The sequence below is a fragment of the Pyrus communis genome, chromosome 1 (assembly GCF_963583255.1).
Source record: "Pyrus communis chromosome 1, drPyrComm1.1, whole genome shotgun sequence".
Lineage (NCBI taxonomy): Eukaryota > Viridiplantae > Streptophyta > Magnoliopsida > Rosales > Rosaceae > Pyrus > Pyrus communis.
Window position 1 is genome coordinate 4,003,145 of NC_084803.1, and position 255,553 is coordinate 4,258,697.

At 37.1% G+C, this 255,553-nt stretch overlaps 32 protein-coding genes, 3 non-coding genes and 2 pseudogenes across 46 annotated transcripts; 19 read left to right on the forward strand and 18 right to left on the reverse strand.

The window, feature by feature from the left end:
- Window positions 1-3,853: 3,853 nt before the first annotated feature.
- On the forward strand, window positions 3,854-4,617 carry LOC137718466 (phytosulfokines-like). Its single transcript, XM_068458026.1, has 2 exons — window positions 3,854-4,038; window positions 4,267-4,617. Exons 1-2 carry the CDS (start codon window positions 3,916-3,918, stop codon window positions 4,396-4,398), a joined length of 255 nt encoding a protein of 84 aa, XP_068314127.1. The 5' UTR covers window positions 3,854-3,915; the 3' UTR covers window positions 4,399-4,617.
- Window positions 4,618-6,787: 2,170 nt separating this feature from the next.
- LOC137708943 (protein PHLOEM PROTEIN 2-LIKE A10-like) lies at window positions 6,788-8,618 on the reverse strand. Its single transcript, XM_068448104.1, has 2 exons — window positions 8,513-8,618; window positions 6,788-8,352 (listed from the first exon to the last, which is right to left on the reverse strand). The coding sequence occupies exon 2, from the start codon at window positions 8,301-8,303 to the stop codon at window positions 7,035-7,037; it is 1,269 nt and encodes a 422-aa protein (XP_068304205.1). The 5' UTR covers window positions 8,304-8,352; window positions 8,513-8,618; the 3' UTR covers window positions 6,788-7,034.
- Window positions 8,619-18,231: 9,613 nt separating this feature from the next.
- Window positions 18,232-21,060, reverse strand: LOC137716967 (uncharacterized). The gene is made up of 3 exons (XM_068456303.1): window positions 20,503-21,060; window positions 19,817-20,004; window positions 18,232-19,372 (listed from the first exon to the last, which is right to left on the reverse strand). The coding sequence occupies exons 1-3, from the start codon at window positions 20,993-20,995 to the stop codon at window positions 18,812-18,814; spliced, it is 1,242 nt and encodes a 413-aa protein (XP_068312404.1). The 5' UTR covers window positions 20,996-21,060; the 3' UTR covers window positions 18,232-18,811.
- Window positions 21,061-25,241: 4,181 nt separating this feature from the next.
- On the reverse strand, window positions 25,242-27,441 carry LOC137743221 (U-box domain-containing protein 30-like). Its single transcript, XM_068483105.1, has one exon. It carries the CDS (start codon window positions 26,624-26,626, stop codon window positions 25,265-25,267), a length of 1,362 nt encoding a protein of 453 aa, XP_068339206.1. The 5' UTR covers window positions 26,627-27,441; the 3' UTR covers window positions 25,242-25,264.
- A 4,756-nt stretch (window positions 27,442-32,197) lies between these two features.
- LOC137741063 (uncharacterized) lies at window positions 32,198-37,857 on the forward strand. 2 transcript variants are annotated; one of them, XM_068480870.1, is made up of 8 exons: window positions 32,198-32,336; window positions 32,764-33,222; window positions 33,343-34,011; window positions 34,215-34,661; window positions 34,777-34,949; window positions 35,040-35,223; window positions 35,451-35,575; window positions 37,722-37,857. In XM_068480870.1, exons 2-7 carry the CDS (start codon window positions 32,803-32,805, stop codon window positions 35,538-35,540), a joined length of 1,983 nt encoding a protein of 660 aa, XP_068336971.1. In that variant the 5' UTR covers window positions 32,198-32,336; window positions 32,764-32,802; the 3' UTR covers window positions 35,541-35,575; window positions 37,722-37,857. The 2 variants fall into 2 exon arrangements, with proteins under 2 accessions (XP_068336971.1, XP_068336978.1); XM_068480877.1 differs by lacking the exon at window positions 37,722-37,857 and having other exon boundaries at window positions 32,260-32,344.
- Window positions 35,671-38,273, reverse strand: LOC137741080 (lecithin-cholesterol acyltransferase-like 1). The gene is made up of 2 exons (XM_068480889.1): window positions 37,763-38,273; window positions 35,671-36,789 (listed from the first exon to the last, which is right to left on the reverse strand). Exons 1-2 carry the CDS (start codon window positions 38,200-38,202, stop codon window positions 35,874-35,876), a joined length of 1,356 nt encoding a protein of 451 aa, XP_068336990.1. The 5' UTR covers window positions 38,203-38,273; the 3' UTR covers window positions 35,671-35,873.
- A 4,300-nt stretch (window positions 38,274-42,573) lies between these two features.
- Window positions 42,574-43,098, forward strand: LOC137713251 (uncharacterized). The gene has a single exon (XM_068452546.1). It carries the CDS (start codon window positions 42,574-42,576, stop codon window positions 43,096-43,098), a length of 525 nt encoding a protein of 174 aa, XP_068308647.1.
- Window positions 43,099-44,920: 1,822 nt separating this feature from the next.
- On the forward strand, window positions 44,921-48,695 carry LOC137747812 (70 kDa peptidyl-prolyl isomerase-like). Of its 2 annotated transcripts, none has more exons than XM_068487956.1 (12): window positions 44,921-45,194; window positions 45,622-45,939; window positions 46,026-46,106; window positions 46,203-46,283; window positions 46,373-46,567; window positions 46,724-46,813; window positions 46,928-47,103; window positions 47,313-47,435; window positions 47,528-47,674; window positions 47,815-47,942; window positions 48,031-48,130; window positions 48,222-48,695. In XM_068487956.1, the coding sequence occupies exons 1-12, from the start codon at window positions 45,002-45,004 to the stop codon at window positions 48,372-48,374; spliced, it is 1,785 nt and encodes a 594-aa protein (XP_068344057.1). In that variant the 5' UTR covers window positions 44,921-45,001; the 3' UTR covers window positions 48,375-48,695. The 2 variants fall into 2 exon arrangements, with proteins under 2 accessions (XP_068344057.1, XP_068344060.1); XM_068487959.1 differs by having other exon boundaries at window positions 44,922-45,194; window positions 48,244-48,695.
- A 2,240-nt stretch (window positions 48,696-50,935) lies between these two features.
- LOC137731358 (serine carboxypeptidase-like 18) lies at window positions 50,936-54,691 on the forward strand. The gene is made up of 13 exons (XM_068470463.1): window positions 50,936-51,112; window positions 51,456-51,532; window positions 51,669-51,791; window positions 52,070-52,172; window positions 52,314-52,351; window positions 52,523-52,624; window positions 52,720-52,806; window positions 52,889-53,023; window positions 53,188-53,259; window positions 53,746-53,867; window positions 53,994-54,107; window positions 54,235-54,280; window positions 54,391-54,691. Exons 1-13 carry the CDS (start codon window positions 50,953-50,955, stop codon window positions 54,472-54,474), a joined length of 1,263 nt encoding a protein of 420 aa, XP_068326564.1. The 5' UTR covers window positions 50,936-50,952; the 3' UTR covers window positions 54,475-54,691.
- A 111-nt stretch (window positions 54,692-54,802) lies between these two features.
- On the reverse strand, window positions 54,803-67,452 carry LOC137731347 (calcium-transporting ATPase 3, endoplasmic reticulum-type-like). Of its 2 annotated transcripts, XM_068470454.1 has the most exons (34): window positions 67,230-67,452; window positions 66,939-66,989; window positions 66,797-66,830; window positions 66,632-66,649; window positions 65,992-66,128; window positions 65,346-65,420; window positions 64,400-64,445; window positions 63,838-63,897; window positions 63,643-63,723; window positions 63,385-63,470; window positions 63,095-63,196; window positions 62,028-62,081; window positions 61,845-61,946; window positions 61,614-61,672; window positions 61,362-61,506; window positions 60,628-60,735; window positions 60,197-60,349; window positions 59,931-60,035; window positions 59,124-59,320; window positions 58,897-59,008; window positions 58,639-58,737; window positions 58,417-58,562; window positions 58,207-58,264; window positions 57,893-57,985; window positions 57,699-57,749; window positions 57,423-57,554; window positions 57,200-57,301; window positions 56,822-56,876; window positions 56,268-56,353; window positions 55,939-56,087; window positions 55,707-55,812; window positions 55,534-55,587; window positions 55,385-55,433; window positions 54,803-55,224 (listed from the first exon to the last, which is right to left on the reverse strand). In XM_068470454.1, exons 1-34 carry the CDS (start codon window positions 67,260-67,262, stop codon window positions 55,154-55,156), a joined length of 3,009 nt encoding a protein of 1,002 aa, XP_068326555.1. In that variant the 5' UTR covers window positions 67,263-67,452; the 3' UTR covers window positions 54,803-55,153. The 2 variants fall into 2 exon arrangements, 1 of the variants encoding a protein (XP_068326555.1); XR_011068256.1 differs by lacking the exons at window positions 54,803-55,224; window positions 55,385-55,433; window positions 55,534-55,587; window positions 55,707-55,812 and having other exon boundaries at window positions 56,053-56,087; window positions 56,268-56,368.
- A 1,302-nt stretch (window positions 67,453-68,754) lies between these two features.
- On the forward strand, window positions 68,755-74,000 carry LOC137737120 (WD repeat-containing protein PCN-like). The gene is made up of 11 exons (XM_068476508.1): window positions 68,755-69,116; window positions 69,245-69,388; window positions 69,584-69,881; window positions 69,992-70,055; window positions 70,170-70,283; window positions 70,409-70,571; window positions 71,138-71,291; window positions 71,485-72,098; window positions 72,315-72,496; window positions 72,624-72,884; window positions 73,356-74,000. The coding sequence occupies exons 1-11, from the start codon at window positions 68,955-68,957 to the stop codon at window positions 73,669-73,671; spliced, it is 2,472 nt and encodes an 823-aa protein (XP_068332609.1). The 5' UTR covers window positions 68,755-68,954; the 3' UTR covers window positions 73,672-74,000.
- Window positions 74,001-76,084: 2,084 nt separating this feature from the next.
- LOC137713123 (protein SOB FIVE-LIKE 5-like) lies at window positions 76,085-77,235 on the reverse strand. Its single transcript, XM_068452385.1, has 4 exons — window positions 76,746-77,235; window positions 76,568-76,657; window positions 76,402-76,477; window positions 76,085-76,283 (listed from the first exon to the last, which is right to left on the reverse strand). Exons 1-4 carry the CDS (start codon window positions 77,103-77,105, stop codon window positions 76,267-76,269), a joined length of 543 nt encoding a protein of 180 aa, XP_068308486.1. The 5' UTR covers window positions 77,106-77,235; the 3' UTR covers window positions 76,085-76,266.
- A 6,106-nt stretch (window positions 77,236-83,341) lies between these two features.
- On the reverse strand, window positions 83,342-87,208 carry LOC137713351 (putative nucleobase-ascorbate transporter 10). The gene is made up of 15 exons (XM_068452643.1): window positions 87,156-87,208; window positions 86,683-86,786; window positions 86,467-86,564; window positions 85,886-86,062; window positions 85,697-85,797; window positions 85,486-85,561; window positions 85,328-85,387; window positions 85,058-85,242; window positions 84,858-84,954; window positions 84,624-84,710; window positions 84,490-84,548; window positions 84,230-84,321; window positions 83,942-84,019; window positions 83,714-83,862; window positions 83,342-83,560 (listed from the first exon to the last, which is right to left on the reverse strand). The coding sequence occupies exons 1-15, from the start codon at window positions 87,206-87,208 to the stop codon at window positions 83,342-83,344; spliced, it is 1,635 nt and encodes a 544-aa protein (XP_068308744.1).
- Window positions 87,209-87,846: 638 nt separating this feature from the next.
- On the reverse strand, window positions 87,847-91,161 carry LOC137743053 (uncharacterized). Its single transcript, XM_068482973.1, has 2 exons — window positions 89,131-91,161; window positions 87,847-88,146 (listed from the first exon to the last, which is right to left on the reverse strand). Exon 1 carries the CDS (start codon window positions 91,040-91,042, stop codon window positions 89,159-89,161), a length of 1,884 nt encoding a protein of 627 aa, XP_068339074.1. The 5' UTR covers window positions 91,043-91,161; the 3' UTR covers window positions 87,847-88,146; window positions 89,131-89,158.
- A 1,785-nt stretch (window positions 91,162-92,946) lies between these two features.
- On the forward strand, window positions 92,947-94,050 carry LOC137713386 (uncharacterized). Its single transcript, XM_068452679.1, has one exon. It carries the CDS (start codon window positions 92,947-92,949, stop codon window positions 94,048-94,050), a length of 1,104 nt encoding a protein of 367 aa, XP_068308780.1.
- Window positions 93,924-96,048, reverse strand: LOC137747587 (NADH dehydrogenase [ubiquinone] iron-sulfur protein 4, mitochondrial-like). 2 transcript variants are annotated; one of them, XR_011069980.1, is made up of 6 exons: window positions 95,768-96,048; window positions 95,562-95,650; window positions 95,022-95,151; window positions 94,585-94,614; window positions 94,293-94,480; window positions 93,924-94,060 (listed from the first exon to the last, which is right to left on the reverse strand). XR_011069980.1 is itself a non-coding variant. In XM_068487723.1 (5 exons), exons 1-5 carry the CDS (start codon window positions 95,924-95,926, stop codon window positions 94,400-94,402), a joined length of 489 nt encoding a protein of 162 aa, XP_068343824.1. In that variant the 5' UTR covers window positions 95,927-96,048; the 3' UTR covers window positions 94,161-94,399. The 2 variants fall into 2 exon arrangements, 1 of the variants encoding a protein (XP_068343824.1); XM_068487723.1 differs by lacking the exon at window positions 93,924-94,060 and having other exon boundaries at window positions 94,161-94,480.
- Window positions 96,049-98,845: 2,797 nt separating this feature from the next.
- LOC137730114 (exocyst complex component EXO70I-like) lies at window positions 98,846-102,362 on the forward strand. Its single transcript, XM_068469182.1, has 3 exons — window positions 98,846-99,784; window positions 100,247-100,785; window positions 101,232-102,362. The coding sequence occupies exons 1-3, from the start codon at window positions 98,981-98,983 to the stop codon at window positions 102,046-102,048; spliced, it is 2,160 nt and encodes a 719-aa protein (XP_068325283.1). The 5' UTR covers window positions 98,846-98,980; the 3' UTR covers window positions 102,049-102,362.
- A 915-nt stretch (window positions 102,363-103,277) lies between these two features.
- LOC137748005 (F-box protein At3g12350-like) lies at window positions 103,278-105,665 on the forward strand. The gene is made up of 2 exons (XM_068488120.1): window positions 103,278-104,465; window positions 105,029-105,665. Exons 1-2 carry the CDS (start codon window positions 103,557-103,559, stop codon window positions 105,509-105,511), a joined length of 1,392 nt encoding a protein of 463 aa, XP_068344221.1. The 5' UTR covers window positions 103,278-103,556; the 3' UTR covers window positions 105,512-105,665.
- Window positions 105,666-106,182: 517 nt separating this feature from the next.
- Window positions 106,183-107,829, reverse strand: LOC137735326 (LIM domain-containing protein WLIM1-like). The gene is made up of 4 exons (XM_068474748.1): window positions 107,604-107,829; window positions 106,870-106,966; window positions 106,738-106,781; window positions 106,183-106,639 (listed from the first exon to the last, which is right to left on the reverse strand). The coding sequence occupies exons 1-4, from the start codon at window positions 107,736-107,738 to the stop codon at window positions 106,328-106,330; spliced, it is 588 nt and encodes a 195-aa protein (XP_068330849.1). The 5' UTR covers window positions 107,739-107,829; the 3' UTR covers window positions 106,183-106,327.
- Window positions 107,830-110,060: 2,231 nt separating this feature from the next.
- On the forward strand, window positions 110,061-110,132 carry TRNAP-UGG (transfer RNA proline (anticodon UGG)). Its single transcript has one exon. It is a non-coding gene; the product is annotated as a tRNA-Pro (tRNA).
- Window positions 110,127-113,390, forward strand: LOC137746293 (GPN-loop GTPase QQT1). 2 transcript variants are annotated; one of them, XM_068486380.1, is made up of 11 exons: window positions 110,127-110,389; window positions 110,496-110,540; window positions 110,633-110,712; window positions 111,326-111,400; window positions 111,970-112,073; window positions 112,181-112,337; window positions 112,445-112,532; window positions 112,638-112,710; window positions 112,788-112,918; window positions 113,087-113,168; window positions 113,260-113,390. In XM_068486380.1, exons 1-10 carry the CDS (start codon window positions 110,298-110,300, stop codon window positions 113,160-113,162), a joined length of 921 nt encoding a protein of 306 aa, XP_068342481.1. In that variant the 5' UTR covers window positions 110,127-110,297; the 3' UTR covers window positions 113,163-113,168; window positions 113,260-113,390. The 2 variants fall into 2 exon arrangements, with proteins under 2 accessions (XP_068342481.1, XP_068342475.1); XM_068486374.1 differs by having other exon boundaries at window positions 113,087-113,390.
- Window positions 113,391-115,831: 2,441 nt separating this feature from the next.
- LOC137719552 (uncharacterized) lies at window positions 115,832-117,092 on the forward strand. The gene has a single exon (XM_068458590.1). The coding sequence runs from the start codon at window positions 115,933-115,935 to the stop codon at window positions 116,722-116,724; it is 792 nt and encodes a 263-aa protein (XP_068314691.1). The 5' UTR covers window positions 115,832-115,932; the 3' UTR covers window positions 116,725-117,092.
- Window positions 117,093-143,350: 26,258 nt separating this feature from the next.
- On the forward strand, window positions 143,351-145,241 carry LOC137729653 (aldehyde oxidase GLOX1-like; annotated as a pseudogene).
- A 7,551-nt stretch (window positions 145,242-152,792) lies between these two features.
- On the reverse strand, window positions 152,793-156,585 carry LOC137713477 (probable pre-mRNA-splicing factor ATP-dependent RNA helicase DEAH5; annotated as a pseudogene).
- A 1,598-nt stretch (window positions 156,586-158,183) lies between these two features.
- Window positions 158,184-160,296, reverse strand: LOC137749457 (uncharacterized). The gene is made up of 5 exons (XM_068489551.1): window positions 159,682-160,296; window positions 159,453-159,594; window positions 158,967-159,126; window positions 158,604-158,801; window positions 158,184-158,482 (listed from the first exon to the last, which is right to left on the reverse strand). The coding sequence occupies exons 1-5, from the start codon at window positions 160,205-160,207 to the stop codon at window positions 158,477-158,479; spliced, it is 1,032 nt and encodes a 343-aa protein (XP_068345652.1). The 5' UTR covers window positions 160,208-160,296; the 3' UTR covers window positions 158,184-158,476.
- Window positions 160,297-160,446: 150 nt separating this feature from the next.
- Window positions 160,447-162,308, forward strand: LOC137742864 (uncharacterized). Its single transcript, XM_068482809.1, has 4 exons — window positions 160,447-160,607; window positions 161,498-161,609; window positions 161,844-161,892; window positions 162,107-162,308. Exons 1-3 carry the CDS (start codon window positions 160,498-160,500, stop codon window positions 161,856-161,858), a joined length of 237 nt encoding a protein of 78 aa, XP_068338910.1. The 5' UTR covers window positions 160,447-160,497; the 3' UTR covers window positions 161,859-161,892; window positions 162,107-162,308.
- Window positions 162,309-162,456: 148 nt separating this feature from the next.
- LOC137742848 (protein NPGR1-like) lies at window positions 162,457-165,888 on the reverse strand. 2 transcript variants are annotated; one of them, XM_068482797.1, is made up of 6 exons: window positions 165,628-165,888; window positions 164,999-165,286; window positions 164,559-164,820; window positions 163,154-164,388; window positions 162,907-163,054; window positions 162,457-162,823 (listed from the first exon to the last, which is right to left on the reverse strand). In XM_068482797.1, the coding sequence occupies exons 2-6, from the start codon at window positions 165,188-165,190 to the stop codon at window positions 162,513-162,515; spliced, it is 2,148 nt and encodes a 715-aa protein (XP_068338898.1). In that variant the 5' UTR covers window positions 165,191-165,286; window positions 165,628-165,888; the 3' UTR covers window positions 162,457-162,512. The 2 variants fall into 2 exon arrangements, with proteins under 2 accessions (XP_068338898.1, XP_068338902.1); XM_068482801.1 differs by lacking the exon at window positions 165,628-165,888 and adding an exon at window positions 165,380-165,604.
- A 6,285-nt stretch (window positions 165,889-172,173) lies between these two features.
- LOC137720244 (small nucleolar RNA R71) lies at window positions 172,174-172,284 on the reverse strand. The gene has a single exon (XR_011066478.1). It is a non-coding gene; the product is annotated as a small nucleolar RNA R71 (small nucleolar RNA).
- A 14,471-nt stretch (window positions 172,285-186,755) lies between these two features.
- Window positions 186,756-213,934, forward strand: LOC137744225 (probable disease resistance protein At4g27220). Of its 6 annotated transcripts, none has more exons than XM_068484090.1 (10): window positions 186,756-186,888; window positions 189,192-191,605; window positions 192,054-192,455; window positions 201,444-201,857; window positions 201,950-202,351; window positions 211,258-211,671; window positions 211,770-212,237; window positions 212,368-213,102; window positions 213,186-213,246; window positions 213,430-213,934. In XM_068484090.1, the coding sequence occupies exons 2-9, from the start codon at window positions 189,194-189,196 to the stop codon at window positions 213,204-213,206; spliced, it is 5,268 nt and encodes a 1,755-aa protein (XP_068340191.1). In that variant the 5' UTR covers window positions 186,756-186,888; window positions 189,192-189,193; the 3' UTR covers window positions 213,207-213,246; window positions 213,430-213,934. The 6 variants fall into 6 exon arrangements, with proteins under 6 accessions (XP_068340191.1, XP_068340199.1, XP_068340196.1 ...); XM_068484098.1 differs by having other exon boundaries at window positions 211,270-211,671; XM_068484095.1 differs by having other exon boundaries at window positions 201,456-201,857.
- On the forward strand, window positions 198,577-200,666 carry LOC137744258 (probable disease resistance protein At4g27220). Its single transcript, XM_068484119.1, is given in 2 exon segments — window positions 198,577-200,589; window positions 200,592-200,666. Coding segments are annotated over 2 exon segments (2,088 nt in total).
- Window positions 213,935-215,219: 1,285 nt separating the features above from the next.
- LOC137715873 (WD repeat-containing protein ATCSA-1-like) lies at window positions 215,220-219,117 on the forward strand. The gene is made up of 8 exons (XM_068455230.1): window positions 215,220-216,030; window positions 216,373-216,551; window positions 216,875-217,118; window positions 217,660-217,814; window positions 217,926-218,015; window positions 218,218-218,286; window positions 218,369-218,444; window positions 218,778-219,117. The coding sequence occupies exons 1-7, from the start codon at window positions 215,460-215,462 to the stop codon at window positions 218,408-218,410; spliced, it is 1,350 nt and encodes a 449-aa protein (XP_068311331.1). The 5' UTR covers window positions 215,220-215,459; the 3' UTR covers window positions 218,411-218,444; window positions 218,778-219,117.
- Window positions 218,749-220,941, reverse strand: LOC137713623 (increased DNA methylation 1-like). The gene has a single exon (XM_068452949.1). It carries the CDS (start codon window positions 220,939-220,941, stop codon window positions 218,749-218,751), a length of 2,193 nt encoding a protein of 730 aa, XP_068309050.1.
- A 2,355-nt stretch (window positions 220,942-223,296) lies between these two features.
- Window positions 223,297-224,733, forward strand: LOC137713925 (F-box/kelch-repeat protein At5g43190-like). Its single transcript, XM_068453287.1, has one exon. The coding sequence runs from the start codon at window positions 223,380-223,382 to the stop codon at window positions 224,517-224,519; it is 1,140 nt and encodes a 379-aa protein (XP_068309388.1). The 5' UTR covers window positions 223,297-223,379; the 3' UTR covers window positions 224,520-224,733.
- Window positions 224,734-225,731: 998 nt separating this feature from the next.
- Window positions 225,732-228,165, reverse strand: LOC137718125 (mitochondrial outer membrane protein porin 2-like). Its single transcript, XM_068457632.1, has 6 exons — window positions 227,890-228,165; window positions 227,719-227,786; window positions 226,916-227,026; window positions 226,749-226,835; window positions 226,457-226,665; window positions 225,732-226,288 (listed from the first exon to the last, which is right to left on the reverse strand). Exons 1-6 carry the CDS (start codon window positions 227,939-227,941, stop codon window positions 225,982-225,984), a joined length of 834 nt encoding a protein of 277 aa, XP_068313733.1. The 5' UTR covers window positions 227,942-228,165; the 3' UTR covers window positions 225,732-225,981.
- TRNAT-AGU (transfer RNA threonine (anticodon AGU)) lies at window positions 228,133-228,206 on the reverse strand. Its single transcript has one exon. It is a non-coding gene; the product is annotated as a tRNA-Thr (tRNA).
- Window positions 228,207-230,567: 2,361 nt separating this feature from the next.
- Window positions 230,568-232,346, forward strand: LOC137715641 (U-box domain-containing protein 4-like). The gene is made up of 2 exons (XM_068454985.1): window positions 230,568-231,673; window positions 232,116-232,346. The coding sequence occupies exons 1-2, from the start codon at window positions 230,693-230,695 to the stop codon at window positions 232,191-232,193; spliced, it is 1,059 nt and encodes a 352-aa protein (XP_068311086.1). The 5' UTR covers window positions 230,568-230,692; the 3' UTR covers window positions 232,194-232,346.
- A 13,181-nt stretch (window positions 232,347-245,527) lies between these two features.
- Window positions 245,528-246,888, reverse strand: LOC137748573 (probable strigolactone esterase DAD2). Its single transcript, XM_068488745.1, has 2 exons — window positions 246,423-246,888; window positions 245,528-246,324 (listed from the first exon to the last, which is right to left on the reverse strand). The coding sequence occupies exons 1-2, from the start codon at window positions 246,791-246,793 to the stop codon at window positions 245,895-245,897; spliced, it is 801 nt and encodes a 266-aa protein (XP_068344846.1). The 5' UTR covers window positions 246,794-246,888; the 3' UTR covers window positions 245,528-245,894.
- Window positions 246,889-255,553: the final 8,665 nt, after the last annotated feature.

Here is a 255,553-nt window from a genome sequence, read left to right on the forward strand (position 1 = left end):
ACTTATCAAAAGGGAAGAGATAGAGAGCATTTCATTTGCTTGTTACATATATAAATTAACATACAACTTAGTTCTCAATCGGTCGACGTGGTGCTAGTCCAGTACTACTAGTACGTACCCTTCTTTCCTTTGCCTGTTCTTCTCCGGCTGGTGGTGGAGTGATCAACAACCTCATGCCGGAAATTCCCATCGTTCAAAATCAACGGCAGGTCGTTACAATCATCGCCGTCTTCTTGAGTGGTGATACGGATGCAAGAGCACCTTTCTAAAGATGCAAAGAAAGCATAACTGACACTGTGCATTAGCCACATAGCCACCCCATCAACCTTGCTACAGCCGTGTGATGAGCCGCTCGACGAGGACCGGAGTTTGGGCTCGACGGATGAACTACTTGACCGGAAACTGAAGAAGCTCGAGTATGTGGTGGCCATGGAGTTGGAAATGGAATTAAGTTTTGGTAGCCAGCCACAATGTGAGGGATGTTGAGAAGGCTATAGGCTTTAAGCATTTTCTCGAGGGACCTTCATTAGGCTTGTGAATGATTACAAGTTGAAATTCCAATATATGCCCTCCAAGAATTACAGAATTACGAATGTGATATCGCAATTTGGTTCGCATTATTGTCCCTTCTGCCCTGTTGGGCCGTCTACAACTAGTGCAAAAGTACAAAAATTAATAAGACTTAAACATCAATTATGATTTATGATTAATCTATGAATGCATCATACCAAGCGTATATATGATGTGATCTTCCTTCATTAATAAGTTAAACACCAAAAGTATTAGTTAGTTACAAGTTAAATGGCTACTAGTACTAATTAAGGAAAAAAAAATAAGGTGAGTATATTGTCTAATACCTTTTTCTTGGATCATCAATAGAGGGGACGGTGAATTTGAATTTATGACATTTTAAAGAATTGAAATTCGAGTATTGTAGACCAAGAAGGCAAAAACTAGTTGACATATAGAACGTTAATTAGTACTTGAGTTCATAAAGGGAATTATTATTAGTACTTCTCATTTTACACTTTTCACGAGTGTATTTTTCTTTTTAATTATAAAAAGTTTAGAGTGCAAAATAAAATTTTTGGAATGTCAATAATAATTTTTTTCATAAAAAGAGACTTCATCCCAGTGAAAGATCCAAGAAGACAAAGCCGAAGAAGATTTCCTCGCAACCTACCATGCCCAATGCCTAAAACCCAATTCTCTTTTAGGCATAGTAGCTATGCTCGAAGAGAATATCAAAGACGCATTGAATAATTTGATGTGTAGCGATTGGGATGAGATGTTGGTTCCTATGTGTGCAAAACTTATTCAGTATGTGTGAAGGGTAGTTTTGTAAATTGCAATTGTAACCAAAAAATGTTTTTAGAGACTTTATTCGTTCAACGAAAATTTGTTACATGGTTGATAGGTGCTTGCAGCATGATATTTGATTGACAAAATAATTTACAACTAGGGGCATTCCCATTCTCCACTATGCTTGAAAATGTTAAAAAAACAAATTAAGCATATTTTAGTGTAAATTAGTAATGAAAATCTCGATATATATAATAGATAGGAATATAAGGAGGAGGCTGCGAATATGTTAAAGAATGGAGGAAGATAATGATGAGCGTCGAGTGCGTTTCATCATTTTCCTTGCTAGCTAGCTAGCTTACCTAAAGCTAATTATTTGATAGAAAGAGATCGATCAAAGTCTCAAAGACATTTTTTTAAAGAAAATATTAGTGAGATTAAATTTTTTAAATTAAATTTGTAAACTAAATGATGTGTTTATTGATAATTGTATTATTATTTAAATATTGATTAACGTGTTTAATTTTTTATTGTTGACACATCATTTGATTTACAAATTTGAGTTAAAATTTTGATTTCTTTATCATGGGAAGATATGTTTTGTTATAAACCAAACCCTAAAAAAGTTTTCCAAAAAAAAAAAAAAACCCTAAAAAAGTTAACTTTCGTAGTGTGTGTTGGGTACGTATGTGCATGCGCGCACATGCTAGACAGAGAATCTTTCCTTGATATCCAAACAAATGCATGGCAGAATTGCTTTGCGATACAGTTGCTGCAGCAATTAGAAGATTTCTTACTTGCTGACTGGAACAAATAATAATTAGGTTAGCTAGGTTACTGAAGTGTCTTGGAGGTACTTCAATATTACCAGGAAAACAAGCCCCGGTGCAGCAGTACTCCAAAATCAATTTTCACTTTCTAGGCTAGAAATTGATGTATGTGTGCGTGAATAATAGGTGTCACTAGACAGTCTTGCATAGTCTAAAGAGAGATTTTTTATGTCATCGGTTATACACAATCACGTTTATATTTCTTAATACAATTATGTACATGTTTCTTTCATCACGTTATTATTAAATAGTTTAGTCGACTCCAATGAAATATTTTTGAATATCACTGATTGTTTACAATTATGTGCCGATCTCTCTCAATACTTGATCACTTTAATAAACAAGAGAAACATGTGTAATTGTACATTTAAACAAGTAATTAAATACATTTGTTCTCATCATGACAATTCACTTCTCTTCCTCCATGAAGGCTCAATTTTGAATACTCTTGGGCTAGCTGGCCTGAAAGTTTCATTTCATACAGTTTTTAGAATTTAAGTCCATTCTTTACGGATTTGGATCCTTTCATGAGCCAATGGAGATGATCCTTCTGATCAAGCATTGTGGACCGTTGGATTTTCATCCAACAGTTATAATTATTATAACTTTAAAGAGATCATCTGTTTGTAGCCGTTGGATAAAAATCCAACGGTCCACAATGCTTGATCAGAATGATCCTCTCCATTGACTTAGGAAAGGATCCAAATCCATTTTTTACACCGCAATGTGCCAATGTTGTTCGTTAGGCGATGTGACCAATACTTTCCTAACCAATCATTCCCAAAGTACATAAAAATCTTGGTTATATGGTCTCAACCCAAGCACTATGGTTTGAAGAAGTGACCAAATATAGATGTGATGCTGAAATATCCCCACTCTTTTGATTGATCAGACATCAGAACGGCAAATCTGTCACGAACACTTTGGTGACAATTTCAACACATATAATGCCTCTTTTTGGAAGATTCTTGTTTGTAATTTCAGAATTTTGACATATTTTGTGCGATCTGCATATCCAAATTTGGAGTGGTGGAGGGGACTGCCTTGTGTTTTGTTCCTATAGCTAACTCCTTAAGTTTGGGAAGAATCCACCGACACTGTAGTTTGAACGTGAGCATAACGCATTATCACCTTAATCCAAGGGTTATTCAGTTATTGACACCGAGAGTTGACTCACCTAGTTGATTTTACCTAAAATTCGAATATGAATTTAAATAATAAAACATAGAAAGAAACCATACTGGTTCCAAAATATTCATAAACTTGTATAATCAGAAAATCATAAAAATCATAAACCTAATACAAATGAACAGGAAATAAAATCCTAATATATATTGTAACTTTTATAAAATTATAACCAGAATAAGAAACCAAATTCAAAATCTTGTCAAACATCACGATAAAAAGAAAGGATTTTATCACAACAAAACTAAAAAAAATAATCACTTTAAAAGTAAAAAATACAATTCAAATCACCTGCAAAATTTTCATAAATTGTTTTCTTTTTCAGTTACAACAGTTTAGGGTAACAAATTTTGAGGTGAAATTGGGAAGAGAATTGGATAGATTTTTAAATTTAGGTAGAGCCAATTGTCAGTTGGCACTATTGGCTCTGATCCAACCATGTAAACCTGTCAACGAGTCAGTATCCAATTGGTCCAATTGGACATGCAAAACGACCTAACAAAACCCCCACTATAAATCTCCACTCGCTTCTCACTTCCCTTCACACTTTGTATTCCCCTTCTCCACAGAAACTCAAAACAAAAAAGAAGAAGAAAAAATGGCTAAATATATTATCACCTTCTTCACCATAGCTCTGCTCCTCAGTTTTCAACTCACAGCCTTCGCTGCTCGTCCAGTCCCTGCTGCTTTCACCAACAACGCTCTCAAAACCCAACACCAAGTAAGTTGTTTTAATTGTTTTAATTTCAGGCGTCCTCTAATAACCATTTCATTTTGTTTTTGTTTCACCTTTTCGAAAAGATTGTGGTTTTCTAAAAACCAAAAAGTGAAATGGTAATCAAACGCATTCTAAATTTACTAAATCTACTATTCTTTCATTAAGTTTGGTATCTTAATATTGTTTTGTTTTGTTTATGTTGTAATTTGTTGAATAAAAATATGTGAACAGGACATAGACGCGGAGATCGTTGCAGCGGAGGAAGGCGGGAGCTGCGAAGGTGTAGAGGAGGAGGAGTGCCTGATGAGGAGGACATTGGCGGCTCATGTGGATTACATATATACACAGAAGCACAAGCCTTGAATTCGTGCAACCAATTAAAATTATCTCTCTTTGTTTCGTCTTTTTAAAAAGCCATGCAATAATAAAGCATCCATATGTTATACTAAATAATATCATACAAGCTTATTTGGTCAACTCAATCTTTGTTTTCGAAAGACAATGGATTTAATTAGGATTAATTAGTTTGTCTTTATAATATTTCTTGTCTTTTATGGGATTTGGCTTCATGTTCCTCTCGTACTTTTAAATTTTTCTAATCAAATTTGGATGACACATCTGCTGGGCATATGAGAGTTAAGATTTCTACAAATTGCTATGAGAGCGTAACTCATTATATATGATAGTTTGATAACTTGTTCTATTTGTAATTTGGCTCACTTAATACTCTACCGCCCACGCTATTGTCAATAATAGTAACAAAAATAAACAAATCATGTGTTTGGCAACAAGAAATTTGTTGCCATTTTGCTAATAAAAGTAAAACGCCACGACAAGTCATGAACTTCTGGTATGAACAGTGTGGACTTTGGTGCAGGATTTCTTAGTTATCCATGGTTTGTGTTGATGTAATATGTTGTCAGAGTTATTTTTGGTACTCTAAAAAAAATATTCCATAATATTTTCTAATAAAAGAATTTATAGAAAAAATATAAGTGCAGCACTAATGTGCAAATATCCATTCTCTATCTAATTTAACAAAATAAAATATTTGCTGTCCTCATCTGTAAAGGATGCCGATGGAAAACTAAGGCAGCTTTGTGGAGAAAAGTCAATATGATACTACTATAGATACCCGTTCACACTTTCGTTTTCTCATTTTGTGATATTTCATTGCATCCGTTCATTGATTCTCATTTAACTTATTCAATCCAACAAAAAAGAAAAAAGAAAAAAAGAGAAGTGTATAAATCATTTTCTTGTAGAACACTGCTCGCAATCATGCACCACATATTTGGTCAACTATCGTCAATGAAAGCAACTGCTAACACCCGTATTCATAACCCATGATTAAATTGTGGTGATTAAAAGTCGGAAACACAATATTAGCAGAGTGTCAAACACGTCGGCTGTGTTGAATAAAGAATTGATGTGTCATTATCCTGTGGAAGTCCAAACTTAAAACGAGCTTTTGCTGCGACTGCTTTTGGGAATTCCAGATTATGAAATGCAATTTTAACAACCCACCAGTTGACATCAGAATTCCATCTTTGTACGTGTGCATGCATCTTGTCTGACCTCACAAAGATGATAAGTCCGTAATCGATCCGTAATCTTCTCGTCGGCATTTAGATCTCAAGAAGTTCTTGAGTGTCATCGGTTGTATATAGTTATGCTTTTATCTCTCTTATGAGTTATGACGGAACTAATTTGACGAATCAATGGAATAGTAAGCATCATTAGCACCAAACCTTTGCAATGGTGGGAGTGTTTGATCCACTTACCAAATGAAATATGAAATTTCAATTGGATGGCACAGTCCAATTGCGCTAAAAATTGCATTTATGTGCCATTAAGGTTACTGGTGAACTCCGCCCTTCCTCTTTTGGCAACAGATTGATGACTGCCTCATTCATCCATTTCCTATAACTCACTTTCGCCGGAGACACTAAATCAAGTCCCCGTCCCTAAGACGGCGTCATCGTGCATCCTTTTTTTTCCCGAAAACGCTAAATTGGGTACAGCTATAGTACCAACTGAGTTCTTAAGTAAAAACATGTTGGAAATAATCGCTAGAGCATACATAGTGATACCCAGTGCCACCAACTCTCTCAATTTCCAGATTTAAACAGATGAACAGCTAGCACAATGTAATGAATGGCCACTGCATAACAATTCTACGGGTAGTAACTAACAAAACGCGAGTGATAGTTACTACAGAAACATTCATTGCACACATAGGATAAATCAATCAAATTCCCCCGGCCCCCGCATATCTTAAATTGCATCTCCAAACTTCTTATTACAACGTTGAATTGCAACTGCTAGAAAGCCTAACCAGAATACAAAAGAACGAATTATCTCAGCTGACAAAAGAAGGCATCAGAAATGGTAACCTCCTTCGAAAGTTGCCTCCGCTCTCGGAGAACAGTTCACAACTAACCAACATGAACCAAAACAGTCAGAGAAAACCAGAATCTGCTGGTACAGGTTTTTATCACCATACCTTAATGAGACCAAATCAGAATCGTGCAGCAAACTCTTGCAAATGCGGCAACGAGATCCGTGTGCTACTAATCGCTACTTTTCTTCCATATTGAAATTATTGTGGTTTAGGTTTTTTCTACCTAAACAAATCAAGAACTAGGTAAATATCATGAATGTTTAAACAGTAGAATCATTGATGGTCTATTTCGATTTAACTTTAACAACCCAAAGCATGATTCCTCTAGATCGAAAGTAGGGATGTTCTAAACCTCAAGATCCCACCAAAATTCAGATATGTATAGTTGCATTCACTCAAGGATTATAAATTTAATAATTAAAGAACAGAACAGGAATAAAAGTTCCTGAATTTAAAGCATGCGTCACAATGAATCATGAACCTCCTTTTCCCCATTTGAATTAAGTAACAAAGTTATACACACATAACCTTCCTCAAAAGGGAGCCGTATCTAACTGATAGGAGCTTCTTACAAGGGAGGGATAAGCCCATCAAATTAAGCAGTCAAGAGAACTCTTGAACCACCCAGGACGTATAAATGCAAAGCAAGACATACAGTAACTATAACTGAAGACTTCCCGCTGAAGTATCTGATGACTTGCAATCCCCTGTCTGCAACCTCCCCATGAAGTGCACTAAGGCTTCTTTTCAAGCCATCTAATAGCGTCCACAACATAAACTCAACGAGAGATCGCACCGTCTCAAACGTCACCCTCCCCGTCACATCCAGAACAAACTTCCTATTGCTCGGCACAGCCAATGTAGATGAAACCTTCCTAACCCACCCACTACTATGAATAACATCCGACGAACTCTCCACCTTCCCCTGCTTTGGAGATACCTCTCGCTGCAAGCACTCATCCGTAGTTCCACTTGGACCTTCACTCTGATCAACAATTGGACATGCATGCGAATTCGAGCTTGAACTCGAACTGGAACTCGTCAAAACCTGGTGAGATGTCCTCACAACTGTTTCCACAGCACCATTACAAACAGAAACTAGAACATCCCTCACTTTGTTCTGGTGCTTGGGATTGGTCAACCCATCAAACATATCTTCATAAACGTTGATATCTTTCGTTTTGTCAAGGTAAACCGCAACAGCAGTGCTTACAAAAACCTGAATGCAACTTGCTATGAGATCCTTACTTCTGTCACAGCAAATCACATTAACCCATGTAGGCACATCCGATGAACTTGATTTCGATACACTTGAATTCTCACCCAATTGCTCATCGGAGTAAAATCCCAGAACCAAATTCTTAGCAAAGCTTCCAACCACAACCGAAACAAACCCGGTTCCAGCTGTAGAGAAAACCTTCTCCAAAACCCTATCCGAAAAGCTCGAACTCCCCATACCCTTCTCCGATTCACTCTCATTCTTCATCTCCAATCTACACCCTCGAATCATCCCAACCGTCATAGCCTCTGTAACCCTACTCAGTGACACAGAGAACTCTTCCGACCTAGCAATCTTCGAAATCTGCTTCAAACTTTGGGGCATTTCTTCCGAATCGGATAGCAGAAACTCCTTCAAGTCCTTGGAAACAACCCCGATCGTCTCGGCCGAATCGGAGACAATCTCGGCCATAGAGATTAGGGCTCCAACGAGCTTCAGGCATCTCCTCCGCTTCCTGGCCACAGAGGGCAAATTGTAAACCCTATAAGCTCCATAGCCGGAGACCCCAAGAGCTGCGAGTATCAGAAGCCATCGCCTTCTTCTCCGAGAGAAATTCAAGCCCTTCGCGACGAGCCCAAGTTCCATTGGAGCTCGAATAACAAAGGGAAGCTGTAAAGCTTTGGCCTTTAAAGTGCTGTTGGGAAATGAACTGACAATTTAACGAATTGGGTACTGAAAATCGATTGCTTTGTGTCGATGAATTTCTAGGGTTCTGGAGTTGCAAATCCCAATGAATTGGAAAGACCAGATATTAATTGGGGGAATTCAATGAGGAGGGCGATGAGAATACGAACCTTTGCGACTTTGAAACTGTCAATTGGCGGGAGGAGAGAGAGAGAGAGAGAGAGGAGACGGCGGGCGTTGCAGTGACGGAGGAGAGAAAGCGGGACGCCCCCGCCAGAAATATTTTATTGTGTTAAATAAATGACACATGCACTGACTGGATACAATACCCGCGTTATTTAAATATCCCGTTGACCATATTTTTGGGCCACATTCTTTTTCTTTTTAATGCGAGATGTTTTTTTATGAGATTGTTAAAGTGAAGGAAATTTTCATGTGAAATTTTGATATATTCTGATGATCTAAATTTTTCGTAATTTTGCGTATAACTTCTATTAAAATTGTTCTTGAATTCTAAATGACTATTCAAATTTGATCAACACGAATTTCTTCAAACTCTCTTGTGCGACAAAAAAAATATTACTAAATCTGAATACAAAAACATATACTAAATTGTAAAGCCAACAACAAAACTAAAAAAAAAGTTAATAAAAAAAAACATTGATTTGAACGGCTTATACAAAACAGAATGACATAACGGAGATGTAATAGTCTTGGCATTAGCAAATATCATTTGAACCGTCTGATCATGATTCACATGCTGACATTGCCTCCCAAACCCTTTTCATGAGCAAAGCATCTCAACGCAGTAGCAACAACAAAGACCAGCCAAACTGGAACCATAAAAATAATGAACCAAATGTCACTCCTAGAACCCTTAAAAATCCTTAAAAGTTATGAATCCTTAGTTAACGACGTTGTTCTATCCCACATTTCGTCGCATGATTTGTTTGGAACGTCTTGTCCTAATTTACATTTTTTAATATTTAAAAACACTGTATAATGTGATATAGAAATGGAGATACAGAGCTAATTACCATGCTTTCAAACAACCAAAATTGGATTTTGATTACGACGGCGGCGGTGGAGGCTGATACATTACTTGAGGCGGCGGAGGAGGCTGAGGATACCCCTGCGCCGGATAGCCTGGTGCTGGATACCCCGGTGGAGGATAATCACCATAACCTATATACAACCCATACGATTCATCTCAATTTAAAAGAAAAAAACACCCACAGCACAAACATAACAAATTAAATCATAAAACTCTTTTAATATATATATACATATATATATATATTCATGTGAACTTATATGGTAAGGACACTTTGATTTTAGCTCATTCAGATTTCATGCCGTCATACATGCACTGTAATAACGAATACGTGCTATTTACTTTAATTGTTTTTAAAAAAAATTGGGATTGTTTTCTTGAAATGACTTCAATTAAAATGCATGGTCATTATTATAGAATCAGATTCTCTTCAGCTAATTTTCTTTTTTCATTATGCTTTTCAACTATAATTTATTTTTGCAATTGGATTCTCTTATCTTAATTTTTCAACTTAAAACGCTTCTATTTTTTTCGCTCTAATTCGAAATTGGATGCCGTTTGTGTCTATGTGCTCGTGAGATCGAGATCTATCCGTCTATTCTAAAATCACATCAAAAAACCAGCATAAAATTTAATATGATCAAAATGCCCTTAAAATCGTTTTCCTTCATCTATAAAATACATAAATAATAAATTCTAAAATAAGATATCATAATACCTCATTTCGAGGTACTAAAAAAGTCAAAATTTTAATAACAGCGCATCCAATAAAGGTAAAAGAAAATTTTAGATTCATTGAAGGGTAATGTTAGGAAGACAAAATTTGTTAACTAAATGATGTGTCACCAATAGGAATGAGCACGTTTATCAATGTAATAAATCAATCATCAACTTCTATATAACATAGTCATATAGGAAAGATCTCCCAGATCTTATTAGATGGATGCTACTTCTAGTTTACACAATCACACTTATAATTAAATATTGTTTACAAGGTTTTTTATTTATTTTATTTTATTTTTTTACTTTCTATTACAAGCAATTATATATACTACTCTAAGCTATGTTAAGGGGATGTGAATGGTTTGAACAAGAGACACAACAAATTAACATGCTTGCTAAGGTATACGTTATAGTGTCATAAGTGTTTCTTCGTAGGTCCGCCCATGAATTTGATCAATCATCTTCTTGCTTTGTGAGAGGAAAACCCTAACTACCAAGGTGATTCCCCACTTGCCAGTTAAATGAATTATCTTTCACCCTCTGGCATGTGACTAGAGATGCCACACAATAGGTATATACATGAGATTTATTTTTCACTACCTCTTCATTTTAAATGAAATTATCATAACTTATTGCTTAATCGCTTCAATCTAACACGTTTGAGACTATTGCTAAAAGAGCTAAAAATATGGTCTGGTAACTAAAAACACATTTGATTACGTTTGAAAAAAAAACTTAGAAGTACTTAAAAATTTATGGAGGTGTTCGTAGTGCATAAAGAAAACTAAAGGCTATTAAATTATTAACAATCGAGCCATAGTTATTTGTAACAATTTGAAAAATAAGAAAGAAAAAAATAACGTTAGGAAGACTAGATTTATAAATTAAATGATGTGTCACAAATAAAAAATAAACATGTTAATCAAATAATCTAATAGTTAACTTGCATGTCTTTTAGTTTATAAAATTAAGTCTTAGCATTAATTCATTTGAAAAATAAGAAAAATAGACCATTAAAAATAAAAGAAAACCAAAGGTTACGAAATTTAGTTGGTAAGTTTTGTTCGTAATTGAGGAAATTAATTGGAACCTTGGTTTAATAAAGCGTTCTCTGTCCGAACTAAAAGTCAATGAGACGCCACGTGGCAACTTATTAGGAGCTGCCAACTGACGATGCTAGAAGGTGTCAGTGACGTCAAATAGTAGTTGTGATTTTAAATTCAAAATTATTATTAGAATTGCGCGCTCTTTCGACTTCCCTCCTCTCTCTCTCTCCGCCACACCTCTTTACTTACTCAAAGCTTCTCTTACACGACTCAACGGCTACTCTCTCTCTCTCTCTCCTCCCTCCCTCCCTCCCTCCCTCCCTCCGGTTAAAGCTTCAAGCTTCTAGTTTTCGGTTTTCCTCTGCTGAAAGCTCCAAAAGCTTCATCATTTTCCCCTGATATTGTTGTGAGTCTGCGTTTTTTCATATATTCTTTCTTGAAAAAAGATAGATTTTATTTATTAATTTTATGCTTTTGAAGAAATTTGTAGCGAAATCGGTTGAGGTGATGGGGGTTGGGATTTGCTTTGTTTTCTGAGCCATTTCTTCCCTGTGTTCTAAACTTCTAATTCGTTGTTTGGTTTTGATTTCGGCTTCACTGGCGCATTTCGTGGTTTTTCGGTGTAGGTTTTCATTTTGCAAAATCTCAAGGCCAAGCATATATTATGATGATGGCTTCCAGAACTCCCGGAACGCCAAGAGCTAAGAAGGAGAAGATTGTTGTTTTAGTGTGTTTGAGGCCTCTAAGCAAAAGGGAGGAACTCGCAAAAGAACAAGTTTCGTGGGATTGCCTCGGCGATAACACCATTATTTATAAACCCCCGCCTCACGAACGTTCCGCTCAATCCGCCTCGTTTACATTTGGTGTGTAAAAACATCTAATTGTTCCCTTATCTTTGATGATTCTTATTGTACGTTTGTTATGATTGATTGTGTAGATTATTGATCACTGATTACCTGTTTTGTAGATAAAGTTTTCGGTCCTGGTTCAACCGAAGCAGTATATGAGGAAGGAGTGAGAAATGTTGCCTTGTCTTCTCTGATGGGAATTAACGGTAGTGATTATCGCTCAAATCATGTCATGTTTTTCCATCTAAATCTCTACTCGCATTGAATGGTCGTTTACGTTCTCTTGTTCGCAGCAACTATATTTGCTTATGGACAAAGTGGCAGTGGCAAGACATACACAATGAAAGGAATAATGGAAAAAGCTGTCGATGATATCTACAACCATATAACGAATGTAAGCTCCCGAAAAACCTTTTGTTGATAGTTCTATAATTTTTTTCGTTTATTGGTTCATGCCTTGGTATATGTCTTGGTCTGTTCTTCACCAAGAATTGCAGTTTTCTGCTGCTGTTTCTGCAGTTTGATTTACTAAGCAGGTGTTGCTCTGTTTGTTTGCAGACTCCAGAGAGGGAGTTTGGAATAAAAATTTCGGGACTTGAGATATACAATGAGAATGTCCGCGACTTGTTGAATACAGAATCTGTTGGCAATTTAAAGCTTCTAGATGATCCAGAGGTATTGCTTTGTAAAATTACCATAATCTTCGGTGAACTAATTAATCCTCCTTTGACTTCTCATTCAAGTTCTAGTGTTTTCTTTAATGTAGAAAGGAATCGTGGTTGAGAAATTGGTGGAGGAAGCTGCAAGCAGTCATCACCATCTGAGAAGTTTAATCGGAATTTGCGAGGGTGATTCAGTGGAGCCCTTCACTTGAGTTAGCTTCGTATTCTCTCAAAGTTTTTTCATTAGCAATTAGTTAATCAACTTGTTTTTGTGCAGCTCAAAGAGAAGTTGGTGAAACTGCTCTAAATGATAACAGTTCACGGTCTCATCAATTAATAAGGCTGGTCAGTTCCTTAATCTCTCTCGATCATAACATCTTTGATGTTTTCTAATCAAGTACTTTTCTTCTTCTGATGACTAACTAATATTGTCTTTCTGTACAGACAATTGAAAGTACAGTCCGTGAAAGTTTAGACTGCAGGACGTCTTTCGTTGCAAGCCTGGTAAATCTAAAATAAGAAACAGAAGTTTCACTTGAGTTGGATTCTTGGTTAACAGCTAAAAACTGCAATCTGAATGATCTGCAGAATTTTGTAGACCTAGCTGGAAGCGAAAGAGCTCCAGAGACGCATGCAGACGGTGTTAGGCTAAGGGAAGGCTGCCATATTAACCTTAGTTTGATGACACTTACTAACGTTATCAGAAAGCTCAGGTCAGAATCTATATAGCAGGACAGAAGGACCATTTCAAAGTTTCAAGTATGAGATTACTTGATAGATATATCTGATATATAGTCAATTTGGTTGCTCACTCTTCGAATTGATGATTATCAGTGCTGGAAAATTAAGTGGTCATATACCTTACCGAGACTCAAAGCTCACTCGCATATTGCAACATTCCCTTGGAGGAAATGCTCGCACTGCCATCATATGTACCTTGAGTCCAGCACTGAGCCACGCTGAACAATCTCGAAACACTCTCTTCTTTGCTACACAGGCAAAGGAGGTAACAAATGATGCCAGCGTGAACACGGTATCACTTATCTGCTTATCACCTTTTTTTCAGTTTTCCCTTCTAGAATACAGAAGCTATTAATCCATTTGTTTCAAAAAAAAAAATTTGCTAGGTTGTATCAGACAAGCAGCTAGTGAAACACTTGCAAAAGCAAGTAGCTAAGCTGGAAGCAGAGTTGTACACCCTTTATCCATTGAGGGAAAGAATTCAGCAGGTAAACATTCATATAACATCTGGCCGCTTGATATTTTATTTGATGTGTTTGTGTGAATGTATATGAATTTTTTTTTTAATTTAATTTTTCATAAAATATGATCCTCACTAGATGGAAATGGAAATGGAGGATTTGAGAAGTGAAAGAGATTTGGCTCAATCTCAAGCGGATGAGTTGCGCCATAAACTTGAGGTTCAGGTGAATCCCCAACTTGTGTTCGTTCTCCCTCTCGCTGTTCCCCAAGCCCTTGGTCTAACTTTCTCCTCTCCCCCGTATAAGCGTTAGTTTTAGATTTGTCATTAATTCTTGTTGTATGCCAACTTCAGAGTTTATATCCATTGGAATTACCTCATCTCTCTGTGGATAACTATCTCTCCTACACTGGTGTGCTACCAATATCATTTTATGCCAAGGAACTAGGAGATTGTGATACAGCAACAAATGCAAGGACCAAGCACTCCATTAGGCACTCGTCAACTCCTCCTTTCATGCCAAGACGTGAAGTTCTAAAACATGAAATCTCATCAGAGCAACTTTCGGAGGAACCAAGTCGAGCTCTAAAACTAGAAGTGCTTTACAAAAGCAAATTGGTGATTCCTCCTTGCATTCAAGATTTAGCTTTCAGGTGCTTGGAGGATTTATTTCGTCCTCAAATAAACTCTCTCTTACTTTCCACACAGGCAAAGGGTGAATCTAACATGGTACTACTTTTTTGCTCATCACGTTTTTCAGTTTGCATTTTTACTTACTCAGAATACAAACCTATTAATATATTTATTTCAAATACTTCGCTAGGTTGTTCCGGACAAGAAACTAGTCAAACGTTTGCAAATGGAAGTGCTCAGGCGGGAAACAGAGGTACCCACCGTGTCAAGGAAAGAAGATTTAAGAATTCAGAAGGTAAACCGTCCATACAAAGTCTTGCTTGATATTTTATATCGTGTCTGTAAATGTATATTATAGGAATATTTTATATTATGTTTTCCTAAATTTTTACTGTGTTCCAAATTCAGGTTTTAAACCAATTGGAATTACCTCATCCTTACGCAAAGAAACTTATCTTCTGCATCGGTGTGCTACCTGCAACATTTTATGCTGAGGAGCTAGGAGGCGGTGATAGGGCAAGAAATACAATGATCAGGCACTCCATGAGGCTCTCATCATTTGCTCCTTTTACGCTAAACCATGAAATTCTAAGACTTGAAGTCCTGCTGGCGCAACTTGGGGAGGGACCAAGTCGAGCTTTGGAAATAGTATTACAAAAGGAGGTAGCTATGCACGGACTAGAAAACCATGATAGGGCAAGAAATACAATGATCAGGCACCCCATGAGGCTCTCATCATTTGCTCCTTTCATGCTAAACCGTGAAATTCCAAAACTTGAAGTCCTGCTGGCGCAACTTGGGGAGGGACCAAGTCGGGCTTTGGAAATAGTATTACAAAAGGAGGTAGCCTGGCAGGGACTAGAAAACCAAGATGCAGGTGAAACTTTTTGTAACCTGCAAGCAGAGATAAAAGAAACGCATTATACCAGTTCTCGACCAAAAGAATTTGAAGTAGGAAGTTTTGTTCCTGTTAATAAAAATGAAATTCCTAGACTTCACTCACAGGGCAGCGCCATTGCAAATCTTGAAGAACAGTTTCCAAACGTGCAGTATTTTACAGACAAATTAGTGTCTCTCCCTTGCATTCAATTGTTGGCTTTGAGGTTCTTGGAGGATTTATTTTGTCCTCGTGAGGTTACTGGTGATGTTTTGGAACAAATTAAGAATGAGGTAATATAACTAGTCAAGCGTTTTATTTACTGCATTTTATTTAAATGATTCTTGAAACAATTAACTGTAATCATAATGTTCAAATGTTGTCAAGAAGATGAAACAGGACCCCTCTTGGTGTTTTGCAGCCTCTAATACATAACATAGTTCCATTGCTCGGATCTTGGCAAGAAGATGAAGCCGAAGATGATGGTGGCTTTCATCTTGAACCAGGAACATCAAATGCTGCTCCTCCAGATGTATCTGCTGTAGAATATGACTATATCAGTGAACATGTTTTTCATGTTAAAGTAGAACATCCTGCAGATAGATATGAGAAGAAGGCTATTTCTGATGAAGCCAAAGAGCTCATGGATTGTCATAGAGAGACAAGTGACAGCAGTGCATTCCATAATGGGAAGATTGATGTCTCCGTGGAAAATCGTGATTTCTTGGGCTTCCTATGTAGCAATGGTGGTCAGTTGCTGATTTGTAATACAAGTAATTGCCCTTTGGTATTTCATCAAAACTTCCAGTCTGACTTAATATGCTATAAGAAGGGTAAATATTACTGCCCCATCTGTTCATATTCTCTTGCTCATGAGAATAGGCTGGGTGAGATAGAAGAAAAGTTGAGAAGAAAGGCAGTGGCTTTTGAGGAAGTCTTCTCCGGCTGTTCTGATGGTTATATCGTTGATGAACAAGTGAATGCGCGAAATGAAAGTGGTTATGGTTGTGACGGTCAATTTGACGATGCTCAAGTTCATAACCAATTTGTCGCAGTGGAAGACAATGAGATCAAAGAAGGGACGGAGTTTGAGGTTGAAGATGAGAACAATGGTGGCAACAGTGTCAGTTGTAGAGGTGAAGGCACCAATGAAATAATTAGAGGAGGTTCTGGACACCGGTGCGTATCTGAACTTCTTGAGTTGCAACAGGATGAGGAAACTGCTGTCGAAGAAAGTTCAGACAAAAATGAAGAAGATGAAGATGGGAAAAGGGTGTCTGCGGAGAAAGAAGACGAAATTGAGAATGCAGAACTTATGCAACCAGAATCAATGGAAGTGCCCTCAAATACCATTTTTCTATCTGACACAGAGTCTCCTGTAGTGCATAAAAGAAGGGAAGACAATGAGATCAAAGAAGGGATGAAGTTTGAGGTTGAAGATGAGAACAATGACGGGGACAGTGTCAGTTGTAGAGGTGAAGGCACCAATAAAGTAATCAGAGGAGATTCAGGACACCCGTGCGTATCTGAACTGCTTGAGCTGCAACAGGATGAGGAAAGTGCTGTCGAAGAAAATTCAGACACAGATGAAGAAGATGAAGGTGGGAAAAGGGTGTTTGCGGAGAAGGAAAACGAAATTGAGAATGCAGAACTTATGCGATCAGAATCTCTGGAGATGCCCTCAAATACCATTGTTCTATCTGACACAGAGTCTCCTGTAGTGCATAAAAACCATGAAAAAGAGCCAAAGAGTTTTACCATCGTTCTGTCTGATTCCTCGGAATCTGATGCTTCAGATACTTCGTCTCCTTCCATGGAACCGGAAGTTTCAGATACTTGGTCTCCTCTACTGGGCGAGATACAGCCTAAACATAAAGCTCAAAAGACAAGAGAATCCGGAAATCAACCAACGAGGTGATTGGGGGTTAAGCTATCGATTTTGAGTTTATTTTGTGAACTTTTACATGCAGTTATCGATTGTTAATCAACTGTTTCTCCTAATATGCAGGTCAAACTTGCCACTGCCTAGAAGGAGGCGGCGTATGAGATTATACTGGACAAGAGAAGAAGAAGAAAAGTTGAAGGTATTTAATTATCTAAATTGAAGTAGTATCATGGATGTGTGATTTCATCCAGATTATATAAACCATCTTGTTGTTACGCTTCATTTCGAAATTCAAATTGTCGTTTCTATGATTTCTTTCATTTTCTTAAAACTTACAAATGCTTAAACTATCCATTTCCAATCAAGTTCTTGGAAATTTTCTATTTTGTAGTTGCGTCGGAATCTAACTGAAGTAACCTTATGGTCCAGGAGCTTGTGAACAGTTTTCCAACCACTGGAAAGAACCGATGCTGGAAGAAAATTTTGGAAAATGGTCGTGATGTATTTCACAAGGATCGAACTCCGAATGATCTGAGAAATAAATGGGGAAAGATGCGGGTGAAAGGTGCGGTTGATCACTTTTTAACTCTCCGAGAAAACATTTGTTCCATTCGAAAAATGAATTGAGGAAGGAGTTGCTTCGATCTCTATGACTATTTAATCACATTTACACATATATTTCTCTAAAACGAAGATGTTATATCGCTTTGGTGCAGGCAATGCTGAATTCTGACTTCTGAAAGCGGCGAACTGTACAGACCGTACTCAAACCTCGCTTCGTGACCATCGACATTCTTTGAGATTTTGGATCAAAGAATTTGACTTGATATGTATATTGACTTAGTAGCATTATGTAAAAATGTTTTTGCATCCTAAGAAACCTGTACATATCTCAGCATTTGCAAAAAGTATAGCAGCAGGCCATCAGTGACTCATACACCAGAAGGCTAGCCAGACATAAAACTAAAACTTGGATTACAAGAAACCGATGTGAATTACAACGATATGAGTTAAAAACCAAGACTGCATACGAACAAACTAATTACCATAAGGAGAAAATATCGAAATTTGCTCCAGATATATTGATAAGCCTGGTCTTAATCTTCTGTAGCTTTCGCTACGAGAAACCCTTGGCTGCCTCGTAACGAGAAACATAGTACAAGTTCATGAGGAGATGGTAAAATATATAACAAGAAAGACAAAATTGTTTGTATATTTTCTTTCTAAGACATTTCATGGATGAAATGACCACTTCTAACCTCTCTCTCTCTCTCTCTCTCTCAACTGTAATTACAATCCTATCACAACCAATCGAACATATACTTTTCAGTAAAGATTTGGACCACAAGAAATCAACATATCATGTACAATTTGGTATTAGAACAAACCAGAGGCTTGAGTCCCAGCGGGACTATTCAGCAGGACAATCAGCAAGCATTTACAAGAGTCCCAGCGCAGGACTATAGGACAGCATACTTCACAAGCGGTAGTGTCCTTGCCACTACCAGTTCATCCATGGACTTGAAGCTCCATCTTCTATTCAACGAGCCGAGCATGTGCCGATGGTTACCTCTCTTTCCTGGTGGTTTCTTATTTCCTTTGAGACAATCTTGAGTTTTGTGGATGTAAGGAAATCATCGTCCTCTAGATCACTGAAAGATATGTCGTCTTCATTGATCGCGTGAATAGCTGTTCCACTATACCCATCTAATTCTGAATCTTCCTCTGGCCAGTCATCATCGTCATCATTTTCGTAGATATTATCTAGCATCTTCGAGGATGGACCAACTGTTAGATTCTTTTCCTCACTCTTAATGATGGGCTTTTCTTCAATAACAGACTTATCAATAAATGCGATTTCATCACTCTCAACTGGGTGCTTCTCAGTCTCATAAGCCGTGGGGGACATTGTTGATTCACAAGGATATGTCCTTAGCATCTTGTCCTCATAATAAACACTACAGGATGAGACTGGAGCACAATCTTCATGTAGTATATTGGAATGGTCTTTTAAAAAAGAAGGGTTTCTTCCAAATTGATCATCTTCTAATGCAGTATAACAATGTAGCTCCTGCATCCACATTGCTCTGGCTTCCATTACCTGCGACCAATATGATATACTACATTAAATTTCTAATCAAACAAATAGTGCCATTTTTCTGGAACCATCTAGAATTCCTAAATCCTAACTTTATCCCAAACCGGGAAGATCACCTGCAACCTAAATAGACTATTGAAGTTGAACATCTAGAACTACGAAATTCCACCCCGGGACAACCCCATGGAGGAGTTCAAGCAGCTACTAGCATCCAATAACAACGAGGACTTGTGATATACAATCGAGCTGATCATGAATGGCATGAAGCAGCATTTCCATCATTACAATGCCACAAAGTGTAGTTACTAAGTTCAACTAATCCTTATAGTGTCAACTGATTCCACTTTAATATAACTTTAAATCTCAGGGTTTAAGTTGGAAGAAGAATCAAATTTAATCAATTAACTGGCAGACACTAATAGTAATAATACAAAGAGGGAAGCTTACTTGGGGTGTGGACAAGATCTCAGCGTCCTGCTTATTGAGCCTCGAATGCAGAAGAACAAAATAGACTTTCCAGAAGTAACTCTCGCTCATATGGCACGGACAGAGTTCAAATCTCAAAGCAGCTAATCTTGGCGCAAGATGTTCAATCACCGTAGCATGCTCTTGCTGGGCATCAGACATGTCAAAATCTAAAATAAGAAAGGTGTATCAATTAGACACCAATCCCAAAACTGCATACTTAGAAAAAGCAACAATCTTGATCAAGAAAATCGAAAAATAAAAAAACCTATGTTCAAGTATTCCCTCCATTCCTCCCCTCCCCGCCCCCCAACCAAATGTAATTTAACCCATCTTCCAACAATTTTACAATGCACTATCTCAAATTTCTGCGACTAATATCAACTGCATTGTGCATAAAATTAAAATCCATCACCGCAACGAGACAAGCTACGAACCATAAGCAACTCTACTGCCACAACCTTATGCATTGTACTACCAAAATCAAATGAATCTTCAATAACACATTGAAATTCGAAGATTAACCCAGCAATTTGAAGGATAATAATGCAATATACATTTGAACTGCACGAAATTTTCCACATTTCAAAAATTCGCCAATGAGATCTGAATCCTACATTGAAAAATACATACAGTATACAATTTCGTATACGTATTTCCATACATACCGCCCAAATCCTCCTCTTCGTCGAGAGGAAAGTCCAGCCACGTCTCCGGATGCATCGCGATGTTCCTCGCGAACGCCAGCACCTCCTCAGTGACCCCTACGGCGCAATCCTCCTCCTCTTCTCCTTCACCAAAATCCATCGCCAATTGATCGGGCGGTTCGGATCGACCGATGTCGGGAGGATCCGTTCGATTACTGGATGGCAATGAAGGGTACGGCGGGGGCGGTGGGGGCGGCGGCGGAGCGAGGAATGATGCGACCCCCCAGAATTGACGGGTCAGCGTCTGCTTGAATTCGTCCAAATCTTCCCTCACGCCTCGGGTCTGGTCGTCGTCTTCGTTCTCCTTATCTGAAGATTCAATTTCGCTTCTTCGAACGACGTCGTTGTCGGTGGTGGTTGGGATTGCTGATTCGTTGGGTACGACGTCGTTCTCGGCGTCGCCGTCCTCGTCGAGCCGGAGAGAGTCAGCGAGAGAGCGAGCGAGCCATGACATTTTTTTTTTTTTTTTTGGAGTGGAAGAAAAAAGTGACGGATTTGAAAAAAAAAAAAAAAAAAAATGAAGGAAATGGGACGTTCGAAAAAGGTTCGGGAAAGTGCGGGGAAGAGTTCCGGTGTGTTTTGAACTGCCGTCGTCGATGTTCGTGGAGCATATGGGATAGCGACACGTGTGCATGTTCCCGGGTGAAAACAACCGAATTATTTTGTCCGGCACGAGAAGATTTAGGTAGATCCGGATATGATTTATTCAATCATATGGAGCTCGAAAAGTGCCTAAGAACGACACGTCGTACGATTAGGACGAAATTATATTAAGAATGGTGTCTTAACGAAATACTCATAATACTGTTCACTTTTAACGTTAAAGATATTTTTATACTAAAATATCATTTCTGATATTATTCACTCACAACAACTTTTTATTCTTTTGATTAAAACTCAAAGCTTTTAAATCATTTTCATTAGTTTTTCTTATTAAGAATTTTCATGGGCAGTAGAAAGGTGAATGAAACTTTACTTTCCAAGCTTGAAGCCCATGAATTAAATGCATTTTGGGCTTAATGCAATAAAAGAGTTCCAACTTAAAAAACCCAAATACGACTTAAGTTCACTGTCTGTCACGAGGGATTCTGATGTTACAAGTTCACATAGCGTGCTATCTCGAGAAACTACTTTTATTTATATTTTTGTCAAACGATATATTTTGTTAAATTCGATGTTAGATTAGTCATCAACGGGGTTTGAACCATGTTGTCATGCAAAAACTCAATGCATTTTCATCACTATGGTAAATGGCCACTTGCAACGAAACTAATTCTATATTACAACTGAATTTTATGACTATAAAAGAGTATAATTGAATTTGCATATACATACCTAATGTTTATAATGCTATATAAAATAAATAAATAACAGATAATTGATGGGTCCAGACAGGGAAGTTGCTTGACAAAATAACAAAAAAGATGAAGGTATTGATGAGTTGCTTTGAGTAACATTTATTTTTCTTTATTTGAAAAAAAAAATGAGAAAAAAATGTTTTGTTTATCAAAAATAACAAATTTCGTTAAGTTCCAGTATGAGATGCCAAGTCATGAAAATGTTACAAGTTTCATCCCAAGTAAGTAAAAGTTACATAAGAAGTCCATATTATTTCAACAATTTGCTTGACCTTCGTCTCAATGTTGGTAGGTTGAGTTGGTGGTTTTGCGTTGGGTTTAAAGGTGATGGCCTGATTAGGGTGGTGGTTACCGTTAGTTGGTGGAGGCTATACTTAAATGACTAGTTGATTTAGCTGATTTTTAACAAATGCTTAACGGATGTGACATTTTTAATAGATTAGATACTTGTTTGAAATGTTTAAAAATATCGAGACCAATCTAGAAATAATACTAAAATGTTAGGATTTTAAATACTCAATTCTTTTTTTATTTTTGGCTACATTATTGTTAATGTATATCCATTCAAAGATGCTAGATGTTGCAACTGTCGCAAAAGGAGTTTTGGGTTGTCAATGTCGTCGTCTCTCCTTTTCAAGTAGACAAGGTTTCAACCCTCTTTTCCCCCACTCCACTCCACTCCACTCCAAAATTTGGACAAATTTCTTTTCATTACCAAAGGGCCCAAAAGGAAGAAGTGTCCATGTGCACCCGTTCGTGACAGCAAAAGTGAAATGTGAGGGCCCTTTAAACCCCACCCTTCGACATCTAAGTTTCAACAAAGTTAATTCTGAGCAGGCGAGCAGACTAAAGTTCTAAAGCATGTAACACACAATTTGAGGTCCATTTGAGATTGCTTCTGGAAAGTTTAAAAACGTTGTTTTACAACTAAAGGGGATCCTGACTGCGTTTGACAGAAAAAAATTAGAAGTGTTTTTGGGTGCTAAATACTTATTTAAGAAACACTTTCAGGTGTGTTTTTTAGGATGTGTTTGAGTTTTCAGTAAAAATTTGAACATGTTTATAATGAATTCATTTTTAACATAAACTCTTATGAGTAAACGTGCTTCGTACACAAGGAATCACAAACGAATCCTTAAACAACACTTTGTAAAACTTATTATGAACTTATGGTGTGATAAATATTTTAGAGCGTTAAGAACAATTTCGTATATTGTATAGATTTCCAAATTTAGTCATTCAAAAATCCATTTTAGGGTTAAAATAAAAAATAAAAAAAAACCGTCAAGTTCCGTTTTTTATAGTTTGATTTTTGAAATGTTAAAATTTCCAGGAATCTACATTCTACACTATAAATATTTTTACAGCAATACAAAAACTTTAGCTATAAAAAAAATATTGAAACTTTGGAAACCCAGATAAAGAATAACCCTTCTTCAATGTTAAAAGAAGAGCAAACCAATCATAAATAAACACGTATTTGAATAATTGAAATGAAAAATATAATTAGACACTTGTTCATTTATAATCAGATTTCGACTCTTCGTTCAACAGCAAAGCATTTTTCACCCTAAAATGGAATGTTAGCTGTTGGGACCCTGCACTGCAAATTTCATCTTTAAGACGATGATCAATGATCACTGATAGGACTTTGGGATTAATATTTGGCTAATTTTTCTCTGATATTTCTTAATTTATGTTGTCCACTGAATTTCATTGGAATTTATTTTTAATACTATGATGGTCCAATTACTTTGGTGATCGATGATGAAATGTGAATGATGAGTAATTAAAAGCTCAGTCAATTTTTATACCCCTTTGTCGTTTTAACCTTTTCCATTCACGTACGAAACAAGAAACCTCCTGTGTTTCTTTTCTGCTGTACCAGCTTTTTCCAGAGAGTAAGACATTGTTCACTTTTTCTCTTCCTTGCCATTCAATTCCCGTACAATAAATGAATGGCAAACAAAACAAGCAAAACCCAAAATCCTCCCTTTCCTCTCACCCGAATTTGAATCTTCTCCTGACCTCATAGTTCAAAACCTAAGGATGATGGAATTCGGACCGTCCTGTGAGAGAAAAAGAGATCTGAAGTCTTGATTTGTGTGAGATGAACCAGCGAAATGAATTAATAAAGATTACGATCAATTTGGGCGATCTCTGTTCCTTGGGCTCCAAATAATGAGGTATGGAGAAGATCTATATCCCTCCCACCCATCTCTCACCTATAATATCTCAAGTTATCCAAGGTGAAAAAAAAGATTTGTAACTCTCTCCTATGGTAAAAACTTTGATATGTCAACCTGGTAGTTCGAATGGTCAAACACTCTCACAAGAAAACGTTTTTCTTTGTGTTTGGGTATCATCCGCCCTCGTGTAGGTACTATTTTGAATATTCTCTTACTATGTATTTGGGTATCATCCGACATTGTATAGGTTCTTTTTCCCAATGCATGTGGTCTCAACCTAGGTCTGACCAAGTTCAAGTTGCTCTACTAAAATTTTTCTACTATGGTTGTATATCTCTTAGTGTCTATAACGAGATCACGAGTCATTTAAGGAGAAGATTACTAGATATTCTCGATTGTATATCTCCTTATGTTTATCTCTTTCGTTGCGGGATTTAGAATTGAACTACTCCAACTTAGAACGGTACAGTGTCAAACATAAATAGGTGGAATATAAGTGAATGGAAATTCAAAACTCTTGATGGGAAAAGTATGAGAATCAATTAGGCAGTGCAGGCAAGCAACATCAACTACAGTTGACAGTTCAGAGCTCATGACAGAAGCTTTCACCTTCACTCAACTTCTTTACAGAGACATGATAAAAATAAATAAATAACAAAAACTGCCCTACTCTGGAAATTGAAAAAAAAAAAAAAAAGAACAAACAATTTGCCTGTGAGAGACAAAAATATTAACTCCATTTGGATTCAAACTTGCTGAGGGTTATTGGCAAACTCAGCTCAAAATTGCCAGCTGATATGGACAGTGGAATTACAAATTCGAAAACTGCAACAGAGTGCGCGTCCGCTTCGAGCTTGTCGGCTTTGTAGTACAACTGAGGATCAGCAAATCTTGGGTCCGACTGGCACCCGGATGGATCAGCGTATCATATTTACCAGAAAATGGAAATACATTGCCCAAATCGACCCACATTATGATGTTTCTTCTGGTGGCGGAAACAATCGATCCAAATCAAAGATGTTGAAGTATACACAAGAAAGATGGGTACCTCAGAAACACCATAGGACCTTTTGTCTTGAATTTTCTTGGATCCCAAACAAGCTCTGCGGCTCCTTTTATCCATTGGGACAGAGAAAAATTGAGAGAATGTATATCAACAAAGTGCCATTTTTTACTTCATTGTATTGTTCTAGTAAGCTTACATTTCGAAATGAATAGTGTAGCGGTGTAATTTAGACTACACAACTTCAAGAGCTCAGCAGCTCTTTGCTTCAATACAGGATTGCAACCACTTTGAATTACAAGCAGCAGCTTGGCTGCCAAACCCGCCTCTACCGCAAGCGAAGCGCATTCGTCTGGCGCGAGCTTGCAGACCGCCCACAAGATCGATAATGCGAGCTGAGTGCAGCTTTCTGAAACCTTCATCAGTAGTCTAACTACACTGGGGATTGTTTTGGGACAATCTTTCAAAGCCTGCCTTCCCTCGGGAAGTGTTGACAAAACTTCTAGGACATGAAGGGCTATCTCCAAACACTCGTGATTCAAACCGGGCAAGAGCTCAATCAATTGAGGAACTGCCCCAACGCTCACAACCGAGTTCCTGACCGATTCGTGGGAACAAATTGTCTTGAGCAAACTGAGACCAGGCGAAACCCCATTAGGGTTCCTTTTATCCTTGACCAATCTCAACAATCCAACCACAAGACGTAAGCTTGAGACATTTTCCGCCTCCAAATCCTTGCCCTCCATCAAAACCTCAATCAATTTCGTGCAATTGATCTTCGTCTCAATCGATCCCTCGTTCAACATATCAACCATCAACGAAACCTTTGCAGGTTGCATCAGACTCGTCATGGACTCTGAACTGAGCTCCAAATTCACAAGAGTCCCAATTGCTTCCGACCCAACGGCATGCGAAGTGAAAGGACCCAACAGAGAGGAGATCAAAGCAACACCCCCGTTGTCCACCACTGTGTTCTGAGCAGAAGCATGAGCTGCCACTACCCTTCTGAGCTCCTTGAGACCTTGAACTCTGGCTTGGCCCTTAACCTTCTTCAATGTCTCCAAAATCTCCAGAACCCTCCCCTGCACGTCCTCTGACCGCTTCTTCATCGCGACGTACTTCTGAGAAAACCAGCTGCAAATCAACTGGTGAAGGGTGTTATTTGGCGTGACTGAATCATCCCAAAGCTCCTGCATTGTTGTGGGGCAAGTGTAGTGCCCCAAAGAGAACCATCTGAGAATGTTCGATCTCTCGTAGGTCTGACCCGTGCAAAGGGTCACCGGATCCTGCATTGGCTCCAACGAAATCGGGCAGATGAACACTGAAGGAATCTCAATGGACTCCAGCTCCTCAATCATCTTCTTCAGATCCAACTTCTCCGCCACAACACCGACTCCGCCACCGCAAATTAACCCGCCTCCGCCGCCCAAAATCCCATCTTTCACCGCGGTTTCCAGATCTAGAACCTGCCCACCACTGCCTGCATCAAACTTCATCCCCCCACAACTTCTTTTCCACCCAGATGGATGGTACATAAGCAATTTCAAAACCCCTTTTTCCTCAGACCAAGAACAAAATCACACAAAACAACAATTGGGTATTTGAGATTTGAACTTCAACACCCCCAAAACCCACAAACACCAGAAAACAAGGATTCAACTCGAAGACCAATCTGTCCCATCATGAGATTAACAAGCGTGCGGCAAAGAAAATCTAGAGAGAGAAGTGTGGAAGTGAAAGAAAGGAAGGAAGAGTTTCTCTCTCTCCTTTACTCTCTTTGGCTAAACCTTCTCATTGACAAATACAAGCAACAAAGACCATCAAAATGCAAAGGGGATCTCTTTTATTTTCTTCCTCCTCCTCTCCCAATTTTTCCTGCTTTATCTGATCTCTTTTTTCTATGGTCAAAACTCAAAAGGCCCACCTTCCTTCGCCTCCTCCACCACCACTACCACAACCCCATCATTTTCTCATCACCAAATCAAGCAAAATCATCAACTAGTAGCACTAGTAATCTTCCTTCTCCAATACCAAAGCTCTCTCTCTCTACTCACTCACTCACTCACTTCCTCTTCAAGCTCAATAAAAAGTTCGAAATCATAAATAAACCCCCCAGATCAGGGAAAAAGCTATCAAAAGCAATAAAAAGATACCAAACTCACTCATACCACTCAACCCAAATGACCCAAAAATTAAAAATATAAATCAAATTCCCAGAAAGAATTGAAATTTACAAGAAAAAAAATGCTCAGCATACCATTGATAGCGAGTGAGGAAAAAGACGGGAGGGAGAAAAAAAAAATTAAAGCTACCTTCTTCCGCACAGTCTCCCCCACTGCTCCTGCTTGGTCTTCTTGTGGGGGCAGGTGACGAAAACCCCCAAAAATTTGTTTATTTTTATTAATTTTTTGAAAGAAAATTATGGATTTGTATGCGAGGGCGACCGGGTATAGCCGGTGGCGGCAAGTTCAGGTTTGAGCAACTGTGCACCACACGTGCAGTCATAGCTACAGTCACAGTACTATGACATATCTGATGATATTTTGTGTTTTATTTTTATTTTATTTTTTGGTATTATTGATATTCAACGTAATTATGCAACCGATGCAAGTTAGGATAAAGGCTCCTTTTGACTGGAATATAAAGTGTGTTTGACTGATAAACTACATATTCATAATACACCTTTTTTATAACTTTTATTTTTAATACCACTAAAATACAGATAAACTACCAAAGTCTAGTTCGTGGTAGCAGTTTCTACTGTGGTTTGAGAATAAACAGCCATAAAAAATAAAAAAAGTAAATAAGTGTTTCTTAAGCTATAGTGATCAAAATTCTTTTAGAAAAAAAAAAGATGGGAATATGATTGTCAATATGAAAGTTTCATTAATTGGTATTGTTCACAACCTCCAATAAAAAAAAACAGAATTACTTCTGCTTTCTACTGTTTTGAAGTCATTTACCAAACACAATTAATGTCCCAATTTTTTTAAGGAACAACTTTTTTAAAAAAATTAAGCAACCACATATCAACCGTAAAAGTAAAAGAGCATTTAAAGTTGTCCATAAAAAATAACTTGTATGAAACAAAAACTTTAAAATAACAATATCTCCAATAAATTATACAATATTAAGTGAAAAATTTAAAATACGTGATAACATAAAATCCTAAAGAGTAGTTAAGTTATTCTTCTCCACAACTATAATCTTGTCATGTTAGGTATGTCTCCCATGGTCAGATCCAACCACCTATGACCAGCATTTGCCTAAACTAATATTAGTTGTTTAAAAGTATATATACATATAATTTTTGGAGGAACCCTAAAAAAAATATACATACAATTGTTGGAGGAACCCATACAAAATTTTAAGAAAAAGTAGTGGTTGGATGGAATGGTTGGAGAAATATTTTAAGATGATAGACAATGTATTAACTTCAGTAGTTTTATTAAATTATAGAAATATTAAATGCCTCATCAAATTTATTAAGTGGGTTTTACTTGTTCATATTTTTCATATGAATTTCATTTTATATTTTTCTTTAATTTAGTTGTTGTCACGTTAGTTGTTATTCGAATTTGAAAGAACAAATAAGAAAATAAGTTGGTGGTGTGCAAATGTTGATAAATTAAGTTATGTTTCATAAACTATTATTCATCTAATCCTTCTTTAATTTCGCCCAAACAATATTTATGTATAGAATGAAAAATTTAGAGTTCAGCCGTTCAGGGATTGGAATAAAACTATTCAAAGTCTTTTTGTGTTTGAAGATTGAAACCAAAAAAGCTTTGTAGTTAAAGAGAATTTTTAGTGTACTAAGAAAACATTACAGTACACTAAATATAATAATAAAATTAGTTGGAAGCTCAAAAAAAAAATGTCAATCAAGTGCACTATAATACTCGGTGTTTTGAGCAGTGTTCTATGAACACTAAAAAATTTATCATGTACTTGAACTTGGAAATTTGGAATATGGAGCTATTTTTGTGTGGGGCCATTGATCATTGATCTAATTTGCAAAACCTACATGGGGATTCTTAAATTGTGTATGTTTATTGTACATCGTACATCTAGAAATCATTTTAAATACTTTTATTTAAAATTAAATATAAATAATATATGACGAAAACTGACCGTACAATATATAATGAACAGACATAATTTGTAAATCTCTAAAATCCTTATAAAGAGAATCCAAAGAGGATCTTTCTGGACCCACCACAACATTAAGACTGTTCATTATGTACTGTAAAGAAGAAAAGAATATTAGACCAAAAATTAAATAAAAACATAACAAAAAAAAGAATATTATTGGTCAAATCTCTACTTCCCAGTCTTCACTCTGATCCACCTTTAAACAATAATACTGCACAAACACAGTTACACACAATAATTAATTAATAATTAATTGTGGCTTAATACAGAGAAAAGTGTCTGGGTCTCGGGACGCACAGTTCCCATGGCCATGTGGGAACAGGTGATTGGCCGAGATAAAGCAAGTGCTTGAGAATACGCACTCTCTGCATCCTCCCAAAAGACTTGAAAGTGATCAAACCGGACACCGGAAAGCCAAAAATTGCCGATCGAGGACTCCAAAAAAATGAAATACAAAATTTTCCTTTTAATTTGTTTTGGACGAAATTGTAAATTGCAAATCTTTAGACCGCACAAGGAATCAGGATCGGTCAAACGAAACTGAGCTGGCAGTCTGCCACTTTATGAAAGCCACGCTCTGGTGGGTCCCGCCCCACGGGGTTCCAGTCCTCCCCCGAACTTCTATGCTTTTATTTATACTTATACATTTAGTGCTACTATCTAATAATATTTTATTTTAAAAAGTGTTATTGACATTTTAAAATTTTCATTCTACATTTCTTAAAAATATTTTTTTCTTAATATAGAAATTTTAGAGTGCATAATGAGATTTTTAAGTGCTAATAACAATTCCCTTATTTTATTGTAAATGACTTTTAGGTTCATTTCTCATCAAAGCTGCATTTGAACCACATTATTATGGTTAATCAATTACGAGACATAGCTCACTCACTCGCTCCATTAGCGTATACCAAATTCAAATAAAATATAATTACAAAATCACTTAATTCACACACTTAAGTTATTTATTTTTAATTAATTAACGGTATTTCTTTACACTTATATGTAAAAATAAATATTAAAAAATTAATAACGAACTCATCATTTACAAAATTTAAATTTAAAATCTTGCACTTATACGTATAAAAAAAAAAACAAAAAAAAGAAGACATCACTAAACTGTAATCCTACCGTATTAGGAAATGCAAGTGGATTATTAACAGTTGATCATAAACTTAGTTCATGATATAAATTTCATTTATTTATGTCAATTATTTTATTGTCTACATATGTATTAGGAAATACAAAATATTAGCATGTTTTTTAATCAATGACTTGTGCACTTGCACAGATAATTTGTGCATTTTATTCCGCAAAAAGTTTTGCTCACGGTTTTGAAGTTATGGTGATGGTTATTAACCTATTTATTATTGCTAGATAAGTTTAAATTTTTGGTATATGTGTAATGAACAGACATAAATAGAATTGTGAGTATTACCACCACTTAAGAGTGATGAGCAAAAAAATAATCATTTTGTTCCACACTTGACCTATCGTCATTTATTGAGTCCATCGATATGATCCCCACTTCTTGAAAGAATTGTGGTACATGCACCAAATAAATTTGTGAATTTTATTCATCTAAACGTTGGTTGAACTCATAAGATACAATTATAGTGGTAGATACACCCACTTTGGACTAGTTAAATTTTTTATATTAAGTATTAAAATTAAGTTATTTGCAGGGTTTGGGTTGATTATTAAATTCCATCGTGGAATTAGAGCTAAGTTATTTGCATATCGAGCAAAAAAAAAAAAAACAAAAACAAAACAAAAGAGTGCAACTAAAACCATCCCATTGTTTTATTTTCCCACCAACCTTTTAATAAAAATGTTAATCACATAATTATCCTTTTAGCAAAAGACTTTTCAATCCACATTTATAAATTCGTTATAATTTTAATTAAATAAACTAAAAGAGAATAAAGAAAAACCAAAACTAAAAAAAGTAAAAATAAATCCATCCTCCTTCCAAATCATCCACAACGGACCGACGACTATCAAATCCCTAATCATCCATTACCCTCCCCAGCAACAAACACCACCCCACTCTCCCTTTCAATTCTGGTACTACCACCTCCATCATCTCCTCCTTTTTCCTCATTAACGAACAACGACAACAATCCAGATTTTAAAATCGAATAAGACCCAATTTCAGTTGGAATAAATCGATTTGGAACAATCTGCCTCTGTATTGGAAAACTCCCCCTGTGCTTCTCTCTTCCTTCCCCTTTGGTTTCTCTATATTTCCAAAGGAGATGCCGCCAAGTAGGGTAAAATGTTTTGGTTTTTGATGGGGGTGGGAGGAGGTTCTAGTGCGGCTAAGCATGAAGTTTAAAAAAAAAAAAAAACATAGTAATATTATTCTTTAAAAAATTAGACATTAGAGGTTATTTTAAGAATAATGGTGGGTGGAGAAATAAAATTTTATGGTGGGTGAATTTATAATGTGGGTGTAGTAATAGGACAATGGGGTGAGTCTATCATCACTAAAAAAATGTAGAAAACTTTATCTCTTTATCGTAAAAGAATTTGGTTGATTTATTTTTCAGAAATGAATATTAAAAGAGTGATTTTAAAAATAGACTATGTGGATTGTCGAGCACTGTTTTAAAATGGTAACGTAAAACAACAATAATAATAGAGTTTTATCCTACTAAGTGAAAGGCTGTATAAATCTTCGATTTTGTGCCAAGTCCGTTGACTCCAATTATTCCATGTATTATCTTAAAGTTTTTATTCCAAGTCTTTTTTCTGGCAAATATCATATTGGACTGTCGAGATTTCATGAGTCGTAATGAAACTGCATCATATCTAGTTTGTTTTTTGGGCTTTAGCCCCGTTTATCACCAAAAAAAAAAAAGAGAAAAAAAGAAAAAAAAAGAAATCAACCAAATTCTTTTGATGTTAGGCCCACTGAAGCCCAACTTTAGCCCACTTTTCCTACGTCGCTTAAACCCCTAAAACCCTAAAAAAAAAATTTCATTAAATGAAAAAAAAGCTCAATCCCTAGGCTTGTCTTCTCGATCGATTTTCTACCTCAGCACTCAGCAGCACTCGGTTCCATTGCAGTCTCTGTGCAGCTAACAGGTACTTATGTAATTTTCTCAGCTCATTGCATTCATTTTCTTCTCTCTGACCAAGAAATTTGATTTTTTTTTTGGTGGTTTATGAGCGGCTGATTCTTTCCAGTTTAGGCTAAAGATTGTAAATTTACTTTAAAGTTTTTGAAATTCATTTTAGGGACTGTAAATTTTGGGTTCGATTCTGGTAGTCCACTCACTTAGTTAAACTTAGACAGTAAGATTTAAGTTCTGGGAATTGAAATTGTGTTTTTAAAATTAGGGTTTTGAATTTGGGGGTTCTGGATAGGATGCTTATTGTAGTAAACCGACATGTAGCTCGACAATTTTACGAAGCTGCCACTTTGTTTGTTACCAATTTCATTGTGAGAAAGCAGATTTGAGATATTGTTATTTGTCAGCAAGATTTCATTGACATGAATTTATATTCCCAGTTGGATTCCGGAAGTCGACTCTGTCAGCTGTAAGAAAAAATGGCGGATGTGGTCCAGTACCGGATGGAGCGTATGCTCCCGGAGTTGGACGACCTGGAGAAGGAGGAACTATTCACGAGACGTGAGCTTGCTGAGATTGTCAAGCAGCGTCGCAATTTTGAATTCCGGCTCAAGCGGCCAAGCCCACTCAAGGAGGACTACCTTGCCTACATTGACTACGAGACTAAGGTCGACAAGCTGAGGCACTTGAGGAAAAAGGCAAAGTTGCCTGAGCGGGAAGATAATGAGGAGACGAAGATGAAGAAAAAGAGGAAGAGGAAGTCAGTTTCGGACTTTGCTGGTGTCAGGAGGATTCTTGATATTTATAGGCTTGCCGTCACCAGGTTCACTGGCGATCTTGAACTCTGGTTTCGCTACCTAGACTTTTGTAAAGAGCGACGAAATGGTAGGATCAAGGAGGTAATTGTTAACGGTTCTTGTTACCGAGTGAATTTAACTTAAAAAGTTAAGTGTTGATTACTGCATTCAAACTTGTTTCTGTAGATTTATTTTTATTTCGGATTTGGGATTGTTCTATAGGTCTTGAATAAGGTAATCGGGTTTCATTCCAAGCAGCCATCTGTTTGGATATATAAAGCTGCTTGGGAATTCGACAACTACTCAAATGTCGAAGCTGCCCGTAATACAATGCTACAGGGGTTGAGATTTTGCAAAAATTCAGAAGATCTTTGGATAGAGTATCTCCGGATGGAACTCACATTCCTTAATAAACTAAAGGCTCGGAAGGTTGCTCTTGGAGAGGATGAGGGTAGTCTGGTTCGTGATAAGATTAGTGCTGATGAGCAACAATGGAAAAGTGAAAACAAAGATTTATACATGCCTCTCAATGAAGAAAGAGAAAATGATGATAATAATGAAGGGTCAGATATCCAAGAAAGCAAGTCAACGAAGAAAGTTGATAAATTAGAAGAGGTAGGTTTTGGCGTGATAAAAACCATACACAGTGAAGCAGTTAAAGCTCTTCCCTCTAGCTTTACGCTGAGAAAGCGGTTTTTGGAGATCTTGGAACCTATCAACTTGGCTAAGTCTGGGGAAATGCGTGAGGAAGTACTAAGTGACATGAAGAGAGACTTCTCAACAGAACCAGAGTATTGGGATTGGCTTGCTAAATTCGAATACAGTCCTGCAAATACACAGGAGGAGATGAGTGAAGAAATCACATTTTCTCGTATTGGAAAAGCCATTCAGGTATTAAATGCATGCATCACTGACCAAATCCTGTACTACTGGAATTGTTTATTTAGTCTTCTATTGAGTAATTGGTCAACACCTATGCTTTGTTTTGAAACTGAATTAGATTCCGTTTGTATATATCTTATTCCGTGTGTATATATCTTATGTCCCTATCTATAATTATTTGACAAATAAAATGGATGTCATGCTGTGGGTAGGTCTATGAGGATGCCATAAAAGTTTTGCCTTCAGCCATAATGTTCAAGCACTATGCAAAGTTTCTGATGGGTACTGTAGCTCTTCTAATAGGAGACGAGAAGCCTTCTCTAGACAGTCAATCTGCTAGTTATATTTCACGTCTTTTGGGCCTTTACCAAAAGGCTGATACAATCGGGTGCACTAATGAGGAACTTGCCTGTGAGCATATCTCATTTTATTTGCAACTTGGAAGAGTGGATGAAGCTCGGAAACTGGCACAAAATCTTTGTTGCGGAAAATTTCCAAATTCGGCAAAGGTACGGGTATTATGGGCCTCGATTGAAATGAAGCACTTCACAAGGGATCTTATTTCTCCGAGCAAAGATAAGCTGCTATCGATCTTTGAACTTGTAAAAGATGGTTTGACAAGACTGTCCATTTCAGAAGCTGAAAGCTTGTGGGTAATGGTATGTTATCCATACCTTTCAATTTGATGAACTCCAACTATGACTGTAATTACCAACTGTGAGAAATTACCAATTATCTTGGTGAGAACAGTTTTAACGTTACCCCATATTGCAGGCCCTTAAATTCTTTGCCATTCAAAAACATTATTTTAACATGTTGGTTGAGGTTGCTGTTACATCGTTAATTGAATATCGTGGCAGTGACGAAGGATTTTCCCTCTCTTCTGTTATTGTTAATTTTGTTCTTCAAAAAGATGGAATTGCACATGCTAGAGAGATGTATAAGCGGTAGGCCCTTTCTTCCATTATTATATTTCATCTTAGATTATGCAGTTTGCCTACAAAGAAGTGTCTAAGCTTGCATCAGTTGAATTTCAGCTTTACAGGCTTACCACGCCCTGGGCTAGTTCTATATAGGACCTGCATTGAATTGGAAACAAACCTTGCATCAAATGGTGATAAAACTGGTCTTGAAAATGCCCGGAAGTTGTATTTTTCTGCATTACAGACTTACGACCAAGATTCAAGCTTGTGGCGAGATTTCTGGCTTATGGAGACCAAGGTGAGATTTCCTCTGGCTTATGCAAGCATCTCTAGAATCTAGAAAAACTACAATTTCCTTTTGTAACAAGAAGGCTACTTTTCTTTTTCCAGATTGTTTTCTTGGACATAATTAAGCAAATGAATTGCGATTCTGCGAACGACACTATCGTTTTGTTCTAGTTTGTAATCCGATATCAGGACTTGCTTAATCTACTAAGGACCTTATTTCTTTCCTCAAATTTACAGATGGGAACATCAAAGACAGCTTCTGATGTATCTTGGCGTGCGCGCAAGACTCTAAAAGACAGTAGTGCACTTTCGTTGCCAGATTTGTGATATTAGTAATGCAGACTGCTCTTCAATTGTAACTTGTAAGCCTTTGAATTTAGTTGTTTCTTCGGTCAGTATTCATGTGAATTTAGTTTAATAGACAAATAATTCATACTTTTATCTCGTGTCAACGGAATTGAGTAAAATAGTTATAAATTCAGTTTTTACATTAAAAATGTTATTGCCTGAATGATTGCAGCAATCTCTTGCCTTGTGAATAATTGCTCCAGGTCGGCCAACTCCATCAATTTCAATACTCCATGTTCTTGGCCAGTTGAAGGCGATGGAGTGGTGATTTCCGAAGAGAAGAATAGCTAGCATCCCCACATAGCCATCCATTCATTGAACGCTTACATTCTCAACAAAACTTAACTGGGAATTAATACCAGAAATTTCCCTTACTATTTCATCAAGTGCATCTTCATCTTTGAGCATTGCTGTATGAGACACTCCCGGAACTCTGATCGTTTTCAGAGTTTGATTTTTCATATCGGACCACAGAGATTCATGTGCCAACAGGCTCACCATGTTCACAGTCCCATCTCCATCCCCGTAAACAATCTCAGGCTGCTCATCGAAACTGTTGCTTCCATAGAACAGAGTCTCTGCTGTCTTCACACCACTTCCAACAACACAAGTAATAGGCACCCCAGGAGCTACCAGCTCCTCCATTAAACCCAAAACCCTAGTTTTATAAGGATGAACACCTTCTCGAAATCCAATGTCGTCAAGAAATCGTGGAACATCAGAGGCCGAATATGTTGCATTTGGGGTGATCACAAGCAGGTTTTTCCGACCGAATATTTCAGGATTCGGCATCAGCCAAAGGTTGCTCTCTGAGCTCCTTTGCTCCCCCCTTACCAGCAACGGATCCACCAACGGGACTCCTAGAGTGTTTCCTGAAGCAAACGTGAGCATTTCATCCACAGTGCCACCCCACGGCGCGCAGAGTGCAACCAAGTGTTTGATGAATTGTCGCCGCCAAGACGGCGGGTTTCGGTTGAGGAGTTGGAGAGCAAAGAGGCCACCTAAGCTGTGTGACACAAGTATGACTGGCTTTCCTCCATTGGAAGTGCTTGCATTTTCTACCAAATGTGTTAGGTCTTGTAAAAACTTGGAGCCGACGTGGCATGGGTGGCCTTCTGGTGCCAAACCATATCGAAAATCGTATGGAGCTCCGAATAGGGTTTCATCATTGACATATCCAATCTTCTCCAATGATTCCACTAATGGTGCCATGTATCCTGTGATGTGCCTATATATATATATAGCTAGCCACTATTAGTGCAAACACAACTAATTTTAATTTGCATAAATATATACCATCTAGATTCTTAAGGGTGTGTATACACCTCCCATAGAATTTTTTTTAATTTTTTGACTTAGTTAAGGGTATCCCAAAGGCTTAGGCCCAAGGACTAATCCCTCCGGTGCATGTGAAATGCTCCAATTGTGCATTGCACCAGTGTCTGGCCACTTTGACAGCTTCGGGGTTCGAACCTAGGTTGGGGAGCACACCCAACTAGGCAAGAACCATTAGGCTCTCCCATAGAATTCTTTGGGAGGTTATGTTTTTAAAACATAATTCTAAAAACATAAACTCCTATAAAATTATGTTTTGCCAAATTTACCACTTAAAGACTATTTTTAGTGTGAATGTACTGCATAGCGCATACATGAGTAATTTTTAGTTAAATTTTCGCCATGTTTAGGTTAATAACTGTGTTGCTTAAAGCTAATCGGGACAACAAAATTGTTGTGTTGAAGTTATTTTGTTTCTGTTGTTCCCACGAGCTTTAATAAAAGCTATTCTTATTTTCAAATCGTTTATGAGTCATGGAATGACGAAAATTTCCACTTACATGACATATAATGTGTTTCAACGGGAATTTTTTTATAGATAAAGTACATTCGCATTTAAAGTTGAGTCTGGACGGTAAATTATGACAAATAAACTTTTGGACGGTAAATTATGACTAATAAACTTTCTAGTGTTATTTGTGCACACCCGCAACAACCTAAGTGGTTTCATCTTAGCAATTTTCCTAAACTATAGTATCTTATATCTAACATGTTATATTATCAGACCGTTAATCTAAGTAACCAATCAATCATTCTTTAGATTCTAAACCTTCAAACAAGTATAAATTCATCAGTTCTTAAAACCATTTGCTGTAAAAAATGCAGAAGGGCACCTAGTTATGAAACAACACGAAGTTATAGCTTACTTGAGACGGGGATCAAGGTAGAGAAGTGACTCAGTGGAACCAAAGTGAGGGACCCTAGTCTGGACCCCAGGGGCATTGTGGTAATCATCCGAAACTGCGTCGTAATAAAGCGTCATCCGCTGAGCAAAACAGCTGGTGAACGGAGCAATGAGGACGGTCGGGTCGAACCACAGCCTGAACCAGCCGTCCTTCTTCTTCTGAAACGGGTACCAACGGTTGCATAACAGACTGGAGGGCTTGTACTCGTTGGTTAACCGGGCTTCCAGCTGGTTCCCGCCATTCCCAGGTATTAAGATCAGAGGGTGGAGGTTGGTAGTTCCTGCCTGACACTTGTACAGCATCAAAACCATTGATGAGAACACCAGCAACAGTTTCAATCCTGGTGATGGCTTCATGATTTGGTTCTCTGATCTGATTGTTTTGGATTTGGCTGTCATCATGTTTGGGACCTTGGGTTGTAGATAATGTGCAAGTATCTTGCTCTGCTACAAGTTTGTGGTTAAGAATGAGATACGTAATGCATGCATATTCATCTAGTTTGGGCGCATAGATAAAGATATTTATAGTGGGGCATGAAACATCACTATTTTTAGTCTCTTATACACTTGCGTTGAATTTTAGCTATTAGTTTTATTTGATTTTTCAATCCGATGGCTAATAACAAAGAGGGTCTGCAAAAAGCTAAAAAAAGTACGTGTGTCAGATTAAAGATCTTAAGTTCAATTTTTCTTGCACTGAAATTTTAGATGATTTTTCTTTTTCTCTCTTTTTACTATTATAATTAGGCATACTAGTTCCAACTAGTTCGTATCCCTTTTACCGAGTTTAAACTAATTTGAAATATCATTTGTATATAGAATTCAAAAACTATAGTCAAACTAGTGGCGCGTTTACTAATCTGTAATCAAATTGAGAGAAATTGGATTGAGGGGAAATTGGATTGAGGAGGAATTGAAATGAGATGGAATCAGAATCAGATTCTTGTTGAAGTTGTTTACTAAAATTGTCTGAAATTGGAGTAGGAATGATGTTGAGTCCATATAAGTTGTTTACTAATTCACTTCAATCGGAATGAAAATTAAGTTGATTACTATATTGCCCTTACATAAATAAATTATTTTCATACTAATTAATTAAATTCTTAATTAAATTTATATAATAAAATTAATCTATAGAAGCATATATAAATAGGTTTTATTTATTTATTAAAGATGGCAAGAATGATGTTGAGTTCATATAAGTTGTTTACTAATTCACTTCAATCGGAATGAAAACTAAGTTGATGACTAAATTGCCCTTACATAAATAAATTATTTTCATACTAATTAATTAAATTCAATTCTTAATTAAATTTATATAATAAAATTATCTATATAAAAATATATAAATAGGTTTTATTTATTTATTAAAAATGACATAATGAGTGTCAAATGAAGGGCAATGTTGGGATAATAAGAAACAAGTAAGGGCATAATAGGAATAAAAGATGCATTCCTGATTTCCTGACCCTCAGGGAATTCAAATATCTCACAAAACTAGGGAATCTCGTTACTCCAATTTCAGGAATTGAATTCCTTGTTTCATGTGGGCTCCACCACTTTTTTGATTCCTTAACATTTAGTAAACACTAAAATACTCCGTAATCAAAATTCAATTCTTTTTTCTTATTCCGATTACCCTTACATAAATGTGTCATAGATTCGTTAGTTAGGAGTCGCGCTTGTCAACAGAGTCCTTTTGCAGTGGCTCATTGTAAAAATGTACAAAAACTCACGTCCAACAAACGGACCCAAGACAGATGAAAAGCCCAAAGCTACGCCCATGACAGGCTTTGGAGGGAAAATTAGCATGTGCAACCGAGCAGAAGCAAACCGAGACCGAGCCCAGTCACTGCCTTTAAACCGCCAATGACTACTATCCAGGTGTCACGAAGAGGAGAGAGCAATAGACAGATGAAGGGCTCCAAATCGAATGAGAATTTTGGGATCCTCAAATTGTGTCTGTTTATCGTACTTCATGTGGTCATCTGACGAAAATTGACCGCACGATGTACGGTAAACATATAGGATTTGATGATCCTCAGAATCTTCACAAAGAGTTGAGGAATTGGAGAGGATCCTCATTCTTCCAAATCTTACATGAAAGCAGAGGATGACGTCATGACCTAATCGAAGGGCAGTCGTCAGCACACTTGCTTCTATATAAGAGAAGAAGGACAACCAGGAAAGGAGAGTTCATCAGACAACCCTAAACTTAGTAGTATTGTTCCCTATCCTTAAACGATCCACCAGAGGCCTTGGAGTAGAGAGACCTGCACCCCACCTCCTGAACCAGACCTCTTACCTATGTATTAGGCCCAAGGCTTCCTTTTCTCTTTCATATAACATCTGTAACTCTATGCAAGTATTCAACAATACCACAATGAACGTGGCCGATTATGGGCGTATCATTATATACCTCTGTATCAACATTACTATTAATTTCTACCACAATAGCCCTCTACTATAGTGGTGGAGAGAAATGTTGTCTTTGTACCGCGGCGTGAGTTCGAACCCTATCATCTTCTTAATCTAATATCTAATTTAACAAATCTATCATTTGACAAAAAAAAAAAAAAAAAAACATTACTACTAAACCCAAAACCCCTTGGTATTCACATCCTAAGGCCCCCTAAAAACCACTAATGTTAACCTTACCAATCTAAGCGTTAGCAATGCTTACTTGCACACAAATTATAATTTAACACGTATGCATAAAGTTTTCTTTGTTAATTTCATTGCTTTGATTTTTTATTTTTTTTTTCTTTTCATATTGAGACTGAGCTATGATTTTCAAATAAGATAGAATAACTCATTATAAAGAAATTTTCGTCGATCACCTCAGAAGTAAACTTTTCAGCATGAGGGTCATACTACCAAATAGTGTCACTTATTAATAATATAACATGTGTATGTTATACATGCATTAAACTCATAACATATCAGTCAAGTTATTAATTTTTATTATAATACATAAAAGTTAACAACATGTGGCGCGTTGTGACGTATCAATACAATGTGCTTATGCATTGAACAAAAAACCAGTGTGCTTATAGTTGAAGTTTATGTTTAGGCAGTGATTGTTGACTTTCGAGTGGAGTTATACCTAAATCTTATTTTGAGCCAGTTATATTGTGCTTTCCTGCCGATATTTGGTACGAATTGTGAAATTTTGGGCCTTGAATTCTTCTAATTACCTAATAATTTTCTCAAGTATTTAGGAAACTTGCCACGTTATAACATACAAACAAGACTTGTCGCATGATCTTTTAAAAGTCAAACTTTGGTGCGCATTCTAATTACAAATGTGACTACTGCTTGCAACAATGTAAGCTATTTTTTCAGAAACACACAATACATGAACGAGTACCTACAAACAATGGGCGCCAGTAAATTGGCTTTTTTTATATTTTATTTACTTATTTTGGATATTTAATTCTTATTTAAAAAAAAACCTTAATTTTCAAAATTTTATGTAAAATAAATTCATTAAAAAGGTAATTAACATCTTTACGTGGGATGGGGTTTTGTTTCCTTCAATTATTATTATTATTATTATTTATTTATTTATTTTTTCACTTTGATCTTGTTTTTTAAAAAATTGTTAGTTTTGAAAGTTGTAAGAAGGGAAGGGTTTTGTTAGCATTAGTAATGTTTCCTTAAATCTGTCTTCTCCCTTTATATAGAGATAAAATAAATATGTTGGCCAGCCAGTCTTTGGAAACAGCCCTTGTGCTTAACGCTTCTATGGATATATAGACCCTAATCCTATATTGTAGATTATAGACTTGATTACAATAAGTACGTGTAAGTATTATAGTCAGTTCGAATATAATTACGTGATTTACTAATTCATGTGTATAATATGATAAAATACATACAATAAGCGCCCACAAATTCAATAAATATGTTGGCCGGCCGGCCTATGTATTGCCTTTATGTTGAATATTTCACGGATAGATATCATCCAGTAGAATAAAAAGTGAGTTTTTACTTTTTTAGGGTGTAAGTCGTATAATCACGTAATGTAAGAGAGAACCAGTCCATACTGTGACAGAGTCAAATGTCTGCACGGCATTGCTGCTGAGAACACTACTAGAATTGAATTTGACCGAATTAATTTTTTTATTAAGTTGATTATCATTTACACACAGAATTGCCAAAAATGAATAATAAAACTTATTTTTGCAAGAAATGAGGGTGTAGTTGGTTTTGAACTTGACCACTGAGCTACTATCTCCTGTTTTTATTTATTTAATTAAATAAATAAAACTTGTTCATAGAGGGAAAAAGAATGTTTAAAAAATATATATTCACCAAGCACAAACGTAAGATAAAAAAATAAATAATTAAGAAGTGTAATGTGGAAAAAGTAATAAACTTAAACCTTATTTTTCAATTTTGGCCTAATTGATCTTTTCAACAAGTTGAACTCACCCACATCAGCTCTTTGTTCTTATCTATAAATTTCTTTATTTTGAATTTTATTTAATTCCCCGATCTCGTGGGCTTTGAAAAGTCGAAACTCACCACCTTCTTCTTCATATGCTGCTCAAGTTTCAAAGATGTTATTAATTTCTAGCTCACCCCTCTACACAACCAATTTATATAAAATCCATATTTCCTCACATCACCCCCTCCTCCTCCTCCTCCCCCTCCACCTCCTTTTTCTCATATTTTTCTCCATAAACCTCATAAACCTGATTTTCGCAGTGGAAAATTTTGGGTCCTCCAACGAATAACCTACAGTAGTTTTGGTGATTTGTGCACAACATGAGGAAGACCAAGGTGAATAACCAGAACATGTTCATGAAAATCATCACGGTGCCCATCAGAGCTCTGAGCAAGGCCAAGAACTGTTACATCAGTAGCATCACGGACGTGGGCGGCAGATTGACCTACGGCGGTACCCCTGGAGGATTTAGTGGTAATCGCGGTCGAGGCCTGCCCAAGAGCTACAGCGTTAAGACAACTTCTTCTAGGTCAAGGGAAGATGATGATTATTCCGAGCTTATTAGGGCTGCGTCAGCAAGGAACTACGAGGAAAGGATGGACGTGAACATGATCATGCAAGAGCACATGAAGCGATCGGCTACAACCACGACTATGCGATCAGTTATGGGATCGAAAATCGGATCTAATAATCGGGCTGTTTTGCCAAAGTGCACCGTGGCCATGGGGAGGATTGATGAGGATGCGCCTGAGGATTTTGATGAAGGTGCTGCTGGTGTCGAGGGTGAATTGTACCCTAGAAGCAGAAGCTATGCTGTTAGAAAGAAAAGTGCTTTTGCGTTTTGATTGTTGATCGAACGCATCCAATTAGGCGTCAGTCGAATTCAAGACCTGCTGATATTTAGTTGTACAGTGAAGCCAACAAATTACAAGAGGACGGACAATTCTTTTGTGGTTTTGATTCAATTTAGAAGCGCTGTCACGTTTGAAGCGGTTTTGCTTTGTATATATGCATTTTGCTTTACTTTTTGTTCATATGAGAATTGAACTCGCGAATTTCTCTTTCAGTGGAAGTAAGGATATATACATAAGACCTTTTTAAGGATTGTTAAATATGCTCTGCTGCAAATACAAGCAAAATTATGAGAAAAGGAAAACTAGGGTTATTGCTTAATTAGCTGTTTTCGTTGTTCTGGTTGCAGAGGAAAAAAAGAAGTAGAATTATATTTTGTCCTTTCAGATTTACGTTCAATTTCAAACTCATACAATGTAATTAAAAAAAAAAAAATAGAAGACCAATTTGAAAGTTGACTTTCTATTACATGCAGCACGAACACTATATTGTTTTTATTTTTTATTTTTTATTTTTTTATTTTTTTATCGTAGGTGAGTAACAAAATGACTTACATTTTTAGTACTTTAAAATTTGAAGGAGATGAAGTAAGTAATTTTCTGTACCGTAAAATTCAATCAAGATATACAGTTAACTATTATGGAGGATGTATTATAATATACGTGATTGAAAAATTTATATTTTAATAATAATGTAATAGAGGAAAACTAATGAAAGGAGTTTGAAAATTTTGAGTTTTAACGATAAGTACAAAATAAAAGGTAAAGTGAATAGTATCATGATTGACTTTTTAATGTAAAAATATAATTTTTTATTAAAATGAATAATACCAGAAATTTTTCGTTAAAATTATGATGTACTTGAGCAATAGTTGCACCAAATACATGATAGTATGGACACACGCATGTGGTCTAATGCGACGACGAAATGGAAGCCAATGACAATTGATATTTTCAGAAAGTCATACATATCATTTAAAGCTTTGGATAAACCAAAATTTTATTTAATGCTCTGGAGCTTTCTTGTGATGTCCACTTCATTTAAATCGTCACGTAGCTTCACAAAATTTCTGTGGGCTTTTGGCCCACCAGAATATATTGTTGTGAGCATTACGTCGCAGTTTTTTTGGACTTAAACTCCAGTTTTGGGCTCATAGCTTTTGAGGTGGCAATTCGGTTTGCTGGTTGGCTTTATCTCTTCTCGAATTCCACACAACGATTAAGGTTAATTTATGGTTGTTAATTAAGTTAATCTGAACATAACATATGATTAATTAGTTTACTTGTCACAAATAAAATAAAGTACATGTTCACATCAACTAAAAGAGTTAAACTTCTCATTTGCAAAAAGAGTTAAACATGTCTTTTTAATGTGAATTTAAATGAGTAATTTCTATATCATTGTAATTTTATCAAATTTCATGATACGCGTAATTATATAATTTTTTATTTTAATTTTTCTTTGCGTTTGGGAAAATATGAAATTTAAAAGTTGAAAACAAAAGATAAAGTAGTTATCATATGATTCCGTTTCAGTGTTCTTTTTATTATTATTTTTTAAATTGAAAACGCAATAGTTTTCAAACAAAGTTAGAAGTTATAAAAAGTTATTTCATGTAACCGAGACACGTTCACGTTCATAATGACAAGTACCATCGCTAACAACCTAAATCTTGTTATTTTGTATTCGTGTCGTTTTTGAGTCAGATTTGTCGTCCAAAATCACCCTAGCCTAAATTTATTAAAACGCCCTTACATTTATCCTTTCCATTTGCCACGAAATCAAATCAACGACCGTTCCCGTACCGCCACATAACCGCCCCACTGCCGAGCCACACTACTCTAACTCTAACTCACAGTTTCCCGTGCAACCGTCGTTCGGAGTCCAGATTTTACCATGGAGGTTGAGAAAGGCACAAACCTGTCGGATATCGAGAACGACCTCGACGAGGAACCCGGCGAGGTGATCGAATCGGCGCCGCCTCTCGAAGTCGGCGAAGAGAGAGAGCTCGGTAGCTCCGGCATCAAGAAGAAGCTCCTCCAGCGCGGCTATGGCTACGATGCCCCTGAGTTCGGCGACGAAGCCACTGGTAATTGTTTCTCCAGAAAACGCTTTTGCTAAAAGCACTTGTGATAAAAAGCATGTTGAAATTTGATAAAACCCATACCTGCTGCTTGTACAATCGAGAAGTATTGCATTTTCTGCTAAGGGCTTGTTTGGTAATCCTTTTCTAGGAAGCATGTTGAAATTTTCATTAAAAATTCAAGTGCTTCCTGAATCCTGAAGAAGCAGTTGGAGGCGCTTCTTAAGTTTTTCTGGCTAGTCAGAAGCACAATTTGTTACCAAAAGGCACCTTTAACCATTCCAGAAGCAGTTCCAAACAGGCTCTAAACATTGTTAGACGTGCTTTTGATCATCTAAAATTGCTTTTAGACTTCAAACAGGCCGCCCTTAGACATTTCTTATCTCAATTAATAATATTTTACAGAAAACTGATTGTGGAAATTTGGATTTAGTGCACTATGTTGGGACTTTGCTTGATGGGACGAAGATCGAGTCCACTAGAGATGGAGACGATCCTCTCACTATTAAGCTCGGTGAGGGCCGAGTGGTGAAGGGTTTGGATTATGCAGTCGTGACTATGAAAAAGGGAGAGATTGCATTATTCACATTACCTGCTGAGTTGGGCTATGACAATGCTGCTGTTCGATTTGAAGTTGAGCTCATATCGTGGATTAGGGTGGTGGATTTGAGCAGAGATGGTGGGATTGTTAAGAAGATTGTGGAGAAAGGAGAGAGGAACGAGCTGCCTAGTGATCTGGATGAAGTTCTTGGTAATCTGATTCCTCATTATGTAAGCATGTAATTGCTGCAAACCTCAATTTTAATGTTTTTATTGGAACTTTTGTTGCTAATGCAGTTAAGTATCGTGCGGCGTTGGCTGATGGCACTGTTGTTGCAGAAACGCCAGAAGAAGGAATTGAATTCTATGTGAAAGATGGTAATTTTTGTGTGGTTTCAATGTGGAAAGGCAACTCTGTTTGAGATGTGCCGAATTGTGATAATTGAATAACTCTGTTATCTGCGTGTGTTTCAGGTCATTTTTGTCCAGCATTTCTGAAAGCAATCAAGACAATGAAAAGGGGAGAGAAGGCCAAATTAATTGTTCAACCTCGGTGTATGTCTTTGTATTCTTCTTATCACACTGCTATTTTAGAGAAGAAAAAATTGAACCTTTTAACCATGAAATATTTTAAATAATTGTAGATGCCTTTGGGGAGGAGGGGAGGGATGCGAACGAGGGGTTTACTTCTATCCCTCCAAGTTCTGTGCTCAATATTGACACGGAGTTGGTGTCTTTCAAGCCAGTTATTGACATTACAGGTGATGCCAAGGTACTAAAGAAGATCTTGAAAGAAGGGGAAGGCGCATGGACTGCTAATGAAGGTGCAAGTGTTACTGGTAAGTTTATTGAGATGCCCATTTTTATAGCAATATTACTGGAATCATGACATAAGTGTATAGCTAGGCTTGTAATTCCTTGCATTTGAAACATATAATAAACCTATGACAATCACAGTTAACTTAAAACTGCTATACAATGTCCAACTGTTGCAGTTAGCTATATAGCTAGGCTTGAAGACGGCACTGTCTTTGACAAAAAGGGAGTAGATGGAGAGCAGCCTTTGGAGTTTATCACAGATGAAGGTTAGTTACTCCATTGCATCTCTTTTTTCTGTTGTTTGCATCTTTTTGCCTGATAATCACAAGAAGAAAGCTCAAAAGTAGTTGTGGCTAATATCTGCATCTTACTATCTGTAGAACAAGTGATTGCTGGTTTAGACCGAGCAGTTGCAACAATGAAAAAGGGAGAGCTGGCAATACTGACCATACATCCTGATTTTGGATTTGGAAGCGTTGAAGTAAGGCGGGACCTGGCTGTTGTACCACCATGTTCGAATGTCTTCTTTGAAGTTGAAATGTTAGATTTTATCAGGGTAATGACCATTTTGATGAACTTGTGGAATTTGCAATGATAATTTTCTAAGATATTCATATTTCCTAAACTTCCTAAAAACATAATGTGGTAATTTGGTGTCCTTACTCATCATATATACAGCATAAGCTAGAAGGCACATATTTTCTTAATTTCTCTCGCAACCATTGCTTTCTCAATTATTACTCTCTAGTTTTCTTTAATGAAAAGGAAAAAGCACCATGGGAAATGAGCAATCAAGAGAGACTTGAGGCAGCAGGAAAGAAGAAAGAGGAAGGCAACCTTCTCTTTAAAAAGGGGAAGCATCAACAAGCAGGGAAAAAATATGATAAGGTAACGGAATGCGAATTTTTATTCCCAAACTAACCGTAGTTTGGTTCTATTTGAACTAAATTCATATTTATTTGCTGCTTTCCTCCTCTCAGGCTGCTGATTATGTTAGTGAAGATGGAAACTTTGGGGATGATGAGTCGAAGCTGGCAAGACCACTGCGAATGTTATGTTGGTTGAACGGTGCAGCATGTAGCCTAAAACTAAATGACTTTCAGGAAGCGATCAAGCTATGTTCAAAGGTAAGCTGTACACAGAAAGAAAAACATGATGACAAAGTCTCAGCTTCTTCTAGCAAGACTACCGTTCTACACGTCTCTCAATGTTCAGAGATAATGTTGAGGCAAATCTCATCATATTTTCTGAATTCGATCTTGTACAGGTACTAGATATCGAGTTCCACAATGTAAAAGCCTTGTACAGACGGGCACAAGCGTATATGGAAATTGCAGATTTGGTCTTGGCTGAATTAGACATCAAGAAAGCTCTTGAGGTTGATCCTCATAACAGGTAACTGAGAAACTGATCTTTGTAATCCCGTATTCCCGATGTACTCCGTGAAGCATTATATGATTAGTTTTCTTTTTCAATTTTCCAGGGAGGTCAAGCTGATTGAGAAGAACTTGAAACGACTTCAAGTTGAAAGCGACAAGAGGGATGCTAAGCTCTACACGAACATCTTTGGACGAGCTACAAAGGTGAATATTGTTTTTTTATGTTTCATCAGCTCTGAATAATTTCAGTGACAATATTGCAACTGAAATTGGCCATCAAGGTCCATCTTAACAGAGATTCTTTACTGTAACGGCAGAAATTGAAAGTCGAGGACGAGAAAAGATGAGGCTGTGGCGATGTAAATGGTTGCTGATACACTGGTTTCTCCCTCGCCTGAAAATTAAGTGGTGGTTGATTCTTGTCAAAATGTCTGATCATGATTCATGATTTGTGTATGCGTAGAGAGACAGTCAAAGAAGGTACGGGTTACATAAACTACATCAATGTATGACATATACTGAAGGTAACGGCTGGAAATGCGTTGAAGGATTCGAGAGAATTTAACGGGTGAAGATGAGTCACTTAAAAAGACAATACACTATACATCGATGTATGGCTGGATTTCTGTTATTGTCCCTAAAACCGTAGTATTGCATATGGAAGAAAGCTTCCCCTTCAAATTTTGGTTTTCCATCCCCATCTCCGACAATCGACGTACAAGGAATGTGTTTCATTTTATGTTTACAACAAATTATTTTATAACTACTATGATACAAGGGAGAGCCGGATTTGAACTTGGTTGACACCCGCCCAACTCGCTTAAACCCAAATTTGGTCCATTCTTTAATTTGAAGTATTTTTGTCAAAACATAGTTCAAACTTATTTTTTTGGGTAAATTACACTTTCATATCTCAGGTTTGGGGTCTATTTCAATTCCTTACAACATCTTCAAAACAGTTCACTAGTACTATTTTATACATCCGTTACATTTTCAATCCATTGATCCGTTAAGCACTAATGTGGCCATCACGTGGCTGCCAAATATGTGCCCCGTGGCAAAAAAAAACAATTTTTTAATTAAAAAAAAAAAAAACCTAAATCTTCTAAATATATTAATTTAAAAAAAAAAAAAAAAAAAAAAAAAAACTGAAGTTAACCTTCCCGTCATCCCCCCCAATCCCCGTTGTCCCCTCAAAACCAAAAACCCAGAATAATCCCCCACACCCCACCCGCATCCTCCCCCGGCCCACCAACCCCCCCCCCCCGGGGGCGCCTGCATCTCCCCCACTCGCGACCTCCCTGCGCACCCCACCCCCAACCTGCGACCCTCCCTCCCTCTGCATCCATCCTCTTCCCTTCTCTACACCACCCCCCCCTCCCGGCGCCGCCCCACAAACTCCTTAAATCCACATCCATTCCACGAACCCGGCGATGGTGAGACAGAATCTGGGTTTTTTTTTTTTTTTTTTTTTTTTTTTCTGGGTTGCAGGTAGGGGGGTCGGGGGAAGAAGATGAAGATGGGGGAGATGGGTTTGGGGGTTGCGGGGAGAAGACAGGTTTCGGTATTTTTTTTTTGTTGAGAAAATTCAGGTTTAAAAAAAAAAAAATTATTATTTTTGCCACGTGACAGGCATTTGGCAAGTGGCATATATATGGCAGCTACATCAGCATTTAACGGATCAATGGATGGAAAATGTAACGGAAATATTATTTTGAAATAAAATGGTAGTTAAGGTATGAAAGTGAAATGTTTTAAAGATGTTGTAAGGAATTAAAATAGATCCCAAACCTGAGGTATGCAAATGTAATTTACCCTATTTTTTTTTGTCGAGAAAAACATAGTTCAAACTTGAGTTAACTAATAAAACTAGAGACGCTTACATATAATGTCTTATAAATAATAGAAGGATGTTGCTATCTATATAGTACTTTTTATTTTTCACTCTTGTTAATTTATGTTCTTTGATCTTTTTCAATCACTCGATCCGACGATTGGAAATTAATAGGAGTATGAAAAGTAAAAGGATATGTAAATATTTATAACAAAATATAGCGGCCATGTTTCCTTTTGTTTCCGAATTTCTGCTTCTGCGATTGATCAAGAAGCCTTCAATTCCAAATTGTAGTTTGTTTTGTAGAGAGAGAAATTCAAGTGTGAATAGCGGCGGAGGAGAGGGGCCACGCGGGGAGGGAGGAAGTTGGTGAAGGGGTAGGACCGTAGGTGGAGTTGAAGATGCGGTCGAGGAGGGTTTGGCAAATGATGCGAGGAGGGAGAGGGGGAGTAGGAAACAAGCGGAGGGAATGCGATTTCACGTGTCGAAGGATCTGCTCTATTTTTCTCACCGATTTTCTGGATATATATTTACAAGTTTTATGCCTGCATATTTCCTAAAATACAAAGTTAATTTTTCTTGTTTGTAATCAATTAACTAATTTGTCGTGGCTTCAATTACTACCAAAAGCCACGGGCCTTCCATTCCTCACTTGTCGTTGTCTTATCCCAAACTCATGCGCTTTAGGCCGCTATATTCTCCGAGTCACCGTAACACCGCACGTTCAAAGTATAACACTTTATATATATATGTAGTGTATATATATGCGCACACACAGAGAGAATACACACACACACACACACACACAGAGAACCAGGATTAGTACCAGTTAATGATGTCACGTCGCATGGCAGGACTTTCTTCTTCTTGCCGTGGTCTGCAGCTGCTTCTACTTCCGCTTCTACTCCTACCTCTTTCAAATGTTTGCTCACAGATGCTTCCAGTCTCTAACTCACAGTTGGTTAAATTTCTTCCCGGATTCCAGGGACCTCTTCCTTTTGAACTTGAAACCGGGTACAAATCTCACTCTGTAAGTGATTATACAACTGGTTACAAAGTTTTAATAAATTGCAAAGTTATAAGGACGCTAAACAGACAATAAACAAGTTTTAAATTGTAGTTGGTATACGATTTATTATGTGTTTAGTATCTCCTAATTCAAGTAAGCGCGTTCGCGTATAACTTTACGTTTATGTCGATTGTTAGGTACGTGGGAGTGGGGGAAGAAGAGGAGGTGCAGCTCTTCTACTACTTTGTCAAGACAGAAAGGAAACCTGAAGAGGCTCCTCTAATGCTTTGGCTAACTGGTGGTCCTGGTTGCTCTTCCCTCACTGCCCTTTTGTATGAAATAGGTACGTAAACTGTTAATTAACACAGCCAATCAACATTATTGCTCATTAGGCCATATTTAAGAGAATGAGAGAATCCATATAAATTATTAACAATAATTAATAAGTTAACAACTAGCTAGTCCTCTTCCTTAAAGGTTTATTTGGTTTGTTCGAAAGTGCTTTAGGAATGGCTCAAAACCGTTATAAGATAACCAAAATTGCTAGTTAAAAGTGCTTATGAATGATAAATGAACTAGAATTTTAATACAGACGTTTTTAGTACAAGTGCTTATGAGCATAAAACCTCTTTAGTTGTACTTTGTTACTCTCACATCAATCATTGACCTTTTTCTGCATTTTGTAGGTCCATTAAATTTTAACATTGAGCAGTACAATGGGAGTTTGCCTACATTAACCTTAAATCCATACGCATGGACAAAGGTGATAATATTAACATCATCATCTTACGAATATAAACAAGAAAATTAAATTACTCCTTTACTTGTTTTACATGACCGAATTTAAACACGGAATTAAACCTTTGTTTTCCGAATGGCATTTTGATCTCGAATGACAGGTATCTAGCATTATTTTCGTAGATTCCCCGGTGGGGACTGGATTTTCCTATGCAAGAAGTTCGTTTGCTTCTCAGCCAAGTGATTCGGAACAAGTTGGGCATGCCCTCCAATTCTTAAGGAAGGTAATAAGAAATATTAATACGAACTTAATTGGGGTCTTAAACATCATTTTAAATACTTCTGTGTCATGATTCCCACCTAATAGTACTTAAGCAGCAACATTTTCGTATCAGCTTAGAGAGTTATTAAATCGTCTGTGGCGAAAAGAAACAGACATGGTTGCCACTTGCCGTTAATTATAGTAGCTTTTTGGTATAAAGGAGTAGTTGTAATAAGTTCAATTAATTTTAGTTCTCCATTTTCCTTTTGTTATGAAATGTTGTTCAATTGCACTTTGTAGTGGCTTGTTGATCACCCAGAGTTCATGTCGAATCCTTTCTTTGTTGGTGGCGAATCATATTCCGGCATTCCTCTTCCTGTTCTTGCTCAGTTAATCTCAGATGGTATGCAAATAATTGCTAATTAGCTTAATATATATATATATATATATATATATATATATGTGTGTGTGTGTGTGTGTGTGTGTGTGTGTGTGTGTGCAGTTAGTTTGATATAGCTAACTTGATAGTTGGTACGTACTGCAGGCAATCAAGAAGGAGTCATACCCGCCATAAATCTGCAGGTTTATAACTATGTATACTTGTATATTCGTGTTAACTGTCTATTTTGTGTTGGCAGCTTGTGTCACAATCCATGTCAGTGAAATAATTACGACGGAAAAATCGAATCGGTAGTCGTAGCAGTAGTAGTGTAGTTTTAACTTCTAAGTTGTGATCCATGCTCATTTTTTCAGGGTTATATACTAGGGAACCCATTAACAGTGCCACAAGACGAACGCAACTCACAAATCACATTTGCTCATGGGATGGGACTTATTCCTGATGACCTATTTGAGGTACGTACTAATTTGATCTCATATTTAATCACCAATTAATCAACCTATTAAAAGTACTTTTTAATAATTAATGAGCTAAAATTCATATAAAGCAGTCCTTGGAAAGAAGTTGCGGAGGAGAATATCAAACCATAGACCCCAGAAACGCAGAGTGTTTGAAACATAAGCAGGCTTATCATACTGTATGGTGTAATTACCCGAAAATTAATCTTTCTTAACCGTCTTGCTTCCTAGTTTTGATCTCATGTTTTTCATGTACTGCAGTGCATTTCACAAATAAATTTGGTGCATATTTTGGAATGGAACTGCGAACTTGTTTCTCCGAAACCTCCTCTTCATATGCTTGATAAAAGAAGATATCTCTCAGAATCAACTCCTCCTCCTACATTAGACTGTCGGGTAACCCCCTTCGTCGCTTTCTACTAATTTTCTTGACCTAATACTTGTTGATAAGGAACATTTCTTGAATACAAGCTCTCGATTTTGCGCAAAAAGTTGGTCGACCAGACATTACTAGCTAAGGGAGATCACAAATTCACAATTAAGTGTTTCTGTGCATGCAGAGTTACGGATATTTGCTTTCTGAATATTGGACGAATGATCAGTACGTCCGTGAAGCCCTTCACATACGGAAGGTATAGGTATATACGATCGAGATGAATACTGAACACTATTTAAATTGGTAAAATATATATTGAGATCAATCAGGGGCAGAACTAGAAAGTTGGCTTACCGGGTGCACAACTAAGTGGTGACAGATGTAGGACTATCCTCATTGCATTTAGCCAACCCATGCTATTGTGTGCTTACAGACTTACAGTACATTCCCGCTCTTTAGTGCTCATTTAATTGTGCATTTAGGTCAATAATGTTATAGGTTTATAAAAAAATAAAATCATATATGTATAGGACCGGAAGCTCAAATTTATAAGATGGTTGAGAAAAGAGAGGGTTAATGGACCCTTTATTACTTTAAGGAAATGACTAACTATAAAATTTACTAAAAAATATTTTCGTTTCCCTGTGAGGATCGAGTGATAGAGTTACACAGGAGATTTTTGAACTCATTTGTTTAATGAAAGAAAATCGAAAAAGAGATATTTTGAAAGTACGCAGTGCAGGGAAGTATAAGGAGATGGCAGAGATGCAGCTACGATAGGCCTTACGAGTATGACATTCACACCAGCATTCAGTTTCATGCAAAGCTTAGTGCTCAAGGCTATTATCGCTCTTTAATATACAGGTGATGAGGAATTTAAATTTAATTAACATCTCCATATATATATATTTTCCATGCATGAACTATGCGTTTATATAATGTTTAAATATTTTTTAACTTCAATTTCTTTGATTTTGTTAATTATTTCAGCGGAGACCATGATATGATGGTGCCCTTCATGGCTACACAAGCATGGATTAGATCCTTAAATTATTCCATTGTTAATGACTGGAGACCATGGTTTGTCAAGGGCCAAGTCGCGGGGTACGTATATATTTCTGATACGAGCGATATTGATGGAAAGAGAATCGAACTTGGGGTATCTTAATTTTAGGTTTCGATTGGGTTTGAGTTTGCTAATCAACTTTTACCTTGGGGATGTACGATGTAGGTATACGAGGACTTATTCAAACAGGATGACCTATGCTACCGTGAAGGCAAGAAATAGTTTTCGATCCAATTTTCTGAATTTCAAAGGAAGATTTGATTCAACTTGAGTCTTTTTTAATTTTGGCTTTCTTGTTTGATTATAAATTTGCGAGTGCAGGGGGCGGGGCACACAGCTCCCGAGTACAAGCCCGAAGAATGTTCAACTATGTATACAAAGTGGTTATACGAGGAACCTCTATAAATCGAGAAGAAAACTTACACGCAATCGGAATTAACAGTGAGATCTGCAGAGAATCTCAATCCGTATTTAAGAAGCTTAAGGTCCAGATTTTAAGAAAATATTAACTGTCTAGATAATTTTTCTATTTTTCAAATGAGGAATACTAGTTACCTTCCTCTATTATATACAACGTGGCCATTATTTTTACTAAAAACTAAATATTTAATGTGCTAAAAATGTAACAATTTTATTTCCACTTGTACCCCAAACAAATCTAAGCTAAACAATTCTTTTAGTGTAAAATATAGGTAAAAGAAAAATAAAATACTAGGTCAATTTTGACGCTATGGTGGGTCAATTTAGATGAAAATAAATTATTGCTTGTATGAGAAAACGACATTAACATTGAACACAAATGGTCCATAATATGGTCGTATAAGGAAACAAGTTATTCAAAGTTAATGGATACAAGACCCGAATGACTAACGGGACATCTTTGCTATCTGTAGTGACACGTCGTTTCTGGGATATTTTTCAGACTTCTCAAACGTTTTTCACTCCTCTATGTCGAGAAAGTATGTACATAAGTGAGTAGCCATCGGGACTGCGCAGTTCTTCCTTTGTGTTGAAGGATGGCACAAACATGGGCTTCTTTCCCAGTCTCGGTGTCTCAAAGAATTCGGATCACATAACTCCGTTTCTATTTGTCACGCGATTCCCTTTTTGGCAGTAAATCAGGCCTCCTCCACCGGAAATTGAACCATCGCATGCCTACAACAGGAGCAACGGCCATCAAAATCTATGAGACAGCAATATTGTTACACGAATATAACCCGAGCTAACATTATTCATACATGTTATAGACAAAGGAGATAAACACTCTGCGCCGAAATAAAAAATGACAAGACTTCAAAAAACAAAGATGATTTACCAGTGGAACTTCTTGAGAAGAACTTTAGCACTTCATCGATGATAATAACCTAAAATCAGATCACAAATGAAAGCTTGAATGAGTATTGACAATGAGCAGTCGGAAGAGGGAATCAAAACATAGGACACTCTGAAAGGTAAATTGCATACGGGAAATGAAAGGTATAGCACAACAGTCCAGTCAGCCCAAGATAATGGCGTAACCTACAGCACAAAATATTACGGGACCATCAGTAATGTTCGTTTACAAAAAAAACGATAAAAGAAACTGTCAATTTACCAACAAGCCACAAGTTACTCCATGGAGGGATAAGACTACTTACGGAGAAAAGAACAGAGAGCGGATGGACGTATAATATTAGTATGTGAAGGATCATTGTTAGAATAATTGAACCAACAAGCCACAAGTTACTCCATGGAGGGATAACACTGGAAACGAGAGAAAGTCAGTGCTAACGCCAGTCTAGTCTCCAACCAAAATGTAAAAATGAAATAACTTAATCATTAGAAAGTAAACTGTAATGTTAATATCTACGTATATGCTTAGTTGCTTACACAAGAGACTGATTTTCGCTGAGATTATTCAAGGCGTTGAACATTTCAACCACCACAAGCACGGTCATGGATACAGTTGATGGATGGCGATCATCAAATATACTGCATGGATAAGTTGTCTCCCTTGTTGAGCATGAGTCAAAATTCATCTGGAATCAAATAACTAAAAAAGTGAGAACCCAGTTTATACATAACGGAGGATATTATAAGCGTCTAGTCTACAGACATTTCTATGTAGGTAGTAATTATATGTATGTCATACAAACTGTAGAAACCAACCAGAAAATGACTTTAGAAACTGCGGAATTTCAGAGCCTGTATGATCTTACCAATTCAGAATATGGCAGTTGAGGACCACTATCAGAGTAAACAAACCACCATATAAATCCCGCAACCGTGGCAACCCCAACATAAGCTGCAATTCATACACCTTCATTTGATTTGCATGGAGAAAATAAACAAACAAATTTACCGTAATGTAAACTTAAATTCACGCCACAAAAAAAATCCTAACAAATAGGATCAATCATGTTATATACAGTAAATGGCTTTGTGTTATGTCTTAAAGTTTTTTTTACTAATTGTCAGAAGACTAAGAACTGATTTTCTCAATTGATTCATAATGGAAAGGAGTGTAACCAGTAGGGACCAAAAGGCCATTATATAAGTGATACCAATTCATTTGTTCAAATATAAGCTTATGAAAGAGATTAAATGGCTGACTGTAAGGCTTAACATTGCTTCATATCGAAAAAATAATGTAAAAGAGATGCACTACAGGGCTTTACAGCTTTTAATTATAGCTACTAGGTAAACCAAACCAGTACATGCGGACGGGGCATCAATTTCACTGGGAGCCATATCTAATATGATTTATGCATACCTCCGATTACCAAATAACGAAAAAACAGCCATCCAGAAACAACTGCTTCGTTGACCTACACACAGATAAAAGTTAAAGTGACGTTATGCAAAAACTAGAACTTCTCTCAACTGCTGGAGGACTAGTTTTATGATATTAAGATAATAACATTAATGGATGAAACATATATATGACCTAATGAAACAAAATAAAAGTCCAAATTTGTCCTTGATATTATTATTGATCTCCCCAGCGGAAAGGGGGGAAAAAAAAAAAAAAAAAAACTCAATACCATTTCTCATTCAGCCACTTTTAGGCAACTAGTGTTACAGACAGATAAAAGGAGGAAGAAAAAAGTAAAAGCCAGAATACTGATAGCAGATTTAATTTATGCAATACCTTCCGAGGTTTAACCTTCATCACATCAGAATCTTGCTTATTAAAACCAATAGCAGTGGCAGGCAATCCATCAGTAACTAAGTTGACCCAGAGCAGCTGGACCTGGAAAAAGTTTTCATAAAGTATTAAGGACATGAAAATAAAGGACGCAGAAGACATTACACTCCTCAAATATAAAGGGTTGGAAAATGAAATATCACAATTCGTACATAAAAGGACTTACAGGGGCCAGAGTATCAGGAATGCCAAGTACAGCTGCCACAAATATACAAACTACTTCACCAATATTTGAAGAGATCATATATCTGATGAATTGCTTCGTGTTGTTGTATATAGCCCTTCCCTCTGCAATAGCCTGCCAAGGATTAACCAGTAATTAAGTTAAATGGCAGAGAAATGCTTTTGAATGTAAGGTGAAAGTCCTCATTGCTGACAAGTAGTAAAAATAGAATACTTGCGAAAATAATATGAAAAAGAAAATGGAGAAAGAGAGGCACACCGCAACAATAGTAGCGAAATTATCGTCAGCCAAAACCATATCTGAAGCACTCTGATAAAGACAGAAATAGCAGCGGTGAGAAGAGTAGAGTAATACTACAAAATGATAATGAAACCAAGAATAGCTCTAGGGACCAAAAGTATAGAAGTTGGTTTCACAGTGACATGAGTGAAAACAGTATGTATCCCGTCTACCTTGGCAACAGCTGTTCCTGAACCCATGGCAATTCCAATATCTGCCTTTTTAAGTGCAGGTGCATCGTTAACACCATCACCAGTCATTGCCACCTAACAAGCACACTAAAGTTTCAGGAAAGTAAAGAAGAGTATGGCAGCAAGCATGAAAAAGTATGACAGTAAGATGACTAAGCATGAAAAGGTCTAAACAAATGTAAAAGTTTCTTTGTTTACAAATTTTGAGGGAGCAAAACATCATTCCTATGCTAAAATGAAGCTATTGCATCTATATAATGATTCAGCATCCAGAGATAAAGCTATAGAGGGTGTACCACTTCGTTTTGGTGTCGCAAGGCTTCAACCAGCATCCTTTTATGAGAAGGTTCAACCCTAACAAATCAGAGGAGGATAAAAAAAAATGAACAATTGCTCAAGAAATAGAAAGAGAATTTGTTTAAAAAACTGATTAAAAAAGATGGAACAAATGGTAAATATCTAATCTTCCACAGAAAATGAACATACAGTGGATGCAACCAGTATACCTAGTGAATAGTGCCATGCGTTGCAATGCCAGAGTTTTCTGCAATGCTGGTAATTCGTCAAACTCAGTCGCAGTGTAGGAGTGTCCAGCAAGATCTTCTAAGTGATCAAAAGCCCCTATCTTGCGGCAAAGTGATTCAGCTGTTGACTGAAATCATGCCAAAATCAGCCGGAGTGTTCTAACCATATGTGTCCTACATCCATGCATAAAAGGACAGACCTACCTTGTTATCCCCAGTTACAACTATAACACGTATGCCAGCGGTCATGCATGAAAGCATCGCGTTTCTCACTTCTTCTCTTGGTGGATCAAGCATTCCAACCTTCAAAAGAAACAAAGCAAGGAAAATGTATACAACGTAAATAATTGAGCTAATGGACATGAAGAGACAAAGTTCATGTCTTGCAAAGTAAAAATAAAATCATGTATTTGGCACAGCAACCAAACAAACTTGACTTTCTATTTTGAAAAGAAAGCATACCAACCCAATGAATGTTAGATCATTCTCATCATTATGGGCGAGACTCTGCAGACCCATGGGCATCCGCTTAAAGGCCAGGGCCAAGCATCTTAGTGTTTCCTTCCCTGCAAAACTGACCAAAAAAATATATATTACGACGATAACCACGTATGCCTTAGAGAGAGAGAGAGAGAGAGAGAGAGAGAGAGAGAGAGAGAGAGTATAACGATGAAGAAAATATTCCTAACCTACGGAACCTTGATTCCAGCTCAGCCCGAATACTAGTAGTTAGTGGTATAGCAGAACCATCATCATTGCACAGAATACTTGTGCATCTAGAAATAATACTCTCTGGAGCACCTTTTGAAAACATAATTTGCAACTGGTTTCGGCTGCAAAGGACACTCATCATCTTCCGGTCACGAGTAAAATCTGCAACAGAAATCTGCAAGTAATATATTAAACCAATAAGCAAAACCAAAAAAATTACTGCAACAAAAATGGCAAGTTAGAATTAGAATTTTTTTGCCAGAGCATTTCTTTTTGTCTTTTTCAAGTAGATAGTTCCACTGTTACTGCTTATGATATAAAACTTGAAGAACAAAAACATATATGCATAAGCATAAACACCAACCGATGATTTTGCAGCCAGAAGTCAAGACACAGTCAAGTAGTTATAGCAGACAACATGAGAATCAAACAAAAATATGCAGAAGTACACAAGAAGACAAACTAACAAGTAGAATAACAAATTAGTCCGAGTTGTTTGGTAAGGAGGTAAAACAGCATAAAACATCATAATTCTTCAGCAGGTTTATTTTTTGTAGAAACATAAAAGAAGATGGTACATATTTCATATCATAAAACTATAATATAAAGTAGAAAAAATAAATTATATAAAAGCTTCAGACTAAAAACTAAAATACTGAATTTTTGGAAGCCACACAATATACCTATTAATAAGCTATATGTTTCTCTTGATCTATTAGTTTAACAATTTAATCTCTTTCTATATTTGGGGCATGATGTGAGGGCGGAAGGATCAGAAAACTAACCTTTTTAAAATGGTCCTCCCAGTAGTGATTACAGTAAGATGCACGTTCATGCTTGCTCAGCATATTCAGAGAAGAAGGCATAGAATCAAAGCCAGGAAGACCAATCTGGCAGTGAAAGAAATTAGGTTAAGAACTTAAAAGTGCATACCTTGAATAACTGCATGACCAACAAAATAGAGAAAGGAGGGGAAGAAAATCAGAATCGAAAACTTCAGTTATTTGCAAATCTTCAGACTTTAGAAAAGAGTATAAGTACATAAATGAACCTTCTCTGCAAGAACACGGAGGGCTACTTCAGTTGACTCGCCAATTTTTTCATAGTTGCCCTTATCAGGATTATATTGCAGGATAGACTCATTGCATAGTGCTGAACACATTGCTATGTGAAGAAGACAAGGCGTCTGAGCTGGAAGTTCAATCTGAAAAATAGATAACACTTCAAATCAGTGCAAACTATAATGGAACCTGAATGAAGCATTAAAAAAATTATGCGAGGTAGGGGGTTGGCCATGATATAATCCTGGAGTTTGTCGTTATATAATATATACACACATACATAATATATATACAGTTGCAAGCAAATCATTTACACTAGAATATGAAACAAAGCTCCCAATCAGGTCACATGTTTATATGAAGCATCAAGGTTCTTTTTTTTTTACTTTCAGCCGCTTATCAATTTGCAAAAGTAACCTACCTGATGCCCAGTACTGTCAAAAATAATGCCTTCCGGTGCATATGTTGTCCCACTGACACTGTATTCGGAAATAACAGGAGCATGCTGTACAGTATGAAGCACACAAACCTGGAGAGATAAGAATAGAAATGGGTGAATAATCATTTGAAAGAAACATAATTACGCCAAGCACCAAATTATAGGAAGCGAATCAAGTTTGAAAGTAACACTCAAAAGATTTTAAATCAGGTAAACAAGTTGTATCAAATCAGGTAGCCAGGCTATTGTAATATTGAAACCTAGAGAGCAAAGTAATCTTTTGATTGGAGCGATGACTTGTAAAATCAACAAATACAATTTCACATGACAATAAACATCTGACAGATTGAAACTTCAAGCAGTCAAATGTTACATAACTCATAAATTCCTTGTCTTTATCCGGTGTGCCTTTAAATACGGACATGATGTGCACATCTGGGCCTCTGCTTCTCCCACTACATATGTATGTATGTATTTCATGCATATATATATATATGCATGTGTTGCATCCTTAGGAGGTTAGTTATTACAAGTTCTCAAGCACAAGTAATAAATAAAGACTAAAAAAAGCCACAAACCATAGCAAAAGCTTACATGCCAATAAATTTATGAAGTGACAAGTTATGTTCCTGGCTATTTACAGCAATTTAGGAAACCAAAAAGATCAGGAAAGTCCTATTCAACTGTTTACTATGGCAAGGTCATGAGATAATCACCTTCGAGACAGACATCATATTGGTTGTCAGGGTTCCAGTTTTGTCACTGCAGATTACCGTAGTGCAGCCTAAAGTCTCAACAGATGGCAAAGACCTTACAATGGCATTCAATCGAGCCATTCGTTTTGTTCCAAGAGCCAAACAACTAGAAAAAAAAAAGATCAAAGAAAGTCCATGATAAAGAAAAGCATCAGAGATTGCAGTATAACGCCTTTGTCATTTCTATACGCAAGTAAAAGTGCAAGCACTCACGTTGTAACAACAGCTGGAAGTCCTTCTGGGATTGCTGCAACTGCAAGTGCGACTGCAATCTTAGTGGGCACAAGAGAATGGTTCGTAAACATTAAATCAGGAAAGATGAGTAAGAACCAGTAAATAAGGGCTTGAAACAGAAATGTGATGAATAAAAATTAAAAAGAATTCGAAAAACCCAAAAGAATTTTCTTTGTAAGTAAATGATCAATAAATTTAATAAGAAAATACCTTGAAGTAATGAATTGCACCACGCAAGAACCCACCATGAGCAGGGTCACGAAAGTGACCAATATTTACAATCCATACCAGTACGCATATGCCAGCAATAACCTGAGAAAGCAATGAAAGTTAAGAAATGCATAATAAAGCAATACTAGAGAGTAATGACCAAACAAAAACTTGGAGAATTACCTTGGCCAAGAAAGTACCAAATTCATCCAGCTTCTTTTTCAATGGTGTAGCTTCCTGCAAACAGCCATATAATTGAATAATTGAAAGCTCTGGTCATCTATATACAAACTATAAATTCAGCAAAGGATCTTTCTTTCAATTTTCTTTCCTGTCTGAGTTTCAGAAGAAAAAAAGGAGCAGTGAAGAAAGGACGTAATTTCATAAAGCGCTGTGTCAATCATAATGGTGAACTAGAAAAATGGTCTCGGTGGAGCAAAGATATTTGAGCACTATGTGTTGAGAATATCGTGCTTAAGAATGGGAAAAATAGAACAAACTCCGGAAATCGAAAACAAATAACCAAGATAAATAAAACCAAGAATTTACGTGGTTCGGCAATATGTGCCTACGTCCACAGGACAGCAACAACAATCTTTCACTATATCAATAATGTGTACAACCAATAATCTTGCCAAATCTCTAGAACTAGGACTTGACGAAAAATCTGAAAGAACAAGAACAAGAAATGCACTATCTCTTTTCTTTTCTCTCGCACGCACCTTACAATATTCTCTCACTCTAATCCCTTGAGTGGTATACAATTTATTGTTTTGCTCCCCCCTCAAAACTAGTACAATAGCCCCTTTCTATAGACATAATAAAGGTCTTCTTCAATAAGTATTACCAAACCTAATTGAAATCTAGTTATGAATCCTTCTCCAATTGAGAAACTAACTCCAATTGCGAAAACAACTCCAATTGGGAAAACAATTTAATCCTCTAAGACTATAATTCCTTATAGAAGCAGGACAACTTATCATGGACTGGAAAAAACCCAACACTATGCTCTATGTTGTGACTCCTTCCATTATTTCACTACTGATGTTTCAGGTAGGAAGAGAGGAACATATAGATAAGCAGAACCACACTTCATCGAACTAGGCAGTCAAATGGAAGTAGACAAAAAGTTTTGCTAAATTCAGTGCTAGAAAGAAATTTCAGAATTTAAGGCAAGATTCCAAGCCATTGACAGGGTAAGAGCACATAGAGATAAACTACTGAGAACAATCTGAATTTAGAGTGCTTACATCTTCTGTTCGTAACATTGAATCGTGTATGCCGCCCATAGCAGTCTGTGTTCCAACTCCTACTACGACAGCTCTAGCCCTACCAGCCACGACTACTGTACCCTGGCGATCAAGATATGCAGGAAGATAATCATTGCTTTGTAACAGATACCCTTTCAAGAAACTCCATCCAAAACAGAACAATAGTACGACATAAAGAAATAGAAAACTTGGTCAACACATTCCATTAAGTATATAAAATAGAGAAATTGGATCCAGCATATTAGCTTCAATAAACACATAAATTTTACCGAGAAAAGAATACTTGTCTTGTCTTGATATACAGCATTTGTTGCAGTAGTGGATTCAAGCTCTTTTTCAACAGAGCAACTCTCACCTGCCATCATCAAACAGAAGTTCTCAAATACATTGATCTAGCATGTGCTAAATCATAATACTTTGACAGTGAAGATTCATGCAAATTACAAAGACAATAATGACAAATATCCATCAACGATATAACAAGTACTGTTTTGATTTACTATATTCAGTACATAAAGCAGATGTACCTGTAAGAATTGCCTGATCAACACGTAATTGATTACTTAGCATCTCAATCATTCTCATATCAGCTGGAATTTTGCCTCCCACTATACGTTTTGCCCAACCGAAAAAAATTCAGAATCCAAAAAATAAATAAATAAATTCAGTATCCACGAGTAAGCACAGTAGTAAACCAATTCTGCATACTCAAAGCAACTTACCAGCCACTTCTACAACATCACCTGGGACAAGCTCTGTTGCTGGAAGTATGGAAAAGCAACCTGCAAGGAGTTACTTTTACGTCAACTTTGAGTGGTAAAGGATGACACAATTGTCAGTACAGTACAAGCAATGCATCAAGCAATTTGATATGATGTTCATGAGATTATGGCCACCCACTACTCCCAAAAGCTTTAAGTTGTACATAGTTAGCAATTATCTTCCTTTTTCCAGCGTGATTAACAATGTTCCATCAATTTCTCATTTTATCCCCAAGATCCAGCCAAGGAGTCACGAGTAATTACAAAAGCAAAGCATCCCAAAGGAACCAACAATAATAAATACTAGCTATCAAGTGTCTTTTCCAAACTGATGAGATCTCCACCAGCACCCTCATAACAAAAGGGTGTACTACCTTACACTTCTTATGATCTGATTTTCACAATTTAAGCTCTAAAAAGAAATGCTTACAATACAAAAGAAGACTTAGAAACATGAAATAATAACATCAAAGTGCAAACAGCATTTAGCATGGTCAAGTCACTTCATAAAATAATTTTTTACCATTCCGCAGCACAGTCGCGATATCAGCTTGGTATGCACGTAGCTCCTACAATGTCAAGGGTAAAAATAAGGAATCAGAACAAGCTGAAGTTAAGGACTAATGAATGAATTTCCAGAAAGATGAGGACATGAACATCAAGTTTTAGGGTTTATTGCTGGAAGAGATAAAGAGGAGAAAGAAGACAATCCAATTTCCATTAGGACTGGATTAATCCTTTTGGAGCAGAAATTTATTCTTATTTTCCTAGTTTAATTAGAGTTTCCCATTTCTAAAAGGATTTGGTTAATTTCCTATTCTATTTTGGATTAGGATTTCTTTCCTATAAGTTTATTTTCCTATTTGTATTAGATTTAAGGTACCGCTCAGGTCACGCGATGAATAAAATAGGGAACTAAGAAACCCCTCCTTGTACGGTTGTACCTCATAGAGGACAGATGAGTTTATGAATAAAAGTTTGAGTTAAATCTCCTGCGACAAGAGTTTATTTGGAGTGATTCCAAATTCCAATTTTTGGTGCGAGGCCAAGAACGAGTGAGAGGCCACTGGAGTGATTCCAGTTATCCTTGATCGTTGTTTTAATTTAAGTTCTATGTGTTTTTGCTTCTGCTATACAATCTAATTTCTGCTGCCCTACTCTGTCCTACATCACAGAACAAAAAGAAGGTTACCTAGGGATTCATGCATTCATCTTCTACAACGTGCAACAGAAAAGCGCTCATGCATAGGAAAAGGTAGAAATAGGTACTTGGGAAAGGGCAATGATAAATAGATCAAGTGCTAACAGTCAATCAACAAATTGAACACAATTTGAAGTTTTAGTAGAATGAGTTTAGAAAAAGGAGCTTGGTTTCCGCATGAAAGAAAAGATCCACTTGAAATGGTAGTCTTTCGAGATGTTTTCTGGTTTTTATGGAAGTTCTGAAATACTATAGATGTAAAATTTACCTCAAGTGCCTTTTCAGCATTGGTTTCTGTAATCACTCCTACTGCAGCATTTGCAGCCAATATCATGAGAATAACCTATGCCCCATTAATTTCATACAATAAAATCTTTATTAAGACCAAGTTGTATCCCTCGTGCTTAATCAACAACAAACATAAAAAACAGTTATCAAATATCACAACATTCAAAGCCTTAACTTGTTAAGTTTCAAGTGCTCAACAAATTTCGAACAATGTATGTTTCAATACTTCAAAAAAAGGACATGCATTAAAGACTTATAGGTGGAAAAAATTAGTACTAGAAGAGAGAATAACTGAGTGCAAATCAAACACTAAGGAATAAGGATCACATCTAGACATTGAAAGTAAAAGTAGGAGGAAAAAGAAAACACCAAGACAAGGCATCGATAACTAAACTTTTTCTTCTTTTCTGGCCAGTCTAAACTGACAGTCTAACATGCATAGCATCTTTCCCTCTTTATTTTTTAAGGAAACATAAATTGTATTAAGGAAGAAAATGCATATCCTCTTCTTTTTTTTTGCTTCGGCTAATAGATTACTCCTAAAAGATGAACTCAACTCATACTTTGAAAAATAATGATAGTAATAAGCAATCAGTTTAACAAAGCAGAAAATTATCATATCTTACCGAAGGCTCCAAAAAAGCTGTTAAGCCCGTATCTCCATTAATCAAAGCCAGAATAAATGAAACAAGTGCCGCAACAATCAATATCTTTACAAGCAAATCATCAAACTGTTTCAAAACCAATTTCCAGAATGAAGCCCCTGCATATGGAATATAGATAGTATTCATAACAGGCATAAAATGCATGATCTTGATTTGTGAAAACTAGTGTTAACAGAAATTTACATCAAACCAGTAGCATGCTCCTGGAATATGAATCCAGTAAAAAAAGTTTTGTATTTAGACTCCCTAAATTCTTCATTCTCACAAAACTCACCAAAATCAGCTAGCTACTCTTCTAAAGCGATTAGATTCATAACTGTGGTTTTCTACACTTTTTGAACTAGGTAGTATTAACAAATTATTGGTGGTACACAAGCCACTGACCGCTAAAAACACATTCAAATAACAGTTTATACAGTACAATGAAGAGAAAAATTAATTCCATCTGGAACTCGTGCTTCATTTAGTACTGGAAAGAGTAGGGAAATTTTGAGAAGACATAAACGAGAATGTACTCGTGCAATCAATGAAAGAAACGTCGCAAAAACTTGCTTATGCAAGATGGAGAGAGTAAGGGGAAAGGAATGTGTGGTGTACTTACTTTTCTCTTCCGGAAGCACTGCATACAATATTCCAATCATGCAATCCAAGAGAAACCACATTAGAACTAGACAAACAATACCAAATCCAGCACTCTAGTCTGGAGGACACAACAACCGAACTGGAAAACGCATACCCACTCGTGCTAGGAGCAGAGAAAACATACCATTTTTGCCGTAGAGTCTTGCATGTTGCGCAACCTGCAAACAGCATAACATTTCAAACCTTGAGAGTAGATAAACTAAATGGCCAATAAAATAGTACAAATTTCACAGCTTTCGCTCCGAAAGCAACAAACTTTACCATACCTGTGAGTCATTGAGGCCCTTCTTCGGGTCCACGCCGAAGAAATCCAACACCTAACCAATAATACAAGGGCAACAAAATGGAGTAGTGAATTAATCAATGACATAACCGGAACTAAAAAAAGCCACATTCCCATGGAAACGCTGCAACAGAAGCTTCCAATTTCCAAAGAATTCAATTATTCGACTTCAAAAATTCGAATTTTTTTTTATCTAAACACACACACTTCGAATTTGGAAGCTGGTAAAACCGATGGATTACTGGATTACTGAATTACTGAGTTACTGAACTACCTCGGTGACGGATCGAGCGTAAGCGTCCTCCATTGAGGGACGACGAAGAACTTGGACGCGAACGGAGCCTTTGGCACTTCCTCTACCTCTTCCTCTACCTCTTCAAGTTTCTGTGTTTCGTATCAGCCACTGGACGACTAATGGGTGAGAGATCTGATGAGAAAGGGGAAATTTTGGAGTGAGGCGTTGCGATTAAGCAACGTCGTCGTTTTGGCTTGTGGCCTCTACGTTTCTCAATTCGCAAAGGCATTTGACCCACAAGACTCACGCTTTTGGTTTTTAGCCGGAATTAGGCCGAATTTCGGATCTGGATCGTGGCCCGCTTGAAATAAATGGTTTCTCTACTTTATGCGTTCTCGCATCGGCAAGCGGAATTGATATTGCTTAAAGAGAGAATTTGTTTTTACTGATTTTAGTTGACAACAAAAATTTATTGACCTTTATTATCGAATGATATGTATATCTTCACAATTTTTTACGCATCCCGTTAAATTTATACGAAAATAAATGATTTTAGGTTTACAAGTTAATAAATCGGATCGTTATCAAGTCACCCGTTAATAATTCATTAAAAATTCGTTGAAATAACGAGTATGACATAAATACGACCTGTTTGCCAGGTCACATTAGGCTCTTGCATGACTCATTAACTCGTCACGAGAATAACATGTTCCCAATCAACTGTTTAACGAGTCGGGTAAATATTAGATCGCTTATGAAGAACCCATTAAAACAATATGTTTAACATGACATAATCCATTAAAATACCGGATATTACACGAATACGACATGAACAAAGCAAACACAATCTATTTGTCAAGTATACTCATGCCGAAATGTAAAATTAATGTATTGGCCTAACTCCAATATTCTTGATCAAATAAAAAAAAAAACTCCAATATTCAAGTTTCCAATACATTCAACAACTCAACAAACTCAAATTTAATTGAACCTCTTGATGCAACCCATTCTAAATTGAATTAAATCATAGGAATAATCATGGTTTTAGGCATGCTATAAAATTTACCAAGCGCTAATCATTCAGTTGGTCCACTCCACAACGTCATCTCTTATTATGTTGAGCTCATTTTTTCTTTTACATAAAAGTAAATTGAGATTGTTTTTTGTACACGTTAACACAAGCAAATATATCAGTTTTTTCATATATTTGAAACATAAGTTGATATATTAGTGTCCTAATATAATTAAATACAGATTCAGTATTGCTGAACTTGATTAACATATGGTATGCCGATTCGTGTTTCAGTTACACTTTAAAAAAATCTCTAAAAAAATCTCTAGAAGGTAAAGTAAAGGGATAATTTGGAATCAAGAGTAGCGTTCCATACCTTGACATATGTAAAAGTGGTGGGCCGGAGCTTTCATTCCATCAAAGGCCACGTTTTCAACAGCGTGGACCAATCCACAATGGGCCTTTTGATTCGCCCCTAAGTTGACCTATAAATACACACATGCACCACAATTAAACCGGTCCGATCCGGTTCACACGTCCCAATAACAAAGACCTATCATTCAACCCAACCCGCGCCGCGCTTAAACCCTCGAACAAAAACCTAGCTTCATTCCGCCTTCTTCGTCTTCTCTCTCTCATGCCCTCGCACCTCCATCACTCTCCCTTCACTCTCGGAGTCACTCGCAGACACACCAAACCCTAACCCTAATCATTTGCAGGGGCGCTTCCGGAACTTAGAGTCTCAGACGAACATGTCTGAAGCTTACAGGACCAGCTCGGTCGATTGGAAGCCCTCTCCCTTGGTTGCCCTAGCCACCAGCGTCGACGACTCCCAAGTCGCCGCTGCTCGCCAGGACGGCTCCCTCGAGATTTGGCTTGTCTCCCCCGGCTCCGTTGGCTGGCACTGTCAACTGGTACAATTACAACCGCGAGCTCTCTTTCTATATATACATATGTGTAGCTATCAAATTGATAATCTTCAATAATTGATAGCTTAGCTTAATTTAAAGGCTGAAATATCAATGTTTTGTTTTGTGCTTAGACGATTCATGGTGATCCTGAATCGAGAGTATCGTCGCTTATTTGGTGTCGTGCCGGCTCGAAAGGATTGCCTTGTGGACGGTTGTTTTCCTCGAGCATCAATGGTTCAGTTTTGCAGTGGGATCTTTTCCATTTGAAGCAGAAGGTATGCTTTTATGTTTGTAATGAAGCTAAATTGAGCATTTTCAATTTTTGGCTTGAAAGGCAAATTTTATGCAAACAGTCAATGAACATTTATAGTTACTAAAACTTTCATAATTCTTCTTAATTTTTAGTTCTCGAAGCACTTACTGTGATGAATTATCAGATGCTGTGACTAAATCTTGAATTTCATTCGCAGACCGTGTTGGATTCTATTGGGGTCTCGATCTGGCAAATGGCTGTTGCACCTTGTAGTGGTGATATAGAATCGAAGGACTACCCTATTGGAAATGGGTGTTTAAAAGCTAATAGTACCGAGGGGGGTGATCCAGAAACAAGCGATAGCGAAAATGATTCCGACTCCACTGAGATTAATGAACAATCCATTGTTGAGAACCAGCTTGTGGCATTAGCTTGTGATGATGGTTGTGTGCGAATATACAGTATTACTAAAACAGATGAGTTTGTTTACACTAGATCGTTGCCTAGGGTCAGTGGTGAGATATCTACTCTTCAACGTTCTTCTCGTTCTTGTAGTTTTGTTTCTCTTCCATATTTAATTCTCTTTGTAAGTTTCCATTTTGATGTGTGATGTTCTATATTTCAGGACGTGTCTTGAGTGTGACATGGAGTCCTGATACTAAATTTATATATTCGGGGAGTAGTGATGGGTATGTATGAACATTGACAGCAGCTTACTTGTTGTGAACTTGTATAAATTAATGTGTTATATTATTGTCATTTCTGTCATGCATTTGATGATTTTTTTTTTTTTCGTTGGGCAGGATGATAAGATGCTGGGATGCTAAATTGGGCCATGAAATCTATAGGATTACAGTTGGGCTTGGAGGTCTGGGAAGTGGACCTGAACTTTGTGTTTGGTCGTTACTTTCTCTGAGGTAAAAACGAGGCACATCTTTATTATTTTCTGCAGCTTCAAATTGATTTTTCAGTTTGTCGCATCTAGTGGTGTTTGTTAGCTGCTGAACTACCTTTTGAAAATTGAGTTCTTTCTTTACACCAGGTGTGGGAACCTTGTCAGTGCAGACAGTACTGGCAGTGTTCAGTTTTGGGACAGTCAGCATGGAACTCTATTGCAGGCACATTCGTACCACAAAGGTGATGTAAATGCTCTGGCAGCAGCCCCCAGCCATAATAGGGTGTTTTCCGCTGGTTCTGATGGTCAGGTACAGGTTATGTTTTGGAGACAAAAATCATTGGTAGTTCTGGATTGTTATTCTGCTAATTGTTTTAGGAATCACAAATTTGATATGTCTTTCCAGATTGTGAGGAAATTATAAATCACTTCAGTGGTAGCAACATATGCATTCATTTCTCTTTCTTTTGTTGTGCATTGTTTGAACCCTGTATCTTATGTTGCATACAGTACCATTAGACTGTTTTAATGCCGTAATTGGATTTGTTCAATCATTTCTTATTGCGTTGAAGTGAAATTCTGTGGTGGTAGTTATAAACTTATGAGTAGTAACAAGAACAGTTTCTTATTTTCTCTAACATCTTGAACTAACTGAATAAAAATGGATGTAAGTTAGAGACATCAAACTCACTTATGAAAGGATAGGTATATATTCATGCTAATAATTCTTTATTGTTGAAAGTCTTTATTTTTATTTATTTTTATTTTTTATTTTTTTATGGTTTTGAATTTGATAATTTTATCCTGTAATATTCACTTGTCCAACTTGCTGATCGACTACTATAACCTCAATGGTTCACTATTTACTTTTGTCAGGTTATTCTTTATAAGCTCTCTAGTGCGACGGTGGGATCTAGTGATGACAAGTCTTCTTCTGAGGTTTTGAAGAAATGGATCTATGTTGGTCGTGTAAAAGCTCATACACACGATGTTAGGGCTTTGACAGTGGCTGTACCGATCAGCAGAGAAGGTTTGCCCATATCTTATGCATGATTGATTGTTTTTCCTTGTTTTTGCTGTTATTTAATCTTTTCCTTTTCACACATAAAAAGATTCATTAGTTTATGCTTGTTTGTGTTCAATTGGATCAATGTTTGTTTATGCTCTTTGTTACGTCTCAACTATTTTCCAATTCTTAAATCAAGTCATTCTCTAATTTGCAGATCCCTTGCCAGATGAAGGTATAAAAATACACCGTAAAGAACGTCGTAAGATAACGCCTAATAATATTAATGAGTTTAGTTATCGTAAATGGGCACATTTGGGTGTTCCCATGCTTATATCTGCTGGTGATGACACAAAGTTAATCGCATATCCTGTTAAGGAGTTCACACAGTTTAAACCTCATGATATCTGCCCTGCGCCCCAGAGACTACCAATTCAACTGGTGCTTAATAGAACATCCAAACAGTCATTGCTTCTTGTACAAGCTTCTAGTTGGGTGGATATTCTTCTTGTACGTGCACAAAGTGGCACCTTTTCCAAGATAGCTCCTGTCTCCAAATGGGGCCAAGCCTCAACAGATCTTTTGGTTCGAGTCAAGAGTAAGGCATATCGGAAGATCATTTGCAGCACAATTTCTAATACGGGGGTGCTTTTTGCATATTCTGACCATGTGAAACCTAGCCTATATGAACTGAAGAAGAATAAAGTTGGCAAAAGTGCACTGACTGTTAATAAAAGACAGCTTCCACAGAAACTACCATTTGCCCATTCCATGGTTTTTAGTTCTGATTCTTCTCGCTTGATGATAGCTGGGCATGATAGAAGAATATATGTAAGCTGTTTCCTTCTTGTTGCTCTATTTCATCTATTGTTTCAAATAATTTTTTCTTTTTTTTTTTTCTTGGGGGTTTGACTGTAAAGAGATTGATCATTTGAGACATGATGGACAGTTTAACCTGTAAAACACATTGATTTGATAGGGACAAAACCTGCGTATTCATTTAATGTTATGTGGCTTCCATTCCTTGACTTGCCTCACATGATATAGGTTGTGGATGTGAGCAGAGAAGAACTAGTGCACAGGTTCACCCCTTGTCGCGATTTGCAGGATCAAGAATTACCACCTAGTGAGCCTCCCATAACAAAACTGTTCACCAGTTGTGATGGGCAGTGGTTGGCTGCCATCAACTGCTTTGGAGATATTTATGTATTTAATCTGGAGATACAAAGGTATGAAACTATACTTGGTGTCTCTTTTTCTGGTCGGTGCCTATGATTGATAATAAATATCTTTTTTATTTTTTACTAGGACCTGGACCAATTTTCTATTATAACTCTTTTTTGTCATGTAAAATAGGCAGCACTGGTTCATTTCAAGACTAAATGGCGCATCTGTGACAGCTGGTGGTTTTTCTCCGCGAAACAACAATGTGCTTGTAATCACAACCTCTTCAAATCATGTATATGCATTGGATGTTGAGGAGAGAGAACTGGGAAACTGGTCGAGGCAGCATACGTATTGTCTACCAAAGAAATTCCAAGAATTTCCAGGCGAAGTTATTGGGCTCTCTTTCCCACCCTCCACAAGTTCATCTGCTGTTATTGTTTACAGTGCCAGGTGCGCTCCTTTTTCTCTGTGTATGAATGAGGTGTGATTTGCGCATGTTATAGAGCTCAAAACCTTGGAAGTTGCTAATGTGAAAAAAAATAAGCCCTTGTTATGTTGGTATCCAGAGGTAACACAATCTTCGGTTGAACCCTAGTCCAGTTTAGGCATTAGATTTTACGTTGTGAGGATTTTATAAACGGTAGACCTGCCCTAGGACATGAAGGTGGTGGTACCATATGCCGGAGTCGTGTCTGAGGGGATGGCATTGGAATGCCATACCCATTCTAGAGCCAAGTCAGTTAGTGATATTTAACTGTGTAAATGTTACCATTTTGACCGACTCGCATGTCCCCTGGTTTTTCTTGCGATCTCCTTGATGAGTAGTGCAGCTTGTAGTAGATTTTGGGGATATCAGTTTTTATGATATAACTAATTTCAAGGTTTTGATATAACTAATTTTGAGGTTATCTTATGCTTTAGGGCAATGTGCTGGATTGATTTTGGGAAGCCCATTGATCCAGACGATGAAAGTGGCATGCCAAACGGTCAGAATCCGACATCGATGAATTTGCATAGTAATTCGATTAAGAAGATTCTAAAACGTAAATTCACAGACAGTGAAACTGAGAGTAGACTTATGGCTATGAAGAATTTTGATTTTATTTGGTTCCCAAGTCCAGCTTTATTTTTGGGTCATCTTTCGAATAGTTCTCTGTTGATGATAGACAAACCGTGGATGGCAGTGGTTAAATCGTTGGACTCTGCACCTGTACACAAACATGTTTACGGGACATAATGTCATGGATGGTTTAGCCTTTGAGAGAGTGAGAGAGCAATCAAATGTGGCATTCGATCTCTCTTACATTTTGCCATCGTTTCTTCTCTTTGGTTACGAAGGGCTAAAGCATGTTGTGTAATTTTACTCTTCAAAATTTTGTTCTTGTTAACCAGTTTAAAGAAGTTTGTCTTACGATTCTTTTAGGTTTGTGCATTTGATGGGTACGTCCTTTCGGTTCCTTGTAGGCTTTGGAGCAGTATGATTTCTTATCTTTTGCATTTTTAAGAGAGACTATAAAATGTATATTTGTAGGTTCCATTTATTGAAGAAACTGGAAAGTTATCCTTGCTAGTGAACGGTGACATGATGAGATGTTACGCCAAATTTTGCTTTTCGGCCGACGAATTTGCGAGGTTTGCTCTTCTCGTTCTGAGTTTTACACGGTCAATTTCATCGAGCTGTTTTTTCTTGCCGGTCTCACCCTGCGTTGATAAAGTTTTGGCGTCCGTAGAAATTCCACGGCTCGAATTAACCCGAAACAAGTGGGATGGGACCTGAGAGTACGCATACCAATGGAAGAGGGGTGCTGGTCGGACAGCCATGCCAATCGTCCCTACCCAAGAATTTCTGGAGTTTTTGGAATTTAACGCGGCATTTTGCCACTTTGAGAATACGCACAACAATTTAAGAGGGGTGCATTTTAGCTTATCGTTGGTGGTAATGTTTACTATCATATTTATCATTTGATGAGTTTAAATTTTGAAATTTCTGTTTATTTACTTCATATATCTCAAAATTTAAACTCATCCAACGCTAATAAATAGGGTGAAACACTAATGTCGAAATGTAAACTCATCTAGTGGTGATAACAAGAGGGATCGACCATTTTAGTTGGAAATTTTCAGTTCTCTTTTTTCTTCTGTAATGTCGCACGACGGTCAAAACAGTAGGCTTTTCAAGTTCCAACTTTAAAAATTAATTATGCAAAAAATCAATCAAATTAAAATCATGTAACCATTCAATTAAGTTTCATTTTCAGCTGAATAACATGGTTCACCTATTTAAGGGGTGATCTAGAAAATAAACAGTTCAAATCATCGTATAACATTTTAGGATGAAAGTGAGAATCAAGAAAGTAAAACTAAAGAGAGAATGACCGATTAATATTTGGTGGATTTTTTAGATGATTAGACAATTCATATTTGGTGGATTTTTTAAAAGTTAAACTTTAGAGTGACCTAGAAAATAGACAGTTCAAATCATCGTTTAACATTTCAGAATGAAAATGAGAATCGAAAAAATAAAACTAAAAAAAGAATGACTGATTAAATAGGGAGCAAAGTGGTATTGGCCTTTAAAATTTTCAATACAAAATTAGGTCAAAGTCCTTTCCCAAGATGTGGACTACTAAATTTGAGGATGGCAACCTTTCAATAAAATCATTGTCAAGGGAAAAATCTGCCAAAACAAATTCAATAGTTGCACCAATATTATCAAATGAGTATCATATGCTTAGAGGGTAGCTATCACAATGTGGTGGGGTGCCCCTTTTGGTTGCAAATGAAGCTTACCTTTTGGTTCCATTTCATCAACAAATTATCTTTTTTCTTATATCTTTGTTGGCTTTAAAATTGCATTGCCAAATTTACGAGAGAAATCTCTCTTGGACCCAAGATATCAGATAGCTATCTCTTATTAATTTTTTGTCCCTCTTCTATTAGCAGTTAGTTTTTACCAATAAAAAACAAAGGAGATGTTACTGAGATTGTGCATTGGACGCATGAGAGATTCTCTCCAAATTCACCCACCTAAAAGTTGTTGTGAGCCAGGCTGGCAAGCTGGAGTAGAAGAATAAAGTTGAACCATTATTGCTCCTCTTGCTTTGGCTTTGGCTTTGGCTTTTTTTTTTTTTTGGTTTGAAATGCTTAATCATAGTGTGTGGGTGCAAATGGTCATCTCATCTCATCTGTTTATAAATGGAAAGTGCAGGTTCACTCTTTGGTCTTGAGTGGACCACAACTCTTTCTATAACTAGCTTTGTTCCCTACACCCTTGTTTAACCCAAAGCCATGGGATTATTGAGAAGCAAACACTTTATAGGTCACTTATTCTTAATATTATATATTATTTTAACACATCGCGTCCTTTTAGAAATGTTGATTGGTTCTGTAGAGTTAACGAGTCATTCTTCTTTATTTTATAAATTATTGGCTGACATACGTACTGAAGTGACTTACACTGTAAAATTTTGTAGGACAGAAAGAAGCAAGTATTTTTCGTTCCTTAATATGCTTTTCTTTTTTTTTTTGTCTAATCTAGGCGGCAGCTGAATTTAATGCATGTAAAATGAATACGTGGGAGAAATGAGAGATCAATAGGGCGATAATTTACTAATATTTTTTTTATGTTCCTTACGTTGTTTCCCACTGCGTTGACAAGAAGAAATAAAATGAAATTTATTGGAAAGAAGGTAGCAAAAAAGCAAGGAACAAGATCCCACGGGATCTAAATCTAATTGCGTTTTAGCTTTTACATTGTTTGTTTCCCGATCTCTTCTCTCCACAACTGCAGCAGATGAAATGAGATACTTCATTCCTGTCCTCATTATATATATCACTCCCAACTTTCACCTTGCAAATCACAAGTTTGGTAACCATTTCGTTTTTAGTTTGTGGTTGGAGATATAAGAGAAATACGGGGAGAAATATATTTGAAATGGTAAGCAAAATTATAGGTTTTTGGTTTTACCTGGTTTTTGTGAAGCTGGGCTTTTGGCTAGAGATGACTTCAAGAAACCAAAGTGCTGCAGCAATGCAGATTTTCCCTGAAAGAAATCAACATTTGCACCACATTCTTTAGAGAACAGAAGCAGATAACAAAAAACCCGAATTACGAAAAAGTACAAAGAAAGAACCTTCTTGTGTGTTGCAGAAAAACCCTCAGAGTAACCCAATACATTCTGCATTGAAGATTCATCTTTTGAGAAATTAGTACTCAACTTCTTCTGTAAAATAAGAGCACATTTATGTAAACACATCGACCCGAAAAACAAATATATACATTTATGCAAACATGTTGCTATTAATTTTTGCCTTGGAATAGTTGAGGACTGGGGAGCTGGCGGTGTCATCAAGGTGGAGCTCTCTGCTGCCATTTCCTTTGCTCTTCTTCTTGCTTTTCTTTCCCAATTTGGAACCCCACGAAACCGAAAAAGAAGATCCGTTTTCGTACACGCAGTCTTCGTCAAAGTCGTGGTAATGTGGAGGTCCAGAAGAAGCATCAGAAACCATTGAAAGATCCTCTTCCTCTTCTTCTTCTTCTTTTGTCTCCACATAATCAGCAAAACCCCCAGGCTTTTGGACCTGACTTTGAGAAAGATAAGAGGACTGATCCAAGTAACTTGTCCATCCAGATTCACATCCACTATTGCATTGTGATGGTGATATATTCATCTCCACTCTCCTCGGCCCAAAACGGACTTTCACACTTAACTTCGAGCGGTATTTCTAACAGGGTGCTGTTATTGAGGCTCCAAAAAACGAAGAAAGTGTGTATTTTGCGGTAGTACAGTTAGCTGTTGCTCTGGCAATCTCCCCTTCTTTTCTTTTCTTTTCTTTTCTTTTTCTGTCAAAGTTATTGTGGTTGTGGTTGTTTATATAAACACAGTTGAGAGGGAGGGAGGGAGGAAAAAAAACCAAACAAATCACATTCAAATCCTAGACTGCATGTGTCCTTTGCTCTATCTTTTGGCCTTGTTATTTTATCTCTTTGTGGGTGAATCAAATTTGCCAGTTGGTTGTGAGTGTGTGTGGGGGAGGGAGAGGAAGAGAGGAAACAATGTCAATTGGTAAAGTGTTGTGATGAGGGAAGTGGTTATAATTTTATGTACAATTTTAGCAATAAACAGCTTGTTTCTACTTTTTTGATCAAAAGAGAGACATATCTCGCTATTTACTTGTTTTTTGCCTTTTTTTTCCCCTACTGCCTAAACCTTCCTTCCTAACCACTACTCTATGAAGTGGAAGAGTTGAACAAATAATTAAAGTATATTAGATGGTGACCACTTATTTAATATCGTATTTCATTATTTTTACCTTGTTGTCCAAGACTCTAATAGCTCATTTGATGTCAAATGATTGTTTGGAAGTGCTTATAAAATAACTAGAAGTATTTTTGGTGAAAATTTATTTTGAGGTTCCAAAAGTACTTTAAGTGCTTTCTGCAAGAAGCATAAGTTATGTGCTTATTGCATGAAGTAAGTACTTCAAGTGTTTTTCCATGATTCACTTGCTTTTTTAAGGATTAGCACTTCAAAACGAGCCTAGACTACATTAAATTGGATAACTCACAAAATTGTTTGGTGCCATGGATTGTTTGTTACCCTGTTTTGACATCCAAGACTCCAAGGGCTCATTGCGTCCATGATTGATTTGAGTTGAATAACTCATAAGATTCAAGATATGTTAAAGGCATAAGGGTTTAGAGAATAAATGTGTTCTTATTTTACCTATTGCATAAATAAACAAGATTGTATACATCAAATATGTACACTCGTTCTCTCAAACACACTCTTATTTATTTATGGCTTAAAAAATAAAAGAATATCTTGTATATATTTAATATATTCATTTTTTTCTTCAAAATATCTTGAATTTAGTAAATTATTCAACTCATTTTTATTTAGATGCCCCAAATATTGTAGAGCAGGAGTGAAAAGACATATAATTAACTTGTCCATAGATGGTTTTTGCTAGAGAATCTAGCAAGAGAGAGGAAATTGAAATTAAAAAATTTCCTGCTGCGCCCATGTTGGTTTAGAGTTCAATACATATAAAACATTTATGATGCTCTGGTTAAAAAATGCGATTATGACACAGAAGCTCAGAGTAAAATGGGTAGAGGAAAACTTAGGAAGACTTGAAAAGAGACTTTAAGAAAGAAAAAAACATGGAGTATTTAGAATTAACGGAAGACTTAGCGCAAAATCAAGCACAGTAGCGTTTTAAAATTCATACAACCGACCTTAATTAATGTACATGTATAACAAAAATATCCTTGACTCGTTTGGTTTTTTACCTACATTTCATTTGATTTGAGGACCCAAGTCTTCAAAGACATCCACACTAAATAAGACATTGGTGCTTGACAATAATTCTCCATGATTTAATAACAATAAATTTTTTTTTTTTTTATTATTTAAAAACCCAAATAACTAATCAGTTTGTGAAGAAGCAGAATTGAATATTTGCTGAATTTGATTGACGACAGAACCCTTTTTTCTTTAGAAGGTAGAAAATCTGGTCGAATACATCCATTATGTATCTTGTTGGGGCCCTGCTGGGATATAATAATTCCCATTGGCCAACCCTTTTTTTGTCTGGTTGAAAAATAATGCAAGAACAAAACAGAAAAATCAATAATATGTCACATATATTTGTGCTGAATCTTTCGGATTAACTTTAGTTGAGATCATCATTTGTGAATGTTTGTTTTTCTGCTGTAAAAATTCGAAATGTGAGTTTTAATTTGACCCAAGTTAGGAGGTTTTTACAAGATAGAAGAAGGGCTAAATGACACCCTTTGAAACTCTACAATTCTCACCCCTTTTGTATGTGAAAAGTGCCTAAATTACAAAGAAATGATCGAATAATAAAGGAGAAGCTCTTGTGTCTGTTAGCCGTATATGACAACACACTTGATTAGGTATATGACCAACGTGAGGTTGGTTTGAGTCAAAATAAATGGTTGTTATTTTGTGCATAAGATCGTATAAGTAACTTGGTCTAGATAGTCAGACATTAGAATTTCTCTACCTTAAAAACCAAACGTTAGAATTTCTAACGTCTCTGATCGAATAAAGGGTTGACCAGTCGAAAGACAGTTGATAACACTTATTAAATGGAATCATGTGAAGTTAATTCCATATATCTCCGATGGAAAATCAAATATGGTGACAATGTGAATGTGACATGAATCAATGATTTGAAATGTTACTATTTAGAAGGATCCAAATTTCTTACTTGATGAGCACATGCCCTTTTTATTGCTTGTGGACCTTACTTAATTCATCCTCCACAATTTATGTACGAAAACACAGTCGATGATCAATTTGGTTTTTTGGCTTTTTTCCCGTCCTTGTTTTATCGGGTCCAGTGCCATTAGTTTCCTCCTCAAAATTTTCCATGTACTTTCTTGAGTATATTTCGGGTGAATATTTCTGGTTAGGTGTGTGAATAAGATTGATTACATTAATTCATTGTTTATTTTCTGTTCGAAAATGGATAAGCGTACAGACCGATGCTTGAGTCCCAATAGTGTGCTCGGGCGTTGAATAGTAAGTTTAGCCCTAACGAGAGCCTATGGAGACTCAAACCAAGGCATTGAGCGAGAACACAAAAGCTTTATTTGTTGAAAGTGATAACGGGGTAACCCAATTTGTAATAAGTTATTGCGAAGTTTTTGAACTTTACAAATAGTCCCATAACATGTTGCGAGTGTTAAAGAGTAGATTTAGCCCCAACAAGTGGCTATGGAAACTCAAACCCAGGCATTGAGGGAGAAACTCAAAAGTCTTACCACAAACAGCAGTGAGAGGAGTAGACCAATTCCTAATAATAATAAGCCCTTTTAAAGTTTCCAAATTTTTGGATGCGAGACAAGTCGTCAATGCATATATATCCTCACATGAACCAAAGATTTGTTGGAGAAATATCTAATTTTGTTAGATAAATATCAACGGAACCAAACCCTAGTTTTGTTAGCTCCTTGGTGGAATATCTAATGAAACTAGAGAGGAATGGTATGGGCTCTCTTGCCCTGCAGCTTGAGCTTTTGCCAATTAACATGGTCCCCTACAAATATATGAAAATGTCAAACAATGCCAGTTGCTAGTACTAGTTTAGCTAAAAGCAATATCCACTGTGAGTTGTATAAATATCGCACCACCGACCTACACCCACAGTGTGTGTGTGTGGAATGGAAGACCTAAAGTAGTTTTAAATTTCGGTGATTTTTTTTTGTAGAGATTATCTTTAAAAGGAGACCTAAATTAAAGATGAATAGTTAGATCGTTAAAATACGATATGGAATAAGTCCTATAAACCTAAAAGATGAATAGGTAAATCATCAAAATACGATGTGAAATGAGTTCTACAAAGACCCCTCAATAGAAAAGGACTCTACAATATATATAATCAAACACCCAAAAAGACAGGTTCACCTTCTCTCACTTTCAAGGCCTAAACATAACAATCCCAAAGTCTGCATCAAGAAAATGAAAGTCAAACCTCCCTTTCTCTTGGATTTTTGTCTTTCTGGAGAAGAATGGTAACAAAACCGCCCATTTCTTGGCCTTTTTGACCAAATTCAAAGGGTGAATAATAATGGCTTCATCTCTTGATTTATTTGTACGTCTCTGCCCCCACTAATTTAATTTGGCTTGCTAATGAGTGAAAGAAATGATTGGAGTTTGAGGATTTTTAGCCACAAATTTGTATTACCTTTTTGTGACTGTAGTTGTGGCTCGAGGAAGATCTTGTATTCTAAACGTTGTTGATTAATTTTTCTAGTGTCTTTTGCATCAAAATCGCACTTACATCTTTGTGACCAGATTATGAATGCAATTTCCATTTGATTCTCCAAAAAATAAATCCTTTTTTTTTTTTTTTAAATTCCTTTAATTTCTTATGGGGATGTAGTCTAGAATTAGATGGACGGCACTTATTTGGAGCCATATATAAATGTGCGTAGCTTAATTAGCTGGTGACCAAGAATATACTCGTCACATCCCACGTATGAGGCCACACGGGATCACAACTCAGGCTGATGAATAATGCCACCGAGAGCCATATTTTGCAAATTATTTCAAGAAAACAAAAACCTGTTTCAAGGGACCATGAACTTAATTGTTTCTGGGCACCAGAAGGGACACACATCACACAACTCATTGCAAGTTTCAAACAAATCCTTTTCGTCTTTGCATGAGTGGAAGTGTCGGAGAGTTTATGCGACTCGAAATTTGTATGAATATAAGATTCGACATGTACACGGTAAACCAATCGACACAGTTCAACAAATATTATTGAATAAAATGATAACACTCAATTTTTTTAGAAGTATGAGCTATTAATTTACCAATGAACACGACACAGACATAAATAAGTAAATCCGAACAAGATCCATTTCAAACCCTTGCACATATGCAACGGTTCGACGGTTTAGATTTGCTATGCTTTGTGTTTTTTCTCTTTCGTATCAGAGATTTGATTTGTCATTCATTCCATAAGTCACGTTCAAAAAACAGTCGCCCAAATTGCGCAATCATGTGTTATGTGGATAACAGCTACGTGGATGATCCAATCCAAATTTTATGCCAGTACTATCGCCTGCAACAGCAAAAGAGTACTACTCTTCAACTAGGTTAAAGTGGGACATCCCTTTGTATCTCTCTCTGGTTACAAAACTTGGCCTGTCCTGTGGTGAGAAAGATATACACAACAAAAGGAGATATACGCCGGTTCAACAAGAGCTAGCTAGAAATTTTCTGTGGAGGACATTTTCCCTTCGTTAAACGATGGGGAGTTGTGTTGATGATATCGATATTTGTATCGGTAATGTTTATAAATTGAAAAAAAAATTGTGAACATGTGGGTTATGGCTATGATAAAAGCTTAAAGATTGTTTAAATGCATATAAATATGCGATCTTCCAGATTCTATTTGCCTCCACATCCAATGTGCAAAAGAAATATGTGAATAAGCCTCGTGGATAAAATGAAGCCTGACCTTACACATATTGTTTGTCAAAATTTTACACACTCCTAAGACAAATCACAAACAATCAAAGAAATAGACAAGAACACTCAAAATTTGAATAGAAACCAATACGGCAGATTTTAGTTTCTAGAGGATTTTGTACACGATAAGCAATGTATACATGGAGGAGAATCTTAGTTAGAAAATGAATTGGATGATTTTATATAAGTAGACTATCTCTTTGTATAAATTCCAACCGGTGCCGCCAATCAAGTCAAATGGTGACAGACATATTCTTTTAACAACTAGACCTTAATTTGGTTTTCACCAAATTTCGAACGTGTAAACTCAGAAGAAGGAAAAATACCCCAAAGCCAAACCCAACAAAAAAGCCCTAGAAAAGACCCTTCCATTGACCTAACATATTATTTGGCCCCCAAATCATCAATCCTGACAATCTTTACAACTTGCAAGTTCTGCCATCTGATATCTACACCAGCTCAGCAAATATTGCGTGATCAAATTGTCAATTGTCTTGCCACAACCATGACATGAAACTGCTAACCAAAGAGAAGGATTGGAAGGAGTTCACTGGTGGCGTCTCAGTCCAATAATGCATTGTCGTAAGTATGTTTATTTTATGACAATGTATTATTGAACCGAAACACCACAATCACGGTGAACCTGTTTCATATAAGTTGCTTTTACTAACCAAAGTACACACAATTTCTATTTCCTTATTTAATGTAGAGTTTGAAATAGTACCAAAAACTGCTATATATCAAAAGTAAATAATCGAGTCCAAAATTTTGATTACAAAACTAAGCAGTCATGTCAACTACTGTTCGGCTCTATGGACGTCCTACATAGAGAATCTCTCGATATTTCAATGCATTTTGCACTTGGCTTTTATTTGAGGCAGTAGTTTTATGGACTCAAAAGGATGGGAAGAACTTGTCCAATCTACAGGGCAGTTTGTAGAACTCATCGTTCCTAACATCTGAACCATATAAACCGAACCTCTCCCACCAGTTTAAACTGCTGTCTTTTCGAGCTGCATCGTTGTCACGGGACAAAGAGCAATCTAAGATTAGGGCAACAAGTGCAGCTACCGTTGTGTGGGACATGAAGATCACATTCACCATGTCCTCTAACTGAAAGTAAATGAACCGAAAAAATTAGGAGGAAGTTAGCAGTTGGACTTGATTCACACGAAATCAAGTACAGTGACCGAATTGACAAAACTAGAACCGTGGTTACTAAAATTGAAATCGGGAAAAACACTGATTAAAAATGTATTTTCTCACCCATCTAGGCCCGCTTTGAGTATGGTCGGACCTGTACTCTCGGAAGTATTGTGGTACTGAAATTCCCATGAAGAAAGAGAAGCCTAGTACGAATTTCGTTCTGAAGCTGTTGAGGTTGCAAAATTGGAGAAAACCAAGGCCTGCAGAAGCTGCAAGTGACATTGAAATGTTAAGGCACTGGAATCTGACATTGGAAAAATCAGATGTCTAAAGAACAGAAAGACTTACCAACGTAGCCAAATAAGACACAAGAAAGAGCTGCTATGATCGGTGTTGGAATAGAAGCGAAAAGTGCTCCAAATTTTCCTGATTCAAAAGAGCACCATTAGGCAACATGAGAAACATGTAGCATACGAGAGGAACTTCCATGCAGCATGCTGTATGAAACAATTGTCTGTTTCTTCCCTTGCGTATCACGTCAGGAGGGAGATTAATACATGTTCCAAGGGAGTGTTTCTGGTGGGATACTGATGAAGAATAAAATCGTGCAGTTATGCTGTGTGATTGGCAGCATACCAAATATAGAGAAGAAAATCATGAAACCAGCTGATATTTGGACGACTCTTCGACTTCCAACTCTTGTCAATGCTAATAAACCAGCGTTTTCCCTAAGCAGAAAATCACGAGCGCTAATGAGGAGATAAATTTGGTGTGAAGTAAGAATCATAAGGGTAGGATCTTGCTGCATTTTTACACATTCGTAAAGACATAAAGTCTGAAAGGATAAATTTGATCGAATTTTTCACACGAACTAATACGAGGATTCAGCTCATTACACTGATGCAGTAGTGCCAGTTGGAGAACCAAACATCCCATTAAGTAGCACTCCTACACCCTGAAATTCAATAGTGCCTAGAATCAACGAGGGTCGAAATTCTAAACTAAAAAACAACAGCTAAAGATGTTGTACCAGCCAGCCAACGCCGCGGCCTGTGACAGAAGGAGGTACGGGCGTGGCACTTCCGTATCTTGCTGTAGCAAAAAATGTACCAGAGGACTGCAGGCATTGAAGGTAAATTATCAGTATAAACATATTTGGTAAATAATATTTGTGATAGGCTTTGAAAAGGCAGATTTCTCTACTGATTCATTGCAGTTTGCTAACTATTACATATAATTCGAGCTACAAGAGATCAATGTGAACCTCAAAGATCGAAACAAAAGAAGCAGCTATCATTGCAAAAACTTCTCCAGCATTAAAAGTGGGGCTCCCCCATTGAAATGGATACGGAATATATATCCTGCATATCATAAAAAAAAGGACAAGATGTATTGTTTTCAAAATATTCAACAAAGGAAAGGAATTACTGGTCGATAATTGCAGTTGGCATTACAAAAGCTCACCAGGGAGCTGCACCAATGAGGCCAGAACGATCAGTGCGGCAACTAATCTGAGTACTTGTTGGTGTGTTGTTATACACTCCACTTGAGGTTAGAATTTGCGCAAACAGCCATACAATTGTAACAGAGAACAGCACGGAAAATCTGTGGCAGATTTGCCTCTTTGTATGTATGAAATGAGAAAGAAACTGCAATGCGTAAGACTTGAATGAGAAAACTCCAGGAAAAAAACTTGCCTTGTGATTTCGTTTACTTGTGGTATCGAAAACTTGCCTGTGAGATGAAAACCATGATGATCAACTCTGGAAGCCCAAGTTCAACACACCTCGCCAACTAGAAGGAGAATAGAGCTTTTTTGTACCAGATGGATTAAAAATTTAAAACTAATAAACATCATATGAGCAAATAATGGAGGATCAAGAGCTTTTTACCAGAGGGAAACCGAGATTGTAGATCCCGAGTCCAGCAAAAGTTATGAATGGGACAACAGAAAGAGGGCTAAGAAACCTAAATCAGTAAGTCAAGAAACTTGGGTCACAAGAAATTCAAATTATCAAACATCTACAGTACCACTAGTTTGAGAAGTTCATGAATGACTCCAAAACCAAAAAATCGAAAACATTCCAGTTCAGAACGACTAACCTTACAACGTTTCTCCACAACCCCAGGAAACCCACAATCATCTGAAAACAGGAAGTGATGATTAGAGCGCCTTGTATGCCTCTCATTGTCTCCGAAAACCTCTGAAAAGTTCATCAAGAAGGCCAAGTCAAGAAATTGAGATAGGAAATTAATATTTCAAAAACCAAAATTATTAAGCTGAAGCCTGACCTCATGAGGATCTGTGAACGCCTTATATCTATTGGCTAGGATTATTGAAGTTGTGGGGATTATATATGTATATGAACCCACCACCACTGTAGGAAGCCTGGTACCAAACAGAGATTGCAACAATGTGTTCAACCCTGAAACAAACAGCATGGTCTGCACAACTCTGGCCTTCTCAATCTGTGGGAGGGAGGGAGGGGGGGGGGGGGGGGGGGAGAGAGGGGGAGGGGGAGGAATGAATGAGTTGACGAATCTAATAAATGGGAGTATCGAGAACAGAAGTTCTCTGTGAAATCCTTTCTTTGTTAAAGAATCAATGTGACTGATATGGTCAGAAAAGAAATGATTTCTGTACACCCTTTTCCTCCTTCTGCGTACTTCTGCTATTTATGTCTCTTCATTCCGAAGGTCAGAAATAAATCGTGGTGTGCAGAGGAGAAAGGGATGTCTGGAAATCACTTTCCTGTCGGAATTGTATCAACAACAAAGAACGGATGTCCGGTCCATTGCCACTTGCCAGACTACATCGTTCACGAAAACATGACCGAGAAAAAGAAAGTGAAACTTAGTAATGAAATCCTTACATCGCCTCCGCCCATTTGAGTAGCAAACATAGTTGGGATGAAGACAGTAATACCAAGAGTCAACAGATAATGCTGGAAACCCAGCATCACAGCTTCCGCTGCAAAAACCATCAAAGTTTGAAGATTCAAAACTTGAAGAACTTGGCTAATAATTATTCCGAAACCCAAGTAATCAAGATTGTAATTATAGTAATAAGCGAGGATTAGTATACTAACGCCACGGCGGAGGGCTGTTGACACAATACTGAACACCGGGTAGCTGCTCTTTCACCGGGTGAGGCTGCAACTCCTCTGCCTCCTTGTTGCCACCACCATTACTGTTGTTGTTGTTCCTACCGTTGCCATTATTGGTATTGTTACCGCCATCACGGCCACCATTATTATTGTTACCACGGTTGCCGTTACCACCACCGTTATTGGTATTGTTACCGCCACCACAGCCACCACCATTATTGTTGTTATTGTTACAACCGCCACCATTATTGGTATTGTTACCGCCACCACGGCGACCACCATTATTGTTGTTATTATTACCACCGCCGCCATTACCACCACCACCATTATTGTTATTGTTGTTGCCAACGCCACGGCAACCACCATTATTATTGTTGGTGCTGTTGTTACCTCCACCATGGGCGCCACCATTATCATTGTTGTTGTTTCCCCCACCACTGTTGCTGTTATTAGTACCACCACCGCCATTACTGTTGTTATTGTTACCGCCGCCCCCGTTTTGGGCCATGTTTTTTGCTAGTAGAGGGGGTTAACGGAGGAGGGTGGAGAACCAAAGAGAGGCTAGAGTGCTAGGAAGTAGGAAGAGAGATAAGTGGCACACCCTTTTATTGCGCGGGAATATAACCAGTAAGTCGACCGTTACAAATTTTAATTAACCAATAATATTTGTTAATTTCAAATCTTATGTGGTAATTAGTATTTGGTCGAACAAAAATTCAGATTTTGTTCATAAAGTACATGGTCTTAAACTTGATGATTTCAAAACTGAAAAACGATTTTGTTTTAGTGGAAAAATTGAATAAAATTTGCTTCAATGTTTGGACAGGTCATTTTATTAAGACGATTCTAAGTAACTATAAGATACTTTCATTGAATGAATTAGGAAATGATTTCCGCTCACACTTGCTCTCTTTTTCAACCTCAATTAGAGTGTGCAAGAGGGCATTTGATGTGCGGAAATCACTTCCGTACTAATTCCGGACCTCAGTTTCCTAAAAAACCGAAAATAAATCCTGATTTACGATGATTAAAGCGGAAATCATAGAATGATTGTGTATTTAAAAATGATCGGATACACAAGAATCAGAGGGAGGAGAGAGAGCTTAGAAAACATGGAGATTTTAATGAAAGTCTTACACCAACACATTTTGATAACAGAACATCACCATCTTTTCATATATGAAATTCAAATGCCGAGATCACGATTAGTTCCACGATCAATAATCAAGTAAAAGTACCCGGATAATGATTAGATCAATCAACAAACCGAAATATGAATGTTTTCCGGTGCATTTACAAGTCATCAACTAAACCACTGCATCAGCGTGACAAGTTCCGGTTCAGATCTGTTTCGCCCGCTCTGTGTTGGATAATTCTTGCTCGTCTCCCAGCCAACTTCAGTGAACTTGCATTCAAACATGTTCCACTCGGACCTGCAGAGCAATCCTGAAAAAGAAAATTTATTCATGGTTTACCATCTTTTCTCTCTTCACATAATCTCCCTGTACCTTTCATTTGTTGGAAACGCCGTTATTCTCGACAGGAACAAGAATATGAATCCTTTTTACGCTAACTTTATTGATATATTGCTTGATCCTTGTAAGCTATATATGGTTGTCGATGTTCCAATACTTCATTCGATAGACATTGTTCCGACAAGTATATTATTCCAAATTCCTTCAATCCGACAAGAAATATTTGTACCCTTATTCTTAAAGCTGCAATTCTAAACGAAACAATGTTGCCTTTGGGTAAAGTATGTTCGTGAAGAGGAAATGGTACGCATGAAATATTGTCTGCTAAACTCCTCGTGGAAATGATGAATCAAACTATTTTACATTCCACAGCTTCGGTGGGTTGTCAATAATTTCAACCTTTTAAATCCTAGTTTAAGGTTCGTAAATTCCTCTAATCATCAATATCTGCTTGCGTGCAGCTCAACTTATATTTCTGACTTCCAGTATTAATTGAAGGGAAATTTGAATCAAGAAACGAAATAACAATAAAACCATCAACCGTGTCCAGCAGCGCCTATACTTCCCTTCTGGTAACCTACAAGAATACCGGCTGACCCTGATATTACCCCGCATGTTCTCCTCAAGTCAAATCTTCTAATGACATTTGTAATTCTCCTACTAAGTTTTTAACTTTTGATCATTGCTATGCATCAAATCCTTCGCTCGGACTATCAATCGCTATTGTTCCTAATCTTATCAGACACGAAAACTACCTTTTCCCACAACATTGTAACTTCGAAATACTCTAGTTCATGATACATTATGATTCTCAGCATACCAAAACCTTTTGTTGTTCAAATCTTGCATTCCCTATATCTAAACTCAGTTAAACAGGCAATGATAAAATAGCAAACATCCATAGCACACAATAAAACAAAGGCATTGCTTAAACACAGAGTGAATTTTGACTCACCAGAAACAGCATCACTCCCCTCCAAGCTCTAAACTCCGCCTCCATTGCCGTCAGCAACCTCCCCTTTCTTAACCCAAACCTTAAACCCAGATCCTCTCTGTCTCTGCAAATCAAAGCGGCCATCTCTCTTACCATAGCCCCTAATTTCACCATTACCGCGGCCATCAGCTCCAGTCCACCTCCTCAGCTGATCATCCCCCTTTCCGGCCTCACCATCCACCGATAAACCCCCAAATTTGGGCACCATCTCCGTCACCGGACCCACATTCACGCTCTTTGCCCTAATTTCAGTTTCAATTTCTATTCCTACTCCCTTTTCTTCCTTTCCAGTCGCCCGATCGCTTTCCTTCTCGGCACTTGCTGTATGCGCATCCACTCCATCTTCCTTCTCAGTCACCTCCTCCTTCTCTTCCCTAGCATTCTTCTTCCACTTCCTGTTACCCTTCTGCTTCTTCTTCTTCTTCCTTTTCTTCTTCTCCTCTGGTTTCTCGCTTTTCTTCCCCCTCAGCTCAGTGACCTCGAGCTCCGAAACCCCCCGATTAACCGGCCGAAACTGCCCCCGATCACTCCGATTCCACGGCTTGATATCGGTTTCGGTTCTCTGAACGACGTCGCTTTGCTTCGGCTGTTCTTCCTCGCTTCCAGTCCCCTCCAGCTCAGCAGCCTCACGCTCCGAGCCACCACGATTAACCGGCCGAAACTGTGCCCGACGACCCCCGTTCCTCGGCTTGTTATCGATTTTGGTTCTCTGAACAAGGGCGTTTTGCTTCAGCTCTTCTTGCTCGCTTCTTTTCCCCTCCAGCGAGGGTGCCCGATCGCCCCGATTAACAGGCCGATACTGTCCCCATTCACTTCGATTCCTCGGCTTGTTATCGATTTTGGTTCCCTGAACGACGCCATTTTGCTTCAGCTCGTCTTGCTCGCTTCTTTTCCCCTCCAGCGAGGGTACCCGATCACCCCGATTAACAAGCTGAAGCTGTCCCCGATCACTTGGGTTCCTCGGCTTGTTAGCGGTTTCCGTTCTCTGAACAAGAGCATTTTGCTTGAGCTCTTCTTTCTCGCTTCTTTTCCCCTCCAGCGAGGGTGCCCGACCACCCCTATTAACCGGCCGAAACTGTCCCCTATCACTCCCATTCCTGGACTTGTTATCGGTTTGGGTTCTTTGGACTACGGCATTTTGCTTCGCCTCTTCTTCCACGCTTCTTTTCCCCTCCAACAAGGGCGCCCGGCCACTTCGATTCACCGTCCGAAACTGTGTCCCATTTCTCGGATTATTATCGGTTCCGGTTCTCCAAACGACGCCGTTTTCCTTCGGCTCTCCTTCCTCGCTTCTTTTTCCCTCCAGCTCAGCACCCTCACATTCCGAAACACTCCGATTAACCGGCCGAACCTGTGCCCGATTACTGCCATTCTTCGGCTTGTCATCCGCTTCGGTTCTCTTAACGATGGCGTTATCCTTCGGCTCTTCTTCCTCGCTTTTTTTCCCCTCCAGCACAGTACCCTCGCGCCCCGAAACGATCCGATTAACCGGCCGACACTGTCCCCGATTACGACCATACCTAGGCTTGGAACCGGTTTCGGGTTTCCAAACGACGGCCTTTTGTTTCTTCTGCTTCGCCTCCTCTTGTCGGAGCTTCCGCTGCTGGAGCTCTTCTTCTCGCCGTTCTTTCTTCTCTTGTCGTCGTTTTTCCTCCTCTTCTCGGAGCTTCCGCTGCCGGAGCTCTTCTTCTCGCTGTTCCTTCTCCTCTTGTCGTCGTTTTTTCTCCTCTTCCTGTCGTTTCTTCTCCTCTTGCCGTCCTTCTTCCTCCTTCTGTTTTCGTTCCTGGTCTCGGAGCCAGCGCTCCTTGAGGTCGTTGATGGTGACGTAGTTGGCGGGCAAAGATTGGGGCCTCTTGAATTTGGTGACCTCCATTTTTGAATACTCCGAAATGGGGCGATTTTTCGCTCCACAGTTCACTAAAGAAATGATTCAAATGAATGAGCCAATCCCAAAGACAAAGACAAAAGTCTATTTCATCATTATTTCATCGTTTCAAGAAAAATAATGGCAATTTCCAATCTTTTTTTTTTTTTTTTTTTTTTTTTTTTTGTTTTTGAGGGAACTAATCCTTTTTTCTTATTTGCTCTCTCGGCATTTGCAATTTTAGTAAATTGTCATTTATACCCTCACATCTCCGTCAAATTGAAGGTTATTTTTGTCCATTTTCGTCGTGAAACTAACATAACGTGTGACAACTTCAGTCCTTATCGTCAAATATGACTTTTAAGGACAAAAATTAGGTAGAATGTTTATCCGCACTAGTTGTGATTGACGAGTTCTCAATGCATATCTGTCGTAACCAAAACCATTTGTTTGTTAAGTTTACCATTTAAGGTTCATTGCGAAATTTTAATTATTACCAAAATCATCAATTTGTTCAATGTATGTGGATTACTAATAAATTTCTAAACTTTTTTAATCTATAAATGTGATATTGAATGAACTATTTGAATCATAAAATATAAACAATAAAGATACGTTAATCAAAATCGAAAATAAATAAAAGGAGGCAGTCCTTACTTCTAAGTATTGTGTTGACGCTCAAAACTTGAAGGTTAACAAATTAAAATATGAAACCTTTGGTAGGCTTGAAATATGAGTTGAAATGAAATGAACACAAAGATATATAGTAGTTTGCTTGTAAACACAACTACGTCCACTGTAGGCTATTTATTTATTTGTGATACATCCGAATTGGCTTGGGGGCCCTCCCCAGATCGAAGGGTCCAACCCGCCTCTCTTACATAAAAGCAACTCCAGCGTATCAAGGCCCCTTAAGGCAACTTCCTATTGAATAGCCTCCAGTGAACAGTAACTGCCTTTAATGAACAGTAATTACCTTTTGCATCTCCACTTAGGGGTGGGCATAAAAACCGCCAAACCGTAAAACCACATCGAACTATATGGAAAAAAAAGAAGAAAAGAACCGTGTTGACCGGAAAAGTCAACTTTGAGTCAAAAATCAAACCGAACCGTTCAAATCGGTTCCGACGGTTTTGAATGAACAAGAATTGGCCGGAACTGAACCGTTTTATTAATAATTAATTAATTATATATATATACACACACACACATATGTCATGGTATAATAAGTTGAAAAATAAGTTTCATCAAGTTGCAAAGCAATGGATCCCATCCCATTTACATCTCACTCACCTCACCCTCACCTTACTCACGAGGGCTCATTCCCCCATTTCACACAATGGACCCCCTCTTCCTTGTCGACACTCTCCATTGATTTCTTCATTAATAGAGAAACGTCCTCACCTTAAAGATGGTTTTTCGCCAAAATAATTTATAATAATTTCTGATTGCATAATGTACAATGAACAAATGTGATTAAAGGGTCTGGCGAGATCCTCCTAACCCTAGATTACCCGGTATCCACATATTTTAAATATTTGTTTGCAATTACAAAATTAAAATATAAAGATTAAAATAATCGGAGTACCAGGGCACCGAAGAATTTTTGCCTACATGGACATATTTTCTGTGAGCGCTCACAAGCACGTACCCACCGTACAATTCCAAGTGTCAATCTCTTCTTACTCTTCCCTTCATGTTGCCCTTCTCTGATTGGTCCAAGTCTCACTCTTAAGAACTCCAATCCCTCTCTAAAAACCCCCCACCAACCTCCTCCTCTCAAATCCCTTCCTCCTTCCTCTACATTTCTCCCAGCGCTCTCTCTTTTGCCTCCCTACCGCCGTCACCACCACCGTCATTACCGAACAGCTTGTAGGCCGGCGTTAGCAAAGAGAACCGCCTACCGCCATAACATGATCAAGACGTTGAACCCCTACACCGACACGGAAAAAACCGCTGAGATTATGTCCAGGTACAGGCCCATAGCGCCGAAACCTGAGATAACAGCAAACCCAGCAGGCGATAATCCGTCCATGTCTCAGAAAATCAGGGACTCTCCTTCCCTTAGAAACCTCTGGCCGCAGTTGCAGGCCAGACCCACCAGGACTCGAAAGCGAGGTCGAACCGCTCTCTCTCCCACCACCTTTAAGAGGCAGAGGAGTCATCACATGCTAAGATTCTCCACTCCTTGTCATGTGCAATCTCCGGTGAAAAATCTGAGATTGGACGGTTTTACTCGTGCGCTTTCGAAGCTTCCGATTCCGACTAGCCTCGACACCGACAACACCGCCGCTTTGATGACTCTGCCTTTTCTGCCATATATCCCTCCGTCGTCGGTCCCCATTGCCACAAACCCAGCAGTGGTTCCGGCAGAACTCGAATTGATCAAACCCTGCGGAGGAGGGGAGGAGAATTTGATTGATTTGAACACCGTGGCTGCTGAAATCCCAGAAGAAAAAGATCTGCTCAAGCAACTACAGGGGAATTCCCCTGCAACTCCACCAACAAATACCAATGTCATAGAGCCGCATCCAATTCGACCGGTGGTTTCCAGCATAAGTGTCGGACGCATCAGCGCAGACCCGAGCCTAACTCCGGCAGCGCAAGCTCCTAAGAAAGCAGAGGACGTTGAAGAGGAGATGGAGTCTGAAGCCCTGCCGGTAATCTTATCAGACTCGCGCAACAAAGTGAGGATGGCAAACGCTGCCTACAAGGAGATGGTGGGACAGCCAGAGTGTCCATGGCTTGACGCCATGGTGGCCGGAAATGGGCGGTTTGGAGGCAAGAGGATCAGCGGGGAGGTCAGTCTGCAGCTTTCTGATTCAGGGTTGTCCGTTTCTTCAAACGGGTTTTCGTGCTGGGTGAGGATTGAGTGGGGGAACGAGATAAACAAGCACACGGTCAATACATTCTGCGACGTGACGAAGCTGTCCTGTGAGTCCAGGGACTACCTCTTTGAATGGAGGTTCCACACCCACAGCAGGGAGGGTTGTCAGTCCTCCAGTTCAAGTGCTTGAAAAATTTGCACTGTAATTATGAGAAGTAGTGTAGCTAGCTCACTAGGGGAAACAATGCACCTTAAGTGTCTACTATATATCTGTTCTACGTATGCATATAGCAAGAAGTATATGTAAAGTTTGGCCAGCTTTTCTAAGAGAGAAAAAAACTTGTTAATCTCAACTTAATTTCCAATCCAGCAATCACACACAAGTACTAACACACAAGAATAAGTACTGATAGCATTGAACGAGAGAGTTACCTACACCCGCGACTTGACGCCATTATTTGCGCTATTGGTCTGAAGTACCGCGCACAGTGGCATTAGCAGGTGTAGGTAGGGACATTCTGGGGGAGGAAATAACGTTCTCAGATGTTTGCAGCATCAGCTGCAGTCTTCTCGCTCTTATCAGGGCCCTTCCACCTGAAGTTGTCTGCATATGCCTTAGCCTACAAATGGTCATAAGATTTAGATGATACTTGAAGTGTTCTGAGATCCAATTGGAGAAACTAGTTATTTCATCTTCAAATAAGTTGGTAGGAGAATTTCAAACCTTCAAAAGTGGTGTGTGACGCTTCCTGACCTGCAAATACGGTTCATTGTGTCAAGAACGTTGCATAATTTTGGTCAATTTCCACACAAGCTATTCAATTCCATAAAAAAAAAATTGCGGAACATTACGATCATTTCATGCCTAGGATTGGACTGGATAACTCATAAAATTCAAGGTCCGTTACCAGGTGGAGGTAAATGAGTTTTTATTTTGAGGTGATATAAGGGATTATACAAGGAAACTGATCCATCCCTCACAATCTAACATTGGGGATTGGATGGAATAGGTTTCGCAATGAGTAACCCATCTTCTACTTTCAAGTTGGACAAAAAAAGTTCATTTTTTCCTTTAACATAACATATCTAAAACGGCAGAAAATCTAAAACACTTTGAAGTACTATCATCACGGAAAGATCAAAACTTAAAGATGCACAGACCGTATAATCCCAGCCATGTTTCTCAGCAAATGCCTTTGCCGCTTCTTCACTCTCAAAAGTCAGTCCTGCCTCACCAACATTAGCGTACGGATCACCTGTAGATGTCCAGCCCATCAATGGGTTTTCCCACCTGCAAAAATTTCAATGAAAATTGCTATCACTAGTGTCAAGATTTCCGAGAGACGAAACCCCCCGGGCAACTACAAATCTACAGCAATATTATCCGCAACTTGCATATTCCCTCTTCACCGCCATGGCAGGTGTGGGGTTTTATCGCAAAAGCTATCGGTGCAGTTAGTTTTCATATTGTGTTTCATTTCGTCAATTTTCCAATTGGGAATGTTTACATTCTTCAACAATTAGCATCCAATAATGGAATTCCAGATCAACCAATACTGCTCATAAAATTTCAAAGAAGCACAAAACAGCTGAGCTAACTATACCATAGATACACAATTAATTATGTAAAATCGATGAAATTAACTATACACATCATATAATTATGCATGCAAAACATGATTAAGACATCAATATACGTACTTTTGCGTCGAAAGAAAATTAATCTTCCATTTCCCGACTTTCCCAGAACCTTGTTGGGTCGCAGTTCGAGCAGGCGAATAGATTATAACCTAATCACACCCAAATCCAGGAGTAAATTTCTCCAAATTTTGAAAAATAAAACAAATTTTCAAATTAAAAAGAATATTATTATATTTTTAAAAACGACGAGTAATTGAAGAGCTGACCCTTCGTCGGAGATGCTGTTCGGGGATTCCGGATATCATGCCTATGTCGGGGACTTTGACCTCCACCAGTGCCTCCGCTGACTGCGACGACGCCCATCGCGGCCGCGAAAGCACGTGCGCTCGGGCGATGTTGAAGCCGTGTCGTAGAGGTCGCGCCATTTTTTCTAGGAGCGAAAAACTTCGAGGTTCTTCTCAGGCGAAAGAGCAACAATGGGTTCCGTGACGAAGCCAAATCGCGTGACTACGAATGCTTGATGGAATTACAACCAGAAGGTTCTTAGCGTTGGACTTTTTGCGCCATAATTATGCCACGTACTCACTGTGGGAACTCTCCCATTTTTCATTTTTGCTTTTCTTTTTATTTGATCATTTATTTATTTGCCAAACGCAAGGTTGGTCTAACAGCAATCCCACCAGTTCGACAAGGAAAGCCCAGCCCAATTAATTGACACGTATTCTTTTACCTGACTCGAGTTAATTTTCACATTAAATGTTTCAATTTTGTAAAAAATTAATTAAGGTTAACTGAAGGGACACCGTGCCAATTGATTATGTATATGGCGAGCATACACTATAATTTATAATGGTGAGCAAAAATACTCCCTTTGTGTTTGTGCAATTTTATCCGTTTTACCATTGACAATAGGCAATTGTCACTTAATAATACAGTCTAGTGGTATTCCTAGTAAATGAGAGGTTTTATGTTCGATTATGGCTAAGGGCGAATTTAAACCATATTATTGTTTGTCCATTGTAAGGTTATGTTCATTCATTTCTTTAATGTAGATAATATTATTTGTTCAAAATAAATAAAATAGGTAATTAAATTCACAAATATATGTATTTTTACTTTTATAATGCACAATTAAGTTATTTGATCAATAGTGGACATTTTAGATTTTTAGTGTAGGAGTGAAGAAGATGGTTTGGATTTTTCATATTTTTTTTTTCCAAATTTTAATTCTATTTTAGTTATTTTTTATTTAAAATTTTGAAAAAAAATTATCCAGTGGCTATTGCATTTGCATTTGCCACAGGGCCTACGACAACAGATGTTGTCGGTTCCACTCACTCTTACCGTGCGACAATTCACGCGTTAGATACCAAAAAACAAAAAAACAAAAAAAGAATGTGGCTGATCTCATGCCAAATCAGCAGACGCACACACGAGCAATTCTTGCATGAAACCGGATCTCCTTCGGATTCAAAGAAATTGAGTCCAATGATCAAATAATTTGGATCATTGAAATTCGATTTAACGGTTACAAACTAAAATCTTTTCTAAAATTATAATAATTGTAGCCGTTAGATTAAATTTTAATGATCCAGATAATTTAATTCTTGAACTTAATTCTTTTGAATCCGAAGAAGATCTGGTTCCTTAAAAAAATTACGCATGCTTTCGACCGGGCTTTGTGTGGCCCACCACTTGCCCTCCAATATTAGGCTGCCAAAGGCGTTTTGGTCAATTGAATGGCCCTTGCCCTTGCTCAAAAGCATCGGGTGGAATTGAGTTCTAACTCCCACAAATAGATTTTTGGGGCTATTCATTAGCGTATCATTTGATAATCAAAAATACATTATCGTCTCATGAGGTATTACCAGAACTACATGAGAAAGGGGATAAGTCAATCATTGATGTGTAATAGTACCACCTATATTTATAAAAAAACAAAAATTATTCATTTGCCTTTAAATTTAGTACCAAATCGTACTTTGTCATCTGAAACATAAAATTATCATTTAGTTCCTATAAAACATGTGTATAGTAATGTGTTAGTTTTAATTGGTAATTTGTACATGTTGTTAGTGATGTGGCCTTATCTCAATGTTGACGTAGCAGGGTCAAGAATCGTATATGTTTTTGACAGAAAAATGAGAGTAATCTAATGGTTCATTTTAGAACTGTGTTTGAGAAGAAAAGTATTTGAAAGATAAAAGGCTTTCAAAATTTAGCTCACAAAACATGTGACATGACGTAAACATGTTTCAAACCGGAATATAAGCAAATCACATGTTCCTAATTATTAATCTTTATGTACCAAAAAAAGAGTTTTAATTCGGCAGAAGCCCAAATGGCATGATTTTAATGTGAACATGGACCTGGCTTGCCATAGCTGTATGGCCCGTACCTTTAGTATAACTTTGTATTCAACAGTCACTATCGTCATTTGGATTCATTCTTCCATCCACCGGCCGGATTTTTTGGTGTACAAATAATTTAGATACGTGACGTTATTATTTAATTTCAATTAAAACTTCAAACTCCGGTTTGAACAGGAGAAGTACGCCATGCTAATGTGCTTTGGATGATCCACATCTAAGGGTCAGACAATAATGAGCACATTGAACTATCCATGTGGTTGAGAGCCCTCATAGCCCAAGCACAACGACGCAATTATCAGGGGCGTGCTCTACCACTGAGCTATTAGCCTGCCGTGCGGGCCTCCCACTGGGGGCCCGCTATGCCAAAAGCGAGAGAAACCCCATCCCCCTCTTTCCTTTTTTACGCCCACACATCGGCATACGGGATATTTATGTTTTTATTGAAAAATAAGACATAAATTAGGTTGTTCATCTATGTTATAAGATGCTGAATAGGTGACAGTATATTGGCATGCACACAATTTTTTAGTGACTAAAAAGATTTATCGTGTACAGTACTTCTTTACATAATATTCTTATTTTGCTCAACTTATTTTGCATATATTATTTTTAACTAATATATTTTAAAAGTACGACAAATTAATGATTTCTTTTATAAGAAAATTAATGAAAATGGTTTGAAAACTTTAAGTTTTAACAATAAGGACAAAATAAAGGGTAAAGTAAATAGTACTAGGATTCAGTTTTTAGTGTAAAAATGTAATTTTTCATTAAATAAATAGTACCAAAAAATTTTCATTAAAATTTCCTTCTTTTATCATATTATAACAAATAACATGTAAAATAGTACATTACAAACAACGATTTGGTACGCCGAATAAATTCTCAACCGGCTGAGTACTCCCCTCCGTTACTCTTCCAGAATTACCCATTTGTCCGTTTCCAACACACAAATGCCATTTGTTCTTCCTAATTTGCATCGAGTTGATTTTACTTCCTTGTCCTTTTGTGCCCCCACAAACACATCATTTTCGTCATAAACGATCGTATAAACACACAAAGACACAACACAAAAAAGCCATTAAACTTTGATTGCAGTTAACAATAATGGCGTCTAATTACAAATCAGCCGATTCAAGGCTCTCCGATCTCGAGCTAACATGTTCCGATTTGAAAACTCTCCTACGAGCGACGGCGGAAATGGAAGAAAATCTTGAAAAGATGGACAACAAGTTTGAAGTCATAGACGAAACGCTTCTAACTACGTCTAGAAGAGTAGCTCCTTTACAATCGCTAGCCATGGCCTCGAAAGCCTTGGAAACCAGAATCAACCGAGCTGTCGCGCCAGCTTTGGCGCTTCTTCACAACTTCAAGCTCTCTGAGACCATCCAGGATAAGCTCTTGGATCTCTCGGAGAAGTTGTTGAGCGAGAAGTCTATGAAGAAACGGCTCAAGAAGCTTGTCAAGTACGTGGACTGCGTGGACCAGTTGAAAATTGCGATTAACTGCATTTGTGAAGAGGGTGAGCCGGTGATTCAGAGGCTGCAGGAGGTGGTGGAGTTTTTGAGCCGGACGAAGGCCACGGACCAGTACAGAACGCACCGGCTGAGGGAGACGCTGGTGACTCTCAAGTCGCTGTACGAGACGGAGGTTGACGCCATGAGGTTTGAAGGATTGTTTGATGAGGCGCTGTTGAATTTGCAGGACGAGTATGAGAGTATCTTGGAGCAGATTAGGCATCGGAATGTGGTGGATTTGCATGCCGCTTCGGATAAAGATGATCGGAGCGATGAGATGGCTATCGTGGGTTCGGGTTTGGGGACTGAGTTGGAGCTTGAACTTTTGAGAAGGATTTCACAAACCCTAGCTGCCGATGATTGCTTGGATATATGCATCGATATTTATGTTAAGGTAACTTCATTATAATGGTTTTTTTTTCCTCACTTGTAGAAATGTTTTTTTTTTTTTTTTTTTTTTTTTTTTTTTTTTTTTTTGTTAATCATGTGATTTGTTATCCATCTATTAGGGTGAGCAGCATCCCTAGCTATTATTCCGAGGGATAGGGTCGTACAAAATGTGACCTCTGATAATGAATTTCTAGTACTATTACATGTTATCGATACTTTTTGAGACCGAAAATGATTGAGATTGTGTTTAAGATGGTTTTATAGTCTCAACGGCCTCTAAAAGAGACTTGTAAAACTTAATATTTTCAACTGTTCTCTGATTTAATAAGTGCTAAATTTATAAGTTAATCGATCAGTGACCACAATATTAGTGCAATTAAAATTGAAATAGTCCACTTCAAAAAACAAGAACTCTGAACATTTTTATTTTTTATTTCTAATTGTTATGCTTGTTGTCGTTCAACAGGTGAGGTACAAAAGGGTGGCCAAAGCACTAATGAGGCTAAACCCTGATTACCTAAAAACCCACACACCAGAAGAAATAGATGAAATACCATGGGAGAGCTTGGAGACAGCCATAACCCTCTGGATCCAGCACTTCGAGCTCGCAGTCAAAGCAGTGCTCGTATCGGAGAAGAAACTCTGCGAACAAGTCCTAGGAGGAATAATGGAAGGACTGATATGGCCAGAATGCTTCGCCAAAATCGCAGGCAAAATCATGGCGGTGTTCTTCCGGTTTGGCGAAGGCGTTGCCCAAAGCAGCAAAGAACCACAGAAGTTGTTCAAGCTCCTTGACATGTTTGATTCCCTAGAGAAGCTGAAGCCTGGATTCTCAGAGGTTTTTGATGGCGAATCGGGGACCGACTTTTGTACAAGATTCAGGGAGCTGGAGAAGCTTCTTGTTCATGCTTCCAGTAAAGTTTTTTGGGAATTTGGGCTTCAAATTGAAGACAATTCTGATGGATTGCCTCCACCACCAGACGGTTCGGTGCCGAAAATAGTAAGGTACGTCAAAATTTTAGGGAGACGGATTAGCGGCAGTAAACTAAAGTATTTGTTCTTGAACTATGATAAAATTGAAGCTTTAGCTTTTGAATTAAAATCCATTAAAATTAGTACATGAGTTTGATAAAAATATGTAGCATATTGGTTATTAAACCTCAATTTCATTAGAATGTGATCAAAATTAAGAAGGCAACATGCATGCACATTCATTTCTCCGATTTGCTCTTTAAAAAGACTCGCCCGCATTTTACGTGCTTAATTTTGACGAAAGTTCTCACGAAATTGGCTTGAAGGACCAATGCTCTACATTTTATCAAATGCTGATATCAGTTTTTAATCGATTTAAAATTTAGAGGCAAGAGCTCCAATCATAAAGTAAGCACCAATGCTTCAATGTTATGTTTCCAACTTGCATTTGACGAGCGACTTTTTACATCCTTCAACAGGTACGCAGTGAACTACTTGAAATACTTAGCAACTGAAAATTACAGCGTCCCCATGGCGAAAGTTCTCAGAACGGAGCAAATCTGGAAAGCCGGGATCTTGTCGAAACCAGAAACCGACGAGAATCTACTCAAAGACGCCATTTGCAACATCATGGAAGCTCTGCAGAGAAACGTGGAGTCGAAACGTTCTGGCTACAACAACAACAGCAGGGACAGGGACAAAATCGGCATTTCAATTCACATGCCACACGTGTTCTGCATGAACACGTACTGGTACATTTACATGAGGACGAGAAACACGGAGCTCGGGAAGCTGTTGGGAGACGGCTACTTGAGGAACAACTACAAGGTTGTAGCCGAGGAATCCGCTTACTTGTACCAGAAGCAATCGTGGGCTCCACTGGTTAGGATTCTGGAGAGGGACGATTTGGAGGAGCAGCAGAGCAAGGAAGCGAAGGCGGGGCTGGTGAGGGTGAAAATCGAGGCGTTCATGAAGGGCTTGGACGACATTTCGAAGAGCCACGGGGGATTCTGTGTAATTCCGGACGTTGACTTGCGGGAGCAGATTAGGGCGGCTACCGTTAAGCTGGTGATTCCGGCATACACCGAGTTCGTGAACTCGTTCTCAGGGTTGTTGCAGGGGAAGGGTTATCTGGGTCCTGACTCGGTTCAGGAGTTGTTGGAGAAAGTTTTTGACGGTGGGGATGGGAAGCTTAAGCGGAGAGGGTCTAAGGATCGGACGGGTGGTGGGAGCTCAGGGATGGATGGTGGGGTGAAGGACTATCGACGGTCCAGATCAAGTACTAATGACATTTGAGAGCTTTTTATGTCGTTGGATTTGATTACTTTTGTGTATTGTGTTCACTTCGGCCATTGTTTATGATCTATGTATATTGCACATGGGTGTGCTTTGATCGCTAAGACACTGATTCGAGGATAATAGCCAAATACCGCCTTACAATGTTACTGTGACGAGTTTTGAGTGGCTCTGTTATGGCTTTGCCCATATGAAGGAATGAGCTGTGTCATGTGGCTTGAGAGAATGCTTTGGGCAACATGCTTGGATGAGACATGTAATTCAATTTGTTTGAAGCACTTATCCTTACATCTGAGTACATATGATTTATCTTTCTCTCGTAAAGTTGAGAAATTCTTAAGTTTGAACAATCTGATAATGTGTTGTTCAACATAAGATAGGAAAATACCACAACTAGCCACACTCTTTGGATTTCGGTCCGCCCACCCCGCCTCACCGAGATAATGATTCGTGTACATGGTCTCGTTTCAATAATACAATAACATATGGTAGTTTATTTCTACATATCTTTCTATTTTCAGCATTTAAACGGAACATTAGCATAACAGTATATATGTGCTGTATAAATTCCCTTGTATGACACTTAGTGTCTTCATCTAAACGAACATGTTGTCTGATTGGTTTTCTCCATCAACCTACTCATATCACGCCATGCGTGCGTGGTTGGACTTGTTGGATTGCTTGGGCCGTTGGGCCTCCACGTTTCAAGAGCAGGGCCAGCTTTGAGGGGATGCAAGTGGTGCTACTGTACATGACCCCCAAATCGGAAGGGTCCTGATTTTTCAATTTTGTATGCATTTACGTATATATAGTAATATGTGTAGAATATTACAAACTTGAGTCTTAGCGCAAAAGGAATTATTGCTTCTTTACATCGGCTTAGGGGATGAGTTTGAAACTCATTTCCATCTTTTTTTTCAGTTTATATTTTTATATAAATGCATAAGCTTTCACAAAATAATATAAAACTTCCACACAATAACATAAAAATTCAAACTTTGACCCTCTAAATAGTTAAGGAAAAACAATACGCCACTTTTTCACTTGTTTATTTGTTAAATTTATTTGTGCTATTAGAATTTATAGAATCTCAATTGAAAACTAAAATTATTATTTTAAAAAAAATATTAAAAAATTAAATTCTTAATACCTTTTTGGACCTTCAATTCACTTTCGCACAGAACCTTGAAATCTAAAGGCCGGCTCTGTTCAAAAGTACCACATATGACTCGAGCTGCTAAATTACACTTGTACCCTAACAAACGCTGTCAATTTACTGGCACCGGAACGTGGTGGTCTTCGAAGCTTCTGTGCCGCAGCAGGTTGAAGAAAGAGAATATTCCTTCTTGCCGAAGAATCTCGCAAATCCAATCCAACACAACACTTTCTCATTTCCTTTTCCTAACACCCATATTTCCCACCAATTCTCCCCCGAAAATTCCCAACTATTTTCCCAGAAAATTCACAACTTTCCCAAGAAAACCAGCCCCAAGTTCCCAAATCCGAAAATGACGACAATCAAAGACCTAAGTCTCGCAATTGACGAATCGGCTTGCGCCATTGACTTCTCCGACTTCCCCGAGGACGTACAGCTCTGCATCCTCTCCTTCCTCACGCCTCCCGAGGTCGCCAGCTTCGCCTGCACATCGAAACGGTTCGATTCGCTATGCAAATCCGACGGCAAGCTCTGGTTCAACATGTGCGATCGCAGGTGGGGATCCAAGACCCGGATCAAGAAATGGGGAAATGGGAAAATCACGTACAGGAATCTCTACCAGACCCTCAGCGATTGGGAGAATCTGATTGGGTTCTGGCGCCAGGGCGGCTTCACGACATCGCCGCTGTTGATTTTTTTCGAGTGGGGCCCGTCGTTCGTGACGGGGTTCCGAGTATCTCCGGCCAAGGACGGCACGTACGGCGTCGTAAAGGCGCCGTTTTTGTGGATGAGCCTCTCGCCGGAGGGGCAAGTCGTGAACTTTCTGGACCCTGAAGGCCGGCCCGAGATTTTGGAAGATTTCGCGGATTCCGACCGGTTCAAGTTTGCGGAGAGCGAATTGGTTCCGGTGAATGTGAGATTGGTGGGGAAGACCTATTTTGTTGTGGAGGAAGATACAAGCTTTGGGGCTCCGAGACGTTTGAGCTCAGGGCGTGGCCGCGTAAACGGCAGCGTGGTCGACGAGGATGTGATTGGAGCCGCCGAGAGTAGTGGCTCTCCGGGGACCTCACCAGACCAGGCGGTGGTGGAGATATATCAGTACCTTGCGAACCGTACCAGCCCGGGTGCGGATAGAGCTTCCAGGAGGCAGAGGAGGAGAGAGAAGCAAAGGCAGGCAAGGAGGAAGCTGGAGCCTCAGCATTATGTCAAGATTGTAGATTGCTCGCCGACGACGGCTAGGCCTTTGCAGGGCCTCTGGAAGGTTCCTTTTCTCTCTTTGTACTGGCATTTTTCAGCTGAAAGTTTGAATAGAAGATTGTTATTGCCTCAAGAGATGTTGTGCCATTTTTATGTAGACACACGCACTAACAGTTTGATCTCGATTTCGCCTTTGTGAAGTGTTTGTTGATTGTTGGAGGACTGCATTGTATCTAGTTTGTATTTTGGAATTTAGATTTAGCATCCAAATTTATTCCGAAACGGAATATTACTGTTCTCTCCAAGAATTTCCGTTGAATGTGTTTCTGACAGTGTTATTGCTTCATTGAATTGTTGTTATGTATGAAAATTGCGAGCGAAGATCTGGCTGCATCAATCAATTTGAGTAGAATTTCCGAACTACGGAGTGTAACAAAAAAACACGGGACTGTTTAGAAGTCTCGTTGCTGAGTTAGGAAAGTCGGATCAGTGTGCTTTAACTAACTGGTTTAGAAGTCTTTTTTCGCTCTTTGCTTATAATGTGCCATTACAAGATGGTGGATTCAGATGAGTTTTCAATTATAGCACAACTAGTCAACTAACCCTCTCATCTTCTTCCAACTGCAGGGAATTGATGATGACATGGCCTTGGGATTTTACCTTGTTGCATATGATAACATCGGGGGCATTTCCTGCCAAAAGGTGTGCAACCCGTCGGAGAATTTATGCCATATAATGCGTTTTATCAGTAAGCAACCAGTGTTTTGGGCAGCGAACCCTACTTTTATTGAGTCTCCGATTTCCCCAGAGGAAGAAAATTTGTACACCAGTCGTGTACATCTTCGACCAAGTGCAGCAGAGGATCACACTCATCAGCATCTCTCTCTCACTGGAAATGAAGGCGTCTCCCGCATTCTGCGCATAAACTTCAGTCATGATCTAGCTCTTCCGGACTTGGTCGGACCTAACCCACCTCATGCACATGGAAGGATTTGGCAGTATGGGGATGAAACATTTGGGTTTGGATCTCTTCAAGATAGTTTTATCAGAGACTTGAAGCATGTTGCCAAAAATGGTTGTCTTCTTGATACCGTGGATCCTTTGTCGTGACGAATGTACTCCTTTCGGAATGTTTCATTTTTTTTGTTTATTTTTGTACATAATTAAACTGCAGTCATAATTCCGATGACTGAATTTATTCGCATTTCAGATTTTCTCTTGTAGAATCATCTAATGAGATGTTCAATAATCAGTTGGCTCATATCTGAATTTGTATTCCAGTTTTATTGTTTTCTTTTGACACAAGCAATCTAAGATGTGGGAACGAGGATTCAAACTTAAGCGCATAGAAGAGCATATCGGTTCTAGCGAGTGTGGGCACTCCCACGTGTGCATGTTTTATTGCTTTCAAAACATGGGAATCCTCATCCTTTACCTGTAGAGAAGATTTGCAAGTCCAAACTCCGCCGTTGTTCCCATTTATATTCCAGGACAAACAATTAAAACAACAACTAGTGATAAATGAGCATTTTGTGTTTTCTAAATAAGCACGAGGAGGAAACGGATTCAAACTTGGTTCCGCATAAAAGAACAACTCTCAAACAAACAACAAATTAATTAGTTTAGAATATGTGTCAATTGTGACTTGTAGTATTTTATTCGATGTTTAATTTAGGATTAGAAAAGATTAGCATGAAAACAATAGGGTTTAGATTGAAAATATAGGATTTGGCATCTCATTTGAGCATTCACAAACCTTACAGGAAACTAAACACAACAAATGAATGAACCCACACGCTTCAATTAATACTTAAGATTCATCTGTCTTGCAGGAAAATGATAAGGTATGAGGGACAGCAACACCGCGCCGGCCTTAAAGAACGGATGCTAAGGCGATTGAAAATAGAGTCATCCGTTGTCTTCGAATCATATTTCAGCAGCAACTTCTCTGGCATTCTCATCCACGGCCATCTTCTCATTGTCACCCTCAAGCTGGCTCAAGTTTCCCTTCTCCTTGATGAGTTGGGTGTGGTGGTGCTTGCAGTAGAGCCGGCCCTCATGTGCAATGTAGTTCGATGGGCTGATTGTACACCCTCCATGTGTGCATTTGAAACACATCTTGTGGTAAGGAGTTCCGTTCACTGACACCTTTTCTGTTGGATAGACGGTATTCCTGCAGCCAAAGCACTTTTCTCTGGTTCCACCAAACATGCTTGAAGCCTTCGCTACTGCAGGTTTCTGTAAAACAATTTACCATCGAGACCATCGAGAGATGATGATCAGCAGATGTTAAATGATCCATAGGCAAGCATTTAAAGATTTTCGGACGAATATACCTCATTATCAACAGGTCTCTCTGGTTTCACAATTTTTGGTGTCCCTGAGAAAGGAAATTGAAACATAAGTTGATCAACTTGAGCGATGAAGAGAAGGGAAGGTTAGTTATTGAAGCGGGATTTTGATTTTACCTTCAAAACTTTTGTCAAGACTGCCGGTTCTTTTGAAGAGCTGATCAAAATGTGGCCTGCAGTAGAGCACTCCCTCAAAGGAATTGTAGTTGCTAAGCTGCGAATTCATCAATTTGTAAATGGAGTTGTATATGAAAACCAAAAATGCAAAAGTAGTTATTTAATCTTCTATATCGGAATCATTGTTTAACGACTTACAGATGAAGATTAAAAATCAAAGTCGATATAAGATGATTCCGGGATAGAACAATGCTAGAACAACTGGTAGAATCAAATGACCGGAGTCCGATTTCTGACTAATTGTTCACTCTTTGGTGTTATATATAATAGAAGATAAGTTTGTCAATCTGTAAACTCTAGTTCTGTTCTTGCATTTGAACAATTCACATATCAAATTTTCGGGTTTAATCTATGATCTTATAACATCAAGATGCAGGTGAAAATTGAAATTTCTGAAATTTCAATGTTGAAAAAAAACTTGTTCATGATAAGCATTAAGCACCACAAAGCAGAGTTTACTTTAAACAAGAAAGAACATCTATCAGATCGAAAAGTACGCCGAAAACAACTCTTAATTATTGCAGTAATTGGTTTAGTGCAAGCAACATGAGACCGGTTTTGGTAGATTTTGCTTCAATTCAACATTCCGTCCCCCAAAAATGAAAAACATAGATTTTAAGAGTCGTTTGACAACCATTTCGTTTTTAGTTTTAAAGCAGCGTAAGTGAACGAACCTTGAGGGTTCCTCTGCAGTGGTGGCATCGGAAGCAGGCTTTGTGGTAGATTCGGTTATCAGCTGTGAGCTTGTCCACCAGATACACTGTCTTGTCACAAGCCATGCACTTCTGAGTTGTTCCTGCAAATGCCATTTCTCCACTCTCTCTCTGTCTCTCTCTCTGTGAGAATAAGAAGAAGGAGGGGAGATGTGAGAAATGGAATGAGAGAGATGATTAGGGTTGGAGTGGGATTAGGGTTGGAGTGGGGAATGGGAATTCAGAGACCAAAAGAGAAGCACAACTGTCATACTGTTGGGATGAATATGATTAAAGTTTAGCGGCAATTAGCAATCATGTTGTCCCACTTCCAAAGCACCTACCTACCGCTCTCTCTAGATTTTTTTTCTTAATTATCTTCCTTCCTTGCCCTCTAAACCATGCATTTGATTTGGATTTTTCTTATGAATTTTTGAAAAGAAGCTCACGTAATCAAAGACACAACATGATAAATATTTTGTTGAACGAGTGTTGCATTTGTAAATATGTAATATAGATGTATGGAACATATGATGTTTCTTTTTTTAGAAAGCATTTTAAGTGTTTTTTTTTTTTTCAAAATTCATTTGCATGTTTACTAAATATTGATTCCAGAAACATTTTTAAGTATCAGAAACGCTTACAACCATTACAAAAACACTTCTAACCAAGCTCTTAGTTGATTAGTTTGGTGGTGTTGTGTAAAGAGGGTTAATTAGTTCAGAAAAAATTACTACTAATTAATAAGTTGGTTTGTTTTGCTTTTATTAATTAAGTTGGAAGCTAAATTTGGAGTGCGACACTAGTAACTGGGATACATGTACGGATGGATATTGGGTTAACATCTAAAAACCCCTTTTTGAAAAAATTGAACTTAGAAGCATCAAATTAGTGACTTTTCTCCCAAGTTTGATGCCTCCATGCCATCAAATGCCAGCACTTCTTCATCATCTCATTTGCTTGCCTAGTTGGCTTGCATTGAATGCTTATATTCTCAAAGATATTTTTCTACTCCATGATTGCACTATTTTTACAGAACAATATTTGGCTACTTAAGATGAGTAAGAACTCCAATTCAAAACTCTTTGTGTTCAAATTATAAGATTTTGTGTTGATGGGTCAGAGCTGTTCATATGAAACACTCTACAAATATCATCTTTGCCAAAAATGAATTAAAACTAAGGTCGTTTAGTTGAAACTCTATTATAACAAATACACAGACGAGTCGTAATGATTTTTACCAATTCTTTTCATTTTTTTTATACAGTTCGGGGACTTAGTTTTAATTGATTTTTTTGCATATGCGATCTTTATAAGGTGATTAATTTGAACGGTTATAATTGCAACATGAAATTCTATGAATCAATAACGAACAATTTTGAGTAGGAGTCCTACTCATCTTTTGAGTAGACAAATATTATTCATTTTTATAAAGATGGATATGGCCTCTGAATTAAGGTTGAATCTTTTGAGTGAAATTGTCTCAACCATACTTAACAAAGCATTTTGATTGACAATCTATCGACATATCATAGTACCATTTTGCTCAAAAAAATATTTTTGTATAATCTGAATTGTGTGTAGATGGTTAGAATTGCTCGATCCTCCGAGTTGCCTAGTTTTTGTTTGATTCGAGTTTATGTTATAATCTACTTTAAATTAAGACTTTCGAATTTAAGTATAGAGAAGGAAAACATGCCTTAGCTTCGATTTCAAACATTGCACATGAGTTTGAAATGATGGAGGCACTAAACTAGTCTTCTTTTTATCTTTCACCACACTCGATCATGATGACAAATCTTATTCCAAACTCCATCCATGCAAATTTGTGGGAGTCCCACATTGGAATTTTTGCTTTTTTCTAATGTGAGCTATAATATGGTCCCCCTCCATCTATTAGTTCAAACATTGATTTAAAGGAAAACTAATAAAAAAAAAGCTTGAAAACTTTGAGTTTTAACGTTAATGACAAAATAAAGGATAAAGTGAATAATACCAGGTTTGACTTTTTAGTGTAAAAATGTAGTTTTTCGTTAAAGTGAACAGTACCGCGGACTTTTCGTTAAAACTCCCTTGATTTAATGGCTAGCCCAAAATCACTAGGAATGTCAGAAATTTTTTATCCATAACATTTTATGTGCACTGATATCATTAAAAGAAAAATACCGATAATATGTTAGATACGTTTTGTTAATAAGAATAATATCGAATTATTAACATCAACTTATTGACCTTGTGTTCCATAGTAGGACCTCATCCCATGTGAATGAAAGTGAGATGACATAAAGCTCGTCCGAATTGTGACCAAGGGACTCAAAAGTCCAAGAGAGAGAACCATGGGCCGCGCAGCCAATGGGATATCTTTTATCCACGGGTAGTTTTTGCATGTTCTTTCATCTATAATTAATAAACCGTTTAACCCCCCGGTAATAACAAGGTGGGCATTTGGTCTAGTGGTATGATTCTCGCTTTGGGTGCGAGAGGTCCCGAGTTCGATTCTCGGAATGCCCCTTTTTATTTACTTTTACTAATTTTTCTACCCTGGTTTTCCTTTTCGCCGCCGACTCGCTCCCTCAGTTACCGCCCCTAAAACCCTAACCCTCGCGATTCTTCGATTGAATCGCCCTGAACAATCACTTCTCTCGATTTTCCTACGACTTTACCCTAAAACCGAAAATGGTTTTTGGGCAAGTGGTGATCGGCCCGCCCGGGTCAGGGAAGACCACTTACTGCAATGGTATGTCTCAGTTCCTCCAGCTCATCGGAAGGTAAAGAATTTCACTCTGATTTATGGGTTTTCAAGTTTTTCCATGGCTTCGGTTTTTGTTTTTAAATCTGTCTTAATGTTTGCATCGACCATTTCATCGTTCGCAGGAAAGTTGCAGTTGTCAATTTGGATCCTGCCAACGATGCATTGCCGTATCCTTTTCAGTTTTTTAGTGTTTTGTTGTTCGTAATTGCAGTGTTGCAATTCATCCCTACGTAGAATGTTGAGCCTTACGTGAATTTAGGTATGAATGTGCTGTGAACATTGAGGATCTTATAAAGCTCAGTGATGTGATGGTGGAGCACTCTCTTGGTCCCAATGGAGGTGAGCTCTTACTGTTCTTTATTGAATCTATAAAAGTTCAATACTTGGGTAAATTAAAGAGTAGAAATTGTTTGGTTCGGGAGTGAAGAAGGAAAACGATGGAAAGATAGGAAGTTATGGGACTCTCGAATTTTTCTTTTGAAAATAGGTGACATTTGGAGAAGTTAGATGGTAGGAACAATGGTTACTGACTTATTTTTGTTATTTAAGCATTTTAAGGACGATTTCCGTTTACTGACATTATAAAAGCTCTTCCTTTATTTCTAGTTTGGGAGTGAGCCAAATGGAGTAAAAGGTTCTAAAATACCCGCGAGATAGACAGCACGACAGTTAACAACTGCATGTCAAAGAGCTTCTATACCATAAAACATAAAGTCACTTGATACCTTTTTTTGTGGATGTACTTGATCAAGATGAAAACATGTAAAGTTTGAAAAGGTGTTGTGCATCAGATGGTTTATAATCACGTATTCCTGTTTATTTTTTGCGGAGATCCTCTTGGGTTACGGCTAACCCATTAGTTGGTGCTGAAGTGTGCCCTTTTGTTAGACTCAACAAATGATGCTTTTTCTGGGCTGCAACTTCTGAAGTTTCTTTCGTAATGTTCATCCAGGTCTTGTATATTGCATGGATTATCTAGAGAAGAATATTGACTGGTTGGAGGCGAAGTTGAAACCTCTTATGAAAGGTTGGTGTGTTCTGCCTTGCTTTACTTGGTTAGAATGTTCAGGGCCTTCAGGCCCTGGACATTGATATCATGATAATCCTTTTTTTGTTTACCCGAGGGGATGGTAATCGCGGTTATTTCCTCCCCTTCCATATTCAGACGTCCAGTCTCATTGTGATCTTTCCATTCTATATTATTGATTCTTGAACTTGTTGCAATTGTGTTTTTCATGTTGTTTACATGAAACACTGTATGCTTGTACAGCTTTTCAGAGGGTATTCATGTGTTGGCTGGTGGGAGGACTTCTGTACATGTAGTTGCATTTTATTGCAAGAAACAGTTTCCAATTGGATCTTATGATAGTTCGGTATTAAACTTAAAGGTTTGACCAATGATGCCTAAATATATAAATGAAAATGAAACCTCTGGAAAACATAACCATTGTTTGAAAGCAAAATCAGCTTGTTTTTTCCTTTTTTCGGGTATAACTTATACATCATAATAGCACGTTTGAAAGGAATTGAATGTTAGTGTTCATCTAGTTTGTAATAGTGCCATGCTGCTGCCTATCTTTGTTATGAACTTTGCAGATCATTATATTCTCTTTGATCTCCCCGGCCAAGTGGAACTATTCTTTCTTCACTCCAACGCCAAGAATGTTATCATGAAGCTCGTAAAGAAGTTAAACCTCAGGGTATGATTTTAATCTTCTGTATATTTGTAGATTGCACCATTCACTTGGACCATGATAGTGGATGCGCCTTTGGATTGTTATCTTGATGGCTTCCTGATTTGATGCAGTTGACCGCTGTGCATTTGGTTGATGCCCATCTTTGCAGTGATCCTGGAAAGTATGTTAGTGCATTGATTCTCTCTTTATCAACCATGCTTCATATGGAACTCCCTCACATAAATGTCTTGTCTAAGATTGATCTAATAGAGAGTTACGGAAAGCTAGGTATGGTCATGGCTTGTTCTTTTGATATATTTTTTTTTTCATTTTTCCTTATACATCACATTTGAGATATCTGACTCATATTACTGTTTTCTTTTTAATCTCTGCAGCTTTCAACCTTGATTTCTTCACAGATGTAGAGGATTTATCTTATCTTCAGTACAAGCTTGATCAGGATCCTCGTTCAGCTAAGTACAGGTTTGATTATTTATGATCTTATGGGAAAAGACTATGAAAATCTTGCCTTGGCTTTTGTTTTTTAATTTTTTTTAATAACGAAAATGTTTCTTGTTTATATTGCAGAAAGCTTACTAAGGAGCTTTGTGAAGTAGTTGAAGATTATAGTCTTGTCAATTTTGCAACCTTAGATATCCAGGCATGCCAGTCCCTATCCACTTTACACCCGACCTCTCGAATTTTTTATGCTTAGTGTTATCGCTTGCTACTTTTCAGGATAAAGAGAGTGTAGGGAATCTAGTTAAACTGATAGACAAGAGCAATGGGTACATTTTTGCTGGTATAGACGCAAGTGCGGTAGAATTCAGCAAGATTGCAGTCGGTCCTGTTGATTGGGATTATTACAGATATCCTTTTTGTTTTGATTCTACAATAAAAAGTTTGCGGGTAGCTCTTTATCTTGTCAAGATACTTGTGAATTATACTACTAAGTATTTGGAATTGTCCTTTAGCCACATCAGAATCTGCATTATCAAGAAATGACATTTTCTGTTTCGCTTAACAAAGTAGCTCACAGTTGCAGCAGTGCAAGAGAAGTACATGAAGGATGATGAAACTTTTGACGACGACAATGAACAGCCGGGAGACTGATAATATGTATGTATAAGAGAATGATGCTTGTCTAGTCCATCTTAGTTTGTTGGTCGTATGCTTCGGAAGTTCATGACTGTTCCCTCACTGACTTCAGATCCGAAGAATTCTCAACGTCATGGATACTTTATGCCGACAAGATCAGGCAACTCCCCGCTAAAGTGACTATTTTTGTATGATTTATATACTGTTTAGTCATGCCGGATTATTTATACAAATATGTTACTTACATAGAACTGTTTACAAAAGAGATTGAGCATATGATGATGTGGGTTTGATAACAAAACTGTGGTTTAACGGCGTAGATTGAGTTTTTATGTCGATGATCTGTTTAAGAACTCAATAATCATGCTCGCTTTTGTCGACGTATACTATAGTAGCCAGTGGATGTCAAGTTTGTTTATGTAAAAGTCGCGGGAGCACACACAGGAAGTCTGCTTGTGTGAAGTGAAGAAAATGCCTTCATTTCTGTAGATGTTGAAGGCTTCTGGAAGGCCTTAATACGGTCGAAGTGTTGTTGACATAAATGTCTGAGGGTGACGAAGTTGGGCCCCCATTTTTCAAGTGGAAAAACTGCCCCGCTCCAAAATGAAGACTTGGATGGGTGTAGGGACACTTGGTGAGTAGGTTGTACGTAAGAATATCTATTCTAGATGGAATGAGACGGGAATGATTATTTGTATGAATCGCATATATAATGATATATTTTATAATTAAATTCAAACAAATATTATATAAAACCAAAATTATATTCGAATTAAGCAGCAATGGGGCCAAATTTTCCGACATAAGATATTTTCTTCTAAAAATAATAATGACATGTATTTGAGTTTAGCTTATCCTATTGTAACGTAATGCCTTGGCAGTTGGTCAGGGTATTTTTTTAAAATTTTATTTATTTATTATTTCGGACAAATGATGTCTATAAAAAGACATATTTAATTATTGAATTCATTGAAAAGATACATCGTATCTGATTTATGCAAGTCGAACTATTTTAAATATCCTTCAATAGTTCAACCAACTAAACACAACTATGACGAAAGCATATACTAATTTTATTGCCTCTCGTTTTGTCAACAATAAGATTGAGGCTGCGATTGTTATCCTGTTAGTACTAACAAACATGATCAAGACGTATTACATTTACAATAATCTTGAGATTTCACTTCAAATAATATTGCGTGCTTCGCAAGTTGTGCTTTCACAAATTATAATATTGATTTATGGTCTTTCTTCAGGGATCTTAGATTTGGTATAGCATGGAATGGACCAGCAGTGACGAATCATTTAGATTAGTGATTTGCTAATATCGTATTACTTACTAAAATAACTGCAATTATTGCTTTGCTCCTACTCCTAGCATTGCTATGAAACGTAATCAAATACGTCAAGGCATACACGATGTTCTATTTAATCTTAGTCATCCACAAGTTATTGAAAAATGACCGGGAAAATTATGGATAAACATCCACACAAAATTAATTTGCATACATTAGATTTTTTTTTTTTTTTTTTTTCACTTTTGTAACTAACAAAATTATACAAGTAATACAAGATTTAAAATCGTTTGACGTCTAATGTTTGTTTCATTTACATGAAAATTAGATTCATGTGTTTCATCTTAGAGCTATAAATGGGAGGGGAAATTGAATTCGTGGCAAGTTTACTTAACGTGAATGGGAGAAGTAAGAATTGTAGAGCTTAGAAAGTAAAAGATGAGACAAGATGAACTAGTCGTGTAATTTGATTTCTAATTTTCAAGTATTGCACGGTAGATTTTAAGGGTGTTTCTTTTTCGATTCCTTAGTAAACATAGGAAAAATTAGGATTAAAATTATTATTATTTTTTTTTGACAAACATAGGAACAATTAGGATTAAAATTATTATTATTATTATTATTTGACAAACGATATTATCTTCATTAAGGGAGATGCTTAGCTTCACAATGAGCTAACAATAATGTGATTTAAATTCGTCTTTGGCAAGAATCGGATCTAAGACGTCTCACTTACAAATAAATAAAAATACTATTAAACGGTAGTACTAAATAACATAAATTAAAATTATTTGATTATATTGAATTTTATTCTCATTCTAAGTAAATTAAAATATCAACGACACATATAATAAAGGTAAATACTGTTATGCCATACATGCCAGACTTCCATGGCGTTTTCAACCAATAGTTCATGGTCCTAGTGGACCAGGTGCTCCTTCTAGAAGACATTATCTTACTCGTTTATGATTTTCACAAATACCTGCGCCACTCAATATTTTACGACTAAAAATGTTTTCCTGTAAATTTGGACCAATTCAAATTTCAACCCACTTCCCAAGCAAAGCATCCTGACCAAACCATGTAATTAACTAAATTTTATATAATATTTTCTTACCATTTTCTCTGTCCAAACATCCACGGTCTGCGTATTTGCCAAAGCATAATCTCAGACGTGTATATGTGGCATTATTTCCTTCCTCTCCAAGAAGTCAAATCCGCCCCAAAATCCATGTGGGTAGCAGAAGCTTCCGTGGCATTTTGCTTTTGTCAAACCATTCCTTTGACTAGAGGTTCGTTTTGGATCTCTCTCCTCAGCAGATCACATCATTCACAGCAAAACAACCCTTTATATATATATATATATATATATATATATAATCTCTCTTTGCTTCCAATCAAGCCAAATCACTCTATACTCAAATACCAAAACTCAAAAACTCAGGCTCGTTTGACAATCATTTCATTTTTAGTCCCTTGAATTTATTGAAATGTTCAGCCCTTTCAGCTGCGGATTCTTCCACTCGGAAGACGTTCAAGATGAACCCGTAAACATTTCGAGTCCTTGCTCCACGCCGAGAAGATCAAGGAGAAGCAACAAGGACAGCAAGAACCCCTATTCGAGTCGAGGCCTCGACAAGTTCTCTGCGCTCTTAGCCGATCTCGAAGAGAAGCGGCAGAAGATTTACGCGCAAACGCCTCCGCAAGACATATCCTTCGTCCGCTTCGTGTTCAAGGACTCGAAGGAGGACTCCCCTCCCGTCCCGATCGTGATCAAGTTGAAGGACAACAAGAAAGAAGACCACAAAGAGAAAACCAAAACTCAGCTGGTGAAAGAAAAGCATGCAACGCGTAATTCGGGAAGTTTGGATAAGTTTACCGTTGAGCCCTCCACGCCCACAAAAGAAGTAGCAGCTCAGCAACCACCAAAGAATGATAAGAGGGTGCGTTCGTCATTGAACTTCAAAGGAACGAACTTGGGTATGTGGAGAAGGCCTTCTTACTATTTGCCGGTGGTTGTGGTGTTCATTTTGGTGCTGCTGGCGGTGTTCGGGCGGTCGTTTGCGATTCTGTGCACGTCTATCGGCTGGTACGCATTGCCGAATTTGAAAGAAAGCAATTCCGAGACAAAAAGAGCATCAAAGAAGAAAGACCATAGTAGAAGATTGAGTGACAATAATCATAATAATGATCATGGATCATTGTCTTCTCCAAAGAGTAACAACACGGCGGCCTACAGTACGCCCCGATCACAACAACACGGTCACCGGAAAAGTTGGTGACCGCGGTGATGCTATTGACTTGTGAATTTTCTCCGTATATTCCTTGGTTCTTTCTTTCATATTTCCTCTTTTATTTTTTACTCGGTCAAGATTTGGCTGCCCTGTATGTTCAGACAAGGTTCTGTTTTTGGTTACGTGTACCACCTTGGGTTGAAACCTAAAAATTCAAGCCCTGTATTTTGACTGTTTCTAAATGTAAATTATGATGATTAGTACGAGATTAGTCTGGAGATGTCATGTTGTAAGATGTGATTAGTGAAGTTTGCCTTGTAATTCCACGATATATGTGGTTAAGTATATGTTTTGGTCTTGATAGATTTTTGGTTTTATGCTCAAGTTATTCACCACAATTTTCTCAGAACAAAAGCTAAATCAAGAATGATGGCTCGTTTGATGGCTTGGTCCAGACTGAAATGAACTTAAAATATTGAAACTGGACTTATGAAATTGGATAAAAACTAACATCTTACAAGTCCCATCTGATAAGATGCAAGACTCTTAAGATTGGGTCGTTAGACTTAATTCCAATCACATCCAGTCTCAAATTCCAATGTAAAGCGTGTGGTGTTAGCTCTATCAAATATAGATGTTGAAGAATTAGCGATGAGTGGTTGTTAGGGTTCAAATGCCACTCGAACGCAGAGATAGCTAATTCTTTAATCTGTTGAAGCGTAGCAGTTGACTGGACATTTGGGAGTAAAACATGTTCAATAATTTGAGCGATAGGATGACCTACAAAAAAATTTAATACATAATTCTTGAAAAGATCCAGTACCCCGGCCTAATATACTTCCTAAATTAATATTTCTCTATAGTTTTTGCTGACACTAAACCAACAATTTGCACAATTTGTTCAAAACAGATGAGTCCAGCACAAGATTCAGCATTTCCATCAAGTAGAAACGGCGAAAAAACGATGCTTAATTGGTTTCCATGAAATGCAAGAAACCTAGAGATGCAAGACCAGATCACGTAGTTTCGATTTAAAAAGAAAAAAAACGAAAGTCGGGTCATAGCAGTACACGTTTTACACCGGCGGGAACTTTGTCTTGAAGCTTTTTATGGCCTATTTCCCGGCCTGACTCTAGCTAATAATGGTGTCCATTGAAACCAACGGTTTATCACTAATCCAAAAATCTTTCTTATTATAGGGGGGTTAAGACCATTCGCCAAAGACTTTGCGACTTTGCACACAGCAGGATAATGCTTGTGACACTACCGGTATGTCTCCCACTTATGATTAACGTTTATCGTCCGAACATCATAACCGGTACCGTTTATTCTCTTTATTATTATCTAAATATTATATACAAAAAAAAAAAAAAAACATTATTGAAGATGGTTTAGTCATTTATACGTATTACACCAATCAACTGTTTTAGTAATAAGTAACATCATCATTGAACCGTTCATTTGTTTTATGCATATGAGTGACTAAAATATTTCGAAATTGAATAATTTTTTGAATATATGATCTTTAGAATAATAATTTTTTGAATATTTTTTTTCATATATAACCTTTAGAGTATGATGTTTAAACTGCAAAAATTCGTTAGTCCTAAGTGGGACAAGTAAGTCGTCCATGTGAAAAACAATTATCCACACTGACTTGGTAAATTAGTAGTTTAAAACCATGGACGTCTATTGGTTTTGGTTTGGAAATGGGCATGAGTAATAAATAAATATTAATTTATTAAAATATGGGCCGTATGCCTTATGGGGCTATTGGGCTGTAATGATGTGTAAAACATTAAAAGTTTTTGGGTTAAGTACGAATAACAACCAAATTTTCAGAGGCGATTCCAAATTGATCAACAAATACTTGTTAGGTCACTGATATTAAGTGATGACCTTGCAACTGTTAATTGGCGATGTCATTAATGTTAAGTGATACTATAGACAAATATTGAAGTTAATTTTTACTAACAAGTCATTCTACTTAAAAGGGATATGTTTGGAGATTTAGAGCTTTATAAATAACGTGAGAGTGATATGTCACTTCAATACTTGTCAAGGACTTCACTTAACACTAGTGACCTAACAAATATCTAATTTTAAAAACGTTAGATAGTTATTTGAAATGTTTTAAAAGTCTCAAACCATTTTGGAATTACCTCTAAAGGTGGTTATTCGGGTTGTATACTGTAATTTTGAAATGGATAATACATGTGTTTTTTTCATGATAAAACTTTTTTTGCTTCTTCAGAAAACCACAAAGTCAATCCTACTCCAGCATGGGAGAGCTAACTTGTCCCCCACTTATAATTAACATATCTTCATCGTACAAGCATCATAATCAGAACCATTAAGGGTTTTTTTTTTTTTTTTTTTTTTAAATTTAACAGATATGTATGAAATTTATTACGAATATATATATATATATATATATTTAGAAAACCTCGACGGTACGAGGGAAATTTTATTGATATCGGAAAAAAAAGGATGCACCTAGTCATGGGGTATAAACCTAACCTCTCATAATACAAGAAAAAAAGATTAAAAAATACATGAAAGGAAGGGGGATATAATTATACAAACCTTACCCTTGTAGAAGTAAAGGAAAAGAAGGAGGGGTGGGAAATGACACCTAACCCCTCTAAAGCTGAACCTAAAGGTCTAAACCTGCAAAACAGAGCCAGGAATATCACAAGGTTAAGAAAAAAAAACAAGACTGTGAGACAAACCTGTATATCGAGTTGCACTTTAATCTGAGAAGCGGAAGCTAGGAAAGCCAACATAGTCTTAAAATAAAGCAGCACAAACTGCCATCGGAGGGGAATCATGTCATACTAAAGTTGCATAATACAAGCCTATGTTAGCAAAATTGTTTGCAACTATATTTCCTTCGTAATATATGTGAGAGGCATAGAAAGTCATCATCGATTGGAGAGCAGAAATAACACTAAAATAGTCACTTTCCAATCAAAGACAATGCCAACCCTATTGATATGCAAACTCTACACCAATAATAACTGCCGATAATTATGCATAAAAAGAGTCGTGATGACCAATCCCTTGGTATAAACCACAAGAAACTGACCATGGCAATCCCAAAAAAATCCTCAACAAGCAGAAGGACCAAGATTTCCTTTAGACAAACCATCTGTATTAAGTTTAATCCAAGGAAACCAAGGAGAAGACCAAAATACAAAAAGAATAGTTGGCACCTTGGGAGGGATAGGTTGGATTCCTAGAGAAGAATGATACAAGCATCAAAATCCTGAGAATATCCAGGAATAAACTTCCCAACATGAACAATCCCATGATTGATAGACATGCAAAGACGATGAAAATAGATTGGGTGACCCTCAAAAATACACTCATTTCAAACTTTTCAAATAGCCGAAATAGTAAAAAGGCCCACAAAAATTCAGGAATTGTGCAAAAATTAGTATAAGTATAGCCTCTTAACAACTCATTTTAGTCAAACACTCTTATTAGATGTCGGATAGAGAAACACCTACTATATTTATTCTTCTTATTATATTTCGGAGGATTCCCAAAAGCAAGAAAAACCCAACTCCATCTCGTGTCCAAGTTTGCCAAGTGGTTAGCAGTTTATTCCGCTTTCTGTAAATTAATGTGACAAATCCAATTCCTGTCCAAAAAGTCTTTAGGCTAAACAAGGTCCTTGTCAAATAATATTTCTTGCAATATTATATTTGTCTCTCCAACAGAAATGGTTATGTCTCCTGCTGGTATGCAAACTGATTTATTCCCTCAAATGCTTCCATGTTCATGCATCAAAGGTTTGACTCGTACAGTTTGGTGGTTAACAAGCACGCATGGTCCGGTGTCTAAAACTGAACTAAAAACGTTTGGTTGATACGTCAATTAATTAGACAGGAAAGCTAGAAACCCCCTTATTTAAACATTCTGATTCTTATTTTCGCCACTCTTTCTCATTTTGCAATTTTACACGATAATTTGAATTGTTTATTTTTAGGTCAGCATTTTAGGATCAATCCTACTAAGAATCAATCAAATTTAAAATGGTTTAGCAATGAATCTGTTATGTAGAAATATGACTCCTTGAATTAATAAATAACAACAGTTACAATCTATATAGGGTTTGACATAAGAAATCCAAAATAAATACTACAATTAAAAAATGAAAACTGTTATTGACACTCCAATAATCTAATCGTACACTCCTTATAAGAGTATTTTCTTTCTAAATATAAAAAGTTAGGAGTGCACAATTAGAGTTAGTACCAATAACAATTCTCTTAGAAATTACATTTTTACAATTATGGAGAAGATTCCTGTTTAATTAATTATATTCTAAATAGATTATCAAATTAATAGATAAATCATATTATTCACGGGTTAATTACACTAACACCCCCCTGAGGTTTATCGTGTTTTCACAAAACCCCCTCATGATTGAAAAATAACACTAACACCCCTTGAGGTTCTATTTCACTTTCACATAACCCATTTAGGGCTAACATCACCTTAAAATAATTTCTTAAAGACAATTTTGCCCTAATTATTAATTACTTTATGAAAAATCCTTTATAAATAAATAGAATAAAAATTCAAATTAAAATCTTACATTAAACAATAAAAGGAAATAAAAGAAAATTGAAGAAATCTTGTTACCTTCTTCCTCTACGCTGTTAATTCATTTCCCAATCCTTTTTTCTTAATTGAAAGAACGCTAGCTGTAACATCCCACATCGCCCAGGGGAGTGATCCTTAAATGTATATTCTCATCCATACCTAGCACAAGGCCTTTTGGGAGCTCATTGGTTTCGGGTTTCGTAGGAACTCTGAAGTTAAGCGAGAAGGGAGCTAGAGTAATCCTATGATGGGTGACCCACTGGGAAGTTTCTCGTGAGTTCCCAAAAACAAAACCGTGAGGGAATGGTAAGCCCAAAGCGGACAATATCGTGCTACGGTGGTGGAGCAGGCCCAGGAAGTGGTCCTCCCCGGTTCGGGATGTGACAATTTGGTATCAGAGCCTAACCCTGGCCATGGTGTGCCGACGAGGATGTCGGGCCCCTAAGGGGGGTGGATTGTAACATCCCACATCGCCCAGGGGAGTGATCCTTAAATGTATATTCTCATCCCTACCTAGCACGAGGCTTTTTGGGAGCTCACTGGCTTCGGGTTCCGTAGGAACCCCGAAGTTAAGCGAGAAGGGGGCTAGAGCAATCCCAGGATGGGTGACCCACTGGGAAGTTGCTCGTGAGTTCCCAAAAACAAAACCGTGAGGGAATGGTAAGCCCAAAGCGGACAATATTATGCTACGGTGGTGGATCGGGCCCGGGAAGTGGTCCTCCCGGGTAGCATGAGGCCTTTTGGGAGCTCACTGGCTTTGGGTTCCGTAGGAACTCCGAAGTTAAGCGAGAAGGGGGCTAGAGCAATCCCATGATGGGTGACCCACTCGGAAGTTGCTCATGAGTTCGCAAAAACAAAACCGTGAGGGAATGGTAAGCCCAAAGCGGATAATATCGAGCTACGGTGGTGAAGCGGGCCCGGGAAGTGGTCCCCCCGGTCCAGGATGTGACACTAGCAGAACAAATCTTTCTCCTGTTAAATCCTTTGGGAGTTTTAGAGTATGAATATGGTCGGGTAATTTCTTCCAAGAAGCCAAATCAGGTACTCTTCTCCATGTTTGAAATCAAGGCTTTCTTCCATATCGTTTTCTCGTCGAAATTGGTTTCAATTTGGGTGAACAAGGAGTGAAGGAGGTTGACGAAGAGATAGAGGTGGCGATTTGAGGACAAGAACAGAAAGAAGAAAAAAAATTGAGAGAAAGATCCGAAGATGCATAGTGAAAGATTCGAAGAGGGTATGAAACTATGATTGGCCAAATAGTTAAAGTAGTTTTGTGTAATTTACCCAAAAAAATAAGTGAAAATATAGTAGTGAGACTCAAAACATTGTTAAAATGGGATTCCACCCTCAAGAATATAGCAAAAAGTATTACTATAATTTTCAAACTTCACGGTGAGGTGAAGGTGAAAATAAATAGTTTGAACGACAATTTATGTACAAATTTGTAAAAATTGACAATAAACCATGAGTGTTAACCCACGTTTTTTGTCAAAAACACAAATTTTTTATTTTTGCAAAATATTTTCCTTGAGCATTAAGAAAAAAATTATAAGGCATTTGGAAGCGGATTTACGATTTGTTGAGCAACAACTGTACACCTAGTAGACTATTTAAGTCGAAAACTAAAAAACTAAGTGAAAATATAGTAGTGAGGCCTAAAACATTGTTAAAATAGGGTTCCACCCTCAAGAATACTAACGGAAAGTATTACTTTAATTTTCTAACTTCACGTTGAAGCGAATCTGAAAATAAGTTGTTTGAACGACGATTTATCCATATCTCATCAATCCTGGCTAGCATATAAGTCGGAGTCACCTATAGTGACCTGTACGACTTATCCATATCTCATCAATCATGGCTAGCCAATTGCTCAATAAGTATACCTGCACACGAGTCGGAACCACCTAAAGTGGTCTGTACGACAGGACTGGGTGTAAATAAATACGCTCAAGTGCTACGATCACGTGAAGACTGTGCGAATAATCGCGGGTCACCTATGAGTCGGAACCACCTAAAGTGGTCTGTACGACAGGACTGTGCACCTACCTTGGATCCAAGGTGAGGGTAAGGTGCGGGAGGTGAACATCACGTGAAGGACTGTGCCCTGGCCACGGGCGGGAGCACTAACACCGGAGTGCAGGTTTATGAGCTCTCAATGCATCTCAATATAGCATGTGCAACTCATGGCAACCAGTACGACAGTATCGAAGTTGCCTAACACATAACTGTAGTCATGCTATAACGCAATCGATTCAACTAATACCATAAACTCACCTGAACTTACCTGGGTGTACTGAGTTCACCTTTGCACTTGAAAGCATTCCCAATAATTATATGCAAGTAATATACATATGGATATACCATGATGCAATCTAATACTCAACCATGTTGTAGCATTTTTAATTATAAATAATACGGTGTGAAGTGTACAATCAATAACGCCCTACTCCCGAACTACTTATTTTCAGGAATAATTATCCATGACAACCCAATTAACACTAATTTAACTAACTAATTCACAAAACTAAAACTTGCCTTTACCAATTTCCTTCGCATTACTCAATTTCCCAAGCAAGGCTTTTGTCTCAAATATATTATGGCTGCATCTAACGTCTCGTTAGACTGCCTACGTACCCTAAACAGGGATCAAGCCATTCGTAGTTCATATAGGTACTTCAAGCATTCACAATAATTATATGAAGGTAATATACCTAATCAATTTAAAAGTGTCGATAGAACTCTCAATAATATGTACGATGAAAAAGAAAAGATTCACTCACCTGGAGTCCACGCTATAATTCTCTAGCGCACGCATCGAGGCGTCCTGAATGATTGGTCCCTGTGACCAATTATCAAATCACATCTCAGAATTCTTATCTATAGAATACGTAATTCATATAAAACACAACCTCAAGGGCATTCTAAAATAGTTTGAGACCCATTGACCACATGTCAACAGTCGATCAAAGATCGACGGTAGGGTCTACAACCCTGTATAACTTGACCCGGAAGATCCGCATATCAGATTTCCAATCTGTAACTCCCAACGATCCACAATATGTTTCTAGAACAACATATTAAAATTTCATTACGATCCAACGGTCGGATCTCCGCCAATTGCCTAAAACAAGTGGTCGTGAACATTTATTTTACTAACTTACAAATCCAATTCAGGAAGATCCGTACGTCGGATTCCTGATCCATAAATTCCTATGATCTTTAAATATTACGTAATATAATGTATCCAATTTTGGTGACGATTCAACGGTCGGATCGTCGATTCACATTTTTATCAAGTAACGTATCGTAACAAATTGAGGTTCCAATGATCAACCTACGTCATTCAAATAACAAAACTGAATTCAAGACATTCGACATAGCCTAAAAATAGCACTGGCGGCCCACTGGCCACGCGCCGCCGCACGCGCAGCCGTGGGGGGCATTCGGCCGCCCCGACTCGCCGGAAAATCCAACTATTTCCAAAAATTCTCAAACTTCACAGAAATGAAGATCTCAGTGAGTGGAACAACTTTCATACCTGACACGAAGTCCAAAAGTGGACGGAAGATGGGTCAATTTTTCCCACAAAGCCGGCGGGTGCCTAAAACTTCCCGATGTCAATTCGTCTTCTACAGTGGTCCAACGGGGTCAAGGTTGGTTGGGTTTTTCTCCTGGGATCATGGGCTACAAAGCCCAAGTGGTGGCATCGGCCATCACTTTTCCGATTTGCCGGAAAATCAAAAAGGGTGCCCGGAACACCGTGAGAACCGCCAACTTTCGTGGCCTCAAACCACCACATACCTTGGTTAATCAAGGTGGTTCTTGGGTGGGTTTTGTAGAGGGGAATGAGAGCTTCAAGATGGTGGTGGTGGTGTCGAAAAACTCCACCGGAGTTGGCCGGAATCGACCTTGGAAAATGGGTGGTTGCGAGTTGGAAAAACCCACAGGAAAGCTGGGATTTTTTTTTTTTCTTCTTTCTATTTCTGATTGGGTCTCACCCTCTCCCTCTAATTTAATTGGTTCCTTCCTACTTGTGCCTAAAATCAGATTGGCCACTTTCCCACAAGGTGGGAATTCAAATAATTTATAACTAAACTTTAAATAGCCATTTTCAAACGTCCATAACTATACCGTTATAATCCGAACTCGCAAACGGCTTTCGCCTATGCGTTCACATCCACGAGTACTATGAGAATATGTTAAAAGAATAAGTTATACGTCTCTCTAGACGATGGTCAACATAAGTCAAAATCTTTGCCTCTATGGCATTTTCGTAAATTCACGCTTTTAAAATAAAATAAAAACGTAAAATTTGGAACGGGTTGTCACAACAGTGAAGCAAAGGTGAAAATAAAGAGTTTGAACGACGATTTATGTATGAATTTTAAAAACTAACAAAAAAGCGAGAGTGTTAACCCACTTTTTGTCAAAAATGCAAATTTTTTTTTTTGCGAAATATTTTTCACGAGCATTAAGAAAAATTTATAAGGCATTTAGAAGGAGATTTACGATTTATTGTGCATATTTAGTAGACTATTTAAGTCGAAAACTAAAAAAATGGGTGAAAGGTGTAGTAGGGAGGCCTAAAACATTGTTAAAATGGAGTTCCACCCTCAAGAACATAACAGAAAGTATTACTATAATTTTCAAACTTCACGGTTAGGCGTTTGAACGACGATTTATGTACGAATTTGTAAAAACCGACAAAAAACCGTGAGTGTTAACCTTTTTTTAATGCAAATATTATATTTTGTGAAATAATTTCCGTGAGCATTAAGGCAAATTTATAAGGCAGCTGGAAGCGGACTTAAGATTGTTTGAGCAACAAATGTATATTTAGTAGACTATTTTAAGTTGAAAACAAAAAAAAAAGTGAAAAATATAGTAGTGAGGCCCAAAATATTGTTAAAATTGGGCTGCACCCTCAAGAATATAACGGAAAGTATTACTATAATTTTCGAACATCATGGTGAGGCGAAGTTTAAAAGAAATAGTTTGACCCACGTTATTTTGTCAAAAATGTAAATTTTTTATTTTCGCAAAATGTTTTTTGTGAGCATTGAGGAAAATTTTATATGGCGTATGGAAGGGTATTTACGATTTATTAAGCAACAAGTGCATATTTAGTAGACTATTTAAGTCCAAAACTAAAAAATGGGTGAAAAATATAGTAGTGAGACCCAAAATATTGTTAAAATGGGGTTCCACCCTCAACAATATTAACGGAAAGTATTATTTTAATTTTCAAACTTCACAATGAGGCAAATGTAAAAATAAAGAGTTTGAACGATGATTTATGTACAAATTTGTAAAAACAGAGTAAAAATTGTCGGTGTGAACGAAATATTTTCCATGAGCATTAAGGAAATTTTATATGGCATTTGGAAGTGGATTTACAATTTATTGGGCATATTTAGTAGACTATTTAAGTCAAAAACTAAAAAAATGAGTGAAAAGTGTAGTAGTGAGGTCCAAAACATTGTTAGAATGGGGTTCCACCCTTAAGAACATAACAAGAAGTATTACTATAATTTTCAAACTTCACGATTAGGCGAAATTGAAAATAAATAGTCTGAACGATGATTTATGTCCGAATTTGTAGAAATCGACTAAAAACTATGAGTATTAACCCACGTTTTTTGTAAAAAAAAATGCAAATATTTATTTTTTGAAATATTTTCCGTGAGCATTAAGGAAAATTTTATAAGGTAGTTGGCAGCGGATTTATGATTTATTGAGCAACAAATGGATATTTAGTAGACTATTTAAGCGAAAACTAAAAAATTAAGTGAAAAATATAGTAGTAAGGCTCAAAACATTGTTAAAATTGGGTTCCTCCCTCCAGAATATTAACGGAAAGTATTACTTTATTTTTCAAACTTCACAGTGAGGTGACGGTGAAAATAAATAGTTTGAACGATGATTTATGTACGAATTTGTAAAAATCGACAAAAAACTGTGAGTGTTAACCTACATTTTTTTTGTCAAAAATGCAAATTTTTTATTTTCGCAAAATATTTTATGTGAGCATTAAGCAAAATTTATAAGGCATTTGGAAGTGGTTTTGCGATTTATTGAGCAACAATTGTGTATTTAGTAGACTATTTAAATCGAAAACAAAAAAAAAAGAAAAAAAAAGAGAAAAATATAATAGTAAGGCCCAAAACATTGTTAAAATGGGGTTCCACCATCAAGAATTTAACAAAAAGTATTACTATAATTTTCAAATCTCATGATAAGGCGAAGGTGAAAATAAATAGTTGATGGTGAAAATAAATAGTTTTAAGGACGATTTATGTACGAATTTGTGGAAACTGACTAAAAACCATGAGTGACCCATGTTTTTTTTGTCAAAAATGTAATTTTTTTTTTTTGTGAAATATTTTCCGTTAACATTAAGGAAAATTTGTAAGGCAGTTGGCAGCGCATTTATGATTTATTGAGCAACAAATATGTATTTAGTAGACTATTTAAGTTGAAAACTAAAAAAATAAGTGAAAAATATAGTAGTGAGGCCCAAGACATTGTTAAAATAGGGTGCACCATCAACTATATTAACGGAAAGTATTACTGTAATTTTCAAACTTTATTGTGAGGCGAAGGTGAAAATAAAGAGTTTGAACGACGTTTTATGTATGAATTTGTAAAAATCGAGTAAAAATCGTGAGTGTTAACCCACTTTTTTGTCAAAATGAAAATTTTTTATTTTCGCGAAATATTTTCCACGAGCATTAGGGAGAATTTATAAGACATTTAGAAGACTATTTAAGTCGAAAACTAAAAAATTGAGTGAAATGTGTAGTAGTGAGGCCCAAAACATTGTTAAAATGGGGTTCCACCCTCAAGAATATAACAAAAAGTATTACTATAATTTTCAATCTTCACGATTAGGTGAAGGTGAAAATAAATAGTTTGAACGACGATTTATGTACGAATTTGTAAAAACCTACTAAGAACCGTGAGTGTTAATCCACGTTTTTTGTCAAAAATGAAAATATTTTATTTTCTTGAAATATTTTTCGGTAAGCATTAAGGAAAATTTATAAGGTTGTTGGAAGCAAATTTACGATTTATTGAGCAACAAATGTATATTTAGTAGACTATTTAAGTCAAAAACAAAAAAAAAGTGAAAAATATAGTATTGAGGCCCAAAACATTGTTAAAATGGGGTTCCACCCTCAAGAATATAACGGAAAGTATTATTCTAATTTTCAAACATCAAGATGAGGCGAAGTGAAAAGAAATAGTTTGAACGGCAATTTATGTACGAATTTTTAAAACTGACTAAAAACCATGAGTGGTAACCCACGTTTTTTGTCAAAATTGCAAATTTTTTATTTTCGCAAAATATTTTTCGTGAGCATTATTAATGAAAATTTTATAAGGCATATGGAAGTGGATATATGATTTCTTGACCTACAAATATATATTTAGTAGACTTTTTTCGCGAAATATTTTCAGTGAGCATCAAGTAAAATTTTATAAGGCATGTGGAAGCAGATTTCCGATTTATTGAGTAACAATTGTATATTTTGTAGACTATTTAAGTCAAAAACTAAATAAATTAGTGAAAAATATAATAGTGAGGCCCAAAACATTGTTGAATGGGTTCCACCCTCAACAATATTAACGGAAAGTATTACTTTAATTTTCAAACTTCACAGTGAGTCGAAGGTGAAAATAAATAGTTTGAACGATGATTTATGTACGAGTTTGTAAAAGCCAACTAAAAACCATAAGTGTTAACCCACGTTTTTTTGTCAAAAATGCAAAGTTTTTATTTTTGTGAAATATTTTTCGTGAGCATTAAAGAAAATTTATAACACATTTTGAAGCGGTTTTATGGTTTTTGAGAAATAAATGTCTATTTAGTAGAATATTTAACGGCAAAAGCAAAAAAAAAAAAAGAGTGAAAAATGTAGTTGTGAGGCTCAAAACATTGTTAAAATCGGGTTCAACCCTCAAGAATATCAACGTCTTACCTTAATTTTCAAAACCTCATGGTGAGGCGAAGGTGAAAAGAAGTAGATTGTACTATGATTTATGTACGAATTTGCAAAACGGACTAAAAACGTGAGTAACCCACGTTTTTTTGTCAAAGATGCAAATTTTTTATTTTCGCAAAATATTTTCCATGACAATAATGGAAAACTTTGTAAGGAATGTGGAAGTGGATTTACGATGTATTGAACAACAAATGTATATTTAGTAGAATATTTAAGCTGAAAAATAAAAAATAAAAAGTGAAAAATATATTAGTGAGACCCAAAAATAAGGTTTTACCCTCAAGAATCTCAACGGAAAGTCTTATCTTAATTTTCAAAACTTCACGGTGAGGTGAAGGTGAAAATAAATAGATTGAACGGATTTAAATACGACTAGGCGAGGAATAGCGTGGTACCGATCTTTCCCAATTCCAATTTTTTTATTTATTTTCTGCTTTTTTGTTTTTTCCTTTGAGTTTTTTCTTCGTCCGTTACTTTATTTGAGTAACCACTATTAAATTCAAATATCTTTAAATTTAGGTTTTAAATCGTTGTAAATATGTATTATAATAGATAATAGATTTTGCACGGAAAAATATATTTTGAAGAATATGAGTTTAATAGTTTGTTGTTATGGTAAGAGAAATAAAACAAACATAAGAAAAAATAAATAAATAAAGAAAAAACTAAAAAGAAAAAATTGAAAAGGGAGATTCGGTTTGAAGGTAGCGTGTCGTACTAAGAACTGTTGCTAACACACTGGCAACAGATCATTGGACAATAGGTAGTCCGGTACTGATCGTATCCTTTTCTATTTCATTTATTTATTTTTTGCTTTTTTTATTGAATTTTCTTTTCTTCTTACTTTACTTTATGTAGATTCAATACCTTTTGATTTAGATTTATATCCCCATTTTTCGTACACCGGCTTACCTCTTTTTGTGTGCCCCAAGTGGCCTTAGTTTGTGCGGCAAATCCAGCCTCATTTTGTGTGCGACAGATCCAGTCTATTTTTGCGTGCGATAGACTATTTAAGTCGAACTAAAAAAATAATGAAAATATAGTAGTGAGGTTTAAAACATTGTTAAAATAGGGTTCCACCCTCAACAATATTAATGGAAAGTATTACTTTAATTTTCAAACTTCAAGGTGAGGCGACAGTGAAAATAAATATTTTGTACGACAATTTATATACAAATTTATAAAAACTTCAAGGTGAGGCGAGGGTGAAAATAAATAGTAGGTGAATGTGAAAATAAATAGATTGAATAATGATTTATGAACGAATTTGCAAAATCGACTAATTTTCTATCTATAATTCTATTTCGTGACTTGGTAAAATCATTAAAAAGAAAAAGAAAAGAAAGCTTTTTGAAGTCAATAAATTAAAAGATCATTTCGAATGGGCTTAGGTGAAAATAAATAGTTGCTTTATGTACGAATTTGTAAAAACTGACAATAAACCGTGAGTTAGCCACATTTTTCGCCAAAAAAAGCAAATTTTGTATTTTCGCAAAATATTTTCCGTGAGCATTAAGAAAAAATTATATGGCATTTGGCAGTGGATTTGTGATTTATTGAGCAACAAATGTATATTTATTAGGTTATTTAAGTCAAAAATTAAAAAAATAAGTAAAAAATATAGTAGTGAGGCCCAAAACATTGTTAAATTAGGTTCCACACTCAAGAATATTAATGGAAAGTATTAATTTAATTTTCTAACTTCACATTGAAGCGAATCTGAAAATAAATTGTTTGAACGGCAATTTATGTATGAATTTGTAAAAACCAACTAAAAATTGTGAGTGTTAACTCATGTTTTTGTCAAAAACGCAAGTTTTTTATTTTTGTGAAACATTTTCCGTGAGCATTAAGAAAAAATTTATAAGGCATTTGGAAGCGGATTTACGATTTATTGAGCACCAAATGTATATTTAGTAGGTTATTTAAGTCGAAAACTTAAAAAATAAGCGGAAATATATAGTAGTTGTCACATCATGGCCCGGGCCTCCACCACAATCTGAGCTCGACTCCACCGTAACACGATATTGTCCGTTTTGGGCCCTGACCACGCCCTTACGGTTTTGTTTTTGGGAACTCACACGAGAACTTCCCAGTGGGTCACCCATCTTGGGATTGCTCTCGCGCGCTACTCGTTTAACTTCTGAGTTCTGATGAAACCCGAAGCCAGTGAGCTCCCAAAAGGCCTCATGCTAGGTAGGGATGGGAATATATATATAAGGATCATTCCCCTGGGCGATGTGGGATCTTACAATCCACCTCCCTTAGGGGCCCGACGTCCTTGTCGGCACACCACAGCCAGGTTTAGGCTCTGATACCAAATTGTCACATCACCGCCCGGGCCCCCACCACAACCTGGGCTCGACTCCACCGTAGCACGATATTGTCTGTTTTGGGCCCTGACCATGCCTTCACAATTTTGTTTTTGGGAACTCGCACGAAAACTTCCCAGTGCGTCACACATCCTGGGATTGCTCTCTCGCGCTACTCGCTTAACTTCAGAGTTCCAATGGAACCCAAAGCCAGTGAGCTCCCAAAAGGCCTCGTGCTAGGTAGGGATGGGATATACATATAAGGATTACTCCCCTGGGCGATGTGGGATCTTACAGTAGTGAGGCGCAAAACATTGTTAAAATGGGGTTCCCCCCTCAAGAATATAAAGAAAAATATTACTATAATTTTCAAACTTCACGGTGAGGCGAAGGTGAAAATAAATAGTTTGAACGACGATTAATGTACAAATTTGTAAAAACTGACTTAAAAGCGTGAGTGTTATCCCACGTTTTTTTGTCAAAAACGCAAATTTTTTATTTTTGCGATATATTTTTCGTGAGCATTAAGGAAAATTTATAAAGCATTTGGAAGCGGATTTACGGTTTATTAAGCAACATATGTATATTTAGTAGACTATTTAAGTTGAAGAAAAAAAAAAAGGCAAATTACACAAAACTACCTCAACTATTGGGCCAATCACAGTTCCATACCCCCATCTTTAAATATTTCAATGTCATACCTTATCTTCTAATTTGTTGCAATGTCATACCTTCTGTCAGTTTGTCTGTCAATTCCTCAGTTAAATGCTGACGTGGCTTCAGTCGGGGCCCACTCCCTATTAAAAATTTAATTAAATATTTAAAACTAATAAAATCATTTAATAATTTTTTTTATATGGGGGACACCCACCCCTACAAACCCACCACCCCTTCTTCCCCATCCACTCGTGTCCCCCAACCTTCCTTTACCACCAAAACCAAAACCCCACCGCCGTCATCTCCACCTTCCTCCCATGGTGCTCATCCCCCTCCCCCTCTTCCTACACACCCATCACCCTCACCAAATTAATCCTTGTAACCAATTTCAAACAAAATACCCCAATTCCACCCAAACCCTAACCTTAACCCTAAATTTCAATTTCTTAGCACTAATTATCCCCATATCAATGTCCACAATACCGCCACCGCCGTCTCCCACGGCCTCAGTCTCCACCACCATTGCCGTCATCCATGGTCCCAATCTCCGCCTCGCCTCCTGTCCTAAATTTCAAATTCACCTGTTTTGAAGAAAGCTTCGGGCTTTGCTCAAGGGTTTGTGGGTTTTGGCTTAGGGGGCGGGAGGTAGTTGTGCTTAGGTTTTGGGGTTAAAAGATAGCGGGTTTGATCAGGTTTTTCTGGGTTTTGGTTTGGGGTTCGGGAGAGGAGGCGGAGATGATGGCGAGAACCATTTGGGAATGGAGGCAAGATACGAGTTTGAGCTGGGTGGTGATTGGCAGATGAGTGCTGCGGTAGGGTGGTTCTGGTGTTGGGTTGGGGGAAGACGGGAGCAGGGAAGAAGTGTGAGGAGGATAAGGGGTGGGTCCCATATTTGTTTTATAAAATATTTAAATGATTTGATTTTTAATTTTTTTAATATTTAGTTAATTTTTTAATCTAGTTGGAATAGGAAGTGGGGCCCGTTTCAAGCCACATCAACATTTATTAGAGAAATTTACAGAAAACCTTACGAATGTCTGATATTGTAACAAATTCGTAAGATGAGGTATGACATTAAAATGTTTTAAAGATAGTGTATGAAACTATGATTGGCCTAATTCTTGAAGTAGTTTTGTGTAATTTACCCAAAAAAATAAGTGAAAATATAGTAGTGAGGTCCAAAACATTGTTAAAATGGGGTTCCACCCTCCAGAATATAACGGAAAGTATCACTATAATTTTCAAACTTCATGGTGAGGCGAAGGTGAAAATAAATAGTTTGAACGACGATTTATGTACGAATTTGTAAAAACTGACAATAGGGTTTTACCCTCAAGAATCTCAACGGAAAGTCTTACATTAATTTTCAAAACTTCACGGTGAGGCGAAAGTGAAAATAAATAGATTGAACGGTTTTAAATACGACTAGGCGAGGAATAGCATGATACTGATCTTTCCCAATTCCAATTTTTTTATTTATTTTGTGCTTTTTTTTTTCTTTTAAGTTTTTTCTTCGTACATTACTTTATTTGAGTAACCACTATTAAATTCAAATATCTTTAAATTTAGGTTTTAAATTGTTGTAAATATGTATTATAATAGATCTTGCATGGAAAATATATTTTGAAGAATATGAGTTTGATAGTTTGTTGTTATGGTAAGAGAAATAAAACAAACATAAGCAAAAAAAAAAAAAACAAAAATTTTTTTTAAAGGGGGATTCGGTATGAATTTAGCGAGTCGTACTAAGAGCTTTTGCTAACAAGCTGGTGATAGATCCTATACAATCGGTAGATAAGTACTGATCGTATCCTTTTATATTTCATTTATTTTTTTTTTGCTTTTTATATTGAATTTTCTTTTCTTCTTACTTTACTTTATGTAGATTCAAATACCTTTTGATTTAGATTTATATCCCCATTTTTCGTGCATCGGCTCACCTCGTTTTGTGTGCCCCAAGTGGCCTTAGTTTGCGCGGCAGATCTAGCCTCATTTTATGTGCAATAGATATAGTCTCTTTTGCATGCCAGAAGCCCGCCAATGTTTTCGATGAGTGAGGCCCGTCTCCCTTTCTGTTCGCCTTGGTTTGCCTCGTTCTGCGTGCACATAGTCTATCTCGTTTTGTGTGCATCAAGCCCATCTAATACCCACATTTTTTTTGTTAAAACTTCAAAAAAATTTATTTCACGAAATATTTTCCATGAGCATAAAAGAAAACTTTATAAGACATTTGGAAGTTCCTTTACGGTTTGGTGAGCAATAAAAGTATACTTAGTATAATATTTAAGTCGAAAACTAAGCAAATAAGTGAAAAATATAGTAGTGAAGCCCAAGACATTGTTAAAATGGGGTTCCACTCTCAAAAATATTAACAGAAAGTCTTACTTTAATTTTCAAAACTTCATGGTGCGGCAAAGGTGAAAATAAATAGTTTGAACAACGATTTATCTACGAATTTGTAAAAACCGACTAAAAACCGTGAGTGATAACTCACATTTTTTTGTGAAAAATGAAATTTTTTTATTTTTGCGAAGTATGTCCTGTGAACATTAAGGAAAACTTTGGGTTAATTACACTAACACCCTCTGAGGTTTATCGTGTTTTCACAAAACCCCCTCATGTTTGAAACATAACACTTACACCCCTTGATGTTCTAATTCACTTTCACATAACCCCTTTAGGGCTAACATCACCTTAAAATAATTTCTTAAAGACAATTTTGCCCTAATTATTAATTACTTTATGAAAAATCCTTGATAAATAAATAGAATAAAAATTAAAATTAAAATCTTACATTAAACAATAAAAGAAAATTGAAGAAATCTTGTTACCTTCTTCCTCTACACTGTTAATTCATATCCCAATCCTCTTTTCTTAATTGGAAAAACCCTAGCAGAACAAATCTTTCTCCTGTTAAATCCTTTGGGAGTTTCAGAGTATGAATGTGGTCGGGTAATTTCTTCCAAGAAGCCAAATCAGGTACTCTTCTCCATGTTTGAAATCAAGGCTTCCTTCCATATCGTTTTCTCGTTGAAATTGGTTTCAGTTTGGGTGAACAAGGAGTGAAGGAGGTTGACGAAGAGATGGAGGAGGTGGCGATTTAAGGACAAGAACAGAAAGAAAAAAAATTGAGAGAAAGATCTGAAGATGCATAGGTGGCTTTCTATTTTCAGTTTTTTTTTTTTTTTTTATGGTTAATGTATGATTTTGAAGTCCAACAAAAAAAAAATCTATTTTCTTTATATTGGTTATTATTATATGTATTTTTAAAAAGCCTTTTCTATTTTTTAAAGTAATTAATAATGGGGCAAATTTGTCTTTAAGAAACTATTTTAAGGTGATGTCAGCCCTGAAGGGGTTTTATGAAAGTGAATTAGAACCTTAAGGGGTGTTCGTGTTATGTTTCAAATGTGAGGGGGGTTTTGTGAAAACACGATAAACCTCAGGGTGTGTTAGTGTAATTAACCCTATTATTCACTTAAATAATAAAATTTTGACGATGTTAATCGAATGGTTAAATAATTTTTTGTTTAATCAAATTTTTGCAGAGTTAGTCATTAAAAATTGTACTAAAAAGTATACGGTGATCATTACGAAGACATTGTATAATGAGAATGAAGAACAAAAAAAGAAAAGAAAAAGAAGAAGAAATTAGGTATTGAAAATATTAGAAATATCAAGAAAATGATTGGCAAGTAAAAAAAATAAATGTTTTGACTGAAAAAATCATATGTAATAATTGAGGTACCTTGACGATGCTATCCCATGTCAACAATCATAATTATATATACCAATTAAGTCGAGCTGTTTTTTATTCACGATCCCATTCTGAGATGACAAATACATTATAAATTTAGTAGAAGACTGTATCATATGTATTATGTATATGTGTCTAACAAACCGTATCAAACAAATTCTCGTTGATCTTTCATCAACCGTATACATAATCATGGAATCTTTTAATATAGGCGCTTTAGTTTTGAATTTTTTATATCAAACATCCATGCCTTTTAGTGATTTGATTAAATTTTTTTTTGTCATAATTTTGGTGTTATATGCACATGATATTGTAACAAAATTCCTATAATCTAGTATTTTGATTACATTCTCATCCATAGAGATAATTCTAAAAAAAAAAAATTAAGTTGATTAGATTCAATTTATTTTCATAATAATGTAAGAACCCGTGTTTTTTATTTTGTTAGATTTATGTGAAGGTTTAAATTAGGAAGTGGGATCCTTCCCCACTGTCGTCAATCCGTCTTTCCATACCACAATTTCCTTCTTCTACAAACATCATCATGACTCTTCTATCTTTTCAACAACATCATCATTATATTAATACTTTTCTTTCCTCCATTATTTTGTTCTTTGAAAGAATTTTGTAATAATTACTCGTAGAAGAGTAGATAGGTTGTATTGTTTTGAGCTAGTGACATAGAATGCTAAGAGTAGATTTTGAAGTAAAGTTTAGTAAATTTTGAGAACGAAACTTTTTTAAGAAGACTAAATTGTGAGAATCCGTGTTTTTTTTGTTAGATTTCTGTGAAGTTTTAAATTAGGAAGTGGGATCCTTCCCCACTGTCGTCAATCCGTCTCTCCTTACCACAATTTCCTTTTTCTACAAACATACCCTTTTATCTTTTCAGCATCATCATTATATTAATATTTTTGGATTTTTTTATTAGCATCCCACGTATTGTTGAATGCACCTCATAAAAAATTTAATATTAAATTACTTATGTATTCTACTATGCAATGATAATTTTGACCTTATTAAGTTTAAAAAAATTAAGAAATTTTCAAATACACCCCACATCACTTTTAACGTATTATTTATCTTCTTCAATTATCAAAACCATCACACCCTCCATTATCCTAACTAATGAAACTACAAACACATTGATTGAGAAAACCCTAATAAAATGTCTATGAATATGCCAATGCTATTGGTCACTGTGACTGCAAGAAATTATTTTCCCTCCAACCACACATTATATCACATCCCGGCATTTAATATGTCGAAAAACTTCAGAACTTATGCCCTTAAAACAGCTCTGTGAATTGCAATACCAACAGCTTGAAACTTTCGATAATTCTTTTTTATGTTTTTTTGTTATAGAAAAGTTACCTAAGATCTTGAGTTTGGAAGTGACATAGGATTTTCCAATCTGCACAAAGATTAAAAAAAAAAAAAAAAATTAAGATAAGTGTTAGCGTCCAAAGTTGTTAATGATAATATGCTATCAAGCTGGAAACGAAAAACAAGTCAATCATATAAGTAACTAGCCTGGGAACAGCAGGGTATCTAGATTCAATCCATCAAAACAAAAAATGAGTATTATAAAATTTCAAGAAATTGGGGTGTATATAGAAATATTATGTGTGTTTTGAGAATGTGGGGAGTGAGAGTATTATGAAGAGGTATGTGGGGTGTATAAAGATAATTTTTAATTGAAAAAGTAAATGTGGGGTGTATTAAGCATGTAGGGTTTATTCAACAATTTGTGAGGTGTTAATATAATAAGCCAATACTTTTCTTTCCTCCACCATTTTTGTACTCTTTAAGGATTTTGTAATAATTACTTGTATAAGAGAAGTTTTTATTTTTCGTTTTTACTTTTTTACTTTTTTACTTTTTGGCTTCGTTATAGTTTGGGTGATGACCATCACATCTTGATTCGGATGTTTAGGTAGACATTACAGATTGTGGTGTAACAATAATGCTACAATTTAGCAATAATTATCTACAATTTAAGATATTTTCTTTCCAAAATAGTTTAAAATATTTTTAAATCCCACAAAATCAAACATACCGAAATAAGTTTTTCTTTTAGTACGTTAAGAGAAAATATGATTGAGAATAATATAAACGTACCAATACACAATGAGTACAAAATTAAACGTACCAAAATAAAAATAATGTACCAATATTAACAATATGTATCAAATCATATGTACCAAAATTACAAATAAACGTACCAATGAATGATTTTTGTAAATTCAAACGTATCTGCAGATAATATATACGTAATGTATTGTACCTAATAATAATTCGTCAACAACTATACTTAAAAAAACAGCAAAAAAAAAATCACAAAAAATTTGAAAAATTTACACAGAGCTTTTATGTTGATCACCAACTATTTGAAAGAAAAATAAAACCATTTGGAAAAAGAAATAATATTAAATGTTTGCATAACACAAAAAAAAAAAAAAAAAAAAAAACTGTGATTTAAAAAACATATCTGGAAGAGGCGAAAATATAGTTTAATTACTAATATCTCTATTAAATAAGGAAAAGTGCATCATGCAGATAAAAGGATAAATTCAAAAATTATTTTAATTTTAAAAAAATATAATAATGACATGTAATTTGGCTTGATATGGTTATTGGTCAAAACATTTTAATCAAATTTAAAAAAAAACATAGATATTTAATTTAAATGATATAAATAAACGGTAGAAGATTCTAATTTTCCCCATAATCATCAAAGTAACCTAATAGGGAAAACATATCCCTGAAAAATATTGGTTTGTTTAGCAGAATGTTGCTTTTGTTTAAGGACAAGGATTGTCTGCACTCCCGTGCCCTCTTGTTTTGTGTAGTCACGGTTAAATCACGTCAATATTTTATATTATTTTTTTATAAAGATAATAAGATAAAAATGATAGTAATATAAAATGTTGACGTAATTTAACCGTAACCACACAAATAAAAGAACACGGAAGAACACCGAAAATGGAAGGAAAGACAATTCTTGTCCTTTGTTTAAAGCTAAGGACCTCAACAATTTGTGTGGAGAATATTGTTTCTTTACATTTATTTATTTATTTGGGTAGCACCGAAAGAGAATGAACTGATTCGAGCAGCCATTTGAATTCTAACTAAAAGCTTGTCATCATTATTTAATTTTAAACGTTTCAAAAGTCATAATCCATAGTTTATTTTTTCTTTTGAAAAGGATAAAAATTACAAAGAAAATCTATGCAGATCTATTAAACTATACAATATATATGGCATGAAGGAAGGTACTGTTAACGACATAAAGAAGAGAGCTTTAACGAAAAACTCTCAATACTGTTCACTTTAACGAAAAATCACATTTTTACACTAAAAAGTCAATCCTGGTACTATTTATTTTACCATTTATTTTATCCTTATTAAAACTCAAAATTTTCAAATCATTTTTATTAGTTTTCCTAATAAAGAAACCAGAGATGATATCTTGTAGAAGACGAAATGAAGAATTGTAACAGAGAGAAATAAAGAGACAAGTGAAGAATTTGGAACTTTGTTATTTTTACTGAATAATTACAATGAGTTGTACATTCTGTATACATAGCTCAGAGAGCTTTCATAAACTCTAAACAAAAGCTTATTAACAAACTAACTATTATAACCATTGCACCTGACTCGATACTGTTATAACAGACTTCTAACAGATTAACTATGGTGAGATGGCATATGAGTTGACAGTCAACTATAGTCAACAGGTAGTTTACTCGTCCATAAGTACGTTGAAAAATAAAACTGAAGATCAATCGAAAAAGTGGCAATCAAATAGTATAATAGATATATTTGACTGCAAGAAATATTATGCACACTAGTAAAAAAGTGGATAACAGGTTTACCCTAAATATAAGGGATTATATTTTGCAAGTTGTAACCAAGACATATTCTGATGGTATTATCCGTCTAATAAATATTTATCACGTTTTCAAAAAGTAAATCGCTTAACGTGTCACATGATATCTTTATTTACAAAAGAGGATCTCCTGGATGAGATAATGACAAGATATCAGTGTGGCTGTTTATGCCAAAAGATTCTTTCTTTTTGCACGTGTATTATTCAAGCTTTTGCTTCTGGATGTTCAGGTCCTTTGTTAAAGTGAAATAAATAGGAATTGAAACTCTGCTGGCCCATCCTTCAGCCTTCAGGTTCCAGATGAGATAATATAATTAAAAGTAAAAATATGATGAAAATATAAATAGAAAACTTTATTTTAACCCTTGACAAAGATGATTTTTAAATTAAAATCATGAGTAAGATCAAAATTTAATTTTAGTCCATTGATACATTAATAACCTCATCAATGAGGTTTTTAACTTTAATCCTTCAAGAATATTGAAATTTAAAATAAACTTGGTGTTAGATTACATATTGATTATAATCCCTTTATGTGTCCTTAATTCAAAATAATTAATGTTTATTTAATATCTCCCATTAAATATATTTAAATATTTATTAACATACAAATTTTAATTTATTTTTTGACCAAAAAAGAGTTTCTAATTTATTAATTTTATTTAACATTATTCAAACTTGAAAGACTCAATTAATGTACCTAAATGTTAGTACCGAAATGTATTATATTGAACTAATGTATTTAAATGTTAGTACCGAAATATATGCACTGAAATGTATTATATTACATTAATGTACCTGAATGTATGTACCAAACTGTATGCACTGAAATGTTAATACTGTAATGTATTATATGGAATTAATGTACCTAAATGTTTGTATCGAAATGTATGTACCGAAATATGTGTACCTAAATATATGCATCGAAATGTATTATAATGAATTTAATGTACCTAAATGAAGAAGACAAAGTACATCGAAATATATTGTATAACAAAAATTAGTTTATCTAAATGTTTACAACAAAATATATTACGATAAATGAAATGAAAATGAAAATTATAATGAAATAAAATTAATACATTAAAAATTAGGAAGAAAAAGAGAAATAATTAAAAAATCAAAATGTAATTAATAAATAGAAAACTTCATTTTAATCCTTGGCAAAGATGATTTTTAGATTAAAGCCATGAGTAAGATCAAAATCTAATTTTAGTCCCTTGATACATTAATAACCTAATTTTTTAATTATTTCTCTTTTCTTCCTAATTTTTAATGTATTAATTTTATTTCATTATAATTTTCATTTTCATTTCATTTATCGTAATATATTTTGTTGCAAACATTTCAATAAACTAATTTTTGTTATACAATATATTTCAATGTACTCTGTTTTATTCATTTAGGTACATTAAATTCATTATAATACATTTCAGTGCATATATTTAGGTACACATATTTCGGTACATACATTTCAATACAAACATTTAGGTACATTTGTGACATCCCACATCACCCAGGGGTGTGATCCTTATATGTATATTCTCATCCCTACCTAGCACGAGGCCTTTTGGGAGCTCACTGGCTTTAGGTTCCATGGAAACTCCGAAGTTAAGCGAGTAGTGCGCGAGAGCATTCCCAAGATGGGTGACCCATCGGGAAGTTCTCGTGTGAGCTCCCAGAAACAAAATCGTGAGGGCGTGGTCGGGGCCCAAAACGGACAATATCGTGCTACGGTGGTGGAGCGGGCCCGAGAAGTGGTCCCCCCCGGGTGGGGATGTGACAATTTGCTATCAGAGCCTAACCCTGGTCGCGTGTGTGCCGACGAGGACGTCGGGCCCCTAAGGGGGGGGTGGATTGTGACATCCCACATCGCCCAGGGGTGTGATCCTTATATGTATATTCTCATCCCTACCTAGCACAAGACCTTTTGGGAGCTCACTGGCTTCGGGTTCCATGGGAACTCCGAAGTTAAGTGAGTAGTGCGCGAGAGCATTCCCAGGATGGGTGACCCATCGGGAAGTTCTCGTGTGAGCTCCCAGAAACAAAACCGTGAGGGCGTGGTCGGGGCCCAAAACGGACAATATCGTGCTACGGTGGTGGAGCGGGCCCGGGAAGTGGTCCCCTTCGGGCCGGGATGTGACAACATTAGTTCCATATGATACATTTCGGTATTAACATTTTAGTGCATAAAGTTTGGTACACACATTTAGGTACATTAATGTAATATAATACATTTCGATATATATATTTCGGTACTAACATTTAAATACATGAATTCAATATAATACATTTCGGTACTAACATTTAGGTACATTAATTGAGTCCTTCAAGTTTGAATAATGTTAAATAAAATTAATAAATTAGAAACTCTTTTTTGGTCAAAAAATAAATTAAAATTTGTATGTTAATAAATATTTAAATATATTTAATGGGAGACATTAAATAAATATTAATTATTTTAAATTAAATACACATCAAGGGATTATAATCAATATATAATCTAACACCAAATTTATTTTAAATTTCACTATTCTTGAAATATTAAAATAAAAAAACGCCTTTTTCTAATATATAAACCTGTCGCCCTATTAACTTCTATACTTTGCATCGCTCTACTTAATTACCCTCATCACTAAGCTCAATCCAGTGGCTTCTAGCCAGCTTGATTTACTAGCTAGCATTCTAACTGAAATATCAGACTAATTAGGTTGAAAGCGCGCTTCAACTACGAGAAAAGGTCATCTCCAAATTTCTTTTACTAAAGTTACCGGATCAAATGATTCGGATCTTTGAAATTTCATCTAATAATCTACTTGTTTTGACTTCTTAAAAACTATAAATAAATTTTTACCGTTAAATGAAATTTAAAAGATCGAAATCATTTGATCCGATAATCTCTTCTCAACTACAACATTCCTTATCGCTTACCGGGCACCTTGTCGGTCCCACGCGATTATAATACATGTGTGTAGCTCAAACCCCAATATTCAAACAGGTCCAGGTTGGGAGTTGAGGCAGATCACTCACATAGCGTTGAAGCACAAATTAAGAGATTCAAACCCTTTCATCTCTCCAATAATTGTTTTGCCGGGGTCCGAATCTCTTCTCAACTACAACAATCCTTATCGCTTACCGGGCACCTTGTCGGTCCCACGCGATTATAATACATGTGTGTAGCTCAAACCCCAATATTTAAACAGGTCCAGGTTGAGAGTTGAGGCAGATCACTCACGTAGCGTTGAAGCACAAATTAAGAGATTCAAACCCTTTCATCTCTCCAATGATTGTTTTGCCGGGGTTTTCTTTGTATTGTTTTTTGTTTTTCACCTTGCTCGGTTGCTTTTTCCGTGCAAGGATGTGTTTTGAATGAAGTGATTTTCTGACCCAAGAAAGTTAAGAGCTTCAAAATACTAAAAAAAAACACGAGAAAAAAATGAAGCCAATTAGTATAGTTTCTGATCTCATGATTTTTTTATTAGTTCTCTTGTTATTTCATCTCTCCCACACTGCAGGCAGCTCTTGCAGGAAAGCGTGGGCATTTCCGCCATGCACATGCAACTCCTCCGCAACGACCGCGTCATCATGTTCGACCGCACCGACTTCGGCAAATCCAGCTTGTCACTAGCGAACGGTACATGCGTCCGAAATGACTGCACCGCCCACTCCGCCGAGTACGACGTCCAAACCAACACCGTTCGCCCCCTCACGGTTCAATCCGACGTTTGGTGTTCCTCCGGCTCGGTAGCTCCCAACGCCAACTTGATCCAAACCGGGGGCTTCAACGACGGAGAGCGTCGCGTTAGGGTTTTCGAGCCCTGCACGGGTTGTGAATGGAAGGAGTACGAGAATACCTTAGGCGTGAGCCGTTGGTACGCCACCAATCATATTCTGCCAGACGGACGGCAGATCATCATCGGCGGAAGGCGAGCGTTCAACTATGAGTTTTATCCAAAGACCGAGTCTTCGAGCAATGTCCACAGCTTGCCTTTCCTTGTGCAGACTGACGACCCCAACGAAGAAACAATCTTTATCCTTTTGTTTTCCTCAACGTCGATGGGAATTTATTTATTTTCGCAAATAATCGAGCTATTTTGTTTGATTATGCGAAGAACAACGTGGTTAAAACCTACCCGCAAATACCCGGCGGCGACCCAAGGTCGTACCCTAGCACCGGGTCAGCCGTTTTGCTGCCGTTAAGGAACTTGACGGCTCCATCTATTGAGGCTGAGGTGGAGCTCCGAAAGGGTCTTATATTCAGGCAACAGAGGGTATTTTTGTGGAAGCTCTAAACACATGCGGTCGGATCAAAATAAACGACCCGAACCCGCAGTTGGTTGTGGAGACTATGCCTCAAGCTAGAGTCATGAGTGACATGCTATTGCTCTCAGATGGCACCGTTGTGACCATCAACGGAGCATCTTTTGGGAGTGCAGGTTGGGAACTCGGACAGAATCCTGTGCTCGAACGACTTGTGTACCGACCAGACAACGCTGTTGGGTCGCGGTTTGAAAAGCAAAGCCCTGCCAACATACCACGAATGTACCATTCCACCGCTGTATTATTACGTGATGGTAGGGTACTCGTTGGAGGTAGCAACACTCATGAAAATTACGAGTTAGCCCACGAGCTATTCCCAACATAATTGAGATTAGAGGCATTTAGTCCTGATTATTTGGATGCCAAGAACTCGAAGTTGCGTCCAAGAATTGTTGATCCCAAATCACAAGCTAAAATCAGTTACGGAAGAAAATTATTCATTCGGCTTTCATTGACGGGAAACATGGCAACGAATTTGGTGTCGGTGACGATGGTGGCACCTTCATTTAATACACATTCGTTCTCAATGAATCAGAGGCTGCTGGTTCTTGCAGTGAAGACCGTCAGAAAGGTAGGGACAATGACGTACCAAGTTCAGGTGACGACGCCGGCTTCCGGTAATCTTGCGCCTTCCGGATATTATCTTCTATATGTGGTGCATCAGCAAATTCCAAGTGAAGGCATCTGGGTCCAAATTTTGTGATGACGTGAAAGGTATATTATACAGTTTGTATATTGCTCTCTCCTCTTCGTTTTAATTTTAAAATAAAAGAACATGATCAATTGTGAGTTAAAAAAATTAAGATGTTCATAGACAGAACAACTTGATTAAGCAACTTGACTTTTTACAACAAAAAAAAACAACTTGATTCCACTTTGCAAGTTGTATTTGTACTTCTTTTTATATTTGTAACTTTACCAAAGAAGTTCTAATTTTTTCTTTAATTCGGACGAATAAAGTTGTATTAATTTCCATCGAACTTTTATGGCTCCAGTTTTGGATACAATGAAATTCAACGATTAAGCAAATAGTTGATATCAGACTTTTCTGTCTGATTAATTTAAAATTAATTAAAGTACAGGAAGCTTTTATAAATTAAAAAAATCAGTGTTGGAATATTTGGTGAATATAAAAATCAAATAAAATTTTGAAGACACACTAAATCAAGGAAGAGGATCCTCTCCTAAGCTCAGAATGGGGATCTCCTGATCAGCCCATCTGGGCCGTTTAAATTTAATCCAACGGCTTTAAATATGGAGTCTTTTAAAAGTTATAATAATTATAACCGTTTGATTAAATTTGAACGGTCCAGATGGGCTGGTCAGGAAGATCCCCATCCTGAGCTCAGGAGAGGATCCTCTTCCCTAAATCAACACACCTTGTGACGCACAATTTAATAGATGGAGTGAGGATCCTTGCGGGATCCTCTTTAGAAGGATTTCAGGGATCCTCTAATTACATCCGTTCATCGTATATCGTGCGATTAGTTTTCATCACGTATTGTTTATATTCAATTTAAATAAAAAAAATTACAATGATTTCTGATGGCACGATGTACGATGAACAGACGTGATTTGAGGATCCTTATAATCCTCGCTCTAATAGATGTGCTCGACGTACTGTTTTATATGACTTCATTTGTATTTTAAAATGTACCACCAAATCTTTTAGTTTTGTGTATTTAAAGAGCATCATCCTTACAAAATGAGCTATAATGTATTAAATAGATGTGTTACTAATAGTATCTTGACCAAAAAAAAAGATGTGTTATTAACAGTAAAAAGAATTAAGAGGTTGAAAATTCAGGCTAAGCCACACATATATATTATTTGTCATCAATAATAATTTAGTATTGAAGCTAGCCAACTAAGAAAGTCACACCAAAAACTCCCACTTACAGTATGATAATGCAATTTAATTTTTTATCTCATCTTTATAGGAATAATACCATCAAGATTCCTTGCCCATTAATTTGATCAAGTTGGCCATTTATGTTTTGTCAAAGTTTATTTGGATTGAAGACCTTTTTGATGTTATTTCGAATGTTCTTTTTGGTATTTGTATCAGTTATTAATTTTATAATAAAATCACTACCATTTCGTCTCAAAAGAAAAAGTTCTAGAGTTTAGGATTGCTACAGACTATATGTCAACAAAGAACAACAAAATATTTAGACACAAAACTTATATACTTGAAATAGCATCACCCTTAAAACAAGGAAAAAAATCATCCAAATTCATCAATCTAAACCATGGAAATGAGAAATTTCATGTCTCTTATGCGATACTAAAGTCTAGAGTCTTTTGATGACTTAACTGATAAATATTTAGACAAAGAAGAAGTTATACCTTTGGCTTTTACTGCTTCAGCAGTGGCACTCTAACAAATCCAAAGAAGCTATTCCTTCGAATTCCGCTTCAGCAGAAAAATTAGACATGAGAGAAATCCAAGAAAATTCTCACAAAGCTGCCTCTCAAAAGCTTGGCATGGTTTACGGTTGTTTCCAAAGAGTGGAATGCAAATACTATATGGCCCTGAGATCAGAAATTAAGCTGGTTATTGGATGCTTGCACTACTACAAAATTATCTATAACTGGTGGTCTAAAAACCAACAACAAACGTATATTACTATCAGATTTTAAGCAAAATCCGACGGAAAATGGATGCAGTAGCGGATATAATAAGCGACAGAATTGCCAGCATCAGGAAATGAATTTTTCGATAGAAATACTCTAAAACCAACAGAAATTGTGTCGGATATAACCGACAGAAAATATATTAATAATGAATAAATAAGAGCATTTTTGTCGGTTAAAACCGACAGAAAATACTAAAACTGACAGAAGAACTTCTGTCAGATATAATCGACAGAGCATTTATTAATAAGAATAAATAAAAGCATTCTTGTCAGATAAAACCGACATAAAATATATTAATAATTAAAAAAATATATAAACAACCACTTTCTGCATTTTTCATATTCACAGCAAGATCAAACATTCACATTCCATTAGAATTATTCAATCACAGCATCGTTTGTTTCTACATGCACACATTCACATTCCATTAGAATCACTCAATCACAGCAAGGATTGCTCATTCAATTGAATCTCTTCCCAAAATCGAATGAAAATCGAAATACTTACAGTGTTGATGCGATCTATGATAATGGAGAGCTCCTGGTGCGCCAGCTGCAAGTTCTCCACCATGCTCTGCCATTGTTGTGAAATCAAATAGTCAAATCCTAAAAAGCACCACTGCAAATAGCATAAGAAAATCGAAATTAATCCTAAAGAAATTGGGAGAGAAGATATGAAAAGGTAATACCTTTCGGCCCTTTGAGTTATTGGTAAAAAACCCCAACAGAGCAAAAGCCTCCAACTCCAAAGACTGTTGTGGGATTTTGAAGAGAGCGAGAGAGAGAGAGAAAATATCAGAAGAAATGAAGCAAGAGTCACCACAATACATCAAAAGCCTCAAACTCCAAAGACTGTCAGTTAAACCCACGAATTCAAGCTTACGTTAGCCCAACAATACATTAAAAGTCTAAATTGAGCTAAATCCCAAGAAGACAGTCACCACCTAGCTTCGAACTTAACGATATTCGCCGGAATTCGTCGCTGTGATGACATGCATGCACAGATTCAAAACAGAGATTAAACCCCAGAGATTTTAGACATAATACTCATCACAGATGGATTAGAACCCACACAACTAGGAGGGGAAAATAATTCATACCTAAGATGGAGTTCGAGAGAGCTGAAGCTCTCAGCGTTAATAGCAGAGCACACGGTGATGCACCAATGATACATGCAACGCTGCAGGTTGATTCCCCATGTCCCAAGGGTTCGGGGTTCAGATTTTTTAGGGTTGATTTGGTCAGAATTGAGAGGAATGGCGGGGGTTTTACTCGGAGCTTAAAGAGAGGGAGAGTGTTGAGAGTTAAGAGTTGGGTTTCAGAAAAATGAATGAGATGAGTGGGGGTTGAATGTGGGTATAACCCCACCCTAGAAAGTTTTCATTACTATCGCTTAAAACTGACAGAAAATTTTCATTCCTGTCGGTTATAACCGACAGAAAAAAAAAGGGCAGAAAAATTCCCCCCAAAATTTTGTTACGATTTTAAAAAATAAAATAATAATTGTTTGGTTTAATAAATAAATAAATAATATGTATTTAAATAGAATATGTTTTTAAAAATTAAATAAATAATTTTTTTTTTGTTGAAAATAAATAATTGTTTGGTTTAATAGATAATAACCCATGTAAAATATGCAATAAGGAAACAAAAAGATAATTGTATAATGAAAATGTCATTGTTTAATCTACCATTTTAACACGATATGCATTCTATGAAACTTTTTTCAACGATCCAACCGTCAAACTTATTTGTATAGACTCCGAGATTGCATACGTAAAAATTCGTAAAAAACAAACATTCAAAGATTACGTAACGGAACAAAAGTTTCGACGGTTATGAACGAAAAATCACAATTTAACGGTTATTTTAGCTCTGGTTTTGATGATTTTTTTACAGCTACACTCCTCAACCCTATAAGAATGCAATGAATGAATTTGATCTTCAATTCAAAATATTTACACTAGTGGATACCACAAAATCTTATTTTATACTTAATGGAAGTATAATAATAACTCTAAATGTTTGTTTAATCTACCATTTTGATACGATATGCATTCTACGAAACTTTTTTCAACGATCCAACCATTAAACTTATTTGTACACACTCCGAAATTGCATATGTAAAAAATCGTAAAAAACAAACATTAAAATACTACAAAACGGAACAAAAGTTTTCAACGGTTATAAACGAAAAATCATAATTTAACGGTTATTTTCGCTCCGATTTTAATGATTTTTTACAGTTACACTCCTCAACCCTATAAGAATGCAATGAATAAATTTGATCTACAATTTAAAATATTTACACTAGTGGATACCACAAAATCTTATTTTATACTTAATAGAAGTATAACATTAACTCTTGAGTGTTTATTTAATCTACTGTTTTTATGCGATACACATTCTACGAAACTTTTTTCAACGATCCAACCGTTAAACTTATTTGTACACACTCCGAGATTGCATACGTAAAAAATCGTAAAAAACAAACATTCAGATATTACATAACGAAACAAAAGTTTTCAACGGTTATAAACAAAAAATCACAATTTAATGGTTATTTTAGCTCCGATTTTAATGATTTTTTACAACTACACTCCTCGACCCTATATGTGACATCCCACATCACCCAGGGATGTGATACTTAAATGTATATTCTCATCATTACCTAGCACGAGGCATTTTGGGAGCTCACTGGCTTCGGGTTCCGTAGGAACTCTGAAGTTAAGCGAGAATGAGGCTTGAGCAATCCGATGATGGGTGACCCACTGGGAAGTTACTCGTGAGTTCCCAAAAACAAAACCGTGAAGGAATGGTAAGCCCAAAGCGGACAATATTGTGCTACCGTGGTGGAACGGGCCCAGGATGTGATTCGCCCCGGGCTGGGATGTGACAATTTGGTATCAGAGCCTAACCCTGGCCGTGTTGTGCCGACAAGGACGTTGGGCCCCTAAGGGGGTGGATTGTGACATCCCACATCACCCACAGATGTGATACTTAAATGTATATTCTCATCCTTACCTAGCACGAGGCCTTTTGGGAGCTCACTGGCTTTGGGTTCCGTAGGAACTCCGAAGTTAAGCGAGAATGGGGCTTGAGCAATCCTATGATGGGTGACCCACTGGGAAGTTGCTCGTGAGTTCCCAAAAACAAAATCGTGAGGGAATGGTAAGCCCAAAGCGGACAATATCGTGCTACCGTGGTGGAGCGGGCAGGGGATGTGATCCGCCCCGGGCTGGGATGTGACAATTTGGTATCAAAGCCTAACCCTGGTCGCGTGTGTGCCGACGAGGACGTCGGGCCCCTAAAGGGGGTGGATTGTGACATCCCACATCGCCTAGGGGAGTGATCCTTATATGTATATTCTCATCTCTACCTAGTACGAGGCCTTTTTGGGAACTCACGAGCAACTTCCCAGTGGGTCACCCATCATGAGATTGCTCTAGCCCCCTTCTCGCTTAACTTCGGAGTTCCTACGGAACCCGAAGCCAGTAAGCTCCCATTAGACCTCGTGCTAGGTAGAGATGAGAATATACATATAAGGATCACTCCCCTGGGCGATGTGGGATGTCACACTATAAGCATGCAATGAATAAATTTGATCTTCAATTTAAAATATTTACACTAGTGGATACCACATAATTTTATTTTATACTTAATGGAAGTATAACATTAGCTCTTAAGTGTTTATCTAATCTACCGTTTTGATGCGATACACATTCTACGAAACTTTTTTCAATGATCTAACTGTCAAACTTGTTTGTACACACTCTGAGATCACATACGTAAAAAATCACAAAAAACAAATGTTTAAAGATTAGGTAACAAAACAAAAGTTTTCGACGGTTATAAACGAAAAATGCAATAAACGAATTCGATCTTCAATTTAAAATATTTACATTAGTGGATACCACAAAATCTTATTTTATACTTAATGGAAGTACAATATTAACTAAGTGTTGGTTTAATCTACAGTTTTGATGTGATACGCATTCTATGAAACGTTTTTCAACGATCCAACCATCAAACTTGTTTGTACACACTCCAAGATCGCATACGTAAAAAATCGTGAAAAACAAACATTCAAATATTAGGTAACGGAATAAAAGTTTTCAATGGTTATAAATGAAAAATCACAATTTAACGGTTATTTTAGCTTCGATTTTGATGATTTTTTGCAGCTACACTCCTCGATCCTATAAGAATGCAATGAATAAATTCGATCTTCAATTTAAAATATTTACACAAGTGGATAAATCTTATTTTATACTTAATGGAAGTATAACATTAACTCTTAAGTGTTTGTTAAATCTATCAATTTGATAGGATTTACATTCTACGAAACTAGTTTCAACGATCCAACCATCAAATATATTTGTATATACTCCGAAATAGCATGTGTAAAAAATCGCACAAAAAAAAAAAAAAAAAAAAAACGTTCAGAGATTATTTTGGCGGCCGTCCAAAATTTTGCTTTGTTCGTGTCGAATACATCCGACATGGCCATGAGTGATAAAAAAAATATTTTAAACATGTGTTTATTTATTTATTTTTAATCATTATAACATTTTAAAATAATAAAATCAAACATGATAGAGTACACCAGATGTTCATGTGTGTTTATGTGCTAGACAATGTGTTTTGTGACGCATTGAAAAAAATTGCTTGAATTTCTTTGTATCTTGTTGCTTGCCTGTGAGGGAGCATAATCTTTATTACAAAAATGATAGAGCTTCAGATTGTAGTTTGTTGTTATTATTCTCTCATAAAATTTATGGCTCGTGGGAATTGGGTTCATTAGACTTTAGGGTCATGAGTGAAAAAAAAATATTTAAAAATATGTGTTTATTTATTTATTTATTTATAATCAATATAACATTTTAAAATAATAAAATAATTAATGTCTGTCGGTTATAACCGTCACCATTAACTTAAAAACCGCCAAAATCTTTAAAAAATATTTAAAAAAAAAAGATTCAAAAATACTGTCGGATATAACCAACAATATTTTTCTGATATCCGCCACTAAATATCCGCCATGAATTTTCTAATATCCGCCACTAATTAAATGATGTGTCGGATATAATCCGACATGATTTTTCTAATATCCGCCACCATCATCCGCCACCGACATGATTTTTCTAATATCCGCCACCTAAAGCTAATATTGCAGTGGTGTTGCCATATTTTTCACAAGGTCATTGTGAAATTCCATGGCCACGTATCACCACGCTCGCGCTTGTGATAACTATTCCCTACAGTTCGACAACCATATCCCATCCATAAACCTTCCAAGGGCATCGGCAGCTAGCTAACTTACAAGAAGGAATATGATCAGCTTCAGAATCTTCATTAATTCCATGTTACTCAATGACAGAAAACACGAATGCCTTACTGCCAACATGAATATTGGTTTCATTCCTGTGAGGAAAATCGTGCACATATAAGAAACCAGATATTAAGTCCCCGCTCTCCTCGTCCGCATCCTTACCAAGACCATCGTCCTCAGCAACAATAAGATTCCTAAGGGTTGTAATTAAAAAGGGGAAGCAGCAAGAATGAAGTATGATTAGCTACGGCCATTCATTACGCCATGGACGCTAATGAGAACACACATTAGCTATTCCCATACGGGAAACTATATAACACATTATAACGCTCGTGCAGTAACAAAGACAACATGGAAAATTGAAGATTACTATGCAGTTACACATGTTCAGCTCAATTATCGCAATATCGATTAAGCAAACATTTGAAACGAAATTACACACAATCATTTTTAGAAGACAATAGAAATCGAGTTAGAAAACAATGACTTTGACATGCCTGATCTTCCCAAATGTAGAAAATATACTGTATGGTTATTTATTAACCATGTTACAAAAATAAGACATCCCAAAATTCAATACAAACATATCAGCCACGGCGCCTGCTAAGACGCCAACAGTTAAGGCTCATTGTATCTGTCATACAGCGGTTCAATCCGTTCTTGACACTGGCGCTTACTCATCTTTGAAGGATCTGAAAATTTGCAGGACCTGGGCGCCAGTTCCACAAGCCATTTGGGGTCAATGACTGTTACCTCGCGTATTTACTTCTTCGTGGTCATAACCAGCTCATGGTAGATGACCCAATCCGGCTGTCTCTGGAAAAGGGCACTGCTTGGATGGATATAAACCGGCTGGTTCTCCGTTAGGGTTCTGTAACCCTCCTGCAGGTCCTTTCTAGCAGCATGGAAGAAAAACCCTGCTGTAATTGCCTTCCTGGTCTTCGTAAAATTCCTTTCTGCACTCAGAACATCGAGTTTGTACTTATCCATAATGCTCAGAAGCTGTTTTCTGACGTCCTGCGCCCGCCTCAAGGAGAGAGACTGAACAAAGTTCTTGAAACACCATGCCCCGAAAAATTACTTGCTTTCCAAGCCTCATAGACGTCAGAGGGTCTCCCTCTGCCTGAAAAAACTTGGCTCTATTCTGATCTGCCTTGGCTTGCTTTTCTCTTGGTCTGTAAAAGATATTGCCTGTCTGAATCATTGCAATGCTGGTCAAGATCTCATCGCTGCATCCGAGCTCCACGCTAGCAAGTAGCATCTTCGATAAAGGTGGATCCAGAGGAAACTCGGCCATTTTTCTACCCAATTTAATCAGCAGCCCCTCCTCATCAAGTGCCCCCAATTTGTACAGTTGTTCCGTGGCAGAAACAAGAGCTTGGCGAGGAGGAGGATCCATAAAATCAAAAGTCAAGAGATCATTTATCCCCATAGCTTTCATCGTAAGTGCAGTAAACCCAAGATTTATCCTCTGAATTTCTGAAGTTGTAGTAGGGAGCATCTCGTTGAGGTATGCGCTTTCGGTGTAGAGGCGGAAACATTTCCCAGGGCCTGTACGACCAGCTCTCCCCTTTCGCTGGTTGGCGGATGCTTGTGAAATCGGGGTTATGACCAATGAGTCTAGCCCCAGCTTCGGGTTAAAAACATTTTGCTTTGCAAAACCAGGATCGATCACATAATATATCCCATCAATGGTCAGTGATGTCTAAGCGATATTAGGAGCCACAACTACTTTCCTCTTCCCTTGTGGAGTAGGATCAAATATCCTCGACTGGATTTCACTGGGAAGCGCACTATACACCGGTAAAAATAATCAACTCGGGGACGTTTCTACCAAGACCTTTCATCCTCTCATGGAGAGACTGGCATGCAAAATCAATCTCTTCTTGTCCAGTCAAGAAGAGAAGGATGTCGCCTTCAGGTTCGGATAAGTGGATTTGTAGGACGGTGATTAGAGCTGCGTCAAGGTAATCGCTTTCTTATTGATTCGTGTAAAATACCTTCCAGGATAAGTTCTTCCAGCGATAGGGAATTTCCTACTCTTGAAAAAATATTCTGAAAACTTTTCCGCATCCAAAGTAGCGGAGGTGGCAATCAAGCGAAAATCTGGCCTTCACTTCAATTAGGAGTGGTTCGGTATGGGATACCATACCGAAACTAGTATCCCGAATCCCAAACCGAAATTTTTCGGGACGGGAATTTGAAGACCAATCCCAAACCAAATTTTCGGAAATCCCAAATTTCGGGAATCCCGAAATATTTTCAGGATTTTGGGACAAATCGGGAATCCCAAATTGAAATATGAAATTGTGAATTGTTCTTCAAATATATAATTCAAGAACACATTCATGAACTAGGAATTTCATTTCATTCACATTACTATTTAATTGAACACTGGCATGCTTGACTCTTTTTATCATAGTCAAAATTCAAATTAATTAAACTCTTTTTGAAATCTGTTGAGAGACAAAAGAATCAAGCCTTCTGAAATCATCAGTCATGGCAGCAGCAATAATAAAATCCACATGCATATCAAACAGAACATGAAAAATATGCAAGGTGTAGGGCATTCTAGGTTGCTGAGCATGAATTAGAAACTACTAGCATCAATTATAAAAGAATAATATATATGTATAAATATATATATATATATATAATAATTAATATTATATATTTTCGGTTTGGTATGGGATTCCCGAAATATCGAGAAGCCAATCCCGAATCCCATACTGAAATTTTGGGATTGGTTCGGGATAGCATCCCGAAAATTTCGGGAATTTCGGTTTGGGAAATTTTTGGTTTGGGATCGGGATTTTTTAGGTTCGGTTCGGGATTTTCGGGATTTTTTTCCACCCCTAACTTCAATAGCGGCTTGAGTAATCCAAAAAGAACGTCTGTGTGGACTGTTCTCTCGTGAGCTTCGTCAAGCATGACCACAGAGTATTAAGAAAGGTCCTTATCAATCAAAATCTCCCCCAGCAGCATTCCGTCCGTCATGTACTTGATGACTGTTTCTGGTCCAGTGCAATCCTCGAAACGAATGGAATAGCCAACTTCCTCCCCCAACCGACAACCAAACTCCTCAGCAACCCTCTTGGCCACAGACATCGCAGCCACCCTACGCGGCTGTGTACATCCAATCCTACCCTTTGTCGTGTAACCCGCTTCTGCAAGATACTGTGTTACCTGTGTTGTCTTACCACAACCGGTCTCACCAGTCACGATGAGCTCTTGATTTTCAGTCACCGCCTGGATCAGTTTTTCCTTCAGCTTGTAGATAGGCAAGCTCTGCCTTTGTTCCTGAATGGAGAGATTTGATCTCTGCCCGAAACTAATGGTTTTCCCATAGGCCTCTTTCTTCGCATTTCATAGGTTGACAAACCAACACCTCTAAGCTCCTGCGCAAGATGCCTCTCGCCATTCTCTGGCATCGGATCTTCCCAGGGACGATTCAGATCCTTGGGGATAGAATCCAGCAATGCTCTCTGCTGTTGATCGTGCACTTCCCTACGCTCCTTAATGAGTGCAGATTGAAGTGCAGCTGCGCGCCTCAATGACCCTTCTGGATTCTCAACGATTCTCACGGCGACATCTCACCAAAATACCCGCCCTCCCCAAGCAAAAACTGTGGCAGGTCCTCATTGTTATCAATCTCAGTCTGTTCCTCAGCTACCTCTTCTTGATAAAGCTTGCCATCTGTTTCCTCATCATACATTGGATGCTCTGTCGCACTCAGAACACCCGCGGCAATCAACTGTTTTGCTTCCCACCTCTCTGGTGAGCTCATTCTCTTTAATACCCTCCGGCGTGGTGGGTCAGCATCATCCTCATCCATAATCCTAATCCCAGAGAGGCCAGTCCTACTTCCACGCCCGTCCCTTGGCCCCTGTGGGTTTGTCCTAGGAGTGTCATCCTCCTCCGATCTCTTCTTCTTCAAGGGAACTAAATCCTTTCCGGTATGCTGATCAACATCCCTTATCGACAGGCTCAGCTTCTGATCCGAAATTGAAATCACCTTAACATAAACCTCCTCATCCCTCCTCACCACATTCTTAGCATTACTAATTCTCCGATTTGCAATCTGCGAAGCAGGAACCAAACCCTCTTTCCCTCTAAAACCACTCAACCGAACAAAGCAGCCACTGCCCATCACCCTCGAAACCCTTCCCTTATAAACCCTAAACAATTCAGGCTAACACCGTTTTCCTTCAATTTGGCATCGAACTCATCTGCCGTCTGGCACTTAAGCCCCATGTCAATTACAAACTCCGCCACAACTTTGTCCCCCAACGACACATGTGTCTCGAGTTCCGAAAATACCCTGGAAACCAAGGAAAGGTATTCCAGATTCTTCAAACAATCAGCAGCAGCAGCAACCATGTTTGGTTTTGGAAAACCTAGGATTTTCTAGGATGTTTAAGAATGCAAGTTTGATGATCGAAGTCTGATTTACAGTCTCTGTTTTAATCCTTTTCCTTTTGGAACTGGGATTCCTCGCGCGGGATAATGTAGCTGGACTCACCAATATATTAGTCGCAGTTCTTTTCCATTTCGGTTTGGGATTCTTTTTTTGTTTTAGTACTTCCATCGAACACTTTACGTGCATGCCAACAGAAACGCCCCGTCTCCGTTTCCCTTACCTCCCCACGCCACCCCCTCCGACATCCCCTACTTCATCCATACCGTCACACACTTCACCGGAAAAAACGATAGAGCAGGTTGAGCTTAATTAACTGGCCTGCTGGAGTTGATGAGACTCCATAGAATCGGGAGTGGGTTCAACCCAACAATTTTATAATTAATCATTAACAAATAAATAATGCGACGATCAAATTTTTAAATCAAATTAACAAAACAATGTTAATCAATATTTAATTAATAATTCAATATCAATAATCACATCTTTTGGTTTATAAATTTAATTTAAATAATTTAGTCTACCTACTATTATCTTTAAAAAATAAGAAAAACTAATGAAAATTTTTTGAAAACTTTGAATTTTAACAATAAAGAAAAAATAAAGGATAAAGTGAATAATATCATAATTGACTTTTTAGTATAAAAATATTATTTTTCGTTAAAATGAACGGTATCAGAAATTTTTCATTAAAGTTTCCTAAAAAAATATGTATACTGATGGTTTTGGTGGGTTTTGAAAGATTGTAAATTTTCCTTTTGACACGAATTCTAATTTTTTTTTTTTTCCTTTTAATTTAAAAGGTAAATTCAGATTTAAAAATAATTTAATATAAATGTTACAGAAAAATATTAAATTTGACAAAAAAATCAAACTCCATCTATTTAGATTTTGACAGAAACTCAAATTCTATCCATGTTTACATGAGTATTAAAACACATGAACTCCTACCGTCTTGGTGTGGATAATATCATTTTTTCAAAAAAAAGAAAAAACATATGACGAGGCCAAAAATTTAAATATGATACTAATAACATAGTAACCAAATCCTACAGTGAGATGGAAAATTCGAGTCTCTCTCACGGTTAAACATCTCCAAACCCTAGACAAATCTCACGTCTCCTAAGAATTCGAGTGTATTCAATTAAAATTTTAAAGGGATTTATAACATTTTAATTATGAAATAACTTTCAAAGTCGAAGAAATCAAGAGAATTAGAAATGTTTTGTACTACATTATAAGCATTCACAAATCTCACCTCATCATTTGAGAATTTAAGAGAACTCAACTAAAATTTTATACGAAATCTCTAGAAATCAATGCTCCATCAAAACCCATAGATGTATAAGCTTATTAAAATCCTTCAAAATTCCAATTGAATACACCCATAGTCATGTATGCGGACGGAGTAAGTTTCAAAAGATTGATCTTTTAGACAAATGAAAATGAACAAAATATATTTATATTTCAGTTTTTTTAAATAGGGAAGTTAGACATGGAATTTAATTTTTGAGGAAACACTTCAAAAAAAATAAAATAAAAACTGTTTGAACTTGTGCAGTAAAACAAGTAGAGCTGCTGCATAATAAGTATAATTCGGTGCCAAACGAAGATGAGTAAAATTAGAAGAAAAAAGCACAAAAATATTGGGGCCGGAAGTGTTAAAACACCCCCGACGATACATGGAGGAAAGAACGATAATTTGGGGCTGAAAAGTAATTGAGGAAATTGCAAAAGGCTAATACATCTTTGAACAGTAAGAGTGCTTCAGTTGTTTCTTTCGTAATTATACCAAGTTAACACACTTCAAACTCCCAGCTCCAGCTCCAGAAAAAAAATTCAGATCAATTTCCCCTATTCCTGTATACATACAGAAACGTTCATGTCATCATTTGGAGAGAACGCAATTAAAAACTTGAAAAAGGAAACATAAAAATCACTAAATTGTTTTACTTGTTCATTAAGGTACTTAATTTCTAACCTTAAACCTCTTTCGGGGAGCCTGGTCCGCATTGAATTGAGAAACGCGTTGCTGGTGCCGGGGAGCTTCACTTCTCTGATGTGTCGTTGTCAATTCTCGTATCCTACTGCTGTTCTGCTCTGGTTGATTTCTCGAGAATCGGAAGAATCCGTCCTTGTCCCATGTAACCTCATAATCAGCCCTCAATTTAGATCCTTCCTGGTCCATAGAAAGGCACATTAAACAGCTGATCAATAATTCCAAACAAAAAATTCCTTACAGCTTCTTTTAGCCTCAGCTAACTCTATGGTACCAGCAAGATATCTCAAGCTTGATTGACAATACTAGCTATAACAATATAATGAACAAAAACCAACTGCATACCTTCTGCAACGAGCGGCCACATAACACCTTGAAGGCATTATAGAAGTCCTGGTATGTCTCAAACTGAACCACAATCTTACAGTGGAGACCAGAAATTAAGTCATCGCCATCCTCATTTGCATCCTTACCTAGACCATCGTCCTCAGCAACATTAAGATTCCTAAAGATTGTAGTTAAAAACAGGCAGCAACACGAATGATGTATGATTAGCTACAGCCGTTCCATTACACCATGGACGCTAATGACAACACACACGAGCTATTAAGGCCATTCAAACACATTATAGTGCTTGGAAAATTGAAGACTACTATGTAGTTTTACATGTTCAGCTCAGTTCTAACAATTTTGTTTAGGCAAACATTTGGAACAAAATTACAATACACGAAAAGCTAAGCAGTTCAAAAAGTCGATTAGATTAGAACAAATACATTGCGATTTCTAGACGATAACGAGAAATAGAGTATTAAAACAAAGACATTGGCATGCCTTATCTTCCCAAATGTAGAAAATATGGTATGGGTAACCAGCACTGAAAACTTGGAGGAAGAAACCCGCGGCTCTGCGAACCAGCGTGATGGAACACCCCTCACTATTATCGTATCCGGCTCTTGCTTCCCCCTCGAAAACCCTGCAACCAAAAAACAACCAAATTTTATCAAACCGATCACATAAATTCAATAAAAAAATTCAACCCCCAAACCCAATCACTACAAACCCCGATTTCCGAAGGCGTAGAACTCCTCCCAAGCCTTCTTGGTGCCCTCGAAATCATCCGAATCCGGAACAACAACATTCAGCTTGTACTTAACCCCTTCGATGTTGAGCTCAATCCCGTCCATTTTCTCAACAATGTACTTTCTCCATTCCAGAAACTTCCTCTCCAACTCCTTCGCATCCTCTTCTTCTTCCACGTCACTTCTCTTCCCGCCCTTTTTCAGAAACCCTAGGTCGCGAATCACGAGAACGCCGAAAGCCACGGGGTCGTCGCGCTTCCGCTTCTTGAGGTCCCTGTGCCGCCGGATCTGGAGGTCGTCTTCGGGGACGGTGATGGGGACGGAAAGCGAGTTCTTGAGGAAGTCGATGAGCGTCCGCTTCATCTTCCACTCGTCGACGGGTTTCGTCACGACTCCGGTCGACGAGTAAACCGTGAGATTGAGCCTCACGCGCGGCACCAGCGAGAGTCCATTCTCTATCTCTAGGGTTTCGGTCGGAGGCAGCGAATCCAACGGCTTGGCGCTCATCGCTGTTTAAAATTAGGGTTTTGCTTCTGCAACAAAACAGAGTCTCAGGGCGAGCGGAAGAAGGAGCCACAACCCGTAAAACGCCTCGTTTAGTCTCACCATGCGAAACACGACGTCGTGTAAGGCAGACCAAATGACGAGACTGTCCTCAATTTATGACGTGGCACGAGGCAAATTATCCATACAGGTGGGAAGTATAAGTAAATTTACCAACAAAAGAAAAATGTATCAGAATTTAGAAGTCAATCGGAGCAGAAGTCACAGATTGAAGAGAGAGAGAGAGGAAAGAGATGGGGCTGCTGTGTTGTTTCGATGGAGGCAACAGTGCACAGAGAAAGGAAGAAGAAAGGGTAGCCTCCGCGGAAGCTGTTGCCAAAGCTGCCGAAGCCGCCCAGAGAAGGTATGATCAGTTTTCTATTCTTCTTTTATTTAATTCGATCATTTTTCAATTTGTGAAATCGGAAATTTGAATTCGTTTTTGTGCATCGTCGATTGTATATTAGTTGCAACCAATTTTTATGTAAAGATGTGATTTTGGATTGATTTATAATTGTCATGAGGTAAAGTTCAGATTTTTTTTTCTTTTAATTTGAAAAGGGATAGGGAATCAGATGTGGGTTAGGTAGTTCGCCTTGATTGGCACCCGATTTTAAATTCCGCTCCTCGTAGATTAGAGTAGTTTGAAAACGGGATAGGGATAAAAATAGGATGGCAGTGATGATCAGAATTCAGAATTCAGAGTTGACCTTGGTAGAGAGGAGAATGCATTACCATAGTTAATTCTTAGGAAAACTAATAAAAATAGTTTGAAAACTTTAAGTTATAACGATAAAGACAAAATAAAGGGTAAAGTGAATAGTACATGATTGACTTTTTAGTGTAAAAATATGGTTTTTCGTTAAAGTAAACAGTACCGGGCTTTTTGTTAAAGTTCCCTTAATTCTTTGCAACTTACACTGCTATCGGATTGTCTCTGCTTGCAAAATTTTGATTTTTTTTTTTATGTCCAATACGTGCTGGTTGTGCAATTTGCTTTGTTTCAATAATAAAAATAAAAAATGTGCTGGCATTAATACTGTAATTATGAGGACAAGCAGTCTTGCGAACAAAACCTAAGTATAGAGTGTGAATGCTGATCATAACGCCTGCCAACGGTCGTATTTGCATTTAGTTAGGCAGATATCGCACAGTATTTGCATGTCGTGGTTGCATTACTTCCATACCCACATGATGGTTTCGTTTCTTTCTTTGCTATTTACGTAAACTTATGTACTGCAACCAAAATTGCAGGCAAGAAGAATTTGAAAAGTCTGCAGCTGGAAGAGCTGCACGTGCACAGCAACAGCAGCAGGCGGCTGCAAAGCAAGCTGCCAGCTCTAACAAAGGCGAACCAGTATTAAAGGTATGAGTCGTATGACTGACTGAATTTCCAAGTATTCAATAATACCATAGGACTGGCGGATAGTGGTTATGCCAATCTCTGTCGCTTATTTGCTAATTAGGCATGATGCTGTGAAAGTACAGGCTATGATGGCACTCTACGATGCAGCTTATTCATATGATGTGCTGGGGTTTTGATTTGCCACCTTGTTTAGTTCATATATTTGACTGTTTTTTGTTGATCTTGTGGATGCAGTGGTCAATGGGTTGAGGCCTTTTGTCTATCTCTCCATCAACTCCCAACTGTAAGTCAATGAACGTTCCACCTAGTAAAACACAATAAGTTCTGCGTAAACTATAATCTTGTGATGGTTTCAACTTTTTGCATGTAAGTTCATTTCAATTCCAATAGATGGATTATCTGTATGTGGTATAGCGTATAGCTTGAGATGAAATCTCATTTAGTTCCACAATTTTTGTTTTCGTTTCTCTCGCATTTAATCTTCACTTTGTCTGCAGTGTTTATACATATACAATATGTTTCGTGGATTGCCAATTCCTCTTGTGCCGAGAACAATACTCCAGATCTCCAAAGAAAGTTGCTGTTATCGATCGTCAATCATTTCGTCATTTGTTTTGCATATGGAATGTCAAGAAAATAATTACACTCGCAAAATTCTTGCTTTTGTGCATCTCTTAATAATTCAATCCGGGCCGTTCATTTTTTGGTGCAACAAACTTATATTTTGATATTTCAGTTTTTGTTCATGGTTTGCCCCCATCAAGTGGCGAATACAAATTGGATTTTAACTAAAAGTAGTGAATAGATATGTACATTCTAATCATAAGAATCTGATACCAATCAATGGTCAGTGGAACAAGTAATAACCTCTAATCTTACGAATAATTAGGAATCCACTGACTATTACACAAAGCTTCGAACTGGAGCTGAGAGCTGAAGCTCGTGCGCAGCTTGAAAAAAGTCTGCTGCTTGTTGTAACGATCCTTCCTTCTTTGAAATCAATCCGAGGTTCAACCACGCCTCGTGGTTTGTCGGTTCTAATCGCAGCGCGTTCATTAGAAAGCTTCTTGCTATAGGGAGTGACTGGCTACCGAGTTTCATCAACACTTCTGCAGTCGAAACAATGCTTGGAACATAATCTGGCTCTATCGACAATGAGACCGAGAAGGAAATCAGGGCTTCCTTGTTTTGCGATTGAGCTTCAAAGAACTTACCTGCCGACGAATTGCACAAAAACATGAACCTAATTTGCATGCTAATGCTCTAGGAAAACATTTCACGAGGGGAAAAATCGTACCTGTTGTATGCCAACTATGGGGAGAATAGAATTCAATCAACTTGGCTTTGTTGACGCATATTTCTGCATCAGTCCACAAACCGAGTTTTGTATAAACGGTTGCCAAGTCCCGCCAGGCTTCCTTTTCCAAATTGCTTTCCTCAAATGCCTGCAGAGCAGAGAAGAACAAGATGTTTACAGAGAAGCAAAAGCATACCGACTTTCAACTATGCATATTGCAAAGGGTTTAGAATTAAAGAATACAAACCTCAGAATCAAAGGGTTTCTCTTGCTCGGAGTTTTTTGCTTTTTGATCCCTTTGTGCTTGAACAACAGTTAGCAACATTCTGTAGGTTTCTATTGCTTGCTTTGGATGTTCCTGAGCAACTTGAAGCACAGCTTTCAGTCTGAGCAGTTCTAACTGATCCACTCTTCCGGCTTCATCCAAAGCAAAATCAACTATCGTTTCAGCATCCTTGAACCGCTGCTCTGCAGAAACTGTAAGCGCCAATAGCTTCCAACCTTGTCCTGAGCTGCCAGCCATCATATCCGAGTACTTCATTGCGTTACTAAAAGCTGCATCCAGATTTCTTTGCACTGCATTTTCGAGGCCCAGACTAAACAACACCTCGGGATCCTCCTTCCCATTAAGAGCAGCAAGGTTTAGAGAGTTCAACGATTCACTTTGAAAATACACTCTTTCAGAATCCGACAGAGAAGCTCTTGCTGCACCGCCATAGCAAACACCAAGATATTTATGGCATTGACCCATGAAATGCTCACATTGATGATTCACCAAGTCAATAGCTTTACGCGAAAATTCTATCCCTTCGCGAGCATGAATTGGATCTTGCGAGCACAATTTTGCTCCCAACAGAAAAGAAGGAAAGTGGGGCTTGTTCTTTGCTTCCGAACAGCCTGCAACCTTCTTCAAAAGGTTCAAGGCTACTTCATTTTTTCCACAGGCACTATAACAAAGAGCAAGAAAGTACCATCTCTCCGCTCGTCTATATAATCCCGGAAGAGCCTGCTCCACATGATCTGCTAATAATTCATACAATCCGGTAACAGAAAGAGCATAAGTCAGATGATCCATGATTTCTGGATCCCACTTTATCTCTCGCAAAGCCACCTTTTTCATAAGAATTACCAACAACAGAATTGCTTCTTCTGTATTATTTTTAGGCATAGTTATGCCCCATATTTGTAACTGAGGGGGAAGGTTTGCTTCAACACCGCCGTAGAGTAATGTGCAAGCTAAGCTTTTCTGAATAGCAGCTAACCTCTCCGGTTCCAAATTCCATGGCTTGATTAGAGCTCGGCGATATGCAGTAATAGCCTCATCAAGATAGCCTGCCCTTGTCCATAAATTGGGGAGCAGCTCGAGTGCTTTGTGAAACATGTCTGGCAATTTGCAGTCCTCGCCAATGTCTTGAAGAAGCATTCCATTAGGTAAAGCTGATTCAACCGTATCAAGAATAACTTTGCACTCCTTTGCAGCATCTGATGAATATGACAGCACAAAATCATGCAAACTAATCAATACTAATCAATATTTCATCATAATAATCTCATTGCAATCTAATTTACTGGGAAGTTCTTGCTCGATGCAATATATACCAATCTCAATCCAATGCTGAATTATACTACAACACAAAAGTGTAAGCAAATACCTATATATCTTCCAAGTTCTCCCAATGATTTTGCCTTGAGTAATATTGCCTCAATAAGTAGGCTCACAGAGTGCATTGACATTACACTGGGAAGAACCACATTATCGCCTTTCGTGCGCGGCTTTCTTTGCCTAGTTCTCTCCACGATAGCCTTGGCCATCCGCGGGGTTAAATTTTTAATTTCAATACCTTGAAACACCTGAAGTGCAGCATCAAAATTCCCCCTTTGGAATTCAAGCCTCCCCAACAAAGCTCTAGCTTCCTAAAAGCCCATCGAAAAAGACGATATTAAACACTAGTAAAAGTAGAAGAAGGAAACCAATTAATCATCAATCGACAATCTTAGGACCCGTTTGATAACCATTTCGGTGTTTAGCTTTTGGGTTTTATCTTTTAGTATTCCTAACATGAACTTCAATTAATGAAACACACGCACTCACCTCATAATTCAAAGATAGAGCTTCTTTAAGAGTGGATTCAGCTTCATCCACTTGAATGTCTTCAAATTTGGACTCCCAGTCGCCGGTCCTAGACGAAAGGCCACTCGCCGAGAAGTCCCTCGTGGCAAGGGACTCCGGCGAGTGCGGCGGCTCCTCGAATTTGAATTGCTCTCCTGAACAGGCACACAACATCTTCTCCACAAATCTTGGACCCCTGTGATTCGATTCACGCACAATCTTGGGGCAAAAAATTCACTTCTCTGTGATTTGTTTCATGTCTGCACACACCTGGAAATAGTAAAACATCAAAACATGTCAACATGTCACCGTCATTGAAGAAACAAATGCAAGCAACAAAATTATGAGTTGTACGGATTTTACTATGAAAAAATGGTCGGAAACAGAAAGCAACAACGTAGATCCCCACAGCAGCATAGGCAATACCGAACAAGAAACAACATTTGCAAACAAAACCCAACAAATCCGAGTTTTTTAATGTTAAAAACCCATAAAAATACTGGAAATTAAAGGGCATAGATTTGGAGGCAAAGACTGAGTCTTTGAAAAGAACATTGAGGAAGTTGAAAAGGGCGAGACAAACGAAGAGGGACAGGGTTTTTTGAACTTACCCCAGAAAGAAAATCACAACCCAGAACGTGATTTGTAGCAGTCGTGGAATATTTGAAACCTACCTCTCTCTCTCTCTCTCTCTCTCTCTCTCTCTTCACTCTCTCTCTCTCGTCTGATTTTTAAGGGTATTTTTCTTTCAGAAATTCGGAATCTTTTTGTATTTTTCAGGTTCAAAAGAACCCAATGAAAATGGTGTGACGATGGAGGGAAAAACAAATATTACAAGGTGGGATGAGTAGATGATCAGATTTTTTGTATGGTTTAGTTGTCTTTTTCGATCTGCTGACTTTGTTTAGTCCAGAAAGGATAATAAAATTTTGCCTGCCTAGGCAAAAGTTGTTGCAGACTTGTAGGCCTCACACATTAGCATTTGCAATCTAAAAATGTTCATGGTAAACTACATGATTAGCTAATCTAGTTATGTTCTTGCATCAGTGTGGTTATGCAAATGAGATTCGTTCATTAAAAATTAATTGTCGACATATCATTGATAATGTGTTGATATCAACGGACGTCCTTTTTTTTTAAATTTAAGTTTTAATATGTCATTCATATCATAAACGCTAACATAATATACTGAGATATTAACAATTTGCGTGCATTGTGTAATTAGAGAGAAGTTTTGTTGCTTGGATTACTATTGAATCTAAATGGGAGGGAAATCTTGTTGAATGAATTAAATCCAAAATTCCACAGCATGTTGAATTCGAAGTATATGGCTGGAATGGTAGCTGCCCCCCTGAAGGAGAAGAGCATGTGCTGTGGTTGTGGGTTGCTGACTTGGCTGCCTGGTTGGCCTCTTTATTTGTTTAGTTCAACTAACATGAATCATTCTGAATCATGATACCATGCCCAAAGGCAACGAGGGGATGAGTACAAACTACTCTCCAACGGACCAACACTATTGCAATCATTTGTGTTTTAGAATTAGATAAATCTCTTTACCCTTTTTACTTACTTGATTTATTGTTTTAGGGTTGTTAAAATTCGCTTAGTAATGTGTCATTTGGTTATTTTTGATAAGAAGAATGTTATTCAGATTTTTTCAAAAACAAGTTTAAATATAACTTATTGACGTTTGTAATATCTGTTTATACCGCATATACTATAATGAGCACAAAATACAATGTAAATTTTACTACAAATACTGCAAGGGTCAACAAATTTCACTTGAATTTTTTTTTAAAGAGTGTGATTTGAAGTCTAATAATCACGTGTATGAATTAAGGCATTATTTGTGCGTGAATTAATTAATTTATTTGTTTTGTAAATAAATAAATAAAGACAATTAGTTGTAAGTCACGGTTATTTACTTATTTTTTATTTGGAGAGACTATAGAAAATTTTACCTTATTCGTGACCATAGTCAAGTCGACTCATCAACTCAGAGTATCTAACTTTGAACCTCACATATTTCTTTTATTTATTGGAGAGTCTCAGTTCGCGTTCTTACCACTAATTCATTTGTTGTGGTTGGGTGGATTAATTTATTTGATGCGAAGATTAAGCAAAAGCAGGACATCATGGTACCAATATTTTGATAATAATTATCCTTTTGCCTTTCTTTCTCCCAGTATCACACCAGCACGTTGCTCAAGAAGAACATACACACCCCAATGATCGCATTAAGTCCAATATTCCAATATATAAACACACCCTGCAACGAGATTGGCGCATCGTATTCTTGCTTAATTATCGCATTAACACATTACGAGCCAAAATAGAAGTGATTTTTCTCAGCGTGTAACAATTGCAATGCTCGTGTATTAATCACTTACCGTACGTGTAATATTATACTTTCAATTATAATGGTATTTGTATTATACTACTTATTATGCGTGAATATGTGACAGTACTCCAACATTTCTTGTAAAGTACAAACCAAATTCTTGAAGCTTGTGAAATTTGTGACAACGTTTTGAACAAAGAAAACAATTTTCTTGAATAGTAAGTAACACCATGTAGTACAAAAAATGAATGAATACGATTAAAAGTAAAAGATCGAATAATTGTGAAGTTAAATTTAACAACTAAAACACTCATAATATTTAGTGTTAATAACATTAAAGTAACACCCGAGCAAATTAAACAAATGTGACATTGAGTACTGCAAAATCACATATTTATTTTTTTTTCATTTTATTTTAGGAAAACTAATTAAAATGACTTGAAATTTTTGAATTTTAAGACAAAATAAAGAGTAAAGTGAATAGTACAAAAATTACTTTTTTAGTATAAAAATATGATTTTTCATTAAAATGAATAGTACTGAATACTTTTTGTTAAAGTTGCTTTTATCTTTCGTTAAAAATAAGAAGAAGAAAAAAACCCACGTGATGTGCTTTTTTATCTCATATGTCACGGTACCAGAGACTGTGGTAGTGTGATTGGAACCATAGCACGGGGAGGAGAGGGAAGCAGGGGTGCAGTGATTGTTTTGATGTCGTTTTGTAACTTTTCTGCAAATGGTTTCAGACACTTCGATCTGAGAGCCTGAGGGTCTCCTCCCTTTCCAGTTCTCCCCCTCTGCAGCTTTCTTTATGGGAGTCCCACCCCCCACCTTCTCGTGTCTATCCCTCTAATTTTTGGATGAAATGCCTTCAGTTATTGTTTTGTTTACTAACCAAATTTAGAAATTGGTTTGTTTACCATAAATAATAATTTGTAGTTGGTTTGCTATAGTTAATTAAACCTTAATGGTTGACTTAAAAATTTTAAAACTCCAACCTACTACTTGGCATGCATCATCATCTTAATAAAACAAGATAAGTAGTTGGTTACGCCTACATGTTTTAAAAGATTTTTTAGTATACTGCGGCGTATTTGATACACCCAAACATAATAAAAAAATTATTTTAAATATATATGAATTGTGGTGGTTGCTTGAAGCAGGTGGGTATGGGGGGGGGGGGTTATTTATGAAATGTCATCAGGGCAGCTGAAAATCTTGAGTTCTTTGAATTGGTTTGATAAGAATGTTAATGGATATGGGTCAACTCATGTTAGGCTAGTAGGACACGGTCAAACCAGTCATATTGGGCTGAATCAAACCATAATATTCGTTTCTCCATGGCTCAGATTTTCCTGTTTTTTATTAGGCATGAAAACTCGGATCGATCACGTTATTAGTAAAACGTAATTGATACAAAAGTAATATTTCTTTGTATTTTGGTTTTATCTGACTTCATGTTGGTTGCATTTCATGTGAAAGTGTTTAATAAATTTAAAAGTAGTCTTAACCAGTTTGTAATCATGTTTACCTTGGCTCATCAACGCTTGAACCTTAAGAAAGTCACATGAACCTTACGGACTCATATGGTGACCGAGACTAGATAAGATTGGAAATGAGTCTAAGCGCAATCCTATGCATACCCATTCTTATAGCTTGTAAGACAACATATGTTTGATTATTGTCAAAATACGACTTGTTAAACTGACAGTTAGAAAAATCAAGCACGAACACAACTTATTCAACTAACAGATTTAGCACAAAACGCAACTCATTAATTAGTTAACGGGTCCCACCGTTATCAACATGGCTCACTAATATTATCTATCCCACGATTTGAACGTTGGTTTCAATTATTGTTACTAAATACAAGAAGCAAACTTACTAATTAGCTTTGTCTTCCAAGGCTAAAGTCTCCATTCTCCACATGATCCAAAAGAGACAAAGCTAGGTCATTTAATCTTCTTCATTGGCTTCATTTTGCTTTGTTTTTTGTTCTGTTTTAATTAAAGAACGTTATTTCTAAATAATTCTTAGAAAGAATTACCCTAGTGAAAGCAGGATCCAAATCTCGTCGTATACCAAAACAAGATTTAGTTATCTGAAAAAGAGTCTCACATGATCCAAATTAGCGAAGTGCTTATTTTTCCTCATTGACCTTAGCGAAGTATATATAATTTTACTTGTAGTTTAGTGCTCGTTTGATAACCATTTTCTTTTTACACTAATTTACTTGGAAGACTCTTAATATTTACAAGCACATTTCATCGCGATTCACCTTCTCATAGAGAACAGTGAGGGAGTTCGCCCCAACGTAAGGGCATTTTCCCCCAAAGATCATCATTTGTTAGCCCAAAACACTGGATTTTAAGATTTTAGGACTTTTTTTTAGGTGTTTTAAGATTTTTGGATGTTTTCGGTGACTGATAGGAGCATATTTAGGCGACTTACTTAGCTTGTTTTCGTGCATCTATGTTGTTAATTCATAATTGTTTTAGTAGTTTAAGCCATTTTCGTGTGTTTTTAGGTTCATATGGCTAAGGAAGCAAAAAGATGCATTTTGGAGCATTTTGGAGCAAAATTGGGCTTGGAATGGATAGCATATGCTTGGAGCCAAAGTGTTGGACGAATTTGAAAGCCTTGTATGCACTTTGGACATAAAACAAAGGGCCTAGCCCAATCAAACAATCCTTTGAGCCATGCAAAACCTCTAGCCCAATCAACAACCCTTAGCCACATGCATTCACATGCATCACAACCCCAAAACCATCAAGAAACACCATTCACACACACATGCACTTACTCTTTCATCATTGCACCACCATTCACACACACATGCACTTATTCTTTCATCATTGCACCACCATTCACACACACATGCACTTACTCTTTCATCATTGCACCACCATTCACACACACATGCACTTACTCTTTCATCATTGCACCACCAATTCAACACATGCATTCACACACCAACAACCTAGCTCTTTTTCCATCATTATTTCATCCACATGCACTCTCAATCATAACAACCACATTCACTCTTAAACAATCACCCACATATTCTCCCATTCCCCCTATAAAAACCCATGCATTCATACACAAAAATCTCATCTCATTTTCATACACAAGACACCACAAACACATCCAATCTTCCCCTTTGCCGCAAGCTCCCATTCCATTTCTACACAATCTCTTCTCGGCTTCATTCCATTCCATACACTCTCCCATTCGCAGAAACCATTCAACCTTAGCCGCTCCACCTTCATTTACAATACACTTGGAGCACCAACACCGAAGGCAACTCTTAAGGGATTTCAACATCAGTTTTGCTTCAAGGGTTCTTTCTCCTTTATTCTATGTTCATTCATGTTGTATATTTTTATATCAAACATTCTGTAAACATGAAGTGTAACTAATTTCTTTCTAGGGATTCGATGTAGCCTTGCAAGATTGCCATGTAGTTATTTCAGAATGCTCAGTTGATCCATCTATTTCTTGTTTCATTCTCTGATTTAATTGTGACTTTGTGTGTTGATTTTAATGCTTGATCATCATTTGAATTAACCACAGGTTGTTTAGCCAAGATTAAAGCACACATCATGCATAATCTTGGTGGATATGTGAATGAATGAAGGGAATGTTTTACAAACATCCTGCCGAGTGTTCCCTTTGGTTTTGTGAAAGTTTCTTGTGCACTATATATTCTTGATTAGGAACCAAAGTTGCACATCACAATTAGGCTCATGATTATAGACATTTGATCAAATCCACACATCATATGGTTGATCATATCTAAGTGAAACAAACTCAAGAAATAGGTAGATGGATGAGTATAATCTGATTCAACAAGCATGGCCTTGGGTTAGCAATGGTAAAATCGAATCCCTAGCTTCATCTCCATTGGTACTATCTCATTTTATTAGCTGTTGATTCATTCATTTTGTGTTTACTTCATTTCCTTATGCTTTCAAGTTACAACAACAAATCTGCCTACATTGATTAGTTTTATTTCTCTAGTAAAGAGTTCTTGCAAAACAAGTGATTATATAGGTCCAATTAGTCCATGTGGATTCGACACCCTTACTTGTGCCATTATACTAAACATATTCTAGCATGAAGAAGGAAAACAACAATCAAAATGGCGCCATTGCCGGGGACTGATTTCAGTCCCTTATAATTGCTTGTTTTGATATTAAACCTTGTTCTTTTCATTTTACGTAGATTTCTGATTTTTATTCAAACTTGTTTTATCTTGTTTCAGGTAGTATATGTCAAATAGACTTGCTGAATTAGGCCAAAGAATTGAACGGTTAAAGGGCAACACTTTGGAAAGCTTTGTGCCAACAAGTTCCTCCATTGTTCGTGAAGAAGAGGAAGGGAAACCGTCTAGTCCAACAAGTGAAGGATCTGAGCAATTTAATTGGGAAAGAGAAGAAGAGATGGCGGGCAACCAAGATGATCTTCGAGCTTTGGAGGATTTTGCTCAACCAATCATACCAAATTCACCTTCATGCATCTTGCTGCCCACAGAAGCTAGAAACTATGATCTTAAATCTTCACATTTCCATATGTTTCCTTCTTTTTATGGTTTACCTAATGAAGATCTTTTAGCTCATATTAAAGAATTTTATAATGTTGTGAGTGGTTTACCTTTACAGGGAGTAAGTGAAGCAAATCTGAGGATGAGAGTGTTCCCTTACACCTTGAAAGATAGGGCCAAGGGTTGGTTGATGACTCTAGTACCTGGTTCACTCACCACATGGGATGCCGTGGCTAAGAAGTTTTTGGAAAAGTTCTTTTCCACTCAAAAGACAGCCACATTAAGGGGACAAATCTTCAACTTCAAACAAGATGATGGAGAACCTTTCAATGAGTGTTGGGAGCGCTTTAAAGGCCTTTTGTTGCAATGTCCACACCATGGGTTACCTCTTCACTTACAAATGCAAATTTTCTATGATGGACTAACCCAAACATGTCAATCAATTGTTGATAATGTAGCAGGTGGAGCTTTGAAGAAAAAGAATGCTCAAGAGTCATATAACATTTATGAGATGTTGGGATCTAATGCTCAACACAAAGATGTAAGGGGTAAGAGAGTTGAAGTATATGAAACAAGCTCTAATCATGATCTTTCTTTGCAGGTAGCTAACCTAGAAAAGAAGCTTGAATCCGTGCTCAACATGGTGCCAAAAGCAAGTGAAGTGTGTGCCATTTGCAACATACCAAGCCACCTTACTCATCAATGTCCATCTAAGGAGGCTTACCCCGAGTATGTCCAAGAGCAAGTGAACCTCATGAATTCTTACAATCAAAGGCCAAGGAATGATGTGTATATTCCAATACATATAACCCAAGTTGGAGAGATCATCCCAATCTTTCGTGGAAGAACAACAATCAATTCCAAAACTTCCAACCAAAACCTACACTTGAAGATACGGTTAAATTGTTAGCCCAAAATACCTTGCAATTCCAACAAACCACCAATAGCACTCTCCAACAACATTCGGCGGCTCTAACCAAAATGGAGACACAATTGGGGCAGATTGCAGATGCCTTGAGCCAAAGAGAGGTTGGAAAGTTTCCAAGCCAACCCGTGATACTCCAAAGGAACCAAGAGCAAGCCAAAACAATCACTACACTTAAAAGTGGTAAGGTTATCAATAATAGAGTTGGCAATGAAGTTACTAATGAATCTGATCATGTGAATGCAGAGGTTACTCAAGGAGAAAATGAGAAATCAAATAAGGAACCAAGCCATGCTACTCCCTCGTTTGAAGCACCAAATCTTCACAAGGCTGAGAAACCTTACACTCCACCAATACCATTCCCTGGAAGACTTGCCAAGAGCAAGCATGATAAGTCATTTAAGGAGATTTTTGATATTCTAAGTAAAGTAAATGTTAACTTACCTTTGCTTGATGTCATTAGGAACATGCCAGCTTATGGGAAGTTCTTCAAAGAGTTAAACAACTACAAAAGGAAGTATGGACCACATGAGAAGGTAGTGGTGTCCGAGAATGTAAGTGCCGTGTTACAAAGAAAACTTCCACCAAAGCTCAAGGATCCAGGAAGTTTTTCTATCAACATCACCATAGGAGACAAGAAGGTAGAGAAGGCGATGCTTGACTTAGGTGCTAGCATCAACTTAATGCCTTATTCCGTATACCTTCAACTAGGTTTGGGGGAATTGAAAGCCACCACCATCTCATTACAACTTGCGGACAGATCCGTGAAATATCCAAGAGGTATAGTGGAGGATATTCTAGTTCAAATTGATAAACTAAACTTGCCTGCGGATTTTGTAGTGTTGGACATGGAAGAAGCTCCTATACATGACCGAGAATTGCCTATTTTGCTTGGGAGACCGTTTATGGCCACGGCCAAGACCATCATTGATGTGCAAAATGGACTCCTCACTATGACAGTGCTAGGAGAGACCGTTCAATTCAAAGTGTTTGAGTCTCTTACACATCCTTCTTCATCTCTTGATTGTTATGCCATTGATGTGCTTGATTCGCTTGTTTTCTCTAAGTTCTTGCAGGCACAATCTAATGAACCATTACAAATTGTTTTGAGTCAATCTTAAGATGAGTTTGATGAAGAAGATGCACTCATGGAAGAGGTAGCTGCCTTGGAAGCATTGGCACCGTATCCTTTGAATATTTTACCTCTTTTAGAGCCTTTAGAACCATCGAGGTCACATTTAATCCCTTCCACTGTTAAGGCACCAAAACTTGAACTTAAACCACTTCCACCACATCTAAAGTATGCATATCTAGCTGAATTTGAAACTCTTCCAGTTATCATAACTTCTGACCTCACCCCAAATGAAGAAGATAAACTAATTAGGGTGTTAAAAGAGTTCAAATCAGTTATTGGTTGGTCTATTGCAGATATCAAGGGAATAAGCCCTACCATGTGCATGCATAGGATTCTTTTGGAAGAAGGAGCAAAGTCAACCCGTGAACCACAAAGGAGGCTCAATCCACACATGAAGGAAGTTGTGAGGAATGAAGTGTTGAAGTTGTTAGATGTGGGGATCATATATCCCATTTCTGATAGCAAATGGGTGAGTGCTATTCAGGTGGTACCTAAGAAGGTGGGAATCACGGTGATGAAGAATGAAAACAAAGAGCTTGTGCCCACAAAGCCCACGGCTAGTTGGCGTGTTTGCACCGATTACAGGAAGTTGAATTCTAGCACTAGAAAAGATTACTTTCCTATGCCTTTCATAGATCAAATGCTTGAGAGATTGGCAGGTTACTCACACTATTGTTTTCTTGATGGTTACTCAGGTTACAATCAAATTGCAATTGCTCCGGAGGATCAAGAGAAAACTAACTTTACTTGCCCGTTTGGCACATTTGCATATAGGAGAATGCCTTTTGGACTTTGCAATGCTCCAGCAACATTCCAAAGATGCATGTTGGCAATCTTTTCTGACATGGTAGAAAGATTCATTGAGGTATTTATGGATGACTTTTCAGTGTTTGGTTCCTCTTTTGATGAATGTCTTAACCATCTCTCTTTAGTACTTCAAAGATGTCAGGAAACAAATTTGGTTCTCAATTGGGAAAAGTGCCAATTTATGGTGAAACAAGGAATTGTGTTGGGGCATGTAATCTCTAGCCAAGGAATGGAGGTGGACAAAGCCAAAATTGACATCATCACCAATATGGCAGCTCCCACAACCGTGAAGGGAGTAAGAAGTTTTTTGGGACATGCGGGTTTTTATCGTCGTTTCATTAAGAACTTTTCAATGATCACTCGTCCATTATGCAATCTGTTAGCTAAAGATGTTGTATTTCATTTTGATAAAGCTTGTATGGATGCATTCAATACTTTGAAACATGAATTAACCTCAACCCCTATTATTATGGCACCAGATTGGTCTTTACCTTTTGAATTAATGTGTGATGCCTCTGACTATGTTATTGGTGCAGTTTTAGGGCAAAGGGTGAACAAGCTCCCACACGTGATCTACTATGCAAGCCGGACTCTAAATGATGCTCAACTTAACTATTCCATAACTGAAAAGGAGTTGCTTGCTATTGTTTTTGCCTTAGAGAAGTTTCGGTCATATCTTGTTGGATCTAAAGTTATTGTGTTTTCTGATCATGCAGCCCTTAGGTACTTGATGACAAAAAAGGATGCTAAGCCACGCTTAATTAGATGGATACTCTTACTACAAGAGTTTGACTTGGAAATTCGAGATAAGAAGGGAAGTGATAATGTTGTGGCTGACCATTTGTCACGGCTCAATGAAAATCATGGAGTTGGACAACTTTTGCCTCTAAATGAATCATTTCCTGATGAACAACTCCTTGTTATTCAAGAAAAAGAACCATGGTATGCTGATTTTGTTAATTATCTTGTTTGTGGTATAATTAGAAATGACCTTTCTTTTCAGGAAAGAAAGAAGTTCCTTGCCATGGTAAAGCACTACGTTTGGGACGAACCATATTTGTTTAAATATTGCCCTGACCAAATCATTAGGAGGTGTGTCCCAGAGAGTGAGCAACAAAGCATTCTAACGTTCAGCCATACATTGGCATGTGGAGGACATTTTGGTGCCAAAAAGACATCTCTAAAGGTTTTACAATCTGGTTTCTTTTGGCCTACTTTATTCAAAGATGCTTTTGATTTTTGTTCTAAGTGTGATAGGTGCCAGAAAATGGGGAACATTAGCCGAAGAAATGAGATGCCATTGAACAACATTTTGGTGGTGGAGCTCTTTGATGTTTGGAGAATCGATTTCATGGGACCATTTCCATCCTCTTTTGGTTACTTATACATATTAGTGGCAGTAGATTATGTATCCAAATGGGTTGAAGCCATTGCTACAATAACTAATGATCATAAGGTTGTGATCATAAGGTTGTTTTGAATTTTCTTAAAGATGTGCTTTTTTTTAGGTTTGGAACCCCAAGAGCTATTATTAGTGATGGTGGCAACCATTTCTGCAACAAACCCTTTGAATCCTTGATGAAGAAGTACAACATCAACCACAAAGTGGCAACCCCGTACCATCCTCAAACCTCAGGACAAGTGGAGATTAGCAATAGGGAGATCAAGAACATTTTGATGAAGACCGTAAGCCCTACAAGGAAGGATTGGTCACTGAGGTTGAATGATGCACTATGGGCATATAGAACAGCATATAAGACCCCCATTGGCATGAGTCCTTATCGCCTTGTGTTTGGGAAAGCTTGTCATTTGCCAATGGAGCTTGAACACCGTGCATATTGGGCCATCAAGAAGTTCAACTTTGATTACAAGGATGCTGGAATAGCAAGGAAGCTCCAACTTAATGAGTTGGAAGAACTCAGAAATGAAGCATATGAGAATGCCAAAATCTACAAGGAACGGACTAAGCTCTATCATGACAAGGCCATCCTACGGAAGGAGTTTCACCAAGGTATGAAAGTATTGTTGTATGACTCACGTTTGAGACTTTTTCCAGGTAAATTGAAGTCTAGGTGGGTGGGACCATTTAAGGTGCTGCAAACATTTCCCCACGGAGCTGTGGAGATAGAGAACATGAAGAATGGCACCTCTTTTAAAGTCAATGGGCAGCGATTGAAACCATATTTGGAGAAAGTGGAGGAAGAGCAAGTTTATCAAGTTGTAGATTTTCTTGAGTTTACAACACCGTGAACAAGCTACCATGTCTTGCCTAGACATTAAATAAAGCGCTTACTAGGAGGCAACCTAGTGTGGTTTGTGTTCTTTCCTCATTTTGTGTTTATATTGTCACCATTCCATATTCTTTGCCTACTTGCATTACATACAATTTTAAGCATCGAGGACAATGCTTTGGTTAGGTTTGGGTGTGGGATGGAAGGTTTGTGTTTTTTTTTTTTTTTTGTGTTAGTTGTGTTAGTTTTGGTTAAGTGTGTTTTTGCTTACTAATACGAATGTATATGAGGGCTATGTTTGTAGACAAACTATTGGGTTGCTATGAAAAAGGGTTTTATGACACGGGACATGTCATAACTTTCGAAGGGGTGTTTTTAAGTTCATGTCGGAGCACAAAGGTAAGCCGCCTCCCCGAATTTCAATTTTCTTTTATACTAATATGTTGTTAATGATTCAGGCATCCACTCTAGAATTTAAACCATTACCGGATCATTTCAAATACCACCCTCCATTCAAAGATCAATTCCATGCCGTTTGATTTGATTACAAAAAAAAAAAAAAAAAAAAAAAAACAAAAAGAAAAAGAAAAAAGAGATACTAAACATGGAGAAAGATGGAGCTTCACAAAGGTTGTTTACGTGAAGCCCCACTACGAGGCATAGAAACGGGAGGCATCAGAGCGGAAGCCATCGGAGCGGAAGGCATCGGAGCTAGAGCATTCTAGGCCTCAATACTTGGCCAAGCGCTGGATGACCCAGGAAAAAGGTGCCTCTGGAGATAAGCCGCAAGCCTTTGACGGTCACTGTGAATTCGACTCTCAGATTCTTGCAGCTCATCAAGCTTCCTCTTCATGCCCGACGAATAGTTATTTGCAAGCACATGCAAACTTCTATTCTCGTACTTAAGCTGCTGGATCTCTTGCTTAAGACTTTCCACCTCTGCCATCAATGATTCCACCTGACGGGAGCGGGCAAGCAGGCGTTGGCCCATGTTGGACACAAAACTCGCACACTGAACACTAAGTGCGAGGGACTCTTGAACGGCCAACTCATCGAACCGTCCTGACAGCAGCCTACTATCTTTTGGAGTGAGGAGGTTGCTAGCTACTATTGTAGCTGTTGTGGCGTCCTGCATCACGGAGTCTTCACCTGTAAGAAGACCGTTAGAAGATAAGAAAGAAGGGCGCCATACGTTACCTTGACGCGGCGCGCCCGTATCACTGCTAAGGCTCAATTCCAAGCTAAGGTTCGATGGGTTTGCCATTTTTCAAAAGTGTTCAAAGAGAAGAGATGGAGTTAAATTTCAAAGGGCCGGAGTCGATTTTCAAGAATGGGAAATCTTCAGAGTGTGTTTGTTGGCGGTGATCGATACCTCTATAAAAAGCCAAGGCGACGCGTCCACCGATTCAAAAAGCCGGAATTTCCGGCGTAATTTTGGCGACGCTTTCTCGGCTTTTCAGAAGACGTGTTCAACTTTGTCAAAAGATTTCTTCTTTTCAGAAAACACGTGGAGGCCATCATCGCAACTACACATCTTTAACCGACAGGCGCAAAGTCTGGCGACGCTTTCTCTGCTTTTCAGAAAACGCGTGCAGCTTTGTCAAAAGGAGCCCCATCCGCACTACTACGTGTCGTTCAGAAAGCAAAGGGGCGCCTGCTCAGAAATCGAAGAGGCGTCGTTCAGAAATCGAAGAGGCGCCTGCTATTTCAAAAAGCCGGATTTGCGGGATCAAAACGTTTGTCGACAATGGTAAAAGAACAGTACCACCACTTGATTCTCTATATATGTCGACCTTCGTCTTTTATGGCAAGGAAAACCTGAAGAAAATGCCCAACTCTCCCTCACCTCTGAGATGATACCAGATGCCTGGAGTACAGATGACCCAGGAGGAAACGGCGGATTGAAGTGTGCTGATTCATTCACTGCTTCTTCAAAAGCAAAGGTATCTCATATCATCAAGGTCAAAAGCAAAAGTATCTCATATCATGCTCTTTCCCTGTCTTTTTCTTTGTCCTTGTTCTTACTCGCATGGCAAAGTGAAAGAAGCAATCAGCCGGCACTTGGAGTCAGTCTTCTGTTCTGGAGCCAACTGCCTGGAATCTATTCCTGATTGCTTACCTAGCGTTGCTCTCGAGTAGTCATCTTCAACGGTTGATACACTTCCAGAGAAGGGACCACTTCTGCGAAGATTGAACAAAGAAACAAATAAAAGGAGGAAGCTCAGACCTTCGGGGAAGACCAAAAGAATCCTGCTGCCCAGTTCAAGAGTAGCACAAAGGAAAATCAACGATGGGCGGAAACCAGTTCAAGAGTAAGCCTGTGGAATCACAAAGATCAAAGCCTCAATGCAATCACCAAGGAGAAGAGGGAATTTACACTCCATAACCAGATTTGCGTCCCTAAACTCTTCTCTTTGTTAATTACATTTTGCCATGTTTAGTATGTTTAAGTGCTTTTTGTGTGTTTACTTATGTTTTGTGTGAATCTATGCTTAAAACATTGAGGACAATGTTTGATTTAAGTGTGGAAGGGGTAACTAATGATGTTAATGCAAATTCGTGGGATTTTATCACCCATAACTTCAAATGTTGTTCCTTGCTGTTTTAAGGTGTTTTTAAATTGTTTTAGAGTGTTTTAGTGTGTTTTGTTTTATAACTCCGAAAATCACATAAAAATTTGAAAAAAAATGTTTTGAAAAGCCTAAAAAGAGTGTTTTGAGTCGTTTTTGTGTGTTTGTGTCTTAGGGTACCTTCCAACACAATGATAAGGATTTGGTTTGTAATTGCATGACGGTTAAAAAGAGTTATAGACATGGATGAAAGTTTGATTTACTCTTGGTATATGCTTGGTTATGGTTATAATGTATGACTTCACATGCAATCATAAAAGAAAAATTCGTTTTTGTAACATGCTTGAAGGAAGGAACTCAAACAAACGCTACAACCTTGTGAGACTTGAGCCTAAACATTCTTTGGAGAGTTATTTTCTGTGATTCTTTGTTTTCTAAAGTTGTTGCATGATCTCATTATTCCTTGCTTGGTTGCTACTTAGAATGCAATTGTATCATGCTAGAACTAAATGCTAGAACTTATATCCATTTCATTCAAAGCATTGAATTGCATAACATATATCAAGATAAAGTTGTGTAGTTGCCACCATAGCCAAATAACCTTACTTCCCATATTTCGTATTTGTTGTAAGTTTTAACCCCTTTGAGCCTTGTTTAACCTATGTTCTTTGTTAACCCATGTTATCCTTACCTAGCCTAGAATAGGACCATCCATGCCTTTGTTCTTAAAGCATAGTAAGCATGACGGAAAATGAATTCCTTGATTAATATGTTGCAGAAAATAAGTGTGGGGGAAGGATTATTGATGAGAGTTGTTGTGCCATAGGCACGGCTAAAAAAAAAAAAAAAAAAAAAATGAAAAAGAAAAGAAAAATAAGAGTTGTTTGAATTTCCCCTATTAGTCTAAAAGTTGTTTTCCGCACTCTAAAGGGAATTCTAAGTGCCTAATTCAATACTTTGCTCACTATTGCTTTAAGAATGTTTGTTTATCCTTCACCTTTCATTGTTAACCAGTACCCTAGCCCCGTTACACCCCTTTGACTTCTATCTTGATCGTTATGTGTTCAATAATGTGGAGTTTGGATTTGATATGAGCTTATGGAATCACTGGTTCTCATTCTAAGTAGTAGCATTCCATTCATGAGATCATATTCATGTCATTATCGTAAATCCAGAAAATGCTTTCTTTGTTATAACATATGTGAGATACTAGTCTTTCATGTTTACATCAATCTCTCACATATAACTAGTGTAGGGTGTGTAGTCAGAAAATCTGTGTGAAAATAAAGTGCATTCTAGTAAGGAATTGAGTAAATTCTCTAAAGCATGTTACTACATTTGAAATGTGTTTTAATTGCTTAATTGTGAACTAGTATGTGGTGACTATGATTAAGAATGTACTTAAGTGTAAAGATGGCTAAAATCTGTGAGAATAATGATTTTTAACTTGTCATGTGCATTGGAAATCCCTAAGACGGTTGTTGGAAGGTTTAGGTTGTGTTTTACTTGTTTAGTGTCGTTTTGTTTATTTGTTATTATTTTGTTTTGCTCGAGGACTAGCAAAAGCTAAGTGTGGGGGAATTTGATAGGAGCATATTTAGGCGACTTACTTAGCTTGTTTTCGTGCATCTATGTTGTTAATTCATAATTGTTTTAGTAGTTTAAGCCATTTTCGTGTGTTTTTAGGTTCATATGGCTAAGGAAGCAAAAAGATGCATTTTGGAGCATTTTGGAGCAAAATTGGGCTTGGAATGGATAGCATATGCTTGGAGCCTAAGTGTTGGACGAATTTGAAAGCCTTGTATGCACTTTGGACATAAAACAAAGGGCCTAGCCCAATCAAACAATCTTTTGAGCCATGCAAAACCTCTAGCCCAATCAACAACCCTTAGCCACATGCATTCACATGCATCACAACCCCAAAACCATCAAGAAACACCATTCACACACACATGCACTTACTCTTTCATCATTGCACCACCATTCACACACACATGCACTTACTCCTTCATCATTACACCACTTTCTCCATCTTTATTCCACATGCATTCATCATAATTCACCCTAGCTACCACCATTCACACACACATGCACTTATTCTTTCATCATTGCACCACTATTCACACACACATGCACTTACTCTTTCATCATTGCACCACCATTCACACACACATGCACTTACTCTTTCATCATTGCACCACCAATTCAACACATGCATTCACACACCAACAACCTAGCTCTTTTTCCATCATTATTTCATCCACATGCACTCTCAATCATAACAACCACATTCACTCTTAAACAATCACCCACATATTCTCCCATTCCCCCTATAAAAACCCATGCATTCATACACAAAAATCTCATCTCATTTTCATACACAAGACACCACAAACACATCCAATCTTCCCCTTTGCCGCAAGCTCCCATTCCATTTCTACACAATCTCTTCTCGGCTTCATTCCATTCCATACACTCTCCCATTCGCAGAAACCATTCAACCTTAGCCGCTCCACCTTCATTTACAACACACTTGGAGCACCAACACCGAAGGCAACTCTTAAGGGATTTCAACATCAATTTTGCTTCAAGGGTTCTTTCTCCTTAATTCTATGTTCATTCATGTTGTATATTTTTATATCAAACATTCTGTAAACATGAAGTGTAACTAATTTCTTTCTAGGGATTCGATGTAGCCTTGCAAGATTGCCATGTAGTTATTTCAGAATGCTCAGTTGATCCATCTATTTCTTGTTTCATTCTCTGATTTAATTGTGACTTTGTGTGTTGATTTTAATGCTTGATCATCATTTGAATTAACCACAGGTTGTTTAGCCAAGATTAAAGCACACATCATGCATAATCTTGGTGGATATGTGAATGAATGAAGGGAATGTTTTACAAACATCCTGCCGAGTGTTCCCTTTGGTTTTGTGAAAGTTTCTTGTGCACTATATATTCTTGATTAGGAACCAAAGTTGCACATCACAATTAGGCTCATGATTATAGACATTTGATCAAATCCACACATCATATGGTTGATCATATCTAAGTGAAACAAACTCAAGAAATAGGTAGATGGATGAGTATAATCTGATTCAACAAGCATGGCCTTGGGTTAGCAATGGTAAAATCGAATCCCTAGCTTCATCTCCATTGGTACTATCTCATTTTATTAGCTGTTGATTCATTCATTTTGTGTTTACTTCATTTCCTTATGCTTTCAAGTTACAACAACAAATCTGCCTACATTGATTAGTTTTATTTCTCTAGTAAAGAGTTCTTGCAAAACAAGTGATTATATAGGTCCAATTAGTCCCTGTGGATTCGACACCCTTACTTGTGCCATTATATTAAACATATTCTAGCATGAAGAAGGAAAACAACAATCAGTGACACACCCCGACCCAGAAAGTCAACTTGGACTCTGAATCGAGCTGTGCTGGCCGACACCTGAAAGGTGACGAAGCCATAAAATGTGATAGTGTATAAAAAGTGAATAAATTTGAATCTAAAAGTGTCTAAGTACCAGAGTGCGCTACGAGTGGGAGCGAACCCATTTCACACGCGATGTCAGAGCATAAGTAAGGTACAGTAGTATGGGTAAGAATCATACCCTCAAAAATATCCATTAATACTAAGATTCATCACAGATTCTTGTCGATACAAACTCAGCAGCTAAAACCTGGAGGGCACCAAACAGAAGGTGTGAGTAAGCAATAAAACCAAGCTTCCCAAAGTTATTACCTCTCTAAAAGTAATGCCCTAAATGTAAAACCCGTATCGTTTTCCATAAGACAGTACAACATATATACATATATCCAAACCATACTCAGAAATGACCAAAACCACGGTTTGCCATTAAATCCACCATACATTAATAAGTAGGCCAAATGAGCTAAATCAATACAAAGTAATATATCAGTCAGAGCCATCTAAAATGACATGTACAACTTATCCGTATCTCATCAATCATGGCTAGCATATAAGTCGGAGTCACCTATAGTGACCTGTACGACTTATCCATATCTCATCAATCCCGGCTAGCATATAAGTCGGAGTCACTTATAGTGACCTATACGACTTATCCATATCTCATCAATCCTGGCTAGCATATAAGTCGGAGTCACCTATAGTGACCTGTACAACTTATCCATATCTCATCAATCCTGGCTAGCCAATAGCTCAATAAGAATACCTGCACACGAGTCGGAACCACCTAAAGTGGTCTGTACGACAGGACTGGGTGTAAATAAATACGCTCAAGTGCTACGATCACGTGAAGACTGGGTGAATAATCGCGGGTCACCTACGAGTCGGAACCACCTAAAGTGGTCTGTACGACAGGACTGTGCACCTACCTTGAATCCAAAGTGAGCATAAGGTGCGGGAGGTGAACATCACGTGAAGGACTGTGCCCTGGCCACGGGCGGAAGCACTAACACCGGGGTGCAGGTTTATGAGCTCTCAATGCATCTCAATATAACATGTGCAACTCATGGCAACCAGTACGACAGTATCGAAGTTGCCTAACACATAACTGTAGTCATGCTATAACCCAATCGATTCAACTAGTACTATAAACTCACCTGAACTTACTTGGGTGTCCTGAGTTCACCTTTGCACTTGAAAGCATTCCCAATAATTATATGCAAGTAATATACATATTGATATACTATGATGCAATCTAATACTCAACCATGTCGTAGCATGTTCAATTATAAACAATACAGTGAGAAGTGTACAATCAATAACGTCATACTCCCAAACTACTTATTTTCAGGGATAATTATCCATGACGACCCAATTAACACTAATTTAGCTAACTAATTCATAAAACTAAAACTTGCCTTTACCAATTTCCTTCGCCTTACTCAATTTCCCAAGCAAGACTTTGGTCTCAAATATTTTATGGCTGCATCTAACGTCTCGTTAGACTGCCTACGTACCCTAAATAGGGATCAAGCCATTCGTAGTTCATATCGTACTTCAAGCATTCACAATAATTATATATAAAAGTAATATGCCTAATCAATTTAAAAGTGTCGATAGACTCTCAATAATATGTACGATAAAAAGGAAAAGATGCACTCACCTGGAGTCCACGCTAAGATTCTCTAGCGCACACATCGAGGCGTCCTGAATGATTGGTCCCTGTGACCAATTATCAAATCACATCTCAGAACTCTTATCCGAAGAATATGTAATTCACATAAAACACAACCTCAACGACATTCTAAAATAGTTTGATACCTATTGACCACAAGTCAACCGTCGATCAAAGATCGACGGTAGGGTTTACAATCCTGTATAACTTGACCCGGAAGATCCGCATATCAGATTTCCAATCCGCAACTCCCAACGATCCACAATATGTTTCTAGAATAACATATTAAAATTTCATTACGATCCAACGGTCAGATCTCCGCCAATTGCCTAAAACAAGTGGCCGTGAACATTTATTTTACTAACTTACAAATCCAATTCAGGAATATCCGTAAGCCGGATTCCCGATCTGTAAATTCCTATGATCTTTAAATATTACGTATTATAATGTATCCAATTTTGGTGACGATCCAACGGTCGGATCATCGATTCACATTTTTATCAACTAACATATCGTAACAAATTTAGGTTCCAACTATCAACCTACGTCATTCAAACGAAAAAACTGAATTCAAAACATTCGACATAGCCTAAAAATAGCATTGGCGGCTCACTGTCCACGCGCCGCCGCGGGTGGCGGTCGGCCGCCCCGACTCGCCGGAAAATCCAATTATTTCCAAAAATTCTCAAACTTCACAGAAATGAAAATCTCAGTGAGTGGAGCAACTTTCATACCTGCCACGAAGTCCAAAAGTGGACGGAAGATGGTCAATTTTGCCCACGAAGCCGGCGAGTGCCTAAAACTTCCCGACGTCGATTCGTCGTCTACGGTGGTCCAACGGGGTCAAGGTTGGTTGGGTTTTGCTCCTGGGATGATGGGCTACAAAGCCCAAGTGGTGGCATCTGCCATTGCTTTGCCGATTTGCCGGAAAATCGAAAAGGGTGGCCGGAGCACCATTGATTTTCGTCAACTTTCGTGGCCTCAAACCGCCTCATACCATGGTCCATCAAGGTGGTTCTTGGGTGGGTTTTGTAGAGGGGAATGTGAGCTTCAAGATGGTGGTGGTGGCATCGAAAAAATCCACCGGAGTTGGCCGGAATCGGCCTTGGAAGATGGACTCGCGGTGGTGCGATTGGCTGCAAGCTTCACTTTTATTTTCTAATTGGTTCATTGTCCCTTTAATTTAATTGGTCCACTAATCCCACAAGGTGGGAATTCAAATATTTAAATAACCAATTTCAAACGTTCATAAGTATACCGTTATAATCCGGACTCGCAAACGGATTTCGCCTATACGTTCGTACCAAAGAGTACTACGAGGATATACTTAAAGAATAAGTCACACATCTCTCAAGTCGATGGTCAACGGAAGTCAAAGTCCTTGCCTCTAGGGCCATTTCGTAAATTCACGTTTTTAAAATAAAATAAAAACGTAAAATTTGGAACGGGTTGTCACTTTCGGTATTTTGTTAATTCTTTAATTAAAGTGCTATTGTTCATCATTCAATAATAAATTTTGAAGTCTATCAATTCCGGGTGATTCCACTTTGCTAGTGGATTTTAGGGTAAGGTTCGGGTTTTTATGTTCAATATATCACATTTCGTCATAATTAAGTATCGAATTTGTTGTTTGAGAAAGTCGATCCTCAAACCTTTTATTTATAATCATAATTGTTAATTTTGGATAGAGTTACGATGTGGTTTTGCTTACGTTACGATGTTCAATGTCTAGCACGGGACAGATTACGGAGGCTGCAGAGCTATCACGAGGCAAAAGCGCTCGTAAAGCATAAGTGTTTGTTTGCGGTCGACACTGGATTATTGATGGCGATCACAAAAAACAAAGTTTATAATGGTTGATTAATAAAACATAAAATCAGATGAGAATAATTTTTTTTTTCTTTTAACAAGCGACATTATACTCATGAAAACTATAAAGTTTCCATTTTTTTTTATTGCGATTTTCGGGAAAAATTAACTGCATTATACGGTTAGCACCAATAATTGTTTGTCCAAAAAAAAAAAATTGTTAGCATCAATAATTAAGTGTGGTTCCCACTTTGTACCATTGACTCGGCCATTTACAGTTGTATATGTCTTGGTCTTGGTCTTCGTCTTGGTGAGATAATAAGTGGATCGGATATTCTGTTCGAAGCAAAGCAATTTGAAGAGCAAAACTATCCAGCTCATTCGCAAACAGAGTAGAGAATGCGGTACGTCTTTCAGATTTATTTTTAATTTGCTCCATTTTCTTGTCCCGTTTTATCTGTTTCATTAATTATCTTGTTTTTGTTTATTTAATTAACCTCATCCCACTCCAAACAAGTTAAATATTAACTAGGATTCTTTCTACCTTTGATCTCTTTGATTTGTTGCTTGTACCACAAACAAGATATTACCAACAGAAAAATTAATTCCCAGATGTTCCAAACGGCAGAAATATTCCCAGATGTTCAAACAGTGGTGAACTAGTACACCAAAAAGGTTATTTTCAAACGGATCAAAGAAACAAAGTTTTCAATTTCTATTCCAAATTTCAGAATTGGAGAGGATCACAATTTTCGAACTTTGAATTTTCGGAATGTTTAGGGTTAGAGTAATCTCGAAATTTTCATAACATAACTTGAAAGTTCATATATTTTACAAGTTTTTTAATATTCTTGAAATTTTTTCGTATATGCACTTTATTGTTATATCTTGATATTTTGTATATGCTTATTTATAAATTTATTTATTTTTGTGGAATATACTTGATTTTCCTGTTTAATACATAAATATATGGTTAATATAAAAAACAATGAGCAAAATGTTTCCAAAACTAATAATAAAATACAAAAGTTGATAACAAAATACATAATTTTAGTAAATAACTTTTAAAAATTAGCATATTTCAAAAAAAAAAAAAAAAAAAAAAAGCGAAAATTTTAACATCGGTAGTTAGAAAATTTCAGATTCTCTAAATGCATTCTAACTTTAAAAAATATTCGGATTCAGATTTTAGAATTTTAATTTCAAAGTCAAAAAAGATTATTCCAACTAGCACCCTAAGTACACCACCCTCTAGGTTTCTCTCGTCTATTGAGTATCGCGCTAGAAGCAACAATGATAAAGAGTTAAAGCTAGAACCACCAGGGGTGACCTAGTGGTTGATGATGATTTTTAGGCCCATATTCCATAACGCACGTTTTGATGATGGCTAGATGAGAGTTAAAATGCATGTGTGAATCTTCCCAACTCCCAGAAGAGTGGACTATAGTAGCGAAGCCACCAATTGGTCTATTTTTCTTATTTTAAAGATAAAGATGTAAACACCGAAATTTCAGTGAAATAAATGTTCACCGACACATTAAAGTTTTGACATGTCAGGGCTTACGTGACATGCGCCATGTGTTTTACAAATCGTACATGTGGATGCGACTCATCAAAATCAGACGAGTCATGAAGAAGTACAGGTGTCAACACTTGACGGAAAGGAATTATTTGATTTTAATTTAATTAAGTCAAATATTAATTGATGGAGCCAAATCACAAACCGGCTCACAAATTGAGTCCTGGTTCTTTTTTTTCAATTAATCAATCCTACAATCAAGGTCAAATCCATTCGTAGGCAAAGTTTGGAGGGTCTATAAATATGAGGCTCCAAGAAAAAGAGAGGTCCATAAAATCATTCACGCCTAAACGCTGAAACTTTGAAACTTTGAAGCTCTTAAGCACTCATACCCCCCCCCCCCCCCCCAAATACACTCAAACACTCTCAAACACTTAAGAAAACTTAGAAAACCCTATGTGTTCTTTGTCAAACCTGTGAAGAACCACCAAACACCCCTACATGTGCCGGTTCCTCCATTGCCAAGAGCCAAAACCTTACAGCATCTGATCATCCAAGATCAAGTTATCGTGACCCATTGATCAACAACACTACACACCTTACATTTCAAAGATCGAACCAGAGGACCAAGTTGTAAAGATATTGTAACCCTACATTCAAATTAATACAATACAATTATTTTGTACATATGTTCTTATTTCATTTGCTACAAAATTTTCGTGTTTACAAAAGAGTTAAATCTAGTTTTAATGAAATCCTAGAAATGATAAATTTTTCAAAAATTATATATACTAAGGTTGAAATGTCCCTACTAATTAAGAGATTTTTAATTATTCATTTAAAAAAATAAGGATAGTATTGTAATTTTACCACATCTAAAACTTCCTTCTTATAAGCATTCTCTCACACGTATTCTCTCCTACACGAACACTTTATGTGTGTGTTCATAATGATGTACAGAACCTAACTTTAGGTTTGTATTTATATTTTTCGGTCAAGATGGTATTTTACATCTCTCGATTGGAGAGTTTTTTTGGCCAATCAAGACTGCATCATGCTCGTAAAAGCTTTCAATATGTCTAGGAAGCTAGTAGATTTGGTTATATCTATGAAGCTAGTACTGGCTAGCTAACACCAAACAATATTGTTTCATGTTTACCAATTTCTCGATTCGTATATATTCGACAGGCATGGTGATTGTTACTGGAATTGTTGGAAAAGTTGCCGAGTATGCAATTGAACCAGCTATACGCCGAGTGGGCTACCTTACTCATTGCAGAAGCAGCCTTCAGAATCTACGAACTCAAGTGGATAAATTAACTTCTGCTAGAGAGGGGGTGGAGCATAAGGTTGATGAAGCTCAAAGACAAGGTAAACGAATCGAAAGCGAGGTACAGAACTGGCTGAAACAAGTGGATGAGATCACCGAAGAGGCAGGCGAATTGTGGAAAGATGAAATCCAAGCAAAGATGAACTGTCTCCATGGGTTTTGTCCTAATCTTATTCTTCGTTACCAGCTAAGCAGAAAGTCAAAAAAATTGGAACAGGATGCTGTTAAACTCTATGAAAATAGAGGCTTCACCAATTTTTCATATGATGTTCGCCCACAAGAGGTATGTACCGTGTCTACCAAATATTACGAAGCCTTTGATTCAAGGATTTCAACTCTAGAGAAGATAATGGATGAATTGAGATCTCCCAGTACTGATCTGATCGTGGTGTACGGAATTGGCGGCGTGGGAAAAACCACACTTGTGGAAGAAGTCCTTAGGCAAGCTATAGCAAAAAAGTTATTCACTGATGCAGTTATGGTTCGTGATGTGAAAAATCCAGACCTGCAAAGAATTCAAAAAGAAATTGCCGAGAAATTAGGCATGAAAGTTGGTGAAAACGAGACTATGGCTGGAAGAGCACCTCATTTATGCAGCAGGATAAAAGACGGGAAGGTTCTTGTAATTTTAGATGATATTTGGGAAAAAGTAGATTTGGAGACTCTGGGACTTCCATGTCTGTCTAATTGCAAAATATTGTTGACCTCCAGAAATCTAAAATTTTTATCGTCAGAGATGCGACCCCAAAAAGAGCTTCAGCTTGAAGTTTTAAACGAAAAGGAAACTTGGAGTTTATTTGAGAAGAAGGCAGGCGACGTTGTTAAGGATCATGCTATACGGAATATAGCAATCCAAGTATCTGAAAAATGTGGAGGTTTGCCTGTTTTAGTTGTCACAGTTGCAAGCGCTTTAAAAAAGAGAAGTAATTTGTATGCATGGAATGATGCCTTGAGATGCCTAAAAGCGTTTGACGGTGAAGAGTTAACAGAAGAAGCATACTCGGCTCTGGAGTGGAGTTTCAATCAATTGGACAGTAAACTTAAGCCATTGTTCTTGCTTTGTGGAAGCATCATCGGCCTATCCTCATACAACTCTGCCCATTTTTCAGACTTGTTTAAATATGCAATGGGTTTGGGTTTGTTTAAGAATTATTCATTGGAACAAGCAAGCAATGCATTGCATTCATGGATCGAACAGCTTAAAGACTCTTGTCTATTATTAGACAATGTGGGTGATGAATATATCAGAATGCATGATGTTGTACACAATGCTGCTATCGCGATTGCATCCAAAGATCAACGCGCTTTATTTAGAAAATCTGGAGGTGACCTGAAAGAATGGCCTAATAATAGGGATTTTTTCGAAAAGTGCACAACTATCTCTTTGGCTCACTGCAATGTCCCCAGACTTCCTGAAGTGTTCGAATGCCAAGAATTAGAGATGTTTATTTTGGGCTGTAAGGGTGGTGACCCTGTGGAAATCCCAGACACCTTTTTTAAAGGGATGATAAAACTAAAAGTTTTGGATTTAACTAAACTGGATATTGGATCACTACCTTCATCTCTTCAGCTCCTAGAAAATCTTCGGACATTGTGCTTGGATGGCTGCGTGTTGGGAGACATAGCTCTAGTTGGACAGCGGACGAGCTTAGAAATTCTTAGCTTTCTCTGTTCTGATCTTGAGGAGTTGCCTAAAGAAATTGGGAAATTAACTCATCTTCGGTTGTTGGATTTGACAGGTTGCTATCAACTTAAAGTGATTTCACCAAATGTATTATCAAGCTTGAAAAGTCTAGAAGACTTGAGAATGCGAAACAGCTTCCACCAATGGGTGGCTGAAGGAGTCAGCGGAGAAAGAAGTAATGCTAGCCTTTTGGAGCTGAAGGACTTGCCTCATCTAGCGGCATTAGCTGTACATATTCCGGATGCTAGCATTATGCCAAGGGGCTTATTCTCTGACAAGTTGAAAAGATATGATATATCAATTGGTGATACCGATTACACTGTTTCTCTCACATTCAGCTTCCAACGCACCACTAGATATGGAATATGGGACAGTATGGATGGAACCCTCAACACATTAAAGCTCAAGCTCACCACTAGGCAAGAATTGGACGATGGTCTAAAAATGCTATTGAAGAGATCTGAAGCTTTGTACTTGCATGGGTTGGAGAACGACTTCCAATTCCAGTCGGATAGTGAAGATTTTCAGCAATTGAAACACCTCTATGTTCAAAACATTGCTAAATTTACATACCTCATAAATGAGAAGGTACATCGCTGGTTTCATGTTAAATTCTTTCTATCTTTACACTATAATTATCATCCAGAATTTTACAGAATGCGCAGTTCTGCATTTCATTATTTTTTCCTGTCATCCTTCTATAAGTTTAGAATATCGAAATGATTAAAATGAGTCAACCAGGGAAGATAGTAACCAACATTTATGCTATTCGAAGATTTTTCTTATATAAACATCAAAGAAAAAAAGCATTGTTTGATCTAGTGGTGTTCCCAATGTTGAAAGACGTTCGATATACAAATCATTCCTTCCTCATAAAGAAAACTTTTATTAGGTTAGGTATGAAATTCATCTTCAACCATATTATGGTAACTGAATTATAGGAATTTGATCTCTAAAATTTTGGATTGCATTTGACTAGTAACATTAATTGATGTGCATTAATTGTCTTCTTCTAAACCCAAAGTGTGTACTGCAGGTTGGGTTGCCAAACTTAACGAGGTTGATTGTGCATGAATGTGGCTCAAGATTCTTGTTTTCATCTTCCACGGCTAGAACTCTAGTGCAACTCAAATATCTTGAGGTAAAAAGATGTCACATGATGGAAGAGATAGTTTCAACACAAGAATATGGTGAAGAAAATGCAGATGGCATGTTTTGTAAGCTACAACATTTGAAGCTAATAGATCTTCAAATCCTCTCTAGATTCTGCTCTGGAAATTATATCGAGTTTCCGTCTTTGGAAAGTTTGGCAATAGTGGATTGTAATGTACTGGAGACATTCATCTGCGAACCTAAGAGTAAAAGCATTACAGTCCGCAGAGAAACTAAAGAGGACTTGAAGAAGACGGTTGTACAATACTTTCTTTTTGACGACAAGGTGAAATATTATACTATCATCTCTCTTTCATCATTATGTTCGTCTAATATGTTCACTTGAATGAAAAAAATCTAACAATTCCATAAGATGAATGCAGGTTGGGTTTCCAAGGTTGGAAAGCCTGTTCATCCGTGGCTTAAATAAGTTGACGGCAATATGGCACAACCAACATGTTCCAGGCTCTTTGTGCAGAGGAGATTATACCAAGGATAAACATGAAGCATCTGCTCAAAATCTAGTCAAGGCAGTCATACGTGAGTGCAGCAATTTGCAATATATTTTGTATTGTCCTGGAATTGAGGAAATCATTGGCAAGGTAGACGGAGTGGAAACAACGCCCGAGTTTGTGTTCCCAAAAGTAGTATATTTTAAATTAGAAGAGCTGCCCCAACTTAAGAGTTTCTATCCGGGAATACATGCTTCCAAGTGGCCGTTACTTGAAGAATTGAAAGTGCGCAGATGTGATAAATTGGACATTTTGTCTGTTGAACTTTCAAGTTTCCAGAAACATGTTCTGGGTGGTGTATCTGCTCCGATTAAACAATCTCTCTTTTTAATTGAAAAGGTAACAATACTTTCGCCGAATTTATTCAAGCAAATATGAAATTCCTCTCTTGTGAAAAAAAGTAATTGGACAACCGATCTCTTACTCATTATGTCGCTTAATGTTCATTGTTGATCCATCCATAATATATTTCAGGATTCATTCCCCAAGTTAGATAAGTTGGTTTTGGATGGCACTATGGAGATTTGTGGCGACCTACTCCCAGCTGAGGTCTTTCGCAAACTTAAATCTGTCCAGTTCCGTGCTTCATACTCTAGAGTGAAGACTTCACATGAGCAAGGTAGATCTGCAGAAATTACCTTGGAAGATGAAAGTCCTTGGAAGGTTCAAGGATCGGGCGGGCTAAGGCATCTTTGGAAAGAGAATTCTCGGCAGGCATGCCCGGTTTTTCCGAGCTTGGAAATTCTAAGAGTGTTGGGTTGTATCAGAATACAGGATCTAGTGACATCTGCAATATCCTTCCGGAATTTAACAACTTTGGAAGTGGTTGGTTGTCATAGATTGAAGTCATTAACAAACTATTCGGTTGCTAAAACGTTAATGCAACTGAGAGAAATGACTCTTGTGAATTGTAAAAGAATGATAAAACTAGTGGAAACTTCAGACGGAGAAGATGCAGCAGGAAATGAGATTGCTTTTAGCCGGTTGCTACATTTGAAACTTTCAAGTCTTCCGAGTTTGAAAGACTTTTGCTCTGGAAATTGCATTGTCAAATTCCCACAATTAAAAACTTTCTTTATAAGAAATTGCCCTGAGTTGAAGATTTCCTCGGAACTGGAAAGAATACCGCTACCGGAGAAATTTGATGGGAATTTTGATTATGTTTATAGCCGCATTGTTGATGGTGATGACGATGACGATGTTGAAATGGTAAGTTTTTGTTCCCAATCTTCCATTTTTTAAACTTCTTGACATGAATATTGACATGCACGTTGTATTTTTCTTTGTATTAGGTCCCCGAAAATTCCATTTGATGTTTCCAGAGGAGAACATTTCACCGCAAGAATGTATATGGTGAGTACCATCCAAATACTCTCTATTATGGTTATTGGAGAATGGAGAATAGAGTCTCACACTGAAGCTGTAACAATATAATGTTCACTACTAATATCACCTACTAATATGTGGTGCGCTATGTTGAGCTTAAAAAGTTTTATCAGTTGTGTTACTCATATTTTCCAATCTTTGTCTCTCCAGGACATTCTTTGTTGCACCTTAAACTTTTTGTGGTTGCCGTTGTTGCCTTGTCTTAATTGAGAAGAAGCTTGCAGAAAGAGTCTGCCGGTCGGTAAATGCTTGTGTGATATTCGTGAAAGCAGCAGCCTCTCCGTTCCCTATTGTCCAGGTCTCCGTTTTCTGGTTTTTCCAAACTTCGAATCTGTTGGTTTTCCCGGTCTCAAACCTTGACAGCTTTGCTTGTCTGGGGAATAAGTTGTTGCACGTCTTCCTTACATTTATGCATTACATACATAAGACATTGTGCTTTTAGTCAGATTCAAGCCGTTCGATTTGACCATGGATTTAAAGGAAGCATATCGACAATGTGTGCAATACATTAGTGTAATATTGTTGAATTTTTATTATGGGAGTGTTTGTGGCTAGAATTAATCTTAGCAAGCCTAAAGTTATTATGGTGTATTGGTGTGTATGACTGCCAATGAACTCGGCCTACTAAAGTTTATGATATGAATGTGACTTAATATTACAGTTTAGTAGTATTCTTCTTCACTTGTAAGTGAGAGATTTTAGGTTTGAATTTTGAGAACGGTGAGTTCGCAACCAATATATTCTCACTTCTTTAGTTGTATTCTTTTTCACTTATAACGATTAAGAAACAATTAAATAGACGTAAAATCGACAACAAGGCACGAACATTGTAGATTTGGGCTTGGTGTGCGATTTGGGTCTTCGCTTGGAAGGATGTAAGAACAATTGAAAAGATGAAAAACGGGCAACAAGGCCTAAGATTATCAATTTGGGCAAATGTCCAATTTGGACCCATGATTCGCCGTTTCAACGAGAACAATGAAGTGAACAAGACGCGGAGTTCACCTCGACGTAGGGGCTTTTTTGTTTGTTGAATTCCATCATTTATTAGTCTAAAACGGAACTTTAAAATTTAGGACCTTTTTGATAGGAAATTGTTATTATCATTTCAAAAATCTCATTCTACATTCCAAACTTTCCATATTAAGAAAGAAAAATACACTTGTGGAGTGTAGAATGAGATTTTTGGAGTGCCAATAACACTTTTCTTTCGATATTGTGTTGTTTGTTTAATTCATCTCCTATAATTGTATTCCTAAAATGTATAGAGCTAAGAGGCACAACAAAGCGCCCTCAGAAGTGTTAAGAATGTTATCTTATAACATCATTCAATAATTAAGAAACTTTAAAGTAATATATAACGTTTTATAAATAATTCAAAATGAGTTAATCATAGAGCTAGTTTAGGAGTGTGTTTTTTTTCTTTTTCTGAACAAACGTAATCTATACTAAAGGTAGGGTGAGGTAACTCTAATAATAGGGTAGCAATAATGTGGTTTAAATTCATTTTTGTCGAGGATCGAACCTAAGATCTCTCACTTACAAATAAAAAAAATTATTGAACTGTAGTACTATGTGACAGATTAAGAATACTTTTAAAATAACTGAAAGCACTTCAACTGTTTTCTCATAATTTACTTGAATTTTAAACGCACACTCGAATTAACAACCCTAAAGTTGGACAAGGATCCTCCTTGTGAGAATAGGGGGATCAATCAATCCAATCGTCTCTATTTAGGGTACGTTATGCCGATCAGTTTTTTTTAGGTACTATTTATATTTAATTTTAAATAATAAAATTTAAAATAATTTCTAACCGTACGATATATAATGAACGAACACAATTGATTGATTACCTGAATTCGTGAGAGAACCCTATTCACCTAAAGTTGTTAATTTTGGAGTTTCCATCTTTTTTATTGCAATTTTCTGGAAAAATTAACTGCATTATACAGTTAGCACCAATAATTGTTTGTCCAAAAAAAAAAAAAGTTAGCACGAATAATTAAGTGTGATTCCCGCTTTGTACCATTCGCTCGGCCATTTACAGTTGTATATGTCTTCGTCTTGGTGAGATAATAAGTAGATCAGATATTCTGTTCGAAGCAAAGCAATTTGAAGAGCAAAACTATCCAGCTCTTTCGCTAACAGAGTAGAGAATGCGGTACGTCTTTCAGATTTATTTTTAATTTGCTCCATTTTCTTGTCCCGTTTTATCTGTTTCATTAATTATCTTGTTTTTGTTTGTTTAATTAACCTCATCCCACTCCAAACAAGTTAAATATTAACTAGGATTCTTTCTACCTTTGATCTCTTTGATTTGTTGCTTGTACCACAAACAAGATATTACCAACAGAAAAATTAATTCCCAGATGTTCCAAACGGCAGAAATATTCCCAGATGTTCAAACAGTGGTGAACTAGTACACCAAAAAGGTTATTTTCAAACGGATCAAAGAAACAAAGTTTTCAATTTCTATTCCAAATTTCAGAATTGGAGAGGATCACAATTTTCGAACTTTGAATTTTCGTAATGTATAGGGTTAGAGTAATCTCGAAATTTTCATAACATAACTTGAAAGTTCATATATTTTACAAGTTTTTTAATATTCTTGAAATTTTTTCGTATATGCAATTTATTGTTATATCTTGATATTTTGTATATGCTTATTTATAAATTTATTTATTTTTGTGGAATATACTTGATTTTCCTGTTTAATACATAAATATATGGTTAATATAAAAAACAATGAGCAAAATGTTTCCAAAACTAATAATAAAATACAAAAGTTGATAACAAAATACATTATTTTAGTAAATAACTTTTAAAAATTAGCATATTTCAAAAAAATTAAAAAATTAAAAAAAGGCCAAAATTTTAACATCGGTAGTTAGAAAATTTCAGATTCTCTAAATGCATTCTAACTTTAAAAAATAGTCGGATTCAGATTTTAGAATTTTAATTTCAAAGTCAGAAAAGATTATTCCAACTAGCACCCTGAGTACACCACCCCCTAGGTTTCTCTCGTCTATTGAGTAATGCGCTAGAAGCAACAATGATAAAGAGTTAAAGCTAGAACCACCGAGGGGTGACCTAGTGGTTGAGGATGATTTTTAGGCCCATATTCCATAACGCACGTTTTGAGTTTGATTCTTGATGTTGGTGAATCATATGATGATGGCTAGAGGAGAGTTGAAATGCATGTATGAATCTTCCCAACTCCCAGAAGAGTGGACTATAGTGGCTAAGCCACCAATTGGTCCATTTTTCTTATTTTAAAGATAAAGATGTAAACACTGAAATTTCAGTAAAATAAATGTTCACCAACACATTAAAGTTTTGACATGCCAGGGCTTACGTGACATGCGTCATGTGTTTTACAAATCGTACATGTGGATGCGACTCATCAAAATCAGACAAGTCATCAAGAAGTACATGTGTCAACACTTGACGGAAAGGAATTATTTGACTTTAATTTAATGAAGTCAAATATTAATTGATGGAGCCAAATCACAAACCGGCTCACAAATTGAGTCCTGGTTCTTTTTTTCAATTAATGAATCCTACAATCAAGGTCAAATCCATTGTAGGCAAAGTTTGGAGGGTCTATAAATATGAGGCTCCAAGAAAAAGAGAGGTCCATAAAATCATTCACGCCTAGACGCTGAAACTTTGAAACTTTGAAACTTTGAAGCTCTCAAGCACTCATACCCCCCCCCCCCCCCCCCCCAAATACATTCAAACACTCTCAAACACTTAAGAAAACTCAGAAAACCCTACGTGTTCTTTGTCAAACCTGTGAAGAACCACCAAACCCCTACATGTGCCGGTTCCTCCATTGCCAAGAGCCAAAACCTTACAGCATCTGATCATCCAAGATCAAGTCATCGTGACCCATTGATCAACAACACTACACACCTTATATTTCGAAGATCGAATCAGAGGACCAAGTTGTAAAGATATTGTAACCCTACATTCAAATTAATACAATACAATTATTTTGTACATGTGTTCTTATTTCATTTGCTACAAAATTTTCGTGTTTACAAAAGAGTTAAATCTAGTTTTAATGAAATCCTAGAAATGATAAATTTTTCAAAAATTATATATACTAAGGTTGAAATGTCCCTACTAATTAAGAGATTTTTAATTATTCATTTAAAAAAATAAGGATAGTATTGTAATTTTACCGCATCTAAAACTTCCTTCTTATAAGCATTCTCTCACACGTATTCTCTCCTACACGAACACTTTATGTGTGTGTTCATAATGATGTACAGAACCTAACTTTAGGTTTGTATTTATATTTGTCGGTCAAGATGGTATTTTACATCTCTCAATTGGAGAGTTTTTTGGCCAATCAAGACTGCATCATGCTCGTAAAAACTTTCAATATGTCTAGGAAGCTAGTAGATTTGGTTATATCTATGAAGCTAGTACTGGCTAGCTAACACCAAACAATATTGTATCATGTTTACCAATTTCTTGATTCGTATACATTCGACAGGCATGGAGATTGTTACTGGAATTGTTGAGAAAGTTGCCGAGTATGCAATTGAACCAGCTATACGCCGAGTGGGCTACCTTACTCATTGCAGAAGCAGCCTTCAGAATCTACGAACTCAAGTGGATAAATTAACTTCTGCTAGAGAGGGGGTGGAGCATAAGGTTGATGAAGCTCAAAGACAAGGTAAACGAATCGAAAGCGAGGTACGAAACTGGCTGAAACAAGTGGATGAGATCACCGAAGAGGCAGGCGAAATGTGGAAAGATGAAATCCAAGCAAAGATGAACTGTCTCCATGAGTTTTGTCCTAATCTTATTCTTCGTTACCAGCTAAGCAGAAAGTCAAAAAAATTGGAACAGGTTGCTGATGAACTCTATCAAAAAGGAGGCTTCACCAATGTTTCATATGATGTTCACCCACAAGAGGTATGTACCGTGTCTACCAAATATTACGAAGCCTTTGATTCAAGGATTTCAACTCTTGAGAAGATAATGGATGAATTGAGATCTCCCAGTACTGATCTGATTGTGGTGTACGGAATTGGCGGTGTGGGAAAAACCACACTTGTGGAAGAAGTCCTTAGGCAAGCTATAGATAAAAAGTTATTCACTGATGCAGTTATGGTTCGTGATGTGAAAAATCCAGACCTGCAAAGAATTCAAAAAGAAATTGCCGAGAAATTAGGCATGGAAGTTGGTGAAAACGAGACTATGGCTGGAAGAGCACGTCATTTATGCAGCAGGATAAAAGACGGGAAGGTTCTTGTAATTTTAGATAATATTTGGGAAAAAATAGATTTGGAGAATATGGGAATTCCATTTCTGTCTAATTGCAAAATATTGTTGACCTCCAGAATTCAAAAGTGTCTATCGTCAGAGATGCAACCCCAAAAAGCGTTTCAGCTTAAAGTTTTAAACGCAGAGGAAACTTGGAGTTTATTTGAGAAGAAGGCAGGCGACGTTGTCAAAGATCATGCTATACTGAATATAGCAACCCAAGTATCTGCAAAATGTGGAGGTTTGCCTGTTTTAGTTGCCACAGTTGCAAGCGCTTTAAAAAATAGAAGTACTTTGTATGCATGGAATGATGCCTTGAGATGCCTAAAAGCGTTTGACGGTGAAGAGTCAACAGCAGAAGCATATTCGGCTCTGGAGTGGAGTTTCAATCAATTGGACAGTAAACTTAAGCCATTGTTCTTGCTTTGTGGAATCGTCATTGGCGTAACCTCACACAACTCTGCCCAATTGTCAGACGCCCGTTTGTCGGACTTGTTTAAATATGCAATGGGTTTGGGTTTGTTTAAGAACTGTCATTCATTGGAACAAGCAAGCAATGCATTGCATTTGTGGATCGAACAGCTTAAAGACTCTTGTCTATTATTAGACAATGTGGGTGATGAATTTATCAGAATGCATGATCTTGTACACAATGTTGCGATCGCGATTGCATCCAAAGATCAATGCACTTTGTTTAGAACATCTGGAGGTGAGCTGAAAGAATGGCCTAATGATAGGGATTTTTCAGAAAAGTGCAAAACTATCTCTTTGGCTCCCTGCAATATCCCCAGACTTCCTGAAGTGTTCGAATGCCAAAATCTAGAGACGTTTATTTTGGCCCGTAAAGGTGGTGACCCAGTGGAAATCCCAGACACCTTTTTTAAAGGGATGATAAAACTAAAAGTTTTGGATTTAACTAAACTGGATATTGGATCACTACCTTCATCTCTTCAGCTCCTAGAAAATCTTCGGACATTGTGCTTGGATAGCTGCGTGTTGGGAGACATAGCTCTAGTTGGACAGCTGACAAGATTAGAAATTCTTAGCTTTCTCAAATCTGATCTTAAGGAGTTGCCTAAAGAAATTGGGAAATTAACTCATCTTCGGTTGTTGGATTTGACAGGTTGCTATCAACTTAAAGTGATTTCACCAAATGTATTATCAAGCTTGAAAAGTCTAGAAGACTTGAGAATGCGAAACAGCTTCCACCAATGGGTGGCTGAAGGAGTCAGCGGAGAAAGAAGTAATGCTAGCCTTTTGGAGCTGAAGGACTTGCCTCATCTAGCGGCATTAGCTGTACATATTCCGGATGCTAGCATTATGCCAAGGGGCTTATTCTCTGACAAGTTGAAAAGATATGATATATCAATTGGTGATACCAAGTACACTGTTTCTCTCAAAAGGAGATTCCAGCACACCACTAGATATGGAATATGGGACAGTATGGATGGAACCCTCAACACATTAAAGCTCAAGCTCACCACTAGGCAAGAATTGGACGATGGTCTAAAAATGCTATTGAAGAGATCTGAAGCTTTGTACTTGCATGGGTTGGAGAACGACTTCCAATTCCAGTCGGATAGTGAAGATTTTCAGCAATTGAAACACCTCTAAGTTCGAAACATTGCTAAATTTACATACATCATAAATGAGAAGGTACATCGCTGGTTTCATGTTAAATTCTTTCTATCTTTACACTATAATTATCATCCAGAATTTTACAGAATGCGTAGTTCTGCATTTCATTATTTTTTTCCTGTCATCCTTCTATAAGTTTAGAATATCGAAATGATTAAAATGAGTCAACCAGGGAAGATAGTAACCAACATTTATGCTATTCGAAGAGTTTTCTTATATAAACATCAAAGAAAAAAAGCATTGTTTGATCTAGTGGTGTTCCCAATGTTGAAAGACGTTCGATATACAAATCATTCGTTCCTCATAAAGAGAACTTTTATTAGGTTAGGTATGAAATTCATCTTCAACCATATTATGGTAACTGAATTATGGGAATTTGATCTCTAAAATTTTGGATTGCATTTGACTAGTAACATTAATTGATGTACATTAATTGTCTTCTTCTAAACCCGAAGTGTGTACTGCAGGTTGGGTTGCCAAACTTAACGAGGTTGATTGTGCATGAATGTGGCTCAAGATTCTTGTTTTCATCTTCCACGGCTAGAACTCTAGTGCAACTCAAATATCTTGAGGTAAAAAGATGTCACATGATGGAAGAGATAGTTTCAACACAAGAATATGGTGAAGAAAAAGCAGATGGCATGTTTTGTAAGCTACAACATTTGAAGCTAATAGATCTTCAAATCCTCTCTAGATTCTGCTCTGGAAATTATATCGAGTTTCCGTCTTTGGAAAGTTTGGAAATAGTGGATTGTAATGTACTGGAGACATTCATCTGCGAACCTAAGAGTAAAAGCATTACAGTCCGCAGAGAAACTAAAGAGGACTTGAAGAAGACGGTTGTACAATACTTTCCTTTTGACGACAAGGTGAAATATTATACTATCATCTCTCTTTCATCATTATGTTTGTCTAATGAAAAAAGAACCAAAATTTATTAAACCCGAAGTGTGTACTGCAGGTTGGGTTGCCAAGCTTAACGAGGTTGATTGTGCATGAATATGGCTCAAGATTCTTGTTTTCATCTTCCACGGCTAGAAGTCTAGTGCAACTCAAATATCTTGAGGTAAGTGGATGTCACATGATGGAAGAGATAGTTTCAACACAAGAATATGGTGAAGAAAATGCAGATGGCATGTTTTGTAAGCTACAACATTTGAAGCTACAATATCTTCAAATCCTCTCTAGATTCTGCTCTGGAAATTATATCGAGTTTCCATCTTTGGAAAGTTTGGAAATAGTGAATTGTAATGTACTGGAGACATTCATCTGCAAACCTAAGAGTAAAAGCATTACAGTCCGCAGAGAAACTAAAGAGGACTTGAAGAAGACGGTTGTACAATACTTTCTTTTTGACGACAAGGTGAAATATTATACTATCATTTCTCTTTCATCATTATGTTCATCTAATATGTTCACTTGAATGAAAAAAATCTAACAATTCCATAAGATGAATGCAGGTTGGGTTTCCAAGGTTGGAAGGCCTGTTCATCCGTGGCTTAAATAAGTTGACGGCAATATGGCACAACCAACATGTTCCAGGCTCTTTGTGCAGAGGAGACTATACTGAGGATAAACATGAAGCATCTGCTCAAAATCTAGTCAAGGCAGTCATACGTGAGTGCAGCAATTTGCAATATATTTTGTATTGTCCTGGAATTGAGGAAATCAGTGCCAAGGTAGAGGGAGTAGAAACAACGCCCGAGTTTGTGTTCCCAAAAGTAGTATATTTTAAATTAGAAGAGCTGCCCCAACTTAAGAGTTTCTATCCGGGAATACATGCTTCCAAGTGGCCGTTACTTGAAGAATTGAAAGTGCGCAGATGTGATAAATTGGACATTTTGTCTGTTGAACTTTCAAGTTTCCAGAAACATGTTCTGGGTGGTGTATCTGCTCCGATTAAACAATCTCTCTTTGTAATTGAAAAGGTAACAATACTTTCGCCGAATTTATTCAAGCAAATATGAAATTCCTCTCTTGTCAAAAAAAAGTAATCGGACTACCAATCTCTTACTCATTATGTCGTTTAATGTTCATTGTTGATCCATCCATAATATATTTCAGGATTCATTCCCCAAGTTAGATAAGTTGGTTTTGGATGGCACTATGGAGATTTGTGGCGACCTACTCCCAGCTGGGGTCTTTCGCAAACTCAAATCTGTCGAGTTTTATGCTCCATACTCTGCAGTGGAGACTTCACATGAGCAAGGTAGATCTGCAGAAATTACCTTGGAAGGTGTAAGTGCTTGGAAGTATCAAGGATCGGGCGGGCTAAGGCATCTTTGGAAAGAGAATTCTCGGCCGGCATGCCCAGTTTTTCCGAGCTTGGAAATTCTAAGAGTGTTGGGTTGTATCAGAATACAGGATCTAGTGACATCTGCAATATCCTTCCAGAATTTAACAACTTTGGAAGTGGTTGGTTGTCATAGATTGAAGTCATTAACAAACTATTCGGTTGCTAAAACGTTAATGCAACTGAGAGAAATGACTCTTGTGAATTGTAAAAGAATGATAAAAATAGTGGAAACGTCAGACGGAGAAGATGTAGCAGGAAATGAGATTGCTTTTAGCCGGTTGCTACATTTGAAACTTTCAATTCTTCCGAGTTTGAAAGACTTTTGCTCTGGAAATTGCATTGTCAAATTCCCACAATTAAAAACTTTCTTTGTAAGAAATTGCCCTGAGTTGAAGATTTCCTCGGAACTGGAAAGAATACCGCTACAGGAGCAATTTGATGGGAATTTTAATTATGTTTATAGCGACATTGTTGATGGTGATGACGACGACGATGTTGAAATGGTAAGTTTTTGTTCCCAATCTTCCATTTTTTAAATTTCTTGACATGAATATTGACATGCACGTTGTATTTTTCTTTGTAATAGGTCCCCAAAAATTCCATTTGATGTTTCCAGAGGAGCACATTTCACCGCAAGAATGTATATGGTGAGTACCATCCAAATACTCTCTATTATGGTTGTTGGAGAATGGAGAATAGAGTTTCACGCTGGAGCTGTAACAAGATAATGTTGACTACTAATATCACCTACTAATATGTGGTGCGCTATGTTGAGCTTAAAAAGTTTTATCAGTTGTGTTACTCATATTTTCCAATCTTTGTCTCTCCAGGACATTCTTTGTTGCACCTTAAACTTTTTGTGGTTGCCGTTGTTGCCTTGTCTTAATTGAGAAGAAGCTTGCAGAAAGAGTCTGCCGGTCGGTAAATGCTTGTGTGATATTCGTGAAAGCAGCAGCCTCTCCGTTCACTATTGTCCAGGTCCCCGTTTTCTGGTTTTTCCAAACTTCGAATCTATTAGTTTTCCCGGTTTCAAACCTTGATAGCTTTGCTTGTCTGGGGAATAAGTTGTTTCACGTCTTCCTTACATTTATGCATTACATACATAATACATTGTGCTTTTAGTCAGATTCAAGCCGTTAGATTTGACCATGCATTTAAAGGAAGCATATCGACAATGTGTGCAATACATTAGTGTAATATTGTTGAATTTTTATTATGGGAGTGTTTGTGGCTAGAATTAATCTTAGCAAGCCTAAAGTTATTATGGTGTATTGGTGTGTATGACTGCCAATGAACTCGGCCTACTAAAGTTTATGATATAAATGTGACTTAATATTACAGTTTAGTAGTATTTTTCTTCACTTGTAAGTGAGAGATTTTAGGTTTGAATTTTGAGAACGGTGAGTTCGCAACCAATCTATTCTCACTTCTTTAATTGTATTCTTTTTCACTTATAAAGATTAAGAAACAATTGAATAGACGTAAAATTGACAACAAGGCACAAACATTGTAGATTTGGGCTTGGTGTGCGATTTGGGTCTTCGCTTGGAAGGATGTAAGAACAATTGAAAAGATGAAAAATGGGCAACAAGGCCTAAGATTATCAATTTGGGCAAATGTCCAATTTGGACCCATGATTCGCCGTTTCAACGAGAACAATGAAGTGAACAAGACGCGGAGTTCACCTCGACGTAGGGGCATTTTTGTTTGTTGAATTCCATCATTTATTAGTCTAAAACGGAACTTTAAAATTTAGGATCTTTTTGATAGGAAATTGTTATTATCATTTCAAAAATTTCATTCTACATTCCAAACTTTCCATATTAAGAAAGAAAAATACACTTGTGGAGTGTAGAATGAGATTTTTGGAGTGCCAATAACATTTTTCTTTCGATATTGTGTTGTTTGTTTAATTCATCTCCTATAATTGTATTCCTAAAATGTATAGAGCTAAGAGGCACAACAAAGCGCCCTCAGAAGTGTTAAGAATGTCATCTTATAACATCATTCAATAATTAAGAAACTTTAAAGTAATATATAACGTTTTATAAATAATTCAAAATGAGTTAATCATAGAGCTAGTTTAGGAGTGTGTTTTTTTTCTTTTTCTGAACAAACGTAATCTATACTAAAGGTAGGGTGAGGTAACTCTAATAATAGGTTAGCAATAATGTGGTTTAAATTCATTTTTGTCGAGGATCGAACCTAAGATCTCTCACTTACAAATAAAAAAAATTATTGAACTGTAGTACTATGTGATAGATTAAGAATACTTTTAAAATAACTGAAAGTACTTCAACTGTTTTCTCATAATTTACTTGAATTTTAAAAGCACACTCGAATTAACAACCCTAAAGTTGGACAAGGATCCTCCTTGTGAGAATAAGGGGATCAATCAATCCAATCGTCTCTATTTAGGGTACGTTATGCCGATCAGTTTTTTTTAGGTACTATTTATATTTAATTTAAAATAATTTCTAACCGTACGATATATAATGAACGAACACGATTGATTGATTACCTGAATTCGTGAGAGAACCCTATTCACCTAAAGTTGTTAATTTTGGAGTTTCCATCTTTTTTATTGCAATTTTCTGGAAAAATTAACTGCATTATACAGTTAGCACCAATAATTGTTTGTCCAAAAAAAAAAAAAAAAAAAGTTAGCACCAATAATTCAGTGTGATTCCCGCTTTGTACCATTCGCTGGGCCATTTACAGTTGTATATGTCTTCGTCTTGGTGAGATAATAAGTGGATCAGATATTCTGTTCGAAGCAAAGCAATTTGAAGAGCAAAACTATCCAGCTCTTTCGCTAACAGAGTAGAGAATGCGGTACGTCTTTCAGATTTATTTTTAATTTGCTCCATTTTCTTGTCCCGTTTTATCTGTTTCATTAATTATCTTGTTTTTGTTTGTTTAATTAACCTCATCCCACTCCAAACAAGTTAAATATTAACTAGGATTCTTTCTACCTTTGATCTCTTTGATTTGTTGCTTGTACCACAAACAAGATATTACCAACAGAAAAATTAATTCCCAGATGTTCCAAACGGCAGAAATATTCCCAGATGTTCAAACAGTGGTGAACTAGTACACCAAAAAGGTTATTTTCAAACGGATCAAAGAAACAAAGTTTGCAATTTCTATTCCAAATTTCAGAATTGGAGAGGATCACAATTTTCGAACTTTGAATTTTCGTAATGTTTAGGGTTAGAGTAATCTCGAAATTTTCATAACATAACTTGAAAGTTCATATATTTTACAAGTTTTTTAATATTCTTGAAATTTTTTCGTATATGCAATTTATTGTTATATCTTGATATTTTGTATATGCTTATTTATAAATTTATTTATTTTTGTGGAATATACTTGATTTTCCTGTTTAATACATAAATATATGGTTAATATAAAAAACAATGAGCAAAATGTTTCCAAAACTAATAATAAAATACAAAAGTTGATAACAAAATACATTATTTTAGTAAATAACTTTTAAAAATTAGCATATTTCAAAAAAAAAGGCCAAAATTTTAACATCGGTAGTTAGAAAATTTCGGATTCTCTAAATGCATTCTAACTTTAAAAAATAGTCGGATTCAGATTTTAGAATTTTAATTTCAAAGTCAGAAAAGATTATTCCAACTAGCACCCTGAGTACACCACCCCCTAGGTTTCTCTCGTCTGTTGAGTAATGCGCTAGAAGCAACAATGATAAAGAGTTAAAGCTAGAACCACCGAGGGGTGACCTAGTGGTTGAGGATGATTTTTAGGCCCATATTCCATAACGCACGTTTTGAGTTTGATTTTTCATGTTGGTGAATCATATGATGATGGCTAGAGGAGAGTTGAAATGCATGTATGAATCTTCCCAACTCCCAGAAGAGTGGACTATAGTGGCGAAGCCACCAATTGGTCCATTTTTCTTATTTTAAAGATAAAGATGTAAACACCGAAATTTCAGTAAAATAAATATTCACCAACACATTAAAGTTTTGACATGCCAGGGCTTACGTGACATGCGCCATGTGTTTTACAAATCGTACATGTGGATGCGACTCATCAAAATCAGACAAGTCATCAAGAAGTACACGTGTCAACACTTGACGGAAAGGAATTATTTGACTTTAATTTAATTAAGTCAAATATTAATTGATGGAGCCAAATCACAAACCGGCTCACAAATTGAGTCCTGGTTCTTTTTTTCAGTTAATCAATCCTACAAGCAAGGTCAAATCCATTGTAGGCAAAGTTTGGAGGGTCTATAAATATGAGGCTCCAAGAAAAAGAGAGGTCCATAAAATCATTCACGTCTAGACGTTGAAACTTTGAAGCTCTCAAGCACTTATACCCCCCCCCCCCCCCCCCCACATACACTCAAACACTCTCAAACACTTAAGAAAACTCAGAAAACTCTACGTGTTCTTTGTCAAACCTGTGAAGAACCACCAAACCCCTACATGTGCCGGTTCCTCCATTGCCAAGAGCCAAAACCTTACAGCATCTGATCATCCAAGATCAAGTCATCGTGACCCATTGATCAACAACACTATACACCTTATATTTCGAAGATCGAATCAGAGGACCAAGTTGTAAAGATATTGTAACCCTACATTCAAATTAATACAATACAATTATTTTGTACATGTGTTCTTATTTCATTTGCTACAAAATTTTCGTGTTTACAAAAGAGTTAAATCTAGTTTTAATGAAATCCTAGAAATGATAAATTTTTCAAAAATTATATATACTAAGGTTGAAATGTCCCTACTAATTAAGAGATTTTTAATTATTCATTTAAAAAAATAAGGATAGTATTGTAATTTTACCGCATCTAAAACTTCCTTCTTATAAGCATTCTCTCACACGAACACTTTATGTGTGTGTTCATGATGATGTACAGAACCTAACTTTAGGTTTGTATTTATATTTTTCGGTCAAGATGGTATTTTACATCTCTCAATTGGAGAGTTTTTTGGCCAATCAAGACTGCATCATGCTCGTAAAAACTTTCAATATGTCTAGGAAGCTAGTAGATTTGGTTATATCTATGAAGCTAGTACTGGCTAGCTAACATCAAACAATATTGTATCATGTTTACCAATTTCTTGATTCGTATATATTCGACAGGCATGGAGATTGTTACTGGAATTGTTGGAAAAGTTGCCGAGTATGCAATTGAACCAGCTATACGCCGAGTGGGCTACCTTACTCATTGCAGAAGCAGCCTTCAGAATCTACGAACTCAAGTGGATAAATTAACTTCTGCTAGAGAGGGGGTGGAGCATAAGGTTGATGAAGCTCAAAGACAAGGTAAACGAATCGAAAGCGCGGTACAGAACTGGCTGAAACAAGTGGATGAGATCACCGGAGAGGCAGGCGAATTGTGGAAAGATGAAATCCAAGCAAAGATTAACTGTCTCCATGGGTTTTGTCCTAATCTTATTCTTCGTTACCAGCTAAGCAGAAAGTCAAAAAAATTGGAACAGGTTGCTGATGAACTCTATCAAAAAGGAGGCTTCACCAATGTTTCATATGATGTTCACCCACAAGAGGTATGTACCGTGTCTACCAAATATTACGAAGCCTTTGATTCAAGGATTTCAACTCTAGAGAAGATAATGGATGAATTGAGATCTCCCAGTACTGATCTGATTGTGGTGTACGGAATTGGCGGTGTGGGAAAAACCACACTTGTGGAAGAAGTCCTTAGGCAAGCTATAGCAAAAAAGTTATTCACTGATGCAGTTATGGTTCGTGATGTGAAAAATCCAGACCTGCAAAGAATTCAAAAAGAAATTGCCGAGAAATTAGGCATGAAAGTTGGTGAAAACGAGATTATGGCTGGAAGAGCACCTCATTTATGCACCAGGATAAAAGACGGGAAGGTTCTTGTAATTTTAGATAATATTTGGGAAAAAATAGATTTGGAGACTCTGGGAATTCCATGTCTGTCTAATTGCAAAATATTGTTGACCTCCAGAAATCGAAAGTTTCTATCGTCGGAGATGCGACCCCAAAAAGAGTTTCGGCTTGAAGTTTTAAACGCAGAGGAAACTTGGAGTTTATTTGAGAAGAAGGCAGGCGACGTTGTTAAAGATCATGCTATACGGAATATAGCAATCCAAGTATCTGAAAAATGTGGAGGTTTGCCTGTTTTAGTTGTCACAGTTGCAAGCGCTTTAAAAAATAGAAGTACTTTGTCTGCATGGAATGATGCCTTGAGATGCCTAAAAGCGTTTGACGGTGAAGAGTCAACAGAAGAAGCATATTCGGCTCTGGAGTGGAGTTTCAATCAATTGGACAGTAAACTTAAGCCATTGTTCTTGCTTTGTGGAATCATCATCGGCCTATCCTCATACAACTCTGCCCCTTTTTCAGACTTGTTTAAATATGCAATGGGTTTGGGTTTGTTTAAGAATTATTCATTGGAACAAGCAAGCAATGCATTGCATTCATGGATCGAACAGCTTAAAGACTCTTGTCTATTATTAGACAATGTGGGTGATGAATATATCAGAATGCATGATGTTGTACACAATGCTGCTATCGTGATTGCATCCAAAGATCAACGCGCTTTATTTAGAAAACCTGGAGGTGACCTGAAAGAATGGCCTAATAATAGGGATTTTTTCGAAAAGTGCACAATTATCTTTTTGGCTCACTGCAATATTCCCAGACTTCCTGAAGTGTTCGAATGCCAAGAATTAGAGATGTTTCTTTTGTCCCGTAAAGGTGGTGACCCAGTGGAAATCCCAGACACCTTTTTTAAAGGGATGATAAAACTAAAAGTTTTGGATTTAACTAAACTGGATATTGGATCACTACCTTCATCTCTTCAGCTCCTAGAAAATCTTCGGACATTGTGCTTGGATAGCTGCGTGTTGGGAGACATAGCTCTAGTTGGACAGCTGACGAGATTAGAAATTCTTAGCTTTCTCGATTCTGATCTTAAGGAGTTGCCTAAAGAAATTGGGAAATTAACTCATCTTCGGTTGTTGGATTTGACAGGTTGCTATCAACTTAAAATGATTTCACCAAATGTATTATCAAGCTTGAAAAGTCTAGAAGACTTGAGAATGCGAAACAGCTTCCACCGATGGGTGGCAGAAGGAGTCAGCGGAGAAAGAAGTAATGCTAGCCTTTTGGAGCTGAAGGACTTGCCTCATCAAGCGGCATTAGCTGTACATATTCCGGATGCTAGCATTATGCCAAGGGGCTTATTCTCTGACAAGTTGAAAAGATATGATATATCAATTGGTGATACCGATTACACTGTTTCTCTCACAGAAATCTTCCAACACACCACTAGATATGGAATATGGGACAGTATGGATGGAACCCTCAATACATTAAAGCTCAAGCTCACCACTAGGCAAGAATTGGACGATGGTCTAAAAATGCTATTGAAGAGATCTGAAGCTTTGTACTTGCATGGGTTGGAGAACGACTTCCAATTCCAGTCGGATAGTGAAGATTTTCAGCAATTGAAACACCTCTATGTTCAAAACATTGCTAAATTTACATACATCATAAATGAGAAGGTACATCGCTGGTTTCATGTTAAATTCTTTCTATCTTTACACTATAATTATCATCCAGAATTTTACAGAATGCGCAGTTCTGCATTTCATTATTTTTTCCTGTCATCCTTCTATAAGTTTAGAATATCGAAATGATTAAAATGAGTCAACCGGGGAAGATAGTAACCAACATTTATGCTATTCGAAGAGTTTTCTTATATAAACATCAAAAGCATTGTTTGATCTAGTGGTGTTCCCAATGTTGAAAGACGTTCGATATACAAATCATTCGTTCCTCATAAAGAAAACTTTTATTAGGTTAGGTATGAAATTCATCTTCAACCATATTATGGTAACTGAATTACAGGAATTTGATCTCTAAAATTTTGGATTGCATTTGACTAGTAACATTAATTGATGTACATTAATTGTCTTCTTCTAAACCCGAAGTGTGTACTGCAGGTTGGGTTGCCAAACTTAACGAGGTTGATTGTGCATGAATTTGGCTCAAGATTCTTGTTTTCATCTTCCACGGCTAGAACTCTAGTGCAACTCAAATATCTTGAGGTAAAAAGATGTCACATGATGGAAGAGATAGTTTCAACACAAGAATATGGTGAAGAAAATGCAGATGGCATGTTTTGTAAGCTACAACATTTGAAGCTAATAGATCTTCAAATCCTCTCTAGATTCTGCTCTGGAAATTATATCGAGTTTCCATCTTTGGAAAGTTTGGCAATAGTGGATTGTAATGTACTGGAGACATTCATCTGCGAACCTAAGAGTAAAAGCATTACAGTCCGCAGAGAAACTAAAGAGGACTTGAAGAATACGGTTGTACAATACTTTCTTTTTGACGACAAGGTGAAATATTATACTATCATTTCTCTTTCATCATTATGTTTGTCTAATATGTTCACTTGAATGAAAAAAGATCTAACAATTCCATAAGATGAATGTAGGTTGGGTTCCCAAAGTTGGAGAGACTCTTCATCCGTGGCTTAAATAAGTTGACGGCAATATGGCACAACCAACATGTTCCAGGCTATTTGTGCAGAGGAGATTATACCAAGGATAAACATGAAGCATCTGCTCAAAATCTAGTCAAGGCAGTCATACGTAAGTGCAGCAATTTGCAATATATATTGTATTGTCCTGGAATTGAGGAAATCAGTGCCAAGGTAGAGGGAGTAGAAACAACGCCCGAGTTTGTGTTCCCAAAAGTAGTATCTTTTACATTAGAAGAGCTGCCCCAACTTAAGAGTTTCTATCCGGGAATACATGCTTCCAAGTGGCCGTTACTTGAAGAATTGATAGTGTGCGGATGTGATCAATTGGACATTTTTTCTGTTGAACTTTCAAGTTTCCAGAAACATGTTCTGGGTGGTGTATCTGCTCCGATTAAACAATCTCTCTTTGTAATTGAAAAGGTAACAATACTTTCGCCGAATTTATTCAAGCAAATATGAAATTCCTCTCTCGTCAAAAAAAGTAATTGGACAACCGATCTCTTACTCATTATGTTGTTTAATGTTCATTGTTGATCCACATATATTTCAGGATTCATTCCCCAAGTTAGATACGTTAGTCTTGGATGGCACTATGGAGATTTGTGACGACCTACTCCCAGCTGAGGTCTTTCTCAAACTCAAATCTGTCGTGTTTCGTGCTCCATACTCTGAAGTGAAGACTTCACATGAGCAAGGTAGATCTGCAGAAATTACCTTGGAAGATGAAAGTCCTTGGAAGATTCAAGGATCGGGCGGGCTAAGGCATCTTTGGAAAGAGAATTCTGCGCCGGCGAGTCCGGTTTTTCCGAGCTTGGACATTCTAAGAGTGTTGGGTTGTATCAGAATACAGGATCTAGTGACATCTGCAATATCCTTCCAGAATTTAACAACTTTGGAAGTGATTGGCTGTCATAGATTGAAGTCATTAACAAACTATTCGGTTGCTAAAACGTTGATGCAACTGAGAGAAATGACTCTTGTGAATTGTAAAAGAATGATAAAAATTGTGGAAACTTCAGACGGAGAAGATGCAGCAGGAAATGAGATTGCTTTTAGCCGGTTGCTACATTTGAAACTTTCAAGTCTTCCGAGTTTGAAAGACTTTTGCCCTGGAAATTGCATTGTCAAATTCCCACAATTAAAAACTTTCTTTATAAGAAATTGCCCTGAGTTGAAGATTTCCTCGGAACTGGAAAGAATACCGCTACCGGAGCAATTTGATGGGAATTTTGATTTTGTTTATAGCCGCATTGTTGATGGTGATGACGATGACGATGTTGAAATGGTAAGTTTTTGTTCCCAATCTTCCATTTTTTAAATTTCTTGACGTGAATATTGACATGCACGTTGTATTTTTCTTTGTAATAGGTCCCCAAAAATTCCATTTGATGTTTCCAGAGGAGCACATTTCACCGCAAGAATGTATATGGTGAGTACCATCCAAATACTCTCTATTATGGTTGTTGGAGAATGGAGAATAGAGTCTCACACTGAAGCTGTAACAAGATAATGTTGACTACTAATATCACCTGCTAACATGCGGTGTGCTATGTTGAGCCTAAAAAGTTTTATCAGTTGTGTTACTCATATTGTCCGATCTTTGTCTCTCCAGGACATTCTTTGTTGCACCTTAAACTTTTTGTGGTCGCCGTTGTTGCCTTGTCTTAATTGAGAAGAAGCTTGAAGAAAGAGTCTGCCGGTCGGGAAATGCTTGTGTGATACTCGTGAAAGCAGCAGCCTCTCCGTTCCCTATTGTCCAGGTCTCCGTTTTCTGGTTTTTCCAAACTTCGAATCTGTTGGTTTTCCCGGTCTCAAACCTTGACAGCTTTGCTTGTCTGGGGAATAAGTTGTTGCACGTCTTCCTTACATTTATGCATTACATACATAAGACATTGTGCTTTTAGTCAGATTCAAGCCGTTCGATTTGACCATGGATTTAAAGGAAGCATATCGACAATGTGTGCAGTACATTAGTGTAATATTGTTGAATTTTTATTATGGGAGTGTTTGTGGCTAGAATTAATCTTAGCAAGCCTAAAGTTATTGTGGTGTATTGGTGTGTATGACTGCCAATGAACTCGGCCTACTAAAGTTTATGATATAAATGTGATTTAATATTACAGTTTAGTAGTATTCTTCTTTACTTGTAAGTGAGAGATTTTAGGTTTGAATTTTGAGAACGGTGAGTTCGCAACCAATCTATTCTCACTTCTTTAATTGTATTCTTTTTCACTTATAAAGATTAAGAAACAATTGAATAGACGTAAAATCGACAACAAGGCACGAACATTGTAGATTTGGGCTTGGTGTGCGATTTGGGTCTTCGCTTGGAAGGATGTAAGAACAATTGAAAAGATGAAAAACGGGCAACAAGGCCTAAAGATTATCAATTTGGGCAAATGTCCAATTTGGACCCATGATTCGCCGTTTCAACGAGAACAATGAAGTGAACAAGACGCGGAGTTCACCTCGACGTAGGGGCGTTTTTTTTTGTTGAATTCCATCATTTATTAGTCTAAAACGGAACTTTAAAATTTAGGACCTTTTTGATAGGAAATTGTTATTATCATTTCAAAAATCTCATTTTACATTACAAACTTTCCATATTAAGAAAGAAAAATACACTTGTGGAGTGTAGAATGAGATTTTTGGAATGCCAATAACATTTTTCTTTCGATATTGTGTTGTTTGTTTAATTCATCTCCTATAATTGTATTCCTAAAATGTATAGAGCTAAGAGGCACAACAAAGCGCCCTCAGAAGTGTTAAGAATGTTATCTTATAACATCATTCAATAATTAAGAAACTTTAAAGTAATATATAACGTTTTATAAATAATTCAAAATGAGTTAATCATAGAGCTAGTTTAGGAGTGTGTTTTTTTTTCTTTTTCTGAACAAACGTAATCTATACTAAAGGTGGGGTGAGGTAACTCTAATAATAGGTTAGTAATAATATGGTTTAAATTCATTTTTGTCGAGAATAGAACCTAAGATCTCTCACTTACAAATAAAAAAAAATTATTGAACTGTAGTACTATGTGACAGATTAAAAATACTTTTAAAATAGCTGAAAGTACTTCAATTGTTTTCTCATAATTCACTTGAATTTTAAAAGCACACTCGAATTAACAACCCTAAAGTTGGACAAGGATCCTCCTTGTGAGGATAGGAGGATCAATCAATCCAATCGTCTCCGTTCAGGGTACGTTTTGCGATCAGTTTTTTTTACGTACTATTTATATTTAATTTTAAATAATAAAATTTAAAATAATTTCTAACCGTACGATATATAATGGACGATCACGATTGATTGATTACCTGAATTCGTGTGAGATGATCCTATTCGCCTAAAGTTGTTAATTTTGGATAGACTCTGACATACACTGTCGAAATGCGGAGGTGTCACCTTGTCAAACTGGATACCCCGAACCCGCTGAATAATCAATCCCAGTCGACCAGGAGGAAAATCAACGCGAAGCAGAGAGGAAGAAGAAGAGAAAACGAAGGGGTGAGAGAACAAAACCTGTTCCGGTTTGAGAATTCGGAGTGAGAGAGAGACAACACTGCAATACGACACCGTTGCGTTGTGAGCCTCTGCTTTGCTTTGCATTTGGCAGAAGAAGAAGAAGATGCTCCGAAAATGTGGCGGCAAATCGGGGACAGAGAAGCGGGAAAGCTCCGCCCAAATTCGTTCTTAAATCGAATCAAGTCCACACGGATCCAAACGCTCCAACTCTCCAATCACAAAGACATCATCTCCCCTCATCGCGGCTCCGTCAACACTCTCCAGCTCGATTTGACGGAGGGCCGGTACCTGTTATCCGGCGCCTCCGATGCTTCCGCCGCCGTCTTCGATGTCCAGCGCGGGACCGATTACGGACGCGGCGGAGCTATCACGAGGCACAAGTGCTTGTTTGCGGTGGATAAGCAGCACGAGCACGGGCATAAGTATGCGGTGTCCTCCGCCGTGTGGTATCCGGTCGACACCGGACTGTTTGTGACGGGTTCGTACGATCATCACATCAATGTTTGGGATACGAATACGACGCAGGTAGTGATGGACTTCAAGATGCCGGGGAAGGTGTACCGGACTGCAATGTCCCCTCTGGCAACTTCTCACATGCTAATTGCTGCCGGTACTGAAGATGTTCAAGTTCGCCTCTGTGATATTGCTTCTGGGGCTTTTGCTCACACCTTGTCTGGCCACCGCGGTATGTCCTGAAATTTGCAGAATTAAACGTTTGATGCACATTTGATACATACAGAGTTAGAAAAATCAAAACTTGATATCATGAGTGAACACATGAAACATTGGGGATGAAAATATTGAGGATATAAATAAGGATTTTGTTTGAAATTTGGGGTGGATGATCACGAATATTGCGAAACTTGCTTCTTTAAATAACCTGGCCTACTCAGTTTTCTCAGCATTCTGTAAATTTGTATCATTTCTGGTTGAACCCTGTAATTGTATAGTAGGCGCAAGGCTGTCCTGGCATTTGTGGACAGCAAGAAACTTACGATACACCGTGTTGCGTTTTTCATGATGGCAGATGGTGTGATGACTGTGGAATGGTCTACTTCTAGCGAGTGGGTATTGCTTACAGGTGGATGTGATGGTGCAATACGTTTTTGGGACATTAGACGTGCCGGATGTTTTCGTGTTTTGGATCAATCTCAGTCTCAGCTTGGGAGGCGTCCACCCATCCTGGAACGCTCTACCACAATTAAGGTTTTCTTCTTTGCTTTGCTGAGCCAAAAGCGTTTGTTTTCAAATTACTGATCGTGTTCAGTGTTTATGATTATATTATTTGCTTCACAATTCGTTTGCCTATTTCACCAGCAAATCTGAAATGGTTCTCTATATGTTTTTGGGAAATGTTATTTCCTCTTTCTCAATGCACAACCGTTATATGCACTGTCTATTTGTTTGCATTATTAGTAATATTTTTCATTGAAGCTTGTAGTTAGTAGGAGAATCTAGATTTAACTGGAGAAAATTATTATGTTGAACTTTCCCTTCTACTGATGATATTTGATTTTATGTCCGGTCAGGGTTCAACAGTTAAGCCCTCGTCACCAAGTCAAAGCACATCTGCAAAAGCTCGGGCACCACAAAGGAAACTTTCTAATGGGAGTGGTGCAAAGCACTCACTCATTGGTAAAAATCCAGTAAAGGGATCTATGAAGCAAAGATTACATCCAGGGATGCTGTCTAGTCAGGATCGCGCCACTGCCCATTACGGTGCTGTTACTGGATTAAAAGTCACTGAGGATGGCATGTACCTCTTAAGTGCAGGTTGGGTTATTTCATTTTGAACGTTTGTTATATTTAAGAAGGAGATCCATTTGGAATCGTCTATACCTATTTTGAATCCCTTTAACGGAGATGATATTTATAATAATCATAGTGGTTTAGGTTCACTCTTTACGTTTTTTAGTTATACCCATTAGTTTATACTTCATACTACTGCAGGTCACTGACAAGTGACAGGTACAACTTAAAACCTTGATCTATATTACAGAATAACAAATACACTTTAATCTGACAAAGAAATGAAGAATACACTTTAAATCTGGTGAGGTGATCAAATATTCACAGAATCAGTGCAGTTTAACCTGATTTGCTGGTGTTGTACAGTATGGATCACACTTCAGAAATATGACCTCCAACAGAAAATAAAAATAAAAAGAGAAAAGCATGCATGGGGGCCCTCACCTTAGTTTCCTTTTAAATATATAAATTATTCCCTTCATGCAAAAGTCAGCTGATTGGTTTTTTCACTCGTTCCTCACCGTTCCTCACTGCCTATGTCATTGATCAAGCTTTTGCATTTCAGGTTCCGATTCAAGATTGAGGTTGTGGGATGTAGAATCTGGCTGCAATACTTTGGTGAACTTTGAAACCGTGCGTATGCAAACCAGCAGGCCCATACAGTTAGCTACAAGTCAGAATTCGGAGCTTGTTTTTGTCCCCTGCATGGCAGCTGTGAAGGTAATGCCTTTTTTGTGTGTAGGTTTTAGTCTTTCTGAATTTTACATGTGGATTAAAATTCAACCATTTTTATAAAACTTCAAAGTTTGACATACAGATTTGTTTTTTCAGGCATTCGATATGTGGTCGGGTAAAACATCCCTGAAATTTCGTGGTCACTATGAGCATGTAAACTGTTGCTGGTTTAGTTCACGGGATCAGGTACTCTTAAAAAAATTTAGGATTTATCTTTAGGCCTTCTCCAATCAACACTTTATAAACTAAAATGGCAAGTTAATATTCCAGTCAGTTGTTCCAACTTCAATGTCAATTAATGGGAGCTGTAAACCTTTTTCTAAACCTTTTTCTAACTGTCCTAATGAAGTTTGTCCTCATGAATTGTAATTCATATCTCACATTGCAGGAATTGTACACTGGTGGCAATGATAGACAAATTCTAGTTTGGTCGCCACCCAGATTGGTTTCCAATGAGGTGGTACACCTGATGGTTTTTTGTAACTAACCGTATTAGTTGCTTAGCAGCCTTGTAGCTTACACATTTTTTGGAAATGCAGGATGAAGGGCCCTCTAAGGACGAGGATAATTGGAGCGCCTAGCATCTGCTGTGCTTATGATCCTCATTTCTACTAGGTAGAGTGCCTTGGTCTTTCTCTGGCGTTTTCTGTTTTGCTTTTAGATCTAAGAGGCTGTATTTGATAGGCAGTCATTAGTGCGCAATTTGTATTTTTTTTTTTGGCGTGTATATATGTAAATTTAAATTCATTCTTAAGTAGAATCAAGGAACAAATTCATGGAAAAAATTGTGCGCTGAAGAATTAAAAGAGAAAACTGAGTCAGTTCCAAATGAAAAACGAAAGTTGATAATTGATATTTAGTTGAAGAACACATTAAAAAATTGTACATAATTACCAGATGTGTCTGTCAAATATATCTCTCAATAATCTGTTCGGTGATTCTGTACAGTTACACCCTTACAAGATTCTGGAATCAACCTAAAGTTCTGTTCGTTGTACCATGCCAAGAAACTAGGTTCGTTGTTGTCCAATAGCATGCAGTCAACATCGTCAATAAAAAACTTGTGACCGGAGGCAATATTCCCCAATTCTTGGTCTAAAGCTCCATTCTCCGGCTGATTGTCTTCCTCCTGAGTTACTGTAGAGATGGCACCAGGCAATTCATCAAATTTGGTACTTCCTTCAAATGGTATGATTGCTTGCGTCGCAGAGTTGGTCTGTTTCAATACTTTATGGCACATGATGGTGCCCTGGAAATCCATGAAAGTATAATTCAGAAACTGCGTTCTCTCATCAGCTGTCATCTTTGAAAACCCAAATGAAGTGCTAGTCCATGTATCCAGGGTACTAGATGCAGAAGGCAAAATCAGTCTCTCAACTCCCAAGTTGGCGAGCTGGTTTTCAAGCTCATCCATCAGAACACGACACATTCCTTGTCTACGATAATGGAACCTAGTTGCCACCAGAGGCACTTCCACCACCTCACTGTAGATCCTCACACAAGCGACGGTAATCACTTCCTCATCTCTCTCCAAAAGCAGTGTGTAAAACCTTCTGAAGTTCAAGCGGCTCAGGTCCGACTCTCTGTTGAAAATAATGTCCTCGACAATGTCTCTTTTTGTGTAAGGATCCTGAGAAGGCTCGAAACACTCGTGCATCACACTCAGAGCCAAATTGAGCTTGCTGTAGTTTTCTGTCAAGTCCTCCATATCAGAATCAGATGGAGGAGAAGGCATCAACAGTGTCCAGGTCAGATTGTCAGGACCCACTAGAATTCTTTTCCCCACGATCTTGTTGATCCCCAGATATATGCCCTCACATTTTCTGCTGCAAAACCAGTTTCCTTTGGAATCCCTTTCCAATTCCTCAACCCCTTCATTCCTCAGGCACCCATAGTGGTATTTTTTATCACATTGGCCACATATCACAAGACCATTATTTCTATCCTCCTTAGGGTTTCCTTTACCACACTTCACACAGCAACACGATGGGCAGAACCAATCACCTTCCGACACATCCTTCATACCAAGACAACTAGTGTGGAATGCAGCGGGACACCGATCACAGAGAATCAGATCGCCTCCAAAGTGACACACAGTGCATATATCATCGTTCTGATCACGAGGAGGATGATGATCTTGATGCACATTGCCAGTCGTTGCTTCTTCATTTGACCTCGTGACGGTGTTGGTGCTTCCTTTCCGACTCTTCATCGTTTGCCTCTGACAATCGTTGAGAGTCCTGCCATCTTCCAATATAATGTGGGCGCTTGGTCGATGGTTTGTGCTACCAGCGTGTGTTTCAAACGCAGTGAGGGTAAACACCTTGGAACAACAGTCACACTTGATTCCCTCGCGAGTAATCCGACCCGTCGCCAATGGACTGTCAGTGCCTTTTCTAGGGCGGTAGTGTACCTTAGCGTTCGGGGACACAGCATTACTGTCGATCAACCAAGACAGAACTGTCCTAGGGTTTCGAGTGCCAGGATCCGTGATCTCGATCTCTCTCGCTCTTTTGGTAGACCGTAAAATGCGTGTGGCCTGCTGTTTACTAGCTTTGTTCTGTTTCTTTAGCCTCTTCATATCCACATGAACCTTACCTCGCTTCTGTTCCGGACTCCAGTCATCATCGACCATCGATATTTTACCAATCTTTCTCTTCTTAACTGTTTTCCCTCGCTCCTGTTTCGGACTCCAATCATCATCTACCTGCGAGATTTCACCAATCTCTCTCTTCTTAAACGTTTTCCTTGATGTCGACCGTGGCGTAATATCTACTACAATATCAAGAGTAGCAGAGCACTCCACGGAATTCGAACCAATGCTTTCGGAAAATACTCCTCCTCGTCCTGGATAATTTACACAGGCTTGGCAAGCCATGCGAAGCGAGTAATAAACTTTTCCAGTGGGAGACTCGTACCGCAACTCGATCTTCTGCTTCTTGGTTGCATACCAGAACTTCCATCCCAAGGCGGAGAGGTGCCTTCTCGCCTTCTCGGTAACCTCAGAGTTCCCACGGCCGTTCTTTGTGTTGTCATTCGCCCAGTACTGAACTGCCGAGGGGCATAACTCTGGTTCCACGGTAAGTACCGGCTTTCGCTTCACAGCCTTCATCAAATCTTCAGACCCTAAAAACCCTAATGCAGAAAAGTACAATCCAAGAACTCAAGAACTTGCGAAAGACAGAGAAGTAAGTAAGAGGAAGAGGGAGAGGGGGAGGGAGAGGGAGAGTTGTATTAGGGTTCAAAATGATGGAGGAGAGGTATGGGATATTTAACTTGGGTGCTACGGAATCCTAGTAGGATCAGGAAACTATTGATCTCTGGCCAGATCAACGGTTAGAATTCATCTCCACTTTTTTTCCTTCAAAATTTGTTGGCATTGAGCGAAAATCTTATCTCTGTAAATATTTGATGATGTAAAAGAAAAAAACAGTAGTTGGAGAACAACTGAGAGATTAATGGTGAAGTATTTGAGACGGTTGAGGATTGTTTTATATGTATGGGCCGGGTCGGGTTTCCTACCGGGCTGAGGGTATCTGGTTTTTGAAATTTATTTATTGGAAAGTTTCCAATTTATTATTATTCCTAATCCAAGTAGGATTAGGGATTTCAATTCAAAATGTTTGGCACCAACTCGTGGGCGAATCACTATGAGCCGTTGATGAATCATTCCAAAAAGTGAAGAGGGCTCAAATCAATGGTCAAAAAGCGTCCTTGATTGCACGAAACGCGAGGTTCCAAACGCCGCGCACCGAATTTCATAGACAATTATCCCTTCCAACATTTGTTGTATATAAAATTGGAAACATCCAAAACAACTAAAGCTCCATTAGCTCAAATTCTAGTTTATAATTATATTTAACAAATAACAAATCTGGGTCATCTTCATATTTTGCCACAAAAAATCAGTGGGAAATATGCAAAAAGGTGATTTTCCAGTCTTTTTATTTTTTTTACATATGATCGAATATCTTAGTAGATACAATATTACGTTTATACTCATGTGTTTTGAGTTCGAAATTCTCTCTCCCTTAATAATAAAAAATTAAATAATAATAATAAATCGTAGTATGTTTTAGTGTCTTGTCTCATTTTTATATTTAATTAGAAGTCTATGGCAAGCTCTATTTTATTACATATACAATAGTATTATAAATGAGGTATGTTTACGTACCCGTAATATAGCAAGTTCTATTTTTATATATGAAGTCTATGGCGTATTTACGTACCTGTAATCGGAATCAAAATGTGGAATTGAATTTCGATTACGGAGTACTCGAGCGTTTACTAAATCCCGAGGAATTGAAAAAGTGGTGGGACCCATAAAAATTTTGGAATTCAATTCCTTCTTTTGGAGGAATCGGACCCCTAAGATATATGAGGTATTTCAATTCCGCCATATCTCTATGTTTCCCTAGGAAAATTTGGAAATCAAATGCACTGGGTTAGAGGGAGAGGGAAAAGAAGAATAAGAGAACACGATTACAGTGGAGTTTATTTGCCATCAGATACCCAAGACTTGAAATAGATAAACTTGAAATCATAATGGAATGGATTGAGATAGTGAGAGGTGACAATGAGGAGTGGGTTCTTTGGGAAGAAAAAGATAAGATGAGTGTGGGGTTGAGTTATTTTTTATTTAAATAAATATATATTCACTTTTTTTAAAAGAAAAACTAATGAAAAATGTTTGAAAACTTTGAGTTTTAACGATAAGGACAAAATAAAGGGTAAAGTGAATAGTACCAAGTTTGACTTTTTAGTGTAAAAATGTGGTTTTTCATTAAAGTGAACAGTACCGTAGGCTTTTCGTTAAAACTCCTTTTGTTAATGAATTAGTATATAAAATTTTATTTTATAGATTTGGAATAAGGGTATTTTTGTAATAATCTTGAATTATATTCCGAATCTAGTGAATTAGTAAACACTTATATGGAATCAGTACTTTTGACTTCGATTTAAGAAAATTTAAGTAAACAGTTTTAACAGTAATCAAATTCCAACTTCTTTCCATTCCAACTTCTCCTCAATTCAATTCATTTTCAATTCAATTATTCTCATTCTAATTACAGATTAGTAAACAAGCTAGTAGGCCCTTCTATTTACTTCTTCTAAATTGTTATGTAAGATAATGACATTCGTCACCTTCTTGATAACATATCATATTTTTACATACAAAAAAAAAAGTGTTTTTTATATTAAAATCCGTTATCTAATACAAAATTATTAGAAATTAAATGCTACTTGAGGAGTAATTAAGTGGTACTTAAGGAGTGATTACGTATCATTTTAATTGGCCAGGTTCCTGATTTAGGTAGATAAACATGCGGCCATGTCTAGATCAAATTCTTGATGCGCACTTGTTTTTCCATCCCAAATGTTGCTCTAAAAAACGATTAATCAGCTAACACTTGATTATGTTTGAATAATTAAACGCATTAGTGTAAGTCAATGCTCTCTCTCTCTCTCTCTCTCTCTCTCTCTCTCTCTCTCTTCGCATTTATCCTTAAAAGCTACAAACTCTCTTTCCTCACAAATGCTCTGTTTGAAATGAAAGACCACTCTCCGCCAAATCACTGCGGCCAAACTACCGCCGTCTCCACCTCTCCTTCCACCCCACAGAAGATGGACGCCAGGATATGGAGCAAGCTGCCGGAGGAGCTCCTCGATCTTGTCCTCTCTTTCCTCCCTCTCAAAAACTTCCTGATTCTCAGATCGACCTGCAAGCGCTTCAAGTCTCTGTTATTCTCTTCCTCCTTCGTCTTCAAGCACTCCTCCGCCTTCCTCCTCCTCTCCCACCCTCAGTGCTTCCGCCACTTCCCTCTCTACGACTCCGACGCCGCCACCTGGCGCAAGCTACCTCTCTCTCTCTCCGCTCCGCTACCCTGCGCTGCAGGCGCAGCAGCACAAGCCTCCCTCCTCTGTGCTTCCGATGGGTTGCTCTGTTTCTCTCTCCCCAATTCGTTTCTCGTCTTCAATATTCTGACCAAGTCCTCGAGAGTGATCAAATTTCCAGATTGCCCTTTTGGATTCGAGCTTTTCTCTTTGATATCCACCCCTGCTGGGTACAATCTGTTCATGCTCTCTTCTCGGTCGTCGTCGAAAAGCACTTTAGTCTACCATTCAAAGGCGCGATCGTGGCAAAAGTTTGACTATACCGAGACGATTTTAAGCGACAATTGTCACCAGAAGGGAGTTCACTTCAAAGGGTGTTTGTATTTCGTGACGCCAGAACCGTTTTCGATTGTCTGCTTCGAATTCGAGAGCGGGAAGTGGGAAAGACCGATTCCGGAGCTTCCCACAGAGCTCGTGTTTGCTCGGCTTGTCAGCGGAGGAGGAGGGAAGAAGCTGTATCTGATTGGTGGGGTCGGCAGGAATGGGATTGCCAGGAGCTTGCAAGTGTGGGAATTGGAATTTGGCGGCGGGATGAAGTGGGTGGAGGTGGAAAGCTTGCCAGACAGGATGTGCAAGAAACTGATGTCGGTTTGCTTCCATAACTACGAGCATCTGTACTGCTTTTGGCATCAGGGTTTGATCTGCGTCTGCTGCTACAATTGGCCGGAGATTTTGTACTTCAAGATCTCGAGGAGGACGTGGCATTGGATCCCCAAATGCCCGTCTCTGCCGGATAAATCCAGCTGCGGATTCCGGTGGTTTTCATTTGTGCCGAACTTCCATTCATCTGCCTGAGGACAAAGACTTCCCTGAGGCGACGCACAAAGATGATTAAGTTTAGTTGTTTTTTTTTTTCTTTCTCAATTTCTCCTTCTGCTTGTAGTAAGTAGTTGGGTTCTTTGCTTGATTCGATTCTGCTTCTGTATGTATTCATAAGGGGAAATCTGTTTAGAGAGTAGATTTTTTATATTTTATATTTGTGGGATTTCAGAATATTGTTTTGCTTTCACTGATCCTTTGTAATGATAGACAACACGGATTTGGATCTCGCCGGATCCCCTCCATGGGGATCCTAGGATCAGCTAACACGTACCGATGGTGTTTTACACAAAACGATGGTGTTTTACTTTTAAGAATATAAAAAGTATTTAATTGAAATTGTATGATTTTTTATCAACAGTTCGTGTTCGTTGATCTCTAGGATCCCCAGGGAGGGGATCCGGTGAGGATCCAAATCCAGACAACACCTCCCTTCCTTTTATTCAGTAGTCCAAGTGACGCGAATTTATAAAAATATCATATCATTATAGGTAGTATTTATATGTAAATTTACGAAAATATTTAATATTCAATGAATATAATGGCATTGGTTGTTTTTAGAAATAAAAAGTTTGTGACTAAAAATTTGCTCACAAACAGGAAAATTTAAAATGAAGCCTTATAAAATGTCATATGATAGTTTATCAATATTTTTCCATTATGTTAAAAATATTGATAAAATTTGTCAATTTTAATTGAAATTTAAGAATTTCTTCAGTGTGAATTATAATTGAGATTAACCCAAACGTTCAATAATTTTATATTCAAATTTAAGAATTTCTTCCCCCATTTGAAACGTTCAATATTTCCACACATGGAAGAATTTTCAATGAATACGACTTGGCTAATCCTTGTTTGTTTGCTACTAGTCGTTTAAATAATTTTATATTATACCAAAAACCATTCTAAAATAATATTAGCGTGTCAGTTACGCATATGAAGATATTTATTGAATACGAGAGGAAGAAAATTATATTCTTTTTCAGCTCAAAATTACAAAATACGCCGTTGAAAATTGTAGCGAGAGAAAGCAAAGGGTGGATGGGGTTCATTAATAGATTCTCTGTTGCTTTCCAAACTAATTGTCAGGAAGGAAAATTGCAAATGAATTTTAAAAGCAGACTTTTCAAAAACAACCTTGAAGAAAGTTTAAAGACTAATTAGAGAAACACGAACAATTCGTAATGTAACTAGGAATAAATTGTTGTCGCCTTATAGTAGATTTTACTTCTCACATATCCCTTGATAATTTATGTCTGTTGATCTTCTTCAATTCATCCGATTTGACGGCCAAAAATTAAAAAGGTGTGTGAAGTAAAATGGAATGTGTGGATATCATACCCGTATGAGTACTCATTACGTTGACATATCACTGTTTACACAAGTTTTTTCTCGTGAAACAATTGTGAAATTTCATTGGCAAAATTCTTAGAACTGTTTAGGGCTTGAGGGAGAGCGCCAACCCCAAGTTCGGATTCCTCTCTAATGCCTTGGTGTCGAAGGCTGCAGAGAGTGTAAGTGAAGATTTGGGTGTGAGCTGGTGCTGTAAAAGAGCCCCAAGATTGCCGTGGTTGTTGAGCCTCGCCTTCACAACCGTCTCAGAGTCAACCACGTATGAACCTCCGACTGTTAGCATGTTCTCGTTCGTGGAGAACTTTCTGTTCACCTCTCCAACTACAGCTCCCCCCTTCAGCCTGCTCAGTTGATGCACGTATGACGCCCGTAGTGAATCTCCTTTGTCAGCCCTACAAAATGAAAAGAAACATGTTTGCCATTTTCTTTGCCAATACAATTACTCTCCTCAAACAATCAAAGCAGAACGAAAGTTCATGTGTACAAAAATATTTCATCAGTCTAACATTCTAACAACTATGTTTATTTTTTGCTTAGTGACCTATAAATGATGAACTTACAGAATCACAGAAGCTGTTGAATCGTGCTGTGTAAAGCTGACACCGGCATTGTACTTAGAAAACACTCTGGAACCTGTCAAGAAACTAGCTTCTGCTCCAAAGGCAATGGCCGGGGTACCAATGGTTGCCGAAAAGTCCACAGCAGGGGACTCGTTCAGACCAACAGTGGTTGTGAAGGATGCATGTTCATGAAGATACTGGACTTCCAACTGCAATATATTGGACAAATGACTATCAGTTTCTGTAATAATTGTAAATTCATGTCCCATTTGATGCTAACAAAAGCCGATACCTTGCCAGATTTGTAATCAGGGAGTTTGATTGAAGCGATGGTTTTGGTAGAAGGCAAGATGTCAGTGACAGCGAGCACTGTCGAGACCTGCTCAAAAAAGAGACCACTGTCAGAAACAATTATCGGACTTCAAACTTGAGAAGGAAAAACGAAGGTTAGTAAACCACATTTGATTGTGTATCAGCTTTGAAATCGAGCGCGACATTCTTGTATTTGTATTGTGCTGCTATAACCCCAGAAGACAGACCTCCTTTATTAGCCAAACCCGAGTTGAGGGCCTGAAATCAGAGATAAATTCATCATATCTAAGTATCTAACTGCTGAAAGCCTTTAAGAAGAAACCATTACAATCACAACATGGAACTAGTAAAGTAATATATTCTCATTCTCAACGAAGAAAATAAGGAAATTCAAGGGGAGTTTCCAACGAACAACAACACACATCCCTGTTTAGTTCATAAGCAAGACCAAGCACCAAGCAGATATACAAATAGCAAACTTTTAAATTGGCACTTCAGCACAAATCTAAAGAGAATGGGAGTTATCACTTCAGTGTAATCCTATTCACCGAACCAGTCCAACATATCAACAAGCTTGCATGATTTGAATTGAAGCTTACAATATTGTACAAGAAACGTTTCAAGAAGTCATTTTTATTCTCTTTGAAGAAAATAGATTCGGAAAAAGGCAAAGGGATCCAATTGAGCCCCAATTTTTCTCCCTCAAATAACCTAAGAAAACCAAAATACGCACCGTGAAGATTCAATTGCTTCCAATCCAATGCAGCAATTCAAGAAACACTTGTTGCCCATTACAAAAAAAAAAACATAAATAAATGAAAAGAAAATCCCGCCAGCAAACAACTGATAATTCAAATCGCAAACCAACACAATACATAGCATACCAAAAATTGACAACATAAAACTTCCAACAAATTAAAAATTGTTGAAAAAATATTATTTGGGCTTACAAGTCCAGTTTCAGTGTAGGTGGTAATGTTTATCTTCTGGTCAGTGTTGTAGTCCTTGTTAAGCAAGTCTGCAAATTCAAGCAATCAATACATCAAAAACCCATATCAGAAAATTCGAAATTTCAAAATTTAAGAATTGCCCAATAAAGATTTAGACAGAGAGAGAGAGACCTGTGGCTTTCTTGCCAATGGCGGAGAAGAGGGCAGGGCCTCTGGTCGACATATCTGCGGATGGAGAGCAGAGAGAAACTTTTGGGAGGTTTTTCTAGAGAGAGCGAGCGGGGAAGAGAGAAAGGGCTGCCTGGGGTTTATGTAAAACCCTTGGCTGCGGTTTTGGGGTCAGGCAAACATGTTTCGTGTGCGTGAGGAAAACGAAAGAAACAAAAAAACAGGGAAAAAGCAGTTGGCATAAATTGCTCTCGTTGAGAGTCGAACTCAAGACCTCCCGCTTACTAAACGGGTGCTCTAACCAACTGAGCTACGAGAGCGGTTGACAAACTCCTGTATACGTAATGTATATATCTTTAAAACACTTGAGGAGGAAAAAATATGTATAAGGTTATGCTCGCTTACAATACAAAACCCAACCACACGATCTGCTTCCATTGAAGTTTAAACATCAAATTACGAGGAATTCAACTTGACTGCCAAGTCTTCAATTAGATGAGGTAAATTTTTTGCATAAGAGCTTCTAATTTATCCTTTCTAGACACTAAAACCTAACAAGTAATCTTTGATATGGCTTAGCAACTATATGGAACGTGTAGCACTAGTTACCAATTGATTCCGATAGTGGATCCACATATGAACCAGTGTAATCAAATGTTCCAACTTCTTATATCTTTCATATTTAGAGTTCATTTTTATGTTTTTGAACATGGTTATCACAAGAGCAAGATGTTTGACAAGATGTCTCAAACAAGTCGAAGTAGAGTAAGAAGCCATGAACAACAAGCCAAACTAGTGTACAGAGTTTCTTTAACCATTGGATTGTCAATCCCTCCGGGAGCTGATGGGTAAACAAAGTCCCAAACTTTATGCCACAGAGTCTTATCAAAGTATTCAGCTTTAGGTTCTGACTGGCCTAACTGGTTTGGAACCTCATAAATAATGGTAAGACAAAAATACCCCCCCCGAAACTTTCACACGACGAAACAAGCTCTCGAACTCCTGCCTTCATTGCTAGCTAGGTTCTATCAAGATCTCCATAGTTTTCCATCTGATTCTTTGTTGCTTGTGTAAGAAGCAACCCATTGAAGGGCAGCCTAGCCATGCATCTTCATAAGCACTGGGAAGTGGCTTCTCTTGGGCAAGTCTGCGCTCAACAGAGATAGCTACAACTTTGGCTTCTGAGACCAAGCAGACGAGAGATAACGGTAAGAAACGAGAAGGCATGAAGATTCATGGTAAAATGCACCAGTGTGGAAGGAAACCAAGAAACATACCCAAATCATAGCCAAGGCTCAGACAGTGTCCACAGAGTGGAATAGTAGAAGCCAGCAATCCAATCCGCAACTGTATAAAACGAAAGACCAGTATTCAGAAATTTGATAATTTGAATTATTATCTACTTAATTAGGTTTTTTGTCAAGCCATTAATAGAAATTAAAACTATGAATTATTATTGTTTCATCTGAAGTCCGATTGTACTCATAATTTGAATTTTCTCACTTCTCCTTAGGATGTGTTTGGTACGCAGAATATAATTCGTTGAAAAATAACTACCGATGACTTTTCATAGGGAGTGGGAAATACATTTTACCATTGCTATGTTTGGTGATGTCGGCGGTGATCAGGGTCTTTCGATTTTTAATTTTTTTTCCCCCCCACCGGCTATGGGCGGTGCTGACTCCTCACCTGTATAGATGCAAATACTGGATCAAACCATGTGCAGCCCATCAAATAAACAAATCAAATTGTCGTATTTATGTCCTACGTGGCACACAACCAGCATGCAAACGTAGGAAGACGCAAAACATACCTTACTATACAGGGGGAAATATTCCATATCATTAAGGTTTGGACTTTGGAGTCCCCATGTGAAAAAAGATAGCGTTTGAGTCAAAGTTTTTTTATCACGTGTAAAAAAAGAAAAGTTAAAACCCGTGGAGTAATAGATTGAAGATGAGCTTGTTAATCACAAAGACAATTCATCATTTGCTTTGTTTGTACCTAAAACACAAAGAGAAATCAAATAAAAACACGGTCACAAAGACAATTCATCATTTGCTTTGTTTGTACCTAAAACACAAAGAGAAATCAAATAAAAACACGGTAAATTAGATTCAATTGTACAATGTATCATGGAGTAATTGCTTGGTCAACAACTGTTTATGCATCACAGAATTGATCGAATACAATAAACATGCTGATTACATTTTACTATATCACGCACTTTGGTATCATTATATCTAAAAGCAATTAACTTAGTAATAAAAATGTTAATGGTACTCTATTAAAAGTTTAACTTTCTACTATTTTATATTTTTAACACAATATATAATACTTGTACGATAATTAACATAAATTGTGAAGTGTCAAAATATTCATAAAATTTCAACTTTTAAAAAAGCTTTTTTATCATTTCTCACCCAACAAATATTTACAATTGTTCATCGAGCGAATTACATAATATCTCACGAATAACAAGCTTCGAAAACTTTTATCGAGTAGCGAACCTTCCATGCACGCGTTAAAAGAGACCCTTCGTACGTGCTCTCCTCGCCTCCAAGCCCGACTCAAATTTCTCAATAAAGCCGCACGTGTCAGCGAAAACCCCAAGGCCTTCGTCCACGTGGTACCATTCCCAGCCTTCTTTTATATCTCCCTACATCTCTTCCTTCCTTTTCTGAAACCAGAGGCCCCAACCACCAAATCCGAATCAGAACCCGAATCGGACCAAACTTCGCCGATTCGATTAGTTTTCGGTGACGGTTTTATTCGTTGAAGTCTGAGAAATTTCGGAATTTCAGATATGGAGACGGAAAATCCAGCGAATTTCAGTTACATGGGGAGAAACTTCAGTGATCTGAGCAACGGCGATAACTCCTCTGCTTTCAGCGAGTGTAACAGCGATAGATCCGGTGAGTTCCCGACGACATCGTCCCAGAGCCGGCGGCTTCTGATTGCCTGCGCTTCCGACAACTCCGACGATATGATTCAACAGCTCGTCGCCGTGCTCGAGGCCGGTTCGACTGAGGAGCAGAAGCAGGCGGCGATGGAAATCAGGCTCCTCGCCAAGAACAAGTCCGAAAATCGGCTCAAAATCGCCCGAAACGGTGCGATTAAGCCGTTGCTTTCGCTCCTATCGTCGTCTGATCTCCAGCTCCAGGAGTACGGCGTCACCGCGATTCTCAACCTCTCGCTGTGCGACGAGAATAAGGAGCTCATCGCTTCATCGGGAGCGATCAAGCCGCTGGTTCGGTCGCTCAAGACGGGGACCGCCACAGCGAAAGAGAACGCCGCCTGCGCTCTGTTCCGCCTCTCGCAAATCGAAGAGAACAAAGCCGCAATCGGACGGTCGGGAGCGATTCCGCTTCTGGTGAACCTTCTGGAGTGTGGAGGCTTTCGTGGGAAGAAGGACGCGTCGACGGCTTTGTACTCGCTGTGCTCCGTCAAAGAGAACAAGATTAAAGCCGTCGAGTCGGGAATCATGAAGCTGCTTGTGGAACTGATGGCGGACTTCGGGTCGAACATGGTGGACAAGTCAGCGTACGTGCTGAGCGTCCTCGTGTCGGTGCCGGAGGCCCGCGCAGCGTTGGTGGAGGAAGGCGGGATTCCGGTACTGGTGGAGATTGTAGAGGTGGGGTCGCAGCGGCAGAAGGAGATATCGGTGGCGATATTGCTGCTGCTTTGCCAGAACAGTGGGGTCCACCGTAACATGGTGGTCCGCGAAGGAGCGATTCCTCCCCTCGTCGCTTTGTCTCAGTCCGGCACCAATCGCGCCAAGCAAAAGGTGAGTATATTCCGGCACGTAAAAATAATCAACATTTCCTTTCTCTGTTTTTTTTTCGGGTCCAATCGGTCCACTGGTCGACGACCCCTCGAGCCATCGTTGACGTGCGGTGGGCTTTTGAAAATATTCCCCAATTTAATGGGGTTTTTTGTCTTGTGGCGTGGGCCACGTCAGTCGGGTGGCATATTTTTTTTTCCGATTTATACTTCTTCGGGGAAAATTAATTCAAAATCCCAGTTCTCCCCCCAATTATGTTGCTATTGTAGTATTGTACACAATTAGACCATGGGTAGGATCGTCATTTAAGTCGTAGGTTAGTCTCCCAGTCTCAGCCACTTACATTATTTTGTCGTTTTTTATATATATTTTTAAATAATTTGGTGCGTGATGGGGGAGTGGTTTTGTATTTTGATCGTCGTTTTGTGTGTCTTTATGGGGACAGGCGGAGACACTGACAGAGCTTCTACGGCAACCGAGGTCCGGCAAAGTCGCTGCACGAGCGTCAGACGTGTCATTATAACACCACCCACGTCACCACCGTGAGCCCACCACCTAGCTATGCTCCCAGATATAGCAATGGCCATGTAATCAAACAGGGAAAGAGTTAAAAAAAAGGAAGAAAAATCTAAAACTTGTAAATATCTGTGTTGAATTGAGCTCAGTTTGGTTTGCCTTTTTGGAGCTTATCTTTCTTTATATAAAAAAATTAAAAAAAAATAAAAATTAAGGGGGGTTGGATTCAATTGGAATTTTTGAGAGATTTTAATTTTTTAAATGAATCTAAGGGTATTCAATCAGGATTTTAAGTGATTCTCAGAAATTCAATGTACATTCAATTAAAATTTTAGGATGGTTTATTAAAATCTTTAGAAATCCAAATGTATTTAATTAGGATTTTAAAAAAGTTTATAACATTCCAGATGTATTCAATATGAAATTGATTTTAAAAAATTTGAGAAAGTTGAGGAATTAGAGGGAATTAGAGAGATTTGGTAGTGTATTTTAAGTATCCACAAATCTCACCTCTCTTCATGAGATTTTGGAAAATTGAATCAAATTTTTATATGAAATCTGTGACATCCTACATCGCCCAGGGTAGTGATCCTTAAATGTATATTTCCATCCCTACCTAGCACGAGGCATTTTGGGAGCTCACTGGCTTCGGGTTCCGTAGGAACTCCGAAGTTAAGCGAGAAGGGGGCTAGAGCAATCCCATGATGGGTGACCCACTGGGAAGTTGCTCGTGAGTTCCCAAAAACAAAACCGTGAGGGAATGGTAAGCCCAAAGCGGATAATATCGTGCTACAGTGGTGGAATGGGTCCGGGAAGTGGTGCCGCCCGGGCGGGGATGTGACAATTTGGTATCAGAGCCTAACCCTGGCTGCGTGTGTGCCGACGAGGACGTCGGGCCCCTAAGGGGGGTGGATTGTGACATCCCACATCGCCCAGGGTAGTGATCCTTAAATGTATATTCACATCCCTACCTAGCACGAGGCCTTTTGGGAGCTCACTGGCTTCGGGTTCCGTAGGAACTCCGAAGTTAAGCGAGAATGGGGCTAGAGCAATCCCATGATGGATGACCCACTGGGAAGTTGCTCGTGAGTTCCCAAAAACAAAACCGTGAGGGAATGGTAAGCCCAAAGCGGACAATATCGTACTACGGTGGTGGAGTGGGCCCTAGAAGTGATCCCGCCCGGACCGGGATGTGACAAAATCTCTACAAATTAATTAAACTTCATAAAAATTCATGGATTTATAAATCCATTAAAATCTCTCACATTCTCAATTGAATACACCCTCTAAAAGAAATGTGTCTTAAAGACTATCACTAGTGGCTAGTGTGTTTATCGATAGTTCATTTTGTGTGTTATTTTATTGGTTAATTAAGGAAATGTGGGAGTTGAGGGGAAGAAGAATAATTGGAAAGAAAAGTATGTTTTACTTCCCACTAAAATCAACCGCTTTTTCTCTGTGATATTTTTCTTTCACTTATCAAATTATTTTTTTCAAATCCGCCAATTGTGAATGGGTAATTTGATACTAAATTACTATAGAGAACGCCATTGCGCGACTTAATTCAAACACTATGCAGTGTAGTTTAACATACCCATATGTTCTATTAAAAAGAAAAGGGAATGATTAATCGAGTGGAAAGGAAAAAAGCAGTACGAAGTCTGGAAGGGTCGGTGGTGGGAGCGGGATATATTGCTTTTAATAAATCACGAGCCTTGCGTGCATGAAAGGACGATGAGGAAAATGAAAGTGGTGTCTCGAATGGGGTTAAGGATGATTGGGCAACTTTTGGAGAGATTTTTCAGTGTGATTGGTATACGATGTAGTATATCACGTCTTATTATACAAATGACGATATATGTGTGTTAAAAAGTTAATAACTTAAAAAATAAAATTTTCCACTATTTATATAAAAATATGTAATGTATCATTCGTATTTCCGGTACAACCAAAAATTTCTCTAGCTTTTGAATTCATATAACGGGTCATTTACCACACTGCTCAATTTTTTGGGTTTTGTCCACCTTGGTCCTCGAGACATTATTTTCTTCCAAGTTAGTCCTTCAACTTTTGCATGCTTGTATAAGGACGAGTCGTTACTTATGTTGAAATGTTGAAACATGCTGATACGTTATGTGCAACAAGAATTTTGACCATTCAAAAAAAGTTGCTCATTAAAATTTAGCAACAAACTTACCACCTCAACTTCTATCGATTGGATGCCATTCATGGTTTGCAGACTCAATTTAGAGACGTGATTCACATTAACTTCATTCTAGTTACATTGCTGTTGTGCTAATGTCACTTAGGAACAAGCTTCTTATGTTTTGAATCTCGACTTTTTTTTATTCTCTATATAAAAAGAAAAATCTCATGTCTTTGAGGAAGATCTAATCTCAAAAACTGAAATGGCTAGTAAAGGTTGCAATACATTATTTTAAAGGTAATGTCCTCAACGAGCCTGTCACGTGGCCGTTTTATCAGAATTTTTAATAGAAAGCCACCATTCGTCATTAGTAATCACACTTGCAAGAGTTTATGAACCAAAGGGGGAACCAAAGGGGGAACCAAAGTGTTGAGGGGCAAGTTTGCAAGAAACCATATATAATTAAGCTTTTATTATATATCTTAAAGTCGAGGGATGCAAAGTGTAATTAGACCTATGATTAACCTTTCGTTTTCGAAGGTAATTAATATGCCATCCAAGTGCTTCCACGTGTTCAAATTTCTGTTATTAGTAGGTTGGTCGTTTGGTCCCATCATCAAGGGTCTCGGTTGTGGGTCCCACCCATGACGGCTATCTACTTTGAAAAATTTACGGTTGGCTTATGGATTATTGCCACGTTGTTTGGAATATCCAAAACCAATTAATGTGCTCTTGATTTTGTATTTCCTAATTTCTACTTTAGGGCTTGACAAATGGTCTGAAATTTGGGAGAGAATTGAGGCGAGCTTCTTGGGTTAGGGTTTGTGACATGGAGTAGGATTCTCTCCTTGTTTTCTTTTCTTTTTTTTATTTTTATTTTTATTTTATTTTTCTTCTTATTTGAACGGTTATGATTAAGTTACGTCAACATCTTATATTAATTTTGTTATAGCAAAAGAAAGACAAAATAAAAGAATGTGAATGGAGGGGATGAAAGAGGACGGGAAGGGGATGGAAAGAGGAAAGAAGATAATCCTAGTCTTTGTGAGATTGATAATTTGATGTAATGCATGCAATCCACATCATATGGAGGAGAATTCTTTGTGGATTTTTTTGTCAAGATTCTCGAATGCTCACATTTTATCTATTTATTGTATATTATGCGGTCAGTTTTTGTTACATAATATTTTTGTTTAATTTTAAATAAAAAAATTCAAAATTATTTATAAATGTACGATGTACGATGAACAGGTAAAATATGAGGTCTAGTAATCCTCACAAAAAGAATCCGGATAAAATCTAAATCTACATCACATGCATGTCGCGATTCACGTCAAATGTTTATATATTATTATTCAACAATTATTAGATGCTTTTGTCCAAGAACGATAACGATATTTCATTAATTTGAAATGAAAAAAAAGAAGTTAAATACACAAAAAGCCTCCTAAACTTTTATTTATAGTTAAATTTGCCAGGTTTAAATTTCTCACATTTCATCCATTTGGCAATAAAATAAAATAAATTAATTTAAAAAGAAAATAAAGAAACGACATCCATCCGTTCATGTATCTGTCTATCTCTCTCACTTTTCATCTATCTAATCACCCATCCCAACCACTCCAAACCTCAAACCACCAGCCACCTCCAATCCCAGATCAAATTCATTCCCACCCTTTTTCCAGCACTCCAAATTTAGACCAAATTGAGCCCCAGTACCACTCCCGCCAAAACCAACCCAACCCACAACCTCCAATGGCAGGTCCCAGATTTCGGATCCAAGCTACGATCCCCTTCTTTCCTCCCTGCAAACTAGACCTAGCAATTTATTACACGACCCATTAACACGACACGTAAACGACACGAAAATAACGGGTTTCGGGTCAACACGATAACTAATCGGGTCATTATCGGGTCACACGATAATAACCCGTTAATAACGGGTCCTTAACAGGTTTACACGAGAGTGACACGCGGGTAACCTATTTCGACACGATAAGAAAAATGCTATTTTGATGATTTTAATTTTTTAAACTACTAAAAAAAACTTACTATAAAATGCAATGGATATAATGAATATGTATATATTGTTCATTAATTATTATTCTATTATTATTCTATATAAATTTTAAAATTTAAGTTTTATTTATTTATTTATTTTTATAGTATATTATAGGCAAAGATTGAGATTAAAAATCATAAAATACATTAAAAATAAAAATATCAAGTAATTTAAAAATACCAAAAACATAAAAAAATTATAATAATTAATTTCCCGCCTAATATTTCAAAAGTTTCATCCATTTCCCACCTAATGTTTGGGAAATTTTGCAACCTATATCCATCCATTTCCCGCCTAATGTTTAACCCAAAGAAAAATAATAACCAGCTTTTCTTTTTTTTTTTGTTTTATCTCTTATAACATTTTAACTTGAATAAAAATAAAATACGTAATAAAAAACATAAATGTAATTTTATTATTAAATATCATCACATACTAATTGAAACATAGTCTAATTAACACTTAAAATATATAAATAATTAATATATTTATTCCAAGTCATCAAAACGATAAGATTCATTAACGCTTAAGGTTTATTTATACTTTCATTAAGTATAACATCAATTTGTATCCCATCAAAATGATGAAAGTATGAATAAACTCTCAAGTGTTATTGAATTTATCGTTTTGACGGGATACGTATCCTACAAAATTAATTTCAACAATCCAACCGTCAAACTTGTTTATACATGCTTCGAGATCGCATACTCCAAAAATTGCAAAAAACAAATATTCAGAGATGAAGTAATGAGACAAAACTTTTCAACGGTTATAAACGAAAAATCACGATTTAACGGTTATTTTAACTCCGATTTTGATGATTTTTTGCAGCTACACTCCTTGACCTTATATGAATACAATGAATGAATTCGATCTTTAATTTAAAATATTTACACTAGTGGATACCACAAAATCTTATGTTATACTTAATTAAAGTATAAATAAATTCTTAAGTGTTAGTTAATGTATCGTTTTGACGGGATACGCATCCTATGAAACTAATTTCAATGATCCAACCGTCAAACTTGTTTATACATGTTTCGAGATCGCATACACCAAAAATTGCAAAAAACAAACATTCAGAGATCAAGTAACAAGACAAAACTTTTTGACGGTTATAAATGAAAAATCACGATTTAACGGTTATTTTAACTTTGATTTTGATGATTTTTTACAGCTACACTTCTTGACCTTATATAAATACAATGAATGAATTCGATCTTCAATTTAAAATATTTACACTAGTGGATACCACAAAATCTTATGTTATACTTGATGAAAGTATAAATAAACTCTTAAGTGTTAGTGAATCTATCGTTTTGATGGGATACGCATCTTAGAAACTAATTTCAACGATCCAACCGTTAAACTTGTTTATATATGCTTCAAGATCGCATACGCCAAAAATTGCAAAAAACAAACATTCAGAGATCAAGTAATAAGACAAAACTTTTCGACGATTATAAACAAAAAATCACGATTTAACGTTATTTTAACTCCGATTTTGATGATTTTTTACAACTACACTCATTGACCCTAAACAAATACAATGAATGAATTCGATTTTCTATCTAAAATATTTACACTAGCGGATACCACAAAATCTTATGTTATACTTGATGAAAGTATAAATAAACTCTTAAGTGTTAGTGAATCTATCATTTTGATGTGATACGCATCCTACGAAACTAATTTCAACGATCTAACCGTCAAAATTGTTTATATATGCTTCGAGATCGCATACGCCAAAAATTGCAAAAAAAAAACATTCAGAGATCAAGTAATGAGACAAAACTTTTCGACGGTTATAAACGAAAAATCACGATTTAACGGTTATTTTAACTCCGATTTTGATGATTTTTTACAGCTACACTCCTTGACCCTAAAAAAATACAATGAATGAATTCGATCTTCAATTTAAAATATTTACACTAGTGGATACCACAAAATCTTATGTTATACTTGATGAAAGTATAAATAAACTCTTAAGTGTTAGTGAATCTATCGTTTTGATGTGATACGCATCCTACGAAACTAATTTTAACGATCTAACCGTCAAACTTGTTTATATATGCTTCGAGATCGCATACGCCAAAAATTACAAAAAACAAACATTCAGAGATCAAGTAATGAGACAAAACTTTTCGACGGTTATAAAAGAAAAATCACGATTTAACGGTTATTATAACTCCGATTTTGATGATTTTTTACAGCTACACTCCTTAACCCTAAAAAAATACAATGAATGAATTCGATCTTCAATTTAAAATATTTACACTAGTGAATACCACAAAATCTTATGTTATACTTGATGAAAGTATAAATAAACTCTGAAGTGTTAGTGAATCTATTGTTTTGATGTGATACGCATCCTACGAAACTAATTTCAATGATCCAACCGTCAAACTTGTTTATATATGCTTCGAGATCGCATACGCCAAAAATTGTAGAAAACAAACATTCAAAGATCAAGTAATGAGACAAAACTTTTCGATGGTTATAAACGAAAAATCACGATTTAACGGTTATTGTAACTCCGATTTTGATGATTTTTTACAGCTACACTCCTTGACCCTAAATGAATACAATGAACGAATTCGATCTTCAATTTAAAATATTTACACTAGTGGATACCACACAAATCTTATGTTATACTTGATGAAAGTATAAATAAACTCTTAAGTGTTAGTGAATCTATCGTTTTGATGGGATATGCATCCTACGAAACTAATTTCAACGATCCAACCGTCAAACTTGTTTATATATGATTCGAGATCGCATACGCCAAAAATTTCAAAAAAACAAACATTCAGAGATCAAGTAATGAGACAAAATTTTTCGACGGTTATAAACGAAAAATTACGATTTAACGGTTATTTTAACTCCGATTTTGATGATTTTTTACAGCTACACTCATTGACCCTATATGAATAAAATGAATGAATTCGATCTTCAATTTAAAATATTTACACTAGTGGATACCATAAAATCTTATGTTATACTTGATGAAAGTATAAATAAGTGTAGATTTTTAAAACCCTCCAAATCTCATGAACAATGTTATTTATTTGAGTGAAAAATTAATAATAAGAAGTGTGAAAAATGTAATCACTCGTAATGAAAAGCTTTACAACTTTCATTAAGGGGTCAACTCCGAAATTTAGTATGTATATACTAATTTAGTATTATGTTTTACATTTTTTTGGGTCAAATTATGTTTTTCTTTTCATTTTTATTGATTTAAAATATAATTTTCTTAACGGGTAACGGGTCGGGTCATATTACCTGATAATATTAACGGGTTGATTTCGGGTCGGGTCATATTACCCGTTTACTTTAATAGGTATTACACGACATGACCCGTTAAGCTATCGGGTATGACACAAAAACGACACGAACACGAAAAACACGACACGAATGCCAGGTCTACTGCAAACCCACCTTCTTGCAGCCTACCTACCTCCACACCAACAGCTCCTCGTTGCGCGCTCTTTCCCATCCCCCTTGATGGTTTTCGAATCATTTAGGACATGTTTGGTATCCTACTAAAAAACTTTGGTTGTTCCTAAAAATAATTTTCAAATAACATCACTTAAAAACAGTATTCTTTTAGGTCTCAAAATCTCAAAACTCTGTTTGGTTGCATTTTTAAAAATAATTTTTTTTAGTTTGAATTCAAACTTCCTTGCACAAAAATTGGACGAGAGAAAGAATTGGAAAAGAGAAAGGAGAGGAAATAGTTGGCGAGGAGAGAGAAAGGTGGGGAGAGGACGAGGGAGAGCAAAAAATTACGGTAAGAAGATGAGAAGTGAGAAGAAAGAGAGTGTAATGAGAGACAAACAGACAAAGGCTGAGGAGAGTGAGAAGACAAGGTGTGACGTGGGGAGAGAAGAAAGAGAGGGCTGAGAGAGAAAAAAGATAGGGTTACAAAGGAGCAAAAGAAGATGTTGAGGAGAGAGTAGGAAAATTCTAAAAACTCATTTTTAGTGTTTTTAATAAATAGCCTATGTTTTTAAGTTATTTTTTAATCCAATTTTTAAAAAGAGTTCTACTAAACAAAAATTCAAAGTCTAAAATTCAAAATGTGTTATTGAATTTAAAAAGTTAAACTCAAGTAGGATACCAAATCAGCCCTTATCTTCTTTGTTTTACCAGCAAATGCTTATTCAAAAAGGGAAAACAATGTTTTGATAAGAAATGGTCCGAATCATGGATGAAATATGGGATATTTAATAGAAGAAGGGAATTTACCCATAAATAGAAGTTTAAGGGGTAATTAGCTGAAATTAAAATTCAGGGAATAAATTGTCAGTATGTTACAAGTTTAGGGAAGATTACAGCAAACAGGGTTTACACAAATTTACAACAATTACCATATGTTGTTGGTCTTTCATATAAAAAAAAAGAGGGAAAGGTTTAAGCTTAGATAGTTAACACAGTTTGGTTTGAGGATCCTCCTAACACTATTAAGGATCTCTCCCCATCCAAGAGCCGTTATATCTGAATAATTATTTGAGGATGGAAACATGAAGTACCAACTACTAGCCAATTAAAAGTTGGGAAAATTTGAAATAGGTCTAATTTTTTAGATCACATTTTGAAATAATGTTAGACATACTAAATTTTTGTACAAACTCTGTGCACTAAATGATGTGTCACCAACCAAATTTAAGTTAGAATTTAATTATTAATTATAATAAAAATTTATATAGTATAAGTCTATAAGATGTGTCACACCCTTCATCCCAAACAAATTTAGTGCATATAGAACCACGCTAAATAATAAAAGTAGTGAATTTCCCACTTCCTTTTCTTCTCATGTACTTTTCTATTTGTTTATATCCACTGATTCTCGAAAAATATCCACTGATTCTCTCGTGGATTGAGTTAGATTTGAGGATTATAAAGAATGATCGCAAGGGGACAAAGGGAAAGTGGGGAAGCCATTTCACAATACAAAATCCTCCTCTCAAATGTAGGAGTTGACATCAACTCTCTCTGTATATATGTTTGTTTCTCTATCCCTTTGGTTATTTTCGTAAAGACTGGATCGATTTGATTTGGTCATTTCACTCGAGTCAGATCAATCTGATTTGGCTTGTAGATACGATCATACGAAAGACACTTAGAGAGAGACATGATGTAAATCATTTGGACAATTTAAATTCGACTTCTTCTAAAAAAATAATTGAAAAAAAAAAATCAATAATAGAATAATGTTAGACACACAAAAATTTTGCATCAACTTTGTGCACCAAATGATGTGTCACCAATCAAATTCAAGTTAAAATTTGATTATTAGTTGTAATAAAAATTTATAGGAAACTTTAACGAAAAACTCTCGGTACTGTTCACTTTAACGAAAAATCACATTTTTACACTAAAAAATCAATTCTGATACTATTCATTTTACCGTTTATTTGTCATTTTTTTTTAAACTTAAAGTTTTCAAGTCTTTTTAATTAGTTTTCCTAAATTTTTTATATGGTATAAAATGCATCACACCTTAAATCCTAAATAAATTTGGTGCGTAAATGTTGTTTATATAGCACCACCCTCAATAATAAGGGTAGTGAATTTCTCACTTCCTTTTCTTCTGATGTACTTTTCCATTTGTTTATATCCACTGATTCTCTTGTGGATGAGTTAAATTTGAGGATTACAAATAATGATCGCAAGGGGACAAAGGGAAAGTGAGGAAACCATTTCACTATACAAAAACGTCCTCTCAAATGTAGGGTTTGACATCAACTCTCTCTGTAAATATGTTTCTTTCTCTATCCCTTTGATCATTTTCCTCAAGACCTGATCGATCTGATTTGGTCATTTCACTCGAGTCAGATCAATCTGATTTTACTTGTAGATACGATCATACGGAAGATACTTAGAGAGAGAGAGTAGAATGAGTGAACAAAAAATAACCAACACGAAATAAGGAGATTAAACAATCGAGAGAGGGGATACCGTTGGAGAAGTAGCGACGTTGTTGCTGGGAATGCATGCATGCATGCAAGTTGTTGAACTTCAATTACCAAGGACTAGTGTTGGGTCTAAAAGAGTAAATTACCTCCATGCTTCAATAAAAACACTTGTGTTGAAGAATATAACTTAATACCTATGGAATTAGACAACACTTGTTAAAACAACATCTATATTAGTTAATAATCAGTCGCTAAACAAACTCTGAAATCTTAACAACTTGAAGACAACGTTTAGAGTTTTCCGTGTGAAGCTATTCATTTGTCGTCGGCAACCTTCTTAAATTCGGCCAAATCAAAACTTATGTCCTAAACTTTCTTGATGTGCCCAAATTTTAGACAACCCACTTGGTTATGCACCTATTTTGAGCAAGGTTCAAAACATGAGCTCAAATAGTGGCCTACTTGTCCCATTCCATCACCATTTGTTTCCACATTCGATTCGATTCCTTGTGACAAAGAAGCTTCCACATCACTATTCCCTTTACTGAGTCCTCCGTCTCTTTTGCTGCCTAATTAATCATAATTATTCAATTTCGTTTTCATACCCGAAAAGATTTAATTGCACCCACTAATCAACATTTTTGAGAAAATTGGGTGGGCTCATGGGTGGTTCGGAAACTGACCAGGTCTTGCTCGAGTGATGGGCGGCTGTGACGATACAGACCCTCTACTTCGCTATTCCTACCCACCAATGTTTAAAAATTGGGGTCAAATGGCACTGTCGTCCTTTTCCTCTACACTTCACTTTGAGTGTTGAGAGTCTTCATATGTAAAATTGATGATAAAGAGCCGACACCCGATTTTCGGCCCCCAATTTTGACCACTCAAAAACTCCAACTCGTGAGATCATAATTAACTTGTGTTTTATTGATTTCTGATAAATTGTTGTGGATTAGTAGATGTTAATCATGAGTTAGGTTAATTAGTTGACTTTGGTTACTCCTCTAAGCTTCTTGCCAACTTTGGACACACAAGTTGTACCCTTCACTTGTCAAATGCGTTCATCAATTTCGATTTGTAGGGGCAAAAAAAGTATATAAATAGAATAAAAGTTTGCTGACGCTGTGAAAAGATAATGTCAGGAGATCTAATTTTATAAATCAAATGATGTGGATGTTGATAATTAGATTAATATTGATTAACGTGTTTATTTCTTATTCGCGACACATCATTTAATTTTCAAAGTTGGTTTTAAAATTTGGAAAAGGATTCGGCGATCTCAGGAATCCTGTGATCGTGGTTGTTCATCGTACATCGTGCGGTCAGAAATTAGTTGAAATTTAAAATTTAAAATTAAATATAAATAGTACCTAACGAAAATTGACCGTACGATGTACGATGAACGGTCACGATCACAAGATCCCCAGGAAAAGGATCAGGCAATGATCATTTTCCTAAAAATTTAATCTCCCTAGTATTATCTTTTTCACAGCTTTAACCAAACTTTTATTTTATTTATATACTTCTTTTCCCCTACAAATCGAAATTGATGAACGCATTTGACAAGAGAAGGGTGCAACTTCTGTGTCCAAAGTTGACGATAAGCCTAGAGAAGTATCTGAAATCAACTAATTAACCTAACTCATATTAACATCTACTAATACACAACAATTTATCTAACTCATGATTACCCGCCGTGAAATATTTTTCAATTTTGGGAATGCGACGATTCCATTTCTATGCTAAGAAGATCATATCAAAATGAGACTTTCTATGGAACTTTTGCCAGCTCATAGTTTAACTTCAATTTTTGTGCCAACATTATAAAATATTGTGTGACAAACATGAGGTGACAAAAACTTCTGAAACTCTTCCACTTTTGAGAGTCTCTTTAACATTTCGCCTTCTATGTAAATAAATATAAAATGACAAGATCCCTTGTAAACAATAAGCCCAACAGGGGGAAATAACAATTAGCAGGGCTTCACAAGAAGAAAACACTGGACAGGCCTAATTTGTCTAGGTAAGCTAGGGCCTCCATGACTGGGCTCTGAAGCCTCTGATACGTGAAAATTACACAGAGAAGCCCAAAACGGAAAACTAGTGCTAAATGACACGATCCCTTTTAACTTAAAAAATATTTTTTGAACAAACGATATTATTATCTACACAAAGAGAGGAGGTGGGCTCAGCCTCATAATGGACTAGTAATAATGCGGTGCAAATTTCCCTTTCTCACTTACAAGTGAAGAGGAATACTACTAGACCGTAGTACTAATTGACTTTAATTTAAGAATATTAACCGAGTATTTTGAACAATAAAAATGAATATTAACCGAGTATAAAAATGACACTGCATTTATCTTTTCTTATACAAGCAATATTGGGGAGAAGAAATGAATTTAAGATATCGAGTGAATTTAACTAATTGAGGTACAAGTCATGTGCAACAATATTTTGTTCCTTATTCTCATCATTAACTTCATTGGAACAAATTTTGTGCATGGACTACAAAGAATAAATAAGTTCGTTTTGGTACCGATCATCTTCTTTTTAGCCTCATTCAGTCTTGTACAGACTTGCTTCATAGATACTAGAGTTGCCGACCAATTAATTCGTGTTTACGAGGAAAAAATATGGTGGCGGATAAACTTGCTGATTCACTTTTCATATGTTTTTAGATCGTCCTTTCGTTGTGCTGAGCACCTTGTCTAACGAAAGGCTTAAGTATGTCTACAACAACGTATGTTTTAGGTCTATTTTTGTTTCCCTTGGATTCAGCTTCCATCTTAAAAAAAACACGAATAAACTCTGTGCACTTCAGACAAAATTCTATCTTGAGGTACAAATAGAGGGCATGGTCGAGATTTTGTAAAAATTACTAATTGGACGAATATAATTTTTTTCCCCTTTGACAACTCCATGGTTATTTTATTGTTATTAACTTATTATGTATGATTTAGATTAATCTTATACTTATTGTACAACATTAACTGAGTTTTTTTTTTTACTATACAAATGAGATTGGAGAAAGAAAAAAAAGTTTAACCTTCTCAAGAGTACAACCACTTAAGCTACAAATCCGTCGTCAGCTGTTACGCTTTGATGTAAGTGTTTCATATTTCATTCGTACTTGTCATTGGTGTTGACATTATTTGCGTTAAACAATCATATTCCTCAAAACAAAACACAATCATGTATTTGGAACAAAGTGAATATAATCTTCTGAAGTTAAAAAGAAAAGTGGATATAAGCAGTCAAGTACAATTGCAGAATTAAAGCAAGATTCCAAACCAAACAAGAAAAATCGTGAAGCACAAGAAAAATGGAAGACAAAAATAAAGGATTTATTTGGGCCATTTTACAAAAGAAGGTTACGTCATCACGTGACATTCACGTGGAGATTCTTATCCTTCCTGCGGACATCACATAATCCAAAACTATTTTAGCTCCGAAAGGACTAACGTCCGTAGCTTATTAGACCACGTGTCGCCGTCTCCATCCTTATTGCTAATTTCGTCCTCTCTGGACCCCGCCTCGCAGCTACTCCTCCCCTCCTGGCCCTCCGTTGGGCCCCATCTACGACGCAAGGGCGTGGCGGAGCTTCCTAGCCAGCAGACCCGGCGCGCTCAGATGCGGCAAGTGTCCCTCCGTTTCCAGCATTACCACCGTGTTCCGCCCGCCCAGGTGGTCCCTCAGGTAGTTCGCCACTGACCCCGGTACGGACACGTCCTTCGAGGTCTGGATTATGCAGCACGGCACCCGCACCAGCCCCAAAACCCCCCTCAAATCGCTGTTGAATACGGCCCGAGACACGAAAAGCGTGATGTCCGGTCGCATGTTGAACAGGGTCCGGCTGAATTCTCGGACCACCGTCGGAACGTCGGCCCCGACGGCTAGCGGCGCGAAGCCGCTGACCCACGCCGCGTAGTTCGCCTCCATTGCAGAAAACACTTTCTCAATCTCCTCTTGCTCGAATCCTCCATGGTAATCTCCATCGTTCAAGAACCTAAAACGAAAATTAAACAATTGGGTTTTTGAATTCGGATAAAAAATTGAATCGTGTAACTAACAATTTCTTGAGAAAATGTGTGGATTTGAACTAACCTTGGGGAAGCGCCGATGAGGACGAGCTTGGAGAAGAGTTCGGGGCGGCGGATGGAGGCGAGGATGCCGATCATGGCGGAGACGGAGTGGCCAACATAGGCGCAGCGGTTGACGCCGAGGGCGTCGAGAATGTTGAGGAGGTCGTCGACATAGGCGTCGAGGGTGGTGTAACGGCGGAAGTCGAAGTAGTCCGGGTTGACGCTGCCGGCGCAGACGAGGTCGTAGAGAATGACGCGGTAGTAGGGCGTGAAGAACTGGAGAATGCGCTGCCAGGCGGACTGGTCGGTGCCGAAGCCGTGGGCGAAGACGACGTACCTGTCGCCTGAGCCGACGACTCGGACGTTGAGAGCCTCGAGGATTGTGTTGACCATGGTTGACTGTTAATTTAGTATTTTAAAATTTTGGGGGGAGGATTAAAAGCGAAGAATTAGGTGGAGAGTGGTGAGTGGATTGGGGAGGAGTGTTGTCGTATTTATATCGGGAAGGGAGTATCAAAATCTTTGTATGGAGGGAGGAAGATTGGCAGCATTTTGTTGGTTTGGGTAAGAGTTGTGATGGAAATTGCGACAGGTTTGTCTTTGTGTGTGATGCATCTCTGCGTTTTATATGGAGGACTGACTGGTGAGTACATATGGTTTTAGGACAAAAGATTTTAATTTTATCAGGTGTGATAAGGCTTGGATTGTGATGGTTCTCTCCGCTCATGTGGTGGTTGGCATTAAATATGGGGCCCATGTTGTTTTAGCTAAGCTCCTTCTTTTTCTTTTCTTTTTAAGATTATAAAATTGAAGCAACGGTCCTTTAATTTTATAGTTCAATTGGAATTTTGGTTTCTAAACTAAAAATCTTTGGATATTGGTTTCTGAACTTGTTATAATGCAAAGCAATAATTCTTTCGGCTAAATTTGTAAGAACTTATTTTCAAAACAAAGGGTTTTTTGAAGGGACAAAAAATGGATGGATGTTCTAGCGAGAATGATCATTGATCTGCATTATAACAAGTTCAGAGATCAAGATTACCGAATTTTTATTTCAAAGACCAAAGCACTAATTTGACTAATGTTAAGGGACCATCGCTACAATTATATATTTTTTCTTCAATGAGTTTTCTCTTGTAAAACAAAAGAAATTATCAAGTTAGGACGAATGGATCAAGTGGTTTGTGATTGTATCGTTGAAGTCTTTAAGACACGAAACACCTCACTCTTTCAACTTTACAGTCACACTCTTTAATAGGTTTAATTAGATGATCATATAGTTTGTTCATTCCGACTTAAGAATTTCCTATATCACAAGAGAAATAGGAAAGAACAAACATGAAATGAAAAAAAAAACATTAAATTTAGGAAATGTGGATGGCAAATTTGAAATTACATTGCCATGCCCAAGAAAATCTTGTGAACCAAGCGAGAATATTTTCTATGTGTATCTCACTCATCAAAATATGAGATTACACAATAAGGTGAAATCTAAATGTACACACCAAATTGTATTAATAATGATGAGTAGAGAAAAAAGGTAATTACCACCTAAGTGATATGTTTAGCATGGTGTTTTGTGGATGATTTCTAAAAATATGTGCGTAGTTAAACAAAACCAAAAGCCAAAAAACAAAGCAAAGTTGTTCAGGAAACACAGAAAGAGTTCAACTTTAATCATCAACTATACGACTCTTGATCATATAGCAAAGGCATGCTTGTCTCTAGATAGCACCTTGACATGTACCAGACCTCAAACAACTAAGCCAATTGGTAGTTTTAGTTTACTTAAGTTAGGGGATTATCCTCATTCTTGACTTCTGATTAGAACTTGGCTTAATGGATAAAGGTAGTCTTTCATATGTATTTTGTTGGTCAAAAGTAAAAATGAGTGTAGCTGAGATAAAAATATTTCGTTGAATGTGTGGTCACATAAGATAGGATAAGATGAAGATCGAGGATTTCATGTGAAAAGGAGGATTGCCGCAATTGAAGATAACATGAGAGAAAACCGGTTAAGATGATTTGTACATGCGAACCGAAGACCTACTGATGCTTCGGTAGAATATGCGACTATGATACTAAGGCTCAAGTCAAAAAAGGTGTAGAGAAAGACCTTGGAAGACTTTAAAAGAGACTAAAAAAGGATATAGAGTGCTTAGAGCTAACGGAAGATTTGGCGCAAAACCGAGCGCAATAGTGTTTTAAGATTCATACAATAGACCCCACTTAATGAAATAAAGCTTCGTAGTTGAAAACACAAATCTCAGCTCTTAAAATAATTATTGCCTTGGAAATTTTGTTGATATGTCATCAAAATTTCGTCAATAATAATACAATATCATCAATATTAGATCAACAGGCCATTGCTATTTAATTTTGGTTATTTTGACAATTAAAATTTGTAAAATCATCATTTCCGCCAATTATCCAAAGTAAGATGCATTGTTGTATGATATGTTAGTGGTTGGACTTGACACTTTTAAATTGGTACATTGCTGATCGCCACGCTAGCATTTCTCTCTGGTCCAGCTTCTGGTATCAAAAGCTATGAGAAAAATATGTCACAACTTGCAGAGAGAAACTTCATATGTTTTTCACAGGCTTTATGGCATTGGCATATATGGCGACTTCCTGATAGAGATGGCATTTGCTCATGCACTCGAAACTCAAACCTATATTCAGGAATAGATCGATAAAAAATACGAAGTTTTAACGAAACACTCTCGGTACTATTCATTTTTAATGAAAAATCACATTTTTACTTTTATCTGGTACTATTCACTACACCTTCATTTGTTCTTTTTTTATTAAAACTAAAGTTTTTTTTTTTTTTTTTTACTTTTCGTTAGTTTTCCTTAAAAAATATAGGGTTAACTTGACAATTATTTTTATTTTTTATCTTCAAGAATAGTAAAATCAAGTGATATATTAATTAATAATTCATATAAAGAGAACATAGTCTTCATTCAAGGGAGTTTTAACGAAAAGTCCGCGGTACTGTTCAGTTTAACGAAAAACCATATTTTTACACTAAAAAATCAATTCTGATACTATTCACTTTACTCTTTATTTTGTCCTTATTGTTAAAACTCAAAGTTTTCAAGTCATTTTCAATAGTTTTCTTTTAATTCAAAGGGGTTCTATTTTTTATTTATAAAAATGGGAACTAATTACGAGGTTTACTCAATATTGAACTTTAATGAACTGTCTATTTTTTTAGTCTTCAATCGTAGATCGTTTTTGCAAAAAGTCAATTCAATCCGAACTCATTTACCCATTTAATTGTCTTGATGAAATGCCAATATTTCTTAAAATATAGTGTTCGTCAATTTTTTTGAACTCAATTAGATACCTCAAACATTTCCGATTTGGCTAATTGAAGAAATTTGTGATTCCAGCATAAAATCAATTGACAATATGGCAAGTAACCCAATTAGTTATAAGCACATGCAATGTCCCTCATTTTATCAATGTTGAATTTATTCTCAACACTAATATTTTACAAAAATAATCTATAAAGTAAAGCTTAAAAAAAAAAAATTATTAAAATTCGATGTAAAATGAGCTCTATAACTAATCCCTATTTCTATCATGAATACAGACTATATGTCAAGGTTCTAAAGTTGTTCCAACCTAGAGAATTTGCCTGGCAAGCATTACCAAAGTTAAAGATAAGCGTTCACCCAAAAAAAAAAAAAAAAAAAGTTAAAGGATAAGCACAGGGATGAGAGAATCGTGTGTACTTCTGTGAAGCTCACTCAATTAACAGGGTTAATAATGTGCCACGTGGCGCTTCAAGTACCCTAGATCTATTGCGTAGTACAAATGCTGACAGCTTAAGTGACGTACGTTCACCAATGCATGATGACGACGATGCATCGGTGGAGAACTCCTGGGTGTGGAACACATTAACTAAATTCTGGACTAGATTGAAGGGGAAGATGTGCAACGGCCCCATACGTACTGAAGTGTCTGAAGCTAGCCAGGCAAATATTATGATGTCTCGGTACAACAATATAATATTATTTTTAAGTTTTCTTTATGCATAATATTAGATTATTGGATAATTATGTCACGTAACATTGAATCTTTTCATGCAAGTTGCTCTTTAGTGTTCTTGATGATCACGTAGATTATAAACATGGCGTAATTCAATCAACGTACATTATGGATATCACTAAGAGTCTTCCAACTCATCTTAGGAATGCGAATAATGATTTCACACGTTTATTTTCATGAGATATTGTAGATAGTACTAGAACTCTCAATTCTATCCTCCTCCTATACGGATGAGATTGTACTGAGTCTCACGAGTCATCAAAAGCAAAGGCAGAGTCCAAGAAGAATGGATGATTAATTGGTTTGATGTAGGCTATATAGGGCTGGTTAGAGAAGAATCTGATTCAATGGGGGTAGCATTCAACATAAAGGAAATATATGTGGTAATATACAATGGACTGAGAAATATGGTCCATCTTTTTCTTGTTGCCGCATCCAACACTCGATATAATTGGCTACAAAATTGACATTCTACATGACATTTCCAATATTTGGCAAAGATATTTCCGAGAAAAAAAAAAAAAACCTCTCTCTCTCCTTTCTCTCGCTACTACTGTTTCTAGCTAGTACTAAAAGTGTCAGCTGTGTGATAATTGCTATTCATTTGCATATATAAATGTTAGAGAGTTTTAACGAAAAGTTCACAGTACTGTCCACTTTAATGAAAAATCATATTTTTACACTAAAAAGTCAATCATGGTACTATTCACTTTACCCTTTATTTTGTCCTTATGATTAAAACTCAAAATTTTCAAGTCATTTTTATTAGTTTTCCTTAAATGTTAATATATATAGTAAATATTGGAAATGTTCCTTGCAAGTTAGTACCCGTTAACATCGAAATGGCGTGTAACTTGTTAAACAAGAATACCTTTTTATTTGAAAATTTCATAGGGTCCAAAGTCCTATATTTATAGGGAACTTTAACGAAAAGTTTCCAGTCTTATTTACTTTAACGAAAAATCATATTTTTACATTAAAATGTCAATTATGATACTATTCACTTTACCCTTTATTTTGTCGTTATCGTAAAATTTAAAGTTTTCAAATCTTTTTCATTAATTTTCATATATTTTTTATGTGCAAAAAAATTTAACTGCATAGTTGAAATAAAGTACAATAAAATTAAGTGAGAAATGAAAGGACTGATAACTATGGGACTAAAGAGAAATGTAGGTGACATCCATTGATTGGATGACAGCACGTGAGCTCCTAGAAAGTTTTGCAGGTAGAACTGTATAAAAATTTGGGTCCCCCGCCTCTTTGATACTAGACAATGACATTGTAAATGTTGGGAAGAGAGATTAATGGAAGAGGAGAAGGGAGTTATAGCACAAGAATTGTCTGTCTTCCTACTTTTGGTGTTCTTTCGTACTTTTTTGTTTATGTGATCACGGTTATGCTACATTAATATTTTATATTATTATTTATTTTTGTCTTATTATCTTTATAAAAAAATATATAAAATATTGACGTAGCTTAACCGTGACCACATAAAACAGGAGGACTCGAAAGGGCACTGGAAGTGGGAGGGCAGACAATCCTTGTCTGAGAGTTATATATACGGTTAGAATTCAAAGATACATGTTTTATATATATTTTGCAGAGTTCATTATGTAATGTGTTGTTATCCCAATACTAAGATATTTATTTGCAATAAAGAGAATAAAAGAACATAGTTCTATAAAAAATACTAAATTCAATCCAACAATTATATAATTTTGGATTTGAATAACTTTTTATAGATAATTTTTTTACGTAAAACATAAAAAATAAACGATTAAATAGTTGAAATACATTACAAAGTAACTTTCATAAAAACATATATTATAATATGTGTCAAAAGTGTTCGTGCTAATCCAAACTCTCATATATATATATATATATGTGTGTGTGTGTGTGTGTGTGTGTATGGATGTATGTACTAGTTGTACGTGGAATAGGTCAAGTTTCTTGGCTTGAAATTGGTGGCGATGAGTCATAAGGCTTATCATCTTATCTAATTTACTTTTGGGGCCCTTAATTCTTTACTTTTCTCTACTTTATTATATCTAGCATCTTCCTCGAATTCTTGACTTGTCAATGGCTAATTAGAATGGGATACCCTATGCAAGCACATGCAATTTACTTATTAACACCGGATCCCGAAATATAAGGGCGTTGTTATTTACACATTTTTTTTAAAATTGTTCGTACATTTCTATCAATTCTTAATCGTTAGATCAAATAAATTAAAAAAATAAAAAATAATAATTAACAAATGATGTGTGAATAATACTGTTCAAATATAAGCTCGTCACTCACCCACAATTATCACCACCTATACTTTTCCTATATTCAAACCGAACGTAGGAATTTTGTTTCTCTTTCCCACTAATTTGGCTTTAATACATGCCATCACATGAACAACTATATGGTACTACCAATAGCCACGTTCCCTCATCAATAATTCACAAGTGGAAAGTAGTGTCCTTAATTATTATTGATCTGAAATATTACAAAAGAGGATTTATGTTTATGTATATTTTTTACTTGTTTAAGTAAATGAACCTAGTTTCTTTCATTGATTCCATGTCAACTAAAAAAGGGAGGGTGGTTTGGATAATCCATATATATATGATTAGCTAGGAGAATTACTTGGAGCGATTTTGGACGTAATCATTGTTAGAACCATGTATCATAAACTCCATTTCTACTTTACTAGCTTTTCTTCCATTTGCATGGACCAACTTCATTCCACTTTTCTAGAGATTTTTTAATGTGCCGGAAACATGGTCCGATACAACAAATCTCATAATATAAGTGGTTGAATGCTTGAAAAAAATAATTTCTAAAATTATTTATATTATGACACTTGATTTACCGGATCATGTTCCAGACACACTAAAAATTTCTTCCATTTCTCAATCTCAACCCTCCAAACATTTATTGACAAATTTTGTGTACAATAAACTCTTGTCAAGTGATATATTTTTTCTTCCAAATGTACAACATAGGTGAACGAAAAATTTGATGCTCAATATTTTCACATTAAAAAATATATATACAAATATATTAATTTGAATGAAATAATGATATTACGTGTAAAGGTATAATAAAAAATGGCATATATTAAGATAGAGAAGTCTTAATCAGATTAGTTTTCTCAAAGCACGCGTGCATATGACTTATTGCCTCCCACTGATCTAATGGTTTCCCATGCTAGGATGCGACTTTGTGTCTTGCATTTGCATCTTGGGTTTTCATCACTTTGATTAGATTTGACGTACTTGGATAGGCAACAACGTCCTATTTACACAATTTAGAATATTACATGGTCGTGAAGATCATCATGCATCTACTCCAAAAGGCTAGGTAGCATCGGTCATATAGCGTTATTAATTTTACTTGTTATAGTCTACATGCGTAAAAGTAAAGTTTATACTTCAGAATATAACAAGTTGTATATAATTTATATAATTGATTGATATCAAGTGGTGAGATTACAGTCTCACAAACAAAATTGATCGCATGCCCTAATTTCTATTAGTAATTCTCACGCTCATTTTTCTACTGCATCACTCAACTTTTTTTCTTAGACGTACCATTGAATAAGTTAAAGAAGAACTAATAAACAAGAATAAGAAGAATAGTACACAAAAAAATATTTCACACAAACACTGTTAAAGATAAGAATTCACAAAAAGAAGGATGAGTGTTACATACACTTCTTCATGTATAAGGCTATACTTATCGTAGACGAGTGGATTTTTAATTTTATTATCAATTATCAATTAGTTTTAAGTCGAATTAGATACACAGAGTCGTATTTAGGATCATGCACGTGTAGGACTTTTGTTACTCTCATGATTTCACTTTTGCTATATTCTATGTCAAATATGCACTTTCATGATCAAACGAGGAGGACCTTCTCATGCATGCATGACGCATGTCTCCTATTTAGCAGTCGAATTTCAAATCAAAATATAAAAATTAAAGACATGGTATAAAGTTTGAATGATTTTAGGGTTGTTGAGTGATCACATGTTAGCACATATGTAAAATCTTTCAATCTAACGGATTATCAAGATTAGATTATGGTCTGTGCACGCGTGCATTGGAAATATATGTACGTCCACATATTTTTGGATATGTAATTGTGAGATTGTGGGGTTTCCACGTTGTTGTCTGCTTAGTGTTTTTATTACTGTTCTATCTATTTCGTGACGATTTCATCTCAAATATATAACCATAATATATGGGTGTCTCAAATAAAATTATATATCTTTTTGTATAATTTTAAAATTTGAAAAATGGGGCTGTGGGCCTTGAGGTAGAATTTTGAAACCATGAAATGAGAGTCCACAGCTATTCTCTCTTTTATTTTGGGCCTCAATTGAAAATTACCATTTCATTGGCCCATTTTTGTACTTCACTTTATCGTTGTGTTTTCATGTGGGGAACCAAGGGAGAGGAAAGTAGAAGGCGGTGATTCCGGCTAAGAGGCCACCGGAGATGTTACCCAAGAAGGGGGTAGCGGTGTTGATAAATACCATTCCGGTGTAAACAAAATTTCCTTTGAGCTAAATGCCAAACTGATCTTCATGTTTTTACCATGTTCACAAATTTAGTAAGCGTATTAAGACTATTTCGTAGATGTAGTTCATTAAAGCCTATGTTCTAAACTTTCACCCATGGTGCAAACTTTGGGACTCACTATAAAAACGCTTTTACTAGTGCACAACAAAACTACACAATTAACCTGCACAATTGAATATAAACCGTTAGATCAATTGATCTAAAGGTTTTTATTCAAATCTTCATATTAATTTTGTCGTGCATTGGATTAAAATATTAATATTAAGATGACTAATGGATAAATTGGGAGAAGCACAAGTTTGGACAACAAGCCCAGTTAAGTAACATTTGGGCTGTGGCCTCTATTTGAAATTGGGCTTTTTATCCATAACTGTGAAATTCGAAGGGCACGTGGCTGCACGACAGTGATTTCAAAAGGCGTGAGGGGGCCACCCAGTGAGTGGAATTTCCTCCACCACTTTTGTTGTTTTCTACTTTATTCCTAATTTTTAAAGCCGGCTAGATAACAGTAAG

What these genes read in the sequence shown, in the direction of transcription:
- LOC137718466 (XM_068458026.1), top strand. Translation starts at nt 3,916, where the DNA reads ATGGCTAAATATATTATCACCTTCTTCACCATAGCTCTGCTCCTCAGT. An exon ending in CTCTCAAAACCCAACACCAA is followed by an intron (nt 4,039 to 4,266) that starts GTAAGTTGTTTT and finishes ATATGTGAACAG; the next exon opens with GACATAGACGCGGAGATCGT.
- LOC137731358 (XM_068470463.1), top strand. Translation starts at nt 50,953, where the DNA reads ATGTCGATTGTTAGGTACGTGGGAGTGGGGGAAGAAGAGGAGGTGCAG. An exon ending in AAGCCCTTCACATACGGAAG is followed by an intron (nt 53,260 to 53,745) that starts GTATAGGTATAT and finishes TACGCAGTGCAG; the next exon opens with GGAAGTATAAGGAGATGGCA. An exon ending in GTCAAGGGCCAAGTCGCGGG is followed by an intron (nt 54,108 to 54,234) that starts GTACGTATATAT and finishes TGTACGATGTAG; the next exon opens with GTATACGAGGACTTATTCAA.
- LOC137713623 (XM_068452949.1), bottom strand. Translation starts at nt 220,941, where the DNA reads ATGAAGGCTGTGAAGCGAAAGCCGGTACTTACCGTGGAACCAGAGTTA.
- LOC137735326 (XM_068474748.1), bottom strand. Translation starts at nt 107,738, where the DNA reads ATGGCATTTGCAGGAACAACTCAGAAGTGCATGGCTTGTGACAAGACA. An exon ending in ACTGCAGAGGAACCCTCAAG is followed by an intron (nt 106,967 to 107,603) that starts GTTCGTTCACTT and finishes ATGAATTCGCAG; the next exon opens with CTTAGCAACTACAATTCCTT. An exon ending in AGAGACCTGTTGATAATGAG is followed by an intron (nt 106,640 to 106,737) that starts GTATATTCGTCC and finishes ATTGTTTTACAG; the next exon opens with AAACCTGCAGTAGCGAAGGC.
- LOC137737120 (XM_068476508.1), top strand. Translation starts at nt 68,955, where the DNA reads ATGTCTGAAGCTTACAGGACCAGCTCGGTCGATTGGAAGCCCTCTCCC. An exon ending in TATTCGGGGAGTAGTGATGG is followed by an intron (nt 70,056 to 70,169) that starts GTATGTATGAAC and finishes TTCGTTGGGCAG; the next exon opens with GATGATAAGATGCTGGGATG. An exon ending in GTTATTGTTTACAGTGCCAG is followed by an intron (nt 72,885 to 73,355) that starts GTGCGCTCCTTT and finishes CTTATGCTTTAG; the next exon opens with GGCAATGTGCTGGATTGATT.
- LOC137747587 (XM_068487723.1), bottom strand. Translation starts at nt 95,926, where the DNA reads ATGGCGCGACCTCTACGACACGGCTTCAACATCGCCCGAGCGCACGTG. An exon ending in AACAGCATCTCCGACGAAGG is followed by an intron (nt 95,651 to 95,767) that starts GTCAGCTCTTCA and finishes GGGTGTGATTAG; the next exon opens with GTTATAATCTATTCGCCTGC. An exon ending in AACATGGCTGGGATTATACG is followed by an intron (nt 94,615 to 95,021) that starts GTCTGTGCATCT and finishes CCGTATTTGCAG; the next exon opens with GTCAGGAAGCGTCACACACC.
- LOC137741080 (XM_068480889.1), bottom strand. Translation starts at nt 38,202, where the DNA reads ATGATGACAGCCAAATCCAAAACAATCAGATCAGAGAACCAAATCATG. An exon ending in TACCTTGATCCCCGTCTCAA is followed by an intron (nt 36,790 to 37,762) that starts GTAAGCTATAAC and finishes ATATATATATAG; the next exon opens with GCACATCACAGGATACATGG.
- LOC137730114 (XM_068469182.1), top strand. Translation starts at nt 98,981, where the DNA reads ATGGCGTCTAATTACAAATCAGCCGATTCAAGGCTCTCCGATCTCGAG. An exon ending in GCATCGATATTTATGTTAAG is followed by an intron (nt 99,785 to 100,246) that starts GTAACTTCATTA and finishes GTCGTTCAACAG; the next exon opens with GTGAGGTACAAAAGGGTGGC. An exon ending in TCGGTGCCGAAAATAGTAAG is followed by an intron (nt 100,786 to 101,231) that starts GTACGTCAAAAT and finishes ATCCTTCAACAG; the next exon opens with GTACGCAGTGAACTACTTGA.
- LOC137744225 (XM_068484090.1), top strand. Translation starts at nt 189,194, where the DNA reads ATGGTGATTGTTACTGGAATTGTTGGAAAAGTTGCCGAGTATGCAATT. An exon ending in CATACCTCATAAATGAGAAG is followed by an intron (nt 191,606 to 192,053) that starts GTACATCGCTGG and finishes TGTGTACTGCAG; the next exon opens with GTTGGGTTGCCAAACTTAAC. An exon ending in ACTTTCCTTTTGACGACAAG is followed by an intron (nt 201,858 to 201,949) that starts GTGAAATATTAT and finishes TGTGTACTGCAG; the next exon opens with GTTGGGTTGCCAAGCTTAAC.
- LOC137713123 (XM_068452385.1), bottom strand. Translation starts at nt 77,105, where the DNA reads ATGAATATATCACCATCACAATGCAATAGTGGATGTGAATCTGGATGG. An exon ending in CAGTCCTCAACTATTCCAAG is followed by an intron (nt 76,658 to 76,745) that starts GCAAAAATTAAT and finishes CTTATTTTACAG; the next exon opens with AAGAAGTTGAGTACTAATTT. An exon ending in TTTCTGCAACACACAAGAAG is followed by an intron (nt 76,478 to 76,567) that starts GTTCTTTCTTTG and finishes GATTTCTTTCAG; the next exon opens with GGAAAATCTGCATTGCTGCA.
- LOC137741063 (XM_068480870.1), top strand. Translation starts at nt 32,803, where the DNA reads ATGGCGGATGTGGTCCAGTACCGGATGGAGCGTATGCTCCCGGAGTTG. An exon ending in GAAATGGTAGGATCAAGGAG is followed by an intron (nt 33,223 to 33,342) that starts GTAATTGTTAAC and finishes ATTGTTCTATAG; the next exon opens with GTCTTGAATAAGGTAATCGG. An exon ending in TCTGGCTTATGGAGACCAAG is followed by an intron (nt 35,224 to 35,450) that starts GTGAGATTTCCT and finishes TCAAATTTACAG; the next exon opens with ATGGGAACATCAAAGACAGC.
- LOC137713251 (XM_068452546.1), top strand. Translation starts at nt 42,574, where the DNA reads ATGAGGAAGACCAAGGTGAATAACCAGAACATGTTCATGAAAATCATC.
- LOC137713351 (XM_068452643.1), bottom strand. Translation starts at nt 87,208, where the DNA reads ATGGCCCAAAACGGGGGCGGCGGTAACAATAACAACAGTAATGGCGGT. An exon ending in AACAGTAATGGCGGTGGTGG is followed by an intron (nt 86,787 to 87,155) that starts TACTAATAACAG and finishes GAACAACAACAA; the next exon opens with CAGTAATGGTGGTGGCAACA. An exon ending in TCATGGTTTTCATCTCACAG is followed by an intron (nt 85,243 to 85,327) that starts GCAAGTTTTCGA and finishes TACGCATTGCAG; the next exon opens with TTTCTTTCTCATTTCATACA.
- LOC137742848 (XM_068482797.1), bottom strand. Translation starts at nt 165,190, where the DNA reads ATGTTGTGTGCCTGTTCAGGAGAGCAATTCAAATTCGAGGAGCCGCCG. An exon ending in CTCTATCTTTGAATTATGAG is followed by an intron (nt 164,821 to 164,998) that starts GTGAGTGCGTGT and finishes ATGGGCTTTTAG; the next exon opens with GAAGCTAGAGCTTTGTTGGG. An exon ending in CCATAGTTGGCATACAACAG is followed by an intron (nt 162,824 to 162,906) that starts GTACGATTTTTC and finishes ATTCGTCGGCAG; the next exon opens with GTAAGTTCTTTGAAGCTCAA.
- LOC137748005 (XM_068488120.1), top strand. Translation starts at nt 103,557, where the DNA reads ATGACGACAATCAAAGACCTAAGTCTCGCAATTGACGAATCGGCTTGC. An exon ending in CTTTGCAGGGCCTCTGGAAG is followed by an intron (nt 104,466 to 105,028) that starts GTTCCTTTTCTC and finishes TTCCAACTGCAG; the next exon opens with GGAATTGATGATGACATGGC.
- LOC137748573 (XM_068488745.1), bottom strand. Translation starts at nt 246,793, where the DNA reads ATGGTCAACACAATCCTCGAGGCTCTCAACGTCCGAGTCGTCGGCTCA. An exon ending in CTCATCGGCGCTTCCCCAAG is followed by an intron (nt 246,325 to 246,422) that starts GTTAGTTCAAAT and finishes TTTTCGTTTTAG; the next exon opens with GTTCTTGAACGATGGAGATT.
- LOC137713386 (XM_068452679.1), top strand. Translation starts at nt 92,947, where the DNA reads ATGATCAAGACGTTGAACCCCTACACCGACACGGAAAAAACCGCTGAG.
- LOC137747812 (XM_068487956.1), top strand. Translation starts at nt 45,002, where the DNA reads ATGGAGGTTGAGAAAGGCACAAACCTGTCGGATATCGAGAACGACCTC. An exon ending in GTTCGGCGACGAAGCCACTG is followed by an intron (nt 45,195 to 45,621) that starts GTAATTGTTTCT and finishes ATTTGGATTTAG; the next exon opens with TGCACTATGTTGGGACTTTG. An exon ending in TCTTTGGACGAGCTACAAAG is followed by an intron (nt 48,131 to 48,221) that starts GTGAATATTGTT and finishes CCATCTTAACAG; the next exon opens with AGATTCTTTACTGTAACGGC.
- LOC137743053 (XM_068482973.1), bottom strand. Translation starts at nt 91,042, where the DNA reads ATGGAGGTCACCAAATTCAAGAGGCCCCAATCTTTGCCCGCCAACTAC.
- LOC137743221 (XM_068483105.1), bottom strand. Translation starts at nt 26,626, where the DNA reads ATGTACCATCCATCTGGGTGGAAAAGAAGTTGTGGGGGGATGAAGTTT.
- LOC137715641 (XM_068454985.1), top strand. Translation starts at nt 230,693, where the DNA reads ATGGAGACGGAAAATCCAGCGAATTTCAGTTACATGGGGAGAAACTTC. An exon ending in CCAATCGCGCCAAGCAAAAG is followed by an intron (nt 231,674 to 232,115) that starts GTGAGTATATTC and finishes TTATGGGGACAG; the next exon opens with GCGGAGACACTGACAGAGCT.
- LOC137719552 (XM_068458590.1), top strand. Translation starts at nt 115,933, where the DNA reads ATGTTCAGCCCTTTCAGCTGCGGATTCTTCCACTCGGAAGACGTTCAA.
- LOC137746293 (XM_068486374.1), top strand. Translation starts at nt 110,298, where the DNA reads ATGGTTTTTGGGCAAGTGGTGATCGGCCCGCCCGGGTCAGGGAAGACC. An exon ending in TTCCTCCAGCTCATCGGAAG is followed by an intron (nt 110,390 to 110,495) that starts GTAAAGAATTTC and finishes CATCGTTCGCAG; the next exon opens with GAAAGTTGCAGTTGTCAATT. An exon ending in TAAAGAAGTTAAACCTCAGG is followed by an intron (nt 112,074 to 112,180) that starts GTATGATTTTAA and finishes GATTTGATGCAG; the next exon opens with TTGACCGCTGTGCATTTGGT.
- LOC137716967 (XM_068456303.1), bottom strand. Translation starts at nt 20,995, where the DNA reads ATGTCATGGCTCGCTCGCTCTCTCGCTGACTCTCTCCGGCTCGACGAG. An exon ending in CGAAGAGGAGGATTTGGGCG is followed by an intron (nt 20,005 to 20,502) that starts GTATGTATGGAA and finishes TTCTTATTTTAG; the next exon opens with ATTTTGACATGTCTGATGCC. An exon ending in AGATCTTGTCCACACCCCAA is followed by an intron (nt 19,373 to 19,816) that starts GTAAGCTTCCCT and finishes TATTGGTCGCAG; the next exon opens with GTAATGGAAGCCAGAGCAAT.
- LOC137749457 (XM_068489551.1), bottom strand. Translation starts at nt 160,207, where the DNA reads ATGAGCGCCAAGCCGTTGGATTCGCTGCCTCCGACCGAAACCCTAGAG. An exon ending in CTACGCCTTCGGAAATCGGG is followed by an intron (nt 159,595 to 159,681) that starts GTTTGTAGTGAT and finishes TTTTGGTTGCAG; the next exon opens with GGTTTTCGAGGGGGAAGCAA. An exon ending in TCTACATTTGGGAAGATAAG is followed by an intron (nt 159,127 to 159,452) that starts GCATGCCAATGT and finishes TACAATCTTTAG; the next exon opens with GAATCTTAATGTTGCTGAGG.
- LOC137742864 (XM_068482809.1), top strand. Translation starts at nt 160,498, where the DNA reads ATGGGGCTGCTGTGTTGTTTCGATGGAGGCAACAGTGCACAGAGAAAG. An exon ending in GCCGAAGCCGCCCAGAGAAG is followed by an intron (nt 160,608 to 161,497) that starts GTATGATCAGTT and finishes CCAAAATTGCAG; the next exon opens with GCAAGAAGAATTTGAAAAGT.
- LOC137713925 (XM_068453287.1), top strand. Translation starts at nt 223,380, where the DNA reads ATGAAAGACCACTCTCCGCCAAATCACTGCGGCCAAACTACCGCCGTC.
- LOC137718125 (XM_068457632.1), bottom strand. Translation starts at nt 227,941, where the DNA reads ATGTCGACCAGAGGCCCTGCCCTCTTCTCCGCCATTGGCAAGAAAGCC. An exon ending in CATTGGCAAGAAAGCCACAG is followed by an intron (nt 227,787 to 227,889) that starts GTCTCTCTCTCT and finishes TTGAATTTGCAG; the next exon opens with ACTTGCTTAACAAGGACTAC. An exon ending in CCTACACTGAAACTGGACTT is followed by an intron (nt 227,027 to 227,718) that starts GTAAGCCCAAAT and finishes CTCTGATTTCAG; the next exon opens with GCCCTCAACTCGGGTTTGGC.
- LOC137731347 (XM_068470454.1), bottom strand. Translation starts at nt 67,262, where the DNA reads ATGGAGGACGCTTACGCTCGATCCGTCACCGAG. An exon ending in CTTCCAGCTGTTGTTACAAC is followed by an intron (nt 61,507 to 61,613) that starts GTGAGTGCTTGC and finishes TTTTTTTTCTAG; the next exon opens with TTGTTTGGCTCTTGGAACAA. An exon ending in TTCCTGATACTCTGGCCCCT is followed by an intron (nt 57,302 to 57,422) that starts GTAAGTCCTTTT and finishes AACTTTTTCCAG; the next exon opens with GTCCAGCTGCTCTGGGTCAA.
- LOC137708943 (XM_068448104.1), bottom strand. Translation starts at nt 8,303, where the DNA reads ATGGAACTTGGGCTCGTCGCGAAGGGCTTGAATTTCTCTCGGAGAAGA.
- LOC137715873 (XM_068455230.1), top strand. Translation starts at nt 215,460, where the DNA reads ATGTGGCGGCAAATCGGGGACAGAGAAGCGGGAAAGCTCCGCCCAAAT. An exon ending in CACCTTGTCTGGCCACCGCG is followed by an intron (nt 216,031 to 216,372) that starts GTATGTCCTGAA and finishes TCATGATGGCAG; the next exon opens with ATGGTGTGATGACTGTGGAA. An exon ending in CCAGATTGGTTTCCAATGAG is followed by an intron (nt 218,287 to 218,368) that starts GTGGTACACCTG and finishes TTGGAAATGCAG; the next exon opens with GATGAAGGGCCCTCTAAGGA.